Source organism: Aphelocoma coerulescens, chromosome 6 (genome assembly GCF_041296385.1).
Source record: "Aphelocoma coerulescens isolate FSJ_1873_10779 chromosome 6, UR_Acoe_1.0, whole genome shotgun sequence".
Lineage (NCBI taxonomy): Eukaryota > Metazoa > Chordata > Aves > Passeriformes > Corvidae > Aphelocoma > Aphelocoma coerulescens.
Window position 1 is genome coordinate 10,034,855 of NC_091020.1, and position 287,718 is coordinate 10,322,572.

The 287,718-nt window shown below is 41.9% G+C and overlaps 10 protein-coding genes and 1 long non-coding RNA gene across 18 annotated transcripts; 4 read left to right on the plus strand and 7 right to left on the minus strand.

The window, feature by feature from the left end:
* The first annotated feature begins 924 nt into the window (after positions 1-924).
* Positions 925-8,184, plus strand: LOC138112761 (uncharacterized protein C10orf95-like). Its single transcript, XM_069020360.1, has 2 exons — positions 925-1,092; positions 7,630-8,184. The coding sequence occupies exons 1-2, from the start codon at positions 925-927 to the stop codon at positions 8,182-8,184; spliced, it is 723 nt and encodes a 240-aa protein (XP_068876461.1).
* A 21-nt stretch (positions 8,185-8,205) lies between these two features.
* Positions 8,206-58,939, plus strand: OGDHL (oxoglutarate dehydrogenase L). Of its 4 annotated transcripts, none has more exons than XM_069019195.1 (23): positions 8,206-8,302; positions 12,629-12,863; positions 19,453-19,626; positions 22,813-22,915; positions 26,186-26,301; positions 28,000-28,154; positions 30,768-30,914; positions 31,507-31,597; positions 32,093-32,272; positions 32,649-32,777; positions 33,156-33,335; positions 33,604-33,756; positions 35,074-35,176; positions 35,769-35,897; positions 37,947-38,097; positions 40,158-40,285; positions 46,544-46,722; positions 50,412-50,483; positions 51,795-51,920; positions 52,532-52,604; positions 54,635-54,798; positions 55,350-55,504; positions 56,223-58,939. In XM_069019195.1, exons 2-23 carry the CDS (start codon positions 12,657-12,659, stop codon positions 56,344-56,346), a joined length of 3,039 nt encoding a protein of 1,012 aa, XP_068875296.1. In that variant the 5' UTR covers positions 8,206-8,302; positions 12,629-12,656; the 3' UTR covers positions 56,347-58,939. The 4 variants fall into 4 exon arrangements, with proteins under 4 accessions (XP_068875296.1, XP_068875297.1, XP_068875298.1 ...); XM_069019196.1 differs by lacking the exon at positions 8,206-8,302 and adding an exon at positions 8,634-8,728; XM_069019197.1 differs by lacking the exon at positions 8,206-8,302 and adding an exon at positions 11,849-11,866.
* A 1,422-nt stretch (positions 58,940-60,361) lies between these two features.
* LRIT1 (leucine rich repeat, Ig-like and transmembrane domains 1) lies at positions 60,362-175,606 on the plus strand. 5 transcript variants are annotated; one of them, XM_069019202.1, is made up of 5 exons: positions 60,362-60,571; positions 73,974-74,120; positions 168,214-168,680; positions 171,986-172,291; positions 174,621-175,606. In XM_069019202.1, exons 3-5 carry the CDS (start codon positions 168,239-168,241, stop codon positions 175,604-175,606), a joined length of 1,734 nt encoding a protein of 577 aa, XP_068875303.1. In that variant the 5' UTR covers positions 60,362-60,571; positions 73,974-74,120; positions 168,214-168,238. The 5 variants fall into 5 exon arrangements, 3 of the variants coding, with proteins under 3 accessions (XP_068875303.1, XP_068875302.1, XP_068875301.1); XM_069019201.1 differs by lacking the exon at positions 60,362-60,571 and adding an exon at positions 71,818-72,978; XM_069019200.1 differs by lacking the exons at positions 60,362-60,571; positions 73,974-74,120 and adding an exon at positions 165,603-165,724.
* C6H10orf53 (chromosome 6 C10orf53 homolog) lies at positions 67,763-69,724 on the minus strand. Its single transcript, XM_069020361.1, has 3 exons — positions 69,715-69,724; positions 68,834-69,034; positions 67,763-67,824 (listed from the first exon to the last, which is right to left on the minus strand). Exons 1-3 carry the CDS (start codon positions 69,722-69,724, stop codon positions 67,763-67,765), a joined length of 273 nt encoding a protein of 90 aa, XP_068876462.1.
* On the minus strand, positions 75,108-102,219 carry CHAT (choline O-acetyltransferase). Its single transcript, XM_069019199.1, has 14 exons — positions 102,157-102,219; positions 100,044-100,235; positions 97,835-97,953; positions 96,368-96,421; positions 94,650-94,830; positions 93,481-93,658; positions 88,865-89,034; positions 86,826-86,926; positions 86,565-86,693; positions 85,225-85,347; positions 83,609-83,750; positions 80,432-80,494; positions 77,360-77,497; positions 75,108-75,682 (listed from the first exon to the last, which is right to left on the minus strand). Exons 1-14 carry the CDS (start codon positions 102,217-102,219, stop codon positions 75,413-75,415), a joined length of 1,923 nt encoding a protein of 640 aa, XP_068875300.1. The 3' UTR covers positions 75,108-75,412.
* Positions 106,756-109,005, minus strand: SLC18A3 (solute carrier family 18 member A3). The gene has a single exon (XM_069020392.1). It carries the CDS (start codon positions 109,003-109,005, stop codon positions 107,419-107,421), a length of 1,587 nt encoding a protein of 528 aa, XP_068876493.1. The 3' UTR covers positions 106,756-107,418.
* On the minus strand, positions 142,004-155,472 carry RGR (retinal G protein coupled receptor). Its single transcript, XM_069019203.1, has 7 exons — positions 155,394-155,472; positions 152,413-152,569; positions 151,504-151,625; positions 145,355-145,508; positions 144,665-144,782; positions 143,072-143,185; positions 142,004-142,147 (listed from the first exon to the last, which is right to left on the minus strand). The coding sequence occupies exons 1-7, from the start codon at positions 155,470-155,472 to the stop codon at positions 142,004-142,006; spliced, it is 888 nt and encodes a 295-aa protein (XP_068875304.1).
* A 6,412-nt stretch (positions 175,607-182,018) lies between the features above and the next one.
* On the plus strand, positions 182,019-185,552 carry LRIT2 (leucine rich repeat, Ig-like and transmembrane domains 2). Its single transcript, XM_069020393.1, has 3 exons — positions 182,019-182,128; positions 182,523-183,304; positions 184,747-185,552. The coding sequence occupies exons 1-3, from the start codon at positions 182,019-182,021 to the stop codon at positions 185,550-185,552; spliced, it is 1,698 nt and encodes a 565-aa protein (XP_068876494.1).
* Positions 185,553-189,418: 3,866 nt separating this feature from the next.
* CDHR1 (cadherin related family member 1) lies at positions 189,419-234,337 on the minus strand. Its single transcript, XM_069020362.1, has 17 exons — positions 234,247-234,337; positions 233,385-233,480; positions 225,070-225,215; positions 224,187-224,237; positions 223,279-223,368; positions 222,704-222,790; positions 220,886-221,002; positions 219,152-219,295; positions 216,787-216,865; positions 213,848-213,948; positions 211,917-212,120; positions 207,995-208,147; positions 203,705-203,869; positions 201,551-201,618; positions 198,814-199,042; positions 197,642-197,896; positions 189,419-191,066 (listed from the first exon to the last, which is right to left on the minus strand). The coding sequence occupies exons 1-17, from the start codon at positions 234,335-234,337 to the stop codon at positions 190,515-190,517; spliced, it is 2,628 nt and encodes an 875-aa protein (XP_068876463.1). The 3' UTR covers positions 189,419-190,514.
* An 8,841-nt stretch (positions 234,338-243,178) lies between these two features.
* Positions 243,179-251,721, minus strand: LOC138112320 (uncharacterized). Its single transcript, XR_011151680.1, has 3 exons — positions 251,391-251,721; positions 249,114-249,176; positions 243,179-246,627 (listed from the first exon to the last, which is right to left on the minus strand). It is a non-coding gene; the product is annotated as an uncharacterized lncRNA (long non-coding RNA).
* Positions 251,722-260,340: 8,619 nt separating this feature from the next.
* Positions 260,341-270,598, minus strand: GHITM (growth hormone inducible transmembrane protein). Its single transcript, XM_069019204.1, has 9 exons — positions 270,494-270,598; positions 268,978-269,137; positions 267,343-267,442; positions 267,000-267,111; positions 265,597-265,738; positions 264,444-264,552; positions 263,163-263,351; positions 262,424-262,595; positions 260,341-261,599 (listed from the first exon to the last, which is right to left on the minus strand). Exons 2-9 carry the CDS (start codon positions 269,104-269,106, stop codon positions 261,512-261,514), a joined length of 1,041 nt encoding a protein of 346 aa, XP_068875305.1. The 5' UTR covers positions 269,107-269,137; positions 270,494-270,598; the 3' UTR covers positions 260,341-261,511.
* Between the last annotated feature and the right edge of the window lie 17,120 nt (positions 270,599-287,718).

Genomic DNA, 287,718 nt, shown 5'->3' on the forward strand with positions numbered 1-287,718 from the left:
GACTGAGTTTTTTTGGGTTGGTTTTGTTTTAAAGTTTTTGAAGTCTTAAAATTGTTTCCAGTCATTGGCATGAGAGCTGGAAACACTCAGATGAACCTGCACCTTCTACATGTCAGTTTTGGAAGGGGTTTGTTACCCTGACTTACATCAGGAACCTCCTTTGCCTATTAGGACAGGCTTTGGCCCCAGTAGTTTGAAGAGTTTCAAGGCTAATCGAATTTCTGTTTGCTTTAGACAAGGATCCCCTTCTTTTTGCCTCAAATCTTGATTACATGTGACCTTCAGAGAGCCTCAAAATGTCAATAAATTCCTCGGAGATTGGTTTTTGTTACAGTCCAATGTAAAATTGTACCCATGAGAAATGCTTAATCTATGACCAAAATAAGGCATTTGTATATTGAAATGATATGGGGAAGGCTTTTCTGTTCTGAAAATTCATATGGCAATTATGTGACGGAACTATGTCTTAAGGGAGTTAAATCCAACTTTAAATTCTGGTCTCCAGGTCAAATAACTCCAGGTATTCTCTGCTGCCTTAATATTTCCCCAGGGCTGGGACATAACACAAGCAGCAACTAGTGGCCCAAGTATCACAATGTTGTATTTGGTAGTTTGTGCCTTAAAGCCTTTCCAAACCCAGTACTGGTAATGCGCCCAGGTGGGAGGTATTCTCTGAAGTGGGCTGAAGGGAAGAATGAGCCAGGGGAAGGTGAGGGACCCCTGTGAGTGTCCCTTGCTCAGCCAGTGCCCAGCAGACACAGGCAGCAGCACGTTTTCCTTACAGAGGTCAAACACACCGCTATAAATCCAGTCCCGGTGGCGGAGACCCATGTGTATTTTGTCCCACACCTGAGAAGGTATTAATTTCTTGCAAAAGCCTCTTTGTTTACTGAAGTGCTTGCTTTCTATCAGAGTTCTGGGCAGATGGCTCCTCAGCAGCGTCTGGCCGATGAGCTCAGCCTCGCCCGAAAGCTTCACCCTGTCTGCAGGAGGAGTCGTAATTCAGCCTCGGGGCTCGCTCCCGCTAAGCCGCTGTCGCAGGCAGAGCGCCGGTGGGGACAGCGTGTGCCAGACATGCTTAGTGGCTTTAGAGTATTGACTGAACTGCCAGACCCAAACTCATTTACTTAAGGCTTGGGCTAATCACAGTCACCCAAGTGACGGGCAGTCCTTGCTCTTTGTAGCTAGATCCTTCCCGTGCTACAAGCTCCGAGGTAGTGATGACCGAGGATCATGATTTGCTAGCAGGATTGAGTAAGAAATGACAGGTAGGATTTATTTCTCACTTGCCAGACACCTTTACAGACTTTTCAATATTTTTCTGTAATTGGCTTCAGTGACAGCCTCCCACAGGCATTATGCACATCCAGGTAATGGGTCTATGCAAGAAAGGTATGTTTGTTAAGGGAACATCTGTAATTGCCTTAGGCTGCCACAGCAGAAGCACTAAAACTCCAAACCTAGCATCATTACAACCAAAAGTCACCTTGCCATGGGTCCTACCTTTCACTTAGTAATGTTGTCCTTCATGTATTGTTCTGTGCATTGAAGGTGGTATTATGATCACCAGACTAGGATTTCATGCAGCTCAAAATGCCTTCAAGTGGAGCTGTAGAGATACTCTTTCCACCTAAATGACACAAGCCCAGTTCCAGACATCCACTGGTAACTGGCCTGCAGAGACTGGAGAGATGGACACTGCTGTGGTGCTGTGTCCTGAGCTCCACAACTGCCTTATCTTAATAAGCATTAGAACAATTCAGTGAGCTCAGCATCGATGGGTGAGGACTTTGTAAAATAGGGGGATCTCTAATGTGACAGCACGGACTGCACAGCAAACTATTCTGAAAGGAATTTAGAGCAAAGTTTGAACAATTTATTCCAAGTTGATAAACCAAACACAAAACTACACACTGGGGGCAAGTTTGGGGTGAGTTGTTGACATTTTTTCTATGGCACCAACATTAGTTTTCTGAAAATGTATTTGGTGATATGGTGGCTGCTAGTAGATCGAGAGTCCCCATGAAGCATGAACAGTAAGCTCACCTTGGTAACTGAGATGTTCACATGTCTACTCAGTTCAGGTGTCTCCTCTCTACAGGAAAACAATTGCAGTTTGCTGGCAGCTAAACATAAAGGAAGCACAGAACTGCTTCAGCTGTGAAGCTGTCTAATACTGTCCAGCTGAGTTCAGCACTGTGAATGCAATGTTTCCAAATGGCCACCATCAGGAAAATAAGAAATGACTGTGACTCTACATCTATCAGGTTTGATATTCCCAGCCCATCCCTGAGCCCTTGGGTATTTTACATTAATACTTTTGCAGATGGTCCCCTTTGGCTCTGGTGCCAGAAGAGAAAGGGTTGGGAATGTCAGAGGAAAGTGTCAGAAAGAAATTATAAAGTTTTAACTGTACAACAGGTTTGGAATGGAACTCCAAAGAATCCCATTGAAAAACAGATAAGTTTTTACTTCTGAAAAACAGAAGTAAACAGAAAAGCCTATTTAGTTATTGCAGAATAACTCAGTAGGGACAGTGCTTCTAAGGGAACTCTAGCTTTGAGGCACAACGTGGTGTTGATTAGTGCAAATAAAGCTCCTCGAGAGTCACCTTTCAGCAATTACAATCAGACACTGCCACTGTGGCTTCAAAAGCTTCATTAGCAAACCCTGCTCCTAGTGAGAGCTGTAAATCTCAGATACCCCAGAAATTTTAGCTGATGGAGAACTGTCTTGCCTTATTTATTTTCTTTCAAATGAAAGAAGTGGAAAGATAATTACACATTCCTTCATCCAGATAAATAGCATTAAAAATCAAAATAGATCCTCCTGAAGAAAACACAGCCAGTGGTATAGTTCTAAAGAGATGATGATAATTTTCCAGTTGAATATGATGAAGTCAGGGCACCTTAATGTTTTATTGTCATCTAAAGCGACAGTCTAACAAAATGCAGTGTCTTTTAGATGTAGCCAAAAGAAGCATATCAAAAATAATTCATTTTTTCTATTTTTGTTAGATTTCTCTAATGAAACCCCTGCAAATACTGGAAAGTATTTTCTAGCAGTTTTCTCCTAATCCCCTGGTAGAATAGAAGAAAATGATATTTTCAATTCTTTCTTGGTTAAGGAAAGGGCAGTTGGCAGTGGTTTGTTCATTATCATCATGCCAAATGCTGGCAGGCTCTTTTGCAGTACCAGCAGTGATCTGTTTCCACAGTTAGTGGGAAGACTTCTTGCTGTTTTGCCTGCCAATATACTAATCCCCCATTAAAATAGTGGGACAAATTAAGTTTAGTGCCCTTGCTAATTTCCACATGAATTCATTATTTGGCAGCTATAATAAATGTTGTATGCCAGAGTTCCTGCTTAACCTACGCATCTCACTGACTCACTCGCTGCTTTGTATATATTGTAGTTAATTGTTTACTCTAAGAACTTAATGAAAATACAGTGAGGTATCAAAGAAATAATTACAGCAACAGTTGCTTTTGTTCTTGTAGATGTAATGGAAAGACTTGTTTAGTTTATTAGGAAAGACTTGTGAAACCACCAAGTAGAAGTTGTGTTTTCCTGATTTTCAGTCAACTCTATTGTCTAGCTTGTCTCTCTCTAACAGATCTGTGGCCAGACAAATGGGCTCTGGCAGTTTGGTTCTATCCAGATCTATGTTTGAAGAATAAAATCAGTTGAAAATAATCTGTTGGCCAAAATCAATGAAGGAGCAGTCTTGGGTGTTATTGGTCTTCCAATAAAACACTCTGTACTTGTACCTGTTTTCTCCAGAGCATCACAGCCTGAAATTTTAGAACAGAGAATAATTAAACCCAGGATAGCTGTTATCCATATAAAACTATCGATATGAGTTTGTCTGTTGACCAAATAATGATGGCATGCTTACCCTTAGGTTTGACATGACTTGGGTTGTGAAACTGGTACAAATCATTGGTGCTTCAGTCAGGTTTGAAGGAAGCTTGGAGGTCATCCAGGGCTCAAAGCAGGATCAGCACTAGAGTCAGACCAGGCTGTCCAGGGCTTTGTTCAGCTGGGTCCAGATGCCTCCAAAGATGGAACCATGTTGCGATGTCCCCGTTGCGATGTTTTTTTATCCTCTGAGTGGAAAATGTTTTCCTCCTGTCTAGATTGAACCATTTCTATTTCACCATCTCATCCTCCTGCCATGCAGCACTGTGAAGAGCCTGGCTTTGCTGGCTCTGTCTTCCTGCTGAACTCCCCCCCTCCCACCCAGGTTATCCCTTCATCTGAGGAAAGGGCAGTCATTGCTTCCCTCCAGCTCCTGGCTCTGCTTCAGTTGGCACAGCCCAGCATGCTGTTGGCTTTCCCTGCTGCCTCACATTTAACCTGCCCAAAGCAAGGAGCTGTGTGAAACTGGGACTGACTTTTCTGTCCCTCAGACATCCAGCAGCCCATCTCCTTTACCATGGGAAGTTTATTCAGGGAAGTCAGGGATATTACTGAAGCTTACATTCCCTTTGTTTTCTGAGCCAAGGTTTCAGAAAGCAAAGGGAACAGAAATAACCCGTATGAAATTCTTCTTGTAAACTTTTCTGTAGGAGGTATCAAATGTAATTAAAATACTTATTTTATGTAGGAGTGGGGAGGGAGAAAAGCTTGGTATATTATTTGTTGACAAAAAAAAAAAAAAAAAAGAATAAAAAAGGGTTTTAGCACTTATTTGAAATGTATACCTAGGAAACCCTCCCAAAGCCTCTCCTTTGAAAACTGACTGAATCATTTGTTGCAGCTGTTTGGTCTGGGGTGCTCTAAGGTTTTTAGGTCTTAGATTTAAATGTTACACAAACATAATGACCAGAGTCCTGTGTGACATCCATGGTGTTTATTGTTAGGCTCAAAGTGAGAGCAGGTCTTACAGTTTCCAAATTGCCTTGCTTTGAGAAGAGATGGTGCTTTAGATTTGAACCTCTCTTAGTTTGTAGCCTGTGTGTGTAATAAACACGTTAGGAAATAAAGGCAAATGGCTTGGCTTAAAGAGAACTTCTGGTAAACATTGTCTCTAGTGGAATTACATTACCAACAGCACTGAAGAGTTGCCAAAAATACATAAATGTATCTATCTCGGGGGGGAAGCTATTAATGAGATTGTCCTTCTACGAGTAATCCTGTACCCAGACCACCTCCTATGAGATTACCCTTTGAAAAAACAAGCCCACTGAGAAGTCATGCTGTGTTGGAGAGAGACTTGTGTGGAGCAATTAACCGCAGGAACTCACTGCTGATTGCAAGTGGCTGCTGATCCACCAGGTACCAAACCCAAGCAAAGACAGGAGCAAGGCGTTAGAGGGGTGTGCAGCACCATACCCTGGAGCAAGCACATTGTGCCCTCAGTGGGCAGCACAGTGAGTTTCCAAAACCAGCTGGGTTATAGTTTTGTTAAAACATGCTTTGGGTTGTTTAAACAGGCTGGATCTAGTTTTGTTAACTCGTGCCTGAGTTAAGCCAGAAATGAGGCAGAAATAAGTCAGCAAACTTGTTAGATTCACACTGGTCTGCTACAAGAGATAAGGATAAATATAAAAATAAATCATGGCAAGGCAGTGTGTCTTTCAGCACAGCAGGCAATTTCACCTCTGACAGCACAGGGGTGCTGTTGTGACTGTCCTGTGCTGTACATTTTATCCAGTACAAAACTTTTCTAACACATAGCACTTCCTCACTATGGAGCTGGCATGAGAACCATGCGAAGCAAGCTGGCACACCTGACTCTCTGTGTGCTAGGAATTGCAATTTTTTTCAGAGCTTTCATTCTGCTGATGGAATATCCATTCCAGCCAATTTCAAAGTGTGATGGTTTAGGAGGAAGCAAAACCAGTGTATGGATCTCCCTTTGGCTGGCTGGAGGGAGAGGTAAGTATACAAGTGCTCACATAAATGGGCAGGTAAATGTGAATTGTAAATGGAAATTGTAAGAATTTAAACAGGAATCATGAGCAAATGCCTTATTGTCCATCATGGGCTCACTGGGGAGCAAATGGATGAGTGGTAAGAAGGTGCTGCTCCGGGGTGCAGACTGGTGACAAAGTGACACCAGAAGCCAGCAGCAGTAAGGCAATAGCTCAGTACACCAAAAGCTGCTGGGGCAGGCTGGTGGGACAACCCAGTCACAATAAATATTGGAGAATTTGGGAGCTGCTCCAAATCACAATAAACCAGAATCTTGCTGTTTCAAGCACACAGATCCCATTGTATGAAGAATTAAAAAAAAAAAAAGAAGGGAAAAGAAAAAAACCAAACCCATCAATGTGAAACTGGGCAAAGGCTTCTGGGAACAACGTAAGCACTTGAAATGTACTGTAATATCTTCGTGTCTATCCAAGCATATTTAATTTACCCTGCAATGGTATTCACAGTCAGATTTGACATGTGGGTTTCTCTATAAAGTGGAGGGGAGGTCTGCTTGTCCTCACTATAATTTTTAATTGAATTTATGTTCAGTCAGCATAACGTGATTGCTCTAAAGATGTCTTCTGTCTGGTCATAATAAGGTTAAGACTCAATTAGTAGTTGCAGCATCTAACAATGTTTCAGCACTTGCCAGAAGGCTCAAGCAGCATCTGTTTAGCTGCAGGTACCAGTTCAGCACCCATTTCCCTCTGCGGGGGTGCTGGGCCATCCTCCCCGGGAGCACTGAGTGAGGGATGGGCCATCCTGGGGGGTTCCCTGTGCCCCATCCCTGCTCCATCTGTTCCCTGCACTAAACACTGTATCACAAAAACATGAACACATCATTCACACCCTTGCTCTGCAGTATTTATCGGTCTCCTGAAGGTGCACAGCTGCTAGGAAAACTGCTGAGATGATAATAAGGTTTTTGATGTATTTATGTGAGGATTAAGGGTTTTTTCATCTTGAAGAAATTAATTTTACCCTAATCAACAATTGTATCAACCAGTAAGCCTCCAGAAAATCTGAGTGACCGTTAGGTAACAAAACACTAGATGAAGCCTGTTGTGTTCCTTCCTATGGTTTTTACTTTCCATTTCTGCTCACCTGACCCTGATAAACTGATTTTTGCACTATATCCTTAGCACAAAACAAATTATAGCTTTGTCTTTTCCTTGCTTTGAAGGTGTGCCCAGTTTTCCCATCAATCTTATCTTATTATTTACCCAGAAAGTTACCAAACATTAGAATGTGTGTGATGGTGTCAATAGTTGTCTGAAATACCAATTTTACCATATATATAGGCATTTGATCTTGGTTGTAACTTTATTAAATAGAGCAGGGAAATAAAAAATACGTCATTTCTGATTTATGAAAGAAAATGGACAGACACGTAATTTGAAGGCAACCAGGAGAAAAGAAAACTTGAAAGAGGTAAATAAGAATACCAGCAAAGGAACACTTAAAATTATATTGTCTTGCATTTAACATTTGGTCATGTAAGTTGGGCAATAACTCACTCTGAAAAATCGCTCACACACACATGCTATAATTTAGTCAAGGTCTACTACGTTCAGTCTACTTTCTGTACAAATTTTGGAGAGCAAACGCATGTGTCCTTGGGACACTTTATATGTCCCTTGTGAAACTCCCCGTCACTCCTGCACAGGAGCGGTGCGAGCAACTTATCCACGGGATGGGTTTCCTTAGGCGTTCCCTGTCACGGGCGCTCACCGGCGCGGTGCTCTCGCCTGTATTTACGCGTTTGATGAGAGCTGTGGGCCGGGAGCACCGAAACGCGCTCACCGGCCCCCCAATGGCTCCGGGGCCGCGGGCTCGGAGGAGCCGGGGCGTGCCCGGAGTGTGGGCGCTTCCCGAGGGGCGTGGGCGTGCTCCGAGGGGTGTGTCCCGTGTCCCGGGGCGTGGGCGTGTCCCCGGGCGTGTCCCGTGTCCCGAGGGGCGGGGGCGTGTCCCCGGGCGTGTCCCGTGTCCCGAGGGGCGGGGGCGTGTCCCGGGGCGTGTCCCGGGGCGGGGGCGTGTCCCCGGGCGTGTCCCCGGGCGTGTCCCGTGTCCCGAGGGGCGGGGGCGTGTCCCCGGGCGTGTCCCCGGGCGTGTCCCGTGTCCCGGGGCGGGGGCGTGTCCCCGGGCGTGTCCCCGGGCGTGTCCCCGGGCGTGTCCCGTGTCCCGGGGCGTGCCCGGGGCGGCGGTGCCGGTGCAGCGCCCGCGGCTCCGCCCCGCCGTGACCTCAGCGCGCGCCTCACGTGATGCAGGTGCGGTCCCCGCCCCGCCGCTCCCGACGCTCCCGGCGCTCCTTCCCTTCCCTCCCCTCCGCGCCCTCCCTGCCGCGCTCCGCGGATGCGCCGGAGCTCCCGCGCCCCCGCAGGTCTGTCCGCGCCGGTGAGGGGCGGGGGGCGGCGGAGCTAGGCCGGGCCTGGCCGCGGTGCACGACCCGTCCCCCGCGCAGGCCCCCGGCGCGGCGGGGCCTCTCGTCGTGCGGCTGAGGGGGGGTCGTGCCGCAGGCCGGGCTGGGCCGGGCCCCGGTGCGCGGGGTGAGCGGGGACGGCCCCTCCTGGCCCGGGCTCCGGTGATGCCTCAGCCCCGTCGCAGCTGGGAGCGCCTTGACTGCCTGGCAGGCTCCGGCCCCCGGTGGCCAAGGTGACCAGGACACCGCGTCCTGGCGCTACGGGGAGGGGCCGGAACAAACCCGACCTTCCCAGATCCTCCCCTCTGCTCTTTTACGACGCGTTGGTAGCCTGGAGTCTGTGGTGGTGGTATCTCTCTGGTACCCGCTGAAGGCGTTTCTTCGAGGGTAGGGTAATAAATCCGTTAAGTTTTATTGCACCCAGGTGCCTCCAGGGCCCAGGACTCACGGTGTGCGCCTTGAGGCCAATGCGCCGCTCGAAAACCTCCTGCAGGTCAACTTTCTGGGTGGAGAATTAGGATTCCCTATACAGTGTGTCACATCTATGCTGCAGGAAAAGAAACATTTAGTGCATGGAGGTATCCCTGAAGTAGCCTTATTTAATAAGGATATTCCCTGCATCTCTAATGTAAATTATCTATGATAATCTTTTGGGGTAACTTTAGCATCTTCATCTGTTTTTTTTCACTGTCAGCCTTGTTTTATTTGAATTATTCAGTCTGAAAAAGAACTTTAAGAGTAAGCTGTGTGGGGAGTATAGGAGAAAATGGCCATGATAGTGGATGAAGGACTATTTTTGTGAAATATGGGCCAGGCTTTTTAATAACCACTTCTGCAGAGCATGAAGAATATTTGTTAACATTGGCATCAGGGCTTCCCATGTGTTAAGAAACTCAATAAGGATACTGACAATACCAGGAGGATATTGATTCATATGTGCAACGTATTTATAATAAAAGTAATTTTGAAAAAAGCTGGATAAAACCTTTGTTATTAGAAGTGTCTGCTGTCTTTTCCACATGCTTCTGTCACCCTCTAGAAACCTGGGTAGAATAATTCCCAAGACTGTCCATGACATTAGGGCACTTCTAGAGTTGGAGGTGCCAAGGTGAAAGCTAGGTTGTCGCTTGAGACAGAACAGCTGCAAAAATTTTCGGCTGCTTAGGCCTTTCATTTACTTCCACCATTTTCAGGGTGCTGTGGTGCATTAAATATCAGGTTATTCTTGTGGTTCACTGCTTCTTTCTTATTTTTGACCTCCGGTAGAGATTTAATTAATACTCTCCTTAAGGTTGCTCTTAGCTCAGCGTGATGTCTTTCCAATCACTGTTTTCATTTCAGGGTTGGTTTAGGAAACATAGTGAAGTGGAACAGTTCTAACTCTTCCTGACTCCTGCCTGCTGTCCTGGGTGCTGATTTCTGACTGACAGTCTCAAGGCTGAGTGGGCTGGGATGGTCTATGATCACGCTGGTGGTCTCTGGTTTGTTTAGCTGCTGACAGCTGACATCTGTGCTGAAGAGTGATGTGTGCAGAAGGAAGAACTAGGAAGAAGTCAGGTTTTTTGAGTCATATTAATCTGTAACTGGAATCTGGCTGGAGTGACATAGCTCCTATATGCTTCTATAGATTGCATATTCAGTAGTTACTACTTGAAGTATGGCTCTGACCCCATTTTGAAATTCAAATGGAGCTGGAGGGAAGTGACTGGTACCACTTACAAGCTCTCTGTTTCTGTTATATATTATGTCATTTGCATCCATTTTTCAATCTCCCTGACAAATTTTTGTTATTCTGTTATGTTCTTTACTAACTTCTAGAAGAAAGAACTACACATTCTTCAGGCAGACATATTATGAAGAAAAAATGTAAAATTACCGGTACTTAAGAAGCTTGCTACTGCAGTATGATAAACTGAGAAAAACATTCTTCTCATTCCCTTCTCTCCCAAGTCTTTACAAAGTACTTTAAGTGAGAGTAGGTAATCCCTTAGGAATGAGTGTATGTGTGCAAAGGTTTTGTGGCAGAGGGTGAGATTTTCATGCAATAAGGTAGGTGGAGTAATAATTTCTATCAAAATGGGCGCAGACATAAAGTTGTAAGTGCCATGGTGACCTCTCTGTTCTTACTGTTATAACATGTTGAAAACTCACCCAGTTTTGCAAAATAACATTGTGCATACTTGCTGTTAAATCTTACAGAGAATTATGTATGCAGACAGTATATGAGCTCTGTCAGTGCTCTTGCAGTCACTGAGCTCTTCCAGGACTCAGTCTGCTTCTGAAATGGTGCTGATGGTGGTTGTGTTCCTCCAGTTGCCAGGGAGCCCTGGTCAGAGACGGGGTGTTGACGCACATGTTCTAATAAGCTTTGTATCCGTGAAGTGGGAAATGACAAGGGAATATATGTAGGTAGGAAATAACACTGGTGAGTAGGGATTCAGCATACCAGTAGCCCAACTGTTCCCATTTGCTGCAAATGCTAGGTGGAGAGAGTAGAGTGTGTGGTTTTGAGGAGTTCATAGGTTTAAATGAGGACTGTGTGCTAGTTTCAGTGATGCAGCCTTGGAAGAATACTCTCCATGTGTCCAGGCACATGGAGAATGTGGACAAGTGCTTGTTTAGAACATCCAGTAAGTGGATGACAGCAGCTGCTCTTAGGAGCTTTGGGTTGGGTTTGCTGGATGAGAGTGAAAAGGCTGTAGAAGTCTTGAAAAAGGAGACAAGGGAATCTGGTATGATCAAGGAGAGTTCACTGCTGGGATGATACAGTTAAGGGTAGTGACTAAGAAACTGATCTAGTCAGCTTTTAAAATACATGTTGAGCTAAAAATGTGATGCCAGAGAAGAACAAGCAATAATACTGTTTTATTTAGTAGGAGCCCTTTTTCTTTTCCTTTTTTTTTTTAAATCAATATCAACTTTTAAATTGGATGATGAAAAACATAGCTATTCCTACCCCTCAGAATTAGGCATTCTATAACCACATATTTTGTTTCTTGAAAGGAGGCTCTAAGAGGAAAAACAATGAGAAAGTAATGGGATTTATATACAGAAAATGTTTATGAATTTTTTTATGGTATCCATTTTTGAATTAGAGATAAAGAAATCTTAACATGTAGTAGGTAACATTAAAATTTGTTCTATGATTCAAAATGACAGTGTTGTTTTTAAAAAACAATTAAAAGTTGATTTGGCAGCTCAGTACTTTTGTTTTTAGCAATTGTTCAGTCACACCAAGCAGCAAAAAACCTTGGGTTTTACCTTGGACCAAATAAATTATTTCTCTAGATGGACAGTTAAACAAAAGAGATACACCTGGGAGTTAAATCTGAATTTTGCTTTTTCTAAATTAATACCTCATCCTTCATGTTTTTGTAGCATTCTAGATACTTTTAAAGTGAAAACGAAACGAATAATTTCTTTTCACATTATTCCTCTTTCTTTGCAGTTTTAGCAACTTCAGCATTAAGATTATGTTATTTCAGGACTAATTGTAAGGTGCATTTGTTCTTTTTTATTTTGAAGGTAAGCTCTGCTTTCCTTTGCTAGCACTGGAGCTGATGGTGTTCAGCATTCAGAAGATTCAACCCTTATTGTTCTTCCCATTGTGGGAAATTGAATTGGAAAATTGAATTTCTGAATTCAAAATTGCAGGGAATCTGCTGTCCTTGTTACAAAGCTCGTAAGAGATCATTGGAAGCACAAGATAAATGTTGCTAGTTAGGAAAACAAATTAGAGCGAGCCTTTCCCAGTGTTTCACTGTTTGGTTGAAGGCTAATGTCAATATGAACACTTAACTAACACTTCTAATTGTTTAGTCAGCTCCATTACTCATGGCAGAAATTGGAGGTAGCACTTTTTTGTCAGCACTTGTGGCTGACACTGTTTGCTCACCCCACCCCAGTCTGACTGGGTAAAAGGCCACAGCTTTCTAAACAGAGAGACAGCAGAGGGTTGCCAGGAGCTCCAGAGAGGTCAATGATTAGCAGACCCATTTGTTCCAGGGAGCTGGGCTTAGGGGCTGGCGGTACAAATGGTGATTGCTTCAGGGAGCAGGGTGGTGATAGCACTTTCAGAAGCTGTGAGAGGAACTGACTGATGTGGGGATGGCCATCAGCAGCTACTCCACTGCTGTGGCTGTAACTCTGAAGGGAGCTTCATGCCTAGGCCTGAGCTCTGTACTAGAGCACTGTAGCCAGAAACATCAGTTTTTGCTGTGAGGCTGAAATGCGTCTGCAATTCATTGGCTCTTTTTCTGATTAATTTTGGTTTTATTTTATTAATAGACTTGGATTGTCTGCTTAATAAACAAACATGAGTCATCTGAAGTTGTTTGCAGCTACGCTGAGGAGGCATGGCTTTAAACTTCTGGAAAAGCAGGATATAGCCAGAAGGGCATTTTTATGTGGCCAACGGTATGTTTCATCAGGAACCTCAGAGCCATTCCTGAGTGGGAGTAATTCCAATTACGTGGAGGAAATGTACTATGCATGGCTTGAAAACCCTAAAAGTGTACATAAGGTAAGTCTAAAACTTGACTGTAATACTGGGTTAAGAGTGGAATAGGTTTCTTTTACTTTTTAACTTGCTTTTTTAATAAAAAGTTCAGGACAAGGTCTTGTGTGAAATGAAAAACATGAAATTAATTTCCCACTTATTGATTGCTATAAGATGTGATATTGCAACTGTAAAAGTACAGAGGAGGCACAGACATGGTGAGCAGAGCGGAAAGAATAAGAAGTCCAGACCAGAAATAGAAAGCTGCTCTGGAACTTTATTCCTCCATGAAAATGCTGGTCAAGCAGTCAGTTCAGTAATTAATTACATCCAGAAGAGGACCAAGAATAAAATGTATTTAATTTTTTGGTTTATAATAAGGCTGTATTGGAGAATATGTTATATTTAAATAATACGTGTTGATGTTGGTACTTCTAAACTGTCTGAAGAAGATGAATGTTCTTCCCTTTTGATTAAACTGTGGAATCTGTAACCTTAAAACTGAATCTGAAATTGTCAGAAAATTCTTCCTTAAGTATCTTGAAAAGTACTTTGTTTTGTGTCTCTCCTTCTCTCTCCAGGCAATATACATTTGCTTGCTTTTCTAAAAACTCTATTATCCAAATCCTTTCTTGTGGACAAAATACATAGGCCTATTTTTTAACAAGCTTTCTGCTGACAAGGAGGGCTCTGTTATGGTAATACATGTACAGTAACTTAAGAAGTTGATGAGAAGTCTGATCAATTCTAAGACAGACAAATCATTTCCCAGGAAGTAATGTGAATTGTGCCCAAAATGTTTACCAGATTGGTCCTCTGTTCCCTTATTCTCGAGGCATGTATATCACAATGTCACTTAGAAGTTGTTGTTCTAAGTCTCATAATCTGTCTAGAGTGTGAGGAAGTGACGTGTGCTGAGGGGAGAAGCAAAAAAGGAAACCAAAAAGGGTGGTTTTGTAGCTGTTTTTTTTTTTTTTTTTTGGATGTTGTGTATGAACTTAGTCTTGTTGAAAGTTGACATATACAGTGACAGCTCTGAAGACTGACTGTTGTTCACATAGCAGATAGATCCTAGGTCTTTTATGTTACACCTGAACTTGGGATGGAGAAACCTTCTCCAGCAGTGGCTCTCTCTCATCTGACTTTGAGCCCTCATCCTGTAGCTGCCAGCTGAGCTCCACCAGGGTGGGGTGGGGTAGCACATTGTGTGGGTGCACTGAATTAATTTCTGCAAAGCCCTCATGATGTGTCAAGGCTGGAGATCGATATCAGCCCTTTTATACTGGGGACACTGAAGGGATGAACTCATGCATAAGGAGTGTGCATAGTGACATCAAGGTGACATCTTCTATTGTTTTTACATTACATTGGCTTCTGGCGAACTTCTTTCCTTTTAGATGAATGAAATTCCTGGTTCATCCCCTTTGCAGTGGAGTGCATTTTGCTGCTGGGAAGCCCTGCAAGCATGTCTGTGGGTGGGCAGTTCCCCTCGGTGCGGGCAGGGGAGCGCGGAGCCCGCCCCAGCCGGGAGCGGGGCGGCAGCGCTGGGGCGCGGGGCCCGCCGCCGCCCGGAGCTGGCCAGGGTGCTGAACCACGGCGGCGGCCGAGTGCAGAGGCGGCTGCTGCGCATTGGTGCTCGGGGTAGGCGGAAGTGCTAAAAATCCTGCCGAAAGGCCATCCAATTCATCTGGGAGTTCAGGCGCAGTCTGATCCTGGATCCTGGTGGGGTGATGCAGCTTGTGGGTTGAACAGCAACCAGTAAATCATCACAAGTGAGTTGACAGAGGAATGTAGGGTGTGGCCTAGGGAGTGGATCCCAGGTGATTCAAGATGCATTTTTGTCGTGGTTTAACCTCACCTGGCAACCACGCAGCTGCATGTGGGCGCTCTCTCTCACACACACGCGTGAATGGTGAAAAGAATCAGAAGGGTAGAAGTGAGAAAACTTGTGAATGGAGATAAAGGTAGTTTAAAAGGGAAAGCAAAAGCTGCATGAACAAGCAAAGCAAAACAAAACAGGCAGGTGTTCAGCCAACCCCAGGACAGCAGGGCTGCATCACATGTAATGATGACTTGGGAAGACAAACTCCATCACTCTGAATGTCCCCCCTTTCTTCTTTCCCCATGCTGAGCATGATGTGGTCTGGAATATCCCTTTGGTCAGCTGGGGTCAGCTGTCCTGCCTGTGTCCCTCCCAATTCCTTGTGCACCCCCAGCCTCCTCACTGGTCGGGTGAAGAGCAGAAAGGCCTTGACACTGTAAGCTCTGCTCAGCAATAACAAAAATGTCTCTATATTGCCAACCCCATTTCCAAATCCAAACCAGCTACTGTGCAGTAAATTAACTACCCCAGCCAAAACCAGCACGATTATAAAATAGTGTGAATTCTTTTCTAGGTTAACTGTGTTTAATAAACTTGCAACAGTAACAAACTGAAGTAAATTCACTGTGTTCCTGATTTATGAGGCTTAAAAGAATATGATGGATAGAAATAATGGATTACAGCTATTCTTGCCTAAATTATTAGTTTTTTCACAGCCTATGAAGAGAAGGCGGGGATGGGGGGGGACAGAAGAATGCCAATTAATTTTACTTTGTTTCATCAACAAAATTGATTTTTGGTTTCTTGAAAACCATCTCATTTCATTGGCTGAAAGCTACAAATACCTTCCCAAGATTTTTGTTGACAGAAATTGTTCAATTTGAGCTTTCATAAAACAAGTTTAAAATGTTAAGGGTTGAAATCAGCCTGTTTTCTTAAAAATACAGAAAAAATTATGCGGTGATTTTGACTGTGAAGTTGTGCACTTGTCATTCTGGTATGGAAAGAAGTGGAAATGTTGGGAAAAAACGTCAAGAGACACCACGTGGTGTTGATTATGGTATTGTTAATAATTTGGTTCTTTGCAGGCCACTCATATTTCGTTGTTTTATTCAGTATGTCCAGTATGGTTTAGAGAACCATCTTGCGCTTTTTGACATCTTGCATTCTCTTTCCTTATTTTCCTTTTTATATCCTATTTCTCCTCATGTTTCTTCTTCTTAGATAGTCCCTTTTCAGAGGGGTTGTGCCTCCTCATTGATTAGATGGAAAAGCTTGATTTTTTCCTGGGCTTTAAAATCATATTCTATTCACTTGTACTTAGAAAATCCAATTAATCAGAGCTCCTGAACTGATTTTCCTCTCAGAAGATTTGACTGCACATCTTCCCACATAGGCTTATTTACAACTATGAAATATGGCTGTCACATTGCAATGAGCATATTCAGTGTTTTTAAGAATTTCTCCTTTCTATGTATATCATGGTCACATATCAAGGAATATGCATGTCTATATATATATATATATATATATATATATATATATATGAGATTTTATTCATTGTACAAATCCATTTCTAATGATTTCCTGCTTTTCCTTGTCTTTTGAATTCCCTATTGTCAGAGTAGCCAAAACAACAATCAGAATAAAATGATGTGGTCTCTGAAAAAGGCGTCATTATTTCTCCTTGAAGCTTGGTGTCAGGGCCATAGATCATAAGAGAGAAGCTTGACAAGGCTCAGTTATTACTATCACAAGATTAATTACAAAACTGCATGGTTGGCTATGGAGTACATAATGCCTGCCATGTTATCCATATCCACAGCCGCTCTGCTGTGAGCGTGTAATCACCTCCTTGCCTTATGGACTAGGGAAAAGCGTGGGGGTTTGTTTTTCTTTTTATTCATTTTCTTTTTTAAATGATATAGTGGTGCTCAGTGTGTGTCTTCTGAGGCTTTACTGTCCTCAGTGCAATTGATGAATACTGTGATGGCACTAAAAAAAAACCCCCTCAAACCATCAAGATAAAGCATATGTTACTTGTTACTCTATTTGCAACACTGTTTACTATATGACAGTAAAATGTTGCCACTGAATCACTTGAATTGTGTTATATTACTTGAGAAAATAATGCTTAATTGCAATATAGAATTGCTGGCAGAAGGAATAAAAAATGTATCATTTATCACTGTAGTAATTTTTTTTGGTGAATGTATTTTTTTGTTTTATAAATCTCCTCTACCATCTTCTTGAAGAACTTCACTAATTCAGTTGAGAAGCTTCAGGTTTGCTGTGAGACTAAGCTGGTCTTCTCTCTGTTCAGTCACATGGCAAATGCTGTTGCCAAAGACTGACATTGATACACAGAACTTGAAGACTATAATCTGGTATCAATCTTGAAAGACACTATAGAAATTTGTAAAGGCTTTGATGGATGTGTATCTAGTAAAAACTAATTTTCTGTAGCCAAATGATGTATTTTCCCTCCCCTCTGATTAAATGTCAAGCCTGTCCAACAAATCAATAAGTTCAAAAATGTGATAGGAAAAAATACTGTGGGTCCATTCTGTCTCAGCTGGCTGCATCTTCAGATGGAAACATTTTCTTTATATTTGTGAGTTTGAATGAAGAAAGCACCCTATACTGATTCTCCTTAAACAGATCACTTGTTGGGTGAGTCTGTTTGGATTTTGTTAACAACTCTGTCAACAGAGCACTTCTCTAAAAACACATTCAATTGTTTGTGGGACTGTGCTGTGATAACTTTTACATTTAAATGACAAAATGTTGCTCAACAAAGCAATGGTTATTATTATCATTGTTTGTGTATCATGGCATTGGAAAAAGTAAGGAAGAAACCTTAACTTAAGCAAAGCAAATTCTTTATTAAAACTTCAAATGTGAGAGATGTCATGGATCCAAATGTGTGTTTGGAATTTCCTAATGTAATGTTTAAAGACAATTAAAAACTGTGTATTGCCCAAATAATTTCTCCAGTCTAAGTAACTTTAGTAGTTAAAAAAGGGATTATGATTGTTTTTCACTGTCAGGGGTCTGCAGACACTCAGGCTGGGTGCTGTGTAGGCATGGAATAACAATACTGTTCTTAGCACAGAGCAAGAAGGTGTATAGAGAGAATCCCAGCTGAAATACAGTCACACTAGTAGGCTCTTGTAGACCACTTATGGAATGTAAATTCAGGCTTCTAATCTAAGTGTGGCTGCCAAGATGTCAAGGTAAGAATAATATAGGAAATGGGCATGAATAAGAGAAGGGAGGAGGAATGAATTCTTCATAGTGTGTCTGGAACTGGCCACCACACATGATCTGTCTGCCTGAATTTGTCAGGGCATATAAAAGTCAGGCTATGTTTAGATAAGCTTGTGTAAGAGCAGGGTGATAAATTAAGTTTACTGTATTTGGTTCAATGCAGCTTTGTATGAGTAAAGAAGTAAGAGGGGTGCATTAAAGCAATGTTTCTTGGGAATGTCCTCATGCTAGTGATGAGGTTCCCACCCACAGGTTCAGTGAATCCCCCCACTTCCACAACTTGAACTTGGAAGGTTGGGTGATGTTTAGCTCCTTTATGCTGCTCCTCTCATGGTGTTTCTGAACAGTTTAAAGCTTTTAGAAATTTCTGTATGAAGACTTTTTTAAATGAAAACAGGATTTTGTAAATATTTTTTTGTCATGCCATGTTTGTATTACATTATTTTGATTGTTTTTGTGAGTTCTGTAATGCATATATTAAGTAATCTTTTTAAAAGAGTTGATTTGGACTACTTTTTCTCTTTTCTGGCACTTGGTTCTTCGAAATGTAATTGAAATCTGCACTTGCAGCCTCACAGAAATTTATCTCTTTCAGTTCTTCTATTCCAGTCACAAAAATATGAAAGTTTTTAAATAGCTTACTTTTTGTATTCTGAAATTAGCCAACTGAGAGAAGTGTTTTACACAGATTTCTGCATAAATCTACATTTCTTTGTTGAGTCTAAGTGTCTCAGATGTTTTATCCCATTCTGCTGCTCTCTGTTAGCATTCATATATCTAAAACCATTGTAACCTGTCACAGTGACCACCTCATCAGAATGGAAACAGTTCAGGAAAACAACATTTGGGCATTTTTGAGTGAAGTAGCTTGTGTAAAAGCACAGAAGGAAATAAAAGAATCTTTTGTTTGTTGTGATTCAGTTTCTGAGATAAGTACTTTTCTAAAATTACGGCTTGCACTTGAAACCAGGCCCATCATTTCTTTCATAGTAAGGTAACATAAGATGGTGAGGAAAGGATCTTAGACTCAAAGTCTCTCTCAAGAAAACCTTTAATTGCTTTTAAAGTTTCTTCAAGAAAAGCTCTTAAGGACTGATTCTGATTTAGTGTAATCAGTGAGTGTCTTGAAGCACCATAAATTCTATAAGTATCATTAAAGGAATGGATTCATTTAGTTTATTAAGGTTCTTTGTTTTATAGGCTTGGTAGCTCTTTACCAGCAAGATATTATCATAGCCATTCTTGGCTGCCTGAACAGCACAATTAAAAAGAGCTGTGTGAATGGATAATGTATGAAGATGCTTTACAGTCCTGTGTGCTGGAGAGTTTTCTGCTGAGCGTAAATAAACACACAGTTGCTACTGAGATTGGGACATATCAGTGCTCTTTTTTTTTGCTGTTTATTAGTGGTGTTTTAAGGCACTGTAATCCAGTGAGGTTCTATTTGCAGCTTGAAAGAGCTGCTTTGGTTTAGACTTCCATTTGAGGTACTAAATTTTTCTCCTCTGTACACGTGTCCAGTCCTGGGATGTGTTTTTCCGAAGTGCTGGCCAAACGCATGATCCCCATCTACCAGCTCAGCTGGAAGGAAAGGCATCGTTTCTGCAGAGCCACGGCCTGGCCCCGACCCCGGGGAAAGCTGAAAAGGTTGTTGAGGACCACCTTGCTGTGCAGTCATTGATAAGAGCATACCAAGTAAGTGTACTCTGGGGTGGGTGTAAGAAGGCCTCTCCTTTGCAAACAACCTTCTTCCTTTTTATGTTCACGTCTGGTTTCTTGTCTTAACTATTGTCTTGCTTCTAATCCAAAATGCCTTGAACTAGACAGCTTTTCCTTTCCAGCACAGTGTCTAAACATGGAAGTGTTGCATTTAGACTGTGGTGATCCCCTGGTTTAGCACACTCATAATTCACATTACCCACAGACCTGATGTTGGCCATCTGACTTAGCCTGGAAGGACTTTTGTGGAAATAGTGGTTTGTGAAAGTCTACCTTCACTTCTGGGAATGTTTGTATTACAGTTTTAAATGTTACAGTCTTTCTTTAAGAAAGAATGAAATGTACTTGCCTTCTCATACATCTAAGGTGAATTTTGAGATTCCTGATTTGGGCACGATTATAGGAAAAAAAAGAGAAAGGATAAAGATGAATTAACCAGAAACTGAATTTTGGGAGGCTGACAATACTGAGTTTGGGTTAGCTTTGATGGATTTCTTTTAGAGAGCTGTTCATTCAAATTGACTTTGTTTCGCACTCTGATTTTTAACCCTTTTATTAAACTAAGAAATTAAGTCTAATTTCATTATTTTTCCTCTAAAAGAAGAAGTAATTTGGAAATAGGACAGTGGGTTTTGTTAGATGTTTTTCCAAATGAAACAAGTTGAAATATTTTTTTTAGACTTGTACTTAGTATCTTAATTTCAATAAAAAGCTTTAAAATGATGTTAAAAAAAAAACCAAAATAACCAACCCATAAAACTAGATGTGTATTTAACAAAATATTCCACAAGTATTTTTTAAATGAGTAACTTCCTAAGAAGTTTCCTACGGTTTGGTTTGAGCAGATCTGTTCCTCCTTGCCTTAAGTATTTTAAATCCTGTTTGGTGTCATGAGAGAAACAGAAGAGGAACTTCTTAAAAGACCTTTTTTTTGTGCACATGGCATTGTCACCATTGAGTTGGAGAGCTGTTGTAAAAGAGTGAAAATGTTTTTGAATATAAAGAATATGTGAAATTTGCTTAGAAATAGATACGTAGAAAATAACCACTTTTGCAGTAAAAATTTGGTGAAGTATTAGGGAAAATTGGAGAATGTTAGGCTGCTTTAAGACAATTTACTTGAAAATAGTTCAGGGATTGCCATTTTGCTCCCTGTGTTTGTCAAGTGATGGAACAGAAATGTCTGTATAAATGGCAGGCACCCATGTGTCTGCAACAAACAGTCACAGAGGATTGCCTAAGGCAACTATCTGCTTTTTAAAAGGTATTTAGTACCCTCTAAATTGAGTGTTGAAGGGCTATGGTAATTTGTGACCTTCCTTTGCCTGATAATGAAATGAAATGGAGAAGGATACAGAATTTTCATTTCTCAAACCTGTCAGTGTTTTATGGTTTTTGTGGTAAACTGCTTTGTGGTCTGTTGAGCTGGTCTTCTGAGAAGGCAGTTAATCTATTGCTTGTTCTAACAGAGAGCCCTGGGCACACTGAAAGAAGGATTTTCGGTGAGTTCTGTGTGCTTAGCAAAAGCGAGGCCGGAGGAATCAAGGTCTAGTTTCTGGCAGTCTGTACTTGCATTTAATCAAAGTTATGGAAATTGATGAAAATTTTTTATGCGTATGTTTTCAAAAGGTTGATCTCTGACTTCTGCAGATGTTACTGTTTTCTGTATTCAGTGAAAGTAATAGAATTGATTGAAAAATAGCTTGATATTGAGGAAAATATGTCTTTTAGTTAAAGACCAAACTGCTCCTGGAATAATATGGCACGGCATTGACTGATCTGCCATTTTGGGTTTTGGCATGCTTGTTGATCTTCTTCCTCTTCCTATTAATACTGAAGAGCAGATGTAACTTAGGGAGGTGAATTCTTTCCTGTTGATTGTGTTTGAGACAGAATTGTTTGCTTTGTTCCAGTCAGATAAACTTAGTGCTGCTGTAAACAGTCAGATGGCACAGATGTTGCTGTGGGCATCATTTGGCCTGTCAGAGTTTCATTACTGATGATTCATGAGATGCAAAGAATCACAGAAATCAGGCTGAGTTTACAGGGCTGGTAGTTCCAAAAAAGATGCTGCGTTTCTGGTTTCTTATGACTGGAAACCATTTTGTTATAAACTCTCCTGCAAATATACAATAATTGAACAGTGTTTTTACAGGTTCCTTCTTGATGAACCACACTCTAATCATATTCTATTACTGTGTGATGCACTTCACTGTTAATACTGTACTTTATAATTTCTAGGTTTTTTTCAGGGTCAATTAAGATACTAGTAGTGTGAATGAAATTCTACCCAAGGGGTGCAAATTTGTTATTAAAAAGAAAAATTATAAGGAGAAATTAGTAATATATTCATCTATACAAAGCTTTTAATGAGTTAATTTGCTGAAAGTCACACATAAGAGACATATTAAAATTGTTTTATATTTGTGGCTCTGTTGGATCAATCAGTTATTTCTTCTGTAGCAATGTTATATGATAATGCACTAGTTTATAGCAGCTTGTGCCATGCATTAACACCAGTCACACTGATCACTGAAAGCTGGCTGAATTTCCCACTCAATTTGTGCTCTTCAGTGTCTTGAATATCAATTCTCTCATAGATCAAATTTCTGAAATTTCATGAGTGAAAGTAGATGCTGTCAGATGCTATCTGATGTGGAGCAGAGCTTAGGAAGAGTGATCCCTTCATTGCCAATATAAACTACTTCAGCACCAATCTTTTTTAAGTCAGCAATGCTGTATTTTAATGTACTTCAGGTGCAGAAGAGAGGATTCAGGCAAAAATATAAAATGACTGAATTGGCAGAGGGTAGGTTCTATAGGCTCATCATAATTTCTTAATTTTACCCAGAGACTGAAAATGTACTCTATAGTAACCTTCTTCACTTTAACTCCAGTGTAATCCCAGTTAAATTGTGTGTGAGACATGATAAAGATTATGTTGTAGTGTGTGAGGTATATACGGATTCAGTGATACAATGCTTATTTTTGTTCTTATGGGAATACTTGGGGAATATGTAGCCCTGTCATCACATTAGTGGTGTTTGCTTGTTCAACTTAATGGCTGATATATATCCTATGGAGAGATGTCACTGACTTTTTCCATTTGTCTGACTTTTGTTAGTGTGATTTCATTTTGCTCTTACTTTCCTCCTTTTTCAGATCCGTGGCCATCACGTGGCTCAGCTAGATCCCCTTGGAATTCTGGATGCAGATTTGGATTCGTTTATTCCATCTGACCTTATTACCACAATTGATAAACTTGGTGTGTAAGCTGTGTGCCTTCTTATTTGCAATGCTCATTTGTGTATCATTGGGCTGAGGTGATTTAATAGGACACTTCACAGATTCATGGAAAGTCTTGGGTTGGAAGAGACCTTAAAGGTCACCTAGTTCCAACTCCCCTCTATGGGCAGGGTTGCCACATTTCAGGGAAGTTTCTATCTTTTCTGCTTGCTGGTGTCATGATAATAGTACTTTTGAACATCTGTAAGGAGGCTAAAATTTCAGGACAATGGAATTTCTACTCTGAGATCACAGGTGAGGTTCCTGTGAATTCATCACCTGATCAGTGATGATTATAAACACTCTATAAACCCCCTAAATGTTTTATTTTTGAACCAAAACAGAAATTAATACTAATCAATACATTGGGCCAAGATTCTGATCTAAATTACTCTTATAGCATTACAGTTCATACTTGTTTGAACTGGGGACATCTGAAGGCTACTCAATAGGGAAACCAAGCAATAAAGTAAGCACTGGACAGAGGAACTTAGGCATAAATTTCATACCAAATTTGGATTCTAATGTCTGATACTTATTCCTTCTGTATATCTTGAAGAAGACTGTTTGAAGTTTTCAGAAAAAAAACATTAAAAGCGTAGAATTCTTTACCTGTGGATATAATCCAATGGTGATTATGTCTCCTATTATAATCTTCAGTTTACTGCTGTAGGAGTATAGTGCACTAGGGTCTGCTTTTGCAAAGGTTGTTCTTATTGTTGGAAGGGCTTGTGTCTGAGAAATTGCACTGATCAATTTCTTTGCCTCTCTCTACTTGAATAAAAAACACCTGATTGATTTTTCTCTGGTCTTCAGTCTACCTGGTTTGTTTAAAATATGGTTTTCTACTTGATGAAGACACTGAATCAATTTTTCTTTGATGTGTAGGGAAGCTTTTTCAATCAGACATAAAACATAGTGCAGGAAGTAAATAAAACACATTCTGCTTAATTTTTCTGTAAGCATATCTACTGCCTCTTTGCTGCTCTGTTTTCTATTTCTGGTGTAGGGAAAGAAACAGTTCTGATCATATAAAGGAATTGAGTGCTTAAGACTAAATAAAGAGATGCTTACACAAATTGGGTCTTCTCTCTGAAGTTTGTCAGCTTTAATTAAAGAAAAACACCTACTAGAAAATACATGAGACATTTACTGAGCAAATATAATTAGTTTGGAGCATGGGTGACTGCTAGCACGTCAGTACATATTCCTTTAAACTGTACGGATAGTTTAGTACAGGGTGTTGTGACTGGTCAGAAGGCATCTACTGAAGCCCTCATGCCCACAGGAAAAATATGCCAGACGTCTGAATGAGATGGGGGATGTGTTTGAGAGTGTAACCCTGGAGATTTCAGTTTGTGAGGGAAAACAAAATTTATAACCCAGTCTTGGCACAGCAAAAATAGAGGAAGATCTCAAATGCCTATCCTTGAATGTTCCAGGCAGGAAACTTATGAAAGGTCTTTGGCAGGACAGAAAGTATTTTAATGTTTGATTGTTCTGTGCATTTCCTTTGTCCCATCTTCTGGTTTCTTTTTGAGAAATCTTGTGGTAGGAAATTTCTTCTGAGAGTTGCCTCTATAAATGTAGTTAGTTAGAGATGTACCTACTGCCTGAGTCACACTGTAGAATTGCTTTTGGGATTTCAGTAAGGTGTATCCCTTTAAACATGAGGTGATGCTTCAGTAAATATGTGGTGCTGTGGCACAAAGCACAGATGTTGTGTGTGTGCCCGAATCGCTCCTGTACGTGTTCTGGTTTATGCATGAGAGGACATCAGGAGCCTTTGAAGTCTGAGGGAAAGTCAGCAAAAGCAAAGAAATGAATGCACTGCTTTGTTTCAAATGACACTAAGGCCCTCTCATCCCCTGTGTCACTCTCCCCTCCTGCTGGGAGAAAACAGGTTACGATGCCAAAAAGGAGAAGTAGTGGTACCTATGCTTTTTTTTGGCCACTCCAGGTTTGAAATTTTAATATAGTATTATCATTTTTAGTGAACCCAAAATTTACATTTTAAAATATATTATTTTTAAAACACAAAATGTGTTACTTACTGACAGTGCTGTATAGTAGAAGTGGTGGCAGTGCAGTCCCATGGCCTGACTTCAACTCTTAGGTGCTGTTATTATTTCATCTTTAAATTGCTGCTTTGCTTTTATCTTCAGAAAAATCACTTAACATTTAAGCACTTTATTGATTTAAGAGTTATGTGCATGCTGTCATATCAGTATTAAAGTGGATGTCTGCAGCTTATCTGGAAACAAGATAAAGAGTTCAAAATTAAAAATAGAGAAGCTATTTTTAATTTTTCAAATACTTTTACATGTGTAGGCACATATGTAGTTTTAATGTATATATAAGGTTCTATAATGACTGTGTGTAATGTGTATTATAAATGTTGTATATTTGCTTCTTTCAACTATAAGAAACTGTTTTTCCTTCCATCATTTGAAGGTCTAGGTTAAACTTGTATCATACAAGGCCTTTAACTTGCATTGATACCAGTCTTTCAATCTTGTTGTATATTTTGGCTTTTGAAACTGCATAATAGTTAGGTTAAATATTTTCTTAAATAATATTCTCAGCCAGAACAAGTTGAGGTATGTCCAAATCAAGATGGGTCAATGTGGTTAAACAAGTTTTAGATGATGGGGGTGTGGAAATCTATGTTTTATAAGGGATCACTGCCTGGGAACTAGAGCTCTACAGGCTATTTCAAACAAATTTTCCTAAAAAGAGAGGGTGAATAGAAATGCCTTGAAAGTTCTCCAGAGTGTTTGTACAGCATTTTATTGAACCTGTTGTGCATTTTCTCTATCTATTAATGTAATATGCTTCCAACCAACTGGTTCTGCCTGTGAGAAGGGATTCTTTTTGTGTTTGTTGCTCGTGATAGAATAGGTTGTTTAATAAAACAGCTGCAAGAAGTAGTGTGGAAAATTGATGACATATATCTTAATATGCTAAAATATAAGAAAGGCTGGGATGATTCTAATTTCAGTTGTTTCATCTGAGCATTTGAGAAAGAATCAAACAACGACTATTTAATTAAAATATTCACTTTAAAATCCAGATTAAAGTCAATTTTACTAATGGATACCTTCAAAATATTCACACTTTCAATTTTTAATCTGGTACCTTCTTTCTTAATATTGCTTTATTAAATATGATTGCCATGGTTTGAAAAACAATGCTGGTTTCCTTTTTGTCTTCTGTTCTACTTTGCAAATCAATAATGTACCTGTTGTAGGGTTTTATGGTTTGCATGAATCAGATTTGGACAAAGTCTTTCAGCTGCCAACAACCACCTTCATAGGAGGAAACGAGAACAGTCTTTCTTTACGAGAGATCATCAAACGCCTGGAGGTCAGTGGGACATTTTTTCATTTGTGATTTTTTTCATTCAGACCAAAGTGAACTTTATCCAGGTGTCAGTCACAAAACCCTCTTATCATTTGCCAGTTATTAATAGAGCATGCAAAGGATTCCAACAACATTAAAAATAACCTTTGTACTAATTCTAGCAGCACCATTGGTACAATTAGCTGGATACTGGAAATGCCTAGATTAAGGATAACAGAGGTGAATGTGGTAGAATATCATTCTGGAAAAAAACTGATATTGTTTAAAAGGAGGAGAGCCTTTAGAAATTGTTTTTTAAGTGTTGTACCACAGATAAAACACCTGTGTCCACTGTGCTCAGGATGTTCAGGGGTTGCTTTCAGATCCCCATCTCTAGCAAGACCTTTACTTGAGGAAAAATAAGAAGGCTGGGTACCAAATTCAAGCCCAGCTGTAGCTTGTAGACAATGAATGGTCCTTGTTTTCCAGTCTTTTTTCTAGAGTTTCATTATCTGACAGGTGACATGGTTTATGCCATAGGAAGTCATCAAAGCTAAAGTAATTCAAAAACTAATTTGAAGGAATAAATATCATTAGAGGCGAGCTCCAAATATCAAAGCAGCAAGTAGGAATGGTAATGAATTTATAGACTGCCAAGTGAGTCATTGTTGGATATTCCCAGTTGTTTGACTTTTATGTTGGCTTAGCTGAGGCATGGTAAATTGTTAAACCACATTATCTCTGCTGTGCATTTGAGCTCTATATTTGATTGGGTTTTTTTGTTTGTTTGTTTTTGTACTTCTGGCTTATCTGTGTAGCAATTTTCAAGAGATAATCTTTAATATTGTAATGTGCAAATAAAAGGACAAAATCAGTAACAAAATCTAAAAGCCTTGAGCAACTGATTTGTGTTAAGGAGTGAGAACCCTCTGCTTTCCTCTTCACTCTAGGGCTTTGGTTTTTATTTTTTTTTAAATTGAGGTTAACATTCAATGCTTTCTTAAATGCAGTAGAGAGCACACACTATGCTGAGAGTAGTTTTGTCTCAAACTCGCAGTAGGTCTTACTTCTGTTGACTTGTATTGTGGATGTATTTTTCCTAATGAAACACTCTTTTTAAGGTAAGAAAAAGAAAATTTAAAAAATTAACAAGGAGATAAAATTTCTGTTGTGTCTCTGCATTTCTTCCTGTCCTTTCTCTGCTCCCAGCTGCTTGGATTCTTTTTTGCATTTCCAGGTTTCTGAAACTTGACAGTTATCAGATAATTTTCATTAGACTTCATAACTATCTTCTCACTGTCTTTATTGCTTGATTTAAGGTGACATTTAAATAAGATGTGATAAGAGACACAAATTTTGATAAATCACTTGAAATCTTCGCTGGTGCATTTGAAGAAGAGTGTACTATGCCTGTAAGAACAGCACTGAGTGAGGTGAAATCTGCCAGGCTAGTTTACTGGCCTACTTTGGGTGTACCACCAAATAAGAATCTTTCAGTTTTAAGATTTTGAAATGTTACTTTGTAGAGAAATTTTTTTGGTACAAAACTAGATTCAGTAAAATAATTTATTCACTTATAGAATTACTTTGGGGAAGGTACTGTGGAAGAGGAAGACAAGGTAGCTTTCAGGAGAGTAACGGAATATAATTTAATAAATATATTAGTTTCTTTGTGGCCCACTAGCTCCTAAAGCTTCTCTGTTGGTGTTTTCCAATTGCTAGTATACCTACTGCCAACACATTGGCCTGGAGTATATGTTCATCAATGATGTGGAGCAGTGCCAGTGGATCCGTCAGAAGTTTGAGACGCCGGGAGTTATGAAGTTCACAAACGAGGAAAAAAGGACTTTGCTGGCGAGGCTGGTGCGCTCCATGAGGTATGCTGGGCTGGGGCTGGGACACTGCTCTGTGATCTGGAGCTGCTCACATGGGGGTGAGCAGTCTCACTGAAATCTGGAGTCCAGGTGGGTGTAGTTAACCTGGCTGCCACAGCAAAGGAAGGTGTATGCTGTGAGGAGGCTGTCAGGGTCTGTGTTGCCACTTAGTATTCTGTTATCTTAAAAGGCCTTTAGTGGCATGCCTGGCAATGTTTTCATTGGCTTGAGGAGGTAAACTGGGAAAAAGTTGTTTCAACACACTAGTAACCTACATTTGTGTTAAAGATTCAGAAAATAAGTGTCAGAACAATGTTGGTGTGTGATTTCAAGTCCTATTTTGGCCCTTTTCATTTTGAGATGTGCCAAGATGTGCTGTACTGTTGCATGACCTGGCAGCAGCACTTTCAGCCTCTGCAATATATGACAGCACATTTGGAAACAGCTTATTGACTGCTCTCATTGTGGCTATCTGTGTGGAACTACTGTGATCCCAGACTGAATTATCCTCTTACCCCTGGAACAAGGCTTCTCAGACACGAGATTTATTTCAGTCCCTACAATCTGAAACAGTGTATATGTCCTTTGTTAAACACAAGAGTCAGAGATTTATAAAGGCATGCTTTTTGGTTAAGATTCTATTTTCAAAGACCTAAAAATGAAGTGCTCGTTGGAGGTGACAAAAGATATTTTTACCAGGTGTTTTGTTTGCCAGTGTTATAGTGTCTCATTAAAGTTTCATTTAAACAGAAACAAAAATGTCACTTAATGGGCAAGTGAATATTACGTTTGAGTAAGTTTGTTTAACAGGCCCTCAGTATGAACTGTGTTCGTTTATCCTAAGACAAGAATTTGTGCTTTTATTCCTGCCTAAGCTGTAGAAAGATCTGGAGTTTCTTGTAGCATGAGGGAGCCTAATGTTCATCTTTTGCCAAATTAATTGTCTGCTGAAAAGGGAAGAAAAAAGTTTTACAAAAATTTCTATCCAGCTATTTTTAGAGTGCTTTTTATTTTATTGTTTGAAAATGACCTAGGAAAAAAGTCTGGTTTTGTGGAAAACTGGTTGTCCTCTTGAGATTTGTGGCTTTGTAAAGCAGGTTTTCATTGTTTTGCTCAAGAACACTATTTTCAAAAATGGTCATTCCAAGTACTACAGATTTCAGGTACTTGAAACTGAATTTGAAAGTTGGATTTCTCCTCCTTCGTGGTTTTCACTGAGAGGTATTGAACAAAGGGTAATTTTTAACTCCTCCTTATGTAAAATACTCATTGTATATTTTTGAGCTACTTTGTAACACGTTAGTAAACATGTTAGACCCTGATGTGGAGCCTGATCTGGGCAGGATCAAGAATTTCCCGGTTATCCCTTCTGAGAGCAACCAACTTTCATCAGATGTATTCCTCACTGCGTACTGAATGCATGCAGTGACAGGGGCTGAGCCTTTGTGACTCACAGTGGCATGTGGGGGACTGGCAAGGTGTGACTGTGAAATACTGTAGCTCTGCACACTTAGTGGCAGTTTGCCTCAAGGAATGAACTAGCTGCTTGTCCAGTACTGGTTTAACTTTCTGCTGCAAAGAGGAGGAAACTGGCACTGGTTTCATTCACCCTGTGGGACCTGCTGTTCACATGGGACACCACTTTCCCTTTATATAAAAACTGACACAGCCTCACAGACTTCCCTGGGGATTTCTGGCAGAATAGCTCAGCTGAGGGTCTGGCTTGTTGCTTAGATGGCTGGATTGTAAGGTATTGATGGGTGAGCTAGGAGAGACTTTTGGCAACAATTCATATCACTGTTTTTAAGACTTCAGTCTAAAGAGGTAAATGTCAGCATTCTAAGTGAGGAATAAGCTGAGTATTAATGGATTATGGCAGTGTTATGAGTTGAGGCACTGCACAGATGACGTAACCAATACAGTTACTTTCATGAAGATGTATTTTCTTTGCCTTTTGTATCTCCAAGCTTTACAATGTATAATCCTTTCAGTATTTGTTAAAAGGTACTTCTAACCACTCACATTGCCTCTGGCCCAAATGCATTAAAGAATAAAAGAGCTTAGAGCTGTCAGGGATTGACATCATTCTGCTGCTGAAGCTGAGGCAGAGATACCAGTGTCCTGGTTCTTGGCCCATTCCCAACTGTTACATCACACAGTCTGAGGAGCCTTGCTATTGAATGGGACCTATGGAATAGGCGTGCTTTCTACTCTGGGTTTTTTGCAAGTATTAGAAAATACAGGTTCTCTGTTATGTTTTCTTCAATTCATAGAAGAGTCTTCTTTGCTGTGACTCTGCCTATCCAGTGGTCGGTGTCTGTGTACATGAGAACAGAGTTTAACTTAGGAAGTGAATTTTGTCTGAGGTAGGGACTCTTAATTGTTTTGAAGTCCCAGTAAATACTTTCCAGATGGGGGAGAAAGAAGACTGAATTCTCTCCTGTGTTTCCCTCCCCATGTGTGACTTAATTCCAGAGGCCTAAAAACTTGTATTCACAGATGTTTTAAAACAGTTTAATGTAATTTTATTTGCTATAAGATGGTAGACAATAAGTATTTGCTACATTACCTTAGTACAAATAATTTCTCTTGGTTTTTTGTTTCTTTTTGGCAAAGATTTGAAGACTTCCTTGCTCGCAAGTGGTCTTCCGAAAAGAGATTTGGTTTGGAAGGATGTGAAGTAATGATTCCTGCCCTTAAGACCATCATTGATAAATCCAGTGAAATGGGAATTGAATATGTTATAATGGGAATGCCTCATAGGTAATGCCAATGGAAACACCCCAACAAATGGGCTTACTGTGTCAAGACAAGTTTTGTGTTCTAGAATTTTACTTACAAGGTTGATATTAGAGAAGCTGAGGTAGCAAGAGTCAGTCATAGGAAGTAATGGGAACACAGAACTGTAACAATTGCCTGTCAGTGAGATGCTACAGGCTTCACAGGTAAATGGTAGAGAAACTCTCCTCAGTGTACTTTGAAGCTGCAAGCAAATGTGGCAGCAGCCATGGTATCTCTGCCATTGCTTAGAGTCTAGAACTGGGAAAGTTTGGTGAGGTAGTTTTGAACTTACTTTTGCAGTCTGCCTTAACTAATTTTTAATGTGATTTTGTATAAAAATTGCTAGATAGCTACAAAATTTACTTGGATAACTAGGTGTTCTAAAATGTCTGAGGGAATGTGTTGGAGGAACTTTGTAATGGGAAAAAGGGTTGAATCAAGGGTTTCAGGCTCAAAAGTTTGAAGAGAACATTTGCAAATTTCTGATGGGGTGATTTGCAGATTTTGTAAGTTTTATGCTGTTGACTCTGTTAGTACTATTTTTGAGACATAACCCTGTTTGGAATTTTCTTAGAGGTCGGCTGAATGTATTGGCTAATGTAATCCGAAAAGAGCTGGAGCAGATCTTCTGTCAGTTTGATCCCAAACTTGAAGCAGCTGATGAGGTAAGATGCTTTTTCAACAGATCTGCATAGAGAGGTCAACATTCAAGAGTTGCTTTGGTCACAGTTACTGTGAAAACAGCATTATCAGCTGCATTCCCTTCTTTTCTAGTTTGAGGAACATGATTTGGTGAAATTTCTTAATAAATTCAAAAATTATGTTATACTTCTAATATGCAGAAGGTCTCTCAGGAGTGACTGTAGATAAATAAGTTCCATTTGACAGAGTTCCTAATCTCTAAGCATCTATTTTTATTTTGTGTAAATGAACAGTATTTATATGCTGTAAGTATTTATCTAACATTTGATGACAACAGTAAGATAATAGAATAGGAACAACGTCCCAGTTTGAAATTATGGTATCAAACCCATAGTGCTCACTGATGGTCAGGTAACCAGATGCATTTTTCAGGCTGAAGGACAAATTTTAGGCCTAGTGAATCAGATGGAGCAGGTCTCAATGACATTCCTGAATCATGATTACATCTTTCATATTAGGGATCCGGGGATGTGAAATATCATCTGGGAATGTACCATGAGAGGATCAACCGAGTAACAAACAAGAAAATCACTCTGTCCCTGATGGCTAACCCTTCTCACTTGGAAGCAGTTGATCCTGTTGTGCAAGGGAAAACAAAAGCTGAGCAGTTTTATCGAGGGGATACGGCAGGGAAAAAGGTAAAGATTGTTTAATATGGTAACTTTTAATGGTAGTTTTTCATGGTATTTCCAGTAAAAATAGTTTGCCAGTAGTTTCATATCACAGAATCTTTCTCTTTTCCTCCTTCACAAAAGGGGTATATCACCTGTTGAACTAGGTAAGGTTTCTGACATAATACCTCAAAGGTAACTTCAGGAAGTAGGCTTAAAGCTTTATTTTATTTGCAAACTGAGCAAAGGCAGCAGAATGCTGAGAAATTTATGGTTTATTAAAAAATTATTGTTTTATTTTATAAACACTGCAGAAATATGGGGCCAGGAAATCCTGCTGAGGAGCTTAAATTGCAGTTTTCTAATGTATGTGTGGATATGTGTGTATAATTCTCCCTCTTAGGTTATGTCCATATTATTACATGGGGATGCTGCCTTTGCAGGACAAGGAGTGGTTTATGAGACATTTCATCTTAGTGACCTCCCATCCTACACCACAAATGGCACTATTCATGTTGTGGTCAACAACCAGGTAACAAGTAGAGCCTTTTCCAATCAACTTCTCTGCTGAATATTTCCTCATCTGTCTCTTTTTACTGTTTGTTATTGACTGGGTTACTTGTCTCCTCTGGTCATTAGAATGGTTGGGATGTTTCTGCAAGTGATCCTAGTATCTAACAACTCTTGAGTGGATAATACTTTATCACCTACATGTGTTCCTTTCAATTTGTAATACTTAATTGGATTAGGCTTGCTTTGGTTTTTAAGGAAGCAAAAAGAAGCTAGCTAGCCAAAATGAAAAGCTGATGCTGTTTCTGTGTGAATGACTATTAAATGCAGACATTATTCAAAACAGAGTAGAGGGAAGTGGTCCCCAAATTATTTTAATAGAAGTTTCTGGAATTTTTAGATTGGCTTCACCACAGACCCCCGTATGGCCCGTTCATCCCCATATCCCACTGATGTTGCTCGTGTGGTCAATGCTCCCATTTTCCATGTGAATGCTGATGACCCTGAAGCAGTGATGTACGTGTGCAGCGTAGCTGCGGAGTGGCGAAACACTTTCAATAAAGATGTGGTCGTTGACTTGGTGAGTCTTGGTTTTCTTAACTTTTCATTCTGTGCATTATGTACTTCTCTTATTTTTTAGCAGCTTGGAAGGTCCAGTCAAGAAAATGTATTTGATTTTAAAGGCGTTTAGTTTCTTCGTTTTAAAAAACCAAGCAACTAACAGACCCGCAAGAAACCGGAAATGTTTTTTATACAAGAGACCTCTTAAAATCTCTATAAAATTTTGAAATGGAAATACTCCATTTTCCATTTTTCCTTATCAACAGCAACAATGTTTCCCTTTGTAGGTTTGTTACCGTAGGAGAGGGCACAATGAAATGGATGAGCCCATGTTCACCCAGCCTCTGATGTACAAGCAGATCCATAAGCAGGTGCCGGTGCTGAAGAAATACGCTGACAAACTGATTGCAGATGGGACTGTGACACTGCAGGAGTTTGAGGTACATGCCAGCAGAGTTAAAAGTAACCTAAGGAGTTGTAGGGAGAAAGATAGATACAACTGTCACTGTATGTTTCCTGCTTGAAACTTCCTTACTGTGATAAGTCTTCACCCTTTGACAATTTGTGTTTCAATTTGGCTTGGATTTTCATGTAAAATACTACTGTTGTAACAAAAGGACTGGAAGTGTTCTGAAGTAATTAATATGTATTGCACATAAATTGCTTCAGTTCTGAGGATAAAGGTGATTAAATGAGAACATTGGAAAATAGAAGCATTTGTCAGCTGTTCTTCATCTCTAGAGGCTTGATTTAGCAACAAGACCGTATTTGAACACTCCTGTTGATAGCTTCATATTGCTAATGTTGACAGGCTTGTGTCCAGCAGTGATGCAATAGAACCAATTTAACTTTTTTATTTTCTTGAAAGAATTCAACCAAGTTCAGAGATCATTTGAAGTATTCCAGAAAGATGAGGTGTAGAGCCTGGTGTCTGTATTAAACTGGTTAGGTCTCCACTTTAATTTTTTTGAGAACGGGTGTTTAGAGTGCACATGAAACAAAGGACCTTCTGAGAAGGTGTTAGTGACATGATATTGGGGATCAAGAAAAAAGCAGTTTGTGTAGGTGCGTTCTGTTGTCTGTAAAAATGATCATACCTCATGCAGAAGTAGCTTTCCTGAATTATTTATTATAAGAGTATGCCCGTAGAGGCACTAGATCTAGGATCCTGGATGGATATTTGGCTGTACAGACAGACTTCAGCATTGCTGTTAATTCCTTTAAGGATTAGCTAGCTCAGTAACTTGAGTGTGTGGCTCTGGAATGAAACACAGGTATTGTAGAGGCATTCTGCCTCTACAGAATATGGCAATCTACCTGTTGCCATTGAGAGGTGTGGCCAGCAGATTCTTTGCTAGACTCTCTCAGACAGACTAATTTTTTTGAAATTTCTTTTCCAAACTTTAGTGGCTTTTGTAGCCGGGAGTATGAGAGCTGGATGGTTTTGATCGTAGAAGTGACTGTAAATCATATTTGGTAATTCACTTCTGTCTCATTCTAGAGCAATGCTTGCAGCTTCAGCTCTTGGTACACTTCTCTGTAACACCTGTCCAATGAAATAAATGATTTATGTAGAGTAATGTGTGTAGGCATGTTTCTAAAAGGCAGTTTGATCCTAGATAAAATTAATTCTATTTATTTGAGTTATTGTAACTAAATTATCTCATGGAATTAAATATCCTGCTGAATGAGAGGTATCATCAGTAAGATATGAGGGTGTTATGTTTATCCATTTTAAAAAACTCCTTGTTCTACAGGAAGAAATTGCAAAGTATGATAGAATATGTGAAGAAGCATATACTAGATCTAAGGATAATAAGATCCTTCACATCAAGCATTGGCTTGATTCACCTTGGCCTGGTAAGGAGTGTCCTTTCACTTACCCTAGTGTTATCCAAGTGTGCTTTTGAGTCCAAAATTTAGGATTTAAATAGATTTTATCAGACAGCGTTCCTTTAAAATGGAATATGTGACCTATGATTTGCCCCTGTTAATAGTAAATGTAGCATTCTGCCAGATCAACTTGAAATAAGTGCTTTTATTAAAAAACATGCAAAGTAGGGTGTGACTTTGAAAAAGCCATTTTTCCAGTTTAGTAGAGAAGTGGTTTTCCTGTACTGTTAACTGTCTGTGCTGTCAGGAAGAAGGAGTATGTCTCATGTTATTTATTTTTTGAGGGATTGAGGTGCCATATGCCTTTTATTGGCTGCTTCTGCCCACATAGTTGGACTTCACAGGGAGTGAATGCAGAAACAAAATAGATCATTGTGTGCCTGTAAGATCAGCTTCTGTTGTCATGCAGACAATCAAAATTTTTGTTTCCCACCAAAAGGGGAAGAACTAGGCTTAGTCTGCTGCTTAGAATGTCACTTGAGTTGTGAAATAAATTGTAGATAATATACATGTCTCCTAAACAGTCCTTTGAACATCTAACCAAATCTTTTCCTTCCAGGCTTCTTTAACATGGATGGAGAGCCCAAGAGCATGTCTTGCCCTCCAACGGGCATTTCGGAAGAGCTGCTGACTCACATTGGCAACGTTGCAAGTTCAGTGCCAGTTGAAGACTTCAAAATACACTCAGGTCAGCTGAAGGCTTTGTGTCTCCTACTGGCTTTGTGTCTTGCTTCATTTCTGTATTTCTGCGCAGAAATTATTCTTGGGCCTTTTCTCAAAGAAGAAAATGCCTGTGACTTTTTTTACTTTTACTCTTCCACTCTATGGGTGAGGAGAATGTGACATTTAAGTTCCTCTTGTTCTCAGCATAATATTCTTTGAGTATCACATCACTTTTGTTCCATACCTAATTAAAATACATTTTTCTCTGAGGGAGGTAAAAGACTCCTTGCAACCTTAAGAATGAAAGGAGTTATTACCTTCAAGTCCTTGCATTTTTTTTCCAAAAAGTCTTGGCTTTTGTTCTGAAAAGATTCAGTTCTCACTTTGGCATCTGTTACATTAAGTGCCTGTCTCACTGGGGAGCTCCAACACTGTGTCAGAGTTCTGATATAGTTTTACTGCCTGGTCAGGATGAAATCTAGCAACTGTTGGGAGCAATAACCTGTTCATTCCATGGGGAAATGCGGAGACCCTTTGTTTAGGGATCTTTTTTCTTTTGTTGACTTGTAGGGTACATACTAAAGATAAGGAATAAAGAGCTTTGTTCTCTTTAAAATCTCTAGCTAATCCTCTCAGTCATCCATAAAGGAATAAAGTTTGTCTTCTGTAAATATTCTATGTGTTTGTGTTCCTTTGGGAAATGAAACACAAGTAATGATGGTAGGGCATTCCCAGTTCTCAATCGCAGGTTTGTTGAGCAGATACAATTAATGGATAAATTTAAAACTCTTCTACACATTTGTGCACTTTGTTGTGACACTGATAAATTAAGAATTATAGTCACCCAATAAAATTTAATATTAGACATTCTAATTAAAAAGGTAAATTGGTCTCTCATTAATAAGTTGATTAACCATTGACACTGGGGAACACTTGCCAGTATATAAAGTAGACTTATGGTTCAAAACAATTACGGTATGTTAGATTCTTTTATACAGTTTAAAAGGCCATGAGAGAGAATTTGTGGAGAAGTAGAAGGGGAGAGAAATAGAAATTTAAAGTACTTTGTCCTTTCACGAGAGTGAAACAGCTTAATATCATATAGTCTTGCAACAAACAATGGGAGGATTACTTTGTTTTATTAAATGTTTAGTGCATTCTGAAGGGAAAATGTTTCAAGACTTTTTTCTTTACTTAAAATGTGGCAATTTCAATGAGAGTTTTATGTGGAAAGAAGGTGACTGGTTTTCTGTAAAATTGTAGAAAGTAAAGAAAGAGAAATATGGGAAAATAACATGTGGGACATCTTACCGAAATCATCAGTGCAGATGTGAAAATAAGATGGTGTCAAGTGACAGTGAATGCAGGAGACACCTGGCCTCAAAGCACCTGTGTGCAGCTGTGAAGCTTTGTTCCCTTTGAAAGTTAGTGTTGTGATTTGTGTTTTGGCTCACAAGTTTATAAAATCTGAAAAGCTGATATATATAAATATATATATATATACTTATATATATATATAAATATAATATAAAAAGCTGAAAAAAATCAGCTTTTGGTTACCAACTGAAAACCATTGGCAGCTGCTACAGTTTTTCTATTTATATGATATTTGTAGTATTGATCAGTCCAGCCTGTTTCACTGTATAACATCTCCAGAAGTCCAATAAGACAAATGCCAAGAAAAAATGAGAAAAGGAAGGAAGAAAAAAAAATCAGAAACCCATCTGCTGATATTTTCAGTCTCTTATAAACAGTACTTGGTGTTGTAGATGTGAAAATAAATCTTGAGGAAGAAGAATTTCACCATGGGTCTTTTTAATTGTCCTCAGTAGTTTCTGACACAGTAAACCTTACTTTCCTCTTCAAAAACAAGGTATGAACATTACACAACTGTTTGCTCAGGAAGCAAGTTGTTTTGTTTTGCCAGCAGTTCAGTTCTAGAAAAACAATTTGTAGACTGGATTTGGTATCTGTGCTTAGCTTAGCCAATGAGGAAGGAGAATGGTGAATGTAATGTGAACATAGAATTTCTCTGAAGTAGCTCCATTCGTTTCTGCTCTTTATGCCAATGTAGGACTCTCTCGGATTTTGAAAGCCCGCTCGGAGATGACCAAGAACAGGGTTGTTGACTGGGCCTTAGCAGAATACATGGCTTTTGGCTCTGTTCTCAAAGAAGGGATCCATGTCCGACTAAGTGGGCAGGATGTGGAGAGAGGTACTTTCAGGTGAGTACTGAGATAACTGTTAAATGCTGTTAAAAGTATTTAAGTCCCACACTTAAAGAAAAACTTTTAACAATTTATTAAAAAATGTGGTCTTCTGCAGGGAGAGAGAAGTTGGGGCTGTTCAGCATTAATCTGAATGTTATAGGTTCTAGCAGTCAATAATAATTAAATTTCCTGTGTATCTGTAAGCAGCATTTTAAAGTATAATATTTAAGGCAGAACAAAGATTTTTAGATGCTTTCCACCTTTGCTTGCTGAAAAGCAGAAATGGCATCTTTGCTTCTGCTTTCTAACAAAAAGTACAGTTGCATTCCATCTAATTGCTGAGAAGTAAGAGAAGTTACTTGCTGCAGCAGATCCTGAGTCTTTTAAATACCATCCCAGTGGTGGCTGCTTGGAACTTGTATACCCTGTGAACAAACAAGTTGCCAGTTGTCGAGGCTTTTTAAAGTGAAATAACATCCTTTGTACTGAGACTTTTAATGCCTGTGGAGCAGGTATGAAGGCAGGATCTCATCACTTGGTAGAATATATACCGTTTGCTGCCTTACCTGATTCTCTGTAGAGTAAAATGTTAATGATGTATTTAATTGAAATCTTTGATATGATGCCAGTTCTTGGGGTGAATGCTGCACTGTGCTTCATTGTGAATGCTTGCAGAAGAGAGAAATAAATCTTGGTGCCTGTCTTCTCTGGTATAGTATTGGCTAGAATTTGGGAAGAACTGAATATACTGTGTTGCCATAATAAAACAACATGATGGGGTGCTTTCACTATTTTGGGCCTTCTGAAGTGCTGTCTAGAAAATAGTTCTTTCTTTCAATATTCCACGTGATGTCTTGTTTTCTTCCTGTTTCAGTCCTCAACACTGTCAATAGATAGATGCTAAACAAAGGTGCAGACAGAAGCACCAGACCCTTTCTCCTTTTGGAGACAAACTGTTGAGAGATTGGAGGGAAGGGGAGGGAGGGAAGACTTGATTCTGTACTGGTTTGATGTCAGTAAGTCTGACAATTGCACATGTGAAACTTCCATCTATGCTCATCTTAATCACCTTCTGCTAGGGAAACACAAAACTTTTTTGCTCAAAAAGCTTAACATCTAGCTAAGCCTTCTGTCTTTGACTGAATGATAAAATCAAAATTACAGTGGCAAAAATGATTCCTGCCAAACAGCTGCCTGGTTCGTGAATTTCCCCCATTCTCTCTACTTTCCTCTCTGTGCTCCTCTTCAAAGGTTCTGTCTTTTTCTGGCTTTACATTGTTGAGTTCTAGATGAATTTCAGAGCCCTTTTGCTAGCGTTTATTATAGCAAAGGGAAGTGCAAAAATATTCAGACTTCAGTGTTGGCAGCTCTACAACACACAGTATTGTTACCAGTACAATAGCTATCCTTATGTTAGCAGTTGTAAAGTTGGACATATTGCTGTGATTCACTCAGTCTGCTCAGAGAGTTAATGGATTGCAGTAATTACTTCAGTCATCTCTGTTTTGGTAGTATTCCTTGGTGCCCTATTCTAATGCTGATTAATGGTGTTCTAGAGAACTGTAAATGGTGCATGTGAGTGGAAATAGCAGGAAAGAGGATACAACTCCTTCAAGTTTCAGTGCTGAAATTAGATTAGATTACATTTTTTTCCATTAAAGACAAACAACAATTGTTTCAAGGAAAAATTAGAATTTGTGAGGAAGGCAGAACAAAATGTTTTTAATAACAATTTGTTCCTCTGAGTTTCTTTAATAATTGTTTTATAGCAACACCTTCCCCATCCTTTTCTCTTTCCCCCCCAGTTCTGCTAGTGATGAGGTATTTGTAGTTTATGTGAGTGCTTGAGAAGCCTGGATAATCAGTGGAAGTTCTTACAGTGCAGCAGTTACATTTAGACATGTGATGGTATTTCCCATGGTTTCACCCAAACCAGGCTGTTGTGTGCAGCAAAGATAGCCATGGTTCTTGCTTGCTTTCCAGAACACAGCTTTGATGCTTTAGCTTTGACAATAGCTCTGTTAAAGCCCAAAGTGATTCTTGGCTAATAAATCTGTTTTAACTACTCTTTGCAGCCATCGTCACCATGTGCTTCATGATCAAGAAGTTGACAAGAGAACCTGTGTTCCCATGAATCACCTCTGGGAGCACCAGGCTCCCTATACCGTGTGCAACAGCTCCCTTTCCGAGTACGGGGTCTTGGGTACGTCTCGATCTGCCTAGGGTTTGGTAGGGCTGTTGTACAAGAAGCAGAGCTCAGCAAGGAAGAGAATATGGAAAAAAGAAAGCTGTAAAATGGTTATGTATGAAACAGGTACCAAAGCTCTTCCTCTCAGGTTCTGGTGTCTCTTAAACAAGCATCCTCACATTTTACAATTCTGGGATTCAGTTAAAAGCATCCATCTGCTATTGTTGATCTTGGCTGTGCTGGAACATGCACCTGATGCTTTCTTAAAAGGGGAGGAAATGACAAGAAAACCAGGGGCTGTTTGTCATAAAGATAAAAAATCCACCCTGGTCTTATCTGAACTGCTATTCTGAATGTGCTATTTCAAGAAAACAAATTATTTTTAGGGATAGCATTAATCATAGTGAATTATTTTACCTTCAGCCCCAGAGAATGGATAACCTTACTCTGACATGATGAGGGTGGCAAGAGGAATGTGGAGCATGAAACAAATACATCTAATAATTTATCAAAAGCATTACTGATTCTATGGATAATAAAATATTGTGTGAAGGAAAAACTTGAAACATTGTCGTAGATAAAGGTGATAGTCGATAGCTGCTTTCTTCAAAGTTCCAGAAATATTTGATTACTTAGTCATTTTTACAATGCTACATATTACCTATTGCTAATAATATTAAAGTGGTATAAAATTGTACTGTTGGAGCATGGGCTGAAGACCAGATTTTTTAGATATTTTTGTTAGCTCTGTGGCAGAATTGGTGTGAACAGAATCATGTTTTTTGTATCACTAACATGTAAAGGTAAACTCTAAATAGGAGAGAGCAAGCAAGGATGTGTATGAACAAGAGGAAAAGAATTGGCATAAATAAAAATCAAGAATTTAATTTCAGAGAATGATTGTTTCCAATTTCCTATTGTTTCTCACAGTGTATTCTGGGGTTTCTTAATTTGAGCCTGTTTACAGTGTTGCTGCAAATCTTGTGGGTAAGTGGGTCATAGGTTTCTGGATTTTTTTTTTTTACATCCAAATGAAAGTGACAAAATGTCTGGATATGGTTGAAATCTGATTTTGTTCCAAAAATAACACCTCAGTAGGAAGCCTAGTGTTGATATGGTGTGAAGGCAATTTACTGTCACAATTCCATTCTTTAAAAAACTAACAAGTGGGTTCTCTTTCTTTCTCTTTCTTGATCTCCTGCTCACTATTGCCCTTCCACCTTACCCAGCAAAAGATAGGTGGAAGTTGATTTAATAAAAGTCATTGAATACAAGGAATAGGGTAAAATAAGGGTTTGTTTGTATGCTGAAAACAAGAATACCATTTCTGTGCACCTCTGCTTCAACAGATGGGATGACAGCTTCTTCAAAACTAATAATATTGATACTTTTAATTTTCAAGAACTTTAAATTCCTTATGTTTGAGATGTTTTCTGACAGTAAAGGAGATTAAATTGATAGAAACAGTTGATAATGTGGCTTTTTGTGTGTTTGTTGGGTTTTTTTGAACTAAAATGCCATATTCTGTGTTGAAGTGATTTTATAATGAAGTTTTCTCTCCCTTGCTGGCTTTTATATATTGACCTTTTCCAAAGTTTTCACTCTTGTGTATTGTCTCCTTAGAGAGACAGTGTTAGGATAAGCAGCAGTGTGTAAACATGTCTCCTCTAGTTAAGGCTCTGAGTCAAAGAGGAGCTATTAGAATTGATATTTATTTGGCTGGCAACATCACTGGGTCTCCTTTTTAGTACATGGAAGACATGGAAGGGTGCAGTTCATGGAGCTGATTCTTCAGGAGAACCAAAACCCCTGAACACTTTATTTTCTCTAACTGCTGTTTCTACTATCTAATTCTGCTAAAAGAAACCGTTTAGAATTAGTGCACTGAAGTCTTTGGTGGTGGTAGGGAGAGTTGTGAGATAATATAAAAGGGAAAAAAGGTGAAAAAGTGTTCGGAATTTATTTTATGACTGTGTTAACATGCAGCACCTCAGAAGAATTTTGGGAATTCCCTTCGTTTCTGTGAGGGTAAGCTAAGTAAAAATGGATTAAACAGCCCAGCATGATATAACTACAGATTATTTCCTTGGCAGGTGCATAAGCCAAGAGCTGGTATCTGTTCAGAGATGTGAGCTTTGCACCAAGTTATAGTTGAGCTAGTTAGGAACACCTGGGGAGCCATTGCTTCATTAAAATGATACTCTGACAAGATTGATTTCACTTAGAAATAAAACAAAGGCAGTGTTGTTAAATTGTAGTTCAGACAACTGCTTATGTTTTGTGTACAGGAAGCTCTGGAGTATGTGTAACCTGGGCATTAAATCAGAGTACTTAACAATCTCTGATAATTTAGAGCATTTAATAACCTCTGAAAACTTTGATATCCTATGTCTACTATTTTTAGTTATACCCAGATTATTATAATTTAGTTGTGTATCCACTTGACTTCCTATAATTTTTCCCTTTTACTGAAACTGAATATCTGGAAGTACAAGTGATGGCTCTGAGAAGTCATTTAAGCAAAAGAAGTTTGTCTGAATTTATTTGCTGATTAGGATAGAGGAGAAAAACAAAAGTAATTTACAGATGCTCCATTCTACCTCTTCAACATTTTTTAAATACTTGAAAGGATTTCCTGTCTTTCTTTACAGCCCTCAGAATGGCTTGTGTAGTGTTGAGTCTCTATCCAGGAGGTGAAGTTCTTTGTCAGATTCTGTACTGCCTTTGAGAGGTCTTGGGCTGTGGCATCCCATACTGGGAGCTTCCAAGGAACATCCAAGGCAAGATAGACTTGAAACTAGTGTGTAGTTCAGGAAATTCCTGAACCATAAGACTTGGAGTATATCTTTTTCAAGGGAAAAAGTCGAGTTTAAAGCAAAAGGTGAAAGGAAGAAGACAAGTGTTAATGTAAAATTATTTTTTTGCCATACACACCTCGGATGATATATGTAGTATTACTGCTTATTCAGAACAATGTATTTTTAAGGTGGGGGGTAGCAAATACAATTACCTGTCAGAAATTGTGTTAGGAACTAGGACAGACTGTAGTAATCAATGGCATCTGCATGGAGTTCTGAGAAAGCATCAGTCTCCCTGTTTAATAGAGTCAGCCACCTGATGGGTATTAACTTCACTTTGTCCTGAGCTGTGTTTGGGTTTGTGAAAGGATGTGTATCCCTCTGTAGTCCCTGTGCTTAGAATTTCTGTTAAACACAGCAAAACTCTGTCTTTATAACTTTTCTCCTTCTGGCATAAAATCCTTGCACTGATAAGCCCTTTTAACCATTAGTTAACATTTGTGCCCTAAGTCCTTCTAAATCATACTGAATTAAGTTATAGCTGTAGCCTTACTCACATTAATTGAAAAACTGCAGTTCCTATGACAATCATGAAAATGCTGTGGGGGAAAACACAGCACAGTGTGCTGTGTAAGCTGCCACTTTGCTTGACAACACTTCTTTCTGTGCCAGAGTGACGAAAGAACAGTGAGGGAGCACAGCAGGCTCTGGACTAATAGAAACAAGCATTTCTGCTAGGCCTGTCATCTAGGGACCTTAATGAACTCCAGCAATTAAAACATTAGTTTTGCAGCCTTAATCAAGTGCTGTGTATTTTTCTTCCCATTGTCTCCTCAGTGTAGAAGTTTACCAAACTGCTGTGCTGGTTCCTGGTTCCCTGTGCCCTGGTGTGCACTGAGCCCTGAGCAGCTGCCTGCTGTTTGGAGTTGGCTGGTTGCTCTCCAACACCCTTTGGGTGTGCAGATTCCTTACCTGACATTCTTTTGAAGTTGCTGCCTGGTTTCCTTGGATTTCCTCACAGCTTCAACCTGTTGTCTGTTTCTAGCTGTGCAAGAGTTAATCCTTTAAACCCACAAAATTTACACAGCATTCTAAAGAAATGATCAGTTCTTGTTTCTGCAGATGCAAACAATTAAGTTTGCAATTGATCTCTGCTGTATTTTTTCTTTGTTTTTTTTTTAAATTCTTTATTCTGGTCTGATGTTGAGCCCTCATGAGGGACCTGTGTAGGAACCTACTCCCCTGCAGTTCATGTCCTATCCTCTAGAATGGTGGAGACTTTCTAGTTCATGTCACCTTTCCTGACCTTGACTTTGGTGCCCCAACAATTCCCTTTAAGGACAGTCCCTCACCCTCTCCTGGGCTGTTTACCTTGCATCTGTCTAGATCTCTTTCCACCAGCATTTTTTTTTTAACTTTAGCAGTTCAGATCTTGTTCTTTAAGTGATTTTTCTCCCTGTGAAGGTAGTACTAGTAATTCTTGACAGACTACTTAGTCTGTCAAAACTATTCCACTGCTACAATAATGACTGGAATAGTTTTAATGTTAGCAACTCTCATTGCCGTTTCCCTCATGGAAAATTGAGTTTTGGTATACCAGAGATGTGTATACCACAGACACATATGCCATGAAATAGTAGTCCTGGCAACATTAATCTCAAAATACTGATCAGAATGTATAGATTACATTTGGATATATTTTCCTAGATATTTTTATGGCTGTCAAAAAGCTTGAAAATGGTATCTGTGTTAAGATCACACTTTCTGATACAGCTTCACCTAGAACATTGTTACATTGTGGAGCTTAGCATAAAGTTGTCGACAAGATAGGAAATGAGAAATTATACTCTTCTTACCATGTGAATTTTAGGGGTGATCTTTCATAGATGAAGTAGAATTATGTGTGACCAAATTTTAAGTATGCATTGAGCTCCATACTCCTGGAAAAGCACTGTTTGATTATTGATAACTCTGAGTGGTCAAGACCTCAGTTTGTGCTTCTCCAAAATCTAGATTACCCCACCCTTACAGAGAGCAGCATATGCACAAATAAGTCTTGAACATATTGCATATTTTCTCAACCATGTCACCCAATCAGTAGAAATGGTCTCTTAATGCTTGTGTAAAATTAGAATGGGATTCAAGCCTATCTAGGGAAATCTGTTTTTCAGATACCTTTGGGAATATGATTGAAGGAGTTGTGTAATTTTTCCACTGTTTTCTCTGTGTTAAGAACAACAGAACTACAGAAATGAGGATGCCAGAGATAGAGGAAAGACTGTTCAGACAGTCAGGCCAAAGGCAAGGCCAGCAAAAGTCATTCTCTTTGGTAAAGACCTGTCCTGGGGACTCACAGGCAAAGGGCCATCTGTCTGACTTACCAGTCTTCTTTTGGCCTCTAATGTATCAGCTGCCTTTTGGTGGGACCATGAGCGTCTGCTGGAGTCATGGATGGACTGTTCAGAGATCAGCAGTCCAAAAGCCAAGTGACTCAAAGATTTCTTGCCATGGGGATGGTCAGTGAAAAACTGGGTTGGAATTACCAAGGAGTAGACTATGAAGACCCAAAAGTTAGTGGATCTGCTGGGGTAAATGTCAGTGAGAATATTCCTATATTGAAGTTCTGTATTTGAAACCAGATCATTATATTCTGTGTAGAGCTTCAACATGAAATGTATCTATCAATTAAAAGTTTTATTCTCTGTGTATTGAATCAGTTTTGCTTCAGTGAGAACCTCTATGCCCAGAGCAGTGCTATATAGCTCTGCTTTTTACTGAGAGCTTTAACCTTTTTGGTTACAATCATTCCAAGCTATAGGTGGAGGATCTGAGTACAGGTATTCATTCGGCACTCCAGGCTCTGCTCTGTCAAAGGGTCAAAGGAAAATATGAACAGAGATCAAATACTTTGAACCTGAAGCAGAAACCTAAAGGGTCCTTAACCCTGCCTAAGAAGGGATTGTTTATCCAAGTCCCAGATCTGTTTACCATGCAGCTATTATATTCAAGCTTTTTGGAAGATCTGAAGACTATTATCCTGTCTGTAGACTGAAAATTGATGTCACCAGTAATTTTCTTCAGCATCTGCATATGAGAGGGGGGAAAGAAAGACAATGTTATGTAGGGCTGTGGAAGTATTAAAATTAATAAATAACTTTTGGGCTGTAAGTGGATGTTTACAGGAGAAGATAGGAATGAGCTCTTAGGGAAACATTACATTAAAGCTGGAGCTGAGGGGGGGGGGTCTAGTTTGTTTAAAAATTCCTATGATGTTGAAGTGTTTGAGGAAAGGCTTGAAGGATTGAAGTCAGGCTTGGAAATGGTACTGTTGAAAACTGCATGATTTATAACAGGGCTACAAAAATCCAGTTCATGCTCGAATTTTGGGTTTGTTTTATTTTTAAATTTTAACAAGGAATTAACAGGATTTTCAGGAAATCTGTTTATTTTCTAATTCTCCTTGTTTGCTTGTCAGGTTTTGAACTTGGCTTTGCTATGGCGAGTCCCAATGCCCTGGTGTGCTGGGAAGCCCAGTTTGGGGACTTTCACAACACGGCTCAGTGTATCATAGACCAGTTCATCAGCTCCGGCCAGGCCAAGTGGGTTCGGCACAACGGGATCGTCCTGCTCCTGCCACACGGGATGGAAGGAATGGTGAGGGCTACTGGCTGCCACTTGCAGGAGGGAAATGCTGACTGCAGTTCCTTCTCTGCAGCTGTAAAAGCCAGAGGTGTCTTGGGGATCCAGTGGTGATAGGAGCCCAGGGCAGGAAGGCACTGTTAAGCACATGGGACTGCCTCAGTGTGACAGAGAAGAATGTAGATAGATTGACTGGTAAAAACCAGAAAACCCTGAGGAATATTTCTGAGCTCTTAACTTCCTGTCCTTCTTAGTGGCATGTACCACTTCCCCCCATTTTTTTTTCCTTTTTTTCCCTCTCTTTTGTGGTGTCTTTCCTTAACACACTGCCATCTTTCCCTAGAAAGCTGCATTCTCAGTGTATGATAAGAAAGAAATCATGTCTAGGAGTGCTTGTTTGGTTTTATTTTGCATAAAGTATGTCTGTGTAAACTCTGCACTAAATTCTCTTGCCATGAAGGGATATAAAACAACTTTAAAACTTCTTCAAAAATCATTGACCTTAGTTAATTTTGATATAATAAGAAATCTCCCTCTTTCTGGAAAGGAAATGTTTCTACCAGCTGTTGACTGTCTTTTCTTTGGCAGCTAGTGGGAGGAACTAGACAACATCTTAGAGGGAAAGGGCGTGGGCACGCTCTATGCATAGAGTTATGTGAAGTTCATATCAGCAGTAGAATAGTTCTTCAAATATTTTAATTATTTTTAAGATTACATGAACATCATGTTAGGAAAGGTTAATTTTCTCCTCTTCAATACATTAACCTTCATTAATTGTTGCATGCATGTTTCTAGTTTTCTATTAAAAAAAAAGCATCGTATGTGCCACAGTGGCAATCTCCATCTGTATAAATGCTTTAGACCTTTTCACCACAAACTCTGTCATTTCTGTTCTCACAAACAATTTAGTTTATTTCCATTCTATTATGATCCTGTCCTGATACACTGGGGTGCATTCATATCTTATGAATGGCTTTCCATTCCATTGTACTTAAAGAATAAAGGGTCTGATGCTGTTCATAAGGGTTTTGATAATTTTTTTTTTAACTGAATCCTGAGGAGACAGCCTGAATGAGCCCTCAGCAGGAGGTGTGGTCCTCTGCAGGGAAGCACTCAGCTTAAGGGGCTGGTTCTCTGCTACTTACAATACATGTAATCTTTCTTTTCCTGTAGCCACTTGGCAGCACAGATTTGCACAGGTCTTTCTGAAACATGCTTATTTTGCTACTAGTGTTAGCTGTTTTTGGAATATTTAAGAATCCCACCAGGCTGTTGAAATCTTTTTTCTTCCCAGAGGACCTTTTCATTACAGGAGGGCTCGTCTTTCTATAACTACAGTGTTGGGGACAAGATGATTTGGGGAAGGATTTTTAATGGGATATGGATCCCTTCACCTCTAGGTCATGCATTCACAGGCAAGTTGGCTGTGATTGAAAGACTCTGCAGCCTAATGGCTCCTTGGGGACTCATCTGAAAGTAGCTAATGGATTCAGTATAAGTCTCACTGGATAGGTGGTCACAGTAGAAATAAACCCTACCCCATCCCACGCAGCAGTTGCTGGCAGTCTGATTGGTGGTGTCAGCACAGAAGCCAAAGATGGATGTGAACATTGAGGCTCTGGACTGGGGTTGTTGCTGGGGCAGTGTGTGAGTGGTGGGGAAGCCTCACCTGTCTCTCCTGTAATTGTGTGCTGGTAACATCTCTGTTCCCAGTGTACTGACTGCAGTGTGCTTGTGAAGCCCTGGGTTTGTGCTGTGTATGCTTTGCTTAGTGCAGGATTTGATTTACAGCAAACATGTGAACTGCAGAGGTGCTACAATAAACTGGGCTGCTGCTGTGGTACACTAAACTGGGCTGTTACTGTGCACCATAGTTCTGTGCAGCTTTGCTCCTTGCTCTCAAGTCGTTCACTGTCTGTGACCAGATTACTTGGTACCTCCAAAGTGGAGGCAGACTTCAAAGCAGCAGTGATACAAGGCACAATTCTAGGCTGTTTGTGTTACACCTTTGTTCCCAACAGAATGTTTTTATCCTTTGAGTTCTCTTAGTCCATGAAGCAGACTGAATCACAGAGTCTGATTCAGTCTACTTCACAGGTTTGGGTTGGAAGGGACTGTAAAGACCATCTAGTTCAAACCTCCTCACCATGGCAGGGAACCTTTCACTAGACCAGGCTGCTCAAAGCCCCATCCAGCCTGGCCTTGCACACTTCCAGGGATGGGGTACCTACAACTGCTCTGAGCAACCTGTGCCAGTGCCTCACCACCCTCACAGCAAAGATTTTCTTCCTTGTATCAAACCTATACTTGCTCTCTTGCAGCCTAAAGCTCTTCCCTCTTGTCCTACTACTGCTTGCCCTTGTAAAAAAGTTGCTCTCCAGCTTTCCTGGAGGTCCCCTTTAGGTACTGGAAGGTTCTGTAAAAGGTCTCCCTGGAACCATCTCTTCCCCAGGCTCTCTCAGCCTGGCATGATAGGAGAGGTGCTCCAGTCCTCTGATGAAGTTTGTGTCCCTCCTATGGATCTGTAATCCTGCACTTGAAATTAGGAAGGATGATAGGTGTTCAATAAGGTGGACTACTAGTTGTCAGAATAATGACTGATACTGGAGATCATATATTAAGATTTTGACAGAGGAAGTTATGATGAGAGGTGGCCATATAAAGAAAAAAATCTCATTATGAACATTATTAGCTTAGGAGACATGGAGAAAGTTGAAAGGTGTAATAGTTTGTGTTTGGGTTAAAATATTTCACACCTGTGTGCAAATTAAAAGTCCTTCCTAATGGCTACCTGTCACTTGAACAAACCAAGGCTATCAGCACTAGCAATACATAAAAAAGCACACTGCATTCTCACACTCCTCACAGCTTTCTCTGATCCTTTATAAACAAGGACATGAAAAGGAAAAATGATAGCTTCTGCTACATTCCTTATTCCAGATAATTTCTGTGGCCAGCATGCATGTTTTGCTAATGTAAAATGGAGCTAACAAGTGTTTGTGCAATTCAAGAAATTGCCATGGGCACTGCTAGTGAGACAGTGGATGGGAGTGTTCAGTAATGACAGAACATAAAATACCTCCTGAGGAGGCAAAAATTAATCATAGGTTAGTCTGGCACATAATGTGCCTGTGTATTTTGATCCATTTTAGCTAAAGCATTCATCTAGGTACTTGTTCCTGAACCGAACAGTGAACAATGGTAGGAGAGATCCTGTGTCTGTTTTTGTTGCTAAGATAGCAAAAGTAGTCAGCAATTAACTTTGTGTTTGCTCCTCTTCAGCATGCACGAAGTGTGAGTCACTGCAGTACTCTGAGGCACCCAGTGTTTCTCTTCCTGACATTCCTCGTGCTCCTGTTCTCTCTGCATTAACAAGGTCATTCTTGTGCCCACATGGATCCAGTGCCTTTCCACTGGTCTCCATTGTGCAGCTAGACTGAGGGTAGAAATCACTTGCAGCTGGTAGAAACATTGGAAATACATGTGAAACCTGATCTCCTATGAAAACAGAAGACAAGGAATTCCTGTCCTGTGGTGTGTGCTCTCTCTCACTGCTGCTGTTGATGCCTTTGGCTGGGGGGCAGGTGTGCAGCTGGTGCAGAGCTGCCAGGGGGACAGGAGGTACTCATGCAGTGATTGATCTAGACTGATGCCTTACTGCTTATTTGGCCTTTTAACATTGTTTTATATGATACCTTTACCAGGGTCCAGAGCATTCATCAGCCAGGCCTGAGAGGTTCCTGCAGATGAGCAATGATGATTCTGATGCCTATCCAGTAAGTAGTTGTGTCCTTTTCTTGCTTTTCACATCTGAGATTTTTTGTTAGAAGCATCCTTTTAGCTAGGTATAGCAGATTAGAATTTAGCTTCAAGTCTTGGTGTAACATTAACTTGATCCCAGTAAAAGTAATGGAAGCATGCAGCATTGCTGCTCATTGCAAAGCTGAGGTCATATACAATTAATCTCTGGCAGCATGATCTTTTTATGGCTGTTCTCAGGGCCAGTGATCCTGCTTGTTTATGTTGCTGTGTGTACTGCAAATAGGTGTCTAGCCAATTTCTAAAGGAGGTCAAGTGAGACTACCCTGGCTCTTTGCAGTGGAGCTAAATTGTATTGCTGGGAGCATGAAAATAAGCAACTTCTAATTTTGATTGGGCTAAGACTTTCATAGATTTGTCATTCATTTCTACAGATAAACTACATAGCTCTACAGGGTGCTGGGCGTCCGCTTCCCATTGCAGATTTCCTAAGAAACACTGCCATGCATTAATAGAAAAGTCCACCAATTAAGCAAAATAAAATGGGTATTTCAGTTTTGTCCCTGACTTTCTTATCCTTGGGGCAAGGATCATCTCAAAGCCGTGTTCCTCCTCATCTAAAAGTGATTTTTTTGTCACTGTACTGGCAGATTAAGGACCTGTTTGATTGACTATAGTTAAGCACTGCCACTGGCACATAATAAGGAAGTTATAACTTTCTTTGTAGAAGGTAGAAGTTCAAGCCACAGACCAGGAGGTTGTGTTAAATGCTGTACCAATCTGTAATTAGATTACTGTGCTATAATATAATTGTGCCTATACATACACTTACCTAATATATACATTTGTAGTTATGGATAAAAACTCCCTATGTTCATAAGATATGTAAACAGAAAACATATTCAATTTATGTAATAAAATGGTATAAGAGGATGGAATACCTACCGAAAAAATGGGAGAGAGAGTGAAAACTAACTGTACACTCAAAAGTTGAATTATAGTTTAATATTCTTTCAAAGAGTTCTATTTTGTGTCTTCCATCTGCTGATGTCCTAGTCCTCCTCAATCTTCCTTCCTGGACTTCCCATCGTTTCTGAATTAATGGAAACTTTTTGTGTTTATTTGCATGAATTTTTAGTAAGAAGTAGAAACAGAAGGGAATGATTTGTAGGGATGCTTCCCTAGCTAATAAAACAATCTCAGCTGAGAGCTGCGAAATAAATTTTTTGAGGAAGGGAGTTGCTGAGAATCAAAAATAGAAGGATGGCTTTCAAGCCTTTTTTCTGATCTTTTAGACATTTTTCTAATGCCTTTAATGTTTCTCTTAGGAGTTCAGTGAGCAGTTTGAAGTTTCCCAGCTGTATGAATGCAACTGGATTGTGGTGAATTGTTCAACTCCAGCCAATTACTTTCATGTCCTCCGAAGGCAGATCTTGCTGCCATTCAGAAAGCCGGTAAGGTTGCATTAATGAACTTGATTATTCCAGGTAAATTAGCCCTCCAACAAGGAGTGGTCTTTGCATATGACACACTGCTGAAAAGAATAAGGATTGCTGGTGAAAAACCATAACTGAACACAGGTTGAAGTTGCCAGTTTGATAGAAAGAAGCTCAGCTCTGACTTACTATGGCTCTAAAACTTGATTTTCAGCTTTGCTTCCATATGGCTGCGCAGATCTTCAGATGAGCTTGTCAAGATATTAATGATGTAGCTAACAGGTTGCAGAGCCATTACTTGCATGTCTAATTGCTGGAACTTCAAAGACCCAAGATATAACTGTTGAATGTTTTACTGGTTCAGAGCCTGTGATTTGCTTTTGTTGTCAAAAAGAAGCATAAGCAGTGAATTTTGAGAACCTGTAAAAGGAGTAGACCACCTAAATCTTCTGAATAATTTTGAAACTTTCATGGTTCTCAAAACAGGAAAAAAATTTACTGTGTTTGCTATTTTTATTAATCTGTATCATACTCAGTGTGTGGTTTTTGTGTGCACAGTATTACAAATGTTGCATGTAATGATGTAGATAAAGCAGCTCCTGAGTGTTGGAAAACTTTCTGTCTTACAGCTGATTGTTTTGACACCCAAGTCACTGCTGAGGCATCCAGAAGCTAAATCCAGTTTTGACGAAATGGTGGCTGGTAGGTCACATCAAAGTATTGTGGAGAAATAATTAGCTGTACCAAGTTGCATGTCAGACTGTGAGGAACAGAATCTGCTCTGCAGAGTTTGTCTTTTCTTTCAGCATAATTTCAGCTGTCATAGTGAGATCTAGCAGGGACTTTTGCTGAAAATTTTGCTTTCACATATAGATTTTTAATTTTAACAGGCTTACCTTATAACCAGCCATTAATCCTAATGGAAAGTGCATTCCCATCTCTGCAGGGATGTTCCCCTCAAGAGGCTGCTATGTTCCTCTGGTCTTTTTCTCTTCATACAAAAATTTACTTGTTTTTTGTACTGCCCATGCCTCCTGACCAAGACTGAGGGATAGGTTGTAATTACACTGGGACCATTTGGAAGAATAAGATGCCCAGTTCTTGTTACAATGTTCGTTTTTGGGGCTGCTGTGTCACACCAGTGATCTAAAGTGAGATCAGTGAGTTCAGAGCTGTTGTTGGCATGCCATCAGCACCAAGAGATACACAGTTACTGCAGGGGGAACACCAAACACTGCAGTGGTTTTGTGCTGCCTTGCACTGGTTAGACTGTGTTGGAGTGGCATCAGGAAATGCAGTGACATGTAATGAGTGGGGAATTAGTGACTGTTCAGAGTGAGAATGTGGGCATAGATGTGCTGGGCTGTCTCCAGTTCCAGTCAGTGTCTTGACTGGTGTCAGAAGAGAACAACTGCTCAGGTTTTTAAAAGCAACTTACACTGTATAAGTGTACTTAAATATTGCATTATCTTCTTTTTTTAAGTGTGTAAAATTTGCTTCTCAAGCAAAGGCATCTGCTGTTTTATTACTGTTTAAAAGTGTTGTAGAATGGGTCAGATTAGAAATTCTGTAGGCTTTGTGATTTGTCACTTGGACTTGGGAGTCTCCTCTACTTCAGGCTAACCTCAATAGTGGCCAAACTCATAATTAACATTGAATTCTGACATACTTTAATGTTTCTGCTGAAGAGGACAGCAGGTACTAAAGTGTTTCTGACTCTCAGCTAACCCTTTTTGCTCTGCTTTTAATAGAAAGCTGAGAGAGAGCAAGACTGACTCCAGCTGACCCAGTGAAGCACAGATTCAGTCTTTTTTAATGATGAATTTTGCTGTTCAGTGGGACAGGATAATTCTGACATAAATCAGTTCCTCTTTGATATGTTTGTGCTGTTGCTTTTCTTCCCCGAGATAAATGGTTCAAACAGGAGCTTATTCTCCTGGTAAGTGGGTGTGCTGATTCAGAATAGGAGGTTGTGCAGCTGTCTGCTACTCTGCAGTCGTTTAATGTGGAAATAGTTCTACTCAATCACATATGAGAGCAAAGAAACCATCAAGTCCCTCTTCCAGTTTCATGTATCCCAAGCAAATTGTACTCCTGGGAGGTGGTAGCAGTGAAGATATGCATCTGAAATTGTACTTATACATTATCACTTATACATATGGTTCAGCTCTGTGCTAATTCTTGCTTTGGCTCTCAAACAGAGGTTTAAATCAAATATACTGCAGTAATGTGTGTGCTTGGGTAAATGTTTCTGCAGTTGCCAGATTTAGTTGCATTATGGATATGTGTTTTGTTTTTCTAGAAGAATATTCTGAAATTTTGTAAAGCTGTATTAATGTTACATGGTTGAGATCACCTTGGAAAGAAGAAACATTATTTCAGGTGATTCTCTGAAAAAAACCCCAAACTGGAAGCAAAGCTGAGCTGTCCAATCAATTTAAAAGATGTAATACACAACACAAAGCTAAAAACCTGTTAATGTTCACCACTGTCTATTAAGTGTGGTGAAAGACTGGATTGTTGACAGTCTTCTAACTTCTTGAAACCGAACTGCTGAAAGTCACTTTAGCCAAGTTACCAGCCTGGAAAGTAGGACCAGAGAGACAGGAGAACCCTTTGATCACTGCAACCTCTTGCTTGCTCAGTAAAGGACTAAAAGACTGTTTCTTGGGCTGCTTTATTGAAATGTCAGGTACCCTGAGAGCACTTTTTCTAATCTGTGCTCCAACTAGGTACCACTTTCCAACGTGTGATTCCTGAGAATGGGCTGGCAGCTCAGGCACCACATGAGGTCAAGCGAGTGATTTTCTGCACAGGAAAAGTGTACTATGACCTTGTGAAAGAGAGGAAGAACCAGGACCTGGAGAAACAAGTAGCTATAACCAGACTTGAACAGGTGAGCTCCCTGATCCTCAGAAGACAGGGTCAGTTGGGTTCCTGTGCTTTTAAATAGACACCCCTCCTAGAATCAATGGTGATAGCATTTTTCTAGCACTTGGCATCTGAGAAGACATATTCTAATCCATCATGGCCTTGTGGAGAAGGAACACATCAACAGCATACTGGACAATGAGACCCAGAAGGCATGACAGCTTTTCCAGAACAACATAACAAAGTGAAGATTACAATATGGTAGTGCCTTAAATTTGTATATGCAGTCTGCTAGGTTAAAATGCTGGGAATAGTACACTTCGAAGCTATATTGTCATTCACTGATTAAGGACAGGCTACAGCTACTTCACTAAAAAAGCTGTAGGAGTGCAGGTGGTCTGGACTATGACCTACTTCTGTTCATACCAGTACAACTATAAAATACTTGTGTATTCATTTCTGAGCATTAAATCAATTAGAGAAACATGAGTCACTCTCAATGAAAAAAGGAATGACTCATCATGGGCTAATATCACGTAAGAGAAAGCATTTCCAATTATTACCCTCTTTTTCCAGATCTCACCATTCCCCTTTGACTTGCTAAAAGAAGAACTTGATAAGTATCCAACTGCTGACCTAGTTTGGTGTCAGGAGGAGCACAAAAACAGTGGCTATTACGATTATGTCAAACCTCGTTTCCGCACTATTGTGAACCACACTCGACCTATCTGGTATGAGACTTTAACAATTGCTCTGTCTCCTGGGCTTATTTGTTTGCTTTTAAATTTCATTGGGGTTGTTTTCAGGTATTCATGGGTTAATCAGGTTCTTCACAAATCAAAACCCCTGAATCTGGGTTCTTGGGTGAGGGAGGGAAATGTCTAGACTACTATTTCTCAAATACAACATGCACATATTGCTCCTTCTTGTAGATCTAAAGGAAAATCAGTAGCAACTAGGTCTGTATTTATTGCTACTTAGCACAGCACTTAGCTCTCTTTTGTCTAAGATGCTGTCTTTTTTAAGAATTTTTTTCCAGATGTTAGGTTTCTGGAGGAAACAGCTGTTGTAAGAGCTCAGTCCAGGCACCTTTGCATTTATTTTAGATGGTTGACTCAGATCTGCCTGTGCAGCTGTCAAAGGAATGAGAGTCTTCATTGCCAAAAGCAAATTATCTAATTATGAGATAGTGTACCTGGCTGTCCTGGGAGGGATGGGGGAGAAGACACATCTTAACAATGATGGGAGGGGGGAAAGACAGGGAAGCTGACCAGAAGGTATAACTTGGTACAACTTAGATTGATTTTTATTTAAGAAAGATTGATGACTAAATATCCAAATCTGCCAAGCTGACTTGAATGCATTAGACAGCATGTTCTCATGCTTGTTATTGTCAAAATAGTCTCTCTTTTCACCTCATTTTTCTGCCCAATTCTTTTTGTCATGCAGGTATGTTGGCCGAGAGCCTGCTGCTGCAGCTGCCACAGGCAACAAGAACATGCATCTGGTGTCACTCCGAAGATTCTTGGATACAGCTTTCAACCTGGAGGCCTTTGAGGGAAAGACATTCTAACTGCAGGGCACTGACCTGTCTCTGACTGGTAGTCTCTTAAAACACTGCATCCAAAAGGAAAGTGGGGAGAATACTGGAAATAATGTATTTTTGCTTTACCAAATAAAAGGATCCAGCAGCTGACTTCATTACTCTGTACCTTGCTCCCCAGTTTATAAGGAAAAAACAATTCCAGCTTACCTTCTACCATTTTTTGTCACTTGTCTATTTAAATTGGGATGTCTTTGACACAAGAAGCTTCTTCTATGCTAAGATGCAATGTCTGGCTTGGTGAGGCTCATATCTCAGTCTCTGGGCACTGTCTAAGTACTGTAAGTAAGTAGAGCAGACATGGACAGCACCATAGTTATGCACACAAGAGGCATTATCACAAGGAGAATAAATTACTTACTTCTGTCTATATATCAGAGAAGAGTGATGAAACTGAAAAGCAGAGTTGGTAGATGGTTTTGGTAGAGAAATGTGCCAGCAGTGTTTGTTGGAAGGAGATAGTGAGGTAACCTGGAGATGTGAGGAGGAGGCTGGAAATAGGGAGTCACATTACAAAGTTGTTCAACTGGGGGATAACAGTAAGTAATGTGAACCACTTAGATATGAGATCAAGGAGGGCAGAAGTAACAGGGCCAAGAAAAGGTTGTTTGGGGATAGCTGAGGAGGGAAGAAGTGTACATGAGACCACAGCTGACAGAGCAGTGGGTGATCACCAGGAGAATTCAGCATCAAATGACTTCAAAAGTAAGGTGCTGGGCTGCCTGCTTTGATGCTGTGTGGTATTAGGGAATTGTGGGGTCCTGAAACATCCTTGTTTTGGATGAACACTCTTTCCTTTACCATACCACTAAGATCTGCTGTTCTTTGACCATTACAAGATTTTGTTTGGACGAGAAATCTCTGGTTTTGCAGCAAGCAGTGGGTTCTCTGCTTTCTCCAGTGCTTATTCCCTACCTCACAGCTCCTTGCTGATAATAATTCAGTTCTGAAGTGGCTATTCCTGATTTACTCACCCTTTTTTAAAGGAAGGTGGGCAAGCAACAGCTGCTGATTTACTGAAAGCACATGCTGTGATTTTGCACAAGTAGTAATGATTATTTTTGGTCCCTTATGTTTATTTGTCAATTTAGGTATCAATTACTATGTACTTTCAGTTTGGACATAATAGTGAGCCACCTCAAGAGCTGCTTTGTGTCATGGGGCTGATGAACAGGAGATGCTGGAGGGGAGAGAGCAGCAGTGGCTGTTTCTCTTCCTGGGAGGTAATGCTTGGCTTCTGGGGAAGCACTGCATGGCAGGATGGTCTGAGAACCATTGCTTGTGCTTCCTCCACAGTGCTAGAAGGCAGGTGAGCCCAGCTTTCCTCTCCCCACTTGATATAAGAACTAATATTGTCAGAAGTCCTGTTCCCTCTGCCCCAGGAGAACCTGGCTCTGAGTGGACCTTGTGACTGCAGGTTTCTGCAGCGCTAACCTATGTAGTGGCAGGAGACTTTGTGCCATCTTTGTGCTGGCTGGCAGAGGGAATGGTGAGGTGAGCAGTGTCAGTGAGGTGAGCAGTGTCAGTGGGGTGCAGAGGAATGGCCACGCGTGTGCCGGAGCAGGGAGCTGTAAGCAGCTGCACAAAGCCCTGTGCCCCAGCAGTGCCCTGAGGGAGGGTCAGGCTGGATGTGCTGAGCAGCCACCTGGAGACAGCATAAGAAGTGACTGAAAAACAGAGAGATGAGACTTCACCCCATCTCCACTTGCCTGTCCTGAGCATGCTCCTTGGACATGCTTTTGCTCTGGGAGTACCTTTTGCCCTGCTGCTGCTGTATGGACTGTGACATAACAATGCATGGCAGCTTATGTCTGATTCAAAGAGTCGGGTGATGCTGGAAAGCTTCTTGTCTCATCAAAATAAAAAGTTGTAATTAAAACCTTTTAGCTATGATCAGGTACTACATACCCAGGCAGGTTTCCAAAAAGGCCTGTGTACCTTATATTGTCGTTTTATTTGGCTCAGATACACCATGATGGTGAAGAAACAATCATTCTGTCAGAGCGTAGAATTGATGTGGTGAGGTACTTACCATGGCATCCAGAACTGAACTTAGTCTAATGTTTGTGAAACTCTGTAGCATCCTTTTAAATCAGACTGGTTGCCCTGGGCTTTTTCTCTCACTTAAGTATTTAAGCTAATTCAGTCTTTGAAAACCTAATGAACTTGGAAAGTACTGCAGTTGACAGCCACAAATATTGTCTCCTATCCCTTTCTATAGCTCAAAATATTAAGCTGATAGAGAGTAACCATCCCCCAAAGTATTTTAATGCTTTTATGAATGCTTGTTTCTGTAGCAAGAATTGAGTGCAGCTAAATATTGCTGGCTCTGTTTATTGTATCCTCAGTTTGCATAAGGCAGTCAGTGCTGCATGAAATATGATAAATGCACTTATGCCATAGTATATGCAGAGGTAGAAAACAAAATTAACATAGAAATATAAATGGTAAATGACAGATTTCCACTCTCATTGTGTATCATAGATTGTGGCATAATAGTTGCATAAAAATTCTATCAAATATGTAAAAAACCCCAATAAAATAAAAGTGCGTAAGAAGAAAATTCTCTGTTATGGCTTTTCTTTTTGACAATTTCTCCTTTGAGTGGGGACATTAACATCCCATTTGTAAGAGTACTAGGACAGCTCATTTTTCTGTTTTCTGTTTCCTCAATGGTGGCTTATTTAAATATAGAAGCAGTGAAAGAGACAGCATATGAACCAGAAAAATAAAATGATTCAAAACCATTGAGTCAAAATTGACAATAACATTGAGGTTATATTAGAACACTTTGTTTATTATTTGCTAATTTTTTGAAATAACATGTGAATGCATTTTTATTTCAATGAGAGTTTTTAAAACACTGAAACGAGACTGGAATTAACGTCTAATTTCTAAACATTGTAAGTCATTAATCTTTGTAGAATGCTTGAAAAGGACTGAAGTATTGTATAGACCTCTTCTGAAAAAAGTCGGCATTGAAATTCAAATGACAGTTTTGCAACTTGGAAGAAACAGCAAATGGGAGAGTGAGCTGACTTCATCTACTTGGGGACACACCATACTGTGCATGCCCACAGCAGCAAGACTTGCTAAGACAATCAGCTTCTGTCACTGTTCTTCATTCCTGATAAGCTGCACTGACAGCAGGAGTCTGCTTGGTGGAAACCTTTGCTCTGCCCATGGTACAGTTGGAGTCTGTGCTAGAGCAGAGGAGTACCCTGTTCTCCAGAAAAGAAACCATTGTTTGTTCCAGGAGGTAAAAACTAATGTGTGAGACTAGGCAAAAAACAGGAATGTGTCTGCATTGTTTGAACTGAGTAGATGAAAGTGTGTGCCTTGGGGGGTGTTGTCTGTTTCGTTTTGTTTTAAGTATCCCTTGCTAGACTCTCTGGCTGCTGTTCTAAGAGCTCTGGGTAGCTCTTAGCTGGGTGCACAACCAGCAGATGTGCTGTTTCTGATACAGAGATGAGAATACCCACTGCTGCTAATAATAACAACAAAATGAAAGCTTCGGAACCTCTATTCTATGCTTTCACACATACATGTATCTATATATATATTTTATATATATATATGTATATGTATATGTCCTTTTAATTGCTGTTGGCATAGATGACATTGTTTAAAACATGAAATAGAGACACACTCAATAATCACATAAAGCCAGAACAGCCCAAAATGCAGGTAGAGTACTTTTGTAAAGTTAACAAGTCTGGTCAAAGATGGAAGAAAAAAGTCCAGTGTTGTCTTTTATATTGGTTCAGTGAATTCAGAATGCTTTGATTTTATAGGCAGCTCCTCAGGTTGGTGCAGGGCTCTGGGATGCGATGAGGGGCATCAGGGCCCCTGCCAGGCTAACAAGCAGCCCAGGGCAGGTGGGGATAATTAATTATGGCTGATGGGACTGGCCTGTGAGCTGTGGGGGTTAAAGCCCAGGTTTCGGCCACAGCTGGCCCATCTCTCTCTAATTTGTTGTTGTCCCCATAATACCTCAAGCACTTCACCTTCTTTTCCTAGAATGGAGGGCTGTGGCTGTGCCCACTGTGGGCCCTGTGAGCATCACTGCCATTTCCACAGCAGGCAGGAGTTACAGAGTTAAGGTGTGGGGAACAGGCCTCGGATGGCTGCAGGGAAAGGCTCAGGAGCGAAAGGACGCCTCAGGCTCCCAGATACTTGGACTTTCTGCAGGCAGGTAAGAGACTGGGAACTGGGTAAGGATGTCTTGTCCTGCCCCTGGGGTGAAGGGAACATTGTTGTTTGAATTGTTGTCAGAGCTGCTGAGGACTGTAAGGCCTAGAGTAAAGAACCTGGCATGGCTGTGGATTTCTGAGGTGAGCAGCGGTGAAAGCTGCTCGGGCTATAAAATACTGCCACGTGCATTGTGAGTGCAGTGAGGCTGGTTTGGAAAATGTAGGGGGACCTTTGGGTGGTAAAGAAATGCATTTTGTTCTGTTTGAAAAAACTCAATAAAGCAAACACTTAAGCTAATTCCTCTTCCCTTGGGAGAGGTGTAGAATGACCCGGCCTTTTCCAGGCTGCAGCCATCATCTCCAGGTGAGACCTGCTGGGATGGACAGACACTGAACCTCTGCTCCCTCTTTCCATGTCTTGTGGACAAGATTGCAGGTCTTGGAGCTTTGGTCAGCACCTGTCATACAACCTTCCTGTGCTGATGAAAATGCACCATTTTAGACACCAAAAAAATCTTTGCAGCTGTCAGTAATTTTGCACATATCTTTCTGCCTTTGTTCTTGAGTAGTAAAGGTTACTGAGTAGAATAACTACAAAATGGCAGAAGGCATTCAAGATTCCTATTGGCACTGATAAGAAAGTTTTGTGGGTTTTTTTATTCTTTGTTGCTTTTGGCTTTTTAGTAGTTCTGCAAAGTCCAGTTGTGTAGCAACAGGAGTCTTGATTTCATGGACTCTACTGATTAAAAAGATAATTGAAAGTTTTTCTTCACTTTTATGCAGAACAAGGACAGAGATTAAGTGGGTACATTTTCTTAATCATTGGTGTAAGATATCAGGAAACAGCATGCAGTCTAAAATAGGAATTCAACATACTTGCTAGAAGGAAACAGGAATATTTTTTTCTTTTCTAATTCATGCTTTTTAACATTGAAACCACTTCTGGTTTTAGATACCTCTTAACTGTTACTTCAGGTTTTTTTAAAGCCGTTATTTAAAATGTAGCCTATTATCCAAAAGGAATAAAAGAACAAAAGGAGTAATTATTCAGGAAAAATATTTTAGAGAATTATTAGCTTTGATTGAAAATGTTTCACGGATTTCCTTAAAGTTTTCAATTATTAATAAGCGCACCAGGCAGTTCCTTTGTGATACTTAAGTGATTCAGTCATTAATGGCAAATGGAAATCTAATTTGTTTAGAGAGGAAAACAGTTATAGTCATCACTAAAGATGCTGTGTGAAACCCTGAAATATAATTTCAGAAATCTTTACTTCCTGTTCAATAGCCCATAAATTCACTGCTACTCTTGTAAACGAGCACATAGAGACTTTCTGGCCATGTCATACACAGCCAATGTTAAATTTCCCTCCCCTTCAGGAGAGGGTGCATTCAGCCTGCCACAAGAGGAGGAGGTCTGTGTGAGTGCTTAGCTTGGGTCTCAGTTATTTTCCTTGGGTGGTTAGAGTATCCCTGTAATGGGTTTGTTTTAGTACTGGTTTGAGTGACTGCATTTCGCTTGAATTCCACCTGCAGTGGAATAACAGCTGTCTGCACACAGACTTGGTTGAAGGGCAGTGATGTTTAGTGCTCCCACAGAATTCCCCGTGCACCTGTGATGCTACCCAGGCTGAAGAAAGAAGTGCAGATCAGTGCTAGAAGCTGCCTGAAAACACACCACTGGCACCCTGTGTTTGGGGCTTGGCTGTGCTGTAGGGGAGACCTGGTTCTTCTCTCTGCTGTCCCTAAGTGACCTTGCCCAGGCTGTGAGGTTAACTCTGCAGTGATGCCCTGGGTAGTCTTGCTGGGGTTCCCACTAAAGCTCCTCTATCTGGAGTGAGTCAGTTCCACAGGAAAGGCTGGGAAGTAAATATGAGCAGCCACTGTGTGCTGGCCAGGACTTTGCAAGGGCAAAGTTAATTAGTAAAAGCCAAAAGACATATGAAGGAAGTGTAGGTTTCATACACGTTAGAGGAATGATTATATTTCCCCAAATGAGCATATCCACTGCTGGGGGTAAAATAAAGAGGCTAAAATAAAATTGTCTAATATAGAACATGACAAAATGACTGTACATAATTTACCGTGACCAGAAATAAATGTTTAACAAACTGCTCCCAGTAGGCTTGTTAAAGATGAAATATTTATTACTATATGTTAATTACAGAGTTTAAGCAGTACTTAAGTAATTTAAGGGGATTGGCTTCATCTTGCTTTCAATAATTTTATGTGATTAAATCTTCCTTCATCAGTTGCTCTTTGTGCTACAGCAGTTTGCCCAAACATATCCTTAGTCCATGTTTGCAGTGTTGGTTGTATTGTAGAGGATGAATAGTGGACAGTTTTCTTTGTGAGTTTCACAGCCCAAGCAAAATCAAATTCCATCAACACTGATGTTTTTGCATGTGGACTGAAACACAATAATTTGTCAAGTCTAGAAAAATCCTATAATTGGGGTAAAGTTGTATGTTACTCTCAGGATACTAGCTGCTGACATTACAAATCAGTTTTGAAGAAGTCGTTATATACTTTTTTAGGCTGAAGTATGTGCAACAAATATATACTGAGCATTTAAGTTTTCCTCTTTCCCCTGAACAGCATAAGGTATCTGTAAATATTTTGCTCTTTTACATCTTAAAATACTGTTTTTTACCAACCCATTTTGCACAAAATTACATTGAGTAAAATTTTTGGCTTATCCTGACTTCAAACTGGTGTTGACAAAACTGTCATCTTGGAGTTGATGAAGAACTGAAGCTCTGTGTTGCTTAGGGACTCTTCATTGCAACAACCTACTGCCTATTCAGAAGGAAAGATAAACAGAAATAAAGCAACTTAATCTCCAGTGATTCTAAACAGTTCCTAGTTACACTCTTAGATAATTAACTTCTCCTGTGATGTGCTCATTTAACAGATACCTGGTCATATGTGACCATGTTTATTTAATGTGGTCTGCAATATTTATATCACAATACACCCTTCTCATTATAAACCAGACAGTCTTTAATTTATTTACACACACATATTCTGAGGCTTTTGCTTAGACAAAACTCTACAGCTTCAGGAAAATATATCTGAATGTTCATGTCAGTTTATGACTGCTCATAAATAGCTTCTGAAGAGACTGCCAGAAAAAGAAAATCTGGCATTTTTCCTTCTTTTCAGCATTACTGTTCTGATATTTATGTACATTAAAAAATTAGGGACATGCTATATGAAGTGTGATTATTTTTGTTACTTCCATTTTTATCTCATTAGGCCTTTATCACAATGCTGAGGTCCCTCATTAGACTCATCAGTAAAATATTATTTTGTCATAGTGAGCACAATATTGCACAGCTCGCAAGCTCAATATATTTATGCAGATTTCAGCTTTGTGGTACCTGTCTCTGTAACAAAGCCCAAAGGGAAGGAGATCTCCATAGCCACATTCTGTTCTCCAGAATTAATTCCAAAGCCTACAATAAGGACCACTTGTTTGCAATGTTTCTGGCTATACTTCATATGACCTCAGTGGGTTGTTCCTGGGCACATTTGCATATACACCTATATGTGAGCAACTATTTATGTGCCTGAAACGTGCCTGTGTGCTGGTGCAGGACAACTCTGTCTTTTCTTAAAACTGCCTTGCAAAACTGAAAGCTGTAGCAAGCAAACAGCTGCATTTCATATCAATTTAAAATTAATTTCAAATTAGTGATGCATTTTCTCTCTCACTTGAAGGAGACTATACTGAGGATTACTGTTGTAATTTCCTTCCCATGCACCACTTCTGTCTCCACAGAAGAGCTCCCAGGCCTTTGTGGGTCTTTTTTATTTTCCCCTTGATCAAGCTGGTAACCATGAAAGTACATATGTCTTGCAGCAATAGCTGTGCCACTTTTGAATTAGGCTTCTGAAAATTTAGCTCCTTGGAAATTAAGTGTCTGCTGTCTTTAATATGATAATGTATGGGATAAACACCTGGAGGCTTCCCCTTGTAAGGGGAACTGTCCTGCTGCAGTGTATGGCTTGTGCAGCCACTGGGAGTGATGGCCAAAGTCCTCCTGTTTGCTGAGGATGAAGAGTGGTGACTTGGATAATGCCAATTTGCTCTTTTCTAAATGTGCTCCTTATATGAAGAAGAAGCCTCATCTTTCCTAATATTGTTTGAAACCAAACACCAATAAAGAGTACCAGGATTAGGAGCCCAGAGATGCTACAGTCTGTACTTTGTAGAGATCTGCTTTGTGGAGGTGCCTCTCTCCATCAGTTACAGAGGTAGCCCAGGGCAAGCCAGCTCCTAAATAAGGTTCACTGAAGTGCCTGCAAATAACTGTGACAAACTCAGTCTTTGGAGGTGTGTTCTGAAAGGGGGGAGTGGACTGGGTGCCACACAACCATGCTGCTGTGCAGTCCATACTTGCTGCAGTTGTTTTAATATTTTTAAAATTTTTTTGGAATGTTTTTAATTTGTTTCTTGATAGCTAATGTATTTTATATATATTTTCCCTCTCCTTTTGAAGAAATTACTGGAAAAATTGTCAGATTTTTCTGAGCCATTTACAAAACACGAGGAAACGCACATGATGGAGCTTAATCATGTTATGAGAGATTGTTACTGTGAAAGACATAACTATTTTAGTTATATTGGGTTATTGTGCCATTAGTACCGTTTGACTGCCAACTGTGCAGCGGCAGGGCTCCAATCAACGGGAGCCTGGGAGCCTTTCCCATTGCAAAGAGTGCCAAGGATAGGAGGGAGAGAGGCTCTTAGTGGTACAGTTTTTTCAGTGATTAATAATACTTGAGATCCATTTCAGTGATCAGAAATGTGCCTTAATGAGACAATTAGTCAAACCATAAAAGCTGCACAGCAATTTAGTTGGTGTTACTACTGGAATAATTTGCTGCGGCTGCTTTCTTCTTCCTGATTTGACTTTATCACAATGGTCTGTCTGAGAGTCGCTGTAGAGAAGACTTGGAGGCTAAATTCAGTTTTCAAATGACCATGATTATCTACAGGGCAGATAATCCTTAAAAATGAGAAGAACTGGAGGGGAAAAAAATGGGTATTAATGATAAAAAACTTACATGCCTTTGTCCCAGTGGCTACTGTAGTGCCTATCCAGCTGCCTGCTAGTGCTGTGGCACCTAACTGCAGGTAGTGTTTGGGGGACAGGTACCAGACTGGAAGGGCTACTACAAATCTATATTTATTTCTTCCTTCTGTAACCAATACATAGTAATGGGGGACTTGAGTTCTCTTTATGTGGAGCTATGAGCTCTCTTTTAGGTGCAGCTAAGTTTTTGTCTCACACTCACAATTTGGTCATGGTATTACTCTAAAGCAAAGTCAGAGCAGTTGCCCTCAACCCACACTTGTCTTGAAAGCTTGCTGTTTCAAATCTGCAGTTTTGTGTTCCTCAAAGCTTCTTTGTATTTACTCCAGCTAAACATGTTGATCTATTAAGGCTTAATATTTCCCTGCAAAACTGCTGTTATTTTAACGTGGAGGTATGTCAGAAATGTTCTCAAAGTGTTGTTAAAGAGGGCACCAAATATAGCAAAATTAATCCACCCAACAAAAAACCAAAATAACAAACCAAAAAAATCTACCCCAAGACTAGTCACACTAGTGAGCTCATCTGCTTGCAGTGTTTCCAGTGATGTTCACAGCTTTCCACGCTCAGGAGATCTGGGGAATTTAGTTTGCTATTTTTGGGAGTAAATCCTGCCCAGAACTAGCATTATTTAAACTAATTTAGTCTAATTAATTTGCATTTACCTAAGAGACCAATAAACAATTTACTGCCAGAGCAGAAAGCCTTTTGTTGGTGTCCCAGTGACGAATGCAGCAGGTGGGTTTGAGAAAGCCCTGCCTGTGCTGGCAGCTGCACTGGAGCTGGGTTATGGGCAGGACAACCTGCTCAGTAGTGGCAGGGAGGGTCAGGGTGACAGCAAGCTGTCCAGGGCAGGTGCTGAAAACCCAGTTTACTGTCTGTGTGAATGCTTGCTGCAAAAAGTGCTCCTGGCCAGCTGGGCCAAACTTAATTGTATTGATCTTCTCAATCCAGTTCAGTCTGGATGCTCCCACTTTCTAATCTTGTTATATCAGAGTTGTAGAAAGCAAAAATGTTTCAGTCTTCTAAAGGGACAGTAGAATTCCTACTTTGCTAAACTTTGACTATTGTTTTTCTTACTAAAGAAGATTGGTTTAATGCCTCTGTCACCTCTAGGGAAGGGGACTGAACCTGGACATAGTGTTATTTTGACACACTTTTGTGTTGGATCAGGGTTATTGTAAATGTGGTTTGCTATCTCGCTGCAGATTTCAGCCGGTAGAAGACACTGAATGACAGGTTCTCTTTGGGTTTTGGTTTTATGCTGGGCAGCCTGCTCTTCTGCAGCCCTGCTGGAAACTGCAGCTTTGCTTCCTGGTGCTCCTGGGCCTCAGCAAATCCTTGTGTTTCTTGGCTCAAACCCCTCTGTTAGTATGCAAAGATTAACACTTCCTTCTTTCATAACTAATTATGGGCCAAACTGAATCTTTCTCAGGGTACCAGCATTCTGGCATATGATTATTTGCAAACTGTTGAATTTGCCTAAGTGTAAATTGTTTTTAAAATTACATTGAAGTTGAGTGTTATGTTGACAAATAAGGAGCATAAATGAAGCCTCATAGTCTAATTATTTTTGGGGTACCTGGAATATCAGTTGTGATAACACCCAGTCGGTTTCAGTCCTGTCCTTATGGCTATGCCAACTTCTTTCTCTCTACTTTTGGATTCCCTAGGGATGTACAAATGTTCTCTGAGATATTTGTCACCAAGAGAAGAGCACAACTGGTATAACTGTAAAAATAAGTATTATCAACTATGAATGACTTTGAAAGTATCTTTTACATAGGAAACTTTATAGAGTTGAAAGAATGAAAGATACCCAGGAGTTTTACTCTTCTTTTAACTAAATTCAAATTATTAAAACTATATACAAGTCAGTTCTACACGTATTTGCGATATCCAGGGTAGTAACATCTGACTGGTTCTGGAAAAGGTGCTATATTCTTATTTGGTTGACATGGGGGTATAACAAGATTATCCCCTTCATTAAGAGACCTAGAAGTGTAAAGAACCAATTGGTAATATCTTTGTGATGCAAGTAAACTGCCTGACAGAAACTCAAGATTAAAGGGGAAGTGTCCTTGTAAATTGTTAAGCATTTAACACTGCTTTTCTGGCTTCTTCACAAAGTGGATCTAACTTGCCATTATCTCCTAAGGGAGAAAATCACAACTTAGAAAATAAATGCAAGTAAATGTATTTACCTTTTACATTTCTACTTCTTACTCCAACACCTATAGTCCTTTGTTTCTTCCTCACAGTGCTTGGACAGAGCTTGGCTCTGCTGTGGTTAACTCTGTAATTGGAGATGGATTCAGCCTTGATCTGGAGTTGAAACAGAGCAAGGAGTGGATGCAGCAGTGCAGGCCATTCTGCAGGCAGCAGCAAGGCCTGACAGCCAATACTTCACTGTCCAGCGTAAGTCTAGGATTGGAACAAAAGGAATCAGTCTTTTGTTGCAAATTTCCAACTGGAACCTCCCAGTTTCTGATCTGTCTGCCTTGCTTTCAGGAAGGTGAAACCAGCTGGGCTGTGGTGCTGGAAAATCCATTGTCCTTGGTCAGTTTGCTGCTTTTGCTTTACAACTGTCTCCAGTCCTAGAGAGGCTGTTGAAAAGTGGGAAAGGTAGAAGCAGGGGCTTTCAGCCTTTTTCTGCAAGCCATTTGGATAGGAGATGAAAAAACTTAAGCCCCAAACTCCCAGTCTCACCCGCAGCAAAGAAATGATGACAAAATTACTCTCTGTAAGGCAACTTTGAAATGGTATTAGCTATGTCTTGCTGGGGAAGAGGAGGGGAAGACAAAAAAACCCCACACCAATAAACAGCAAAGAAACTTAAGGCTCAAACAAAATAAAAATTTCTATTTTGAAAGCAGAGGGAAGCCCTAATACCTCTGTGGATCAAAACTTAGCAGGTTTTCTTGTGGTTGCATGCTGGTGCATGTGGGATGGCCTGGGACAGTGCTCTCCCAAGCATGGCCTTAACTCCCAAGCCATTCTCTGTTCCTGACTGTGCCTTTCCAACTGCCTTGAATATAAAGCAGTACAGAGCTTAAAAGTGTAAATGTTGATGGAACCTGGACTGTTTATGCCTTAGGAAGCACTTGTTTCAAAATGCAAGTCCTTTTGGAGAGACCACAATAAATAAAACTCAGGAGTTACCAAAATCCAGGTCATGGATGTTACAATGAAATACAATCTCCCTATCAACCACCAGGTCTTCAGCATTCCAATCTGTTGCCACTTCCAGAATAACGTGATGTCCATCTGCCTTCAGGATAGCTGGAAAAGGGCAAAGAAGCAGTGGCCAGTACTGTAGTTGCTTGGTTTCCAGTGAATTTTGAGTATATCTAAGTTTTAGCACTTATGAGGAGGAGAAAAACCCAGTGTTAATGTAGTTAAGTGCCATACAAAACTCCCCACAAAGCCTATCAGCTTTAATCTCTGGCTTCACTATTATTACATTAATGGATCTCCTTTGAATGAAACCTCCCCCCTCTGTCATTTCTAGGTCTAGGGGTAAAAGGCAAGAAATTAATTTTGTACTTGTATTTGCTATTAACTGGCAGAGCAGCTGTAAGAAACACAATGTATTTATTTGTAAGTACCATAGAATAAGATTAAATTCAAAAGAATTCTCCAGTAAGCATTAAGATGGTGTTATAGAACAGCTGGAACATTAAGTGAACAACCTTGATAACCCAATTGTTCATTGACACATAATTCATTTTTCTTCTACTGAAAGAGTAATTTCTCAGGATGTTAAAGACTTGAGATTTTTGTAAAGGTGAGAATCAAACCAGAATGGACAAAATAATCTCTTGATCCACGTATTTTGTTAGATGAATTAGGTGCCTTTGAGGTTTATTATGGTACACTGTATAATGTTAAATTAATCAGAACTGGGGAAATAAGAAAACTGGCTGATAATGCAGTTCCAGCAACACAGAAACGCCAAGTACTTGCCTGGGCACCCCCTAGATTTAAATTTGTTTTAATTCATCGCTTTCTACTGAGTTGTTTTCCAAGGCAGAAGCCTGTACAATCAAACATTCAGGGTCTCACTTTTCCAGGTTTCTATCAGCCATGTTAAGGCTGTACTGACACCTCAGTTATTTTGGCAGGTGGAGGCACTTCCTCTATCCCAGTTCCACTGTAGCTGTATGATTTGCAATGGTCAGCGTTTCTCAGACATTTAACCTAACTGTGTCCACCTGGGAGAGCTGCTTGCAGTATTTTAATTCAGTTTCCTGAAGTAGGAAAAGGGACTGAGGAAAGAGTCTGTTTCATTAATCAGCAAGCCTTCAGCTTCTGCTGCTGTTTTGCCATCCTCATCAGACAGCTCTCACTGCTTTCTAGGAAGCTTTGATGGCAGTCTCAGACAATTAATTTACATTTATAAAATGGGTGAGAGAGATGACATCTTTATACTGTGGGCTCTAAATTAAAAAGTCCACCTGATCAGTTTGCCCAGGTTAGGGCCATGACAAGTACATTGCAATGATCTACCTGCCCCAGTGAACGAATTAGAATGAGTTGCCAGTAGCCCACATATTGCATCCTATTTGTAAGTTTTCAGTGTCAAGCAAATAGGCATTTGTCTGATACTGAGTTTATTTGGGTTTTTTTGAGTGCCTCTATGTTATCTAAAACCTTTAAATTCACAAAATTGTACTTATTTGAATACTTGAGATCATGTGCATGCAGTTTAATTTGTCTTGCAAACTTAGATTAATTTTGCTGTGCAGAAATATTTAGTATTATAGCTGGAGAACATTGAAGCAGAGGAAAAGTGTTGCTCTTTCCCTCATAAACAGGAAATAGACTCCACCGGTTCTTAATGAAATGAATGAGAAAAAACTAGCTACAACCCTCCTCTGTGGGCAATACATCACTGCACCTTTAGGTATGGATAGTGAAGTTCTGCAGCACTTGCAAACTCTGTAAAGCCCCGAGGCACTGTTCTTCTGTCAGAGCTGCCGTGGAGCCATTTCAAACCCTGCAGCAGTGCCCCAAGCTGCACAGCTGGCTCGGTCCCTCACCTGAGGATGTGGGAGGTCGGAGCAGCTCTGCTCCAAAACGTGGCACAGCTGCCCCGACCCTGGGGGCACCTGCTGCCTACGTTCTGTTGGTTCCTGGAAATAATAGCTGAGCTGTAAGCAGCAAATGTAACTCTACTCCCAAATACTTCGCTTTACAACAACATTTGGGTTTTAAATGTTTTCATCTTTGGTTTATGTGTTTATTTCAGTCTGTGTTTTTAATGAGATAAAGCAAGCTTATTTTAGCAAACACAAAAGACGGAGGTGTTTGTGCTTTCTGAGGCATGTTTGAGGAGCAGCCCTCTCCCTTGTCTCACACGTGGCACGGCTGCTGGAGCCCCTTCGCAGCCTGCCAGCCTTGCAACACCGAGAGCCTTGGGCACAAGGAATCTGTGAGCAGGGACAGGACCAGAGGGAATGGCCTGAAGCTGCGTCAGGGGAGGTTTAGCTGGATATCAGGAAAAGGCTCTTCACCCACAGGGTGGTCAGGCACTGGAACAGGCTCCCCAGCGCAGTGGTCACAGCACCAGCCTGACAGAGCTCAAGAAGTCTTTGCACAACGCTCTCAGGCCCGTGCTGGGATGGTCGGGGCTGTCCTGTGCAGGGCCAGCAGCTGGGACTCGATGACCCCTGCGGGTCCCTTCCAGCTCGTGATATTCCACGATTCTACGTCGGGACCCCAGCGAGCCGAGTCCCGCCCGCTCCGCCCGCGCCTCCTCCCTCGGGCAGGGCGGGGTCCGTCCGCACGCCCGGCCGGGGCGGGGCAGGGGAGCCGCGGGCCGTGCGGGCCCGGCCTCGGCTCCCTCGCTCCCCGCGGGGCCCGGTGGGCTCGAGGGGCCGCGGCTGCCCGGCACAAAGAGACGACACGGCCTTTCCTCTGCTGACTTTTATTTGCGGTGCGGAGCTGCGTCCGTGAAGGAGCTGAATGCGCGTTACCAGTGTACACTTCAGGGTGTATATATCGATATAGACAGATAAATATATTTCAGTAGAGACAAAACATAACAGGAACAACATGTGCTATAAATACACATTTACATTTGCCATAAATATATACTTTTTTATAAAAATAAAAGTATCACTAAAATATTTCTCTGTCTTCTGTAACTCACGCTGTGTTGTCACAGCCGTGTCCTGCCAAATTACCCGTGGCACAGGGGCTCTGGCAGCACTCCTGTCAAAAAAGCGAGGTCGGGTTCTTACACCCTTGAAACACCCCTGTTTTGAAGTCGAACGTCTTTTACTTTTGATCACTGTGAACATGGAAGTTCATTAAATATTGGCTTTTTAATTTCTGCACCCCAGCACTGCATGTACGTTGGTGTACACCTACGCAGACAGTGAAGCAATTACCTTCTGGAAGTTCTCTTGCAGGGGGTTGTGTGCCCCAGGTCCCACCAAGAGGCCTCATTAAATCATAGCCACTTGTTACATTAATGTAATTACACTTAGTTGGTCAATCAAAATTTTCTCTCTTTTTATACTGAACAATCTATTCCACACTATTCTGATTAGAAACATTTTTAAAGCTTCTTGTTTGGTTTCCATAAGTGCATAAAAGCATGTATTTTCAAACTTCATAACGGAACTTCATTTGTATAATACAAATAATTTTAAATAAGAACTTAAGAAAACCTATTTCTTGAAATCCTTAATAGATACAGCATGGGATCATACCACATAGGTGTAGGGAATTCTGTCAACTGACAAGCAGTACAGTCCCTTGTAAAGCTTCTGCTGTCAGACAAGCTTGTAATGCTTGTGGATTTTTATCCATCTGTAATTTAACCAGAACCCTCCAATTTAAACAGACCTGAACTGATTCTGAAGGTTCTCGTACAAAGTCAGGTACCTTGCAGATAGTGCTTTCAGCACAGGTAGTGGCAGAGGTAAAGCATGTATGAAAAGGCTTCCTCTGCAGGGACTGAGCTCGTCAAAGCTGCTCCTTTCAGATTTTCAGGCTGAACACTAAAACCAGATCAATAAGGTACAAGTATGAAATGGTTAGCTAAATAAATAGGAAGTATGGGTGGTCACTGGTCCTCAAGTAAAATATAGTCAGTATTTCCACCACTAGTAGTTTCCAGAGCTGGAGAATGCAAAACACCTGTTACAGCAGCTGTAGACAACTAAGGGGCTCTTAATGATAAATTGGTAAAAAATATCAGGTGTGGGTGTAGGTCCATCCTGAGCTCTCAGTGATTGTTGAGCACAGTGTCTGAGCTACTGTTAAGATTCCAGATGAAAAAGTAAAATGAGAAACAGGTAATATTTGCAGATAACTATCAGTACTTATGTAACTAGGAATACAAAATAAAATTATATATTTAATTAGAAGAACATCAATAAATTATTAAATAACTATTCAGAGTATTTTTATACACTTAAAATACAATTATAATTTTAAGCATATAGTTCTACAAAAAATCTGCAGTGCTACATGTATGTTAGAAATGCAGAATGCTTTTGTAGTGAAATGAGGCAAAGCAAAATTATGGGAATGTTGCAAAGTAATTTTCATAATTATAGTATAGGAACAATTTAAAGTTTTATTTTGAGCAGTGTATTCTTTAAGCAAACTTTTGGTCTGGCTAAAAGTTTTCTTGATTTTTGTTTATGTATTTTTACATCTTAACTTTTAAATTAGATTAGTTGTTAGGAAGAAGTTCTTTACTGTGAGGGCAGTGAAGCACTGGAACAGGTTGCCCAGAGAAGTTGTGGATGCTGCATCCCTGGACATTTTCAAGGCCAGGTTGGATGGGGCTTGGAGCAACCTGGTCTAGTGGAAGGTGTCCCTGCCCATGGCAGGAAAGTGGAAGCAAGATGATCTTTATGATCCCTTCCAACCTAAACCATTCTATGATAACTTTGGGGCAGCTTTTATGCTATAATACTATTTATGTAATCTAAAACCAGATTTCATCTTTGATTTGAACCACAGCTCATGGAATAATAAAACATATATATTTTTCAGTGAAATATACTAACTTTAAAAAAAATTATCCCAGCTCTTAATGTCTGTAAATCATCATCATTTACTCCAACATAGCTGCTAATTGATTACCAGGCCCACTGTGCTTTCATATATGGGGTTGTGGATATTCTTTACCCAGCAGACTTCTTAATTGCATGTATGCAACTCTTAAGAGGCAGTAAAATAATCATGGATACACAGAATCTCCTGGATCTCTATCTAGAGTTCTTAAACAGAAATGTATCTGCATCTCTAGGTTATTGCACTAAATCTATTCTGCTTTTAGGCTTCAGAGTGCTCAAGCATGTGATTATTTGGTCTACAAAGGAAGAGGGAACATCTCCAACTCTCCAGAGGCAAGGAAGCAATCCCTGGCGAGGCCTCAGAGTGTGCTCTAGCTTGTGCAGCATGGGATCTGCACTGGAGTTTGGAAGTAAGTGTCTTTAGTCACAGAGTAAGTTGTATTCTAACAATGATAACTGCACAGCTCTAAGTAAGGCAGCATATTTCACCTCACAAGAAAGTAACTGAAAATATCAGTCTTTGGAAGGGTTTGTAGGGAATGAAAGAGATAATGAGAAAACACTCATATAAAATGGGAATTACCAGCTACTATATTATTTTCCTGGTTGAATTTACTGTATATTGCAGAATATGATACCCTACATCTGCTATTAAAAAATATAAAATATAAATCCCTCCAAGTGGGATGTTGCAAAGCTGATATGAGTACCAGTACTGGTATTTATAACTCCAGCTTGAAGACTTCCTTATATTGCAAATTTACCTCTTCATTCTAGTTATTGCTCTTTGATTTTGTATGGTTGCATTCACTCTCCTGCTAGTCACAGTGACTAAATTAATTCCAATGCAAACAGAAAAGGCCTTAAGTAGGACTGAATAGTACTTATTTTTTGTGCTTTGCCACTCTGTCAGGCTGGATTTTGCTCACTGATAAAAAGAAATAGTTAAGTCAATTCATTAGGGACAAAATTCTCCCTGTTCTCTGTGATGGATCATGTCTCCAATATGCTGCTTTCAGAACAGGACTGTGCTTGAGACCAGTGCAAACCAGAATAAAGGCTAAATTATTTCTGCAGCATTTTTGAATTGGGGGAAACATGCAAATGATCGTGTTATCTTCCTAAACTCTGTGGAAATGCACAGGGGCCACTCTTTTAAAAATAATCATTTTTTTCTTATATGGTAAATAGACTGGTGGTATTAAATCCTCTTCATGCAAATGTTTAAGATATAATGGTATCAGCCTATTATTTACAGTGTTACTCTCAAAATTCCCAATAGGGGAAATTTCTTCTTTTCTTTACATGCAAATCTTGTAGTAATAGATGTGAATATTTTAGAACTACTTGCAGGGGATATTAATTAATTGGTGTGCCTTAGTATTTAATTTATGTCATATATAAACTTACTCAATTTTTTAGGTGATAAAATGGCACAAGCTAATTATGGTTAGAAATGGTAGTACAACACATACTTGTATGACTTCCTCCTTCAATTCAGCCAGTGTGACCAAATCTTTTTCGCTGATTCTCAGGCAAGAAATGGTAGATTTAGTACACAGAGTTGTAAATGTTGGCAACAATGAGAAACAAATGACATTTTGGTTCTACACTATTATAATTACTAGTACTATCCTGCCTTTGAACAACTATGTCATATTTCTTCATAAGGTGGATTCAGGAGGATAATTCCCACAGCCTCTTAGCACTGGTGGTCACTCTGCAGCTGGGTGGCTGCATCGTGTTTAGCAGGTGGCTTTGCTGTAGTAGAACTGCATTTGGTGCACAGATCTCTCATTGCTAGGAGACTGTCTTCCACAGCTTTTGCAAACATGTTTGAGGAGGTTTCCTTACATTCTTTAAAGCTTGAGATGCAGAATAATATATGCTCTGGCTGAGGGTTGTAACATGCCCCATATCCATTGGGCACCACAGGCCCATAGCAGCAGAACATTTCCATAGTAGTTGGAACCTGGTTGCAGGGAGAAGGGAAGGAGTGATCTCTGATTAATCAGGGCACCTGAAATCAGCTGCTTAGGAATTAGAAAAAGAGAAAGAAATTCTACAAATGCTGGTAATGTGGTGAATCCAGCCTTGTGGAGTATCACTACCTTCGGAAGTCCAGACCTGGAGATGACCAGACCTTTACCTTGGAAGGCAAAAGCTGATCTCAGTATAGAATTTGGTTGTTCTGTTTGTTCACTATGGTTTAAAAACTGGTATAATTTGAGGTGACTATAATGCATTTGCTCAATTTATATAGATATTTAAAAGCTGTAAGATTTGTTGTTGATAGATAGGAATGTTATGTAATCCTTGTACATAAAATGGATACATAAAGCTTCTCTAAGGTTTTTAATTTCTTAAGGTTATTTTAAACTTGTAATATGAAGACTGCACTAAATTAGAGAAATTAGCATTGCCCATTTCTAATAACAGTTTATAATTGTGATGCTGTATAAAAACACTTCAATGCAACTAGGCATTCTATTAGACCCCAGTTTAATCATGGCATAATATGGCAGTGAAACACTTTCTCCTGCAGAAAATAAAAGATGTGTTAGAAATCTGTATGTTTCAGACTTTGTGTACATGGGCCTTCACAAATGACATTTGCCTTTTTAATGGTGTAGAACAGGCCATTAGTTCTGCTAATAGAGCCATAGAATTGTCAGATGAATTTGCTGTGCAACAGCCGAAGGCCATAAAGCTATTCAGAAGCACTCTTTGCTCATGGATAGTTTCTTGGAGAATTTATGTAGTAGTATGTTGGTTATATTCACTCATGTCTGAAAGCCTACAAACATTATGACAAGATCAAATTACTTATTAAGGTTTTATGCTGTAGCATGATATTGTAAGTCTCTTTTGTTGCATAGTCCCAATCTGTTGCAGCTGGGTTAGCATTTCAGTTAATGAATTCCTACATAGATTTCTTCTTTCATTAGGACTGCTACTACATGCAACAAAACATTTAATTTTTAAGCTGTATGCCATAAAGATGCTTCCTTATTCAGAACATTAAATGTAGGAAGTATCGACTCCTAGAGTATCTTTGTATGTGTAAATAACTGTAAATCTGTAAATGTCTGTACCTGTCTAAAACGTCTGTAAGTCTATGTTGCATGCCTGCATGGGCTGTTGTCTTGCAGCAAATAACAGAAGGCTCTCAAAAATCTCAAACACAGCTACTTTTAACAGTAAAATTTCCTCATGGCTCTAGGCTTTTTGTTTCTCAGAGCAGCAGCCCTTCTGGCTTGTGGCTGTACTGTCACTGGAGTAAACACTGCTCACTAGAGCTGTCATCTTATGGGAAGGAGGAAAAGAAGGGGACTGGGAACATATGTAGTTTGGAAATTGAGGAAACTGAGCTGTCATGTGAATTTTACTGAGTGTGTTTGTGTGCATTTCCAGAATTTCTGCAACGGACTTTGGAATGTTGCATATGAAGTGATAACTGTAGTCAGTATTTACTGCGCTGATGAACCGAGACAGGATTGAAAATGTGGAGCAGTTTGCAGACTTCTTGATGATACTGCTTTTGTTTGCTTGCCTTCTTTACATTGTTCTCACTGTGAGCTACAAGGCCTGGCAGAAGACAAATGAATTATCTTTTGCTTGTCAGGACCAGTGAACAGGAGAAACTCACCTGGCTAGTTGAGAGGATGAATCGATTGCTTGTCAGATAAGTCTCATCTGTAAATATCTCTGGCAGTTCCTTGTAGTGTTCCCGTGCCACCTCTCTGAGCCCTAGCAGGTGATTGTCTATTGCCATTCCAGTAACAGCCTGTGTACAATGTGATAAGACAACAGCTTTTAACTGAGTTTGGAGGCATTTTGACTATTACTGCCTAGTGTTCTGGTCACAGATGATGAACTTGGTTTGAGTGAGGTAAAGCCTGTAATGGTCAGATATTACTCTGAGTATTTGCTGAAATCAATAACTAGAAATTAATTTGGTGCTCTGAAGATGTAAAAATTAGGAAGGAGACAGTCTTGAGATGTACTCTGTGCTGATGTTATCTGGGTGTTCATGTCTCTCAGAGCTGAATACCATGGGTTGGGCTTCTAGAGATGCTGAGGGGAGCCTATGGGACAGCAGAAATTTCTAAGCATGTTTTGGAATTTTCTGTACATCATTTGGATTATGGTTCAAAGTGGAGGGCTCCAAAACACTTCCAAATTGGAGCAAATTAATCTTCCATTGCCTTGCTGCCTGCATCTCCCTCTGGCAGTTAAAGCATATGTCATTCCATAGAATTCAGATCCAAGGATCTGGTAGGTGTCTGCAACAGGCTTAACAGAATAACAGATCACTGGCAAATCTATCACAGATGTATGAGCAAACCCCACCTCTTGAGAAAACTGGGGTTAGGGACACAGAAGCAGCAGTGGCAGCTCACAGGAGCTGCTGCTGAGCCTGCAGCAAGTCCCTGCCATCAGCTGCCTATGCTCAGGTCTCTGCTCTGTCCAGCTACATAATGCTCTAGACTTGAGGCATTTATTAGCTTTAAGAGCCTTGCCCTACTAGTAGATGTGATTGAAGATGGCTAAAGGGATCAAAAGTCAGCAGTGGGGGATTGGCAGACCAGGATAGTTACAGAGTTTTGTTTCTTTAGGAAACCAAAACAAAATTTGTTCCAACCAGGCAGGAATTGCCTCAGATAAATAAGTGTGTTCAAAATCCTTTAGTCCAGGTTTGTTCTTGCAGGTAAAAGCACTGATTTTGTAGACTGACCTGTAGCTCTTCCCTGGTCCAGGCTGAAGTCATGTAGGAAGGAAATGCTGAACTAGAGACATTGTATTGCCCTGAGAGCAGAGCTGATACCCCTGTGGCACAGGACCCTTGTAACAAGGGAACAAACAGCCTGAGAGAAGGCAGGATTTAAAAAAGAGCACAAGCTTGGTTTTCCTCTTGAGGATTAAAAAAATATAACAGGAAAGCACAAGTTTACTTCTCTTATGAGGAGAATAATTTTAACCACTGGTAAGTGCCTGAAGCAGGGGGTTGGGAGTGCATAGCCTGGTTTGGCTTATTAAGAACTAGGCACCCATTGGTTAAGGGGCTATTTGTTCATCAGCCCAGACGGAGCAAGGATGCTCACAAAAATGTAGCATACATCAGGGTTGTGTTTACGTTCTTTTTCCCATACAGGGAAACTGACTTGATAATCAAAGGAAATATTTTGCTATCACACAAGATTTATAAGGCTGTTAGCAATGACATTTTTGCAACATAGATCAATGTCATGTCTGAAGAGAGGCCGAGACGGGCTAACGAAATAAACTGTGAGTCAACACATAGGAAAAAACTGGGCTAAATTGAATTTCAGAGCTCCACATTTAAGATAGCAATGCTACTAGTAAGCCTTAACAAGGGGAAATAAAATCATTAAATTGCTTTTTGTTTTATGAAGTAGATTTTTTTTTTTGTTTTCCTTAGGAGCTATTACATTTCAGTCTGTTACACACAATTTAGTCAGAACATCTAAGTCTTATCCAGAGTTTAAAGCCACAACAATTACATTCTGCTATTCTGAGAAAGGAGGGGGAGCTTGGTGAGTAGAAGTACCTGGAGAGCTTTTTAAATTTAAAGATAAATTATTTTTCCAACGGCAGTTTTAGTATTTTCCCATGAGCTACACTGGAGGCTGAATTTTGTAACAGTTTCTGGATCTGAAATGACTTGGAGGGGAAAAGTAATGGACTTTTTTCTCTCACTTTTTTTTTTTTTTTTTTTTTTTGAGAGCTGTTGTACAGAAATTCCATTGGTTGTGACCTAGTAGACCTGCAGTATGTTGTGTTCATTGTGAGGTTAGCCTGAGATGGTTCAGGTGAGGCAGTTGCCCTGAAGTAAGACTTGACTTCACTTCACAGAATATGTGAAGTCGCAGCTTCTAAGATGTGGGTTCTCAGCACAAGGCTTGAAACACAGAATTGTTTTTCTTCCCTGCTTCTTCTGCTTCACAGTCCTGCCTGAAAGCAACACTTTGCCTCTCCAGTGCTCTGAATGTACCTTTAAACCACCTCTGAAGGTGAATGATTTCTTGCATATTATGAATATCCAAAGAGTAATCAACAATATGGGTTTATTAGGCAATGATCTGAGGCAAAACCATAGGTAGCAAATTCACTTATTGTAGCTGGTTATTAATATTTATTAATTTCATGAGTGGTATGACTAAGTTTATAAAACAAGTCTGTGCTTTGTCTTGGCACAGTGGGATGTAAAACATTACCCAGACTAAAGTATCTCATTTTTAATCAACAGAAAATGAGTCGTATTTGATATTAAACTGATTTCTTCACTGGAGGGCATCTCTTCCTTTTATTAGATGCTGCATTCAGGTCTTTAAAAGAAAACTTACTATAATCATTCCTTCATTGTTAATGATCTTTATTAGAAATGGCACTTTGGAATACCAGAATATATCTTCCAGAATACCAGTCCATCTGAGGATCAGGTTCCAGATAGGGACCTCTATCCTCTAGTGAAGAGAAATATAAGAAAATGCATAGATGGTTAGTTTTAGGGTTAGGTTTTTTAAGTTGAGGTTAGTTGAATATGGCTATTTGGGCCATTAGAAATGTTCATAAGTGTGGCATACTTTCCTATTTAGAGATACCTACATTTTTCTAGTGCTTAAATAGCTAATGACTGTATCTTCATAGTTTTCTTGAAAAAGCTGACTAGTTCTTACTTAGGCAGTGTTTTACTCACCAGAACAGAGTAATTAGTCTGAGCTGCAATTGCATCCTTAAACCTCTGCATCTTCTCAGGATCCTGTTGGGGTAATCAGAATATATGTGTTATTGAATAAACTTTCAAAGAAATAGCATCTTCCATCAAACAGCAAGGACCTCAAATGTCCTTTGCTCTTGGCTCAGGTGTCAGCACTCTGATGAATGAACAGCCACACCAATCAATGTCCTGATCAGCACCAGCACCTGGCTGTGCAAGGGTTGAACAGGATTATTGGTGGTGGTTTGTTTGAAGTCGAGGAAAAGCTTGCAGTTCCGTTTGTGGATTCCTTCCATGGATTTTGGGGGTGTAGATTATTACCAATAGAATCACTCTGTTTAGAGCAGGGAAAATAATTGCCTAGTGTAATTCAGTGTTTTCAAAACAGACAGGCAGTGTATCTTCTCCAGAATGGTTTATCTAGACAATGACAGTGACATTAATGAAAGCCATTACTGATAGTTTACTAGCCAGTCAAAAAATTACTCCTGTGTGTGAAAGGGCATCTAGAATTTTCCAAGGCTGCTCTACCCTCCACAGATACCTCACATTTCAGATAACAAGCTAGTAAATTTTGACTCCTGTCAAATGGCAGCCTTTTATATTAAGGGAATGATCTTAAGAAATGCTGCACTGCTGTACATCAAGTCCAACACTGAAACTTTGGGAGACCCTGAAACAGCCAAAAATGACTGGGTCTCCAGATAAACAGGGGACCTTCAGCTCCTATGGACGATGAATAATCTTTTGAACAAAGAATTCATTTTAGAAGCAAGTCAAGGTTACCATCAGGGACCTTCAAAATACAAAGTCTGATATTTTTTCACAAGGCTAGAGCTAGGCCTTAGTTCCCTTGCAGAGATTAAATTACCAAATGCAGTCTTTAAATCTGATTAATTTACAGCTATTCAAGCAATCTCTAGTGTCAGTAGCTGCTGCTTTTACAGCAAGTGTCAAATGCATGAGATATTCCTCCTGCTGAAGAATCAATCTGACTCAATCAATCTTTGGTGACTGTTCAAGCTATCGTTTGAGGATAATTTTTATTTGTATCAGAAGGAAAATGTTTTTTAATTGGATTTGAATTAATGGCTATTAACAAACAGTATTTTGGGGAGTTCAAGGCTACTTAAACCAAGTGGTGCATCTCTTTGTCCAAAAAAAATAATTAACCCTTTCACATTCAGAGCAATTCGTAGGTCTGAGAAATCACCTTGGAATAAGATTGTATTAAATTAATTTTCTAATGTTTCTGTGATACTAATATATATATGTAGTTTTGAATGGAAGTATGAAGATGTTCACATCAAAACAAAGATTTATTAATGTCTGTTGGAAAGAACAATCACAGACCAGTATAAATGTCTTTTGTATCTCTCAGTGGAGAAGAGGCCAGGAAAACGATCAGTGGATTGTTTGCACTATGATTACAGGTTTTCCAGGGGAAATGAAACCATTATTCCCCCTATTCTGTACGACCAAGGCATGCAGTAGAAAGATATGGGGGCTGAGACTGAGCTGATCTAGACACACATGGCATTCTTCAGCTTGCTTGTGTGAAACAGTGCAGTTTAGGGTGCTGTGAAAGGGCAGCACGATCTCAGATTTGGGTGGGAAAAAGGTGAGAAATGCTGAAGCTTTGGGAGAGCTGCAGAAATCAGTAAGTGTTGGAGGAAGGAAGGAGGGAAGAGATAGTTGCAAGGAGCTAGAGGGATCTGTTGAAACAGCATTGTAGGAGCAGGCTGGCTCCTCCCAGGAGCACAGTCAGTGTGCCACTGCATGGGGTGCAACTATGCTGGGTGCCCAGGTGTGGAGAGGAAAGTGTGCACAGACAACAGGAACTTCTCATGAAATGTGATTGAGAACTATCTTCTCCGACAGGACACTGATAACAAATAACAACAGCCTCTTCTTGCCTACTGTGTGGTAGTCACTATTATGTGCAATAATATGGTCATAATCTGCCATGAATTACCCACTCAGCAGAGGGAATTATTTCAGGTTTTTTAAGTTACCATTTTACCATGGAACTCATTTAAGCTTTGTTCATCAGGAGCTAAGTTCTGGGCATGATAACCTTAAGGAGAATGAAGAAGCAGTGGATTAAGAGAGGACTTCTCTGGACAAATTTTCATCATCCTCTAGGACGTTAGATCTTGGTTTATAATATTTCATTAATTTACACCTAATCTACAGCCCAGCAATGCTTCTAGCAATGTTATGCTAAATTCTAAAGAATAGCCACGTGGGTTGTTGACACTGGAATGGGCTTACTGTGAAAAATAATCTATATTGTGGCAGCATTTTGCATCTAAGCAGCCACCTGGAAATTCCCTGTACAGCAGCGCAGTGCAGTGGGTGGAAGTGGCACAGAGACACTGAGGGAGGCTCTCCAGGGACAGCGGGAGGGACAGGGCACAGGGCTGTTTGTGCAGCTCTGCTCTCAGCTGTACCTCTTTACATCCCCATCTACTCTGTACAGCACTCATGCTTCTGGCAAACAGATGGTGGTGTCTCAAAGAAAGGCAATTTTAATTTTTCTTTTTGCAGTATGATACCAGGATAGTTCGGAGAGTTGTTTGATTAGTTTGATGAAGTTTTTCATCATTAAGGTTCAGCTCCCTTGAGGATCCTATAAGACTTAGTCTATTTGGTAGAAACATCCCTTTAAAACAAAAAAGATCAGCCAGGACATATCCACATATCCAGAAATGAAAGCATGGGAATTACATCACATATTGCAGTCTGCAGCAGAACTAACCACTGCAGGAGACCTGCCAGGAAATTCCCCTGGTGTGGCAGTTTAATGATCCTGAACTTTGCATGTTCAGCCTAGATCTCTCCAGGGAGCTGAATTTGGATCTGATGATAGAACATTCATAAGACAGTACTAAATCTAAAATTAGATACTATGTTTCTTATAACGTCATGTTTAGGCACCTCTGAATCTTTTGGATGCTTAAATAAAAATAAGGGAATATTAGATTTAGCTTAATGGTTGGTCTGTAGAAAAAGCAAAATCCCATGATGCTTGCTACCCTGCCCTATGCCTTTATGTTCTCAGTTAACAGTTAAAAAGTGAGAGACTTGGGACCATGAATGCATTATTTACTTAGTGTTTTGGCAAAGAAGACAGAGGGAGCCAGCCCAACATACCGACACAGCTGTCTTGTCACCTGCCATTGCTTTGACAAAAGCAAGTGCTTCTGAGGTAGCAGACCTAATATTCTCAACCCGGCCCTCATCGAATCGGCGCAGGGAAGCACTTTCATAGGTGGGGACAAGCCTCCTGTGGCACCTGATAGAGTGAAGGAAGAAAAAACAAAGAGTAATCATTTTCAAATAGTCATAAAGACTAAGAGAAATATAGGCTTGGTACATTTTACTGTTACAGCCACATTTTTATTTCTTGCACAGTATTCATCTTAATGTTGATAGAATTCTGTAAGAAACTTAAAAAAGATGGATGCTCACTCCTTTCTAATATGAAGAGCTACAGCTGTATATGTTTTAGTTATGCATTGCCAGTAAAAAAAATGACTTGTTGTGTAAAAACAAGGCTAGTAAAACTAAAATTTACTGAAAGATCTCACAGAATGTTTTATTTGTACTGCATCATAAAATAATTGTGTAATTAATCATTTACTTATGGGCTTGAAATATGTTTTATTTAAAACAAGAGAAAATGCACTGAGTGTGGGAGTGAAAAGCAGAAAACTAAAAGGGGAATAGGGTGGTTTTTGTGAGCTGGAATGAAAACCCACATAGCAATTACAGCAGAGTATGAAAACTGTTGTTTAATTTGGGTCCAGGTGTACAGCTACTATTCCTTGCTTCAGGAGACAGACTGTGTCTTTCAGTTGAAGCAGGTGGTCTCAGAACGTAACTGTCCCCTAAACTTTCTGTTGCAAACATGGGATTTATATCATGGCTGGGATCCAGATGAAAATCTTGGGCTAGGTCATTGTTGAAGTTTTATTAAAGGAATATGCAAAATGGATGTTCAACAGATGTTCATGGAGTACATGAAATGTGTTAAGCATCTCTGGTCTTGACCACGTAAAGACCACTCTGGGATTTAATTTGATGTGATAAAGAATTGTTTGTGTAATAGGCTGTTCTGCAGGAAACCAGGCAACCCATCTCTAGCCTGGAGTTCTGGCAATGTAGAAAGGAGCTTTTAACTTTGATAAGACCATGGAAATTAGGGGATATTCTGAAATCTTGGGATGCCTGTGAAGAAGGGGACAGCAGTAGTAACTGTTCTGTGTAGGAACTCTAGTCTGATATGCTGCTGTAGTATTCTCCCCTGTGGATGCTTTTCAGCCTGTGGTGCCAGAGATGCATGTGGGATTACTGCCATGGTTCCTCTCAAGCTACCCACAGTGGCAAGGCACTGGTGCTTCTGCCCCAGGGACCTGGGCTCCCCAGCTGCTGCTGCTACAGATAGCCCTGCCATCCCTGCCATATTCCCTCACCTTCTCTATGCCAAGCACAGGGACAGCTGTCGGGAAGGTACTGGCTGGCAATGGCATGTGTGGGACACTGGGATGGGAAGGTAGAGCAAGAATAGGGAAAGGGAATGAAGAAAAAGAGTACTCTCTCTCAGAGCCAGGTATCAATTTCCATCTTGTCTGTCCAACAGCCATTAGGCAAGGTCACTCATTTCCATGCAGGAGGCATTTTTTTGAATGTTGAGGAAGAAAATGGACCCTCTGTATAAAAAGCCACTACCTTGTGTACCTTGTTCCTATGAATTGAATTAACCTTACCTGTAGAATGCCAGCTGAAGTGCTACTTGAATGTAGGCATCTGGGCTAACTTTTTGTTTCTTAATAAATTCCTTTCCATAGTGCTCAAACTTGTAGGCAATAAAATCCAGATTTTCCACTACCCTGGAAAACAAGCAGAAGGCAATTACTGCAAGGGTAGATGTAAGAATCTCACAGAATTGTTAAAGTTGGAAAAGAACTCTTAGATCACCAAGTCCAACCATTAACCTTGTTCACCACTAAACCATATTCTGTCCCATTTCCTGTTTGCAAATAAAACGCAGAGATCTTTTCCTGACTGTAGCATCTTGGAGGTGAGTGGCCTCCTGTTCTCCTGCTTGCAGACAGTCCTGGTCTTGGTAACTTGTTCCTAGTCAGTAACTTATTCATACAGATTCTACACCAAGCTTGTTATCTGCAGCCTTAGCTGTGGCACTCAAGTCTGTTTATTTAAGTAAGACACCCTTTTTAAAAAACAAACAAACAAAAAACTGGCAACCTTCCCCCAACCTTAGTGTTTCCACCCCTGAAGCCTAAGCGAGGGTCTCCTTTGTTCTTGACAAATTTCTGAGAGATTTACTGGTGTGAGAATTGGGTGCATTTAGAACCTGATGAAGGCCTTAAGCTCTTTGCAAGATGCAATTTAGAGGACTACTACCTTTATTTAAAAACAAAAAGGAATTATACTGCATCCTGAATGTTCTCACTCTTATGTATCTTTCTAGCCATGTTGAGGTCTTATCTAACGCAACCACACTGGACATACTTATAGCTGATCACGCAGACAATGTGTTAATTCTCTACAGAGAGATCACAGGCCTGAGTGTTGAGGAAAAAAAATTCTTATTACCACCCCCAACCCCAAAGATCATGCAAATCTTTGACAGCCTGGAAACAGAGTCAGAAAAAATAGGCTCTGTAGGAGCAATGTGAATGTAAACAAATGACATTCCTAAATTCAAATTGTTTATTCAAACCAGTGTACCCCTATCACCCTGACTTCAGATAGAGTCAGCTCAAACCCATAAAAGACATCCACAAAAACAGAAGCTCTGCATTGTTTGCATCCTGTGCAAGTACAAGGGTAAGCTGTTTTTCCAGTGGTTTTTAGATTTCCTAGTATTTACATGGAAGGAAAAAATGGTAATGCAATTCCTGAATACGGACAAGTAGCTCCAGCCCATAAGGGTCCTATCCTGCAGAGAGATGCTAAGTATGTGCAGCCTGGTAAGAGGAGGAGGAGCAGGAAGACAGGAGGCCCCCTAGGAGGGAGCCCATGCCTGCACACAATGTGTTCCAGCTTGCAGTCACTGCTGAGAAAAATGAGGCATCTGTTCTACCTTTGGAGTTTTTCTGCTGCTGATGCCAAATACATCTGAATATCAGGGGAACACTTCCATCTTAGTCTCCGTGGAGCGGGAAGCTCACTCACTGAATCAGCTCGGAGTAATTTCTTGGAACTTTCTTTCCTGTTGGTACGTGAGACAGAAGTCATTAAGGTCACAGGAATAATCCATTTGTTAAACACTGCTCTTTTAGCAGGTAAATTACTGCTTCCCAGGGGCTGGAGTGGGTATAAAATGTACAGAGAGGGAACTCACATGTGCCTGAGCAGGTACTCGGTGCACTGCACCATTACGATGCCATCGAAAGGGGAGTGTTCGCACACAGTCCCGCACAGTCCGTCTCTTCCTACCACAAACTAAACAAGGAAAAGAACAGGTGCAACATGTACAGGGAATAAATCACGTCCTGGATAAGTTATCCACGATGGCAACCTGACAAAGGTGTTACCGTTCCCCTGTGGTTTTCTTATTGCTCATATCAGGAGCTTCCTTGCCCTATGTAGGTCTCTAAGTGGGTGACGTACAGACTTATTGCAGGAGACTTGCTTGTCCTGTGAAAGGTGTTGCACTGAATCCCTTTCATGCTGCTGTTTTGGACTGAATCCTGTGAGAATGTAAATTTTAGCAATTCCTGATGGAATCTGAAAATTTGATTTAGCATCTGCTTTATGGTACAGAAAACCCATCAGCAGAAAGACAGGCCAGGGTTCTCCTGCTTTTGAGGGCAGTAAAACATCTGTATCTGGGAAATCCTTAGGATCCCATTTTATTACAAAACTCATCCTTATTTGATAGCTCTCTCATAGCTTATTTTGAACCTTTTTTTTTTTTTTTTTTTGGAGATGCTTTCTTCATTTCATTTCCCTCTTACTTGTCTTCATTCTTAATTTCACTGTGTACACACGGCTCTGCTGGTAACAACCTGCTGCACTCCAGTTCTGTGATGCACCCATGCAAATTGTTACTTCTGCATCTCATACAAAAGCAGATGTCTAGGACAATACTGCAGCTTTCCTGTCCTTTTTCTGGGCTTTTCCCCACACTTGTTTTGAAGTGCATTTGGCTGGACTTCACCCACTTAGCTTTCTCTTGCACATTTGTATCACACACATCCTGCCTCCCTGCTTTCCATGAGGTTTTCAGAGAGTGGGCATGATGCAAAACGTCCACCTGGACATCTTCTGAAGCCTTACTGCAAAGGTGAAGAAGAATTTGGAGAGAAAGAAGAATGGCTTCCTACATAATCTGTGTTTGCATAAAAGGAAATGGGATCTTATTTCCCTAAGAATTTCCCTTCACCTTTAAACTATTTTGGCCTGAATACATCTGGACAGATTAAGCTCTCTCACACTATGAAATTTAATTTGCTTTCTGCTACCTTATGATAGTAGACAAAAAGAAAATGTTGTTTATTCTCATCTGCTTGAAATATCTCAACACTTGACCCTGCAAATAACAGGGTTCTAACTAAAGACAAATGGTTTTTTCTTCAAAAGAGTCTGCTAATAATGTCATTTGCAGTGGCATTAATCAGGAATGATTACTGAAATGTATTTGCTTCTGGGTAAGTTGGCGCAAGTGAAATTATTTTAGGGGTTTCTCTTTTCATGCTGCTGTTCTTAGATATGGCAAGAACAACAAGAATTATGCAAGCAATGGATCAGTCAGGGTTTTTTCAATTTTTCATAAGCTGTCAACATTGTTGACAGTTGGAGATTAATACATCACTTCACTCTGGGTCTATTGCAAAGCGTGGAAATAACAGTGCAACACTTTAAAATATGACAACCAAAATCTGATTGGGAAAAAGGCTGGGGAAGTCAATACTTAAGGAAAGTCTCAACAAGGATGTCATTAATTGAGTAAACAGTCTGTTAAGTGAGGACTTAAACACATGCCAAATTATAAGCAGTTGCATCTCTAGGATGTCAGGAAAATGTGTAAAAAGAGGAAATGGAGAAAAATATTGTGCTTTTCTTTTTTATTCTGGGATACTAGGCCAGCATTTTAATTTCTTTTGACTCAGTGTAGTAAAATGCATTGTTTTTTTTATATCCAGTGTCTACCTACTCATACATCTCTATATCTGTATTATCTCCTCAAATACAAAGGGCAGCTTTGGAAAAGGTGGAAGTGTCCCTGCTTCCCCTGCCTTGTAAGGGACACCCTTGCTCACACCCAACCTGCCCAGATAGATGCTGACACCACCTTCCCCTCTTTCTCCCACCTGACTCTAAATGGTCCCCACCATAAGGCAGTGTGCAAGTAATGTCACAGTGCTGTAAGGTTTTTACCTGCATAGGTTTGTCATACCAACGATTGGCCCCATTTTTATGGTAGCCTCCTCCATGCAGCATCTGCAATGCCATGTTTGTGTTGTTGAGTTCCACCCCACTGGGGCTGTCCAGGCACACCAGGCATATGCAGCGTTCAATCATGTCTAGAGAGTCACGGTTGGTGGAGTCTGGGGATAAAAGAGTGAAATGTTCACATCCTCTTACCTCTAAGTACAACACTGGATGGGGAACCCTCTGCCTTGGAGAGCATGGAAGATCTGACCCTGACCCTGCAATGAGCTGGTGTCTGCAGAGCTTCTCTCAGCAGCAGATCATCTCAGTGCGAGGGAGCATTATACCACGGCATTAATTCATGTGTTAACTTTTGTAACTGTGTATCTCTCACATGATTCAATAATAACCACTTTCTTTTTCTGCCTTTCATTTCCTGAAGTAATTATATTACAAAATAGATCTATTTTACTCTTAAAGCCAGCATTGCTTACTTATTTTATATATAACAGTTACAGAGGACAGGTGGAAAATAGAAAGTTTCAGAGCTCACGCTATTGCTGCAGTATTCTGCTCTGAAACAGCAGAGCTTAGAGTGTTTTTGTGTTGTTCTCCCATGAAAACCCTTTTCAGAACAAGGAACAGCAGGGCCTGTGTTGGTTTGTGTCTTATTGTATTAAAACCCTCCTGTCTCTCCTGTCCCTGATCATTAGCTTATGCCTACATCACATGAAGAAACATCTTCAGATGAGGTTTTGAGGTTTAGTTTTTGAATATGGTTTTGCCAAAATCATGGGTTGCCACATTACACTGCTCTCCTGTCACTAGTGTACAGCTGAATAAAATGGGCTTTTCTGGATCTCTTTCTGTTCCTTTTCCCTATCATGACACTCTTGCTTATATGGTTGGACTACTGCAGGTATTTTTACCTTGTCCTCAGTGCTTTCCTCCTTACTTGTGGTGTATTTATGTGTTTTGGTTTTTTCTTCTCAGCTTGTCTAACTCAAATATTACAAAGGTGAAAGGTTTGTTTGTATCTGAGAACCAGTTTGAAGCATAGGAGATACTTAATTGTGAGCACTTAATACAGTTCTTCATTGAAAACACAGAAGTGTGCAACCTATAACAAGAACTTATTTCATTTAAAAACATACAACATTATTAATTGCTGTTATATGGTTGTTAACAAGATCAAAGGAAAAAGGGCTTCCAAGCTTCAACATAAAATTCCTTTTGTTCTTAACAGATCAGCTTTCATCTGATGGTTTTGCTAGATTGTGGTGTAAATGATTTTTCACAATGATGTTTCAGAATGTTCTCAACAAAAGATATGAATTCAGATTGATCAAAACTTACTTCAAGTCTAGGCTGAGTTCAACAAATATGTGCTCAATTCAGAAAATTACTTTAGCTGAAAGAATGGAAAAAAATTTAAAATTAAGCAATTCTGATTTGCATGTGAAATATGGGTACCTTTCAATATGTGCATGTTTTTAAGGTTTGCAAATATGTAAACTTGCTTGATTCTCTGAAAGAACAACATTTTTCATAGTAAGAAATAATGCACCTTTCCAGAAGGAGTAACATAGGATAGTCAGGAGCTAGAAAAAACAGATGCTTGTTACCCTCCAGCTTCATTCTCCAAATACTGTGTAGTGAAAAAGAGACCAAATATGCAAGAAATTAAAAATGTGTCAAGAGAAGGAGAGGCAAGAGATAGCAGTGGATGAGAAGGAAGAGGGGGAGCTGTGGCCTTTTGCAGGCTATGATAAGTTACTGCCTATTGCTGTTTGGTGGCTCCTGCGAGGCAGCATTAGCAGCCAGGAGCCCAAGGGACAGAGATGGTCAGCCTGACTTCTTGCAGGCTCCCTGGGGACCTGGTGGAGTGCAGAGTGTGTTGTCTCCCCTTGCCAACAGAAGCAGAGTCCCAGGGAAAGCAGCTGGAGCACCTGCCAGCTCCTACAAAGGCTTGAGCCAGGAGATTGTGTTCGATGGGGCGTGCAGAGAGGTTGCTGTCCTGCAAAATGTGAACACCAGAGCTCCTTCTGAGTGTCTTCGAAAGCATTCAGAAGCTTTATAAGAGAGAAGACCCATCCCTGTCCACGTGGCTGTAAAGCTTTCTAGTATCTCACACTTGCAGGGCTGACCATAATCGTGGCATTTTTTATTGATGGTCTGGGTGCCTCGATGCAAAGGCTGAAAAGGTCCTTTTTGGAATGGAATGGAAGCTGCCCCATATACAGCAGCTTCTGGTGTTTGCAGACAGGCATCTTTGAGGAAAAGCAGCTTGGACAGTGATTTACAAACTGCTCCCAGCTTGCTCAGCATTCTGCTTTACGCTGTTTGATAGGTTTATATATATTGCATTGTGGCTGCTACCCACACATCTTTGACAGATACGAAGCCCTTAGTCTGACATATGGCTTCAGGGTATCTGGAGCCTAGGTATTAGAGTGAATAAAATTAAGCTCTGCTAGAAACAGAAAAGTAGGGGAAAGGTGCCTTTACAGAAGGAAACAGGCATATCCAGAGGGCTGATCAAACACTGAAAAATTATCATATGAAGCAGGCAATGAATTGCACAAGAACTCATGAACCATGACTTGAGATGGAAAATATCTGCAGGAAGAGCTAAAACAGAGAAGATTAAGACCAAGCCTAAAGCCCTGACAAGACATTTCTTCCTTTCTAATGCACAATTGCATTGAATTGGCCAGCCAAGTGTTGGTTAGTTGGGGTTTTTTGATTTAGTTTTAGAAAGGAAAATACGAGAAGACAGTTTTGAATCAAATTCAGATTAGTATGCATGGGACTGTAGCCAGTCACTTCACACAGAATTCCCTTCCTGTACTTAGGAACTGAGTGAGCTAGTTCTGCAGCCTGAAGGCAGTTACAATACTGAATGTGTTTACAAATCAGTGATGGCTGGGTTTATTACAGTATCTTGGACATTTTCTCACCTAGAAGACCTATGCTCTACTTGCAGGTCTAGGGAGGCTGATGGCTGTAGCTCCTTCATAGCCTCTGCAATGCACTGCACAGGTTTCCTGTTCTGAAGCATCCTCTCTTGCCCTGCCCAGTACAGACCAGCTGTGGAGTGACCCTTTCACCCACACTGCTTCCCAGGTTTTCTCTTCCTCAGTTATTTATTGTTGCATGAACATTTCACCACCCCAGATAAGAAAGAAAGAGAGCTGTTAATAATCATTTATCCATGTGTAACAGCAATGCATTCACCTATATAGAGGAGCTGTGCTAACATGAATGGTCTGGGATGGGATTCCTGCTTAGATTAGAGAAGGCTCACATCATGGTGCTATGAGATTTACTGGTGCAGAATCTGGTTTTTTCAGCTGCATAACTGAGTTGGTTTGCCTCCTGATTAAAATGAATATTTTGGTAAATTCCAAGCAATCTAAAAACACTGTGGAGAGGGTTTTGCTAGTTTTTGTTGATTTTTCTTTTTGTGTTTTTCTTTTGGATGATGTAGGTTAACAAAGATAATTTTGCTGCAAGTTTCAAGGCATTGACTGTTTTACTTAGTATGGCATGAAAATAAATGATTAGGTGTTTACCTCAATTTTCATTAAAATAAGTTATTTTTTTGTCTCTTCCTTTAAAAAGAAATGATGGCACGAGGAGGGGAAAGCTTAAAGATGAGGCTAGTGCTATGTAATATTGCTGAAATAATGGCCAGGACTCTGTGTGTGTGTGTGTGTGTGTGTATGGGTGTGTCTATACTAAGTTTTTATAAGCACAGATAAACTTGAATAAGAAAAGGGGAATCTTCCTTATCATGGTAAATGTATTTTGAGACTATTGGCAACTCTTGAATATTCCAGGGCATTGGTAAAACAGCAATATTTTCTGTAGCATTCCTGAGCTGGAGATAAAGAGATGAGTTAATGTTTTCTTCAGGAGGAAAAAGTAAATACTTAAGACATGTAGAATGGCAAAAAGAATGTATTTGTATCACTTAGCTTCAGCGTAAAACACATAAGGTGTGATGTGATAGAGGTCACTAACCTCACCCTTTATTTTCATCTGTTTCCAAGTTTGACATTCAAGTCCAGAATCTGAGACAGCTAAATGCTGCCTGTTGGAAAAGAGAGAGAGAGCGGTCCCAGATAATAACTGGTGTCATCTTTCCTAGATACTTACTTAAGAATTGGTTGAATCAGCCCTGGTACCTTCTCCATTGGCTAGATAGAGCTAGATTCAGTAGGTGTTTAACTTTCATATCCTTTTGTTAGATAAGATCAATAAAAGCCAAAAGCTAAGAGGATACATCATTCCTATTGGTACAAAATGGATATGAAGAAAGAGACAAATCACAAAATCTGATGTGATGTAATTTACGTGATGAAAAACAAAGAATGGAGTGAGGGTTATTACATGGCATAACACTTAAACATACACAGCCAAAGGGTCAAGCCATTTCTGCTGCTCCCCTGGCAACACACATCTTACACGTACTGAGTTTCCTACTTCTGGAAAAATTCAGCAGTGAGGTTGCACATTCAGTCTTGTGTTTGCTGTGATATTTGCTCTCAGCAAAAAAAGTCATTGATGGTGAGAAGGAAGATGATGAAGAAGAGAAAGCTGGGATTGCTGCTGCTAACCTTTCATAAGGATCATCCTGGCCTCTGCCCATTCTGTTCTTCCGTCTGTTGTCAGCAGGCCAATTGGAGGCAGCATTTCCTCTTCATTCTCTGCCATTTTTGCTATCTTTTGTAACTGAGTGAAAAGATCTCCCTCACTGAGACGACGGAAATTAATGACAACATCCAAAACAAAAAACTGCAAAAAAATGACAGAAGTCAGAAGATCAGTCAGAGGTGGGTTGGACCCTCTGTGGTCCAACATTTTGCTGTCACCTGGGTGGGTGTTGAGATGCTGAAGTCCTGCCTGGACAGCCAGGCTTGCAGGCAATGGAACACAAAAGCACTGGGGAATGGCCAGTGTTTTAACACCAATGTAATGCCAGTTGCCATAGGGGACTTATATTGTGTACTGGACTCAAATAGAATATACACTATTTGAATAAGCTTAAAAAAACTTGGAGAGATAAAATCAGGAAGTAAGTAAATAATTTTCAGGGTATTATTTGTTTAAACATAACCTAGAGAATCTAGACAATTTCCTGCACTTCCCAGAAAAGCAGAAAGCACTTCACTGGAACCTAGCTCTTCATTCCAAGAGGGCCTGCAGGCATGGCTCCAGTACTGCAAATAGTCAAGCTGGGCTATAAGGTACGATGCCCAGAAAATAGACTCTGCTGCTCCCTGGCAATTACTGGTTGGGGCACATTCACTCTAACACTTCAGTATTTCTGCCTGCACCTGTGCTAACTTCTTCAGGCATAGCTTAGGGCCCCTACATGGTGTCTATGCCATGCATAGGTAAGATGGTGGTATAGTTGCCATGCATTGTGTGACAATACTCAACTGTCAAGAGAAGAGCACTTCCAGCAAATGCACTCTAATAGGGTTCTTTTTTCTCTGTGGTTTCATCTCTGTTTATTAAACATTTTTGTTTGATAAAGAAAGCAAATGAATTCTGCCACAGCCCTCCTTTCTGCATTGCTGTACTTGGAACATAATGTGGGCCAAGGACAAAAATGCTGCAGAAGCATATTTTGGAAATATTGACCACGAATGCTTGGTAAGAAGTGAGCTCATATGTAGCATGTTAATTGCATTTCTGAACAGAGATTAGATTAGGCTCTTCTGGAGTGAATTTAAGCAAATTAAAAAATACAGAAAGGTATAAAAAAAGAAAACGAATTTACCTGATTGTTACAAGCAACAATGATGTGCTCTGGTTCTGGCATTACATTGCTTTTCTGGGCCACAAGGGTATCTTTGGTACGTCCTGGAAGACGATAGGAAGAAAAGAGTCCATAGTATTGCTTCATACAGAGAGGATGACCAGACAGCTGTCCACGAGAAAAATCAGTAGGTAAAGCATGGCTGCAGAGAAGGAGAAAAACAAAGCCAGAGGAAAAGAGGGGAGAGAGACAGAAAGGAAAAGAAATCTAATCTGTCCTTTGTTCTGTTACAATTAGATCAGGTATAACACAAATTGAATAATAAAATGAGATTACAGTATAAGGGAAATAGATTAATTCCCATACCAAAGTTAAATACATCACTCTTGGCAGCTTCATGCATATTCATTAAGCAATTGTATTATCATCTATTGGAAATGGAAACAGCAGGTCACAAGCAGCTTTGCACTGTGTATAGGAAGCCTGCCTAGATGGCATCCCAGAAGCTTGGCAGGACAGAAGTCAGCAGAACAGCTGGGAAAGACCAGCACCTTGAAAAAAGGTACTGATGAAATTCCCTGCAAATCACAGCAGCCCTGTACTGTGCTGACTGGTTAGAGAATGTGTGAGAGGGCCTTGCCTGACAAACAGGAATGACTTGGGTAATACAGAGGGAATTTCTGTTTTCTACAGATCCTTGTTTTTGTGCTAATTTTAACTTAGACCTGTGGAATAATATGTGCTGAAAACCTATTCCTTTTTGACTGGAAGGCAGGTGAAACCAGCATCTCTTAAAAGGCTTCTTCAGTGGCCAGGAAAAAAAAAAGTTATCACAGTCACAATTATGATTATGGATTGTAAAATACCCCACTGACACTGTAGCAGGAAATAATGGTGCTACTGGTCAGGAGAGGCTGCAGAGACCGCAGGAGGAAGAAGATCTTACAGTGCAGAGATTTTCCTTAAGCAAAAGAGGACTAAGCTTCCAACTTGTCAGAGGCAGGAGTGAAGAATCAGGCAAGGAGGTTTAGTTTCATACAGCTGATAAGGGATAATGTTTTATGTTAGTTTATCTTGGTTAACCATGTCTTTAGAACTGCTGCAGTTCTAAACCAGGGATGTTCACTTTAGTTCCCAACTCTCAAATTCTCTCTATCACTTATTTCCACGTACGGGTGCATAATGTATACAGGACTTGAAGAATCATGTATTTCTGCAGTGTTTTTATTCAGAAAGTAACAAGAGCATCAGTAGCTTATTTTTCCTAGCTACTGAGGCAGCCTGTCTGTAGTGAGACTTCCCTCCCCTGCTGGGATGTGTTATTTCTCTGGGGGGAGGGAGGTGGGACAGTGTTGTTCTAAGTGGAGTACATGAAGAGTTCCAGGAAGGGTGTGCAGGCTGTGTAACCACAGTGCTGCTGCTCTTTGGTGTGGGGAGCACCAGCTTCCTCTTGTGTTCTCAGTGACTCTGTTAGGCAAATTGTGCGTGTCCTTTTGGGCTGCGCTGTGCCTGTCACAGTGATGACTGTCAGCCATCAAAAAGGATCCTTCTTCAGTCTGTTACACTGCAGGAATACAGCAGAAAGGGCATAAAAAATTGCTGAAGCACTTGCCCTGAAGCATGCTGGAGCCCCAGCCCTTCCCAGTGGTGGAGAGGTACAATGCAGCCTGACTTTGTACTGAGAGCAGCCTTGAATCAGAAGCCCTGTGATACTCAAGCTCTCCTTCCAAGCTACTTACGTGTCCAGTAAAGCTTTGTAGTCTTGCACTCCTGAAATGAGATTGGTGGCAAACCTGCAAGTAGCAGAGAGAAGTAACATCAGTCCTTTGTCATTTGGCAACACCGGGCTGTTTCGGGGAGACAGAGGAAAGCCTGAATGATTGATGACACAGCATAAAGAGAGAAAGTCTTCTGGCTTGGCAAGAAGAGCTCCCTGCCCCCACCCAAAACCTAAATTAATTCATGTCAAGAGAAATATGAAATACTAGAGACAGTCCCTTCAAATAGTTAAACAGACTACCACAGGAGGAAGCCTGAAAGTGCTTATTTAGAGAATGGGAGCAGAGACTGAATATTTAATAGAATCCTCACATGGGTTTCAATATCAATACTCATAACCTGTCCAGTATTAGAGTACTTCCTGTCCTAAGCAGATATTCTTTTTGCAGAGCTGTGAGCAGGTGTATTATTTCCTGACACTGTCCATTTGTGCTGTGTCAGAATGGGAGGCTCTGAGAAAAATATTTCCTCGTTAAAGCACGTGCATTAAAAAATGCAAAGTAGAGTTTTTTTGAAAGCTGTGTGCACAATAAATTTAGTCAGTAATGAATGGAAGCATTTATAGTTATGTTTAAAGTAAAAAGATGCATTAGCTGTCTATGCAAAATGTTAAAATAATGCATATTGGTTTCAAGGTTCCAAGGCTGTTTTATAATAGCATAAATTCACATGCAGTTAATTATTTCAGTAATGAGCAGCCAGAGAGTGCTAAAAGCAAAGAGGAAAATTGCACTATATGAAGGTAGATTTTTACTGTTTTAAAAGGAAGAATGTTTTGGCAAAGGCTGAAGAATGGAATCCTGTTTTAAGGGTGTCTGGGGAGGTATATTCTGTGCTTGGCTACGTGCTTACCTTCTCACTTTTTAAATGATAGTAATTGCACACAACAGCTCAAAGCAAAAAGACCAGTTCAGGGCTGCGTCTGATGGGACTGAAGGAAGCAGTGTTCTTGGGGAAGAATGATTTCTGAATTCTTATTCTTAGATCTCCTGTGTTTCTGGTGCCCTTTTGTGCGTCTGAGAGGGACAATTTAATGCCAGCATGGCCTTTTCAGTTTGCAGGGTGGCTACGAGTCATAGTGAAGCCATGTTAAAGATTATTTTCCTTCAAACTATGTGTCAGAAATTAGTATTTTTTTTATCACAAAGTGGTTTACTTGAATTAAGTACAGTAAAAAGCTTTGTAAATATTCCTTAAAAATATAAATCCCATGGCACTTTTTTCATGCAATAACTGTAATAGTAACAACATTTTTCTTTCTGAATATCAGTATGAGAAACACTGCCCTCAGTCAGCAGGCCTAATAGGAAATCACTTTAATGGCTACAGCCCTTATTTTTTAATGAAAGTTGATTGTCTCTTTGCAAAAGCAGTACATTTAAAATATCCTTTCATTTAGCAAAAGCTGTAAAGTTGTAATACATTACCTCAGCTGGTCATTTACATCCTCGAAATACTGACGAGCAAAGATAATTGCAGGGCTGGAATTGACTGGAAGAGCCAGCCGGTTGTTGAGGTACATGTCATCCAGCCAGTAGTTAAACACCTGAGGGAAGGGAACATGACATCTTAGAGCTGCAAACAGCACACAGAAAAGCAGTCTGGGGGTGAGGGGACAGTGTCTGGTGCTCCTGGTGTCAGGCATGGGCTCTGATTAATGGAGCTGCTGAGCATTTTCAGTCTGGGCTCTGTGACCTTAGCTCAGCTGAAGTCAGCCGCAATTCCATAATCCTATTTCTCAATCAATGGCAATTTACAGTGCGTTCCATTAAAAACTAAACAAGCTCCAGATTGTGGTGCTTTGGGTATTTTGTTGTTTGCTTCTCTCTACAATCAGCAAATGTTTGAGTACAACATGTTAACTCTTGCATTGCAATTAGAGATGGAGAGGGTTTTACTAGTGATGCCTTTTCTTGGGGGGCTTCAAATATTTGTCAGTGATGGCAAGATGCTCCATTGTTTGCCATCAGATACTGTCCTGTAGCAAGACAGAGTGGGAAAAGAATGTCCCATGCTGAATGGTTCGGTCCTGCAGATAGTGGCATGTGGATAGGGCCCCTGGAGAATTCCTTCTGTGTCCACTGACACAAATGCAGATTGCTGATTCTTGACCCAGACAGACACACATTAAATTTCTAACCATTTTTGTTGAAAACACAGATGAACAGTAGCTGCATTCCTTTATGTCTGAGCAGAGACTGAAGAATCATTATTTGGAAAAGGGAGGCTTTTATGAAAAATCAGATGGTCTTTCTGAGAGGGCAGGCTTTGCATATGGTAACTATAAACAACAACAAAATTATGCAAAAATAATTACAAATGCATGCATCAGTTGAAGAAGTTTTCCTCCGAGATATTTCATTGCTGTTAGAACAGATGCTTCCCCCACAGTCTCTGGAGTCTTCAGGGGAACATGCTAGAGCTATGCTCCTGGCAAGTTAAATTCCAAATAAAACCATTTCTGATTTATCCTAAGAATCAGGTATTTATTTTAATAACCAGTATTTAAAATTGTCATGATTTCAGAAGATGCTTATGCATCCTTCCTCTGTAATTTTCATGCTATAAGTGTTCAAGTGAGGAGTTGTCTTCTGGAACACTATTTCCTATCAGGAACACTATTTAAATGCTGGTTAGTTTAGCCACCATGAAGTTCTATGATCACAATATGAAAACAAGATTGGGCAGAATTTTTTTCAGAAATTAGGCACTGCTTTTAAAATGAAAGCACTGACAGCACTGTAGCCTTTTTTCCCTGACTATAGCAGCAAGTTGATGGAGTTTTTTTGTGTGTCACACAAAAGGGAGAACCACAATTCACTGACATCAGTAAAAAGCCTGAAGGATTTCACTGAATCCATAAAATTATTTTCCTTGTTGGGACAGAAAGACTTCAATAAAACTCTAATTTTCAGCTGCCATATTCTAATGTTGTTAATGTAGGCAGGATGAACTGCGACTTTGTGGAATGATAAAAGCTGCTTTAGCTATGGCTTATTTAACTTGCCTGCCTTGGGAAGCAGAAAGCTGAACTATTTTAAAGGCAGAGGTCTCAGCAAGGTCTGTGTGACAGATATACATGCATATACAAGTATGTGCATATTTGGCAAAGTAACTACTTCAGGGTAACTACATCGGTATAGCATGACAATGAATGGCAAATAGTAGTTCAATTTTAAAAGATGAATTCCTGTCATTAAGTATTCCATTCCAGAATAATTGGAGTGGATCAGAACTTTGGGTAGATGGCTATGCAAGGCACTTTTAAAGCCCTATCAGAAAGTATTTTTCATTCTAATAAAAATTCTAAATCCTTTTATTTAAGGCAAAGGATGAAATTGCATCCAAAAGGTGTGTTTCCTACAGGTGTTGTGACACTTCTGTGACTGAACTGGAGGTGAATGAATGTCCATATTTATGTCAACAAAATGTTGATCTGAAAACATAATAATGACATGGTTTTTGACATAATTTGAAAAATCTAGCCTATTACGTCTGAAATATTCATTGTCAGAATGATCCCTGTTTGCATTGACCTGCTGGAAGAAAACTGTGATTGCATATAGAACATCAGAAAGAACTTGTAAATAAGCATCATGGAACAAAGCAATTTTTTTTTCTGCTGCATTTGCTTACCCAGTTCATTGTCTTTTCACTTCTTTCCTCAAGCATTTGCTGCAAGGATTCCCCCAGGCCTCCTGCACTTCCAAATTGCTCCACAATGACCTTGGTCTTTTTAAATTGCTCCTCTGGCACCAAGTGTTTCATGCACTGTAGATACATGCGTAAGGTCTGTTGCAGTGGTGGAACTGGAAGTTTTGGCACTTCCTAGTCATTAAGAAGAAATATATATTAGTGAATAATTCTACTTGTTCCCAATCTGTCCTCTTTTTTTTTTTTTCTTTTGTTGCTGATTAATATGTTACATCCATTTTTTAATTAATTTATTCTTTTTTAGAAATTGAGAGGCCTGATTACTACAAATGTACTGTTTGTAGGCTTTCAAATGCATAGAGCAGGGGACTAGTGGAAAATTATTGAGGAGGATACTCCTTGGTAAAAATTCTAGAAATCCTAGGATAAAGAGGCATGGTGCAAGCAAATACTCTGAGCTAAACTCTAGGAAATCTGTGAATACATTACAAAATAATAAAATAATATCTTAAGAGCAGGTATTTCATTAGTAAAGAAGTGAATTTAGCTTATGATTAGTAAAACCATGGGTTAATACTTGTCTGATTGGTAATATGAGTATTTATAAAATTATAGAAGTAGAAAATATGCTGGTCTACCTGTTCTTTATTACTGACTATGTACAGTCCTCAATAAACCCATATTTTACCCTGCCAAAGCTCTGCTGCCAGTCAGTCTGGAACCCCCCAGAAGGCTTGATAAAACGTTTCTGTTTATACTTCCTTTATCCTTTATCCTTACCCTGTTTGAGCAATAGTATCTGGGAAGAAAAGAGTTCCATGCTGTCCACGTAATTAGGTTTCCTTTGTTTTTTAATGTAGAATTAACCAAGTGAAGTGTAATTAGTCATTTAAAAGCCAGAGCAATTATAGGGGCAGTGGGGAAAATCAAGCAAGGAGGTAATTCATGAAAGGCTGGGGAATTGCAAGAGGCTGTGATGCTCTAAGCATGGTTGCTCAGGGAGGTAGATGTGTCTCCTAGTTGAGAAATGGTCATCTAATGCAGCTATGCTTGTCCATTAGTGATTAGTGTAGGCCATAAACTTTTGGAGGCTTTATTTTTCTAATTTGATTTTTGCCCATCTCCTAAAGTAGGCAGTGTTCAGATTTTTTTGCTAGCTCTTGCTGTAATGGGCATTTATTTTCACAGGATTGCAGGCCATAGTGTGAAGAAAGGATTTGCAGTTACCTTGTCCCACTTGCTGCTCCGCGCTAGTCTAGCTGCAAGCTCCTTTGCCAGTGCAGGCAGGGAGGGAGGGTGTGGAGGAAGTGCTCTGAGCAGTAGGCAGGGACTGAGTGTCCTCTGAACTCAAATACCAGCTCTGCCTTTAGACATCCACAGAAAAGTCAGTGCTGCATTATGTTCCCTATCTAGAAACTAAAGATTTTAGATACTCATGAGAAGTGTCATAGGATTACCTGTTACTAATGGAAATGTAAATCCAGTTTAGCCTGTAATACACCCAGAAATAAAAGAACGGCAATTCTACAGTTTCAAGCTATGTTTAGTCAAGACTTATTTCTTCTGTCATTGATTTCTTGGTCAGTGGAAACTGATGTGCTAACTAGTATTTCTTTTTGATACCTGGCTTCAGCCCTATCTTTCTGGGTAAGATTACTGTGCAGTTCATGACTCTGCTTAGGAAAAAAATCTTTAAACCCTGGAGGCCGACTACTTACAGGCATACACACCCAGCACCTTCTAAACCAGCTTGAAAATGAATCATATGTGATAGTTTGATAGTGCTGTACTAGCATGAATAATTTCATGCCATCTCTGACTTTGTAGTATAAAAATATTTGTTGTATAATAATATTTAATTTACTGGAATTCTTCAGAGGATGCTGGGAGAAAGAGTGTATTTGGATATGAGAAGCACTAGTGTTAGATCAAGGTTCCTGACTATAAACTGTTGCAGGATAACTGGTGTTCCCTGAAATGAAGAAATTGGCTCTGGAACAGAGCTTGGGTTACAATTATGGTATTAATTTACAGAATTAAAAGTTGTTCAGTCATCTTTTTTTTCCTTTTTATTGTCCCGGAAAAAGTTACTTACTCTTTCATCTTTACTGCATGTATCTTTCTCTTTCTTCTGCATGTCTTTTTCTAGGTCAGGCATTCCTGCATTTCTTTTGGTATCTTTCGTTGAGGATAGAAATTGAAGTCACTTGGGTGCACTTATGGAGCCTGATGCCTCAGTTCTGGAAATAGAAAAGATTTAAAGTCCTGTCAGTACCCATTATTTATAACCAAAATGTACGAGGGGAGTATTCCCTGCACAAACATACACAGAAGCCTCAGAATGCAAACCTGAAGAGAAATAGAAGTATAACATTCAAAGCAGCTGAACTGAGCCCTGTGGAGATTGCTCTGACATTGTTTGTCTCATTTTGTTATAAATTTATTTATTCAGAACTATCTGATGCTCATAAAAGATCCCTTCTCAGCATGGTTTATTTTGTCACTGTAATTTACTTTGCAATTTATTGTGGCATGATCTGTGTGCTTTGTATTACTGTTATATGTTAGCTGGAGGAAAGAGGGGACTTTTCTTTCAATGTACTTCCATTGACATAGGTAATAGTAATGTTGCAGTTTTCTATATTAGGATCTTATATTTCCTCCCCTTACCATTTTATATGAAAGCACCACAGTCTTTAAATGTGTTTTTCATGCACTGTTCCATGGGTACGGTGAGGTGCCATGCTGGAAGATGTAAAAAGGAGCTTGATGGAGATGTGCCTTTGCCCTCTGCAGCCTAGAATCTCACAGGGTATGAATGCTTTGGGGCATAGGTCTGGGCTGGGGGACCCTGTGAGCCTGCCTGTGAAGGCTGTGGGAGGACTGGCAGGGGTGCTGTACACTGGATTTGAGCCACTTTGTAGAGCAGTCTTTCCAAATAGCATATACCCATCCAGGGAGATGGCTTAATCTGCCAAAAGCCACAAAAGTAATCTGTGACAGAGCAAATACTTCCACTCGTGTCTCTCTGGTACTGTGCTTATCCTGGTTTTCACTTCTAAAGATGCCTTTAGCTCCTTTTCCGTGCAGGAATAAGCTATCTGACACAAATATTTCTTCTGATATACTCCTGACCACACCAAGAGATTGTCCTTCAATTATGACAATATGTAATTTCAGCTAAAGCAGAGTGAATTTTTTGTGTTCAGTCAGGTCTTGATGGATTAGAGGTTTTTTGGTTTTCTTTTAATTACTTTGCACTGTGTGTACACAAAATATAAAAGATAACGTGTTGACTGTAGAAAATAATTTTTTTCTGTAGTCTTTGGAATCATTACATTCAGGGAACTGGAATTGTTTCTGCAACAGCTTTTAAGAACAATTTGGATTAAACCCTACAGTGTATGAAAGTGAGTTGAGGAGGTTTGTTTAGCAATGGGCAGAGACGGCTGTGGATTATTCCTCTCATGAGGAATTAGCTTGGCTATTCCAGCCTTGCAGCTTTAGCATGGCTCTGCCAATGTGTATGTGGTCACTGACACCTTGTGTCGATCCTGTCCTCTCCCTGTCCTGCACTGGCTGTCAGTGGGGCCATGTGCTGTGAAATAGGTTGTATAAGGCTGAGAGATGTCCCTGGGGCCCTGCAATGAGCCACACAGCAAACTCGTGTTGATCTATCATCTGCTCACAATTTCAACCCAGGTGAGAGGCGATTTCCCTCATGCAAAGGCCACATTAACCCATTGCACTGCTCTGCTCCCTCTCGTGTGCTGCACAGGTCTCATCACTTAGCCAGGCACTCTATTCCTAAAACGCAAGTTCAAAGCACCTCAAATAATGCACGTCCTGTAACTCTTGGAAGACTGTTGGCTTGCCCAGCTGTTTATGGGCTGGCCTCAGCCCCCCACCTGCATTCAAACACAGAGCAGCCATTTTGTCTTTAGAGCCCCTCAAACTGTATTCCCCAAAGGAAAAATCTTGTTGGTATTCTTTTTGCTGGGACTTTTGTTCTTTCTTTCCTTATGTTTTTTTGTCAAACCGCAATATAGTGTCACACTGACTAAAAGTCTATATTGGCTCTGTGTCTGTGGGAAATGCTACTACTAACAGCCCTGCATATCTGTAAAAACAGTGGGATAAAGAGTTTGGAGGTGGTAGCCTGAACTGTGCTTTTCTCTGTTGCAGAGATGAACAGAGGCTTTGTCTCTGGTTCAAGTGCTGACAGCTTAGCATCACACCCAATCCTGTATTTGCTTAATAAAGCACAGGAAAACTGACACAGGAGAAAATCCTGCAGAAATTCAAGATGACTTCAAAGTTTCTCACTAGAAAGCTGTGAGGTACATTGTCAAAGTTATTAGGCAAAAAAAGAAAAAAATAATCCTAGCTGTTTTTATTTACAGCTGGCTTAGCTGGAGGGCCAGGGTGAGCGGCTTAGCACGGTCGCTGCGAGTCACAGCAGGCTGGGAAGCCGGGTGGCCTTCCCCACAGCTCAAAGCAGCAACTCAAATCCACAACAAAAGGCACTGATCTCTCCGTTAGCAGATAGCAGAGAAGGACCAAAATAAGCCCATGTGCTTATACTTGAGTTCTGCCACGGTGGACTCGGGAGGCAGCTTGCAGTATATAATGTTGTTGGGGCAATACATTCAGCCCCCATCTATTCATCCTCACTCTCAGTGTTATCAGGAAGATAAGCTTAAAGTTCTCAGGAATCTATGATTGAAGTTAAGAGGAATGTATGCGTTGTCAGGAGTACACGTGTGAAGCTCGCACTGCTGCGGCTGTGGACATTGCGAGCGGAGCCAGGAGCCGCCCTGTCGCCGGCCGTGAGCTCCGTGAGGGGCATGATAGCGCCCAACCCGTCGGGCAGCGCTCACGCTCCGCCTGAAGCTGCCGGCACGTCCCGAGACCTTCCTAAGCCTCAGACCCGAGGGAGCCCTTTCCCTCCCGAGCCGCCCGTCGCGGCGGGACACTCGGGCGGCGGCAAAAGGGGCGGCCCCGTGGGTGCCGCAGAAGCCGCGGAGTTTGGCGAGGGGAGCTCGCTCGGCTCCTCTCCGAGGGATTCGCCGCCCCCGCTCCCGCTCTCCCCGGCCCCTGGCTCTCCCGCAGCCGCGCCGTCGGGGCAGCGGCAAGCGCGGGGCGCGCAGTCCGCCCGTCCGCCCGTCCGTACCTGCTCGTCGGGGAGCTCCGGAGCGGCTGCCGGGCGGGCTCTGCCAGTCGCGGCGGCTCTGTCCAAGGTACCGCCGCCTCCTCCGCGGCCAGGTCCCCTCTGGGTGGGGGCGTGAGAGGGGCGGCTCGACTCTGCCGCCGCTGGCTCCTCCCCGCCCCGCACCGCCCGGCCCGGCCCGGCCCGGCCCGGCCCTGCCCCACCGCCCCTCCCGCTGCGCGCAACAGGCGCTGCTCCCTGCGCTGCTCCCGCCCGCGGTGCCCCTGCGGCTGCTGCGCCCGGGGGTTGCAGCTGCGCCGGCTCGCCCCGTGCCGGCCGTGTTCCGTGAGGGGTCAGCCTTGGCAGAGGCAAGGGCAGCCCCAAGGGGCCACTGTGCTCGCAGACCCGCGTTTCCACGGGGGTTGTCGCTAGTGTCGAGAAGTGTCGCCTTGGGGCATCTGCGGCTCCTGAAAGCTCGGTAGCCGAACAGGGGCGGGCGGCGCTGCCAGCACCACGGCCGGGAGGGGTGGAAGCCGCGACGGGGCGGCAGCGGTCCCGGGGAGGGCCCGGCTCTGCAGGAGCTGCCATGGGGTCGGCAGCAGCAGCGGCCCGGGGCGGCAGCGCGGGCGGCGGACCGCAGGAGGCTCCGCTTTTGCCGCTTTCCACAAAGGAGCGGCTGCGGTTTAAGGGAGCGGGTCTCACCTCCCACCGCCATTGCTCCTTCGCCGAACCCCCGTGCCGAAGCGCCATCCCGCTGTTTTCATGAGTTTTGCGCCGCTTGAGCAGCGACTCGACGGCCCCGGCGGGAGCTGCGGGGTCACGCGTCCCGCGCAGCTCGGCGGAACCGACCGGCCGCTGCTCCGCGGCTCCCTCGCGGCGCCCAGATCCCCAGGGACGACTGGGAGCCCTTAATAGGTGCTATGGCCGCTTGTAAATGTCTTTCCCCCCATCTTGCGATTACAAATAATTTATTTTGTTTCCTAATGGGTTAGGAATCAAAACAAACGACTTTATTTTATATTAAGAGAAATTTACAGGGCAAATTATGCAGTCTGGGTCCCTTGTGAGTGAATCGAAGGTTTCCACTCTTTGCAAATGTTTGAATGAAGCATTTCACCCATCTTTTGTTTTTGTTTAATCCCTGTCGGCTAACTGAGGTGGGTGCCTTTCAATTGGGGCAGCACTTAGCACCGAGAAAGGTACCTTCTAGTAACGTACCTCTAACTGCTGGTGATGTAATTTTTGAACGATTAGAAAATTGAAATTCATGATTGTGGGGAATAAAAATTGAATTCGCATAAGAATTCAAGGAGCTGTTTTTAGGCAAGCAGTAGCACGGTTGCAGCGCGATGTTGTTTGCTCAGAGCCGTTAGGTTGTGAAGAATGAATGAGAACATTTTGTACTGGGGTTTTCTCCTATGCGATTTTGGTAGCTAGTGAGAACTGTGCTCTGGGGAATTGTTATCTTAGGGGCTACACTGAGCACAACCAGCTCCCTCCCTCAAGCAGCCCTCAACAACAAAACGAAAGACAATCGATCCCCTTCAATTCTGTTTATTCAGATCGTATTATTCTTGTAACTTGGACTTCAACATAATACAGCATATTGCACTTACCGGAGAGCAGCACAAAAGAGAAAAAAAAAAAGTACAATAGTTCAGTTTATTCCCAAGGAAGAATAAAATGAGACAGATGTTGCTCTTCTTAAATATATGAAACCAACTGAAAGTCTGAGTACATGTACACAAGATTTACTAAGTCCCTGAATACACCATTTGAAATTTTACACATACTTTTTTTGCTTTTCTTGTAATTTTTACAGAGATATACAGTATGTCACACACAGTTTCAGCTCGAGAACACTCTGCACAATTATACCCCAGCTACAAGGCTGTTAGGTATTTTGTTTTCTTTTTGGTTTTTTTTTTTTTTTTTTTGAAAGATCCCCTCAGATTTCTGCTAATGATTACTCCAATAATTTTCTTCATGTCTGTCTCACATTTCCCACCCCCTCCACCTTGCCAGAACGCTGAGGGAAATACTGATTAAAAGTAAGTCTAGAAGAAAGCCATTACATCGTGACAAAGGGTTAAACTGTATATATTGCACATCAGTACAGAAACATAATGCAGTAACGTTTTCATCCCCCGCTCTGTCTCTCTCCCATATGTCTCTCCTTGCTCCTGGGTCTGGGCCACGTGGGGGAACCTAACTGTACTCATAGTCTGATGAGTCCTCCTCAGACACCCCTTTCAGGTCTCTGTGATAAGAGTCCATGCCATTCTCATCCATGTCGCCCGCTGGCTGGAGGCTTTTCCCCACACCTTTGCGCTCCTCCATTTTGATGGTGTCGTAGAGTCCCTTAGGTCCTTCTTCAAGGAGGATGTTCCTCTCTGAGTGAGAGGGTTTCATTTGGCAGACATTTTTGAGAAAGAGGAGGACAGGGGCATAAAGCACGTTGGCAAGCCCCATGCCCAGGTTGAGCTGTGCAAAGCCCATGGTGTGCACAATCTGGCCGGCCACAATGGGCCCCAGGGCATATGCCACGGAGTAGGAGATGTCCGCAATGGCGTAGACACTGCCATAGACAGAGACGTGACGCACGTCCACCAGGAAAGCCAGTGTGGGCAGCAGGGCTGTGTCCACCAGGGCGATGCCAAAGCAGATGCCACAGAGGGGAATGATGACCTGCCCGAAATTCCTGCAGGCTGGCACCAAGCAGGAGCTGGCACCGATGATGGCCATGCCCAGGGCCCCATAAAACCACTGCAGGTGGGGGTACGCAGCAGCCAGTCGGACGGTGACGTAGACGCCCAGCACGTGGGGGAAGAAGGCGGGCAGCCAGGTGAGGCCCACCTCCCACTCGCTAGCCCCCATGGAATCCTTCATCCAGTTGGCGATGGTGGGCTCCAGGAAGGCCAGGGGGATGTTGCAGGTGGCCAGGGCCCCTGCCACCACGGCAATGTAGGGGTCAATCATGAGGCGGTGGATGGGGGTGCCGACAGGCATGTTGGCCCGTGCCCCCGTGCCGCCGGGCGGCGCCAGGACCAGCAGCAGCAGCCCGTCGAGGAGGCAGACGCAGGCCAGCACCAGGAAGGGCACTCGCTTGCCCGCGAACTCGTAGAGGACACCACCGAAGGGGGGGGCGGCCAGGCTGCCGAAGGAGATGCAGGCCAGCGCCGTGCCCAGGGCGCGGCTCCGCGCCGGCTCCTCGGCGTAGCGGTCGGCGATGAGGGCGATGCCGGCGGTGTCGGCAAAGGCAGAGCCCAGCCCCTGCAGACTGCGCGCCGCGAACAGCGTCGCGTAGTTCTCGGCGAAGGCGAAGGTGGCGGTGGAGAGGAACATGACGGCCAGCCCGGCCAGCAGCGGCGCCTCGTAGCCCACGCGGTCGATGAGGGTGCCACTGAGGGGGTTCACCAGCAGCTGCAGCATGGCTTTGGAGGCGAACAGCACCCCGATCTGCACGTCCTCGTTGCCCCCCGAGGCCGGCGGGTACCGCGCCGGCAGAAGGCTCCGGTTGCCGCCGCCGCTCCCGTTGCCCCCCGCGGGCGCGGACGGGCCGGCGGTGCCCCCGCCGCCGCGCATGGCCGCGATGTAGTCGGGGATGATGGGCACGATGACCATGTAGAGCATGTTGTCCAGCAGCAGCGCCACGCACACCACCACCAGCAGCAGCCGCCGCTGCCGCCGCGCCTCCCCCATGGCGGTGCCCAGCTGCCGCCGCCGCTCGCCCACCGCCTCCGAGAGCCGCTCCACGGCGGCCCGCGCCCGGCCCGCGCCCCCCGCCTCCGACATCGCCCTCAGCAGCGCCGCCGCCGCCCCGCCGCCCGCATGGGGCACGGCGGGGGCGGCCCCGCCGCCTCGGCCGCCCGAGCCGCCGCCGCTCACCTCCGGGCGGCTGCCGTCAGTCCGCGCCGCCGCTGCGAGGCGGCTCCGAGGGGCCGGTCCTCCATCACCACACTAATAAGCGCCGCGCACGGAAACCCCACCCGCCCCCGCCACCGCGCCGGCCCCGCCGCTCGCCCGCCCGTCCCCGCGCCCCGCCCCGCTGCACCGCGCCGGCGACGGCAGCCCTGCCCGCCGCGGTAAGGGGGCTGCGGGGCGGGGGTGCCGCCGGGGCTCCCCGCCCCGGGGGTGTGCCTGGGGGGGGGGCGGCGGGGACGCGGCACCGCCCCCGAGGTGGCGGCCCGACGGCGCGGCTGGCCGCGGACGCCCGGGCAGCGCTGGAAGCGAGCCCAGCTCTCTGCCAGCCTCACGGAGCTCTCCGTTGCTTCCCCCTGGGCCTGGGCGGCAGGGCCCGGGTGCGATGTGCGCCCGCCGGTGCTGCGGGCAGCGGTCCCGTGTCCTCTCGGCCCCGCGTCGGCGCTGCCTCAGCAGAGCCCGGCTCGCTTGCGGAGGTCGGCGATTACGGGCTCTGCCGCTGTCCTACCGCCGTCTAACCCGAGAGTTGCTCGGGGATGGTCGGGAACACGCGGCGCGGGTCCGCCCGCGACGGCGTAGCCGGGCCAGGACAGGGTGTGGGGGCGCTCGGGGGCACTTGGGCTATCGGGAACGGGGCTAGTCCGGGCTGGGCTGAGGCCTGCCCTGCCTCGGGTGGAGGGCGTGAGACCATGGAAGCTTCAGTGGAAATCAGAGAGTAACACAGTAACTATCTTCCTGCGTGCGAGCATGTGTCTAACACTCAGACAAACAGCAGGGAAACATCTTCAAGTGCTGTTGTGTTACACACTGCCCGCATTTTGCCGGGCCAGTGAGGCAGCTGGAAGCATTGCAGAGCAGGGGGCCTCACTCGGTGCAGAAGCTGTGGTATCGAGAAGATACTCTTTAGCATAAAGCAGCATATCATTACTCCTGTAGCAGAAATGACATGCGGGCTGATCCAAGGAGGATCTCTGCAGAAGGCTGTATGAAATAACCGCATCTCTCAGCCGAGCGCTTCCTGAGTAAATGTGGAGTTTGGGCAACTTCATTTGCTTGCATACCTGGGCTTCCACAGCTGAAAGGGAGATGATTTATCTGTCAGTTGCTGTATCTCGCTCTGTTGCAAGAAAACATTCTAGATGGTCAGAAAGACTTTAAGACGGATCCCTGAATGGCGTGGCATACAGATCTGATTGTGCTTACACAGAAGTGGAATCTTAGAGCATATTTAAAATAACAATACTCCGAGACATCCATATTGTCGTTGTTACCGTTATTTGTTATTCATTCAGTACATCCACTGTAAAACTGCAGACATGTACCACTGACAGTCGGGACAAAGATCTTGACTTGGGACTCTAAATAAGCTATTATTCTAAATGCTTCAAAAGCAAATTCAGGGTGTAGAAGGAAAGTGTCTGAAGGAATAGAAGAGTCCTACTGGAAGGGTACTGAGCTGAAAGCCAAGGCTGCTGCACTTGGCTGCACGGTGTCAAGATACTTGTCACCTGTGAGACTGATTTAGTTGGGAAAAAATCAAACCAAACACTACCAAGTCCATCCTCCTCTGATTCCTCAAACAGACCCTGGGGTAGCTGCCTGGGAACGTTTCTGCACAGGACTGCGAGTGTGGGAGGAGCAGCTACCCAGATGATGAGGAAATGGCTGAAGGATGCACCTCCTCTTTGGGATGGATATCACGTTTGCAGTAGGCAGTAATGGGTTGGGGGCAGATATGACTTTGGATCATTGCTGTGCTGCAGTCAGGAGTATTGGAATCTTGGCTCTCGCTTGATGAGGCACTTTATTTGATTAAAGTTTCCCTTTTAATCAGAGATATGGTCATTTCCCGTCTCTAAAATGGAATCTGGCTCTGGGGGTCATGTCTGGGTAATAAAAGCACTGGTTCTCTTGTCTCATGGGAGTTGATATTGAATTTATTACCATCAAGAGAAAGCAGAATTATACTTGTAAAATGTTGCATAATAAATTTAGCTTCCTTAGTAAATCAAATCAGCGAATACCCTTATCTGCAAGAGATGCGTCATCGCTACGTGAGCTTCTTTGACTAGACAGAACTAATGGGGAGAAAATGTACCTTCAAGTGTGGTCAAAGTTGATGGACCCACAGTAAATTAAACTTAAAAAAAAGTCTCCCTGGTGTTTGGCTTAGAAATTTATAATTATATTTGGGAAGGGACTTTAAGGTGAGATGAGATGACTTTTAAAATCTTGTGCTTTTGTCCCAAAGCCCAGAGATGTGGCAATTATTTAGTCTGAGAGGAGGAATGCGGAGGAGATGTACTTCATTTGTCCTCCAGTGCAGAGCATGTGGATTTGGAAAACCACTGTTAATGTCAAGGAGATAGAGAAGATTTTGGGTCTGTGTAAAGAACAGAGTTTACTGCACCAGGGCTTTTACCACTTTCTTTGTTCTAGAGGCTGTAGATGAAGGAAAAGTAGCTCAGGATGACTGCTTGGCAATAAAATGTAATTTATTATTGAATCCAAAAAAGCCCCTGGCCCAGGAAGAGAAATTATACTTAGGATCTTCAAGATTTCAGAAAAATATTCCAGAAAATATATAACATATATGAGCATACAAACCTTCATGTATAACGATGATATCAGTTTAAGTTGAATGTGAGGATAAAGTGAAGTTTAGTATGACCAGTTGATCACATTTCTAACACTCAGTTTAAAAAGGAAGACCTACCTACATTGGGAATTTTGGAAAAGTGAGAGAGGTTTCTCTCCAAACATCAAAATAAATGTATGAGTAGTTAAACAGATAAAATTACTTGTGTACAGTCTGCTCTTGTTTGTCCTGGTACCTACTGAATTGATAGTCCTTGTGCTTTGAAATGACAGTTGTTTTTTGATGCTGTATCAGGGTGATTTTACAGAGAGAGAGAGAGGGAGAGAAGCTGGGATGCAGTCTGCTGTCAGGAATGGAACTGAGTCAATTGAGCATCCTTAGGAGCCTTTCTTTCACAGGAGAAAAAGTTTTTGCTATGAGGTATCCAAACACAGGGAATCAGAGAGTTAGAGTTCTATAGGTCTGCAACATATTAATACTCTTAATAGCCTGAGTACTTAATGTCTGAAATAGAGAGTCTTGCCCTCTTAAGGATATGGCAATACTTTTTAGCACTTAGGACTAAACTAACTATGTGTTTCTTTTTTGATTAAAAACCCTGCAAATCTGATTCTCCAAATAGGAGAAGCTCACCTAGTTTGACAGGTATGTTACAATCTTTAGAAGTGTGGTAGAGGAAGAGGGAAGAGATAGAAGGTAAGGTACATTTTCAGCAACTTAATTTCAAATGCATTTTTGTGCAGAACATGGTCAGGCTGTTAAATGGCAGCCAGTAAGTTATTGTCATGAATGTAATTATTGAGAAAACAACTCATTATTTTGGTATTTTGCATTATCCATTAACATACTCCTGTATGTCAGTAGTAGCTGAGGTTTCTGCTCTTCCTGTTGGGCTCTAAAACCTTTGTTGCCAAGGCAGATGGAGACACAGTACAGTCAGAAGCACACGAAGGCATGCAGAGGAGCTTTGGAGAGCGGAGGAAAGGGGGAGTCCTGCCAGTGGCTGGCAAACCCCGTGGCTGCTGGTGCCATGAGGTGGCACTGGGCAGGGGCATGCCAGGCAAGGCTTGGTGCCCTCTGCTGGTCCTGCTTTGGGTTCCAGCTGGGCTGGCTGGCAGTCCTGGCTGGACAAGCCTTAGCTCCTCCAGCCAGTGGTAGTTTTGGCATTAGCAGGATTAGCCACCAGGCACAGCCTTCTGGGGGGACTGTGTGTCTTGTAACTCGATGTCAAAACTTCGTGTGTGCAACGGGTGTAATGTGGGATGGGGACTGGACATGAAAATGTGCCCTTCCATTTCTGTAAAATCTTTGTTCAATAAGCAAAACTGGTTTTTATAAATGGTTGTCATACTTTGAGGAATGATAAAATGACCAGGGTGGGTTTTTTAAACTAATTTTACACCCATATTTCATGCTGCTTCACTCTATGGAAATAATGCTTAGAGAGAGAGGAAAAATAGATGTGAAAAATAAGGGAAAAAGCTATTCGAGGATTTGTGTCTAAGCTTATGTCAGCTCTAGCAATAGCTGGTGTTCTTGATAGTTGTAATAGACAATTCTTCAGTTAGAGTTCAAAGAGAGCTAGTAAATGATGGTGTGTCTTCCAACTCTAAAAGTACAGGGCATTCTCTATGATAAAGTCATGTTTGAACACGTAAATAGCTCAGTGAATGGAATTTCCACTTTCCATCTTGGAGAATACTTATCTGTCCAATAAAATTCAGGGCTTGAGTAGTCTCCTGACATTTAGTTTGAAATTTCTTTTCCTGTTTTGTTCCTACTAAGCCTATGTCTGCTGTGTGCACTACCTCAAACTGCATTTTTCTCTTCTTTATATCCTTCAAACATTTGCTATGTTAGTTCCAGACTACATGAGTATGACAAGTGGTGTCCATCTTTGAGATGCAAGAAGCAGCTATAAAATCTGGGAAGATGCTGTTCCTCCCAAGGACTGCTTCTCTTCCTAGTCCTTGAACACCATTTTTGTCCATCATGTCTTTTTCTGCTCTTTTGTAGAAGCCTGTCAAAATGTTCTTCAACCAACCACAAAAGTATGTTTTTTTCCCCAAAGTTATCCTGGTTTTCATCTTTTCAGTTGTAAAAATATAGAATTTATCCTTGCTCCAAGACTCCTCAAGTTCATACATGCACTCATTTCTGATCCAATTTTGCAGGGAACAGGAGCTGAAAGAATGTTTGATGCTCCTGATTCTTAATGTGCTTCTCCACTAGCTACTCATCTCTGCTCACTGTTTGGGGCTTTGCTGCAGTCCAAATCAAATTCCTCATTGCTTAATAGCCTCTCAGAACTGTGACAGCAGGAAACACATCTTCCACATGCTCACAAATAGTTTCTGTGGCTTTAAGAGTGGTGTCAGATTAGCAATCTAGTTTGCTGACAGTTCAAATGTGCGTTTCCATCATGCTGGACATTCTCCTCATGCTGACTACAGAAGAAAGATATTTCAAAAAAACTGTCAGATATTTTGGGTTGATAATCTGCAAAGACATTCATTTGTCCAAAACAGAATGAATTGAATATTAATGTTTTACTTAAATGGGGAGGCAAATATCTTGGCAAATAATTAAATATATGTTGGCAAGATATATTGTAAGTGACATATCCCTGGGACAGGATATGTCAGTCAGCTTGTATCTTCTAACTATTTAAGTAAAATTTCTCTGTCAAGAAAAGCTCAGGCATCTGGCAATTTTGTAATGCCTTTCTACAAAATTATTGCCAAGGAGAAAATTGTAAGTATGAGCTAGGCATTGGTGTCTGGACACAAACAACATAAAGTTGTAGTGGATCCTACTTTTCCATGTGACCTAAGGAAATCAGAAAAGATAAACGTAGATAATTACTCATGTACATCTATATCTAATGCATCTAAATATCGAAACCTTAGATATTTACTCATGTGCATATATTATATGTTAGGTTTGTGGCAGTGTTTGCCACCAGCCTTGCCCATCTCTTCCCAGTGCACTGTTTAGTTCATGAGAAGTTATGTTTCTGTGGCTTTCATTCTCAGCATTAACATTTTGAATAACTGTGGCATTTCAAATCATCAAAAACTGCTTGTAAACAAGGGGAGAAAATGCTCCTTTCTACAGCAGAGATAAAACCAGTGGAGACTGAAGCTACCTTATAGGTCCTTAAGGGTGTGTGGGATTAGTATTCACAAATTTAGGAAGGGAAGTTACAGGACTGATTCTTAGCCTGCTAGCCTGAGGCTGGTCTTGGGATGGCGTGAGTGAGCTGGTGTCATTGTGAAGCTGCAGTTGGAGTGAATGCTTGGAATTGGTTGTCACTAGAGGCACAAGAGTGAAGGTGCTGATTTTGTGGTGCTTTTTGTCACTTGGAGTGTCTGCTGAAGTCTCTGTTGCCACTGCAGCTTCAGAGCAGTATATGGTCCACGTGGCCCTTGTCAGCTGGGGGCTCTTCTTTACAAGATATAAAGGGCAGTGGCTCCTGCTGGTGCTTTTAGATCTATCAAAGCAGCCTTTGGTATTTTTGAATAAAGTTGAATAATAATCTGTCCTAAATAATACATTAGACTTTTTTTCTCTTTGTTCACAAACCATCTGAAGGTATTGTACAGTTATCTCTTATTTTGTTTGAAAATACTGTAAGTTGCTCTCAGCATGAAGGTTGTTCTCAGAGAACTTGCTGCAAGTATGAGGTGCCCGACATGAGAAATCTGGACTGCACTGAATGGCTCTCAGGGATGGAGCACCTCCTGTTGCTTCCCTGCTTGGACTGGAAGCACATGGAATTAGTGTTAGTTTCCCCTCTCTTTTCTGGTGTCTCATCCTGAGCATGTCTGTGCCCCCCAAACTGAGAAGAGTAGACCTTAAGTGGAATAAACTTCAGGAGAAGTGGTGAGATTTGTCGGCCCATGTAGTAAATTTGTGTTTAGAAATCGTACTGAAAGCTCTCTGGAGGATTTGAAAATCCAAGGAGATGAAGTCTATTTGCTGCTAACCAAGGCAGGACCAGCTTGGTAGCAGGAGGAGTACCTGGGAGAAACTGAGAGCAGAGAGAGCTCCTGCTCTGAGCCCTCTTGCAGGTGGGAAAATGCATGGGATTTGCTGTTAAGATGTGATGGGACTGGTGATCCTAAAGAGTGCTTGGTTATGTAGGTTAGATTCAGAATCAGAATTTTAGTTTCCTTAAGCAGTTTGGCACAGTGGATGTGTGGGAGGTTTTTTTTTGTTGTTGTTGTTGGTTTTTTTTTGGTTTTTTTTTTTTTTGTTTATTTGTTTTTTTTTTTTTTTTGTCCCAGAAACACAAAATTACAGGGCAAGTTTTCTTTGACTTTCAGTTAGATGGTGGCACCTGCAGATGAACTTAATTCTTTTTTAATGTACCCAGTTGTTTTAATTGTGATCATGGCAACAGAATGAAATGTACTTTGGTTCTGTGGGATATCCTATTTTTTTCCCCAAAGTTTTGCAAATTTTTATTGGTACTGTTGAGAACTCTGTTTTTCAACTCACAGTATATGAGCATTATGTATTCTGTGCTTTTCATGACCTAAACTGTATGTATGGAACAGAAGGCTGTTCTGTGCAGGTTTCTGTACTATGTGCACATCCCTGGAGTAAAAGGGAAATGCAGGGAACATGCAGCAACGAGCTAAAGGATGTTGAACATACACTGTGAAGGAAACTGATTCTAATTGGAGACAAATGAGGTTGCATTTGAAGGGAATCCTTTACCTCCTGACAAAATTTTAGGAATTCAATAGGCTCCAGTAATTTCCTAACAGTGAACTTTTAAAGAGATTTTGCACTTCCTTGATTGCTGCTATATTTAAAGAAGATGGCACTTGAGAATTGAGAGCAGGATGCAGTGACCTTGCCTTACCTATAACGCCAGTGGAAGCCACTATTCTTGGAGCACTGTAATTCTGCTCTCACTGGGAGGCTGCCTTTGATTTCAAGGCAAAAGGCTGGAGCTCCCATAAGGGAGACTGCTGTCCTGCATCTCTCACCGAGCATGCATTAACTGGAGAGCAGGCATCTGATTAACATCCCTAGTGCTGTCATAAATCAATCTGTGTATGCTTAAACAAGTTACATCAGCCTAATGGGAAAAGATGTGGTGAGACAATTAAAAGAATTAACCCAGAGCAGGGGGGTCGATAGTGTGGAATAATCTGTTGCTGGAGTGTGATGACCAGGCGCTGTGGTAGTTCTGGCAGCCAGTCCCTGCAGGAATTGAGCCCCAGTCTCTCTCATGGGAAGGCTGATGCATTTGCAGAGGATCTGGCAATGGGGCTCTGGGGTTTCCAAATGCTTGAAGGCTGATGAGGTTTAATTATTTTTATTATTAATTTTTATTGCTCTGAGGTGGAAAGCAGCTGTGTGTGAATGAGTTCACTAGTGTGTGTGTAAATAAGCCAGCTCAGAGCCTTCCTGCCAGTGGAATCAGAGCATAAGCAATAGGGTACAATCAATTTTAGTGATTTAATACTGTCTAGGTAAGCTTTTCTTCTTACTGACTCAAGAAGGTTGTCTAGGAATACTGTTCTTATGTTTAGTGAGTTGCCTAAATTGAGCTGTGCAAATGGCTGCCAATGGAAACCAGAAACTCAGACTTCTTATTAGATTTGGTACAGTGGTCATTATGGTGAATTTGATTACGAAAAAGGCAGGGGAGGGTTGCTAAAAAAAGAAATGTTTTTTTTTTCCTTTACTCCTCCCCACCTTGTGAAAAGTCAAATTGACAATGTGTATCTATCAGTCTTACAGCTTTAGAGCATGCATTGCAAGCTCCTATTCAAGTTCAAGGCAGTTGCACAGAGGTCTTAGAAAAATGAGCCTCTATCTTGCCCAGCTAGTATTCAGTACCTGAATCCAGTTCAGCCATGCCCCTGTGTGAGTTAATGGAAGCCTCTGGTTCTCCATTTCCTTTGAATCTGTTTGCGGTTTCCCCAGAAGATTTCTGTGGGGCTACTTGTGCCTGGAAAACACAGTCAATATAATGCACCCAGGACCAACATAAATCTCCTCCTTTGCTGCCAGTTCAACGCAAAGAAAGTCAAACTGTGTGCTGAAACTCACAAAGTTGTGAGAGTCTCTGTCACACAGGTGTGTTTCAGAGAAAGGCAAGAGAGTCAAGAAGAAATCGAGAGCAGGTGGAAAAGGGAGCTCACAATATTGTGTTTGTGTACTTGACCCTCTTTTTTATTTTGCTGCAGCTTTGTTACTGTCTTCAGGCAGAGAAACCTCTGCTTGCAAATAGTTTTCTTTTCAGCTTATCCCCAGGCAGCAACAGTGAAGTGTTACTGGGACCATAAGGGGCAGCATAAGGACATCATGGAGTTCAAGGAGTTCTTTGGAGGTGGGGGGAAACTCCACCATGTATCTCAGAGCATGTGATGTTGACACTGTGAGTCCACCAGACCACCAAAGCTTGAGGAGTGAGGCTAAAATGCTGGTGGTGTCTCCAAGAAATTAAGTTATTGGCTGTCCAACCCTTTGCTTGCTAAGTGTGTCCCTTGGCTCGAGGGACATCGGGTAGTGCTGGGACTGCATTACTGCTGCTGCTGCATTACAGCAAAGCCAGCAGTGAGCAGCTAATGGTGCAGTGTCCTCCATTTCCAGAGGGCCGTGGCAATGGCTGGTTGAGGGAGCTGCTCCCCCTGCTCATGTATGCATGGCTCGATTTTTGTGTGTGTTGTGCTTAGATATGTTTTTGGTGGACATATTGAAGAGGGTCAGGAGCAAAGAAAGGCTCTTGCTGGCTCAGGAGACCAGCAGCATGGAAAGGCTATTGAGAGATGCAAAAGAAATGCTGACCCTAGTTGTTCTGCTTTCTGCTTCCAGTTTTGAAGCATCCTGGCAGTGAGGTAACATGCAAGATAAACTTTGTGACCATTTTTCAGTGTACCAGTTGCATATATAATGGATCTCAGCTGGGAAACCCTACCAGGACAGGGCAGGGGTAAGGGTTAGTGCAAACCTGGCTTTGACCCTCCCCTAGCAGTTATCCAGATGCATCTTCTAGCACAATGCCTTTAGCAATCATCGAACTTTTGACCCCAGTCTCTGAAGAAATGCCAAGTATGTTTAGCACACACACAAATGAAGTGGAAATCATTATTGGCTTGCTCATGACCTGCTGAAAAATGGTTCCCCTCCAGGGGCTCTGCTTGCATTTCCCTCAGTCTCTTGTAGCACTCAATCTTTCAGGAGTTTCATGTGCTACAAACTGAGCATCACTGTGCTTTTGCTTGGATCGACCTGCCCTTGTCTGTTCACTCCAAACCCTTTCCCACCTTAGGTTTTCTGAGGTTTTCTGAGGCAGCAGTAACAGGGCTCACACCTAAGCACTCCCAAGAACACACACCATGTTTATATTGTTATGTCCAGGTGTGACTCAGGACCACATCTAGCTCATGTCATGCTGGGAGCTGGTCTCAGCCTGTCTTCTCTGTCCTTCAACTACCAAGCCCCAGGAAGAGGAAATGCAGATCTACAGGCTGTCAGGAGGCTCTGCTGATCCAGATGACTGGCAGTCCAAATGGCAAGGTTTCTTCCAACACTGAGTTTTATTTCTCTGCTTTCCCTCTGCACGCATATATCCATTTTGTCTGGGCTGCCACGAGTGTTGACAAAGCTGATCTCTTCTTTAAATGTCCATCATTGGAGCCCCTTCTCTTCAAAACAAATAGATTTCCAAATACTCAGAAACCTCTGCATTATTTATCTGAAATACAGGAATAAAAATATATTATTTTTATCTTTATTTCTTTTCTAAGCAAAACTACACATAAAGTTTGAGATAAGGTCAAAGCTCATTGAGAGAATTGCTACTTATTCTGTGTAGATACAGAGTGATTCCAACAACTGGATTGTTCCTTGTAAGAGTCTCCTTTTGCATTTGCATGCAAATGATCACAGAAGGAAGGAAATCCCAGCATTCACCTTGTCACCTTATCCTGCATTACAATTGTAATATCCTGAATAGTTGATCCTTCCCTTCTGCAATTTTGGATGGCTGTTGGGGTTTTTTTTTTTTTTTGTTTGTTTGTTTGTATTTGTTCCTCCCCCTCCCCCCCGTAGTACTATTTTAGTAAATGGCATTTTCTTCTCCCAAATGTGTTCTTTTTGGTGGGCTGGGGATAACACTAGAATAAATAAGACAAGGCTTCACTGAAAGGAGTAATGACCAACTAGTTAAAAATAGTAAATGAAACAGCCATGTTGAGCTGTCTTAGTTAAAAAAAAAAAAAAAAAAAAAAAAAAGGTAAATTTTTATTTGTTTCTAGTTTCTTTTCTGTCAGTATACCAGAGCTGTGTTGAGACAGCAACTGTTCCTGGCAGAGTACCATGTGTTTGCATGGTGTTAGTATGACTGATTGACAGCTGGCCCTTTGACAGCAAAGCCCTCTCCTTCAAAGAGATGACAGGACTGCAACATGATGAGGGGATGTGGCAGACCAAGGGGAGCAGGGCCCTGGCTCTTCTGTTCCTGCTCTGCTGTTTCCTGCAGTCCACTTGGAAATCCATTGTGCCGAGGGGCAGCTTGGAGCCAGGCAACCTGTGCCTGTGCGTGTCCCCAGTGCTGCTCCCCCGCCCCGCTGTTCACTCTGCGTGCAGCGCAGCGTGGGGGCTGCTCTGGAACGGCTGCACATTTACCGGCTATTCCCAGCATCCCCTGAACCTCGACTTCTTCATGTCACGGGACAGCTCTTCTGCAGCCGTGACAGACAGGGGGTGGTGCAGCCCGAGCAGGGCTGGCCCCAGGGTGTGCCACCGCTCCGGAGTGCGTGTCACCCGGGGACTGAGGGGAGCGGTGCAGATCTAGAGCAGTGCGGGAGGGAATCGAGCTCCTGCTCCACTGAACCACGTGGAGGAGACTCGGGGCTCTGAGGCTCTCTTTAGTGTCAATGTGCAGGTGGGAGTGTGTGGATTTTTCTTCCCAAGACTACAACCATGTGAGGGATGCTTTCGATGGGCACCCAGTTGCACTGGGCAGCTTTCCCTTGCACTCCGGCAGGGCTCCGGTCTGTGCACCAGGTCCTGGGAGGATTTTGTCTAAAGTAAAACCTGGCAAGCTGCTGCCTGGACCATCCATAGAGGCGCGTCCCTGAAGCTATACAGAAACATTGTAGGAGAGGCAAGGTGGCAGCGTGGCTTTCAGAATTGCTGGAAACCAACCCAGGATTCAGCCACGCCCCCAGTTTCTATAGTGGGACCTTTTTCATTAGAGATGATGTGAATAAGTGGTAAGGATCATGGGTACCCGTTCCTTTGAAATTCTCCTGAACTTTTGAGATTCTGCTCCACTGCTCCACATGAGAGTATTGCACATATTGTACACACTAAGGGGTGTAGAGTCCTTCTGAGTTCTGTGGTTTCAGTGGTCTTCAAAAAGGCCAGGGCAGTTATGCCATGGGTTGGTTGCAGGAGGGGGAAGAGACAGGAGGGAAGAAATAAAGTATTTTTGCTGCTAGTGTAACACGAATTAGTTATTGGCTACATTGCTCTAGCTCCAGGGAGTTTATGCGAGTGGTAGCCTAAATTTCAGATTTACGCTGCGTGAAGTGCCCAGGACCCTTTCCTGCTCTGCTTTGGCAGGCAGCAGTTAAGGACACCGGGAACAGATTTGTGGCCATTCAATGCCACCTTCTGGTTCTAAATGTAACAGCAGAACTGCTCTTAATGGGTTTATTGCTGCCTTTGATAAACTGGGATAACAAATACCTAACTTCTTTGGTGGCTTTCCTGGATATTTTTATTTTAACGCCTTTTTCTACTGAATAACATGAAAATTTTCCCTTGGATTACTGTTTATATTAGTAAATAATATAATAAAGATAAGAACAAAAATATTAAATTGTGATCTGCTGCTGACCTTAGAGAGTCAAGGTTCTGGAAAAGGGCTCGCCAGCCTCGCTACAGAAAAATCATGTGCCACAGCCATTTCTGTGTGTCAGTAGCAAAAGCCCGATTTTCAGTAGCTGGCAAATGTTTGTCCTCTGGACAAATCATTTAATGATATATTGCTAGTAGAGGTTTGTTTGTTTGTTTGTTTTTGTTTTTTTTGGTTTTTTTTGTTTGGTTTTTTTTTTGGGTATTTTAAATGGTCTTTCTACTCAGCATACAAGAACTCCTTCCTTACAAAAAGAAAAGAATTGGGTTACTGTGAAAGCATGTGATAAATAAAGGATTTTCATGAGCTTCTCCTACTATGCATTAGTCCTATGTGTAAACTTTTCACTGGCTGCAATTAAATTCAGTAAATATTATGAGTAGAATCGAATTGATATGATGGGGTTAGAAGAAATGACCTGTTTAGGATGAAAACTGCTCCTCTGTGGTTACATTTGGGTGATGGGGGACAGATCTCCGTGGTGAGACACTGCAGGCTGTTTGCTCGTGGCTGTTTCCCCAGTAGGGGGTGCAAAGGTAGCGTGTGTTTTGGGGGGAAAAAAGCCCTTTTCTTCTTCAGCTCAGCCCTGCATCCCTCTATCTAGTGCCTAGCCTTTAGGGAAGTTTTTAACCGCAAAGGAGAAAGAGGGCACAGAAGAAGCGAGTGTAAGCAGCCCAAGAAACATTGTTTGATAGAATCTAATTTCACTTTGCACATATCCCAGTTGCTACAGGAGATGCCCTGTAAATAGATTCCTTCTATTTACTATAATTCATTTCTATTTTCTAGAGAGTATTTTTATTGTTACTGACAACACAGAATTTCTGCATGTCTCCTTTTTTGTGGGAAAAATATTTTATTTTCATGTTTGAGCTATGGAACAACTTCTGATTTTTCATTCCTTTCACAAAGATCTGATGCCACCTTTTGCATGTAAAAAACAGGTTTTTGTGAAGTGAGAAGGAACTTAGTTATTGGGGCATACCAAGAAATGAATTCCACCTTCAGGTGCACTTATTTAATGTTTACTCTTGTTTCTTAGATGGTTTGATATAAAAACTTCATTCTCTGTTGCTTACCACTATAAACCCTGATTTGCTGCTTTAGCAAGTGTTGTTCTTGGCTGATGTATGCTGACACTGAATTCTGCACAGAAACATCAACTGTCTGATTTGATACCTCTGAGACTCTGATGGCAGTTGTATATGTTTAGAAAGTTTGTTAATAAATGTTATATATTTTCACTAGATTATGTGTAGGCTAATGGCATGTATTTAGTGGTAGAACTATTTGAAAGGAATTAAGAAGTACAAGGCAATGTTTTTGACATAAAAAGTAAAACATTACTTGACAAATGTTGGTATCTTCATACTTGACAGAACATTTAGCAACTTCTTCCTCACTTAGGAACCACCTTAAAGTTATTGGCTTCAACAGGAATTTTGTAGGAGGAAGTCCTAGCTTTGTACTCTCTAAACACTTCATGAGGATCCTGATAAAAGCTTCCTCTCTTCAAGGATGTGTACACTGTGATTTATGATCAGTGGGTCAAATATTAATTCACTTGTGACATTGTCTTTTGGGCTTTTTTTATTTCTTTCTATTGTAACTCCAGTAATACATGAAGATTATGTGAAGATGGGTCACAATGTAGGAGATTAACATTGTTCAAATTATTTGTTTGGTGAACAGCGAACAAAAATATAAATCTTAAAAATATAAGAAACAAATTTTTTCCTGGCAGAGGTATACTCTGTTAAGGTTAGCTTGCTCAGATGCTTGGGTATCACCATCAGCTATCTTTATTTGTTCTCAGTTTGTCAAATCCAGATTTCAGCGCAAAATCCACAGCATTTATGCAAGAGCACAAAGCAATTGGCAGCTGCTGTCTGGGCTGCTTAGAGTCGATTAAGCTGCAGTGAGGTGTGTGCTGCCAGTGGCCATCGGCCTGGAGAGACCAGATAATGGATGTCCCTCTGTCTGGATGTCTCAAATAAATCACAAGCTGAGCCACGGCAGGCTCCTTAGACAAGGTGCTCACTACAGGAGCCAGCCAGGCCTGTACAAGTTTCCATTATTTTGTAACTACAGCCTGAATGCACCTCTGGGTCTTTGCCTTTTTCTGAGGAATATCTTCTGTGTTTTTAGGCACCCCTTTGGTTCTGGTCTTACTTATCCAACCTCCCTTTTCATGATGGGTGCTGAGAGAGGACACCCTGGTTTCTGCAGGAAATCATATAGTCCACTTGCAATTAAACATCCAACAGAAACAGCCCATGTTTCTACTAAAGCTTCAGCAAAGATTGAAGGAAATGGAAGCTGTCCCCTGTTGGGAGAACATCAAAGCAATTTCTGAAACTGAAGATACAGTTATCACAGAGTCCTCTGGCTTTCCCTTCTCATTGCTCGGCTTTCTGCCACTTTGTACTGTCAGTGTGGGACTGATGATCTATATTCAGCAGCTCTCTTCCAAGTAATATTACTTTTTGAGAGGAGGCACAGCACTGAATGACCTTCCATTTCCCAGCTGAGAATCCAAGTTTCTAGTCAGCAAATACTCGATATGGTGTGTTTGGAGATGACCTTGTGGCGTGCCTTTGAGCTGGTAGTGGTGAAAGAAGAGAGGCGATTTCTGCACTTGACCCAGCAGAGGGCATGAGTTGGCTCCCGGGATTCATGCCAGATCCAAGCACACGTGGAAAGGACAACTCATTGTTCATGCATCGCTGTAATTTCTGCCACTGATAAGACACACTAGGGCGTGTATTTTGGGGGTTGTCGCTCTTCTTGGGTGATTAAAGTCCGCCGGCAACCAGAGGTATGTGATAATCACTCAGAAATCCACTGCCAGGTGGATCTTTAAGGAGATCGTGCCATTTCCTTCTGTAGTTTTGGATGCTGCAGTAGAAGTCAGATGCTGCCATTGCTGTGAGGAGGTGGGATGCCCAGAAAAGTGGACAGCCCTGCCCAGAGCATGGCTTCAACCACCCAGGAGTCAAGGTGGCTTTTGTAAAGAGCTGGGCTGGCCACATCATGCTGCATTTGCTCCTCCTGCCTCTCAGATCTGCAGTGGCTGTCAGGCTGAGCTAACATGATTATCCCCAAAATGAGATTACCCAAAGGTGATTTTTTTTTTTGCTGTGACAGGTGATGGGAACTGACTCTTCACCTTCGAAGTCACACTGACAGAATAGGGTTTTCTTCAGGAAACTAAAGATGCCATAATTGTGATTATGTATCCCTTCCCATCTCATTTTCTTATCTCTGTATCTTGGATCACAAACACTCTGCTCTGAGCAGAGTTTTGAGTGCAGTGGGACAATCACCAGGGATCTGTGATTGTGAGAGCAGCCCTGGCTTCTGGCTCTGTGGGGGCACGTGCAGGTAGAGATGTTTTATGGGACAGGGAGCACCAGTCCCCTTGAAGGAGATTTTTTTGGTTTTTTTTGTCTCTAATTTTGAAGCAATGTTTGTACCAGTGTTGGTAAGGATATATCAGTGTCAGAATAGCAGCCTGAGACAATGCTCATTTTAAAAATGAACATGATGTGAATTTATTGATCATTTAAAACAGCAATGGCAATGCCTACAAGAGGGCCTGTGAAGAAGTTATGGAAGAATACCTAGACTTGGTCCTGTGTTGTCTGCAGGGCTGTCGTGTGGTGTGTAGACGAGCCTGCAGTGCACATCAGAAGGTCATGTGCAAGGAATTAGGCAAAGTAAATCTAATTATTACTCTTGCAAAGACTGCTTACTGTCCCTTGACTAACTTTTTCCATCATATGCTGAAACAACATGAGTTGTCTGACTCGTTGGGGGGTCAGTTTGATTTTGCACTGATTTGATTTTTGATGTGGCATGCTTAATTACTATAAAAAGGTATGGAAGACTTTGAAAAGGAAAATAGTATGATACAGATATATTTGGTGACAGATCAACATATCTTAGTGTTTTGTAAGAGATCAACATTATTTTTTTCTACAGGAAAATGGCACAAAGACTTCTACCATATACTGACACAGAATATTACACCTGCTCAATAAATCAGGTGATCTGTGATCAGAGCCAGTCTCTGTACATTGCAGAATGCCCTTAAAACTGTCTTTCAGTGGCCAGTTGTCCTTTTGCCTCAGTGCTTAATGATAGTCACACAGAACTACCTGTGGCAACTTTTGAGGTTCCCTATAATTCACATAGAATCCTTTAAACAACTGTGTGAATCACAGAATCATCTAGGTTGGAAAAGATCTTTGAGATCATCAAGTCAAAACCCTTGAGAGCACAGGGGAAGGAGCTACCCAGCTGGGCCTCCCTTTTTAACTGGTCACATTCCCCACCAGCCCCTTTCCTCAGGGAGAAAGAGGAATTTGTATTTTCTGCTTCAGAGGATGAAATTAATTTTGTAAAGTGCAGGATGTTCAGGGCTTGCCTGAGGTCTCCTCACAGGGAGTAGGCTGTGCCTCTGGTCAGGCGGCCTGTGGAAAAGCTCAGCTGTGGGAAACAGTCGGATGGTAATGAATGAGCCACAAATCTGCCTGTGTGACTGCTGTGGCCACATCATCCCATTTTCAGTGTCTGTCAGCGTAAGTTTTGCCCCAATTTCTTGTCTGTTTCCCTTTCAAACAGTCATTCCACAAATGACTCTATGGAAAAGCTAGATTAAAAAGTCACATAAGCTGCTTTAGCAGCCATTAGTTTAAATACACTCAGCAGTGTAAACATTCATATGCCAAATCAATTCAGTAAATGGAGACAGGTCACTGTATTAAATGGACTGGAGTGTACTCAGCAGATCCCCTCAGCAAGAGATGCAGGGACTGTTCTCTCTCTCCAGCACTTTACTCTTACTAGAAACAGTTTATTGAAGAAATTATTTTATCATTACTTGGAAGTAATGACAGAAGAGGTCCCTAAGAGGTTTAATATATCTCCAGGACTGGGAGGATGGTGCTTGCTAGGGAATGCAGGTACTCTTGAGTTGGAAACAGGCAAGGGGGTACAATTCCCTGTCTTTGGCTCCCATCCCTAAATGCATGTGCTTCTGGAGTGAGAGACAGCCTGGAAAACTAACAGCAATACAAACTGCCAATGCTTTTCTCTTCCAGGGATGCCATGGTAGGAGAAAAGGGCTTTTCTCTTGGCATACTTGGCCAGTGCTGCTTGGCCAGTTGCACTAAAGAAACAATGAAGGTATCAAACAGCGGCATGGGCATCAGATGCCCTGCAGTCATTGAGATGAATATCTGCCTCTGCTGTGCCTTGTGGGTACTTGTCCCACATCCTTTCACCAAGTGTGGTAAACCTGTCCTGCTGGGCTGTGGGAAGGGGCTTTCTAACACCTTTGGCAGGTTATATCTGAGTATGTACCTTGGCATGCTCTGTGCACATGCTGGGTGAACAGAGGCTGTGGGCTTTGTGACTCTCATTCTGTAACAAGAGAGAAATAATATGGTAGGAATGTTGACTTTTCAGAAACAGCAGAACCAAGAAATGCCTGGTGATTCATTTTTTCCTGGCTGTGAGATTGTCACAGGCTGAGCAGATCAAATGGCCACACATCCTTTAGCCTCTGCCGTGTATCTCCTGCCTGAAGAGGCTGTGAGCCCCTGGCAGAACCTGGCAGGTCCTTGCAGAAGTTAAACAAGTTACTCACATACTTGTACATGAGTATATACTTATATATGAGGAGTACTCAGTACTCCTCAACACACAGACCTGTTGTTTCATTACAAATAAAATCAATGTGATATGAGTTTGATTTCAATGCTGTTTTGAGGGGAAGGTGACAAAAATCTAATGTGAAATTGATTCATCCCTATCCATGCCATGATAAAAAAAGGAGAAGAAAATCCAGTGCTCTTGTCAGGGGACTTGCAGAACTGGGGACATTAGGAAGTGCCTGGGCATTGGCTAAGCCTAAAATCTTAGTGCAGTATTGAAGAAATATTTTTCTCATTACACTTCCAGTTTTGAAGGTTTTTATGACAGCAAAAAAATTAACTAAGAGAAAAAGGATTGACTGAGGTTTCCTTGGGGCCCACTAAGACTGCTGCAGTGATGGGAAATGTCATTAGGCAATCTCAGGTGTGCACCAGTTGTGCATCTTTGCTGGCTGTGGGCATAGGAAGGGGTGACTTGGCATAGGGCCACTTATTTTGTCCCTCTGGTGGGACTTTGCCATTTCAGTGTACTCTGGTCATGGTAACACAGGAACGAATGAAGAGAATTTGAGCTGTGAGGGAGAAGAGCTTTAATTTGCACACCAGTTGTGATCAGTGTTGCTATTCCTATGTCCCCCACCAATGCTAGTGCAGGCAGTAGGATAAACTGAGTTTTCCTCAGAGGCTGCAGTACCAGGGAAGCACAGTACAGAGCCAGCACTGAGCAGTGTTACACTGCCACAGCCTGAGGGCTTCCCCTGCGAAGGCAGGGACATCACTGGTGTCGCCGCTGTGCTTTGGTCACCACAGCACCCCTCTGGCTCAGCTGCTGCAGCAAGTGATTGCTGTGACTGTCACTGTCACACACGGAGTGCAGGTATTGTTGTCCTAACCTGGGATATGTGTCTAAGATATGCCAACTCTTCACTGTTGCAGGCCATGGCCCCACTTGCATAATAACATTAATCTCTTTCAGTTTCAAAGATTGGGCTTTCTTATGTTATGATGAGGTCTTGGTTTTTATTTGTTTTTAAGAATAAAGAGGAGAGCAAAACCTTTACAGCCTCCTCATCTGGATTGATTGTTATTTCAGAGTATAACTATGTCCCATAGTACCATTGCAGAGCCTAAGAAGATTTAACTAACCTGTTTCATCCACCTCATTTCATGAGGAAATGAGAGCTTAAGTAATTGCTGAACTTGCTAATCACTTCAAAAGTACCAGTGAGCAAGTTTTAAGAATTCTGCAGAATGAAAGTAATCAGAAAGATTTTATTCCAAAGGGCCAAGTGTATGAAAGCCAGGTAACTTCTTGTGTAACCTGCTTGGGGTGTTTGTCCATCACCTACTGTAGGGTCCCAAGTGAAAGAAATTGCTGAAGTCAAGAGCTGAATAGATTTGCAAATGTGATATAGTGAAACTGAATAAATTTCTGCTCTACATATGTGATTCTACCACTGTGTCGTTGTCTTTCACCTTTGTATCCCCCCTGCTCTCGGTGGTGCTGCTTGTCCCCTCATGTCTCAGTGATACCAAATGCTCCTCAGGCAGTGATACTCCTGCTGTGGTCCATGAGGTGCTCAGTCTAACCTTAGGAGGCTCAAAATAAATACCTGGAATTTATATTTCCTCCAGATATGTCCTATACTGGCTGCTACGGTATTGCTCCTTGGTTCTGTAGCCAGGTGTAGTTGAAAAAGTTTTGTTTACTCTTTAACTATACAACTTTTCCAGAAAACAAAATAAATTTGATGCTTCTTATGGAAAAACACTCTGTGAGCAGCATGAGGGTACCATGGGCTCTGGAGTTCCTGCCTACAGCCAGTTTGATTCTGCTTTTGATATAGAACCCCAGTTCCATTTTATCAATGTGTTTGTTTATTTTGCTGGGATTTCATAGCTTTTTAAGCAGAAGCTCACCACATGTTTTGGTAGTGGCTGTGACAGTACACACGAGCATTTCCTGATTCATTATTTCTCCTTTAACCAGCCCTGTCTATCCTCTCATTCTAGTCTGTATTTAACAGATGAGTGTGTCTCAATAATGAACATTTGAGAATGTCACAGTCTGTGTATGTGGCAGTCCTCCAAGTGAAGGAGGAAAACTCTGGGAAGAGTTCCTGGGTACTCATTTTACAGCTCAGCATTAGGCATCTGTTTAATTGTTCCTAACAAGCTGAAGCAAAATGGACAGGCAGACACAATCAGAATATTTTTAAATTTACATCTCTTTGACGTTTCCCATGCCAGGGTAGGGTTTGGCAGTCATTCTGTCCCTGGAGTATGAAAAAAATGCCAGGCTTGCTGAGGGTGGGCTTCCCTTGTGCCCATGTGGTTTTTGAAAACGGCAAAAGTGAGAAGTGGAGAAACTTGCAGCCTTATGAAATCAGTATTAAGTTTTGAGAGGAACCTGTAAATTTAATGGTGTTGCACCTCAAGGTTGTTTACTTTAGGATGATTTGGTTATTGGGATTCATTTGCTCTTATGCTCCTCAGGCAAACTAGCTGGTGAAAAAACAGAGCTGGTCAGAATAAGTGCTGTTGCAGAGGCAGAAATAGAACATACAGGCTAATGAGTAAGTATGCAACCTACAAATGTCCACGGTAAAATGCATGGAGTGATCTGGCCCTGGCAGCTGTTAAAGCTGGCTGTGGTCAGCAGGAGCTGGGACCCACTCCCTGGGACCCCTCAGGGATATCCCTCTCCTAGTGTGGGAGACCTCCTGAAGCCCCTGCTTTGGTTCTGAGGACTTATTTCTTCCTGCAGCAATTGCCAAGTAAGAGTCAGGGTTCTCTGCAGTTGTTTTACTGAAGTCATTCCTGTTACAGGTTTTGAGCCTGTTTTAGCTCTTCTCACTACTGACTTACAATGGTGGTCCTCTCCTCATTAGGGGATGTATCAGTTTTCCCTGTGAAGGTCTCATGATGCCTACAAAGGGTAGTCTTGGAAAAACTAGTGTGATTTTGATTCACAGAAGTGCCTCCATATTCAGTGTTAATGATTTGTAACTACAGCCAGGATAAAGGAGCTGCAGGAGCAGCCCCAATTTCTTGTTGTGCTTTTAGGGATGGCAGTTTGTAGGGGTGAGTACTGTGACCAATATACTCCTGTGGCAGATTAATGGCTCACAAGTCCCATGTTTTCAAAAAGCTGTTGACAATTCGCCACTCTTGTGGTCATCTGCTAATATGCACTGAACAGCTTACTTTTTTTTTTAAGTGTGGGACTATTTCTACCTCTTTCTAGCTTTCTTTGGGGCACAGTTTGTTTTTGTTTCTGCTTTTTTTTAAACTGACTGTTCCTGCATGGTTAACTGGAGTCAACTTGAGGTTAAAGTTAATTTAAACTGGATGCTATATTTAGCATTTATGGTGCTAAAAGGATTATAGGAAAATAGATACTACATAAGTGGCCATAATCTTCTCACTGCTTGTGTTACTTGAGTGGCAGAGAATGGGGTGCCAATCTGAGATTAAAATCTAATTTTAGGGAGTTAACAAGAGTCACATTGAAGCAAAAAAGTACAGAGGGATTAAATTTTGTGGACTTAATTTTTTTAAATTGGGCCTCTGACCTGCTTAAAACCTTGCAATCATAGCTTTAACCAAAGCCTATGATTCTAAATTATGTACTATTTCCATACACCAATTTAATAAAATCAAACCAGACACTTCAGTTATACCCTTGATGGAACAGTCAGAATACATTTTCAAAGGTCAGCTTTTTCCACTGCCTGAAGTTTGGCAGGCCAGCTCTTTGCCATTATTTTTGACTACTGGAGGCAGTAGTTAGCCAGCTCCCCATCTGTATTTTTTCCTCCATGACAGTGACAAGAAAGCCCAGCCTGGGATGTTAGGAACCAGTGCAGATTGCAGCTCTGCAGCTCCAGTACTGCCCCTTGGTCACAGTATAACCATCTTGCCTGAAAAGATCTCCCAGTTAATTTTTTTTTCCATCACCTGGAATAAAGAAAAAAGAAGAAATAGACTAGTGCCAAGTAATGTTGTTTGCAGGCATGGCCTTATGGCTCTGGCAGGAGGGTGGGCTACTTCTGAAAAGAGACACAAAAAATTTTAAACCATGGAATTCCCATCACTGTGTTATAGATGAACCAGCTTCTCTGAGTTAAATTATCCATGCAACTGAGAAAGGACTGGCTGCTAGCACCCAGGCACTGCAGGAGCCTGGTGACTTGGTGAGATATAATGCACAGCACTGGCTTACTGGGGGTTATTCTGCATTCTTCCAGTCATATTTAATGGCTACCAGCAGGAGGAGGGACGGATCTTGCATTCTGACTGCAACTGAAACCTAAGCAAAATTGGCATCCAGAGAATATCTGAACTGGGCTCCCTTTTAGTCCTGCTTGTCTGTAGGCTTTTAAATAACAATTAAACCCTCTTAATGGGATTTGTGTACCATATGGCACCTTTCTCACAGGATGACACTTTCTTGTTTCTATCCTGTCATTTGTCCATATTTACAAATAGTTTTCAGCCAGAAAAACAACAGGCACCATTTAAAGACACCCAAGGAGAGAACAGCATCCCTTTGCATAATTATTTGTAAATCTTTGTCTGAGACATTGTGTTCTCTTGTGGTGGTAAATCAGTGGAGTAGATTTCAGTGGTGTCCTGGTTTAACCCCAGCCGGCAACTAAGCCCCACACAGCTGCTCACTCACTCCCCCCGCAGTGGGATGGGGAGGAATTGGAAGAGTAAAAGTGAGAAAACTCGTGGGTGGAGATAAAGACAGTTTAATAGGTAAAACAAAAGCCATGTCCATAAGCAGAGCAAAACAAGGAATTCATTCCCCCCATCCCATGGGCAGGCAGGTGTTCAGCCATCCCCAGGAGAGCCGAGCTTCCTCACGTGTAACAGTTACTTGGGAAGTAAAAGGCCATTGCTCTGAATGTCCCCCTCTTCCTTCTCCCAGCTTCATATATTGAGCATGATGTGATACGGTCTGGAATATCCCTTAGGTCAGCTGGTGCCAGATGTCCTGGTTGTGTCCTCTCCCAACTCCTTGTTCATCCCCAGCCTCCTCCCTGGTGGGGTGGGGTAAGGAGCAGAAAAGGCCTTGGATCTTTAATCAGTGTAAGCAGTGTAAGTGCTGATCAGCCATAAGGAAAACATCCCTGTGTTATAAACACTGAATCCAAAACATAGCTGTATACCAGCTGCTATGAAGAAAATTATTCTAACCCAGCCAAAACCAGAACAAGTGGCAAGCTCAGGCCTCGGAAATGTTGTAGTCAAAAGAAGTTAATAAATGCTCAGTGTAAGCATAGACTGTTGGGTGATAGGATTCTGACATGCCTCTAGTCCTGAATTCCTTAGTTTTGTTTGTAAAACTCTCATTTTTGCTGGTAATGAATTCTGAGAAAAGTAATTGCAAAAGGACACCAATTTTATCATTTGGTCCATGTAATAAAAGACACACTAAGGTATTTCTTGTCTTACTGAGGCTTGCAATGCTTGCTTCTCTTTTAATTTCCTCCTAATCCTATTTCAAAGCACTGAGGTTCAGCCAGCAGTAGTTACACAGCTGTTTGGTGGTAGATGGAGCCTTTAATTATGGGCAATGCCATGGGATTAATGTTTCTAATTTCAGCTGCTGAATGGGTTTCCACCGGAGTCAAGATCTATTTTTTTTCACTGATGCTTCAGGTTGAAACTCATTGCTGCTTCATGTGTTGTATTTATAAGTATGGCTGCTATATACATTTGATTTCAAATGCCATTTTTATGTAATTGTGTCAGAGGTGCTGATACTCTGCTCTCCCCACCTGTCTATCCCACAGCAGGTATATCTGTCTCCCTGCAATGGCCTCCAGTGTGCAGTTTCCCCTGGAGGATCCTGCCTCTGAATAAGCACCTGGTGCCTTCTAAATTTTTAGACCACTGAGGTTGGCTAGCATGACTCCCTTAAGCAAGCACACTGGGATGAGATCTGACCATATCTCTTATGTGCTCCACTTTCCAAGTGCTCTGTGGATGAGTTTGGAGAAAGCAGTGGAACGTTTCAAAATAGTTTTGGCCTTAATGGGAAGGAAAGCATTTGTAGCTTCACCAGGGTTGATCACTCTTTGCTGCTACCCAAGAAGCTTTTACACTTGGTTTGCATCCTTAGGAATGGATTATGATCTCTCAAACATCTGCTATCAAAATCTTACCTGATTGTTTATGTCACAGTAGGACATAAGGTTACCCCTTCTCCCTGACCATGAGGTCAGTGTGGCTCCACAATGCTAACCCTGCATCCTTGCCAGTCATAACCCCTGTAGCATCATTTGAGCCTTCATGGAAGCATTGCAAGGACGTTGATTACAGTGTAGGCAGTCCTGTTTCACCGAGGGCTGGGGAAATAAACTGTGCATAGGGGAACTAAGGAGTCAGAGCTTACTGAGCCAGGAATGACAACCTGGGCTGAAACTAGGCCAAATGTGTATCTTCAGAGGTATCTGTCTTTGTCTAAAAGGTTGCAAGTGATGGGGGTTTCACTAGTTCCCCTGATAAGCTGTTTCTGTCTTTTGTTGTCTTACTTAATTGCTGGGAAATTTCCTCTTATTTCAAGGTTGAATTTTTCTGACTTCAACTTTTATTCATTGGGTCTTTGTCAGTCAGATTGGAAAGCTCCTCACATATGTCTTCCTCAAGAGCAATTACCTACACAGTGTGATGAAGGTATGTCTGTGCTTTCTCTCAGTGAGCTGAATATGCTGAGCTTCTTACCCATCCCGTCAGAAGGCACAGGCTTTTTTTTAAAGCCAGAGAATTCATTTGTGACACTCACTTGAACTCTGTCCAATGACTTCAAATCCTCTTAAAATGCAGACACTAGGACAGGATTCTGTAATGTACTAAAGGTCTTGGCAATGCTGCCAAATGATGCTGAAATCCTTCATTATTTCTGCTTCATATTATTCTCCCCCACCCATATTCAAGAATCTCATTAGTCCTTTTTGCAACAGCATTGCCCAGACAGCTTACATTGAGGCGATTATCTATAATGACCCCTAAATCCTTTTCTGAGCTCTGTTTTTCAAAGCAAAGTCTTCTATCATGTAAATATAAGCAACTGCCATTCTTGGATCTCAAACACTTGTTCTTACCAAAATACATTTTTGCAGGTTACAACCACTTACCCTGAAGGCTCATGTACCCATCTATCTCTTAGCTACTACCCCACACGGTTTTATGGCACCTAAACAGGAGACTGTAACATAGAGAAGCAAAACCAAAAAGTCAGTCAAGAAAAAGTCTCTGGTTTAAAAATGTCCCCATTCAGTGGTATCTGTCTATGATCTGCATTTCAAGATCTGCCAGTAGCCTAGTATTCAGTTCATAGAACATGTTATGTGGTAATTCCATAAAAGGTATAATTAGCTGTATTTTACTTATCTTTACAAGTATGCTGGAGAAACTCAAGCTTTCACTAGGAACACACGAGTCTTTGCCTTTTGTCCTGGAAACAAATATCATGATCTAAATTTCTTTACATCTAGTCAAGTCAAATAATTTCCAAATTGTTCTCATTCAGTTGGCAAAACCAGGTCCAGCCATTAATTAAAAATAATTATTCCTAATTGGTAGTACAAGCATGTGATTCTAGGAAGGTCTTTTCTGGCTTAAATGATTCAATGATGCTGAGTTGCCTAGTCCCAGGTTTTGAATCCTTGCTGAGAACAGGCTGCAGTGAAGTGACTCAATGTGCTGACAAAGGATATGAAACAAAAATCCCCCCCTCTTTTCAGATTTATAGTCTGTTTAAGGTGTTTTTCCTTACTTTCTGTGTGGATTCCACTTCTGGGGAGAGCTTATGTACCAGACTCAGGCTTGGGGACCATCCTCCTGGAGCTGATATATCACACACTGATGCCAAGTATCTCAGTATGTAGATTCTTTGTAGATAAAGGGCTAACAGTAAATCAGCCCACTGTCTTGTGTCCATTAAGATTTTTGTTTGTTATCTATTTCAAGAAAGTTGAAACTTTCCCAGTAAAGGAAAGGCTTGAAAGACCTCTGGGAAATGCAGCATTGAATCCATATATCAGAGGCACCATTCTGTGTGATATCTAGGACATGCTGCCACTCAATGACCTGCTGAGACAGAAGCATAACTGCAGAGTGCTGATCAGCTTCAAAGTTTGAACTGACTCAGGTTCAGTAGTGAAAGAGCTGACAAATATTGCCACCACTGCACTGGGTTTGCTTTCCTTCTGTTTGTTTGATGGCATTTTCCCTTCCCCATCTGTACTTAATAGCATCCTTAAGCTGTTGTTTCTACAGTTGATTTCAGCACAATGGTCTCTCATACAATGTGATATAATTTGCTTGCAAAACTGTTTATCTTTGAATGGTGGGTCAGCTTATTGATAGAGAAATCAAGAATGTTGCTGTAGCACCTCATGGTGTAGTTAAGTGGAAGAAATCTTGGGGAAGTGGACACGAATCAATGAACACCATGAAAAAGATCTGTTTTCTCATTGTTCACCAGGAAAATTAAAAGAGTGGCTTCTCCAGCAATTATAGCCTCCAACTGTCGCCTGTCAAAATATGCTTTGTTTTCACTGTCAAGATCTAAAGCACATTGAAAATTTAGCACTCTTGCTGTAGCACTTGCAAGTTTTTTCTCTGCTTTCACTTACATAATATTCTTTGCTGCTTTTATATCACAGAATCATAGAATGGCTTGATTGGGTTTGGAAGGGATCTTAAAGGTCATCTAGTTCCAAGCCCTCTGCCTTAAGCAATGACACCTTTAACTAGACCAGGTTATTCAGAACCCCATCCAACCTGGCCTATATGTAAGTTAACTATTGCTGTCACCATTTCAGTCCTTTCTTTAAAAATAAGATATATATGTTTTTAGGACACAAATGTTTGTCTTCCTAGAGTCACATTCTTGTACTACAGTAATTAGAAATAATTATTTTTAAAACTTGACTTTTGATAGCACTGTGAAAAATATTAGCTCTTGCTTTGTAGCGGCACAATTATTTTTCCAATTCCCAAGAACAAATTGTTAGCAAAGAAAGCACATTTTCTACCATTAGAAACCTACTGAACTAGGTATTGTCTTCTGAAACATATTTCTAAACAGTGTTTAATTAGTTTGCATTAATTTGAGACCTGGGTTAATTAAAATTAGATTCCTTTGAAACAGGTAATTGAATTTGCATCTGAAATACTTCTCAACACGAAATTGACATTTAGGTGCAAAATATTAATTGTCTTGACCACTTCTGTGGGTCAGAGTCTCAAGGGAGGTGCAGCTCTCTGCAGCTCCCTTTGTGTCACCTCTCTGGCACTGTTAAGGGGTGCTATCCCTAACCAAGGAGCCCTGTGCTTGTCTCCTGCTTCTTCTGAAACAAGGAAAACCTGTACCCAGCACAGCCCATTTCCACAGCACTACCTCTCCTCTTCTGACAGTTTTGTGGTCTGATGCTCTGTTCCAAACAAAACCTTCTTTGGAAAATTTCATACATGGCTAACACTGGAAGAAGTTACAGTCTGTGGAAATCCAAGGGTCTCAGAGTGCTAAAAACCAATTATTACATCTTGCATGTACAATTTCAATTGTATTAATAATCATTCAGACTTGCATCTCACTGAGAAGCATTTTTGTGCTTCGCAGTGCTGTTATTGGATCCTTTTGTCTTTTAATGATATACACAAAGATTAAATTAGTAAACTTCCAAACAGCACCTAATATAGATGTGTAGGCATGTGTGTTCACCATTTGAAAATTCTGATTATTTTACATAATATTAATGCACCAGGTCCATCTTCCCTTTTTCTCTGTGGCAAGTGGAATGCCTCTTTTCATAACAAAAAGGCTTCTGAGTGTTTACTGTGCTAGCCTGGCCAGGGTAGCTCATATAGACCATTGACTGTAATCCTCTGATGAGCAATCTTGAGTGTGAACATGTATAAAAAGGCATATGGTGCCAAATAGTTTTGCAGTTTAGTTGCAATGTGCAAACTCTCACTGTCATAGGCTGAGGTGTGAGCCTCTACTTTGTCATCCTCACAGGTGAAACATGAACAGAAATTTAAGTGAGACATAACAGAAAGGATGAGTACTTGTGACTAACACTTGCCATTCATCATATTGTAAGGATCTTATACTTTTTGTATTTGTACCCCACCTTGTTGAACCAAACCAATCATTAGCACTTGGGTTCATCTTTAAGAATTTGGCCGTCCATTTTTTCCTCTGTGATGACAAAACCAGCTCACTGCACTGTTTTACAGTAATGCAATTCAAAGAGGCATGATGATAGACTGGGAAAGTGCAGATTCCTCCTCTGACCCTATTGCTGAATTGTTGTGTAATGCTCCCATCAGCTGTACTGGAGTTCTGGGAAAAACACATCAGAGTGTGTGTGAAGCACATGAAGAACGTGCACTGCAGAAAAACCTGACTCCTTTTTACTGAACTGTGGGGTGTTTGTAAGTGTGGGCAGTGTGGGAAAGCTGAGTCAACAAGATCTGGATTTTCCAGTGTTCTTGAGGACACAGTTTGGAGTTGTGGGTGTTTAATAACCTTGAAAATAGAACTGCAAGAGATGCTATGTAAGGTGTGAGGCATTTATGTCTGCTGAAAGAAAACCTGAAGAAATTATGCTTTGTATCTAGAGATAAGGAGGAAAAATTGCCTTCTGATTTTTCTTTGAAAGTCTGTTTTTCATCAGTGTGTCAAAACACAAATGAGCAGAATTAGTTTGCCTGTAAGGATAGTAGGGTGGTTAAGTGATATCGGATATAATACTGCAGATCACTGGGTGTTAATAGTGGTTGGATGCTGAATCAAGTAATTGAACCCTAAGGAGAGCCACACCTTCCTCTTCTGTTTTGGTTGTCTTCAAAACCTTCCCAACAAAGGGCTGCAGTGGCTAATGTGATGTAACCTGAGGTGTCATTTAATTATTTTTAACAGTGGGCATGCTGTTGTTGTAGTCACTCTCATCTTTAGTGACAGGACAGGTATTAATCACTGGTGTTCCTATTGGCTGTACTGGCATAAGCTGAGTCTCCATTTTTTTGTTCTTACACAGTTTGCTTTAGAGAATAGGTGGAATACTACGTGTATAGGAGTGTCTTACACCCCTGGATAACCCCCTGGCCTGTACTTTGGTTAGGGTAATGTAAATCCTGTTTCTAGCCATCTGGGATTCTCCAGAGTGCAAAAACATTATAGGATTTTGTATGCTTCAGTGTAAACTACTCAAGATAACACCTTGTTGTGACAGGTGTTATCAGGATGGTAACAGATACCCATTTGCAAGACCCGGACAAGCAACAGCACCACAGGGAACTGGGCCAGCACATTGTGGTGAAGGCTGACTATGCTAAGGATAAGCTGTGTAAATAACTGGACGTGTTGGGCTTCTTGATGCACTTCAGTTTGCTTTCAGACATTTTCCTGAAGCACAGCACACTTGTTTAGGCCCTTGTTAGTGGTCATCAGCCACTTCTTAATGTGGATAATCCGTGGTGAGAACTAGTCATAGCTAGAAGAGTGACCAGGTATCAGGTACTGCTAGATCTTGGTGACCAGTCCCTGAAAACTCTCATGTTTAATTGCATGTCTTTCTTTCTTTCTTTTTTTTTTCTTTTTCTTTTTCTTTTTTTTTTTTTTTTTTTTGTGGCGAGAGTGAGAGAATCCATGATCCAATTAAAGAGCCATGAGCAGCCTCAGTTCCTCCACTCTTTGGCAGAAAGTCAGCAACCAAGGCTATGAACTAAAATTTGAACAGTTTGTTCAAATGCTTTGTTTCTCTCTCTCCACTCAGTAAGGAGCTTTTGTAACTTGTATGAAGGAGCCCTCAGGCTGGGACAGCTACGGGCCTGACTGGATGAGACGCATTTGTTGAAAATATTTAGGGTGGAGATAAATGACAGGAGAAAGGATTCAGGTTTTATGTACATGTTTAGGTTTGAAGGTGCAGAGTGAAACCAGGTGGGATTTCTGACCAGATGGGAGCAACACAGTGCACAGGAAACCATCTGTGGTGAGGTGTCTCTCTCCTGGGTGGGACAGGCTGTTCTCATCTCACTGTAGTGCACTGTACTGCATCTGCTTATTCCCAAGCTTATAGTACTATGCCAGGCTATATGAACATGTCCTGTGTTCTTCACAGTCCATCTGTAAGTTTTGCACCATCCCTAGGTCTGAAAGTTTTCAGTGACCTTTTTACCTTGCATTTCTTCAGTGGGGCTGTAGAGGACAGCTTTGGTTGCTGCTCGGGACAGAGGCCCCATTCGTCTCAAGGCTTGAATACAATTTACCAATTTTATGCTCTCTAAGTCATGATATTCAGCTTTACCCATCACTAGTTTTCAGTAATCAATATGAAAAAGAATGCATAAACCTAGTCAGAGGCACATTTAGATTTGTAACTGTTCAACAGAATGAAGAAACAGCTCTGCTGCTTTCTACTCCCACATTAGAAAGTTTGTAGTAAGAGCAAGTCAAACATCAGTCTGCAAATGGTCTAAGAGCCAAAGCCTGAGATGAATTTCTGATGTGTTTCCTTTAAGCCATGGGGACTCAGTCCCTAACCAGATGTCTTTAGCTGTTATTTATTACATTATTACAGTCTTTTTGTGTAAGTCATAATGTGTTTCAGTAGGCAGATGTGATGAACATTCCTCAAACTATGAACTTCAGACAATGTACATCTCAAATTAATTTTGCTGTATGTCCCATTGTTCTTGTGCTACTGGGAGCAGCAAACAATCATTCTGTCTCTCATCCCCTGAATCCTTGGTTCAATAATGCTCTCTCTGTTCTCCTCACCAGCCACCTCTTCTGAGCCAACACTCTCCTTCATTTCCTCCCTACTGCACTCAAGCTTCTGCCTGTGTTTGATCATCTTTGTGGCGCTTTTCTAGTTTATCCTCTGAGTTGGAATGACCCAAACTATGCACCCTATTCACTAAGTCTGAATTACTGGTTTTCAAATGGTGTGACTGTGTGTCCTCTTTTGTTACCAATTCCTTTTTTAGTGTTTTTTAGCATTCTGCTGGGATTTGTCAGCGTGACCCCGCTGACAAGTCAGCTGGTGATTGCAAGACCTACTCAGGCCTCTTCCCTGAGAAACAGATAATTGCACATTCAGAGCCTGTCACTGTAGATACATAGTTAAAGGTAATTTTGTGCCCAGATACATTATTTTGCACTTATCAGTGCAAACATTTTGTCATCTGCTCACTTTATATTATGTGTACCTAAGATGTAAGTCTTAGCTGTCAGCTTTAGATGTCATTATTCTGCGTAATTTTGTCATGGCATTATTCAGTGCTCTGTCAGGTAGTTTGTGACCAGATTGAGCCTCACAAAGTCCCACAGCACATCTCTGAATGGGATCCTGCTGGTTGACTGCTGACAAAATGACATTTATTCCCTATCTCTAGACATGAGAGGAATGTCCCTTCTACCCACCGATTGTTTAGCTTTCAGGATTGTACCATCTACCCTTTTGTAACCCACAAACAACTGGTTTCCCTTTAAGTATGTTGGAAGGCATCAAAAGGATGGATCAATTTTTTCCTTGGTTAGTTTCAAAAACCCTTTCACTGTCAATGCTTGGAAATGAACCATATGACCCCTGTAAGTATCAATTAGGTTTGCTTTTTTTGTACACACTATCTCTCCTAATCTGTGTTGTGCACGTATTTTTTTACAAATGGGCAATTCTGAGACGCATCTTGTAATAACAGACAACATCAACTGACAGTTTTTCATCCCATAAGCAATATGAGCAACATGAGCAAATACAAGTGTTTAAAACGGACATTTCTGGTAGTTTAAAATACATATGAATTCTGATAATTATGAAAGTGACTTTTTAATTGCTCAGACTCTTTAATCACAACTGATTCAGTGATTGCTTTCACTTATGTAGACCATAGGGGAATTTAATGGAAGATGTGAAGTTAATTTTTATTCTTATGACATTTTTCGAACAGAATCTGACTCATACCTCCCTTTAGTTCTCGCTCAAAAAGATGAATGTTTATGATGGACTATAAGCTTTTGATTGTCCTGCTAGGCAGCAGCTGCAAAATCTGATGTAGTTTAGTGTGTGACAAAGCTGAATGTCACCCAGTGATTCATTTGAATGGGAGCCAAGCTAATATTCCTTACTGGGGAAATATGCTCACTAAAATGTTTTTATGGAACTAGGATGTCAGATTCATGATAGAAATTTGGAAACTCCTGTTCTGAGTGCACTGAAAATGAGTTGTTCAGATGAACAAGCTATTTATACAGACATGTGGTTAATACTGGCTACTGGTTTAATCTTTTAGTAATCCAGACATTACCATATGGACGACCTGCACAGATTGATCTGATGAGGCCTCACTGGATAAATGAATATCCTACTTCAGTTAATTTTCTGAGCTTTATGATAGCTTTTATGAGGAGAAAATAAATGCTTTCCAGCACATATTTTATTTGCAGTGACATATAAAATGAGACTGATGACAATCAACATGGGTTTAAGGCAGCTTGTTTGACAAGCAGCTCATGATGGTTTGGACAGTTATCTGGAGGGCTTTCTTTCCATACTTCATTGTGAGTAGCCAATGCACAGCCTTTCCAATGTGGAACCACCTTTGCACATACATATCAGAGAATGCACTCAGTTTTCTCTTGAATTTTGCTTTCAGCGATGTACTCACAGTAATTTTGTTTAATGCCATAATGGGTTATTTAGTTTTGTTATCAACCTCTGCCTTCTCAATCTTCTGTCCTGTGAGGAACTGCCATATTCCTCCTCTGTAGTTCTCATTTCCCAGGGCATATACAAAGGCATCCACCGTTGGCACAGTCTTGGCAATAAGGGCAGGAATCTGTCATGAGACACAATGTTTATTACTAGGAAAACACACCGAGAAGCCAACAGGCTGATTTCAGCCTTATGTTCAGTTTTCCTTTACCAAAAAAAAACCTGTCTCCAATGGCATTAGCTTGCTACTCCCAGAGAGAGGAGAAGTAAAAGCAGTTTGGCTGGTTGCAAGTCCTACTCAGGAAATTATAGTCTCCAGGAGGAAGAATTTTGGTTGGCATTGCCTGAAACAGGGATAGTTCAGTTGAGAGTGAATACAAACACTTAGGAGGAGTGGAAGGTGTGCCATGGACACCTTTGGACGGATGGATGAAGAGGCTGATGTTACTAACACATTTAATGTGGGATACTGATTACAGTAATGCATTTGGTGACCTGAAACTGGGCTGATTTTGGGGCACTGAATGAAAGCTGAAAGGTTTGATGGGATATTACTAAGTCCCAATAGTGGTTTTGGAGCCAAGACTCATAAAAGAAAGGGGAAAAATGAGGCAGCATAACCTTAGGAGTGATCAATTACAGCTTCCTTGAGGAGAGAGAAGTATTAGAAATATGAATGAGACAAACAGTTTCTTTATAACTGAAAATTCTGAGCTGGTGCCTCACTCTGGGAAGGACACTAAAAGCTCCTACATGGCATAGAACAGTACAGGCTACAGACCCCTGACTAAGTGCTGAAGAAAAGTACCCCAACTTCCTACATTTTTGCTTGATCAAAGCAGTAATGCAATGCCTGTTATATCACTGTGCTTACCTGTTTTCACTAAAAAATGGTAGATGAACAGAATGCTTTGAGGAAAAGGACTACTTCTTACATATGTTTTTACAGGTAAACCCAGTTATCAGTAAACTGGCATTGTTCATGGAGACAGAGAGAGGAGAGTAAGGAGAATGCCACAGTTTGGGTTCTGAGGTGGCACTGACGTACCATGCGGTATTTTGGTGGAATGAACATCACATTTTCCACTGCTGCGTAGGAGCACAGGAGGCAATAGGGACCCCAGCAAATGACCAGTGTCTTCAATGGTAAACCAGTATTAAACTGAAAAACAAGAGCAATAGGTTTCTTTTTGTTTCACAATCACACGCTACAACAAATGGGTGGGAGAAGTCCTGTGAGACCGTGGTTTGTGTTCAGCAGCAGGAGAGGATCAGCCAACAGGACATGGGATAGCACAGTGCAGCAGCACCAAGGCCTTGATCCTGGGCATGGGTGGGGAGTGGCAGAGGTGGCAAAACACCTTAGGGTATGTGGCAGAGGTGGCAAAACACCTTAGGGTATATCAGACAAATCAGTGTGTGCTAGATATAGAAGCCGTGGCCAATAATTGCTGCTGAGAAGAGAGAGCAATGTGAAAATCTAAAAGCAGATTAAAAGGAATGATATTTTGCTGACTTCTTAGATGGTCTTGCAGACAAACTGTGTGAAGCCACTGCTATGGTGGTGCAACAGATGCATGCAGTAGCTGTGTTGTGGTAGTAAGATTCCTCTGTCCTTCATGCTAGGGCCCTATCCATGGTGTTCATGGCCAGCTGTTCCCAAGTATCTTACAAATATTAATGACTAAGGAAGTGATAATTTTATCCTTAAATTTTCTATATTGTAACTTGTCTGCACAGCTACAGAATATGGTGAGGAAGAAATCACATTCTAGTGCATTTAAACTCTCTGGAAAAAAGTAATAAACATAATAAGGAACACTGAGATTTGTTCAATAAATAAATAGAGGGCACATGTATTTATTCCAGTCAGCTACAAACAAGTCTGCCTGGCTGTCTCTGTTGATATAACACTTCTCTTGAGAACTGACTGTCTTTACTGAGTGCATGGGTCAGGCTGTGCCCACCAGCCATGTGTAGTGCCCCAGACTGTATGGCCTGCACCTCAGCAAACAACTCATATAATCACCACATTACATTCCCATAAACCTGCCACACCAGAACCATTCCTTTGTTTCCAGCTCATAAAGATTTCTGAATTTCCTCAGCCAAGTGTAAACACAGTGTGTACGGGCAGGCCCTTCTCCCCCATGGGGTGCCTGCGTGTTTCCTTGCAGAGCTGCAGTTCTGTCTGACTTCCTCAACCATAAACCAAAGGCCTGGAGCAAAGCAGGAAATAGCAATCCTTCCAGAGATAAATTTATCTGGATAAATATTGATATGCTATTGGCAAATATTCTGTAAGCTCTGTGTTTGTTTTTTGAGGAGAGTTGGACCAGCGTTGATGGAGGGAAATCTTCAGGATGACTGGTCCAACTCCCTCTTTGATGGGGAATCAGCACTAGGTCAGGGCAGATGTGGCCATCTGGTAAAATGCTGACATTTCCAAGGATGGTGTTTCCACAAACTTTCTGAATGGCCTCATCCTGTGTTGCTCTACTCTCCTACTTAAGTAGCACTGGGGAGTTAGCATAGAAGGAGCTGAGTCAAAGTCTTTGTGAAAGAAATTGGTTTTTTTTAAGGACTTTGTCTCTACTGGATGCAGGCAAGGTGATTGCAGGGGCTGAGGGTGCTTTCTTACCTTAAAGTGCCCAGTTTTCCTGAACTTTTGGTGTATGGACTGATAAGCCGTCATCATGATGAAGCCTGGGATCATGAAATTGAAAGTGGACAGAGCAAAAAGGAATGTGACATAGTTTCTGGAAAAGGTGAGGAGGGAAAGAAAAAAAGAGGGTGTTAATTTCTCTTGAGTGCATCTCTGTAAACTTGCTGTAAGTATGTACCAAATTGTATTTTTAAATTGGTAAAACCAGTTTTGTCAATGTGTTTCAGGTGCAGCATTTGCTGGCCAGTTAAGCCATGCTGTTGTGTGTGGGATGGATTGTGTTGTAGAAAATCACAACAGCTGTTTGTATTCTAAACTCAAACATCCCTACGTGGACATCTGTGCTGGACTGCATAAAGCCAAAAGCATTCTGAAAGAGTTTCAAGCCCTAAACCCAGAAAAGATGCAGCATATAGATGAGTGAGGGAGCATCAGAAAGCTGAGCACCCGCCTTTCCCACAGAGGAAGCTGACTTTAGCTGTTCCACATGCCACCATGCGAGTCCAGGCGGCCTTGGGTGATGCCTGGCTTGTCCCAGCTGCTGGGGAGGGACATCTCCCCCAGAAACAGTGGTGGGCACAGCTGGGGGTTTTGTGTGCCACTAAGACCATCCTAGGGGATGACAGCCTCCACTCTGCTCCTGTGGGAGCTGGCCCTGGCCCTCACCTGTCCCCTTTGCTGTAGTCCAGGGTGCAGCAGGTTCGGAGGGGTTCGTAGTTGTATTCTCCCCACCCCAGTAAGGGCATTATGGACCAGAAGGCAGCAAACAGCCATGCAAACACCATCATGGAGGCAGCCGTGCTCCACTGCAGCCTGCTCCCTGTGGAAGAGAAAAGAGGCTCTCCATGCCCCGAACAAAACCACTGGAAACAGCTGTCAGGCCCTTGGGCCTCAGGCAGAAACAAGCAGGTGTCTGTGTTTTGTATCCTGAAGCTGACCCAAGTCTGGAGGAATTAGTCTTGCATAAAATATGAAGGAAGCTTTTAGGAAACAGCAAACTGTACTTCCCTTTTGTGTGTTTTACTTGGACAAATGCTGTATTGCTGCTCAGTTTTGCACCATGCTGGAGATACAGCTGCTGTTATGAACATTATATTCTTGTGTTTTGGGAATGTGTTTAAGGACACAGATGAGGCAGAGAGTAGAATGAACAGGGTGATGCAATAAATAGCGTTTGAAGAAACAGAGTCCCATTGCAGAGTGCGGGTCAGATCAGAAACGTGACTCTGCACACACTCCCCAGCCCCTGCCTACTTCCTTCCTGCCTGGCCAGGAGTGCAGGGCATGTGGGGATATCTAATACACCCTGTTCTAAAATTACTGGTCATCAATATACATGTGTGTATACATATATACAACCTGACAACAGAGCTTGTTCTAAAACTACTGCTGGACAAGTAATTTTCCCCCTAAGATCATCACTTATCCTAGGAAATGTGAAGCTCAGAATTAGTAATTTTTTTCCTAATTTTATAATAAAGTGTTCCCTTGTGCCCATCTCATCCAGTTCCATCAAATACCATAGGAATGAAATGAAATGAAAGATTGGAAACTTCAGAAGACCCAGGAAGTATTTATTCATGGAGAAGGCAGGCAGGATTCCTTGCTGCTGCAGGATGTTGTGCTAGCCTCGCTGCTTGCATGTAAAAAGGTCTGGATAATTTTTTTACAGAGGCCAAAGTCTGTCATCATGGCTGTGCTGAGCAGCCCATGACGCCAGCAGCACCAGCAAGGAGAACAGTGACTTTCCTCAGCACTCCTTTCTAATCAAATCTCCCATTATGGACAAGTAGTGATGCAATTTTCACTGAGGCTGGGAAGCAATCTTTTTGTCTGCCCTTAGACAGCAGCATCATGACAGGAGGCAGGAAGATTCAGGCCAATTCTGAACTTTCCCTCAGAGATGAAGGACGGGGGATGAGGTGCATGAGGTGAGTCCCTGCCATGGGGTCAGACGTGGCTGACTCGTGGGTGAAGGACATGTGGGGGCCTCATAGGCTGGAGATCCCCATAAAGGAGCAGCTCCAGGAAGAACCACAAACTCTACAGTAGCTATTTTGTGTTGTACTGTTCTTGTATATTTTAAAAAAGGAAAATAAAGGGTGTTAGTGAAACTGCCCTTTTACAGGAGTTCTGATTCCATCCCTCTCCTTTTTCTTATCTTCCAGAGGTTCTTCAGGGAAAAAAATTAAAGTTTGAATTGCATTAAGAATCAACTTGGAAAATTCGTTTGGTGCACGTGTTCAAAATTAATAATGGGAAAAGACAGTTGTACACATTGCAATTTAAATACAAAGGAGAATTAAAATCCTTTGTATGAAATAGTCTAGGTTTTATATTTGGTATTTGCAAAAAATAGTTTACTTTTTTAGTAATTTAAAACATTATTTTGGAATAATTACTAATGAAGAATTGGTAAGTCCTAATGATAAGGACTAATATCTGTCTTTTGTATGATTACTACATAGAAGATATACTTTGGCTGCAAAGGCTTAAATATTGCTTTGTAGTACTGGCATAATATGACTCTAGAATTACATAGATGAAAATAAAATAATAGCTTTTGATTCAGGGGACTAGAAATACAAGTGCAACTTTTTAGTAATTTGTAATTATTATTAAACTCCCCATCCAAAGAAGCAATGTAGCCTAAGCACCTTCTTACTTTAGTGTTTGTGCCTTTTCTGTGAAAAAACTATGAGGAAAAGTTTATTTTAGTTACTTTTCCGTGGGAGTTAGGGATCATCATTTTCTTATAGATGCAGAATAAAAGGACTATGCAGTAATGGAGGCTAGCACCAGGCATGTCTCAACAGCCTGCCTTTGGAAAGCTCATTTCTGGGGCTGAGCTCATCTTTTCTCTCCTCTCACACTTAAGGGGCCTACTTTCGATGCTCAAAGAGGAGAGAATCAGAACTAATAAAATTAAATTTTTCCTTTTGGCTTTGACCTTTTGCAAAATGAGATTAATGGTGAAGTAGACCTGGTGAAATCAGCTGCTGGTTGACCCTCCAGAAAATATTTACACACACATCAGAAGTAGCTAAAAATGTGTGAATGTCAAATTACACAAGCTTGAGATTATTTTGGTTTTACTCAGAAAAAACGCTTTCAGTACAAGAACAGTGAAAGAATCCTGCTGTGTTCACGTGGCAAAAATGTCCTCCCCTGAGAAAGCCAAGAGCAAGAGCTCAAGTTGAGAGCAGTTCAGTGGTTTTTGTGCACAGTAGGCCATTGCTTTACCTTAAATGCCTTCTCTTGGCCTGATAAAATTTAATGTAATGGCCATGTAGGTCCTAATTCAATTAAATCATATGTAGGGAGTTCAGCATAGGCTTACAGATATAATTCCTAATTAGGGCCCAGTGCAGGCAGTTTGGTCCTTTTAAGTCTAATCGCTCTTGTGCTCTGGTTTTCTCTCTTTGAAAAGCAAAAAGGAAGCCTCTCTTTTCCACACAGTGAAATATTAATACAGGGAATTTAAAATGATTTCTCTAATTGCTTTGGAACAGAAAGAGTGCTCCCCCATCATTCAAAGATTACTAAAATTGTAATGCCAAAAGCTGAACTTTTAGGAAGTGCTATATAGAGCAGGGAACCTTAATCCTTTTGATCATGATGGCCAGTTTTTAGTGATATAAACTATTTTTTAGTTTGTGGAAACATTTATGATTTTTTTTTTTTTTAAGATTTATGATTTATTCAAACATTTAGCTGATTTTCACAAAGTGAAAAATACATCTCTGACACTGTGGCTAACTTTCAGCTAGATTTCAGTCTGCTGTTCAAAAGCAGTGTCTCAAGTAAAAGGTCAACAGGATTTTCTATGATGGAGGGGGAAAAAGTCCCTTTTCCTCATTCTTGCAAATGGTTAAGTTATTATAACTGTATAATATTAAGTTACAATATGTTCCAGGACATTATGGCATGCATCATTTAAGCTAAGTTTGTCAAAGACAGAAATATCTGAAAATCTGCTAATCAAAAATATGTATCAGTCATAAGTAAAATAGGTGTTAGTACCTACTTCATCTGCAGTGCAAAAAGCACCAGTCACTGGAGCTCACAAGTATTCATTTTTTGTAGGAATAAGAAAGCTGTAATGTGTAACAGCTACTTTTGTGCATATAATTATAAAAAGCTCTTTAAAATAACCTAATTAAGGGATTTTTTTTCCTGTGGTTCTTCATGAACTTAGAACTGTCTTGGTGATTGCCTCCTGCTTCAGAGAAAAATGCAAGATCTGTATAAACATCGACATCTTGTCAGGGAAAACTGATACAGGTGCAAAGCTAGATGAAGGGAATGTGGCAGGGTGGCTGCAGTGTGACAGGAGTCTAGGATTTACTCCTAATTTGACAGAACTGACAGCTTCAATTGGAGCAACCCAGGTTACCTTGGTTGTTAAGGATTAGATAAAAGTCACTGTAACTCTACTTTTTGAAATTGAATGCTGCTGTGAAATCCCTGCTAGTTTTGTTTGTCTTCTCTTTTAAAATATTGAGAGAAGTACTGATATAAATCACTTCAGATTTACTGTTTCCTCATAATTCTTAAATGCAAGTTAAAAATCTTCTGTGTTTTTTTCTTTCCTTTTAATTCTGTAACTGTATGCTGTACTTATGAACTGACCAGGATCCTTCCCCTCTTCACAAACTTCTGATGGCAGCACAAATGGCCAGAGAGGGAGAACTGACAATGTCTACCTTGATTTAAACTGTCACCTTCTCTCCTGAATACTTGGCTGCTGAGAGGCAGCTTCCTCAGAATTTGTGCTTTTCTTCTTCACCATCAGGCACTTACATAAAACTACTTCTGTTTTCTCCTTTGCCCCTAGTGATCAAATTTTAAAAGCTTTTTTTCCCATCTTGCTAGAGATTGACATTGATACCCTTCAGAATCCCCTGCTTTTTCTACTCTCATTGCATAATTTTAGGTTATTTCTGTAGTTCACTCCTCTTTGCTGTGAAAGTAGCATCTCATAAACCCCAGAGCCACACTTAGGGGGGATGAAAAGAGAGTTGCCCAGTATGGTTGCCTGGAAGTTAAAAAAAAAAAAAACAAGAGAGGGGAGAATAAAATATCTTGACCTTCTCTATCATATGGGGTGATAATACTATTTTCTTCCATATGCCAAGCAATATCAACCTGATTTCTGGTGAGTGACTTGTCTAGTTACCAATACACTTTAAAGATGGTGCTTTGTCACTTAGGGTTGTGCTGACTTCCACATCTAAAAACCTGGTCAATTTTCAGAATGTTGGTGAGCAAATTTGTGTTATTAGCATACAGAATGGTTGTAAAGTCCCAAGTTATCCTATCATCATAGTAATCTCTCACGTTCTCATCAGCTCTTTCTTCCCAGAAATATGGATAGTGGATAATCAAGTGCCAAGCTGAGGAATGCCACAACAAAGTTGTTTTTGGGAAACAGTTTGGACATAACAAAAAAGCCTGGGGATGATGTAATTGAGTCTGGAAGGAGTACCAGATCCTGGGGAATGAAGATAAAAGGCTGATAGCTTTGATTTTTAGGTAAAGCTATTTTGTACCTTCTGTACAGGCATGCAACTCTCACCAGTGTCAACAGGAGTTTAATGTATGGATTGAGAACACAGTATAGCCTGTAGGCTTGGTATGGCATATCTATGAAATATGACTTAATCTTTCTTGCAATCAGCATGTGAAGAATTGAACTAGCAGGGGCTGGTTTTACTGGAATAACCACAGGGCATGAGCATCCTGGGTTTCTGGTTTTGTTTTGTTGTTCAAAATGTTCACTATAGGAGCCATGTTTGGCTATCAGTTTGTAACAATTTGAGCAAAGTAAAGAAGCTTGTGCCCTTAGGGTTCTTCTGCCTGTGCTCTTAAAGTACTGTATGCTCTTGACTGGAGGGGTGCATGACACAAAAGCATTAAAGCCAATGTGGCAGAGAGTAAAATGTCTTTCCCAGACATGCTTATTTTCAGGCTCTCCTGTAAAATACAGATGCTCCTCTCCCAGCTCCAAATGCATTTCAGTGTCCAAGGGGTGTTAGTATGGATTTCGCTCACAGCCTGCATTATTTGGGGCCTTTGTCTAGACATGAAAAAATACATATCTTTTCCTGAGCTGAATTCCTGTAAAAATTGCAGAACAAAAATGTTGGCAGCCTTTCCACACTCAGCAGGATCATCAGACTGACTATATTCCCTATGTGGTTTGGGTGTGTTTTGCCATTTGCTGCTAAAATCACATGTAGGCTGTGCCTGAAAGGCTGTGTGGGTATAGATGTCTCTTGCACCCCAAAATACCTGTGTGTTGCACAAAGGGGCTGCTGAGCTCTGTCTGCCCAATCATGCCTCTGCACGGGCTCTGTTCCAGTCACCATCTCTGCAGAGGCAGCTCTCTGCTTACATCAAATTTATCTATAATTAGTAAACTCTGCATGGACATGATGATCTGTTTGGTGCACAGCAGGGTGTTGGATGAAAGCCCAAGATGAATAGATTTTTCTTCAATATGAGGAGTTGGATTTTTTGGGGGGATTTTGTTTTAAAGATTACCAATGGGTTAAGAGAAAGCATGGCAAGAGGGTCACAAACTGGATGCGATGATGATGAGGAAATGTCTCCTGAAGGTGGTTGATGATTGCCTCCTGTATGGGAAGAGGTCCTTTGGAGAAGCTGTTTATATTTGCTCTATCTAGTGTGTAAGATAAACAAACTTATATATAAGATACACAAATAATAACTGTGTGCTTGCTTTGATTCTCAGAAATCTAAGCCAGCTGCCTTTTGCAGGGTGAGGTTGTGAGGTAAATTGAAGCCCTTACTTGTACAGTAGTGATGGTATCGGTCCCAGGCGACGGCAGCGCTGGAGCTAATGCTGGCCAGCGCTGTCAGGAAGCCATGGAATCCATGGATTTGACAGCCATCGGAGCCATAGGGCCAGTATCTGTCAACAAACAAGGAATATATTAAGAAAACGACAGAGAAAGGTGAAGACATGTTTGGAAATTGCATTAACAGAGAGGGTAAAACGATAGCCTGTGCTTATGCTGTCTGAGAAACACTGTGAAAGATGTTACTGTGCTTGCTTTTAGGCATTTGCCAGCATTTTTCTTGCTGTGGTGTCTCTTACAGTACTGTGAAAGATGTTACTGTGCTTGCTTTTAGGCATTTGCCAGCATTTTTCTTGCTGTGGTGTCTCTTACAGTACAACAGCTATTTGTATTCTTAATACTGAGAAGAAAATATAACCCTGCATCTGTGTATTGAAAAGTTGGAGTTTTTAAATTTGAAATGTACATTTCATCCAATTATCTAGGTCTTCAAGATTTGCCCTCTTTGTGAGGAGCCAATTTGTCAATTTGTGCAAGTCAGTGGAACACAACAAATAGATACAGACTTGCAGACAAATTTGGGGTCAATCTAGAGGTTTAGTGAAGTGATATTTTGATACTCAAGTAGCTTCTATAACTGATAAAGCTGTCTGGTTAAATGTCTTCTCTAGTCAGTCTTATAATCTGTCAATAATTATATGCAGTAAAATCTGCTTTTCTACTTGCCTGGTAGAACCATAGAGAGTTTTGTTTTGCCCTTTCAGACTGAGGGAATGAGAAGGTTGGCTATGTGTTACGGTAGGAAGAGCGATATTTAATTAGTTAGACCTCTTAGAACTTAAGCTGTTAATTTTCATGTGGTTGTCCCAAGCATGCTTCAGGAAAACCCTTCTGCCATACCTGAGGAAGCTGGAAAAGGCAGCGATGAATGCATTGATGCAGATGCCACAGTCGGCCAGGGCAATGCTGAGAACCAGCAGATTGCTGGGAGTTCGGAGCTCTTTGATTTTTCGGAAAGAAATAATTGTCAAGCCATTGAGACAGAAACCAAGCAGGGCTGAAAGACAGAATTGTTTGGTGTGAGTCAACTGGACATGGAAAATATCTACAATGATGCTGCTGTTTTCTTTGATAAGAGAACAATAATTAAAGTGGAATCTTATGCTCAGGGAATAGATCTGTAGTGGTCAGTCTGCACGCAAGTTACAAAGGCTTTCAGAAGAAAAGTTGTAGGTGACAGCTCAAGCCAGTGCTTCAGACTTCATCAGTCATGTGGGGCAGAAATGGTTTGATCTTATTTGTAATTCTGCCTTTTGTTATAATAAGAGAAACTGGATTGTCAGGCTCCATGCAGGGACACATGGTTCAGGGTTCAGAGCAAAGGAGATGTAGAGGAGGCAGTTTCAGGAGAGCTGACAGCCAGCACATGCTGCTGGTATACACATGTCCAGGCCTGACTTTGATAGAGAAATGGTTTGTATTTAATATAAATTATAACATTCTTTTTTGTTTAAGCACAGAAATCCCTCAGCTATGTTTCAGTCAGCCTGTCTCCCTTTGGGCTTCTGTCTCAGGGCAGTCTACACAGTGCTTGAATCACACCAGCTCAATCTCATTACTGCCCCTCGTCAATAGACTATACATGAAAAGGAATAATCTCATTATGAAAAGCAGTCACTGATAGATTTTAAAAAAATAAGTTTACGTTGGTGCTCAGAGAGGAATCCAAGCAACCCAAGCTATTCACCCAGCACAGAGCTGTGCCACCCTGAAATCCATCCTTCACTGGTTTAAACGCAGGCTTTGTCCTTTAATGCCCTTTTCAAGGTGACCTGAATTACTTTAGCTCTGATGAGGCTCTGACTCAACATCCAGTCTCTAAGTTTCAGTTAGATGAGAGGCACTATGTCTTTTTCTTTGTGCTCTTCTTGGAAAAAGAAATGATGTAGCACAGAAAAAATCCATATCCCCTAATTCTGTAAAGTAGTGTAGTTACTTATGCTTCTTGTCTTAATTCTGCAGTTACATAAGATGGATGATTTTTTTCTAGTCAGAAATCCTGCTTCTACCTTAATTGCATTAATGGCTGATGGCATAACCATAGTAACAGCTGATGTGTGTCTATCATTACACAACACATAACAAAATATTTCCAGAGAAAAGTTTGGAGCCATTTGAGATCGGCTGTTTTTATTTCCTCCCCGTCAGATTACCTCCCACCCACAGGGTGAAACTGCTGTCAGCTTTCCCAAATGCAGAGAAGCCTTTAGGAGAGATATGTTCTGAGCATATTTAGAGTAGAGCTGAGAGTTATTACTATATCAGCTTTTTTTTTTCTATCTTTTCCCTGTTTTTGGAAGCCTCAGGCTTTATCAGATTCTGCTATCTTGAAGGTCAGCATGAGTGTACAAATAAAGAACTTACTAAATTAAAAAAAAAGCTTTAAATTTTTGTTTTTAGGTCAGCAAATGTGTCCACTTAATAAAGTGAATGTAGCTCTTCACCACAACCTTTTTTTGCAAACTGCACTTAGAAGCTGCCATAAAAAAGGAGAGATCCTATTGCCTTTGTCTCAGAATGTTTCAGAAAGTGAGTTAATCCTTGATTATTTAGCTTGGTCTTCTAACCCAAATGACAATAATAAAGTTTTATTGCCAATCTACTGGGCACATACTGCCTAAAACCCTATGGAAAATACTTGTGTTTAGTAAAACATAAATGTATTAGACTATAGCTAGTTTAAACTGAAGGTTACCAGGGAGTGCTTTGCTTGAACTTCCACAGCTGCAGGTCCCCAGCAGGCTGCAGACCCCAGCACAGGTCAGGGCTGGCAGGGCTGGGGTGCCATGAGGAGGTCCTTCCAGCACCCAGTGCTGTCCCTGTCCCTGTCCTCCTGCTGCTTCCCACCCCTCAGGATTGGAGTGCAGAACCTGCCAGGCCCTGCCAGGCTGTGCACATGGCTCAGGGACTGTCGGCCAGGCTTAGCCCTGGACTCTCTTTAGGCAGCAGCCTGCCCCTGGGCAAGAAATAGAAGCTTTTTCCTTTCTCCTCCAAGGAAGAGTGTCTGACAGCATTTCCAGCTTTCCTTTGAAGCCAGATATGAGCCTGGTTGCAAGGGGAAGGTGAGCACCCTTTGTCCATGTTCATGGGCTGAGCTAATGAGCTCATTCTGATGGTGCTCACAGCTTCTCCTCCTCTGCTGTTGGGCCCCATGATTCCCACATCCCCCTCTGAGCAGCACTATGCAGGATGGGATTCCAGGCCCTGGGACTGACACCAGCATAATCCCAGCTATAAGCCTTTCCTAGCTGCCAGGTAGATATAAATTCACAGTTTTGTTGCAGTCTCACAACAAGTGGCATATCACAAGAAAAGATCACAGTGGCTAAATTAAATTGATATGATTTGTTACCTTTTACCCAGCAGCCATTAATTGAAGTGCTACTAATGTAGTCTGGATGTATGCTAACAGTTCATAGGTTTTTTTGGAGCGATCATGTTCGATTATAAGACAGCCATCACAACCCACAAAACAAGCAGTACAATTTTATTGAGAGATTATCAGTCATTTCAACTTCTTTCCCCAGAGGAAGATAAAATTGCCTTTAAAAGTCAAACAAAACAAAACAAAACAAAAACAAACTTACATCCCAAATTCTTGAAAAGAGAGCTGAGTAGCAAGTACTTCACTGCCACAGCTATGCATAGAGCTTGCAGCTCACACTGATTTACTCACCAGAAGTACTGGTGATGTAGCCACAGTAACCAGGGTCAGCATACCACAAATGCTGCTGTTTACTTCAATTTTACTTTCCCCCCTGTCACCAAAAATAATAGAAGGAAAAAATCTTATTGCTGCCGAGGTCCCACACCAAACTTACCTTCTACCAGCAGGGCAGTGCCAATGGCAAACACTTCTATTTCAGTGAAACCTTCAGGGAGAGAGTGTGCAGTGACCATTTTTATGATAAATATGCCAAAAGATTTAACCTCTGCCCTCTGTTATAGCTGTAGGGCTGCCTTTTCTCTGGATCCCTCTACTTTCAGTAGCCCAAGGCTTCTTAAAGGAGCAGCTCACGTGCAAACACATGCTGTTATTATATAAAAGCTTTGGGGTTTTTACTCCTGCCACTACAATCCCTGCAGGAATGTTATTAATGATGGGAATAGCATCAACCCACACTCCCCCTTCCCCTGCAAATCGTATTTCAGACACCAGCAAAATGAAAGCATTCATTGCAATTACAACAAGTTCTTTGTAGACACAAGATTAAGAAACCTGTCCAGTTAATTTTGCAACACTGGAAAAGAATTAAAGGTTGTGGGACAAAGGAAACATGTAATTGGGGAGTGACCTGAAAAACAAAGGGGCACTCATTGAGTTGATAATTAGAGGAAAAGTATGAACCAATAATTTCTGCAGCTTGTAGATCTTCCCCTCACACATTTTTTTAGAAACTGGCCAGCGTATTTTTCTGGCAATGACTGTTCTCTATATTAACATATTTCTTCTTTGTAACTGAGGCTTAAATTAATGTGCACACTGGCACAGCCTGTTTAAAGGCAAACACAAATTACTGATTTGGGGCCCTAAACATACAGGGATGTGAGTGAGTTGCTCAGTGGTGAGCACTCACAGGAGTCACCTTACTGTCCTTTTGGAGATGTTTGGGGACTGGAGTCTGGGTGTACAGTGGCTCTGGAGTATGTGCAGTGTGCAGCCTGTCCAGCCTCCAGCTCATTGACTTAACAAGGTGCCACTAGCATGATCGTTGCTTCCTTGATACATAACTTTCTTCATCCTGATAATCCTGCTGCAAAATGGGAGCAAAAAGGGAGCTGAAGCACAGGGGATATTAGCTTCCCCCGTCTCAGGCCCCACACTGTGCTGACCTGGCTCCCAGTTGATTGAGGTGTCAGGCAGTGTGAATTCGCTTCAGATGCCATCAGAGCTTGTTCAGGTCTCCTCACTACATGGTGAAGGTGCATTGTGGTCAGTGCTGTTGGTTGAAGATAGTGGTGGTTTTTTGCAGTTTTCCTGAAATCTGTGCTTTACAGGCTGTGATGCCCAGGAGAACTGATTAGAGCTTCAAGGCTGTTGTGAAGCCATCTTGCTGTGTTTTTTGATCTCCGGTATTCAATTTACAGCTCTTTTTGATGTAGGTAATTGCCTTGATGGATATGCTCTTGGATTTTGAAGTAGAATTCAGGAGGGCATGATATATGTTAGGCTATACAGATGTGTGGTTTAAGCAGAGTACAATTACATTGCACCACATAAATCCATTGTTGTGTTTGCCTCTCACTCACCTACATGTCTTGATGACAAAGAAGGTGACAGTCCTGCCTCCTAGCAGGGCAAATGAGTGATCCAAACTTGTGTTTTAATAGTGATCCATTGTATGTTCTTGCAAAAAATTAGTGCTAGATTTTTTAAATGTGCTGTAAATCTTTCTAGTGTGATAGTTCTGAAAATGGATGGATCATTGTAATGCTTGTCAACATAAAGCTGCACAGCTCTTCTAGACTGGGGATAAAGGACACAGATGTTTGAACTGCCCTCCTGAGGGCTGTCAGGTACTCTTGGTTTCCTGCCACTGTACTTCACTCCCAAGCAAATCTCCCAAATGTGTTACACTGCTGGTAGTTTTTGTGGCATGTACTAAAGTCTGTGGGGCAGACTTGGCTCATTCCAAAACTATTTCTTCCATGAAAGTAGGCTACTACCCTCCAGCCTCCTTGAATTTAACAGACCTTTATTAGAATGATTATTATTAACTTGTTGACTGCTTTTCTTCAAGTATCTTAACAATTTTCATGTCTAAATCTCATTTAATGTATCAGTGCAGAGTCTAATTACACAAGTCAGTCATAGGCAAACTTTCCAGTGGCAGTTCAGCATCTGACTGAAGTGAAATCCATGTCAACAGAAACTGTATGCATCGGTCTCTTAATGCCTTTGCTGATGCTGTGTTAAGCTGACTTTCTAATGGTACCTTGAGATAGTATGGAGTGATACAAGGTATAACTTCAGTTGTAAGTTCAGGTTATAAATGGTTTTCTTCAAGCAAAGAGGAGGTGCAAATAAGGAATAAATTATTGACTTTGATAGAATCGTCTAATGATAGTTCTTTTTCCAGTTGGTAAAACAAAGCTGCATTCATTTCCTTTCTGTCCTTTTTATGTAAGACATAACCTCACATCGTGTATTCCTGTGAAGTCAGGGAAAACATGCAAATGATAACAGGTTTGCCAAAGACATTCATTAACTCCTTAGCAATGAAGTTTTTAGTGATCCCTTTCTACTTTATGCACTCTTTCAACAGCTACTTGCTCTTTCCAAATTCAGGGGGAAAGGTCTTTTGCTCAACCTGATGTTATGTTGTAACTTCATAATTTGAATTCCACTGATTTCCTTTCTGCATCAATAACACATCCATTTTCTTTTACCCTCTCACTTAAGAATATTTCACTGGTTACTAATCTGTTTGCAAGGAATATGCAGAAAAAAGATGCGATAAGTTCTTTCCAGATGTCCCTATGGGTTTCATAGAACTGTATGGATTTGGTGAGAGCATATTAATCTTTGTAAAATATGCATTGGTACAAGCACAACAAGAAAAGGTGCAGGGCAAAGATAACAGAGTGCTCATGCACTCTGAATTTTCTTCAAGCAACCAATGCTGATTACTGATGCAGTATTTATATTCACAGCAAGAACTTTGCTGAATTGATGTATTATTATTCCTCTGCCATCCTAATCCTTTCTTCTGATTCAGGTTTAGCCAAATTTGACTTTTTATGTTGAAATATGCCTTTAAATGAAAAACTGCAACATTTCAGCAGAAGCAGGCTGGAAATGCAGCCACCCAGAACTGCAGTTTGGTAGCACAGAAATGTGTGGTAATCTTGGTCCTCATGGGAAAGGCTTCTTGCCAAGGAAAGGAAACAGAAAGCGTATTGTCTGGAGACCTTCCCATTGCAGTTGTGTAAATTTGTTTCAGTTTCGTAGGGGTGATAGGGACTGTGACCCAGATTGTAAATAGGTGCCTCATGTTGGCCATAGGAGGGATGATGCATGGAAAAAATCATCACACCAGTGTGTGGACAGGCATCAGCCCTTAGGAAATGCCTGCAGCCCACATAATAACCCTTCTTCTCAGCACTCTGGCAGTGTAACATTCTGCTCAATCTGATTTTCTCTGCAGTTGCCTCAGAGCTGTTGGAGAAGATGTAGTGGTGAAGGCCTGGGCAGGGCCAAGGAAGCTGGGGGCAGGCAGGAGCCAGTGCCTCTGCTTTTAGGGAGCAAGGGTGGCAGCCCCAGGTGTGGTGGGGAGGGTACAAGGAACCCAGAGCAGGATGGGGACCAGGGGTGGGAAGTGCTGTCTGTGCAGAGGAAGGTAGAGGAAAGGGCTTACTTGCAAGTACAGAGCTTCAAGGTCAGGGATAATAGCCAGGAAAGCTCCTTGGCCATGCTGAGCAAAAATGAAGGAGCTGTAAACTCAGTGGGAAGTGAGAAAGCCAGGAGGGGCAACTGCAGAGGCAGAGGCAGAGCAATGCTGTGTGAGAGGCTCTTCAAAAAAGGACACAGATCCATCATGTGCTCCCCAAATGTCACATATTAACCCTGTGATTGGCTCCGTGAGGATGCAATGCCTGGGACCCAGCAGCACTGGGAGTGGCTTTCCTGCCCACTGCTGCACCTCAGACTTTAGAGAGTCAGAACTTGCTGTAGAGCTGAGGAGCATTGCCTCTACTGTTTGAGTTACCTCTCTAGAGACAGGTAGCTTAATTCACTGTAAATTGAATACATATTTGATAAATACATGTATATCCACCCAGGCTAGAAAATTAATGAAGTTACTAGAACATTTATTGCATCCTAGACTTCTTAGTCTTTGCCAGATGTACCAATCATGACTGTTATCAAATATATATCATTGTTGCCCATATCTGTTACCCATCCCTCAAAATGCATTTTAGACACCTATAAATGTGTTTTGCTTTCAGTCAGCCTACTAGTTTTAGGGTCCTATACATATTCACAGTATAATGAAATATTCTATCTCTCTCTGCTGAATAGTGACATATTTCAGGACTTTGGAGGAGAAGGCAGTCCTATAGAATGCAGGGTATACCTAACAATGTTAGTGCATTTCCCCCTTGGGGTTGAGATCTTTCCACTGCAGAAGAATCACTCCTCCAGGGATTGCAGTTCAAAGACCAGTACCCAGTTATCAAGAAACCCTCTGCTTTCAAGCAGGGTTTATGTTTCTTTGTATTAAGAAAGGATTTGCACACCAGCTCTCCTGTTTATTAGTGCTTTTGTAAAAAGCAACTTGATTTTCAAGCAATGGGATTCTCTCTGAAACATTCCTCAATGAGTCTATGCTACTGACCATGTATGTAAATGAACTTCTAGAGCACATATGACACAAGCATATCTTTTTTCCTGTCACTGTGGTACTGTATATCTTGTTCATCTTAGCAGTCTTCTACCAGTGTCTGGGTGCCAGGGTTTCCCCAGATGTCCTGCTGATATTTCCCTCACAAACATAACCTAAGCCAGAATTCTGCATAGCTTTCCTCAACTTCAGTGTAAGATCTGTGTTTACTTTTAGAGGGATTAATCACATCTAAATTTTTTCTCATATAAAACGCAAATGTGTTAATCATCTAGTCTAAGCTATGCTTTGTTTACTGCTACAGGATGGAATGGGCAGAGAAGAATAACCTTAAGAGAATAAAAATACACAAGGTAAAAGCTTTCCTTTTCTCGTGGTCCCTGTAAGACTTGCAGCTTCCAAGAAGTTTACTAGAACTGCCACAAGGGTATGTACTCAGCCTGCAAAATCTCGGGGCTGTATTCAGGTAAGTCAGAGTAGGAAAGCTGGTGATTGTCAGACTGGCAAGAGGGCAGAGGGTTGCTGTGTAAAACACTGTGTGCTCCATCTGCACTCAGGAGCCAGATAAACAATGCTGGAAGTTCTTCTTGCATGCCTGAAGAAGCAAAATAAAACAGCCACTGTTTCCTAAGCAGAGGTGATTCTGCAGGGCTTAGATTAGTACTATTCAGGTCCAAATCAGAAAAGGTGGTTGCAGTCAGCAATATTGCTGTGTGACTCCTTCTGCCATGCTAAGGATGCTAAGCCCAAAGTTAGCTGATTTTGTTGAACTGAGGGAACTGTTGTACCGAATTTTAGGCAATGAAAGTACAATAGAGATATGCAGCCAGGAATATAAACCTAAGAAAGCTTCACTCATTTAAAATATGTCAGATATGACCATGGTACGTCCAGTCAGTAAATTGGACTATAGTGGACTTGTATTTGGCCGAGGCATCTCAGAGAAGAATAGTACTTTTTTTCAGTGAGAATGATGCTGCTGGACAGAATGTATGCTATTCTAGGTGTATGTTTGGTAACTCCTTGATAATCAGTTAGTGTCCAGTTTACCTTACTGTTTGCTGAGGGGCTCCTTGTGCCATGGGACCTGTAGGTTCTGCAGCAGTGTCACGGATGCCCAGCACTTCACATTTGTGAAGACAAGGCCTCTCTTGGTGCCTCAGCCCAGAGGGAGCAGACAGGGGGACACCAGGTGGGCTGGTTTACACCCTTCCATCCTCTGCCAGGCTTTGCCTCACTGGGCTCTGCTGACCACAGTGGGGCCTCGTGGGGCGGCTGCTGCTGCGTGGACAGAAATGGGTCAAGTGCGGCATTCGTGAGGGAGGTGTGTGAGTTTATCTCCCCCGTGGGCCAGAGGTCTGCCCTCACGTCTGCTGTTCTGCACTGGCTGTGACAACCAAGGTAAATATGCACCAAAGAATTACCACTGATAGACTTGTAATGTTGCATGCCAAAAGCTGTGTGGGTTTGGTTTATCTCTTCAGCATGTCCAGAGGCCTGTTAATGACTTTGGTCCTATAGGTCTGGAGGAGCTGCCTTCATCAGCATTAAGTGCAAGATCCAATTTAGAATGACGTAATGCATTAACGTGCTCTCGACTTGCATCAGTGGGAAGGTTTTTCCACTTTACAACATGTGCCCTGCCAGAAGCTTCTTGGAGATGTGTTTACCTAATGAAAATGATTTAGTGTCTGGTCTGTGTTGCTTGCTAATAAAATCTTTCATGCAAAATCATGATAATACAGTATTTTATGGCTTTCATTTATGCTAATATATGCTGTTTGATTTGCTTTATGCCATATTTTTCTAAGTATATGGAGAAAAGAAGTAAAAATAAATTCTGTCCAATTGCCATATTAAAAATGAGTGACTTAGTGGAGCATGCTGTGTTTGTCACTCAGGTTTCGCTCTAGAGCTCATGAGGAGAATCTTCTGATCCTGTGTGATTTCTGGCTTCAAAATATCTATATAGGGAAAAAATGGAAACCAATGTCAAATAATTAACTTAATCTTATTAAATACAAAGCAAAATTTTTTCTCTCAATTATAACCCTACCTAAGAAAGATAAGAACGATTGCCATGTGCTGAACTTTGCTGACAGTAGACTTTGACCCCATTTGCTCTGCATTTACTTACACCAAAAATATAAACAGGAGATCTGGTTCTTCTCAGGGAATGCAAAACAAATTCTTACACTTCAGAAGAATGACACTTGCTGAATGCTTCTTTGTATGTTTTTTCCTACAACTGATATTTTTAGTTTGGTGCAGAGAAGAAACTGTTTACTTCCCTTCCTAAGTAAACAGCAAGGAGCACAATTTTTATGATTTGGAGTGCAGAATGTAAGTGAAGAGCCAAACTCCCACTAGTTTCATTATGGAATGGAATTGTCTGTCATGAAAAAAAAATGGTTTTACTCTGCACTGCAAAAGGTAGTATTAATTTTAAAGTCTGAAATAAATATCACCTGCACTTACAAGGAAATTATCTAATGAGTGCTCATTTTATATTAAATAGCATAATGAGTGAGTAACTGTTCAGTAGTTGGGAGGAGGTAATACACTTAAGCCTTAAAAATACCATGAAAATCTAGAAAGCTGTTGTACTGCAAACAGTGCTTCAGGACAAACCAGAATTTTGTGTAGAAGTGAATTCATAGTCTGTTGAACACAGTAACCAGATTTTGCTTCCAGTTTTATTTCTTCCATCTCCCTGAATTAAGGAGGAAGCGTGGATATAAGCACAAGAAGCATTTTCTTGCAGCCCACTCATCAATGCTGCCTCATGCACTCCTTGAAGTGCAGGTACTGGCACAAACATCCACCCTTACAGTTTTAAGGATCTCATTTCATTTCCTTTTTTTTCCCCACTAATTCTCTCTGTTCTCTTCTGCTTGCTCCATTCTGAGACTTCACCTTGAGTACTGCATCCAGTTCAGGGACTCCCAACAAAAGAAGCACCTGGACCTGCTGAAACAAGTCCAGAGCAGGGTCATAAAGATGATCAGAGGCTGGAGCACATCGCCTATGAAGACGAGAAAATTGGTGTTGTTCAGCCTGGAGAACAGAAGGTTCTGGGAGGCCTTGGAGCAGCCTTCCAGTACCTAAAGGGAGCCTACAAAAAAGCTGCAGAGAGACTTTTTGCACAAGGGCATGTAGTGACAGGAGAAGAGGGAACCACTTTAAACTGGCAGAGGACAGGTTTAGATTATATATTAGGAAGAAATTCTCTACTGTTTCTGAAGCAGTGAAGCACTGGAACAGAACGGCCACAGGTGTGGATGCCCCATGGTTGGAAGTGTCCAAGGCCAGGTTGGATGGGGCTTTGAGCAACCAGTTCTAGTGGAAGTTGTCCTTGCCCACTACAGCAAGTTTGGAACCTCGTTATCTTTAAGGTCCCTTCTGCTCCCTGTGCACCAAGGCCTTCCTCCTCCACTTCTTTCTCCTCCAGTTCCTTATGGTCAAAACCTACCTGAGCTGGTTTCCACGCCTCCTGATGAACCTTTTGTCGAGTTTCCTCAGGATGAGGGCAGTCCCACTCTCTTGACTGCTCAGATCAAGCTTAACATGGCTGTATCTGTGGCTTGACACTTAACCCATCATTTGCATCATTTGGTGGTGATGTATCGATGACAGATTGTAAGATAATACAGTCAACAGGGAGGGAAAACTCCAACATGTAAGTGCTGATAAAACATAACTGGGTTATTAGCTGACTGGTCCTTTTCCCTCCCTTTTCCTTTTAAAGACATACTTGTGAATACACTCCAAGTTGTGAAACCTGTTAATGTTACCTCTTTTATTTATGTGGCTTTTTATTCTCTCAGCCTAACTCCGGTCTTTCCCTTTCTCATTCAGAAGTGACTCTGTCATGTTAAGTAAATAGCAGCTTTCTTGACAAAGTGCAGAGCATTAGCTGCTGCTGCTAAGGCATGCTTTATTGATTGCTGTTGATTTTTACAAATTAAGTTTACTCCTACTGCTCCTGGCATTTAGTTGTAACTTGGATGTTTCATTAGTGAGGCAAAATTGAGGTTCACAAAAGCAAACCTTACAATACAGTTCTGCTTTCTACAAGTTTATTATCCAAGAGCTCCAATGGAGGATAACTACTTTAATCAGATGCATTGAAAAAAATATAGATGCAAGAGGTTAATTATGTTGCATTGCCTTCTCAAGTAGAATTTAACTTCAGATGTTTCAGTCAATGTTGTGAGTATTGAACTGAGGCAGACTGGGCAGCAAGGCAAGTTGACCAATGAGTACACTAAAAAAACCAATAAGCTTGGTCTTAGCTTGGAGATCATTAAGGGAACTGAGAAATCGTTAAAGGTAGAAATGGGACCTAATGGAAGTCAATGAGAGAACAACTATGGATATTTAATGACCAGCACTGCATCATGTTCTCATCTCTTCAGAAATAAATAATGAGATACTTGTATTTCTCTTTGAACAACAGTAAATGTAGAATGTGAAACTAGCAGGGGAAAAAGTAATCCTTTGGGTCATCCTCTCAATAAATGATTTCTGCAAGCCTTAATTAATTATCAGAGTAACTTGTGAAACAAGCTCATGTGAAACCATGGCACCATAAAATGTCTGTTTAATAATTAGCCCCAAAACCACATCTAGATTACCGTGAAACTTTGAAAGTTCCTTACCCAGAATTATTGAAAAATTGCCAGTGTAATCTCATTCTGAACACAGGATGAATTGTGCATGAGAAGAGCTCAGAAATCCTGGTGAGCAATCTTTGTTAGAACAACACTGAGGTAGCATAGTCATTAACCTTCAGGTGGTTTGTTTGTAGATAGGTGTGTTACTGCTGCACTTCTGAGTGGTAACTTCTGATTAGGTATTTCAACAGGAAAAGCAGAACCAACAGGTCTGCAACAGTGAGGAATGCTGGAAAAGTGAGATGAGTCATCGGCTGACCTTAAGGCAGAGCTGAGCTTTTCTTAGCATTCTTGAAGCTGCCACACAGCCCTGCATCAGGTGGCACTCCCCAAAAGGGTCCCTTATCTGAGCTTTGCTGTGTCAGCGAGTCAGAGCACAGTGGTCAGTCCTGCAGGTGTGTGCTAGCCCTGGCATAAGCTGAAATATGTACATATTTACTGGGTTATTAACTGTTTATCAATATCAGGCTTGTTGCCAACAGTTCAATAATTGCTTTATCAAACTAGGAGTTTTTAAAAGAAAATAAAGCCTTTTAATAGCATCACTATATATATTTTAGTATTCTTAGACAGAAGGCTTACATTCCATTAGCACAAATAACTGTTTTAAATCTTCCCAATACCTCTGTGAGGAAGTAAATTATTGCTAATTCCTGGTCAGATAACAGTTATCTTGTCTTTGATGTAGGTCCCCCCAAAATACATTTGTTTTTTCTTGCACGAGAGCCACAGAGTGCCTGAGGGGAGGGTGTTTTGAAGGGACTGCTGAAGGAAGAAATGCTGTTAGTATGGTTTCAGGAAGCAATAAGCACCTTCATGAAAATAACTCAAGTCCCCATCCTTAATCCCTGTCTATCCCGTTTTATCTGATGGACTCAGCGCGGGCTGGAAGATCACAGTGTGGCTGAAAACAAAGGGAGTTAACAAGATGTGACCGGCCGATGGATAAAACAATAGGCGAAGCCCTCCACGCTGCCTAGAGCCAGGTGTGCTCCATGCCCAGGTCGCCATGTGGATCGCGGTGGCTCTGCTGTGCTGCTCGGCGCTGGCGGGGCTGCCCCGGGCGGGCGGCTCCTGCCCCTCGCAGTGCAGCTGCTCCTTCCACAGCCTCAGCGAGGGCACCAAAGCCAGGTACGCCGGGCGCTCCGCGGGGCCGCCGCTCTCGCTGCGGGGCCGGGGGGTGCTTCTGCTCCTCTGGAAGGATGCTCGCAGAGAAAATACTGTGTCTGGACTTTGTGGCCATTATTTTTCCAGTTGCTCTGCGCTCTAGCTATATTTGCAGAGGATTAGCTTCTGAAAACACAGTAAGCTGATTTCAGAGAAAGTGTTCGGCCATCTCCTCTGTGAGAACAGAAGTGACATAATTATTGCTGATGTAACGGCAAAAAAAGAATAAAATTTAAACAACTTTTTTTTTTTTTTAACCTTTATGCTGAAAGTTCTGGTTCTAAAAGGTTTTATTTATTCTGCTCTGCTGGTTTGTTGCTAAAGTGTGATTAGATTTGATTAACATTGTGGTACCAAACCCAGCAATTTACTTAAAACCCCTGACAACTGGAGATTTTAGGCATAGCAATAGACTTTAGACACGAATGAACTTAAAAAACAGACAGTAACAACAACAACAACAAAAAGTTCATTCTCAGATTGGAAACTTTCCATTACAAAAGAAGACAAAACCAGAAGGACATCCATCTTTGACTGCAAAACCATTGTACATACATGCCTCTGGAGGACTGTTATAAAAGAGTCCTTCTGAAAGGGTAATCACAAAGTATCTGACTTAAAAGAAAATAGAGGCCGTATTTTCATAAGGTGTGGTTCACAGCAGAGGAGGTTTTGCGACAGATACAGTATTTGCAAAACCCTTTGTAATAAACTTTTCTAGACTGAAATATTTTTTCATTACTGAAATATTTTGGAACCCCATGAAATATCTCTACTTTCTTATCTCTTTTATGGTGTTATAGATTTAATACTAGAAACTTTCCCAGTAAGAAGAAGCATGCTAGAGACACAAGTAGCCTGCAATTCTTAAAAGGGAGTGCAATAGCATGAGAGCCAATTATTGCTCCATAAATGTCATGGTTCCCAGGGGAATTTCCTCTCAGTGACTGGAAAAAGCTGTTGTGCATTTCAGTAAGATACATAATAAAGCAAATATCCATTAGTCCCTTAAGGAGCATAATGCCACCTTTTTTCCTGCATTATGATTCATATTTCTCACCAGAAGGAGATTATCCCATAGATTAAATGTTCAGTGCTCACTGACAGAGCTTAGGGATGCTATGAGAAGCATTCTGCTTTACTGCCGTGATGTTTCTGTTAGTAAACATTTTGTGACATGACTACACAAAAAAAAAATAGTTTTCTTGAAAGAGGATTTCTGGATTTTCCTTATTTGACAGATTTTTATCTTCCTCAAAATCTTAACTTTCAGCAGAGGGTGGGCAAGATTTAATGCCACAATGAAAGTGTTCGGTGAGAGTAATGTACTGTTTTTTGATTATAAATTAACAATTTAACTGTAGGCTCAAATAGCATTTAAATCTGGGAAGTCTGCCTGAGCAGTTCAGCAATCTTGTATGTTTTGGTTGATAGTGGAGGAATAATTGCTTTCTGCCAAAACCAATCTGGTTTTGACAGCTTTTTAATATTCTGTTTATAGAGGCAGTGTGATAAGAAAATGTTACTTGACTGATCACATTACATTTCTTGTGGTGTCTTGTTCAGCATGCAGAGCAGAACACACCTATCTAACCTGACACCTTTTGCAGGTGGCTTGGTATTTTGTTAAGAACTTGCCTTCCCCTACTTGCTGATAGGCAAATTAAAATTCAGTCAGAGATCTGTTTTGTCTCCCTTCATTTCTCATGGCTCTCTACGATCCCAAGTCACAATTTCTTGTATGGAGGCTGCAAAAACACAGCAAAGGCTTTTCATGTTTTGACCTCTAGAGATTAGAAACAGGGAGAAATGATTAAAACACATAAATCTGCCTTGCTTTCAGTATAGCATTTTCCAAAGAGTTAATTTTCCGTGCTTTCACTCCCATGACTATGTGTGCGTGGGGTGGAGTGACTGCTACCATCTCTACACACCTTCCATAGTAAAGCAAAGCTTACTCCAGAGTATCTCCAACGAGTTGTTAGCTGGCTTTCTTATCCTCATTTCTCAAACCAGAGTTCCCATGTCACATTTAATCTGTGTAACTTCTTGCTCTCCCACATGTCAGAAAGGCTTCTTTTTGTATGGCTTTTATAGTTCAATTTATGGATCCCTTTGTTTAACTTGCACTAAAATCCTCTGTCATGCATGAATGTTGTCACTGCTGCCTATCATAAGTACTCTAAAAAACTGAAAGCAAAAACCAACAGGAACACCAGATTCAGACTCACACCACTCCAGGAGAGGCAAAACACTGTGATCTCTGCAGTCAGAAGGTACAGAATTACTGCAATTTTACGTATTTATGGTGATGATGTTCAGCAGCAAGTAAGAAATGACAGTAAGTCTTGGGAAAAAAGGCAGATCAAAATCTTGCATTAAAATAAGGTTTCAAAACCTTTTCAAAATAAAAGAAAGTCACATCTTTGCTTATCTGTGTCTTTCCCCACCAGGACAGTGCTGTGTAATGACCCAGAGATGACCCTCCCTCCCGTGAACATCCCTGTCGATACAACCAAGCTTCGGATAGAAAAGACAGCCATCCGCAGGGTGCCAGGAGAGGCTTTCCACCTCCTTCACAACCTCGAGTACCTCTGGATGCCCTATAACTCCTTGGCCAGCCTCAGTGGCATCCCCTTCAAGGGCCTTCGTCGTCTGCAGGAGCTGAGGCTGGATGGGAACAACTTAGTATCATTCCCCTGGGAAAGCCTGGCTGGCATGCCACAGCTGCGGCTTCTGGATTTACACAATAACGAACTCACCTCAATCCCTCCAGATGCTGCTCGGTATGTCAAGAATATCACATACCTGGATCTGTCTAGCAACAAGCTGATGACTCTTCCTCAGGCTCTCATTGCCACCTGGGCCAATCTCCAGGCTGTTCCCTACTTCCCCAATGATAACTCCAAGATCATCCTAGGTAAGAGAAGTGCCTGCCAATTTTCAGGGGGCACAAATGTCAAGAGTTCCTCATCTTATTGCAGCATTTTCACCCACTGTGGTTACCATAGCAAGTACACTGCTATTATACGTATACAATTTAATACCCCAAATAATGTGTGTAAATTTATCTGCATATTAACACCCTCACCTCAGGCTCATCACACCCAGCGTATTATGCCATAAATTTGATCATTTCTTGAATCTTTGTAGCACAAAATGGGTGACTCTTGGTCAAGGCTTTTTTAGTTATTGCCACCACCATTTTGGATAGAAATACAAATATGTTTACAGCTCTTCATCATTTGTGTGCTCTTTTCTAATAACAGTGTATGGAATTGACCCATTTTAAGCAGAACTAAATAAAAGGATGGATAATTTATTATGCCCGAATTAAAGAGGAATAATGCCATGGCTGAGCATAAAATCTGGGTCAGAGCTGCCAGTTTGTCTCTTCCCAGAGCCTTGTTTAACTGTTCACACAGAATTAAACCCTAGTCTACCCAAACCCACGAAGATGGTGCTGCCTTGAAGGGCAGCTATGAAGCTCCAAGAATACCCTTTTTTGTGGCAGTTGTAGGCTCCTCAGAGGTATGGCTTTGGGGCAATTATCCATTTTTGTGTCAGGGTATTTCACAGCTGACTCTCAGCTGTAGGATGCCCAGGTGAGGTTTTGAGCACATTTCCTAGCTCAGGGGACTACTACACGGTCTTTTAGCCATTGTTCACTGTTCAAATCCATGGCAGGCTGATGATGGCTCAGAGTTGTTGCCATCTGCCGTCTTCACTTGCCGTGTGCTGTCCCAGCCCCACTGACTGTGTTTGGTCACTGAGGTGTACTGCATGTACAGCCTCTGCAGCCAAGGGTGTGAGTTCAGCCACCTGCTGATAATCTCAGCAGAGGCACTGCGAGTTTCCTCTCACTCTGGCAAGTACCTGCTGCTCTTTGTTCCCTTGAAAAATTTAGGGAGGTAATGTTTTTAAAACCAGATTGCAGTGGAAAGAGAAAGAAGACTTTAAAAAGATACAAAATGCCACCTACAAAGCTTTTAGTGTCCTTAGCAGATGTTGCTGAAGGTTTCACTAGCATCAGGAGAGAAAGGAGCAGGTGTTTCATTATCCCATTTTGCCAGACATAGTAACAAGTTCTTTAAGCCAAAACTTGCAGTTTGGGATCGCCCATTTCATTCGTGGCAAGACTGCCTAGATCTTACTTTTCCCTTTTTTAGAGTCAAGTTACATGTAAAAATGTTATTACATCCAATATAGATTAGGAGACTATTTTATCAAGAAGAACAGACCATGCCTTGATGCTCGTGGCCAAACTGAGTAGTATCCAGCTGTGCACAGGTTGATTGTGTCAGAATCCTAAAAAATTCATGTAGGCATATAAGTATAATGCTAAAATTAACTCAGTAATGTATAGACACAACAGCTTCTAGGTCCTATCCTGTGGACACCCATAGGAACCAGGTAGATAAAATGCATGCCTCTCAAAGGAGCAAGTTGGGAAACACAGCTGCATGTTTCTGCTTCACTCTGCTCATGACTGTTTCTCATGGAGGCATAAAAAATCATGAATAATAAAAAGAGTCAGCCCAATCCATTCCTTTGTCTGCAATGCATCACTGTGACTCCTCTTCAGAGCCCCTGCTTGCAGACTCCTTCAAGAAGAAGTAATTCTCTGCTGAGCTGCTGGCTAATAGACTGTGCCGAGGGTGCAAGCTTTTCCATGTGAGCACTGCCCATGTGAGCCCACGGAACTGTGCTGTGCAGGGCAGCAAAGGGCTCACTGGGGCTTTGTGGGTACTGCAGCTTCAGCTGGAGCTGGGGCACCTGCCAGGAATCTGGGATCATTGGTTATCTAGTGCATGAACTAGAAGTGAGCTGCTAGCAAAAATGCCATAAAACAACAAAGCCAAGCTGAACATTCATTATTTACTTAGTCCCCTTCACTTTAACATATTAATTGATAAGAACTAACCTCATCATTTTCAGATCCTCTTCTAAGCCCAGGGAAGAAGATATGGAATGCACTCAGAAGAAATTTTTCAGCAGCATGTTTAAAACAGTTTGAGGGAATATTAGTACTCTTCACTTTCAGGCAGGTGCCAGCCCCAAGGCAGGTCCTTGGGCTGTGCATGGAACAGAGCAGGCAAAGCCCCCTTGGAGGGAGCAGAGCTCGCTCCTGTGGCAGGCAGGAGGCCTGGGAGCCATGCTCCTGGCTTAGGCTTCAAATGTGTGCCTGGGGTTAGATGGCATTAATATCCCTAGGGCCAGTTCTGCTAGCTAAAATCATTAGAGACCACAATGTGTCCACAGCACAGCTGGATGCAAACACTTGTAAGTAGGATGACACAGATTTAATCAGAATACAGCAACTTCTGTTCATGGATATGCATTACTCTAGTTCCAAGTTTGCTTTTTCAGTACTATCTTCACAGATCTCTTTTTAATAATGTCTAATTTTTTCAGAATTGAAATGCAATAGGTGCAAACTGGGAGAGCAGAATAAAAAAGAAGAGAAACATTCCAAGACTCTGAAACAGGAGTATGTTTTTCAATATACCTTGTTCTGTGTATATAGCCTTAATATAGTTATGGTCTATGTCTTTTTATACACCATAACAGGCATACTCTTCAGTTTAATTCTTAAAACAGTTCTTTCATCTTATCCGGTATAAATTAGCATTTCAGGAAAAACAGTTGATTACCAAAACAATGAAAATAACTTAGAATAACAGGGCTGGAAGAGAACTATGGCAGGCAAGTAAAATCAGCTACAGCTATTACAGGTGGGAAAGTGGCATGACAATCTGGCCAATATTTTAAGAATGTCCAGTGAGAATAATTTTCTGGCATGTCTAAGAAAGAGGCTTTATAGTCTCCTCATGCCAAAAGAATCCACACCCCTTCTCCCATGAGTACTTGTTTTTACCATCCTGGAACTAAATGTGTTTATAATAACAACTTGTTTTGGTTCTTTATATGCACGAATCACAATGTTTTCATGATATTAATAATCCTGCTTTGAACTTGAAAGAATATTATTTCAGATCCAGATTTTGAGATACTTTAGCAAGCCATATTTATTCCATTTTGGCAACTGTGGGATCCATCAGGCTAAGCCAACAGCAGTGAGGGGGGGGAACATCCCCCACCCCACATATTCCTGTACAGGCAGCTCTTGCAGAGCAGACTGGGAGCCTATCACACTGTCTTGCTGAAAAACAGAAACAAAAGGTGCTGTTGGAATGACTTAGTGCCCTGATTTCTTTTTGACAGGCTTGCAAGACAATCCTTGGGTGTGTGACTGCAGTCTGTATGAAATGGTCCATTTCCTAAATTTCCAGTCTCCTAACATAGCCTTCATTGAGCCCAGGCTGAAATGCTTCACCCCCCGGAGCCTCGCAGGAGTCTTCTTCAGCCAGGTGGAGCTGAGGAAGTGTCAGAGCCCCGTTGTGCACACGTCTGTAGCCAAGGTGAAGACCATCCTGGGCAGCACGGTGCTGCTGCGCTGTGGGACCACGGGCGTGCCCATCCCCGAGCTCAGCTGGAGGAGAGCTGATGGGGCTCAGCTGAACGGCACAGGTGGGTTTGGGTCTGCACACGTGGAACGAGTGAGGCAGACCTGCAGCAGGTGTAATCCACTCCTGCATTGTGATTTTCTATAGACTATAAAACTACTTACATGCTGATCTAAATATTATCAGATAAATGTGTATTATCATGTGTAAGAAGTTGGTTTTGCTTTGTTTCCTAGCAGTTGTGGTGGTGAGATAAATCAAGGGATTTTCTGCAAATCTGTTGGAACTAAAGAAATTAAATATTTCCAACTGTAGCAATAAGCTGTTTTCAGTTAGTTAGTTATTCAGTCACTGAGAAGGCTTCCCACTAAATTATTCTATATTCTATTAATCTATTCTATTGCTAATCAATTAGCAAACATCTCTGACAGAGAGATGTCTGATGTGAATTCAACTGGGAGTTGATCTGCTGTAGAAGCAAGAAAAGGTTTCAAACATACAACACTACTGATATTAACACAAAAAAAGCCACTAAACTGCTGAAGGATACAACACTTCAGTGGGAATGTCCCCAAGGAATCATCCCCTTCTGATAGATTGACAAGGTCCCCTGGGGAAAATGCTCTGTGGAAGAAACCCTGACCACCTGGTCTCAGCACCTCTTCTGTGCTAACCCCTCCTGTGGGGGAAGCTTTCAAACAGACACTGGTTTTGTGACTGATCATGTTTTCATTTCCATTCACAAGAATGTTTGGAGCTGTAATTGCAATGTTGGTCCTTTAATGTGGGGAATTTAGGGAAGAAACCTTTGCTCTACTGAAGACAGTTGTCCTTAGCTTTTTGTCCTACAAGTTTTCAGTCAGGATCTGAACCTTCTTACTTCCAACCTGCCCTGAATACTCCTGTATCCTAGTCCTGCCCTGACTTTCATAGAGGATCTAAACTCAGCAGATAAATTGCTAAGTATGGAGTCTGATCTTCAAAGGGTTACAGGGCTCCTCAGTGCACAGAACAGGGAAGAGAGCAATTTTCTTTCACAGCAGTAGAACCATTTGGAATAAACGTAATTTTTTGAGATCTGCACAAGTTATTGCTCTGTTGTACACGATGTGCAGGATGTAGCAGAGCTGCTCCTCATAATGGTAATGTGCACCCACCATGCTGCAAACATCCCTCCTACACTTGAAAGAGCCACCACAAAACATACAACAGGGGATGATTTCCTGAAAGCCTATGTTGAGTTTACTTTGAGCTACAACTGAGAATGATGTATTTTGTGCCCCATTAAATCAGATGCTAGCACCTTTCAGTAAAAAGTTGGCTGAAAAGATAGGTTATTTCTCAACAATGGCAGCTTCTGTGCCAATGCTATAATGTGACTATTTGAAATGCTGGTGGTGTTCTGAACAGAAAGGACTGAGAAATAGCCCACAATCTGTATGTGCAGGTAATTGCTATAGGTAGACCCATGGCTTTATGTTTTTTAATATACACATTCAGTAAATACTTAAACTGAAAAAGTAACTTCTGCTACCTTGTATTTCACTGCCACTGGAAGGGGTCCCGGTAGCAAAGGCTGGATCCTGACCCCAAGAGGGCTTGGGAGAAGTCTGCATCCTCTTACCTCTGCCTTTCAGACATCTCTCTGGTTTACCTTTCAGTGGGAAAGGGCATGCCCATCCTAAGGAGGCTGGTTAAATAATGAAGAGGGTGCTTTACCCTTCCACAAGATCCCAACTCTTCTTTTTATTTTCTCTGCACCAACAGAAAAAGACAAAAAGCCCCCTAGTTTTAGCCTCCAAGTGAATCACATGAGCAAATCTCAGCTGTGTACATATCATTCGGTGCTACGTGATCACACCTGTGTAAGGATAAACACCTGCAATAATTAAGCAGTAGACAAGGATATTATTTTCCAACTATTTTTCCATATACTCTAGGTTAGTCCATGTGTGTTTATTACAATAAAACCTCCACTGTTTGTATTTTCTTTGCCTCCAAGGTCTGCATCTAATGCTCCAATAGATCATGTTACTGCCTGCTCCTTCCACTCTTTTAAGTATTGTACCTACGTAAGAATTTTCAAGCTTTTATTTTTAATGGAAGATCCTTTCCTGTTATGTTTTCCAGCTGTATATCCATTTGGAGGAAATAGTATCAAATATTTCATTTGGAAGCAGTTTAAATCCTGACATAATCTAATTATAGTGTTACTGTCCTTTTCTTAGATTCACTTTAACTTTGTAATGTTCTTGGTGGCAAGCAGAAATAATGACTCTTTATCATATACTTTATTGAGCAGATATTTGGTGATGGAGTCTTAATATTTTACAAACATGGTATTAATTCCATTTATTATTGCCTATTTATTTAACATTTTTCCTGCCTTGCAGTTCACCAAGAGATTTCCAGTGATGGGATGAGCTGGTCTATCCTGGGCCTGCCTGTAGTCTCTTACCTTGACTCTGGAGAGTACATCTGTAAAGCAAAGAATTTCCTGGGGGCAACAGAGGCGTTCATCTCACTCATCATCACAGACTCAGAAAGCACGGATGACCCCACCTCTAATGGCAAAGGCACGTGGAATGGGAAGGCGAGCGGGATGCAGGCAGCTGCCTACAATGATGAACTGGTGGCAAGGTACATCATCACCACCTCCACTGTGCCCACCCTGGGGGCTGGAGCGGGCACTGGAGACGGGCTTCTCCTCCCGGACATGGCACAAGACAGCAACCCCCAGAATCTGCTGGTGAGCCCCACCATGGGCCAGCAGGAGCCAGAGCGGATGGTGAGGTCTGTCAGGGTGATAGGGGACACCGACCAGAGCATCACCCTGGCCTGGAAGGCACCTATGGCAAAGAACACCACGGTGTTCAGTGTCCTTTATGCTGTCTTTGGAGAGAGGGACATGCGGCGGATCAACGTGGAGCCAGGGAAGACCAAGGTCACTGTTTATGGGCTGCTGCCAAAGACCAAATACATCGTGTGTGTCTGTGTGAAAGGGCTGATCCCCAGGAAGGAGCAGTGCATCATATTTTCCACAGATGAAGTTTTCAGTGCGGGAGGGACGCAGAAGCTCATCAATGTGGTTGTCATCAGCGTGGCCTGTGTCATTGCTGTTCCTCTGACGCTGGTGGTCTGCTGTGGAGCACTGAAACGGCGCTGCAAAAAATGCTTTGTGCGGAAACCCAAGGAAATTCAGGAATCCTACGTCACCTTTGAAAGCCTGTCTCCTGGGGCCAAGGCAAAAGGCGTGGAAGGAGAATACTTGACCAGGCACACCCCTGACGAGTCGAATAGGCTGCTGTCTGCCCGCTCCAGCGTGGACTCGGAAGCCATACCAAAGATTGAGGGACAGCCTAATGAATACTTCTGCTGACAGTACCGAGGCTGACTGCCAGCTCACCCAGTGGAAAACACGTGGCTGTATCTGTGGCTCTGTGACTCTGCTCCAGCACTGCAGGCCACCCTGTCCATGCTTCTGTCTCTGACTTGCTCTGGAACAGGATGCAAGAGGGTAGATGGTGCCCAAGCTTTACAGAAACATGTTGCTCACACCTCTTGGGGTTTGCTGCTTTGTACCCAGTCAAAAGCTTCTGTGATAATGGCCTCATTCTCCTGGACCACTTCTTTTTGGTTTTTTTTTTCCTGTAAATTGAAGTGTGCACACTGTGTGTGAGGACATTAAGCAGCATTTCTGAGTGTGCTCTGCTTGGTGTTGTTTAGGACCTGCTCTGCAATATGCAAAGTACTTTATTCTCAGCTCTTTTTATGGATTTTTTGGTTGACAAACGGGAGGGTTTAGTAATTTTGATACAAATATCTGAGAAGGTGAATATTGAGAGTCTCACCTTTTACATCCCCCATGGTTGCATGAAATGTGCAGCTTGATGCTTAATAAATCACTAAATACGGATGCACAGAAACCCTTTCTAATACGTCCAACATAATCACAACTCTATGCTCTGAATTCAGAGAAATGTGCAAAGGAGATAGAAATCAAGAACCAAAACCCAATACACACCTAAGAATGCATAATAGAGAACATTTTCTGATTGTATTTTGGTCCTAAACTCTATTCTTAAAATATTATTGAAAAAGAGCAAAGGTCTTTAAATATCAGTCCTAGCTGGCATTTTGTATCTGTACTGTAGTTAGTAGAATATGTTTTACACCAGCTGTGCTAGATAAAAATCATACAATAGCCTACTTTGCACATGGTGTGTGGTGGTGCAATGCTTTGTAACCATACTGGACAACCTACACTAGAGTTTTGTAAAAATCTCCCAAACCAGCCCTGTCATTGCTGCCTGTGCTCCTGGCAAAACTGATGGTGAAGACCCACACCATCAGCCAGGCACTTGTGACTTGGTCACGGAAAGGAGTTGCTCTGTGCAGAGCAGCAGAAAGTGATGTGGTGTCTGACCACTGGCCATGCACACATCAGCCATTCCTGATTATGGTCTCAGTGGTGGCAGTGGCTCAGTACAGACTTTTGGGTTTCAAGCATTTTACAAGTTCAAGCACCCTGAAAAAAACCTGTCTAATATTAATCTAAATGTCATTTGAGTTCTGCAGCTTCACTGGAATTTGGATCTGAGTGCTTATCACAAAGTAACTCCCAGACGTGTAATTTTCCACTCAAGTCCTCATGTAGTAGTAAATAACATTTTTCTCTTTGTAATAAATATTATTAATGAAGAAAATTATATATATTCTGCCAAATGTTGAATGGGAAAGATCCAGCCAAGTTGAAATGGTAATGCATAAAGCTTGCTGAACTGTTCTGAAATGTGTGTTTGTAAATTTATTGGAAAGACTTCCACTCACATTCTGGATGTGTATGTACAGTGTGGGTTAAGAAAATTCACTGGTTGGAATGGAGCTCTGTATGGGTTTTGCAAGTCTTCCTTGTACAGCAGGGTTTCAGTTATGTCAGATTACTTGGCCTGATGGAAAAAGCAAGTCATCTGATCTCAACATGAATACCAGCAACACGGGTACATCACAATAGTTTCTGATAGCACTCCCTGTATTCCTTACATTAATGATAAGGAAATTCTCTTGTATTGGGAGAATTTGTCAATCCCTGAATTATCCCCCATAATTCATGCTACTGCTATCACTGGACTGTGTAGATTTTTAGGTTTACAAATAAAGTTTTGTAAAATTATGTATTTTAATGCAACAAATTAACTCATGAAACATGTGGTACATAATACATCTGTTCCTTATTTATAAAGTTCATTTGTCCCAGCCTGATTATTAGAGTCAGGAAAAAACCGTCCTTCCAGTAGAAGTTTTTGTGCTGAGTTGCAAGGATTGCTGTATGTAAGCCTGGGTCCTGCCTACATGTGCAGCAGGAACACTGGGCTGTGCAGAACTCAGCCTGCCATGGCCCTGGATGGATAAGCTCCTGAAGAAACAAGGCTGTCCTGACATTTTCCTGTGGTGAACGGAGTGCACCTACTGCTCGAGGACTTTCCTGTAAGTCAGGTCTGCAGGAGCTGACTGGGAACCAGAAATATTCACTTTTCAGCTGACTGGGAACCAGAAATACTCACTTTTCAGCTGACTGGAGACATGAGCTGGGTCATTTGCTGCACCCAGCGCTGGTGAGGAGCAGCTCTCACCTGCTGTGACCCTCGGTCTGTGACTTGGCTGTGGAAAAAGCACCAGCTGGGCCAGCACTGGCACTCTTTGCTTGCGAGAAGGGAAGGATGGAGGGATCATCCTGGGACATCCACTGTGAATGGGTTCAATTTTAGACTCTACTGGGTATTTTTTGTACTTTGAATGGTAATCCCAAATAGAATAAATGTGATTCTTCTTTTCTCATTCCTGTGTCCGCTCTCACTGTCTCATAGATGAGGCATCGCAGTTTATCATCTCAGCTGCTGCTGTTCAAGAAAAGTCTTTCTCTACTGCACTGGTGGTTCATACAGGGTAGGCAATAGGTACGAAACTCTACAAGCTCTGTCTCATCTGGTGTACTTGCTAAACTGTGAGTGAAATTTCAAACCATTAAGGAAGCTGATGTGACTTCAAAGCTCTGGGTCAGATTATTAGTGGTATCAGACATGTAAAGGTAAGTATCTCACTGGATTTTCTCTTTTCTTGTCATGGCAGGGCTGTTAGGCACCTAGTTTCAGCAGGGTAAGGAAAATATTTTTCCCGGCCAACAATTCCTTTCTTGGTTAAAGTCAATTCTCAAGATGTGCTGTAAGAACCAAAGCCAACATCTGCTATTGCACTCCCTTTTAACAAGCTTGGACTGATATCACCACGCCCACTAAACCATCAACTCATTTTTAAACACTTTGATACATGCACTTTCTGAAACACCCAACTGCAGCCTTCAACACTTATGTCCTGCCCAGCAGTGATTTCTAACACTGAAAGCCATGGCCAAGGGACTAATTGAAAAGCATCAGCCCAGACTTGATTTCTTACAAGAAGAAATGTCATTTCAAGATGGAGTTTGGCCGTAGCTGGGAGCACACAGTGGGTGATCTCTTGGCATGTGCTTTGGCAATCAGCGCAGTCTCTGAAACTGCACTTCCCATCGACTAGCAGACACTGTCTCTGTGGCGATTTATTTCGACAGCTTGAGTTTCAGACAGCTTGTTCTGCATTTTGGCTTCAGCCAGGATGCCACATGATGTTAAAGAGCAGCTGAACTGAGGGGACATCTGCTGTCACAATAGTGACCATTAAATTTACATGCAGGCAGAAACTAGGCTGAATTAAAAAGGCAGCAAAATCCCACTCCAGTAGGGAACATAAGCATAATGCCTGTGGCAAACACTGGGGGATTTATTTCCCTTACTTCCCCCTCCTCCTTTCTCCTCCCCCTTCTCTCTACCCTAATTCTTCCGACTTTGATAAGTAATTCACCACTGAACTCTCAGGTTAATACTGAACCTTCTGAGTACCCTTGGAGTTTGGATATATTTAGATAAATGCCCTCTCAAGCAGCAAATAAGTATCAGCCGTAAAACAGCCAAAGCATTGGCTCATGGTACTGACTAACATCACTCTTTGAAAGGCCATTTTCCAGCTCTATAGAAGATAGGTGGGATTGGCAGAAATTCTCATGTGAGAAAACAACTGCAATTCTTTTTTATTATTTTTTATGTTAAGCAAATCAATTATTTAAAGGACATGAGGCATTGTGCACCTGTTCTGTGCCTGAAGATGTACATGGAGGGAAACTCCAGTAGTTTTTACTCTGCACATAAACCTGTAAATAACACTTCACTTTTCATGAAAGATTTTTTGAAGATGTGACTCAGCTGCCACGTACTTTAAGACCCTTCCTGTGGGCCATGGAGGAGGGGTGTGAAGGTGGCAAAGAAGGCCCCCTTCCTTTCAAGCAAAGGAGGTTTTGGACCTTAAAGGTGGTGAATCCCTTCTGCTGCCCCTTCTGGTGCCATTGGGACAGCCAAAGCATCCCAACCCAGGGCCTCCCTGGTGCCATGGGTGCAGTTTGCGATCCCATCTGCCTCAAATCCCAGGCACTGATGGGTGTCTCCATCCCTCGTGGCTCCCACCGGTCCAGCATGACTGAACAAGCCAACGATCTGGGGGGACTTCAGCCATTTATCCCATCATGGGGAGGTGTCCCATCACCTCTAGAGCCAAACACACCAAGGCACTGATTTTCTTCTGCCTCTGCTGAAAACTTTCTTCTCCCAGGCCCTGCAGCTCACGCATGGGCAAACTCCAGCATTTGCTCCTGTCACCCACGAGTTTTCTAACTAACTACACCATAAATGGTTTGTTACTGTTATTGCCTATTGTAATGGGTAAAATTACATAACTTTATTATAGCAAAATTATTTTGTATTATTTACTTTATTGTATTATTATTTACTTATACTAGTATATATTATACTGAACTATGTTACTTATTGTTTTATATTATTTTATTATTTTATATTATCTTGCCATTGTAAAATTATATTATTATTGTAAACTGCAAAAATATTAAATTATTATAATAAAATACTAATAAAATTGTTTTATCAGGGAATATTTTCATGGCAAACCACAGAAGAAGACCAAAGGCATGGGTGACTGTGGCATTTGCTGGGTGGGAGTGGGGGGTCCCTGAGTCCCTATGCTTCAGTGGCGATGGATGACGGGGAAGGACTCACCCTCCCATGGCAGCTGCCACTGTTGCTCCTGCAACACCCTCAGTGTAGCCAGCCAGCCCTGCTAATGGGTGTCCCTTCTACTGCTTTGGTTACGTGGAAAGTGCAGGAGTGAGTGCCCAAGGTGACAGGAGCTGTAGTGCAAGAACAGCAGCTTCACCAAGAAACTCCTCAGCAGCCACCACCCTCCTGCAGGGGGATTTACAGCCGCTGCATCTGCTGTGCTACAGACCAGCAGCAGCCTTTCCTTCACTCCGGGCTCACTGACACGTTTAAATGTAGGGCAGTTGTTGAAAAATCAAATATTGCACCATGGACAAATAAGGAATATTTAAGTTAAAAAACCCAAACTATAAAAATCCCATATGCCTCTGGTTAGATGTGAGGCCAGCAACAGCATCCCCACAGGCCCAGTCCTTGTGGTCTACTCCCTGTACATGGGGGACAGAAACAGAGCACTGTACCAGTCCCCAGAAGCTTCCCTAGCAGTTCATTTCGCTGATCTGCCATGAAATAAAAGCTCCTGTCAATTTAAACACTGCAGAATCTAGCCTGTGTCTTCTGCAGGCTGACAGCAGCACAACCCTGAGAGCCACATATAGCTCTAAGCCCCCACACTATAAATATTTTTCTATCCTGGTCCCATAGGTTGGAGGTTAAGTAGGTTCAGGCTAATCTTGCTTTGTGACCCAGTGTCACACACACGGGCAGTGAGGTACAGCCCTTTCCCAGGCGTGCTCCCATGCAGGCTGTAGTGAAGCGCATCCACACTAGATGGCCCCAGGAGAACACAAAACTCCTTGGAAAGCATAGCTGAAACTTGCTATTTTGGATTAAAAGAGATCAGTAAATTTGGTTACCCAAAATCCCTTCTCAGAACAGCTTAGTTTTTCAAGAGGACTGAAAGGCAGCTGGCACGTGTCTTATGAGGGAAGCCAGAGAATAGCACTGAAATTTTATATTATACGGAAGAGGTTGGCTTCTGAGATACTCTTCTCAGAGAAACCCATGGACTGGCCACAGCTATGTTGCCATTTTCACTACCAAGGTGTAAGAACTGAGCTTGTTTCAGAGGAAAAAGGCATCATAATTATGCTTTCATGCCATAACATCCTAGTCTGGAGAGCAGGTTTTGTGCTCACCACGAGCAGAACACACCCTGCACAGTGCTGCAGGCAGGATTTGGGGGGAGGATGGATTGTGCCATTAGGCACGATGGCAAACTACAGCTGTGAAGTCTGGCCCTTACTGTGGCTTTCTGCCTTGATAAATGCCATTAAAATACAGGAGATAGATCCCTTGTAATTAAAAAGAAAAAAAAAAAAACTTGGCCTGGTTAATTACTTGCAAGGGCTTGGCAAAAGAAGTGGTTTTGGCTCCCTCTTTATATTCCCAACCAAATAAATATGTCTGTCAGAATCCCCTCAGCTGGAGGATAAACGCCAAGAGTGGTCCTGGGGGTGATTTTTAGCACTTGGACACAGACAGAGCCCCACTACATGTCTTCCTTAGGGCTGGGTCCCCAGCAGGATTTATTTCTGCGTCAAGGAAGATTACAGCTAATAAGATTTGCTTCTTGGAGGCTGTTGGTGTGTTTGGTGCAAACCCCTGCACAGTGCTTTCTTAAAGGAGAATATGGACCCTATCTGTCATATTTTTCTTCTTCTTCTGGCCTTCCACAAGATAAACCCATCTGTTTCATCTTGCATCACAGGATGTTCTTGTTCTCAGGACAGCTTTGGAAGGTAAGAACACTGTTACCCCTGTTGTAGCACCAGTGAAGAGGCTCAGACAGCCCCAACAGGAGCTTGCTGATGCTGTGAGCACCAAAACCAAGCAGACTGATGCATGGAGTGCCACCTCTAATACTTGAATTGTACTATCTTGAGCATAGAATGAGATTTCTCTTATTTCCCTGAGATATGTAGTTACATGCATAGCCATTTTTATGACTTAATTGCATTCTTTATGGCAAAATTGGAGTAAACCCCAGGGAAGGATGGACGGATGGATGGCTTATGCATGCCGTATATACAATACCTTATAATTATTCAAGTGCCTGTAGACTTGCATAGGGAACTGGTTTATTGGCCTCAAATGTGGTGTGTGACCTGGAAAATTTTCTGGTTTCCTCCCTAGGAGTTTGCTCTGCATGTCTGCACTGCTGAGGCAGATCCCTGCAAACATCCCTCAGGACATCCGGAAAATTAGAATAGAAAATTCTCACCTAACAGAATTGCCTCGCGGGTCTTTTGAGAACGTTAGTGCCTTGGAGTATCTCTGGCTCAATTTTAACAACATCACAGTGATGCACATCAAGAGCCTGGAATATCTGCCAGCTCTGAAGGAGCTGCGCTTGCAAGGGAACAAATTAAGTTCGGTGCCATGGACAGCATTTCAAGACACCCCGACTCTGAAAATCCTGGATCTGAAGCACAACCGGCTGGACGTCCTTCCCGAACACGCACTCCGCTATCTGCCCAACCTGACCTACTTAGATCTATCCTCAAATCAGCTTACCATCATATCCAGGGATGTCTTCTACAACTGGCCCGTCTACCAGAGAAGCCAGAGGACAGAGGGGCCGCTAGAAGCTATTTCCAATGCCGTCCTGGCCCTCCATGACAACCCCTGGATTTGTGACTGTCGCCTGCGGGGATTTGTCCAGTTTATCAAGTCTGTGGGCCCACCTATTATTCTGATGAATTCCTATTTAACTTGCTCAGGCCCGAAATTCAGGACAGGGAAGTTTTTTCATGAAGTGGAGCTTAACAGCTGCACGAAGCCCCTGACCTCAGCCCTTGACACCAACCTGACAGTCCCAGCAGGGTTAAACATCACCCTGACCTGCTTTGTGCAAGCCAGCCCTTCCCCAGCTGTCTGGTGGACCTATGCACTCAAACTTTTAAGGGCATTTAATGGTAAGCAAAGCTTTTTTTCTTCTTTTTTTTTTTTAATTAAAAATTTATGCTGTGCTATTCTACTTATGTAGGTCTGCAGGCCATCACAGTCACCACAGCAACCCAGCCCCTTTAGAGTACCAGTTATTGTGGTTGCAATAATCCAAATGATCTTAATCATCCTGTGCATCTAAGCACATCTGACCAGCATAAGAAGAGCTGCTTCATGCAGGATATCAGTCAAAGATGAAAGGAGCATGGCCTCATTTTTACCCAATTATGTTACTTGTGGATTTTAAGTAGCAGCTCTTTCCTCATGACACATGATGTAGGAACTACGAATCCTGTATTAGTTGTACATATTTAATAAATACATAGTTATCTAAATATGCATGTATATGTAGTATATATTCTACATATATATATGCAACACTCTGTATAATTATATTTGCATGAAAGTGAGTTTGTATGAGCCCACACACATAAACACAGACTTGTATGTTCCTATACTATTCCCATGTATTCCCTCAAGAAATACTACCCAAAACACAAAACTGTGCAGACCTGTTTCCTGTGTGTCCACTCATGTTCTACCAACTGAAACAGAGGTGGTTGTTTTCCTGAAGTCTCACTTATTTATATTCTTTAGCAAAGGCGTTGTAACATGACACCTTTTCCTCTTCCTCCCAATCTGTTCTCCCTCACATTTATTTTTACTAAGAGCCTTCAATAGGACAAGTTGCTATTTTCATCAGGTAAGGTAATAAGGCATACAGGCAGCCAGCACGCAGGTTCTGTGTGTTCCTAATAAGCCAACTAGCTAAATAGGATAGCATTAGCCTTTAATCCTGGGCTGATATTTGCTTCAGTTGCAGCGCTGTAGCAGCACTTGTGTGTCTTTCTACAAGCACATGCTGATTAATTACATACAAGTTTTTCTCAACCACAGTCACACACCTCTGTTTGGGTAGATGACCGGGTTTCATACTGTTCTTAAAACTGTGTTTCACTTCCAGCCCGACACTTCCTGTCTTCATACACCTATGTTGGGCAGAGCCTCTTGAGACTGACATTTTTAATCCTAACAGAGGATGGAACGTGTGCCCAAAATGTAGCTGTATCTCCTCAATGCCTCTCCTGGTTTGCCCTGACCTAAGAATGCTGATGGGCAGATGGGCAGCTTGGCCTCTGCCCACAGCAGCTTCCCCAGCTGGTGGTACTGGGACACAGGTCGGACACACTCCATGTCTCCCATGCTTGGGTTTCCCAATGCGTTTCTTGCCTTTCAGACAGCCAACAAGCCAACACTTCGCTGCCATCTCAGTGGGGTCTGGCACATTGCTGTGCCCCTCTTCCTTTCTCCCTGGGCAGGACAGGTCCCGAGTGGGCCCGATCCCACACCGCCCTTGGGGCTGCCCCAGGGCACGGTGGCCCGCTGCTGACCCACTCACCTCTGCCCGCAGTGACCACGGAGCCCGTCAGCGAGGACACCGTGCGCTCGGAGCTGCTGATCCCGGCCGCACGGCCAGCAGACGCCGGCAACTACACCTGCACCGCCGCAAACTTCCTGGGCAACGCCTCGGTGGCCATCAGCCTCCGCGTGGTGGCCCCGTGGGCGTCCACCACCCCCCGCGGCTGGGCGCCCATGGCCCCCGCGGAGCCGGGTGCTCACGTGGAAGTGCGCATCGCCAAGCAGACGGTCTACGGCATCACCCTGGAGTGGTTCGCGGCGGCGGCGGCGGAGCCGGGGGAGACCTGGTACACCCTCCTGGTGGGCCGCTACGACGCCGCCCAGAAGGACACCATCTACATCGGGCCCGGGGTCAACACCTACTCGGTGACCGACCTGCTGCCCGCCACCAAGTACGAGGTGTGCGTGGCCGTGCGCAACCAGGCTCCCCGCAAGGGCCAGTGCGTCGTCTTCGTCACGGGCAGCGACGTGAGCCAGATGGAGCAGCGAGAGAAGCTCATCCACATCGTGGTCATCGTGTGCGCCATGGTGCTGGCCGTGCCGGCCGGCATGTACGCCTGCACGGCCGAGGCGCTGCCCGGCTGCCTAGCCCGCTGCCCCAGCGCCTGCCCGCGCCGCCGCCGCGGGGGCTCGGCGCAGGCCGCGGGCAGCAAGGAGAGCACGCTGGACAGCCTGCCCGCCGGCAGCGAGGACGGGCTCTGCCGCCCCGACGGCGGCCGCGGCGCACGGCGGCCCCCGGCCCGCGAGGAGCCCGACAAGGCGAGGCCGCCCCACAGGAACAGCGCCGACCTCTACTAGCCCGGCCCTGCCCGCCCTGAGGGCGCGGCCGCCGCGGCACCTTCCACACGGCACCTTCCACACGGCACCTCGGGCCGCAGCGGGTGCTGCTGTTCTCGAAGGGCCGCGCCTGGGCGGCTCTGGGCTGCGAGGGCTCGGGGCACGGCGGGCGCACCGCCAGTATTTGCGGCAGGCTTGGGGAGCCCTGGGAATGGAGGAGCCCGGGCTGTCCGGCCACAGGTGTGGAGCTGCGCCTCCGTAGCCCCGGGCTGCCCCCGCAGCACTGTCACGGAGCAACGCACACTGACACACCAAGCAAACCAGCACTGACAAAAAAACAACCCCCGAACCAATACTAATGCTTGTGGCCAAAGGCCAGAGGTGTCCCCTCACTCACCCACACAGGTGTGTCTTTAGCTGTTTATGTGTGTCTGCAGCTCTGCCAGGTGCCAGCTTCTCTGTGTGCCAGCTCCAGGGAACGGACAGGGGAGCTGGGCACGGCTGTGGTCACAGCCCAGCAACAAGTGGTGGGGAGGATTGGGTCAACATGATGGAGAGATTTTATTTTACTTGGAGAAAAAATTATTTTGACCACAGGTGTTGGTTTTGGGGGTGGGTGTTTTTTTTTTGTTTGTTTTGCATTTTTTTTCTTTTTTTTTTTTTTTTTTTCTTACTCCTCCTTAAGGTTTACGCAGCCCTAAGAGATTGACAGCTTTGGTTGTACCACAAACAGGAAAAGTGCAAGTGCTTGAAGCAGGCTGGTGGGACAAGTGCGCAGAGGCAGAGAACACAGTGGAGCAGGGGGCTGGGAGCTGAGGATGCAAGCCAGGCACATTCCCTAAATGCAGACAAGTGCCTGCCCATCCTGCTGCTTTGAAACCAAAGCTCTCCTCTTTGCCAGAGGCAAAAAAGCCCAAAGACACATGTAAAAGTGACTGCCTCCTGCTTGTGGAGCAGCTCAGTGCTGTGATTCTCAGGGGTCTGAGGACATGTGACTTATTATTTTTCTTTTTTTGACCTCATGCTTTCCAGCACAACCAAAGCATGTGGCCCATAGACCCACAGCTCTTGTTATATGTGTTATAGATTGATAAGAAAAATCTAGAGTAGACACCCCAGCTGTAAGCAGAGATAGAACCTATTGTGAGCTTCATGCTGTAGTAGCTCGGTTTTCTAATTGTATTTTGGGTTTTGGTGTGTGTTTTCCATGCTGTCTTCTCCTCAGGACCTGTGATTCCTCCCCCAGCGCCTCCTGCTGTACCGTACTGCCCAGCTTTTGAACAGAGCTTTGTTTTGTCACTGCTGATTCTTGCTGTTAATACTTTACAGGACTTCCTAGTCTTGTCAGTCTTTTAGTGTCAAAGCAATAAACATGACAGATTTTCAGAATACACAGAGGTCCTCTGCTTCATCTCTGGCCTTTTACACTTACAAATTGCAAAGAAACCTGGTGTCTCAGTTTTTGAGACAAAACTTCAGGAGGAAACACTCCAGACTGAATGTTCCTCCCCTTTTCCTCCATCAATGAGACAAATGGGTCACAAGGAGTGAAAGTGGGAAAAAGAAACCAAACTGTTTATTAACACATGAACAAAACAGAGTAGAACAGGATAAAAAACCCCCTCAAACTACAGCAAATCCCCGGAGAGGGAACAGACACGCGGGCTCGGACCAGCCGGGGCCATCCCGCGGGCCCGCTGGGGCCACCCCTGCAGGCTCCCCGGCCCGGCGAGGAGGGAAGGGAGGCAGTGAGGCAAGGGGAAGGAAAGGGAAAAAAGAACAAGAAGAAAACCAACAGAACGTTTTCCCAGCTGTCTGGAACACAAAGGAATCCCAGAAAAGCAGCCCAGCGCTCCCGGCGCACTCCCTGCCGAGCCCCGGAGCCCCCGAGCCGCTGGGCTGAGCCGTTCAACTGCCCCGCACCCGGTCCTGGCTCCGCCCGGCCCCGGGTCCAGCTTAAAGCACAGCGGCCCTGGGCACTGAGCGGATGGGTAAGGAATAAAGCGGCTTCATAACGTCACCCCAGGACACCTGGATTCCAAGGAGCCTCCGGGGTTTGGCTGCAGGATGGAGGGGGCTGGGCAGCTACAGCACAGGTCACGGGGGTCTAGAGTGGTGAGGAAAGGGCAGAAGCAGCTGGCCAAGCAGGAAAACCTTGTCCTGGGAAAGCCACCCACAGACACAGTTAAGCAGTGTGAACAGTGAAGCAAGAGCTGATGCTGCTTGAAGACCAGTGTGGGGCCGTGGGTGAGGGGGCGGAAAAAACAAAGCACCGTCAGTAATGACCGGCCTTCTTCCACCCTAGTCAATAGGGAGGGACAACAGCACACTGTAGAGACCGGAGAGAGCTGATGAATCACCGTGAGGAAACAGCCAGGGAAAGACAAAACATCCCCTGGAGGACCACGTGGAGGAAGTTCATAACAAATCACAGACTCTGGCCACTGGCATCAGACTGAACCTGCTCCTTCCTGCCCCCGGGGCTGTGCTGCAGTGGGCTGCATGACGGGAGCTTGGCCAGAGGCTCTCTGTGACCCTGCCCATGGCCTGTGCCAATAGCATCCCGCTTCTCACCTCCTCTCCTTCCAGCCTGGTGGTGTCCAAAATCCACACAGCCCCTCTCCTGACTTGCAGCCTGCAGAAGGGTCCATTTGGTCGTCCTGTAAAGCTGCCTGGCTGCCTGTGCCTGTCTGGTCACGTAACAGGCAATGACAAGGCATCGTTGCCAGCAGAAGCACACCATACACAGAAGCACCTTTTGCAGATTTTTAAAAAATTTATTTATTAAAAAAACTCCTTGAAGTTGAAATACAGAGTAACTGGGAAAGTCTCACAACATAGTAATAAAACATCTTTATTGCCTCTTAAATATAATCTCTAAGACTATAAGCTTGTAATTCCTGTTAAATCTCACTTAATTGAATGGTCTTTATAGGCTTTCCTCATTAGAGAATGAACACTGAATACCAGCAATAACACAACACTGGGAAGACAGTGGTACAGGGAATAAATCTTTGGGGAACATTGCAGAACCTGCAAACACTCTGCCAGCAGAAGGTGGGTCCTTGCACAGGGCAGCAGGAGTGGGATCAGGGGCTGCACATCCCCTCCCTTCAGCCAACTTATGGCCACGGGACAAAGATGAGGTGATTGGACAGGTGAGAACCTGGGCCTCACGCCACAGTGCCCCAGGGGGAAGGATAAGCAAGAAAACAGTGGAGAAAAGGAGAGGTGTGACAGGAGAGGCTCTGGGAGCAGGGCTGCTACCACGGCCCCCAGCTGGGACTCTGCTGCACCTCTTGGCTACAGCTGCTGGCTCAGCTCATGGGTGACATGAGACATGAGCCCTCTGGCTTCTAGGCAGATTGAACTGAAGTTAAAAAAGACAAGATTTTCCTTGTAAGTGGGTAATTTCTTGTTCAACCAGCTATTGATGGTTGAACTAAACTGATGAAGTCCTGGTGCAAAAAAGGGAATTATTTCAGCTACTGGAGTGAGAGGATATCTTGAGGGCCAGGTCTGCTGTTCAACTGAAATGGCAGCTGGAGAGGTCTCATGAACCCCTTGAATCAACACAGTGTGTCCTGTCAGGTTTGCTCCCCATCTTGATGTTCCTGGTACCACGACAGCACAGCTTCTCTGCAGGGCCGGGGCTCAGAGAGAGGGTGCTGCTCCCCAGCCAGCGTGTTTGGTGCTGCCTTCTCCCCAGGGGATGGCAAACAGCCAGGCCCAGCTGAAAAACATACCCTCAGAAACAAACATGAGGGGGAATCTGTGGGATAGATCCAGTGAAAAAAGTGCTCTGCTCTCGGTGCCTTTTTTACTGTCACGTAACAGGAAAAAAACCTGTCAGCTGCCCTCCCAATCCCCTCCCATTAACTGTTGCGTAATTCACTCAAAAATACTGATAAGGAAAACCAGACTATTTTATGGAAACCTCCTTTTGCACACACCAGTTCCTCAAACAAGCCAGGAGAGGTGATGGAATATATTCCTTGACACCTTCTGCTAGCAGTGTACAACACCATATGATCTTTCCAGACACTTCCCTGACCAACATATGCAACTTTCCAGCACTTGTCTCTATGTTCCAGTTATCATTTGCCTCTCAGTTTTACCTTGTCTTCCCTGTGTTTTTATTCATGTCCTCCTGCTGGGCTCCCGCTTTTTTGGGGCGCAGTGTCAGAAGGAGGCAGTGCTGAGTGAGCGCTGCTATTGAACTTCTGTGCTCAAATCTTGCCCCTGCTGGTCCAGGGAAGGCTGAGGTGTCCCTCCTGTCCCTCCTCAGCAGGCAAGTCCAGGGCAGAAGCAAAGCACAGCATCATGTCGATGTGCTCTGGCAAAACCCAGCATAAGCTGCAGGAAAATGAAGAACTTCTCCAAGCCTGCCCGCTTACCTTTTGGGAATGAAGGTACTCAGGCCACGAGCACATCGCTCCGCCAGCTGTTGCAAAGCACACTGTGCTCTGGGGACAGGAGAGTGTCACTGCTGTAGGAGACCTGCACCTCGAGTCAGTGCTACTGCCACAGCCAGGCCAATGTCTTCAAAAATGGGCCTGGGGTTTAAAGTGATGGATTTTCGGACACCTCAAACCCACCTGCCAGACCTGGTCAGAAGCAGCATCCCCCAGGGCCTTGGCTGCAGAGCATCTTGTTTGAAAACCCAAACTCTGGGTAGAGACCTCCAAACCCGGCAACTTGAAGCCCTGTTCACTTGGGGAGACCGTGGCTGGCACACTCAGCACTGTGGTCAGACACAGCTGCACGGCCGAAGGAAATGCAGTCGCGACTGGACCCAGACTGCAGCACTTCTGAGGGTGGGGTGACTCTGTAGCACGTGGTACTTGCAGAGGGTGAGGGGTGGCTATCACAGCAAGAAGCTGCTCTGGTTCACGGGGTGCTGACACACACGGGAAAGAGACAGCACATAAAAACATCCATGCCTAGCCACAGTCTGCAGTCTCTGGGGGCTGTAGAGAGCACCTAGATGTGGGGCTCCCCAAAAGCTGCATTTCTCTTCTCAAATCTCATTTTGAGCTCTGACACGAGGGCATTGTGGGTGCTGCCGTGACATTTGTTCTTCTGTGGCTTGATTACATGCTTGGGAGTGAGGGAGCCAGACACAGTTGGCACCCGCCACCCTGGGGCATCGCTCCTGGGAACCAGGGCGGGGGGCGGCGGGGGCAGGGGGGATGCCGGCGGCACGGGGACAACCTGGATGTTGTTGTTGCTGTTCTCATTGTGTAGGCTCTTGACCTCCTCCTCAATGACAAACTTCTCTGCAGCATTGCTGGGCCTCTTGAACTTCAGCCACTCCATCCTGACTGTCCGGGATGGCGGCATCTGCCTCTTTTTTATGATCCTTCTCACTGGCATGACTTTGTTGGACCGCTTGTTGCGCCAGAACATGGCAGTAGAGATCATGATAGTTATCAGCACCATTATGCCCATGACACCAGCTAGCACTCCTAAGGCTTTCATGGGGTTATCTTTAGTTTGCATCAAAAAGGCGGCCATAGGCCCTTTGTGAAGAGTCTGTAAAGGAGTACAAAGAAAACACATGACTTACTCTAAGGGACAGACAGTGACCCAGAAATTTCATTTGTCCAAAATATGTTACAAGCAGAACTGATGGATGGAAGTTGTCTCTAAAAAAATATGAGAGTCACAGAGCCAGTCCAGGGGTGGAGAATTTAGATGGGGCTGGAGACTGGGCAAACGCTATGGTACTGTGAGGTAGATGACTTGAACACAAAAGCTTACAGAAGTATTGCCACCAAATTAGGACAGATTCCTGCATGTCACCATAGTATTTAACTTGCAATAATGGAGCAAGAAAATAATTGGCTCAATTACTGAGCATGGCATTGAAAAGGATTAGGGGAAAACTTCTGTTTATAAAATGTCAGCGTACAAATGAGTAGTTAGCAGATACATGCTGCATTCTGTTTTCCAGTACTCTTTTACAGACATAACAAAACTCTTTGAGGTAGGGGAGATAAGTGGAGCTAAAGAGCTTTGTTTGTAGAAAGAAAAGAAATCAGCAATGACATAAGCTACATATGGCATATTAAGGACAAATGAATGGCCAGTTCACTTCCCAGCTTAGCACACTGTGCGTCTTGGAGGTCCCCGTATAATTTTGCGGATTTTGCCCTGAGGATGGAGCTTGGATCTTTTCACACTTTTCCAGTACATGATGGTGGAGATCACCATTGTAACAGAAATGGTGGAAAGGACGCCACTCATGCATATTCCATATATTGTCCATGGACGCTTCTTGAGGCCTAAAATATAGGATTTTACCCTGGACTTGATCTGGAAATATCAAAAATAAGAGAAATGGTCAACCCTCACGTGGTTATATTTGAAAGAGGCCAGTATCTATTATAAGTACAGCTGGGGAACTAGGCTGAAATGTGTACAGGATAGAGAGCCTATAAAATAAAGGGAGCTACGTGTTGAACTAGGCACAGGAGAGGAGGCAGCTGCAATGATGTTGAACTGAAGCCAGAAACAGTAAAAGAAGTTAAGAAGCACATATAAACACCTGGCTGATTGGGGAATAAAGGGTAGAGGCATGGCACATAGATCACCCTTATTCAGGGCGTGGTAGTCCATCCTTGGACTACATTTCCAAGAGAAGTTCATTGTGAATACAGGTGGTATCTGAAGAGACAGTAGTGCTATGCAAGGCCAGAAGATCCTTCAGAAATGGCACATTCACATGCGGGTTTGTTTACTGAGGGTTGGTCATAAAGTGACGTGTGGCTGCAGAAAGACAGGGCTGCCCACTGTGCTCCATGGGGGAATCCTCACCCAAACTTTGCATTCTAGTAACAGGTGATCTGTGTTTTAGTGAGAGGCCTAAGCTCCAAGCTTTTGGTCAGTGGGGAGAAAAGGACACCTCTGGAGCAGTAGTCACCATATGCTAAAATAGGTATCAAAGACAGTGTGTATAAGGAGAGCCTTGTGACTAGCTTGAACTTGAACCTCTGACTTGTAGATCAGATGGATTTCCCTGTATGACTCTAAACTAGGACACCCATCTCTTTGCCTTCCCCAGTCTCTGGAGGAAGATGACTGAAAGTATCCCTGAGTGTGCTTCAGAGTACCTCTTGTCATTAATGTCACATCCATAAACTTGGGGCATGTAAATTAACTAATAAACACCTCCTTGTCTTCATTTCTGTGTTTTCACAACCTATCTCAAACACATTATCAAGCCCACTCTTCTCCTACCCTGAATGTGTCCCATTGCTAACAAGAAAGGGGCAAAGAAATGTTAGTGAAACTCACAGACCTTGTCACCGGGCAGGTAGGGACGAATTTTCATAATTTTGCTGTGCAGAGAGATCTTCCAGTATTTAATTAGGAGTGGACCTGAACTAGAAACCAAAAGCAAAGCAGCCCATAACACTGGTGGAGCTTAGATCCACATCAGCTTTGCTGTTCTGCATTACATGAATTTTTTTGTACTTAAATCCCATCAGATGATAGAAATTCTAACCTTGCTTACTTAACTTCATGTGAAAGTCAGATGAATTAAGTGTCAGATAAACCCTGCTAAGTAGTACATGACCTGAGTCCACCTGCTACGAGTTTTGTCAAAATCTATTTTATAGGAAGGCACTGATGGCTGAAGAGTATTTGACTAGGTATTTGAAAACCTTGAAGAAATGAGATTAGACAGAAGTATGTGTTATCCGTGTGCTATGGCTGCAGAGGTAAGAACAGATAAAATTTGTATGGAGAGTTTTGGCATTTGGCTTCGTTCAGTCCCCTGGTCTCAGCAAGTCTGGCATCTGTTCAGAGATTTCAATGATGAAGAGATGAATAATACCAAAACTAAACCCATTAACAGCTGTTTCAGCCTCTATTCTAGTTACTTGACCTCTACTATACAAAGCTTTACCTGGAACTAGCCTTGGACAACAACTGTTCTGCATAAAAACCTCAGGCATTTGGTAAGCACACAGTGGGAGAGTTTCTGTTTGTCATGGCCATGACACTGACAGGATAAATAGGAGGAATAACTTGCAATACAAGCCAGGAATGTCATCATCTTAGCCAGGCTACAGAGGGACTTATGGGAAGTGCACATTTAAAACATCTTCAAGTCCTTGTGTTGATTACCAGCAGTGCCACATAGGCGCCTCAACAAATAGTGCCACTTTGCAATTGCTGAAGCTGTTGTTTTTTCCTAAAAGGCATGCTGCATTTTGAAGAGTACTGGTTTTTCTGGTACACATAAAATAAAAGCAGATACATGATGAGAGCTGTTCTATCTCTGTAGGCCAGGACCTGGAAGAAACATTCTCTTTCTTAACAGCCATCAAAGGAGTTAAAATACCACTGCTCACAGAAGATAATGCTCTGCTGGATTTTTTTTTGCTCTGGCATCTTCTCAAGAGCCGTTCCTAATGCATGGGCTGCAGTGAGCAGAGCACGTGGGCCAAATACCCAGAAGCTGGACCCAACAGGAATGTGGTTGAGCTGTTCAACCACAAGAGCAGCTAAGGCTCACCAGCTATATTTAGGAGTCTAAGTAAACCTGTTAAGGTTTACCTAGGCAAACCTGTTAAGAGCCCAAGCTATTGCAGATTATTTGTAGATGTGGCACTAAGGGACATGGTTTTGTAATGGACTTGGCAGTGCTGGGTTAACAGTTGGACTCGATCTTAAATGATTCAATGGTTGTGTCACAGACAACTTGGGCTACGTGGACTTGAGGAAGTGCATCTGTAAAATAAACCAGCTGGTTCTGAGGAGCCCACTTCCACACATTCAGTGTTTCTGGGGTTTTGTTCTAGCCTGGTTGCAGGGAGGGACTGCCTGTTAGTGCTCAGGCATACTAGGTGTGCTCCCCAAACACATTTTCCTCTGAAAGAAGTCCACCTTGTGTGCTTGGAGCTATGTGAGGCACAGGCCATCCCACATGTGTATGTGGGGGTGATGAGGAGATTTGCTGCAGAAGTGACTCCTGATCCGAGGTAGAACACAAGCTGCACCTGGAGGGCTTATCCCAAAGCTCAGTGCTATCACTGTATATGAAGGCTGTGTTTGCATCACTTTGCAATACAGACACCAGCATGAGGCAAGAGTTCACAAATCAAACCAATCTTTTTTTCAAGTCCATGGAACTGTGGAAAGAAGAGGCTTACTGCTCTGCAAATGTGGCAAGGGCTATTCAGTGCCATCAACAACAGTTCCCATGGTTGCAGTTAGTACGAGAGAGGAGAAGATCTCCATGTTACTTCAAAGATTTTTGTCGAACCTTTCAGTTAGGAGAATCTAAAACTGAGACTCACCAGCTATATTTAGAAGTCTAAATGAGTGGCCAAAGCTATCAAGAACTACAGATTATGCTGTCTAAATATGGACTTAAGCCTCAGTCCATGAAGAGGTGTAAATAAACGCCCCCTCTACATTTGCAGAACCTCAGTGGAGTCATCAAGAGGCCGAGGGATGCCCCCATCAGGCCAACCTTCAGGGTCAGGAGTGGGAATCAGCCTTCTCTGAAAATCTCAGGCAGCAGGAATAGATTTCTGAGTGAGATATATGGATGGAAAAGACTGGCTTTTCCAGCATATGTTTTTTATTCTGTGAAAAGATATGTTTTATTTATTGTGAAAGGATAGGATATTAACAGATGCCCCTCAATACCAATTTCCATAAAATCAGACTCGGTTAAATTAAAAGGCCTTTGGATTTTTTTAGCACTGTATTATTCCAAGAGAAGAAGGCCCTTTTGATGTGCAATACTGCTGAACTTAGCCACAAGGCATCCATCTTGAAGAGCACAGACTTGTGCTAATTGCAATGGTAAACGTTAATCAGAAAATATGCCTGTTTAATTACTTACTGTGATTAACACTGCAGGAAACCTCTAGAGGATGCATTCAAAAATATCCTCCTTATCAAAATCAGTAATACATGAATGTCCACCAACAGCGAAATAAGAGCCTTTGTACAGCTGGAGCACAGAGGGATGAAATGCACATTTGTAGCAGCCTCAGAGAAAGAGAGAAGGTGTGTGTATGCAATATCCCTACATGAAGAGATTGTTTTCTTCACAAAGTGTTAGCAGTGACTGTGCTGTCCTGGGACACAGGGAGTGACCAAGGGTTTTGGACACTGGCACTGCATCTCACATACATGCAAACTAAAATCTGTTTCTGTAAAAAAGATGTGGTGCTATGGGATAAAAAAACCCAACCCAACCAACCCAAATTGTTGCAAGCAATGGAAGAAGTAATGGAGATGTACAAAAGGTTATGGAGGATGTGATACCAGATTAGTAGCCCAGATCTTGCTGAGGAGACCTACTCTTCTGCTATCTCAGACTCTCAGTTGGGACTTGGCATCAAGAAGAGGAAGAAGGAGAAATCTGTGTCCGAGGAAATAAATCCGTGTCATCACAGCCTTCTCTGCTTCCCCTTTACACTTTATAAGGAGGGCTCTCCCTCACTTTGTGCCAAATAGGTACCCCTGGAGGGGGAGAAAAGGAGGCAGACAGGTGACTTCCTACAAGACACCATCTTTCATCAGGTACTGCTATTGCTTCAAGAACTAGAAGGAAATTCAGGAAACTCCTTATCCCAAAGTATCAGCTACTTTTGTTTTCCTTCCAGTTGTCCTTCATCAGCTGGTTCAGGGACACGTTGTCCCCCAGCAGAGGAGCTGTGGGGCACCCTCTGTCCACTCACAGCCATCGGCCCCACACACTTACAGAGAGGTTTCCAGCTCACCTGGGAGGGAAGGAAAGGCTGGCAGCCACCAGCAGGGACAGTGCCTGAGGACAGTACCTGCGTCCACCCAGTGCCACACACTCCTGAAACGTGCAGCCTCTGAGAAGCATGGAAGCAAGGCAGGAAGGGCAAGTACTCCTACTGTTGGCTGCAGGCAGCAATTCTTGGTTTTTGTATAAAACCCACCAAAACTTTGTTTCCATGAGAAATCCAAGCGTTCAGCAGTTCATTTCCTTTGTATCTGTAAGAATGGGTAAATCTCTACACTTACCACAGACACCCAGCATGCAGAGTCCCCCAACTCCACATGTCAGAGCCTTGCAGCAGCAAGCCCAGCCTACGCCCACATGGCTGGCTGGCCCCCACAGGCAGCCCCATGCCAGGCACTGCCCTGCTAGGGCAGACCCAAGTGCCCTGGCAGTCCAGCAGGCTCTGAACTGTGTACAAAACTATCATATGAATGTGCCTCATAAGGAGTATTAGTGGAATAAGAGGGAATGGAGAAAACAGAGAAAGATTATAACAAACAAAAGAGCAGTGGGAGCATTGTGACCAAACAAAGAGAAGGCCAGCTGCTGTCTGTAGGATGAGATTTACATCTTTGCCCAGTATGTGTGTGGTCCAGAGACTGTCAGGCTAATGATGTGTTTCTCATCTACTTTAAAGTCCATTTCCTCCCTGCTGGTACCTACTTAAAGGCATGGCAAGGCAGTTACAATAAATAAGAATCGTGCAAGCATGCGCTGCGCACCATAAATCGCTGCTTGTTCTTCAGCTGATGTAAAAGCTGGACTAAGGAAAATCTCAACCTTTTATGTGCTGTGCAAGACTCTTTTACAGTGTTCTTGTTTCATCTGCTAATAATACTGCAATTATTAAACTCACATCCAAAGTTCTGTGTACTTTAAAGCATTTCTGTAAAGTTTTTTCTCACTTTTCTTATGTCACTTAGGTTGATTTTTCTGATTTATTTCACTCTGACCCAGCTACTTTCCACCATTTTTTTGTAAGGGAAAAAGATTTTTTTTCTTCTCCTGGATGAAAATAAAAAGCAGAAATTTAGCAGTCGGGATTTACCTTTACTCTCAGAAGTCTATAAACCTTAATTCATGTCTAACAATCTCTAACAAAAAACTCATCTCCCAATTACATTATGCGCCTACCTTTCTATCTTTGCAATATTTCTGATCAAACTATCTTTCCCATTTGTGGCTGTAGAATCCAACTTCACCACAAGGCTCTAGAAACACTCTACAAAACAGAGCTGGCGAGAAAGTCTTGGAAATGGAGCAAGCAATGTCCCTTTTGTGCCTCTCAGGGATCGTCTCCCATAAGGATTTTTCTAAAACTTTTGCTTACCTCTTCTGTGATATCAATCTTCAGAACTGCCGTGGTACTGAAGGACGGGGAGCCTCGGTCTTTGGCCTGGACCACCAATGACCATATGCAGTCTTTATTTTTTGTGATGTTGTGGATGATGTCCAGAGAACGGATATAGGATTTCAGCTTGATTTCCCCAGTGCTTTGGTCTATGTCAAACACGTTGGCTGGATCTGCTTGCATGATGGAATAATCCACAATGTTGTTGGGTTCTTCTGCATCTTGGTCTATAGCCTGGCAGGGGAAGTGTAAAAAACAAAGGTGTTACTGTTTGTATCTTTGCCTGAGGACAGAAACCTTCTGAGTGTTCACTTTTGATAGTATCTGTGCCATGACTGGGCTGCTTTCATTTGATCTTGGAAGCAATGCTACATTTTCTAGTGAAAAACAGCAGGACTAGGCTTCTTTCTTTATAAGTGATTTCTATTTGAAATGAAATAAAATCAGAGGAAAATCTGAACTGTAACCTATCTGTAGAATGCAAATGGTCCTCAGCTGGGGAGCTTCTCACACAGAGTGAGGGACAAATGTGAAGTGATAAAGAGCAATGGGATTAGCTCCATGCCATAAACTATAGCTGCTTCAATTTTTGTGCTGTGGTATTAGTTCTACTAACATTAGGTGTTGTGTCATCAGACTTCATGATATGCATTCAAATGTGTGTAACATAGGATGTTCTGCTTGTTTGCCTGGGAATTGTTACTGCATTTTTTCACCTCCTGTTCCACACTGGCTCAATGAATACGGTTCTACAAAATGAAGGGAACTAAGTTGTGTGGTTGAACACAAAGGGGTGTCAAGAAGGTTAAGTGTTCAAAACCCTGTACTTTCATTCACTTATTTGGGCTTCTTGTGATCACTGTATAATCCAGGGTCGTCCACCAGCTGATCATTCAAATACTGTAACAGGGCTTTATATTCTGTCTATAGAATTTATTTCTCCTTCTCAGCAGTCAGTAAATACTATAATTCACACTTTAATCCATTTGGTACATCCAAATGGATGTGCAAAATAACGCTGCAGGAAAAGGCAACTTTCAGACATTCATCATGACCCCTGAGAGTAAACAGCAGAGCCAGGGCTTTTCCAAAGCACTCTGCTTTGTGACCCACAGTGCCCCTGCTTTGTGACACACGGTGCCATCTCTCACCTCTATCTTCACCGGTGACCCAATGATCATCGTCTTTTCCTGGATGTTTTCATTGAACTCTGGAGAGTGGTCATTGACATCTAGCACGGTGATGAACACTTCAGCCAAGCTGTATTTGCCATCTGTGTCCTCTGCTTTCACATAGAAATTATACTTTGAGTTCACTTCAGCATCTAGGACCGCCCAGGGCTGGGTGTAAATTATACCTGTTGATGGGTGGATTAGGAACCTGGAAAAGAAGCATGATAAGACTTTTGGGTTTTTTGGTCACTTAATGTGTGTTTAGAGCCCACCTTTGCTCCAGGCTGTGAACACCGAAATCCTGTGCCCAGACACTGGTACTCTCCACCTAAATTCCTCTCTGGCTGTTTCCAAATCCTCCACTCCACCTAGTTTTTGTCTAGTTCCTTTAGGCTTGAAAACCAGAGAACTATTACTGTCTCATAGTTTTCTCTCTCTTGTGCCTTAGCCATTTTAGCTGCATTTTCCATTAAAAGTCTTTGTCCTCAGTAAATGCTCAGTGGGATGACCTTCGCCCAGAGTAATTTCCTTGCATGAAAAGGAAAAACATTGAACCTATTTTTACTTTTTTTTTCAGTTTAAAAGTACAGTGTAATAGATTGTCCTGCATAAATTAAGATTGATTAATATCACCTAAATAGCTAAAAGAAGTGTGATGTGTATCATATTTAGGCTCTTCACTTCTCAGAATGGGTAGGAAAAAATCTGCTCTCAAACCTCCCAAACTACAGGGTAAATTATCTTCTCCAAAAATAATCATTTTTTCATAGACTGACACTGGGATAGAGTGGGTGTTCAGATTTATCTGTTGCAAGTTCAATTTTACACATTTGTAATTACAGAGACACTGTCAAAAGTGTCAACCCAAAGTCTGGATTTATAGAGAAGATACCAACACAGTGTCTTTAAAATGGACTGCCAGTGTAGGCTCCAAGCAGTGAAGCTTTTAACAGATGAAAGTTTTTATATACCCTTTGATCAACGTACAGGGTAGCAAAATGTTGTCTGTGTTCCAACTGTGAATGCAATTGAGAGTGATTATAAAAGAGGCATTTAGCAACCCAGAATCTTCAATTGTTCTCATAAGCCTGTTAAATACAAAGTTTTGATGAAATCCAAGATGTGGAGGTAGAAATAGCTGTGTAGGAGACAGTGCCCGTGCTAAGTGTCCCTTCAGCACCCAGCCCAGCCTAGCCATGCAAACAGCACTCTCATCATTCCCATTTTCATGGAAAAATAGAAGTGCTCCCACTGGCAGCTTGGATTACCAAAGGAGGATTGCCATTGTATTGGTTTCATCTTCAACTGTAAACACTATTTCTCTTACTCCAGTATAACATCTTTCTGCCCATGCAACTGCACACCCACTGATGTAATATGCAAGACAGAATCATTGTGCCTCTAATTGAAATTCTCCTATCTGCATTGAACTGTGTGTTCAGCAGATCTAGAGGTGCCAGGGCTAGAAAATCAATCCAGCCTTGCAGAGCTATGCCATTCTGGCATGAGGAAAACAAACAAAAATACTTAAGAAGGAAAAGGTTCACATCATAATTTTTTCATTCAACAGTGTAAGAACAGTGAGTCTGAGCATCCTCATAATGCCAATCAGAATAAAGTTGTGCTTACGTTTTTTTCCCCTAAATCCTTTGTCAACAACCTTCTCAAGTTTCTTTCCACCAGCTGCTACATTCTAAACCTAAGAGGTCTGCCTGCATGACATGACCTTTGCTTGCTTCTCTCTGTGCAGTTAGCAGCTAGCTTAAAGACTTAGTGAAGAGCTCAAAATAATCCATAGTGGAAATATGTGTGTCCTTCTGGCTACAGAAGAGGTTCACCCTTAACATCTTGGATTTTGGACTTTGATTGTGCCTCCTAAATGGCTTTCACCTTAACAAGAAGAGTTCAGCTTTAGCTCCAGGTGGATAATGTACAACAGAGAAAAACAGATTCTGGGGATGAGCGCCCGAAAAACTCATTCATTTCCAGCGTTCTGCCCTGCAGCCCTGCCACATCCAGCAGCTGCAGGCTCCAGCAGGAATATCTGTGGCAGCCGTGTCACTGATCCCAGCCATGTCTGGGAGCTGGGATGCACATGGTGTGAAGGAACCAGTGTTTCAAGATGTTCTACCCGCTGCACTGTCCCCAAAGACAGGGAAAGGGAGGGAGGCATTATTACCAAATCAAGTAAGCATCGGATTCCCTTCTTTCCTGATGCAGGACTATGATGTTTAAATATATGAAAGGCTTTTAACACCCAATGCAGCTGACCTCCAAAGCTGAAGTTTATATCCTTGAATATCTTGTCTTCCTTGATTTATTTTGACAAGAGCTATTTGTACAGCCATGTGGAAAGGGAAGGGGAAAGAACAAGAGATTCTTTTTCTATAGAACTGGCTTTTCACAACTAGACCAAAGCCTCTCTTTCTCTAACAAGTGCTTTTCAAATGTTGATTGAACAAATCCTGTGTATTGATACTTCAGCTGCCTTATATCTCTTTGGGGGTTTGTGGGTAGAATTCCTTGGGTTCATGAAGCAGATGTTTAATGATCACACTAGCTTTACTGTTGTCGTGTTCACAGAACTCACAAAGAACATGGCATGAATGCTCTTGGAAATGAGCAGATCAAGAGTGAGCCTGCCAGCTTTCTTTTAAAATTCTTTTAGAACTCTGCTTAGAGGTAATGTAGTTTTATTTATTTACTTGTTACTTACAGATCTGCTCCTGTTCCATAGATAGAGTACTTGATTTCTCCCCAAAGCCCTGAATCTGGATCTGTAGCCTTAAGAAAAGAAAAAAAAAAGAGTTTTACTTTCCTAAAATGCGAAAAGAAAGGTTTCATTTTTCTTTTAACAACAGGCCCAAATGCTTTTCACTCCCTTTGCTGTCACATTTTTAGTGGGAAACTGCATGAGCAAATATGAACCTACAAAGTGCACAGCCTATCAACAGGAAGTGTCGCTTCCAGCCCCAGGCACGCTGTCCCTTCCCGCGGACTCTGGCAGGGAGAGTGACGCTAGATGGCCCCATCCATCCACAGTTACCTCATGCTCCTTTGATAGAGATGGAGATAATCTCAATGACACGAAAACACTGCCAGCTCTCAAACCTTCCTAATTATCAGTTAAACATTAATGAATATTCCCTAGACAAAATTATTTACTTTATATAGAGTATTTTTAAGCTTCTGTTTGTTTAATTGATTAAATTTAAAGTAATAAATAACAAATGTTTCAATCTATACATTGTATTTCAGCTTTGTTTATATTTTAATCACTCTTGTGCCTGTGTGACTTTTAATAATGCAAATACTACGCCAGATGATATCTTTGTTTCATACTCTTGTTGGCTCCCTTTCTTAGCTATGGATTAGGAAAGCTATTGATTTGGTAGCAGTTATTTCCATAAGCTCCTGCTTCTCTGATAGCTCTGAGGAGTGTTGTACTGTTACATCTGGCTATCAAAATTCATGGTGGCACTGGTTGATTCATTCATCTTCCTGTTTAAATATTTGAGAACTGGAACAATGTCTTTGATTACTGCATGATTAACGTAACACACCTGCAGCCCTACTGATAGGTGTTGTTTTGTTCTTTGGCATGAGCTTGTCAGATTCTCTTGCCTCATAATTTTGACCACAGCCTACTTTAGTACTGTCTAACTTTACTTAAAACATTTGCATACCTGGGACTTCCTCCAGAACTGCCATTCTGAGTACTTGAAACATCTTAGTTTTTCACATGTAGTTGTGAATCTGGGTCAAGTACTGAGTTGACAGCACATGACTAAATTTTACATGGGCTCCTCAGCTACATGGTCCTGTGCACTTTGGCTCAGAAGTCTTGTTGCTTCTGCAAACATTTTTTAAATCTCTTTTTTTTATGCTGTTCACCTCCTAGAATTTTTAAATTTCTATTACCTCAAATATACTAATGTTTAAGAGCCTCTAATAGCTTTCCTAGTAGTTTCATGTAATAACCTTTCCTCTATTTTTTATGCTTCACTTCTTTGATTCTTCCATCGCTAAAATTTGCCTTCAGCACTTTATTATTCTAATTATTTAATTTTCTTTCTTACTTGTTGCCAGCTTGTGCTGGAGATCTCTGGCAACCTGCCTCCATCATCCTTACCTGTGGGGCCTCTGCAAGGTGACTTGCATCACCCACTGAGCCCCAGGTAGCCAGGAGCTTTCTTGGCTTTGTGACATGAGGGCTGTTTCCAGTCCCAGCAGTTGCATTAGAGAGAGACAGCTGGAAATGCTCCTCCAGCACTCAGGGCCCATCTCATACCCTGAGTGTCTTTCTATGAAAATGTGAGATACTGGAAAATCTATAGGGATACTTGTCCCACTGTGAGAAGATACATACGTAGGGATCTCTTTTTCCCAGCCCTAAGCATTTTAATTTTATATCCTGGCCTTCACTGACTCTTTAATTATGCCTTTAGCAGCCAGGTTCCTCCCAAGAGGAGGAGACTAAGCAGCCGTCTTGTTTTCTTTTTACTCATACTTAAGCAAGCAAATCCAGTAAATCCAATTCCACTTAGCTATAACTGAATCTTCCCACTGGACACTGATTTGGCTGGAGCTTTCTTAATACTCAAAGGCCATGTGATTTGTCTTAAAAGCAGATGGCCCTTGTTGTTCTAAATAATATTTAAATTATATTTTTAAAAAGTCTAAAACTTTTTTTTTCCCCAAGTGGTTTTTTTTTGCTGTTGATTCTGGAAAGGAATTGGAGTTTGGTCCGGAAGTCAAATGGCAGAGTAAGATTTGCTACTTTCCCCCGTCCACTATTTTTAAGGTACTTGAACTGTTTCCACAGACACCCAGAAAAAAGAACATTTCTTAAGAGGTGAATGAAACTTACTGTAACAGCAACTACATTTGAGCCCCCTGGGGAGTTCTCTGGGATCCTGGCAATGTAGTAGTCAGAGGAGAACTTCGGGACATTGTCATTGGTATCCAGCAAGCGAATCACTACGTCAGCCGTTGAGCTGAATTTCTCTGGTGTGTTCACCTCTATTGCAAGAAGCTAAGAAGAGAGAAACAGGAGATCACTACAAAGCAGCTATTAGTTTCCTTAAAGGAGCTTCCTCCACCACCCATGGCACATTGGTGCATTTTAGCCTGGTTGGACCAGGCAGCTCAGAACCAGGGAGATGAAGAGCCAGGTCAGCGTGCAGCCTTGGCTTGTTTGTGCGTGCTTGCTTGTGATGGGCAATCAAGCTGTGGGAAGAGGCCTTCAGACCTGTGTATTCATATTAGACTTCATGTGACAGATGTGATTAGTCATAATTAACCAACACACATCCAAAAGCCATAATAGAAGCCTACAAACAATCATCCCTGGGCAGCTCCTAGAACTTTGGGAAACATAAGCACTGAATTATTTGGAATAACCACATAAATTTAATTGTGATCTTTTGTAGAGGAGGTTCTTTATCAGGAAAGAAGCCAGGAGCAATAATGTGCACCAAACAGGGTAAAAAGATGAGAGAATCAGTTGTTTTTAAGCAGTATTACCCCACCCCAAATGCTGGATGGTCAGGCATCAGGAATGTACAGCAGAATCCCATTTCCCAAAGATTGTGAGGACTCCTACCACTGACTTCGTGGGACTTCTACCCTCATTGCCTCATGCTGATTAGGACTTTATCAGACACTCATGGGGGCTTTTGAATTGCCTCACTGACGAGAACGGAGCTCTCTGACATCACACATTCTTGTCACTGCTCATCTGAAAGGACAGGCAATCCCATAGAGCAAACTGAGCGTCTCTATGGTATCTACTTGCTCCTTACTGAGCAAAATCTATTGGATTTGGGGAGCATCAGTAGGATGCCTCAGCTGGTAGAGCAGCAAGCTCAGGTGGTGTGTGGCTGAGCAAGAGAGACCAATTTCAGTGATGGGTACTGAGAGACAGTGGCACCTTCACAGTGTCTGTCCCAGGTGTCTGTTCCATGGGTGGCTGCATCACACAGGATGAGCACTAGGATATCATTCTTGGGCTCTGTAGGGGCTGAGCCCAAATGGCTAACAATGGTATAATGTTTGGTTTTCATGCTTGGGCAGAGACCTCGTTAACACAAAGCAGGAGGGCTCTAGGAAGACAGCACACCACTAACAGACTAGTGAGCAGGACGTGAACTGAGATCTAAGAGGCTCAGCTGAAAAATCAGGCTGTGGGTTTTAATTCGCAGGAGACGTGTTCCAGGAGCTCCCCCAAAGAGGGGGAGAGCCTAAGTGAACTTCGGAAGGAGAAGCAGGGCTGCCACAGCACGCCCTGCTGCCCTGGTGCCGCGGCTGTGGGAGCTCCTCGTTCCGTGGCGCAGGTCCCCGCGGGGCAGGCGAGTGATGCTCATCAGCAGTGGCACTGCCCTCTGGCTGGGGGACACACGCTGTGCTCAAGCCTCTGCTCTGCCAGATTTGGACACATTTGTATCACCTCGAGGTGAAAGGGGAGGGTGGGGAGCTGTTCAAGTAGACAGGGAAAAGGCTATCTCAGTGTCGTCTCCTGGAGCTGCTCCTGCTGTGTGAGAATTTATAATGGTTGGAAATAAAGAGAAGAAATGAACCTCGAAGGATTGCTTGCAATTACTGCAGGACACATCTGCTCTAAAAGGGGAGCCTGGTCACCACATTGCTGTGCTAACTTTTGTGTTTGGGAGTCTGAGGTGGTGTTACAGCAAAAGAAATTTTTGAAGGGACAGCCGTACAGACATCAGCAAACCTCCTCATGAGAAATCTCAGCTCCTAAAACAGTACAGAGGTAAAATGTTAGTGCTGATTGTGCACATGGAGCTATAATTAAATTATAACATCTGCAGTTAAATCGCCTTTGCTGCTGCAATCAGCCCATCTTAGTATACCTTATGAAAGCTTAGTATTTTTACTTTGTTTTCTACACTCATTTTTTATTCCCTCTCCTTTTAGCAGCCATAGTCCTGCTATGTCAACAACATCTGCTGACAATGTCTTCCTTCAGGGAGGAAATTTCGTCAGCTTACTTGCCTGCAGTGTCTTATGCAGACCTGTATTTTTGTTTTATGCAGAGAGAAAAAAAATATCATAAAACTATTACTTCGCAGGACTACATATCAACAACTAATACGTAAGTGCCAGAAGAGCAAACCGACATGTAATCTTAAAAGTGGTAGGTAAATTTTTAAAGTAGAGTTAGGTTTTGGCAACTGAAGATAGTTGCAGCCTCACCTGGTCCCAGTCTGTGAGCGTCTGCAGCATGTCCAGGCTCCTGTCAGGGCACGATGTGCTCTAAGCCGAAGGAGATGGAGGTGGGAGGTTTGCCCCCAAAGCATGGCAGCCCATAACAAGGTGGGACAGTAATATCTGGCCAATCTCTCAATTGGCCACTGGAGAAGTGTGTGAATTACCATAGCTGCCATACTTTGGGAAACCTATTTGAGCTCTTGGACAGCTGAAAATGAAGGAAGTCCTGACTACCAACTACATTTAAGAGCCAGCACTAAATGGAAGATAGGTTTCTCTAGGAGCCTTTGCTTCAGAAAGTTTTTCAGTGCATCAGCCAGTCAAATTAGCTTTAATTGCTCTTTGGCAGGCATTTTACTCTTTAAACACAAACTAGAGGAGAGGGATCATTGCTTACAGAAAAAAACCAAAAACCTGAAAATAACTTCTCAAAACTGCTGTGAGATACACATTAAATAGAAATATATTTCGTCCAAAATTCTAACCAGAATGACTATACTGACAACTAAAACTGGATAGGAAGTAATTTAACTTTGCAGGGAAATGCAGCCAGCAATGAGGTCTTTATAAAGTATTTGCTGCCATATATTGCTACCATATCATCCAGCTGCACCTTCTCCATTTGGAATCCAGACAAAGGCTGCACTTTTAAAGCAAAGTCTTATGGTCTCCAGTAGAAATAATTTTGGAAAGTCTTTCTTCAGTAGAAATAATTTCAAAAAGAAAAAAAAAGGCGAATAACTGCTTAAGCTATAAAAATATATACCCTTTTTCCTGGTAATTAATTCTTTTGATATTCATGGCAATCACATTAACTACTTTGATTTCTATTGGTATTCATGAGAAGCCCATGTGTAACTCCTTTACTGGTCTTTTGGTAGTTTAACCTGAATAAATGTGCGCTTATTAGAATTAGTTTCAGTAGCACTTTATGGCCCTTTCAGAATCTTCCACTTTAATACAGTAATGATGCCTCATATTTTTGTAGCATCTATAACCTATAAAGCTCAAAATGTGTTAGGAACATTACAAGAAGAGACTTGAAACATACTGAAGTGAAACTTGCTAAAGACACAAAGCAAACCATATGGCAAGGGGAGAACAAAACTCTGGAATTGTGGCTTTTGGACTGTGCAAAAATTGCCACTCTCTGTACATTACAAAACTAGCATATGTTAATACTTAGCTAGACAGTTTTGGCAATTTTTTTAAAAAATTATTACAGGGATTGTCTATGTAATTCTTTGCAGAACTGAAACATCTACACTCATGTTCAGAGGCAGCTGACAGAAAACCAGACTACTTAATTATCTTGTTGATGAGCCAAAGAATCCATGAGGGAAGGTGATAATGCAAAATTCCAGCTTTTGGATGAAACTGGTTCTTGCATGGCTGGCTTAGAGCATGGGTGAGCCTCAGGTCAGCCTGCAAATGGCCATATAGATAGATAGACTCTGACAAAGGCAGTGAGCAATTTTGGGGAATTATCTTCCAGTCAGCTGGGGTCTTCAGGCTGCCAACATTCAAAAGCATGATCGTGAATGAAATTACTTAGCACTAAGCAGGTAAAGTTCTAGCTGCAGAGAAATTAGGATTTAGTCCCGTGAATTCATCATTGTGAATGCAGAAATAACACCCTCAGGGTTCAGTCTAGGATGATTCAGAGACACCAACATGTACAGTTTCCAGAGGGAGATAAAAATCAACATTTTGCACTGACTGGACTAAATCAGTCCACTGATGCATCCATTAAACCTTGTGAAGGTGGTGAACCAGAGGCAGAAATGAGTTTTCCTTACATGGAATATCATGTCACTGATACTGCATCAGGCAGCTCCAGGTGGATTAAGAAGCTAAATCAGATCAGATACAAAAGCCATCATACACATAGTGTATACACTGAAAAAGAGAACCTGGAAAGCAGAAGTACCTTGAAGGTTAACACCTTGGAGCTTTCATAGTCAATAGCAGCAGAATTTTCCACTATTATTGTAACCTGAGCCTCATTCAGGACAGTTTGAGGAACCACTCGGAAGATGCCACCAGGTCCAACAAGACGGAGGTTGAATTTAGCATTGGCTCCCTGTGAATAAAAGCAGATATGGCATTGATTGTTTTCAGTGAATGGTTTTCATGAATTGTTTTCAGTCATCTTACAGCCTAGATTGCTCTGTTTTTTCAAACTATATAAAATGAGAATGAGTCTTACTGAGAGCCCTCTGCTCTCCATCCCCTGGACAGGAGACTGCTAAGAAGCTTAGCTGTATAATCCCTCCAGCCCTAGTCACAAGACAGACACAGCTTTTCTTGAAATAGATTGACAAGCTTGGTTATTCTTTCAGTCATAATGGAAAAAACCTGCAGCAGGCCTGGCTAAGAGAGGAATCTTGTGGCAAGCAGCCTTGGGCTTTGTGCCACACACTGGGAACTAGACAGAGATGACACCACGTGCATATTGGCAGCGAAGTCCTGCCTCTTCCTGCTTCCTACCAAAGAAAGACAACTTAACTGCTCGAGTAAGGACAACACAACCCTCACAAACCCAGTCTCACAGAATGGTTTGCTCCGAAGGGACCTTTAAGATCACCACATTTCAATCCCCCTGCCACAGGCAGGGACACCTTCCGCTAGACCAGGTTGCTCAGAGCCCCATCCAGCCTGGCCTCGAACACTTCCAGTGTCCAGCTTGTGTTCTAAGAACTCAAATGCTGTGTAAGTTGTTCTTCGTGCATTCTGCATGATGAAGATGCAGAATCACAAAGATATGCAATTTCCAAACAGAGGTGGTACTCCACATTTTGCACTGACTGGATTAAGCTAGCCCAGAGATGCAAACACTAAATCTTTTGGAAGTTGATGCACTTGTGGAAAGAGAGGAGCTCCACTTGTGGAGAATAAAATCCGACACACACTTGACAGCTCCAGGTGAAGTGAGAAGGCAAATCCCAATTACACAGATAAACCTTCTAGCCAGAGAGAACATGGGAAGCAGCAGTATCTAAAAGGTTACCACCACTTGTGTGCAGGTTGGGAAGAGTGAGCCAGAGCCAACTGGCCAGGGCTAATTATTTTAAACCAAACTAGAGCATGTGAGAGAAAAGATGAAAGAGGGATTCTCATATTTCTGCCTTACAGGGAAGATGTGAAAATGAGCTGAGCCTACCTCACCAAACTCTCTGGGTTCACAAATTTCTCAGTGTCATGTTTACACTGTGACAAAAAGCCAGATTCACTGCCTGCCTGGTGCCACGTTCTCCCTGTAGCATGAATCTTGAGATGATGAATTTCTAATAATAACTTTCAGATAGGACAACTTTACTTTCAGTGTATCCCTGGAGAGCTTGTTATGAGCAGTTCTTGAGCAGCCCTAGCTCATGTCAAGAGAAAAAGTTTTCAGCAGTAGTCCCTTAAGGAAAACAGAATGACCTTGGATCCCAACTCAGTGGTCTGTGTTGTCTGGTCACACAAACCCACCCCCCAGCCACAGAGATGATAACAGGCTCTCTTTTGCTGGATAGTAAAGCCGAACACACAGAGCCAGAGCTGCTGGACTATGGAAAATAGTGCTGATGGGAAGAGTGGACAATCTGACAATACAAAGTCCTCTGCACATGGGACTGTACATGACTAGAAGGGTAGCATGGGATATAGAGAGAACTGCCTCCCTCCAACAGCTGAGTGATTGCTGCCAGTGATGCCCATTGAACCCGTCTCCAAGCAGACAGCCATGGGACACAGGAATGGCTGGAGGAACAGCAGCACTGAGCCCTAAGCCCTGTCAAAAACATCTGGGGAAGAAGTTTCTTGTGAGGAATGGGATAACTCTTTGTAGAAATTAAAACAATTTATTAAAACAGAAAAATTGAAAAATTGCAAAAAAACTAACTAAATATAAAAATTTGGGATCCAAGTGGCTCAAGGTATGCCCCAGGAGCGCAGGGATTCAGGAACTTAGGCTTAAGGCAGCTCTGAACCTCAGGTAGAGGAAAGAAAAAAAAAGACAAAACTTGCAGTCTAGGCTGGTCAAAAAGAAATCTATTTCTAAAAGCCCCTAGAAAGGGGTAGGTTTCTCCAGCACTGCCTTAGCAAGCTGGAGAGGAAGGGAGAATGAGACACGTGTCTTTCTTTTTCTCTCTTTTATAGCTTTTGCTCCGCCCACAGTCCGCCCACAGCCCACCCCTTTGGTTCAAGGTGATTGGTGTTTTCCCCTTGACAGACCATCTCTGTCCACCAATGGCTCTTCCTGGTCAGAGGGGTGATATTAGTTGAGATAAGGGTCATGTGCTTATGGGGGCTGGGCTGTTTGTTGCAACTGGGGTTTTTAAAATCTGCCTTGAAACCACGATACAAGTAAAACAAAAAAATACATCCAACACATCTTAAAACACTTGTAAAGGTATACAGTAAACACAGGAAGACCATAAAAACTTGATTAGTGTACCTGGACTGATGGATTGATTTAACATTCAATTTAAAAATATTAAGCTCAGAATTAATTAAAGCACTTAATATGCAAAGACCAAGCACAAATAGGGATTTCATGTATGACATTTCTATATAATTTTCTTGCAAGTAAGCATGGCATTTCCATCAAATGTAGGCCTAAACCAGACCTTCACCACAGCTTCCTCCTCCTCACTTGTATCATCTACTCCCCCAGAAGAAAGAGTCTCTAGTAGCTGTGACAGAGACATGTTTAATTTTCTTCTCTACATAGTCATCTTGCATGGAAGGGAAAACATTGCATTCTTTGCCTTAAAAGAAAAGCAACCCATCCCCCCTAGAGTGATGCCTTACACTGTACTAGGAAGCTTCTTGAGAAATCTATACAGTGTATTTATCAGTGCTTTCTGCTTATTTTATAGCCTAACTTGCAGCCTGAATATTTTGTCAGCCTAGATATATATTTTGTCTCTAAAGGGAAGAGATGGGTTTTGTTTCTCCCCTTCTGCAGCACCATCCCCTGTGACAATAGCAGGATAGACGTAGCGCTGCTTTGAAAGCAGTCATTTATCTGCTTGCTGCAGAGCAGCAGGAGGGAGGGGGAAGAAGCCAGTGGGTTTGATAAAGTACAATACCATCAAACCAGCACAATACTGAGCACAGTTACAGAAGAGAGCTCTTTCCAATAGTAATACAATTCTCAGATGCATTCAGTTTTTTTCTTGTCACTACCTAACCTGAGGCTAACTCAGATGGATGTCATTCATACAGTATTTAGCTTTGGGGTCCCTATAGCAACCATTGCCATAGTACCTACAGGCATCACAGGCCAGTTAGACAGCAGGCTGAGATGGATGGAGTCTTCTTTCCTTTTCCTTTATCTGGTTAGACTTAGTTTGGCTCTGGCATAATTTTTAAGACTTCCTAAAAATATCACTCCAGTGGGAATGACTTATCAAAGCATGCACTGCAGACCCTGACTGTAACATAAGGGCCAGAAGAAGATACAGACAGCAATTGCACCTGAAATTACTACAGGGCTTGGAATCTCCAAGAAAATCTTCTTCAAAGGGAGTATGTTCTTGGACAATACACTGGCAACAACTGAACACAACCATTAGTTAGGGAATTTCATAAGGACTGTTCAACTTAAGTTGCCAAAAGAACTGGGCTGCAGGTTTAGGACCACCCTTCCAATTGACATAGCAGTATATGACAGACTAACTGTACTCCTGGGTCCAGGCTCTCTGTGGTATTGGATCCTACAACTACTTTGTCTGTCCTAGGCTTTTAGGGACTGCAGGTGAAACAGGTGAGTGTCTAAAATGACATTTCCCCATTTGACAGCTCTGTCTAGTCTTTGGGAAAATAGGACAGGGATACTGAAAGTCCTCATAGTTTCCATTTACCTGATCTGAATCATTGACTGTAATCTTCAATCCTCTTAAGATTTCACCCTCTGGGGGATGCTCGTACATGGTCAGTTCAAACCTGTTCTGGGGACCATTTTCTCCATAGAATGTTGGTGGATGGTTGTTGAGGTCGACCACCCGTATGATCACCATGGCAAATACATGGTCGGAGGTGTCACCTTCCTGGCTGATTTCCGATGCCTGCAGCAGGCAGGAGGAAGAAAAGAATGATGAGGGTGTTTTCTCTTTCTTGAAATTTGTGTTCAGGTATTATTCCACATTTACAAAGCACTCTAACCCACTAACTTGTAGGAAGATCCACAGACATATTTCTCTAAAACCTCAGTCCATTTCACACTGAAGTTTAAGATGATTAGAAAATTATGGTAATAAACCACTCCCAACAAAACCCCAGTTGATTCTCCTAATTTTGTGATCCTAGTAACTCACTCTAGGTGAAAACAGTTCTCTAAAAACAAATAATCCAATAGAGGCAAGGTAATTGCTTGCCTAAAATGTTGATAGAATAGAAAAGGAAGATAATGTTTAAATTTGCTCTGGTACCACAAGCAGTTAATTGTCTCATTGCTGCAAGGACTGCAGCCTTGAATACTCTGAGAAAAACTGTACTTGTGGCATTTAGGTAAATATTTGAAAAGGTGCATTTTTTTTTTTGAGATTTAGTCTCTGATTCACAGTTCTGCTGTGATGTTTAGATAAGCTTAATTTAAAGTGGATATAGTTTAGACAGACAGGCAAACCTAGCTGGTATTTTTCTGAACTGAAAGAACAAATCTGTCTGGACTTCAACAACTGCAACATGCAGCCTGATTCACTGGATTCAACCTAAGACATTTCCTCTGCCAGGACAGAAACTGGCGGGTAACAGCAGCTATATCTAACACGCCTTTTTGCTCAAAGGGCTCAAAACCAAAGGCACTTTCTCTGAAGATGCTAGTCTGGCAACTGAGGTGCCTGTCACTGCGTACACTGGGTAATATAACACCCTTTTGGTGCCTCTAGCACATTTTTCAGCCTGCATGAGCTCTGGGTCACCCCATACGTAGTGAGGAGATCAGGAAAACTTGCAAGGCTTTAACCCATTCTGCATCTGGGGAGCGGTAGCAGACTGCAGTGAAGCAGAGCTGATAGAGGGAGAAATGGTGCCTGAGTTTAACTCAGCCCATGAGAACTCCATGTTCTCCCAGGTACAGCACACTGCTTGAGCCCAGGAGGAGCAAGTGCCCTTGGGGATGCTACACACTGGTTCTGGCAGTGTGCAATTCCTCAAAGCTGCCTTTAGCTGGTATTGTCCTTACCACAACAATAATATGCATTTCCAATATGCTGAAGAAAACCGATACTGTCTTCACAGTTTAATTCTACATTTTAAAAAACTTTTTCTTTAGAAACTGCTTAAAATAATGCAGCCTGTCATATGAGTACTGGCTCATTGAGGTGTTAGCTCATCAAGGTGTAAGCATGTATTTGTACATGACTGATCAGTGCCTCAGGAGTGGATGCTGATATGCCACTGCATGACCTGTCCCAGTCCTATTACTAATCATAGATTTGACTGTTACCTATCTCATAACATGGAGGTTTCAAGACATTAATTCCCAGTCTAGCAATAAAATCTGGAAACATAGAGAACAGGTATCTATTGATTCTCTAGTCTCAGAGATGAAATTAGGACAAGATGATCTCATTTGAAAGAAGTAATTTGAGATACTAAATACCCCAACAATAATACCCCCAACATCCCAACAAAAGCAATTAGTTCTGATTTATACTATCTGATACTCTGCTCAAATATAGGAGGTAGTTTCTGAAACAGGTAAAATCAGCTATAAATTGAACAATTTTAGACAATCATGCGTATTCATGGCATTTTAGACCAATAATCTTAAAGTGGTCACAGTACCTACCTTAACTTTTAGTTCATACACTTCTTTCTTGAGCTGATTTGGGCTCTTTATCACAGAAATGGCTCCAGTTGTGTTGCTGATTTCAAAGGAACCTTCACTCCCTGCAATGAAACCAAGATGCTCTGGTTACATGCCACACTTTCTTTCTCTGAACAAGCATGAGCAAATCAACTATACGCTTCATTAAGCACGTCCTTGCCCATATGTGTATCCATATCTATCAGTAAATCTGAAGCCACTCTTCAAAAATGAAGCATTTCTGTGGCTGGTCACAGTGAGATGAAAACACAGATGAGGGCCAAAAAGGGTTTCCTCCCCTAGGAACATCTCAGTGGAGTTCTGCCCTTATGGGCAACTATCACCATTTTCCTCTTCCGATCCTGGTCAGGCACCTCTCAAGCCTCAGCATCCAGGCATGCAAATTTGGTACTAATTTTTATTATGCTCTCTTCTTTATATGCTGGTTTAGACAAAAATAGACATTTGTCATTGTAATTAGCAAATGCATAATTAGGTCTCTGAGAAACAAGAACATTTCTCTCACTAATATCAGCTAAGGTGAGAAGTTTGACAATCTGCCTCAAAGAAACATAGTCACTTCTCTAGAGAAGTGTCTTCTAGTCTTAAACATTCAGTTGTTAAAAAAAGCTTTCAGCCTGTTGTAAGGTTGTCCTGAACAAAAAGGGTTTTTTGGAGTATATGGGGTAAACCCCAAGGTTTCTGCACTGAGGCAGAGTCTGACACAGGCAGGACAGGGCTGCAGGCTGACTTTGCTACTACCACCCAACTTCCACTGGTCTGGAAAGAATACCAGTTCCAGGCAGCAGTTGCTTGAGATTGGTAAATTTGTGCTGAAGCAAATGCCAGCTTGCAGAGAGGCAGCAGTGTCTCACCAGGATGTCAGGAACCATCTCACATCACACCAAAGGGCAGGCTGGGACCCAGGAAGGGCAGCCCTGCACGCTGCCTCATGTACAGTATTGGCTACAACCTGTACTTCATGGCAGAGTCTACCATTGAAAGGAAAAGAGAGGAAATCCCTTTAAATGTAGGAGATCAAGCCTTCAGAAATAAAGGATGATGACCTGAAAGCCCAGTTGTTTTTCTTTTTCTCCAGCTCATTTCCAATACTGATTTTTAAGCCATCTGATGCTACCTCTTTTGCTAATACCCACAATAACTGCAACTTCATTAAAGCACTCTAGACACAACATTGAACAGATATTGACTCACAATACCCAATTATTAAGATACATTGGCCTGCAAAGTATGTTCTGCCTGAGAAGAAGCTTAAGTCAATAGTGTTTGCAAACCACCATACTTCATGTTATTGTCTAGTTATCCCAGGTAAATTGGCAACCTGGAGTATGTGTAGCAGTAAGTGTGTTCCTACATACAGCACACTCAGAGGATTGGAGCATTTCCTATTATTATCCTACACTCCCTGGATAAGAAATGCTTATTAAGAACAATTTCCTATTTGCTGTTAAGTGTTTTCTTGTCCTTTGACATCCCAGCCTGCTGTTATTGGAATAACGGCTTGTCAAAATTAATGCCAGTGTCTGAGGTGCAGGGGCAGAAACCTGTTGCAATCTTTTGTTCTCTTTTTCTCAACTTTCTATGCACTAGAAGCATATTCCTTTCCTGTCTTTTCCATTTCACACAAACAAAACCCTTTGTTAATGTGCATGAGAAAGGCCTACTCCCCATTAGGCCATATTTTGTTCTACTTACCTGTCATCCCCTTCCATCTTCCTTTCCCAGTCTTTCCTAAAACATACCCTTTTTTTTATCCCAGAGAGCCCTTTTGGTCCTTCTCTATTTTCTTTGGAAATCCAATATCATTAATCTTATTTCCCTTTGACATTTTCCATGGTTCTTCTGTCTTCACTTATTCTCCTTACTTAATTTCTCCCTTGTTTAGCATATTTTTATCCCACTTGGTTTTGCTGCTCATTTTACACCTTTCTTTTTACCCTTTCTCATTTTCTATCCATTGTCTTCTGCAACCCTTTTTTCCTCAATATTTCTACCTTTCTTTTACCTGTCTATTCCCTCACATTAAGAAGGAAGCTCAGCATGGGTCTCATCCTACTCCAACACAAAAACTCAGCTGTATCTCTCTGTTCTGGCTGTTTAGATCCTGTAACAGAATGAAGCACTTACTCCATAGCTCTGCAGCTACACCTCAGATTTCTCTTAGGAAGTTTTGGGAGCTTTCACACCTGTGAGCTGGGGTGCCCAGTTAGGAAGCCTTGTTTTGGAGGAAGAGAGTATAAAAACCATAAAACCTAAGTTGTAGCCTGGAGTTTAGTTGCTCTAAATTGTTGTCTTCACCACCTAATGAATCATCAATTCAGCTAAGTTTCACATTTATGCTATTAAAAGACGTGCAACAGACACTCTCAGAATAGCTGACAGAAAGCATTAATCTTCTGATAACATCTGTTTTCTTCCACTTCAGTGTACAGCCAGTGTCTCTTCACTGGTAAATATAATTTCTTCCAAGAAATCAGAGATTTGACTGTTTAGCCACTTTAACCACTGTATTAATAAAAATATCCCTCCAAATGCCATGTCTGGGTCTCCCAATGAATTATCTCACCTCCCAGATTAAGTGATAGAGATGCTCAGAAGAGTGAATGCATCTCCCTTCATGTTTTCTGAAATGACAAGCAGGCTACTGATGCCTAAAAAATCAGCAGCATTAACAGCTCCAAGCGCAGTTCTGTGAAGAAGATACTAAAACTCACTGAGTTGAATCTTGGCTATTCTCTGGTAGACAGGGCCCTGAAGTTGTTTGAGGTACCTGGCATTATTTCCTGAGATTCCTGAGGTTTTGCCTCAGGTTTATTAAACTCTAGCATATTCTATTCTAATTTAATGCCAGATCTAGTTTTGAGTGCCCTTCAAATTTCATATAAGACAAGCCTACTCACCGTTCACGATGCAGTAATGAATACTGTTAGGTTTTCCTCTGTCTCCATCAAGAGCAACAACAGTAAGGACCTCAGAGCCCTGGGGAGAAATGGGAAATCACAGTGTGTGTGCCGAGATCAGAGCAGTGAAATTGCACATTAATAAACTGAACTCCTGTAAGTCTTTCTGCAGTGAAGTGCTGGGGGAAGAGTGGGTACTTGTGCTTGTGCTGCATGGAGAACACAAAAAGGGCTGGTGCCCACTGCTCTGGGTGTGAAATAGCTGCAGACCTCCATGGCCAAGGGTGCCTCAGCCCTGGGGGCTGACTGGTTGCAGGAATAGTTGGAAGCTGTAGCAAAGGACACCTGCCTGGAGCCAGAGATATGGACAGAGGATTTGGAGCAGCCAATCTGAAACCCAAGGTTTAGTTTGGGGCAGTACCAAGATTCCCTCTGGTTGCTTCTGTGTAGGCTTCTGTGCCCCATGGCCACACAGTGTGCTGAGACACAGGCAGCTGCCAAGGAGTCATCGGGTCACTCTGGTCCTTCCTAATGAAATTCAGACAGGCAGTAGAAGCAAACAGAGATCACAAAGCAACTTGGCCCACAGAACATTTAGGGCATAAAATTGTGATGAAAATTGTGGTGATTTAGTTGCCCTTAAACCTTCACTGTTTGTCTTTCTGCACAAGTTACGTGGCTGTGGGCCATACGTACAGAATTCGTGTACTGGGGACCATTTGCTCATGTGACTGCTCCTATCAGCTCAGAGGGATGATGAGTATCACATTAAAATGCTCACTCAAGTGGCAGTGAGCTGTGCAATTCAGGCCTCTGAACTAAAATGTTACTGTTTGGGGCTGCAAAACCAGGGAACACTGGAGTAACTGTCAGTGAATCACAAATGGCAACAAGGAACATTTTCATGACAACCCTTGAGTGAATTTTTCAAACAAGAGCAAGGGTCTGTTAGAGCAACAGGAAATACAGAACTGTATTTATTATCGTTTATGCTGGAAGCAGCAATAAAATCTGCCTACTGGGCAAAATGCAGTGCAGCCCCTTTGAAGGTGACAGAGTACTTGTAAATCCTGACAACTCCACCAAGGAGAAAAGAAGCAAGTTTACAAAATTAACACCAAATTCTCAAACACCACTAAAATCAGCTATTGCCTCTTTCTCTGTGGAGTTCATTCTCATGGCAAAACCCACACCGGGAAGGACTGATTCGTGCTTCCATCATTATATCATAATGGTGTAAGATATGAGCTCAAGCTGGATGTAATTAACATTTATTGATTCTCATTTCCATAGTAAACACTAACTCCTGTGTGCACCTGATAGTTATTTCAAGATCTATATGTAACGATGCAGAATAAATCAATATATGTAATATCATTCATTCTAAACACCTGCAAAGTACATGAGCATTATTTCTCTGCCCTGCTGAAATGTAACAGCCTCTGCAGTGAACTGCAGTATATAGTCATGCACAGGCTGCAGTGTACATTTCTGGACAGAAAGGTAAGACACAATCTTTCCTGAAACTCAAGGGAAGGTCAGATGAACAGAGTGCAATCACACTGCTAAACTGATCAATAGCCTAATGTTGGGTAATTTCATGGGTAGATACCATTTCTTGTCCAATATATGAAGAAAATTTTAATTAAATCTTATATATCAGGGCGAAAGTTGATCCATACACAATCATGTCACTGCTTAGATATAGAGAAAACTCATTAGTTTGCAGCTTCAACAATATGTGGCTGAAAATAACTGGTTCTCCTAACCATGTCCCTGCTTGACTGATAATGTGGTTGGTGTTTAGGCCTAGGAGGTCTTCCTGGCCCATTCTGCCTAACTGGCCATCACTTAGCAGAAAGCATCCTGCATTTTGGGGATGTCAGGGTTGTTTGTCCCCAGGTGATGTCCATGGAACAACAAAGAGAGTCTGAAGTATTTGGGCATAAATTCTATCCACACCTTGTACAACCAACTGTTGGTACCAGACTGACCAGAGCTAGAAAATAAAAGCACTGTGAGACCGCACAGGTGAGGTGACTGGCAGCCTGCTTAAGCCTTCAGCCAAGTGCCTCTGGAGGTCTGAGCTACAGAAGAGCTCTTAGGCACTGTCTGGGCTTAGACCAGTGTAAATGGGCAGAATCCTTTTTGATTTTAATGAAAACAACAGGAGGCCTTCTATGGCAAATTCACAGTAGACATAAGTAAGAACAAGTCTGAGATTTGGTCAGCTCATTTCACCTAGGAGTCAAATCAGAGTTTAGGTCCCATTTCCAGTAAAGCCTGTGCTAGAAACCTTCAGACCATCTTGACTGAGATGGGAAAGGCTGCACTTGTTCTCCCATAGATGAAAACCAGAACTTACTGCGAGCGTGTCCTCATAGACATATCCATAGTAGGGAGTCCCGATGAACATAGGAGGAGTGTCCTGAACATCCTCCACATTGATAGTAACTGTTGTTGTGGCTGAAAACACTTTGTTGTCTCCCCTGAGCTTCCCACCACCATCCTAAAAAAGAAGTCATCGTCAGATGCCTCTGCTGAAGCATGCCTGCAAATCATCTTAGGCATTGCATGGATCTTATGAGCTTTCAGAAGCACAATTCCAGGAATTCTTTCTCTCTCTCAACACACTGATTAATCTGTGCTGCCCTATTCCCTTCTCTTTTCCATTTTTCCTGCTCTCTCTCTGATTAGGAAGACAGCTTGCAGTGCCTCATAAGTAATTTCTTATATTAAAAGTGATTGAGCCAATATATGCAGTCATAAATGATCTTTAGAGAGGGGACAGGGAATTCAAGGGTTTTCTTCGGGAAAAAAGAATGCTAGAAACTGATGCAAAAAGTTAGCAACCTTTACATGCCACATACAGTCTTGTCATGAACACAAGACAGTGCCCAGTAGCATGGTAGTGCATCTCTAGGGGGAAATAAACAGTGTACATGCTCAAAGTCTCCTAGGAACTCCTGTGTGATAAAGTGCAAGCACAGAGGAGCTGTGCAGCCAAAACCTGCGAGACAGCCACACTGTGTGTGTAAACAGTCTGGGGACTTGGCTACAACCAGCCCTGCATGACTGATACAGCAGAGCCAATTAGGAAGACGACTCGCTATTTCAGAAGGTTTTAACACGCTCAGTCTCAGAGCACCAGCTGTAGGTCAGCAGTCATGCTGGTGTGTAAGAGTGTGAATTGTTCAACACGCCCGCAGTACCAACTCTAAAAATGCCAATTTTTTTGAAAAGATACACTGATTTTTTTCTTCCTTACTGCCCCAAAGACAGAATTTAAGCCAAATTTTGTTACTTCTCCTCAAATGAACCTTGGCTAAAAAATTTGCTATGAAAAAGGTCCGTACATTTTGCAAAAAATACGAGAAACTCGAAGTCCCCATAAGTTACAGCAAAATTGCCCTCTATCCACCCATGTGAGTCTGTCAGAGTGACAGGTCCCCACAGGATTGTGAGAGACTTCAGAATCTCTAAACTTTTAATGCCTGTTATGAATCCTCAGCCAAGTCACAGGCACAGCACTGCTGGGAATGTCAGGCAAGAAGGGATGTGCAGCAATATTTGCAGGATTTACATAAGCTACTGCCATGAGGCAGCAGAGAAGTGAAAGAAAGAAACATCCACAGATATTTCCAGAAAAGAAATCCATCACTTGTGCTGTGCTGGGTCTAGCTGTGCCCTGTGTCTTACCGTGGGTAATGACTGTGGCCCGTCTGCCTGCCAGGGGTTTTTCCTTGTGGGGGTAGGGCTGTGCCCTGGGCACCATGAGGAGCCCTGAGCTCACAGGCTGATGCTTCTTGAAGCCAGGCCTGGATACACCAACCCTTCACTTCTAGGTGAGTCTCATGACACAGCTGACATGAACAAAATGTGGGAAACCCCATTCCAAATCCTCCAGATGCTGCTCAGCAGCAGACACCAGCTACCTTTCCTCCCTTACTTTTCCATGTTACCCCCCATGCCTCCAGATGTTACAGCAGGACTCTGTTACTCTGCTGCCTTCATGTTTCAGCAGCACTTGTATTTGAACTAATTGGTCCCACTCAAACACAACACCCCACCTCCTCTAGTCTCACAAAAAGCCTTTTACCTTGGCTACGACGACAACAAAATGTGTTCTCGATTTCTCATAGTCCAGGGTGACCCCTGTTTTGATGCGCAGGACACCACTGTGACGGTCTATTGTAAACTTATTAGCATGGATGTTCTAGAAGAAAAGAAAAGAAGAAACAGCCAGAGATTACAGGTATGGAAATAAGATTGCCATAGGGATTCATCTTTTATTTCATCTGCTAAGGGAGAAGACTAGAATAATGATATGGTTTGGGTGAATAATGTATTTGATGAATTTCACCTCTGTGTGTTTATGAACAATTCATGAACCAACCACAAGTCTCTCATTATTCAGAATAAATCCGTTATTTGTAATGTAGTTATTTTTAATCTTTTATATTTCATTGTGAAAACTTAAACTTTGGTTAACTCAGTTAATTGCATGGAAAGAGATAGGGAGACTTAACAGAGAAAAAGATGAAGTGAAAAGGAAGAAAAAAAGGAAAGGTGTTACCCCTTAGTGTTTCAAAGTTTTACTGGTTTAAAAAAAAGCAGGAAATTTGCATGGATAGCTTATTGTCAAACACAGTAGTGGTCTGGTGATTTTTGTAATGTACAAACAAAATCTAAAAGACATCTGATCCTAAAAGAGGCCTAAAAAATGCCTCCCTCCATTCTTCTGAACTGGAGATATCTGTACAAACACCTCTGTTCCTGTATCCAGAAACAATGGCCACTGTCAGATAATCTTGGCCATTCCAGAAGACATCACCACCTGCCTACATCTGACTTGTGGAGAGGTTTTTTCTGTGCAACTTGAGAATTCTCAGACTGTGCCCAAAGACATGGCAAGATTTTTTCAACCAATACACATACTTAATATCCTTTTTGCCACACAAATATATTATAAACTAGACATAGAATTTTGAAATTTCTGTCCCTTGGTTCATAGACTATCAGCCCTCTGGAAAAAGCCCTGTGCAAAATTGAATCCTGCGCATGGATCATAATTTGTGAAAACAAAGCTAAACAAGGCACTCAAGTGTTCTTTCATGGTATGCTCAAACTCTTAACAGGATTAGCTTTAGTGCTATGTAAATATCTTCTAACTTGTCTCCATATTTGTATCCAAAATTAAATATTGCAACAAATTTGCTTTGTTTTTTTGCTTGCTTTTTTTCATGTTTCCTCTTGAATAAGGGGAACTGCAGATAATCTGGATGAAACTGCCCACAGGAAGAAGGAATTTGAAGGACATAATGCAAAAAATTGCCCTTGTGGCATACAGAAGATCTGTAGTACACAAGTTCAGCTTTAAATCTGGAGCCCTTTCAGTTCTTCACCAGTGGGCAGCAACTGAAAGGCTGGTTCCAGGCAGTCACTGCTTTGTCTGGGAGAAGATTTAGTACCTCTCATTTCATACTGTGATCCAGGTATCAATTATGCACCAGCCTGCTACACTAAAGCACACATACGGGTTTCCAGTGTGTTTTGCTTCCTAAAGAAAGCTATTTCATGCTTTAGAAATCCCATAAGCATACAAGATTATGAGCTAATCTTGCTCTCCCTGTCATTCCAAAGGAAGGGCCAGTAAGAGCCCTGCCATGAGGGGTCCTGCTGGCAATCACAGGAGTGTCAGTGGCAACTCCAATTCCCGTTCCTGCCTGCTGTACCACTCCTGGCTGCTTGCAATCAGACAACATCCCTTCGGCCAATACTTAGTTTCTTGTGCATGGTACAAAATTGGTCCTATAGGCACTAGCAGCAGGCTCAACCCCCCAAATCTTTTTAAAATCTGCTTTGTGAAGTCTCATTTAGTGAGAGACAATTTGTGAAGGTACAGACAATACCTTACCTGCAAGAAGTAGGTGATGCTTCCTCCAGAACCCGTGTCTTTATCTATTGCCTCAATCTTAAAGATACTGCTGCTGGAGGGAGTGTTCTGTGACCAGAAAGAGTTACCAGAGTCACAAAGAAACAGAAAACCAGGTGAGTTAAAAAGTGAAAAATGAGCATGCAGGGAGGCAGAAAAAGAGAGTGATGGTAGAAAGAGGGAACTGAAGAACAGAAAGGAATGAGGGAAGAGGTTAAAACTGGAAAACAAGAAGAAAGAAACACTTTGTGAAATAAAAATAACAGAAAATTTTAGCTGAGACAGGGTGTATCCTATTCCCACTGTAGTCAATTCTAAAAACTCACGACGACTCACATCTTGGAGCTTACCCTAAAAATAGCACACCTTAAGTACCTACAGACTTATTCCCCAAGTTCGCAGTGAATATTATATATCTACTCAAACCCTAAACCAAAAAAATGCAAGTTTATCCTGCATAACTTTTTATTTATTTTTTTTATTTTATTGAAAACATATTAGCCCCTCCTTACATCCCACAGAAGTATATTTCTAGTATGCAAAGGAACTTCACCAACCTCTGGGACTTCGACTATGTAAGGTGTATTGATGAACTCTGGGCTCTCATCATTGGCATCCATGACAAGGATCCTGACTTTTTCAGAAACCTGGAGTAGAATATGAAGAACATATTATGAGTCCCATTCTTTATGAATCCCATTATTTCCTGTTTACAGAGGTTTCTAGGGCAGTTGTGCCGGTAGGATGCGGGAACCTCCCAAACATTTCTTGTAATAATCTCAATTAATTTGTCTGAGATGAGGAAGAGCTCTAGATTTATCCAGTCTTGTGGATAAGAAGAGAGTCCCACTTTTGTGGTATCTCTAGTGAGGAAGCCCATATCCTCCTACTGGAAGACTGCTATCCTGGCTGTGACAGCATCAGTCTTTAAACTGAAAATGCCAAGAAAATCTGTGGAAGTAGGACTGGATGCTCAGTGCCTCAGATAAGTCCTTAATGATTAGATGTGAACAAAGCTTTATCTAGAAGCAGACAAGAAAACCCCCACCACATTAGCCTAAGAAGATCTTCTTAACGCCATGCTAGAGAAACAGTGGGGGTGAGGGACAGGCAGCTCTTGGGTGCCCAACACTAGTTCCTATAATGTCACACATTTCTCCAAAAAGCCTCCAGATCTTAGGCATGAATCGTACTGTGCTGGCAGTGAAACTTCATAGGAAGCTGCTGTAATTCTGCAGGCTGCTAAGTCACTATTTCAGCTCACACTACATTGTAATTATCCTCAAATAGCTGAGCAAGGAGATGAAGTGAGACTTGAGTAACTGTGAGTTCAGTGGCTCTTGGGACAGGAAGTAATGAGATTATGTTTTCTGATCAAATGAGATGGTCCCTTTAAGGTAATTTAATAGGAGTAGGTATGTGAGGACAGACAGTTTGACAAGCTACACCATAATTAAATACTTACTGTACTCAGGCCATCTGAAATACTGACAATAACTTCAATCTCATCTTCCTTCTGTAAATGAAGAGAATTCTTTTGTTAGAGAGATGGTGTTTGTCCTGACTGGAAAAGGGGCTGCAGATTTAAACATGTCTAGGCAGGCAGATGAAAGCAACAGCTAATACCACAAAGCAATCCCAGCAGAGGCCCGGAAGACTCCTCAGAAGCTCCAGCCACAGGCTCCTTGAACCTTCTGTGGCTACTGTCAGGAGATGGTTGCTCTGGTAATCCCTGTTGCTTCTAAAAGTGCTAATAAAAATCAGTCACCTTTTTCAAGACATGTTCCCTAAAGTGGCACTTTGGTACAAAATTCTTCTGTCGCAGTATACAGAACTTTAAAGAGTTTACCAAATATTGTGTAAGCTTCTCTGTGAGGAGATATGAAGGGTTCAATGCCTCTGTTGCCAGAATAAGGCTGCCTTTAGGCATCTTTAACCAACATGGTTACATTGGCTAAAGGGCTGTGACGCACTAGAGGAGTGTCCTGGAACACTGCTTACACATATCTCTGCTTCTTCCCAATGATAGGAGAGTCCCCTGTCTGAGGATTTGATGACTGTAGCTGCCCCTAAGCTCTTGATGGGGTGTGGGTGGGGAAGACAGAAATAAAGAATAAACTTCTCTTTTGAAAAAAGCTGGATAGACAGCAGCTGAAAAATTTGATAGCAATGTTAGTGGCACGAGTCAACTGGAATGCAACATGACAGGTGAAGTATAATGTCTTAGAGTTCTAAAGTATATTACATGCTTCAGGGGCAAATAAACTGGCATTGTCCCTCAAAGGCTCAGATCAAATTAAACTGGAATAAATTCCACAAACACCTGGCATGGTGCCATTTGATTGTACCTCTCTGTCAAGCTCCTCGATCAGAGTAACATTTCCAAGATTCTTGTCAACAGAAAAGTAACGTCTTGATCCAGCTTCATAGGTCAGGTCATATGTCACAGGATCTCCTTCTGGATCAGTTCCATTCAGAGTGTACACATGGGTACCTGAAAAATTGATATTCAACACCATTTCCCTGTGGTTACTTCAATCAGTGAGTATTTCACTGGTCTGTTCCTTAGGAACTTGGCTACCCTGCAGCAGGAAAAGGTTTTGTCAATCAAACCCACTTACTGGGAAACATGGATAAGCAGATAGTTCAACAGTCCTGATGGCAAATTTTTAGCCAACTAGTTAAATTAAGTTTATCAGTGCTGGTTTCTGTCACTTCAGGCCCTTTGCTGTGGAGCTGCACCCAGGTCAGTACTGTTCATATCCAAGGGTTTACATAAGTGACTAGCTCTTGGCCAGCTCTCAGCCAAGAAGTGATGCTGTTGTACAACTGCGTGACAATCTCAGCAGTACCAAAAGGCCCTCACAGACCTCTTCTTTGTGGGAACAACAGAATTGCAAACTAGCAGGCAGAGAATCTGGCAATCTCCCTTCAGGGAGAGCTCCCACAGGATGGGACCCAAGCTCTGGAACTCAGGATGTGCAAGGACATTTTCATACTTTCTCACTTTCAGAATTAATCGATGCAAAATCTTCTTTCCTACTTCACTCCTACTCATTATCTCTCTCTCATTAAATTCCTTACTTGACACACCCACTCATGCTCATACCAATTAATAAATTTTTCAAATTCATCAATGTATTTCCTTCCAGAAGCTGGAGAAAGACTGTTATTTCTATTTTTAAACATTGAGAAGTTGGTGTCAGTTTTTCCAGTAAACTGACTTCGTGTATTATAAATGATAATTCCTGGGGGAGTTATAACACCCATATTTTCAAAGCATGGTGAGAGTGTTTATTAGTATTATTTTTTAAACTTACATGTCATTCTGCTTCAATACCTTAATCCAAATAACTTCAAGCAGTTCACAAACACCAGTTAACTGAGCCTGAAATATAAACCACTCTGGTTGTTTCCTTCCAATCCGCTGTGCCTTGGGTAAGTTACCTGAGATATTCAAGCTGCAGAGGTTAAGGACAGAAACTGTGCTTTACATCTAACAAAGCCTTCTGCACTGAAAATACTGTAGCCAAGTGACTCATAGTTACTAGGGAGTTTTGCTTGTGCATGCAACCCAAATATAGGATGGAAGGATCCCTGCTAAGAAAGTTAGCATACAGTTAAGAAAGAACACTAGGACTCTCAGTTTTGAACCACTCTGTCCCTGAGTTTGAGAGAGTTTTAATTCAGTACTCAAAAGTGATAATGTTTTTCTCATCTCCTCTCTTCAGTAGCAGAGATCACTGACCAGATCTATAAGTCTGTGTTTAATTCTAGAGCTTTGCCCACACCACTGACAGGTCAGCTTATCGAAGGTTTCCTCAGTTTTGCAGGGCAACCTTTTGGACCTCATTTACTTCTTCCTTGTCATGCCAACTGTGAAGCTGCTCAGGGGCCTTAATGGACATGGGACATCCAGCCATCAGTGGTGATATTTGGAAAGCATGGCTGTCTTCTTGTCATAGCAAGAGATTATACCAAACCATGTGGAATCTGTGCTCACTTAGGAGTAAACTCTCTTATGATAATTACCAGGGCAATATTTGGGCAACTTTGTACAGAAAAATGTTCACGTTGCAAAAACCAATGCACCCACAAGAGCACAAACAAGAGACCTTGTTAGGAGCTGGTTCAGCCAGCCAACAGATAATCAAGACTTGCAAAACAGTTCACAAAACTACCAAACATTTTCCACATTTTTCTTGCACTTTTCCCACAAAACAGACTGGAAAATAACAACACATCTGTAACTGTGACCCCCAAAATTATTAGGGAAAGACAATGAGGGTATGATGAGACACTGTAACAACTCTCTAAGTACAAGGAAATGAAAGGAGAGGGATTAACTGGGACTGATATAAAATAGTATCCTGAGAGGACACCTGCTTCCTGATACAACTATCCATATAAGAGACAAGAATTTGAAAACTGTGGAGGGTTCTGCAGCACCAGCACTGACTCATTTATTCTTGTTTTTCAAAAGCTTTGTCTTAATATCACAGCTGGGTCCAATTGGAGACTTAAGGTGTAAATTGTCAGCATTTCACTGACATCATTATAAATATACTGCTTTTTTTGATCATTAGTTGTTTCTACTTCTCAGTTGCTTTTCTGCCCTTCTTACTAACTTTTCCTGTCCCTTGCACTTGACATACTGCTGGCTGTCCTGCCTGTTCCTAGCTTGTGTGGATGTCTGCAGCAGCTGCTGAGCGGTGCTCTCTGTGCCATGGAGAAACAGGATGGACACCACATCTGGGCTCTCTTGGAGCCTGAGAGCAACCACCAGGCACAAGGTCTCTGCTGTGGCTGTGGCTGCCCTGAAATACCAATACTAGCAGTACACAAATGCAAACCACTCCTCAGGGGCACAGGGCTGGAGAAGAACAGACTGGCAAAGTTTATGTGAACCCATTTGAACCTGGGCTTGTTTTTTCAAGCTCACAGTTTTCTTTCCTACATTTTCTTAGAATTTTCTTATAAGGAAGACCGGAACTTTCTTGCTGCTAAATGTGAGAAGAAACATTGATATTGGTACAGGCTGAGATTACTGAGCTTTCTGAGCAAGTAATGACAGACTTAATTGATCTTTACACTGGACTGTTTGCTTTTTAGCTAAAGCTGATACTTCATTTTTCATAATACAGAACATTTGCATGCCTTTTAAATTAGATTGTGGATCAAAATTTATTTTCTAAATCATTATAATTCCTTATTTTTTCCAAACTGTAATTTCACTGCACAGTACTCTCCATATCATTAACACCCCCAGGAACACTTCTCAGCACAGTGTTAATGCCAATTAAAAATCTGTTCTCAGTGTGCTGCCTCTACTTGCTGAAAAGGAAATAAATGAAAAAGACAGCTAAAATCTTATCAGAGGATACCAAGTAAACAGCCTCTCCCTGTCATAAAAATATGGGAATAGAAGAGTCTTTACTTGAGGATATGGCAAATGCCATAGTTAGAAGAGCTGGATACTCTGAGTACCCAGGGGATGATGAAGCAGGCTGGGACAGGGGAGTCCTAGGGAGCTTCTTGCTGCTTCCTGCTATGGCTTCCTCCCAGGAGCCATGCCAGGCTTTTTCACTCTGTTTTCCTATTCCATCTTAAAAATCATTTGCTCTTGGCTCCTGCCACTTGGGCTAAATGGTTGTTGTTTCATGATGCCATTGCTCCATTTTACTTCATTTTTGACTCAAATTTAATCCCAGCTAGTCTCTGCCCTGGCCTCTGGGGCTGGTTTTGCTTTCTCATTGAAGACACGCTCTCGCTCTCTGCTGTGCAACACTCAGGAATCAGATCCCTTCCCTGTCAGTTAAACAAGCCAAGCACATTTTGGATTCATGCTCAGTCCCGCCACTGCCCTTTGCCACCAACAGCTGGCATCTGTTAACAAGATGCTGAGAGAGCCATGCATGGCCACGCTCCCAGGATGAGACACCTCTGTTCCTAATCTCACAGCAAGCACTACCTTGCCCAGGGTCACGTGCCTGCTCTCCACCTGTCTCAGCCAAGGGCCCATTTCCCGAGCAGAAAAGGAGATGGACAGTTAACACGAAGCCTACAGATGGCTGTTTTCACTCCAAGCTCACCCCAAGCACAGGGGAGCTCAGGCTCCTGGGGGACATGGATCACACACCATGATTACCCCAAAGCTGACTCCTTTCCCATTCACTGTTGGCTACTGCTCCTTCCAGACCATGCCCAGGTGACTCCTGCTCCCTCCCTGCTCCCTGGTGCACCAGCTGGCTGGCAAAACACAGGCATGGCAGGACCAGCAGCCCAAAAGCCATGGCTGCTACAGCAGCAGCCGAAACAAGCCCTGCAGCTGCCAGTGCCTGTTGTGGAGAGACGGGATACGGCAGCAAGTGCTCAGCACGGGGCCTGGACCATCACCCCATGGACAGCAGCAATATGTCCCTTTGGCACCCACAGCAACCAACTCCAAGGAGAAGCCATCTGAGTGCAATTTTCTGATGTATCTGCAGTTTCTGTCAGAAGAATTAAAACTGAAGGCTGTAACACCTGTGAGTCCTCAGAGCATCTCTGTGCAGTGCTTGGCTTTGCAGGGAGCTTTGTTCTGTGCACTGCTGGCACTGCTGCAGGGGTGCAGAAGGCAAGCTGTGTTTAACACAGCTTGTGATAGCTCCCAGCTTTCCTAGAGGTGGACTAGGGTGACAGAAACAAGGAAAGAATGATGGTTACCACAGGCGACTAGAAGGTTCTCCACAGTCACCTGTGAATGATGCGAAGAAATGAGACCAGGAGTGTGTAGGAACAGGGGAGGCTTGAAGGATGGAGGGATCTGAAAGGGGTCAGTCACCAGGTGGATAGCTGGCAGCTGTAGCTTTGATCAAAGAATTGCCACTGCAAACTGACTTTTAATGGGAGGAGTGCCTATTTGGGGGCAAGTGAAAAACCAGAAAGGAAAATGCAAGATGCAGAGATCTCCAGAGCATTGATGATGTTTGGGCTTTGAGAGAGTAATGAACTTAGGCCTTCTAAGTATGCTTCAATCCCCTGCTCTGCAGCTGTTCCCAGCCCCACTCTGTCCCCACTATGAGGCTTATAGGGATTATGAGGTAAGATGAAACAAACAACCTGAAATAGCACCCCACTCCAGCCTTAAGACCTTGATTAGGAGCACACGCACATTTTGTATGTACACATGCAAAGAGCTAATTACCCACCTGCCCTGCCAAACCACAAACCCCAACTGCTATTTCAGTTTATAACTTCTCCCATTCTTCTTAAATCTGGCACTGAAAGGGGCTGCTGTTCTGGCCCCTCTTACCTTGAAGGGTCTCATGCCCTGCAGCAATAAATAGCATCTGGGAATCTGCAGATACTTTCAAGCATTCACACAGAAAAAGTATTTGCTGGCTTTATGGTAACTTATGGTACAATGTATGCAACTTGGTAGACAAGTTACAGCTATCCATAAATAAGCAAAGCTGGTCAAGGGAAAAGAAGGTCAAGTTAAGGATGATAGGAGAATGGCAATGAATTTGATGTGTTCTCACAGCTGCAGCACTGCAATTTCTCTTTCTACAGCCACACAGAGAATCCATCATCTCCTTTCAGCGTTCCCAAATGTTGCATGTCCCTTGCCTACAGATGCCTGGGAATATAACTAACACATACTACTCTGCCAACCACTTGCAATCTCAGCAGGGCCAAAAACTGTAAAATTTCTGGAGGTTTAGTAAAGCTGCTGTCCGTGGCATTGCACAGATCAAACACCAGCTGCTGCCAAGAAAAGCATCCTGCCCATGACTCCGAATTTTATGTAAGGACAGGGAAGACCTAAGAGCAACCTGCCCATTTTTGCAGCACATAAGCCTGAGTGAAGTCATCCAGAATCAAACATATGGAAGTTTTGGTTCCCCTGTTTTGTCACTGATCATCCTGCTCAACCTGAGACATGACTGCTGGAGTGTGGATGCTTGGGACTGCACATGGACATAGGAGACCAGATTCCTGCTCCTGCTTCTGGAGGAGATCAGAGCAAGTGATGAAGAACAACAGCCTCCTCTGCAGTGCAGCACCCATCACTGAGGCCACAGAAAAGGGCCAGCCTGGCAGCCATTTAGCACTGACCTCTGGCACAAAGTTCTTGAAGTGGTCTGATGGGAGCTCTGGTCCTCTTGCCCTGTACAAAGCTGAAAGCACACCCAGCACTGAAGTGTCAGTGCTGCTTGTGCCCTTCTCTGTGAGTCTGTGCCAAAGCCTCCTCGAGGACTGGCTGTGCTGACATGGGCAGCAGCAGTTTGCATTAAGCAAATCCCAAGCAACCATGTTCCAATGGAACTTCCAAAAGTGCTTTCAGAAGACAGGACCTTGCAGTACTTACAGCTGTTTGTCAAGGTGTTCTGGGAATTAGCACAAAGGAACACTGGAAGCTGTGTGACAAAGCAACCACATTTGGACTTCTCAAAAGTAAGGTCTTCTCTCTCTTTCCCAAGGGTTTCTACAGGTCTTTTGGAGCTTTCAGAGAGAGGCTGCTTCTCTCTTGTCTTTTAAAGCACATTTATACATCAAATTAGAAATACAAGCCAGCCAATTTCAACACATGTAAGCACATTCTGGATGAAGCTAGTAGGCAGGAGGCACAGCAGCACTCAAGACAGAGCAGCCTGAGCTTTATCACTGCTGCAAGCAAAGCACAAACTCTCCAGAGACCTCTGTGTACCTAGTCTGGTTGCTAATGTTACAAAAGCACATAGGTAAGCCCATCACATATGTCTCATTACTCTTACTCAGGCTAATTAGGAGAGCACTAACACAGGCTCTGATCCCTCACACTGCTATTTTGCTGTTGAGGCACACTGTCTTTTTTTTGGCTGCTGGAGCACCAGATCAGATGCAGTGGAAATTGCTGCTGTACTTCACTGCCGCAGGGTGTGCTGTCATATGAGGAGAGACCATGTGGTGCTGCAGCCCTGACAGGAAGGACGTTTTTGCCCATGTTGTGGCTCTGTGCCATCTTTAGCTCCTCATCCCCATGCAGGTGCCTGGAGGCTCCCAGTGGTGGCAAGGAGAGGCTGGTTGTCTGGAAATGTCTGTGGGCTGGCACCACACCAGGAGTGGGAGTTGGATGGCAAGCGAGTTGTACTGCCGGCGGTGTCACTGGTGGAGTTGGCAAGCACCATCCCAAACAAACGGAGTTGGGGTCCCATTTTGTGGCTGTCTGGCATTACGAGCCTTATTTACACTTGGACAAGTGATTCCACTGGCTAATCTAACTCCAGCAATCAGCAGAACCATAGGGATTGCCAAGACTGAACTTAGTGCAGTTTCCATGAGAATCCAGGGAGAAGTACAGCAAAAATTACAGCTCCTAGTCTGCCACTAGCTTTTGCAAGTGCCACTACATTCCTACATTACTGTTGGCCTTCAAACTGAGGTTTCCACTTGAGCATGACCAAGCTTATAGCAAATTCCTGCTGCATCACAAGCAAACTCCTTTTGTTGTCGAGATGCGTCACTTCTGCACTATGTGCTGCCTTCTCCCCCTCCTCTTCTCATGCTGAGCAGGTAAAGGAGAATTTGCTGCTTCCAAATACGCCTCTCCCTGCCCTCTGGCAGGCCCAGCATGGGTCTTGGATGACATTAACACCACTGGGTCAGGAATGGAGATTTTGAGCAAACCCAGGCAGCTGCTTCCTAGAGCAGAGTGACCTTGGTCAGGTTTAAGAAGTCGTGGGTGGCAATGTCAGGCGTTCAGAGCAGGCTGTGCCCTCTGCTCTCTCGCTCATCCTGGCCTTCTCCATCTGCCTAAGCTGTGGTGGGGGTGTTTGGGTGCACCCCCTGTGCAGCCATATCGCTCCTCTCTGCATGAGGCATGAGTGAAGGGGTGCTTCAGTACCCAGTTTGCATCAAATATTTTTATGATTTAGCCTGTGAAAGCTACAGATGAGCAGAAGAAAATCCTAAATAAAATCTCAGTGCCAAGTTAAAAAAAAAGGTGATGTTCATCACTTAATATATATTTTTATATAATTGTTTAGGTGTTAGATTATTTCTCCCCCACAGACAATATTGATTATAAATCACCTTCTGTTCTTATTTAACTTTTCTTAGTGCGACTACAGTTAAAAGAAGCATAAATAGACCTGCCTCAGAGTGCTGAGATCTGAAAACTGTATTAATTTTGGGGTTTTCAATAAAACAAAACTAAACCTTTTTAAAAAACATCAGTTATTTAGACAAAACAATTTTCACTGCAAGTGGAAAAACATTTTCTACTAGTTTAACGTAAACATTAAAAATGTGTTCAAAGAAAATCATGCCTCTTACTTTTCAATGTGCAGCTTGCTTTTATCAAAGCTGATAGAATTACGAGCAACTAGGCTTTCTTCTCATAAGCATTTACAGAATTGGTAAGAAGCCTCTCACCATGAATTTATTTCTGACCCCAAAGGTCTGTGCTCTGAAGCTGTGAATAGATTGGTAGGCCAAAAATAAAGGGAGCTAGAATTGATGTTTTAAATTGCAGCTACAATTCAAACATGTCATTTTAAATTGAGGCCAATTAGAAGCTAGAAAGAAAAACATGTGACATCACAGTATATAACAGCAATCTACAAGCAAATATAAATGTTAATCATAAGAGCAAGCAACTTCAGTTTCACAGTTTAAACATACAAATTTTAATACTGACCAACAGGCGTGTCCTCCGAAAGGCTGAGAAGTGCCATGTTCCCGTTTGTGCTTCTGGCTCCATTATCAAAGAAATAGGGGGCATAATTTGCCTGAACTGCAATTAAAACAAAACAGAAGCCAAACAAAAGCATTTTGTAGGTGGCAGTTATTTGGCTGGCTCAGTTACCTGACTCTCAGTAAACAGGAGCTGTTTTGGGAATACTGTGAGTGCATAACACACCCAGTTGCTGCAATGGACCCTCAGAACTGTATCTGTATGGATATTTTTAATAAAATTACTTGCCACTGTGCCAGTATTCACACTGCAGGAAATAGAGTATATAAAAAACCTCCAAACCAACAGAAACAAAACAAGTAGCAGGATCTCCCTAAAAAATCTCAACCAGTTCCAGACAGCTTCACTGAAAAATTAACCTTTTCAGCTCACAGTGATGGAACACCTCTCCCCTACTCTACACATACAGGTCTGAAACTTGCCCAGTGCCTCACTACCTTACCCAGTATTCTTACCCAGTGTTCTAAGCACATCCTGCTGTAAAATTATGCTTACTATATGAGCAATTAGCCGTAATTAAATAGTTACTTACTTGCTGCCAGACAACAGCAAAGTTTAAAAAAAAAACAAAAACAAAACAAGAAACAACAAATTAGTTGTCATTCTACTGACTGACTTAAAGATTCAAAACAGCCCACTTGAAGCAAAACTGCAAGTACCTAAACACAGAGGATAACACAAGGATCAGCTGCCAAGGAAAATATTTCAGAACAACATTACCACATCAGTAAGGATAACTACAGGATTCACGGTTATGCTTGTACTCTCCTATATTTTTACTTAACAAAGTGATTATTGTACTCACCCAGGCAAACATGCACCAAACTGAGAAATAAGGAGGGGGTGAAATGCCTTACATGCTTCATCCCACTGAAGAAAGAGCCAACTTCTTCCATGTTTTAAGGGCTTGGTTTGGTTTTTGTTGGTTTTATTTATTTTTTTTAATCTCTCTGAAATGTGCAGGAAAGTGCCCTTCAGACTGATGTAGCAGAGAAATGTGGAAGAGGCAGTAACAGATGCTAAGATGTTAAGCGGATGACACGTCTTAATTTCTGAGGAATTTAAAGAAGCTCCTTCCTACCACCTAATTAGACCAATTACTTTGCAGGGAGCTGTGGGACTCATCTCTGAGACAAGATATGGAGTAATCAGTGTAACTCTCATGTTTTGCTGTTGGTACTGTATTTCTGCTGTCCAAACTCACAAGTCAGGGAGAAGGTAAAGTAGAAATTTGTTTTCTTTCTGAACTCTATCTTTAATTCTCTAAGCCAGTTCTCTGTTTATGAGAGCTAAAATAAGTTTATTTTTATTTTAGCTTTGGTAATCTCAAGAAACTACAACAGAAGAAAATCTAATATTAGCAAAAACAATAGAAATTATTGTTACCATTTCGAAGAAAACACTTATGATAGCAAAAAAATACACAACATTGCATATTAAAAATGCACAAGTAAAAGTGTTCTTTTTATGAGTTGGCCTGATCATGTAATTCTTAAACTGCATGAATTGCTGAAAGCATCTTTTACTTTCAGCAGGCAATTTTCAACATACTAAAAAGTGTGTTTAACCATCAACACATCGAAAAAGTTAACAGAGTGGCTTTTTTTAATTGCTTGTTTTGACATTTAGAAGGTGTTTCCACTAACTTAAAATATACATCATGCAATACACTATATGGTTGAAAATCAGGCACTCTGGGAGGAAGTTCACAGATAAACCTGCTTGAAAGGAGCTCCATCAGTGACAAAATGTGACTCTGACCCTTGTGGTCCCTTCCAGCTCAGACGATTCTGGGATTCTGCAGCACTTGGCTGCCAAGCGTGGAGATGTCAACGTTGGAGCTGAGCTGTTTAAACCTGACCTGCAGCAAAGCACTTGCCCTTTAAGGATGTGTTAATGGAATTTTCTGGGTTATTTAATTAACAGTCAGAGTGAAAGAAATGTCTAAGAAATTAATCAGTCAAAGAGTTCCCCATTGCAGTGCTTTAAAGAGTGGCAGAAGCTGCACATGCTGCCTGGCAGTGACCCTCTCTGGGTGGCTGCAGTGGCACAGGTGAGGCGGGCACATGCAGTGGAGACACTGAAAGCAGGTGCAGAGCCAGGAAGCAGCTTCACACAGGGCAACAGTGGAGGGTTTTGGCTCCCTCATTCAACCACACGTTTTATCACTATTTGCTAAAGTTTCAGAAGGGAGCAGGTCATTGCTCCCTAGACATAATCCCACAGACAGAGTGTCCCCTCCCAGCCCTGGCCTGCAGGGGCAGAGCTGAAGATGGGCAGTGCTCCAGGGATAGCTTTCATCACTCATGGAGGGGAGGGACAGGCTGGGCAGTTTCTATATATTTTTCCTACAGAGGGAGCTGGCAGTTAGTTCCTGTCACACATTTATAGTGTACCTTACTGTGACCTTGGCAGAGGGAACAAATGCTGGAGGGGCCATGGAAGAGGCCTTTGCTGCAGACACAGTGCTGTGCTGCTCCCATGCTGTGCACAGGGCTTGTCTGTGCCTGCAGATCCCCTGGGACCTACAGTGCTGCTGGAAGGACACCTCTGCCTGCAGAACAAAGCAATGAAAGGCTCTCAGAAGGAGAAAAGCAAAACTCGTGGGCCAATATTAACAAAACTCATCACCCATAATGGAACTTGGCAGAGAATGGGACCGAGAGCAAAAGACTAAAAAAGGCTGCAAATGGATCAGACAAATTAATGAAGACTGGGTTCACTGATGACTAACAAATGTGATGACACAGAAGCAAAACCTGGTTCAGTAGAGCACTGCATTACCACCTGCCAGAAGCTTGGAAGTTAAACCAGGGGAAGGCTCTTTGTCATCTTTATCTCTTTCTAACCATCTCCTACGGGATCAGACCTTTGTTCTGACTCTGTATGACTGTTCCTGTAGAGCACTATTTACAGAAGCTCCATGTTGAGCCAATCTGTGACTGCAGCAGTGGCCTGTAAAGCTCAGGGAAACCTGCAGCAGGCAACTAGGAAAAACAAATGTATTTTTAGTGCATTTAAATTCATGATGTGGGGATCCAACGCTGAAAACTGTGTGGGAGCAGATACATATATAGAAGATGGGTATAAATTTAGTCCCTGTTGCAGATTTAATCATCCCACCTCTGTCAAAAGTAGCATTAAACCACTGATAAAATTACAGAAATAGACCTGCATGGTGCCCAAAAGGAAACATAAATAGCACCTAAATGTCCTCTCGTCTGCCTCCTCAATCCAGAACTAAAAACACGCTTTTTTTTCTACAGAGTATTCTCCTAGAATAAGTGATGGAGAGCTCTTGTCAAAGTTAATAGCTGTCTGTTCCCCTGGTTGCATCCCCTGGGGATCTGAATCTCTAGGGTCTGCATCTCCAAGGAAGCAAAATGTCTCCCTCCTGAATTTCAATGAGTTTGAGCTCTTAATCCCCTTACAGTTTGAAAACCTAGATAATATGTGTCTGTGCACAGTCAGATCCGTACCTAACATAGCAACATTCGACAGAGTATGTTTTTCTATCAGAAAATATACTTTGGTCAAAACCAACACAGCTCATGGACCCAGGCTTATTTTGATGCATTTTCTCCTTTGGAAGAAAAGGGGCAGGAGGAGGGCAGGAGGAGGCAGGAGGAGGTTTCAGGAAAGCAGTACCTTCTGTCCCAACATTTTTGGGAGTGGAAGGATCCCTCTCTCTACGTAGAAGAAACTTTCTATTTCATACATTTTTAGCATATCAAGTAGCAAGAAACATAAAAGAAGAATGAAATATACCCGTCTGATCTCAAATATACCCACCTGACCTGAACCAACTGGTTTCCCAGGATTCTGTTTGTTTAGTATTCAGTATGAAAAACATCCAGAAAAGATTTAGTATCTTCAGAACAGAATTTCTGGGTTTGGGTCACTGATTAGCAATATCTACTGGAGCTTTTGTGAAGCCCCCTGGGATGCCCTGAGCCATGGAGACTTTTCTTCCCCCTAAGATAAAGCTACTTCCCAACATGAAACTAAATCATTGCTGGGCACAGGGGCCAGACACAAAACCAGCCGCACACAAGGCCCTGCCAGCTCCTGCCCTGTTATCTTTCATCTCTCTGAGCCTTTGAGAATCTTGGAAGAACCTGGGTCCCACCATGTTCACTTATTTAGCCCTAAACCTTAAGCCTAAGACTAGTAGTCTTCCTTAACGTTTCTTGGCTGACAAGAAAGGGGCTTTCACTAGTACCAAGAGCTGCACTTTTCTGTTTACACAGCCCTGAATGGGGGAATTGTGGGCCACACAAAGACAGCTGTTCTTGAGCCCAGTCCCAAAGCACAGCCTAAAATGTTGACCAGACTAGAATTGGCAGCAGATGCCAACATAGAATGGCACCTAAACTGCCCCAGGAGCAGAGCCCCTCACACAACACAGCAATGCCACCAGGAGCTCAGGGTGGGGGTGGGAGGAGGCCAGTTCACAGCTGAGGGACTGAGTGCCCTGTTGTGTCACTGGAATCCCAGCTGGCACCTGCTGCCACCCGTGCTGGCAGGGGGCATGGAGAGAAATTACTCTTCCCACATCGTGGGTGGCCCTTCCACCTCAGGGCAATCACATTAGAGCTGCCCACCTGGGGAACGCCTGCTCGGCATATTAATGGCAGTTTTCATGAGTTGCATTTCAATCAGTTTTTTGGATGCTTACATGCATTTGCAATTTAAAAATAGTGAGAAAAGTAAAATGAGGCCACTCTCATCACTTGGGCTATGCAAATTTGTTAAAATGACATGGAATTTTTGGTAGTCATGACAGATTAAAATGCAAACCAATAAACACTTCCTTCTCCCTCTCACTGTTATTCTCTTGTTATTAATTGAATGAATTTAACATTCTAAAAGGAAATGAGCTCATTGTTACAGTTCTGACACATGGAGGTCCAAGTTCAGTTTTCATATCTAGCACAGACAGTCTATAAATAGCCCAAGATCATTAAATTTACATAGATGTAATCAAAAGATAGTGATGTGATCATTAGTGATCTTGGTTAAATTTATAAACCTCTCTTAGCTTAGTAATTCCAGGCTGAAAGTGACACTGTACTGTTTGGTTTAAGGATTTTAGCAAACAACATGAGTTGTAATTCAGCTGTAATACACATCCTTTTTTATACTGCAGCTCCACTAAGCAGCTATGCTAAACCTCAGCAATGTGCAGGAGAATGGTGAAACCTAGGTAGTATCACAGAATGGTTTGTGTTGGAAGGGACCTTTAAAGCTCATCTGGTCCAAATCCCTGCAATGGGCAGGGACATCTTCAACTAGATCAGGTTGCTCCTGAATGTTTCCAGGGACAGGGCATCTACAGCTTCTCAGGGCAGCCAGTATTTCACTACCCTCATCAGAAAAAAGTTAGTCTGATAAAAGACATAGCATGAAAAAGACTTTGTAACTCAACTGATTCAGGAAGATACACCCACAAAGCAGAAGGAGGAAAATATTCCTCATGCATGGAAAGGAAAACCAAGATTTAGAGAGGTGACTACAAGAATTACATCACCTTGAACCCCTTGGATTTGAACCCCCCCTTTTTAGGATAACAAGAACAGAAACACTCAGCCATGATGTTCTTATCTCCAAAGGAATTAAGAAATTACAATGTCAGGAAAACAGAGGGAGAGCAGACACCAAGTATCTAGCAATTTTAGCATTTCACAGTGGCTTTAAAACAGACAACAAAGTGCTTTCCAAACAAAATGTGGTGGGAATTTTTTCCACACAGGTAAAGATATGGCACTTTCATCCTGTCAGAAAAAAATGCTAGTTTACACACCAAAAATCTCAGAGCAGTTGCCTGCATGATTTATCATGAGTTATTGTCATTCACTGTGGGTGGCAGCAGAGGTTTGGGGAATTCCTGGGAAAAAGAAGTAACTTCATCTCAGATACAGCTTCTCCTGGTTTTAGTCTGCCAAAAAGTGTTTTATAGCACTTGCAAAAAAGGTGCTGCAGGTAACTGAAGAAAGGGGAACATTTTCTGCAGCTGCTAAGTAATTAAAGTTCCTGATATCCATTTTACTAGCTTAGAGGCTTTTAAAGACCACTGCAAAATCCATTTACAGTTCAGTAACTTTGCTTCTTTAGAAGCCACGAATCACTCATAGTTCACTGCAACAACTCACCTTGTTTTCTTTTGACAGGGATAGAAAATGAACAAATAGTCCTTAGAATATCCAGGTATATTTAGATAGCCTACATTCACTTCAGCAGCATTATCTGTGATGGATGTGGTGCCATGGAGCATGACACAGATCTGTGTGAAGGATGCCATTTAGCAGCAGACAAGCAGTCCAAGTTATTTATGGAAGAACTAGTATTGTTCATTGTTTTGCCTGTAAAAATTATACATATAACTCAGAGTTGGGGTGTGAATAATGAATAAATCAAAATTTTATAGTTTACTCAGTGTGGCTGAGAAAAATAACAAGGCTTGTTTAGGCAGAGCAAAGAAACACTTGTGCTCTCCCCATAAATCTCCTGGCTGGTGTGCAGGCCATGGACATCCCTGTGTGGATGTCCTGCTTACAAGACTGTAACATGACTTGTTGAACCAGGGGACATATGAAAATGAAACATGCTCCTTGCACTGCCATGTCTAACCAAACTCAGCTGTTCAGTACAGGAATGGCACAAATGCAAACACTACAGGTGAACAAAAGCCCTCGCTAGAGATCAGCTCTGGACCACACCAGCACTTGGGCCACAGGGGCTGATGCAGCCCCTGGATTTTACTCAGGTAAATGTACCAAACTGTGACTACAGGTGGCTCTTCCTGTGACCTCTCTTGGGAATGCAGAGGTGTGCCTTAAACCATTCTCAAAAGGAAATCCCACAACTCAGCAACTCTTACACCGGACTAATTGATGAGGTACTTACCTTGTTAGGATATGGAGATCCAACTGGCCAGGACATACTCCAGCCTTTCCCTTGGATTGCTGTGTCCAGAGGAAACCTGAGTATCCAGGCAACCTTACACCAAAGCAGTGCTTGTCCTTAACCTATAAAACAAGAAATATGTCAACAAATTTTCTATTACAGGAACATTAAATACTCAACTTTGAAGTAATTTACCTCCAAAACATGTGGGACTATCGCTCTATTCCCACTTACATCAACTATCTACTCTTTGCCTGGAGAGATTTCTACAATCAGTGTGTGTATGATGGTTCTCAAATCAAGTAGTTTAACCTGTTTAGAGCCCAAAGATTGTCTCTTCATTCTACTAGCTCTACCTGTGAGCACTGTGCTCTCACTGTCTCCTTCCACAATTTCCAGTACTTTATCTCAAAATGCTGTACTTACTTATCTTTTTTGTTTAAAGAATCTATCAATAAGATAAATCAAGAAAACTACATAGCAAGAATCTCAGCAATAGATGTTAAATTGAAGAATGAATAAAATACCTGAGAAGAGACTTCCACATCTGCTAACTAAGATTACATGATCCAAAGTTATTGCAGTGAATGCTGAAATACAAATTAAATGACAGAAAAATCCCTTTTCATACTGTGGCTTTAAGATGATTATATGGTGCCTTGAAATGGAGATGTTCAAATCCTGTAAGTGTCCTTGGTACAAAATTATTGTCTGAAAACAAACAAGGCAATGCAGCACCATTTTATAACATATTTTTTGAAAATGTACACTCCAGTCAGTCTCATGGACAGAAATTAATGGAGACAAATTAATGTAGTTCAGCACTTGAGGAAATTCAGACAGCAGAATAATTTCTTTGAGATACCACACAGACAAAGAATGGGTGCGGGACCATCATGCTAAGAGACAAAATATTAATTTCCTATTCAGTGAGAACCAACAAGGAGGAAAACTTGACATGTTTCGGAACAAAAGAAAGCATGGAAACAATGTTGAGGAAGGAAATAGAAAGTTCTGTTCAAGAGACAGGAAAAAGTGCAAAGCACATTTTATAATAAAATTATGAAGAGCAGGTTGACTTTACTGCTCAGACTCAAGGATCTTTTTTAGAAACTGCTGAGTCTTGATTTAAATGGAAATTTAAGAGGAGCTCCTTTCAAAGACTATCAAGGGTGGAGCTTATGAGGTTAAGGTCAACATGCACATAGTGCTTTCTCTCTTTTCATCAACCACACACCTGAAGATGTGTGTAGAATAAAGCAGCAATATTGGTATATATTTAACTAAGTAAAAGGAAAATGCTGAATTGTTTAACCTTGGTACATTCAAAGAACATTAAAGAGCTCAGTGACAATTGCCATCATTTATTGTTTCCCAAGTAATGGAAGTTAAACAACTGGAAAGCCACTGAGTCAAAAAGAATGCTTTAAAGAGGGACTTGAAGACACTGTTGCATTATCTCAGCTCACACAGAATCTTGTTTTTAACCACCTCACTGTTTCTCTGATAGCACTCATAAACAGATAGACTTCTTCACACGTTTTTTTTCCTATGAAGACATCTTCCTTTACAGGCATATTGATCTCTTGGGGAGAAATCTGTGATGCAGATAGGTTTTAGCAGTGCTTGGTGAACAGGCCACACAACTGGCACTGACCGTGACACAGGGTTCTGGGACAACACAAATGGGAAGCTTTGTGTGGAGGACCCACCTAGCAAAGACAGAATTTTCCAGTGCACTTCAGTTTTGGGAAACAATTGGAAGCACATTCTACAGAGGTTTGATTTTCAGAGACCAGGCAAACACCAAAGGGTGCCTCAGGAATATGTCTTTTTGCCCCCTGAGGTTGGCATCAGTGTTGAAGACCAAACAACATGACAAAACCCAGCAGAAAAGCACTCTTCTTCACTAACCCAAGCAGCATCTTGCTTGTCATGTGCTTGACGGAAACCCTGCTGCTGTTTGGCTTTTGCGCCTGGAGATCCTTTAGCCAGGATGTATCCATTGCTGTGACTCCACCACTCTTCTCACAAATGGAGTGCACAGCAATGGGGCTAAATGATTGTACAGGTGCCTGGTGGGCAGTTAAGGAACAGGCAATTTTGTGCGCCGTACCTTTGAATGCTCAGACTCCAGTGCCTCCTAGACCAGGTGTAAATCACCAGCCCTGAGTACCTGTGCTGTACCAGCAGTGGGAGCAATCAGCTCTTAAAGGAACATCCCAGCTGCAGCCTGAGTGTCTGACAGAAACTGGGCCTGGTACGAGAGCTTCTTGGGAGAGCTGAGGTGGTTGTGGCGGCAGAAGCCGGACCAGTCACGTTCATCTGAGGATCACTCATAGTGACCTGATTTCCCTGATAACGTGTTCAGAGCCTGACCAGATGGCATTGTGAGTGTAAGGTGCTTATCCTACAGGAAATCTGTCCTTAGCTCCCTTGTGGAGCATCAGCCTGAAAACGTGGAATTAAATCCCTAACACTTGGAAGATAGTCACAGTCAGTACATCTGAAACACACAAACAAATGTTGAATAGCAACTTGAACAAATCCATATCCAGACACTGAACTCTAGCAGAGATCCCACCAATGCACCATTGAAGACAGAAGTAAATTTTGGGAATTCCTTCTGTGCCAATAGCCCTGCTCTAAGATCAGAAGACAAAGCATGAAAGAACAGTTATGTTTTCAAAACCAAGGTAGATTATCCAATGGCTGCTGTAAGTCTTATAATACTGAAGGCTACTGAGAACCACAGGCATATGTGGAGTGGAACCAATGCCCTTGCTCCTGCAATTAGGGAGCTCTCTCTGCTCCCCAACAGCAATTAAAAAAATGAGTCCTGCAGAGCAATTAGCTATGGTCAAGATAACTGCTTACATCTAATAACAACTGAGGTAAAAAAATGACGGTGTAAGTGGGTTTTTCCCTCAACCTAACAGGGGACAAAAGAGACGAGCTTTGGATAAATTCTTCTCAGAAAAAACTTCAGTAAAATGTGCGCATACACCTGACCTGCCTCCACAATCTGTCAGTATTTTCCTAAAGCTATTCATGAGGGAGTAGTTAGCAATAACTTCCGACAAAACAGTCAGGCAACAGGACCTCAGACTTGATCCAATGAATACTGAAGCCACCATGAGTCTCCTACTCAGCTTTGGCAAGAGTTAGCTGTGTATCTACACAGGAAGTATTTATCCTTCTGCTTTTATATTTCAGCTGAGTTTATTGTTTGAGATGACCTTGTTCATGGAGGACGGTAGTTTTCCTTAGCAAATGGGATCACAGGAAGTTGCACACCTGTAGTCCATGCTTTGGATAAACAGAACTTCTCCAGAGCCAAAATCCTGATTTCCATGAGGCTGCCTGGGTCCCTGCATCAGTTGTGAGCCACACAGTCTAGAGGGCTGAAAAGCCAACATCAAGAGCCCCCATTACAACTTTTGGGATAATATTTTGTATAAAGAATACATATTTTTATTTCTCCTACTACCCACTTAGAAAAAAAAGGAATCCCAAAACTTGCCTCTACACCAATACTCCCTGTCAGCAGGGATCATTTCTCCTGTGCTCCTGACAATTCACAGTCATAGTGCCAAATAAAACAGACTGATTTGGTGTTAGCTGGTGGTATTAAGCTGTAAACAAAGTGAGGAGCCACCTGGCTCACTTAATTGACAGGGTCAGACCAGGATTCAACATCTGTTCTGTCAGGCATAGAGGCACTTCAGAAACATCCTTATTGCAACTTAAGGGCTGTGCAATTTTCTTGCTTGACAGCCGAATGCACACAAAACCACAAAAAATGCATTTGTCAGCTTGGACAAGATAAATTTACTACTTTATATAAGCATACAGCTTGTGTATTTTGAAAAGCCACTGAGCAAATATGTTTCTCTTCTGGTAATGCCAGACAAATACATGTAGAAGTGAAAGGAAAACAAAAGGAAGAACAGATGCCTGTAAGTTAAACTATGATCAGATGGTAGCTCTGTCCTACCACATGGGGAAATGGCCTGGTACATAAGAGTCAAACTCTGTTGGGGAATTACTTTCAAGAGGACACAGAACATTCTGATACCTCTATATGAAGCAACAAATCATTTAGGCAGAAGTCATAATTCATGCTGAAATAATTTGGAGATTCCTGCTTTAGTCTACTCAGCCAAGCCTAGGACCTCACACAAGTAGTGTCTTTAACTTGAATAGCCCCCAACCAGGGATTGAGGCCAGTCTGGGAAACTTGGTGAGTAAAAATAATTAAGTGCATTAAATTATGTCCTGGGATCTCTCCAGAGATCCAGAGTATTTCTGTAATAATTGTGTTAATGGTCTCTGGGGCTTATGCTTTTGTTATCAGAGGGAACAATTTTCCTGAAGGAGGGTTGGAGAGTTTGGAGAGTGCCATTTGGAGGGTGTAAGGCAAAGAGGAAAATCATTCAGCATTTTTCAGATATAAAAGAGAAGGGCTTAAACTCACATTAGAAAAAAGAATCTTCAAATCTGTTAGTGGTGCTTTGTACAGAGCTGTAAACACATGGCCATATTTTACAGAGTAAAACCCTGCTGCAAACAATACCAAAAATGCTTTTTACATTTACTTGTCATTTATATTATACAGATTCTTTCTGTGAGCTCCACAAAACAATAGAAATAAAATATGTTGGCCCCCTGACCAGCAACAGAACAATGAAACACAGTTCCTTCACCAACCTCCTGATTCAGAGGTCTTGCAAGGAGGACTGGCAGCTCCTTTATCTTTGATATAAAAGTGCTATGCATGGTCAGGTCTCAAAAAGAGGAAGCTGAGTGTCAGATCTACCTACTCTCAAAACCAATATGAAAATAAAGTAATAGCAAGCACACAGAAGACCCAGAATTGCTCAGTACAATAGAAACATTCTCAATAAGAGCAGGACAGTGAATAAGTGCCCATAAACTTGACCTTTTGGAATTGCATTTGCCTGTGTGTGTTACAACAGATCTCTGAGTGTTCCCATTCAACTCCCCCAAATTGTGAAGGGCACCGAAATAATTTCTATCATACTGACAATTATGTTAAGAGAAAGAGTAGTACTATGAGTACTGAGGGAAAAATTACTATTTGTAATCTGCAATTTCCCCAGCAGCAGAAAAGGTTTCTACTCCTCCTCACATTCACTAGAAGGAAAACTGAATTTATGAACAAAAGTAATTCAGTTTTAAGGACTCTCCCCCAGGCAGAGAAATAGCAGCAATGCAGAGGACAGTTAGGAAAGGACAGAAGATACATGAGTAAAGTATCAGCAGGTGCTTCAGTTTCTCTGTTATTCAGCCCTTTGGTATTATTCTTAGCATTTATTTCATGCTCCAGTAAGCTTTGTTTATTGAGGTGATCACACAACTCCGGTTTCTTGAAAGAACAGCTGTCTTCTGGCTTCAGAGGAACAGATGAAATCTGATTAGGTTTCATATCTTTTCAGTATGTTCTTTAATAACCACCTGAAGACACTCTTAAGGAAGTTAAGAACCAGGCCACTTTGATTTTAAAGTCAGATTTAGCCCCCTTGGAAGACATATTGAAAAGCTTACTTGAATCTGGCCCATCCCCACTATTTTAGCAACCTGCTTATCTAGTTTCTCAGCCCTTTCTAAATGATGAGAATTTTATCATTTGTAGAAATCTACTTCCAAGTGGATTGCAGGCACAAAGCACAAAGGCTGCAGGAAAAGTCATCAATGCCTGGCTACAAACAAACACCTTTGTTAATATAAAATAAATCATTCAAAGAAAAGGTTAAATATGTGTGTATACTGATAACTAGAAACAAAAGCATCAACCCTTTGCCACCTCTTAGGCAATCTAGAAATACAAACCAGTGCAATTCAGCCACCTCTTCAACCAGCTCTCTTCATTCTCTTACTTGAGGAGCTAAATCCCTGTTTGGTGCAGAGGCATATTCAACTGACACAAAGTCTGGTGGCAGCCAGACAGCTTTTCCTGGCTCTTTCTGCCAGGAAAATACTAATACTAACAAAGGTGCCTGAGTGAAGGAATGAATAAACAGTACTGAAGCCTTTCCCCAAAGAAAACAGCAATATACACTCATGTCCTATCTGTGAAAGGAGGGTCCTCAAGCAAGTAAAGCATTGTGAGTCGTGCATGTGGGCAGATGCTTTTCACCCTCCACTCAGTCTGCTCATTTTAGCTGTGGAAGTGGTCCAGAAATCACCAGAGTGACTGGCTGAGGACAAGGCTTGCAGTATTTCCTTTTTACCAGTTGAGTCATTTTAAAACTTGTACCTGTAAAACAAACATGGAAAAGACAGAAAATTGAGAGATTTGTTTAACTGGGAGTGTGTACAGTAGCACAGAACTTAAATATCTGAAGTTCAGCCATGTTTGTATGGGCAAGCTTAGATCAGCAGTGATCTGAAAATAAAAAGGGATGGATGTGATGGCAATTTTTTTTCTTTTCATTAGGTTGCTGGAGGTCACTGACTCCCAGCAGCCTCTTTTCTCTTCGTGAGGGTACCCAATTACTGAAAGTTTGCTGCTGCTGCAAGTTTCCATAGTCAGGTGAAGGTCTTCATACACATAGGATGATGCTACTGTCTCTTCAGAGCTTGAATTCTGCAACTGACACATTAAACAGTATCTTCCCTGTACCATCATCACATTCTCCCTATTTCCTGGACAGAAGCCACAGATTGACACTGGCTTGAAGCATTTGCTTTCTGGGACAGCAGTCATTTCTGATGGAATGACAACATCCTAGGGAAAGTGGTTTTGCTCCAAAAGAAGTAACCAGTGTGGTTATATTAACCCCCTCCTCAAGCTACACTGAGTTGGCCTCCAAGTGGCTTTGCAGCTTGCCCATGGCACACGCCCAGTACAAAGAACAGGGCCGAGCAATGCTGAGAAACAGTCCCTGTGCTTTGCCTGCAGACTATAAAGCAAGTAATATCCCCCTAGAAAAGACAGCACAAGTCACCCAGAAATCTCATAGCAACAACACAAAACAAACATTGTACAATTCCAGTCCTGAACTGCACATTAAACAGAAGAGTTCAGCTTTGGACAGTTGCTGCATTAGACCCAACTTTCACATCTGCCTCTCAGTAAGAGCAGAAACCAATTCAGATCTAGCATTTTGACACAAGCAGATCTGAGGAAGTCATTTGCAGCAGAAAGGTGCACCCTATATAGAAGCAAATAAATAACAATCCCTGACCTAAAAAACGTTTGGCTGCCGGTAAGGACAGGAGACTGATTACAGTAAGCATATTGGACTGCTCAGGGAAGCAGGGCAGAGTGTAACAGGACTAGCAAAGACTGTAAAGTATTACTGTGCTTGCAACAGAGGAAAGCATTTCAGATTCCCTTTGTAGGAGATCTCTGTGGTGAATTTACAGGTTTTAATGGAGTGCTTCTTTGTACTCCTTTCTCCCCTTCAGCACAGTACCTTCCATTGCTCTGTGAGACCAGCATCAGTGTACTGAATTCATCCACAGGAAACAGCAGCCTGCTTTCAAAGGAACATTCTCTTTGCAAGCACTTTTATCAGAGAGATTTCATGCCTGTTGCATGTAAAAAAGCCTGAAACACCCCCTGTTTTGTCAGATAGCAGGAGGTACTCAGATTGAAAAGTAACAGCTGTGTTATCACACGAAGTCTCAGTAACATGGAAAAGGTACAGGATCAGGCAGGCAGCAGCACGTGTGATCCAGATCAGGCCAGGAGTGACAGAAGCCACCTCTGTGCCTCTGGCACTGCACTACCCAGGCCTTGTGGGCCAACTGGGAACCTGCTATCACTCAAGCCCTCAGCTGCTACTACCTGTGCTGATTAAATGAGGAGCCCCAGACAGCTATAAACCCCTAACCCATAATAATGCTGCAATTTGTTCACTCCTCCTGGTACCAATGGGATTCTGCCTATAAAACAGAGCCCATGATTCAGCACTCGGAGACTGGACGGGAAGGAAAGGCTCCACTTAAAGGAAAACTGTAGAGAAACACAAAGATTTCCACCTAAGTTATCTAAATATAAAAAGTAATAAAGCATTTAAGATATTTTATCAGCTAGAATGAATTTTCTTGGAACTTCAAATTAGTAATTTTATGGTTAAAAGATTAGAAATAGGAAATAGACTATTTTAGATCAAATTCTTTATCTTTAGAGTTTAACAAAAGTTATCAGCTAGGCATTTTATTGCATTTAGAAACATTAAGATTTAAGATGTTAAGATTCTAAAGAGCATACTAATCCTTTTATCCTAGACTTGCTCATGGTTTAATTTTTTTTCACTGGGGTCTTACTGAAACCAGGGATATTATGGACTTTAACTTTTGCAGTCTTTAAACACACATATTTAGGACAAATTTAATCTCAGTTAATTCTTGTTCCTGGTAGAGCTGTGGGTTCAAAAATTGGATTTTTGGGAATTTACAGAATCACACTTTGGTTCATCTCTCAATACATGAGGATGAATGCAGCCACAGATGGATGGTGATGGAATACAGCCAGGCAAAGCCAGGATAATATTTCACTTTTGCAACTGTTCTTATCAATGAGCAACATTGATACTCCTTTAATCAGACTTGATCATATTTCTCTTGATTGTTTTACACTATGGGCATTAAATGGATTCTAATTTCTTTCTAATGAAGATAATATTTGCCTGCATGGAAAATTTTGTGAAGTTTGCAGATGGAAAGAACCCAGAGTGCTGTGATTTATCTCTAATGATTACCTAATTCATGTAATGAAACCGTAAACCTGTTTACCTTTATGTGCTTTTTTCTTGAGTTTGGATGCTTTTGAGCAGCAGATTCTTCTAACCTTCTGATCTAAGGGTGAAAAATAATACATTATCAGTGGAGACAGGTAATGCAAATAACTGTACATATACATTAGATGTGTCAAGAGTCCACAGACGTTTTGATTACTGTATTTACCACTGACATTCTTGTATGGAGAGATCTGCAAAACAAAGGATTATCATGACTGATTTTTAGATCTCTGCACAGCTTTGTCCCTAGGGTGGAACAGGAACTTATTTGCTCTTTTCCATCATTACTCATAGATACATCAGAGACGTTGTAAAGATTTCTTTATCCTTTGAACTGTCACATTGGCAGGCAATACAATTACTGTTACACCACTTTAAGGAAATATAAAAAATTACCAGCAGGAAAAAAGAGCATCTCTATCCAGAGGCACAGGAGTGTAGAATAAATTGCTTTGGATGGGCCAAGGCACTGAAATATTCCTTCCCTACCACACCTAAATAAGTGAGCTGTTGACTGCAGTTGACATAGTACATGCTGGACACAATAAAGGGGAAAAAAAAAGATTTACTCGGAGCTGAGGTGGAGCAGAAAGGACAGAGGCAGGTGATTTCTCATCAACAAAATCTAACATATGTTTCAGGAAATCACTGAGACACAGTTTACAGCCAAGGCTGGTGATGGAGGCTGAGCTGTCTTGTCATCATAATTTACTTCTGATGTAACCGGTTTAACATGCAAAGTACATTTATCTTGCAAACCCAGACACTTTTACTTTCACATCAGTGCTTACAGATAAGGAACAGTGTCCTTTGCATGCTTCCTCCCCACCTTCTGATTCACTGAAGTACCATGCACATAAACAAAAAGGGAACACTATTACAGGATCCTGCAGGTATTCATGTGTGTTTTATTGATATAGCCATCTCCTGTCCTTCCTGGAAAAGGCTTCCTTTATGCTCCTGAAGACACATCTAGAAATTCTCCATCTCCCTTTGCACTCTTCCTTAAGTTTTCCTTAAGGGTCATGGAAAAACTTGAATAAAAAGTAGAAAAGGCAAAGGGAGCAGAAGGACTTCAGCTACCACTGCTCTGGCAAATAGCTCTACCATTCAGAACAGACTCCAGTAAATGAGAAAACTGGGCAGCTGACAACCAATCATAAAACAGCTTCCACATGTTTCTCCATGTTTGTATTTACACACAAAGCAATTCTTAGAAGGTTTCTAGGAAATATCAAGCATGGCAAGTCTGCTGTTCCTGACCTTTGGACACTTAGCTTATTTGTTTTTCCTTATCTCACATTTATTTTCTAAATCTTGTATAAAATACACACTGCGAAAAATCATGGTGAGTCTCAGAGATTTACAATATCAAACCTCAAATCTGCACAGATAACTCTAGATTGGACCTCTCAATTTAAAAAATCCACTAAACTCTCCTCCTGCAAATGCAGGATGACATCTGCAAAGATGTGGTTATAGACAGATGGAAAATCATCTGTTTTTAAGATTTTAACTGCTCTGTGAATTTGGAATACTACAAAAAGTAACTAAGTGCTTCAAGGTAGTACAACTGAAATGTGGAATATCAGTTTTAAAAAACTCAACCAACCAACAAAAAAAACAAAGGAAAAAAAACTTAGACTGATTGAAGGTCAGAAGAGTTACTCTCACCTGTTTCACTGTTTTATACAGAACTTCTCATATACTCTGTTGACCTGATTCATGTTGCCTTGTTTAGTTAGGGCAGAAACTTTTTCCACCAACACATTCCCCACTATTGAGAGAATTATATTATTCTTAGATTGGTAGGTGGTTATCTACTGAGAAAATATAACAGGAAGTATTTTCAGAAGAGCAGGTTTCAGAACACAGATTAAGGTAAAAGTTAATCATTCTGTACTACAGGCAACAGGCAATAACAGATGAAGCACTACTGTACAAACCAAAGCACTGATATGCTACCACATTGTACAGTCCAAGTCCTTTTATAAGCTCAATCTTTCTTTTCATTGTCAAGCTCTGTTTGTTGCTCTTAATTAAAATCAACATAGTGAATAAGCATTTTATATCAAAAATGGAAAGAATGGGAGAAGAGAAACCTGTGTTAGAAGATTATATATACCGTACCTTCTGCAGCAAAGACATTGAGGCACAAAAGACAGACAAACAAAAAGCCACAAAGTGCCAGGAGCTTCATGCTTCCAACTAGTCACGAGATGTTTCCAAGGAAGCTGAAGGAGTGTCCTGGTCTCCTCCAGCCCAACCTCACCTTTTTATAAGATGGAACCAAAGGAATGTTATGTTCAGAATGGGTGGAGATTTGGCCTTTGTATTGCACTTCAATAGATGATAAGAAACAGCACTTCCTATTTAAGAAGCAATTTACTCAAAATCAGGCAGCACAGCAAGTTCCCTGCAAGTTACACAGGAGCTTGGAGTATTAAAAGTACACAGGGATGCTCTGAGACAGAGTCCTTGTCCTGTGCTTCACAGCAGCCTCTCCAGGGGACCTGGTGTGCTTCTCTGCATGCTTGGAAGGGTAGAGAGCACAGCTGAACTGAGTCTGCATGGACAGTGATCGGGGCCTGAAAAGGCAAACCAAACCCAGGCTGTTTCAATCAAAGCAATTGCCAGTGTGTTGCTAACATAATTAACAAGACAGCTGGTTAAGCAGCAGATTTCTGAGTTTATTATTAACTTCTCAGTATCTATTATATCTGAATAATTAAGTTATGGAGATTCCAGCTAACAGTTAAGATTAAGAAGTCATCAAATTCAACATAGTATCAAGGTTCACAGAGCGTACTTTGAAAAAAAAAAAAAAGTCCTTCAAGGAGGGGAAAACTACAGAGCTGAGTCTCTTAAAAAAGGCAAAAAGTTCAGGTTTGGCAACATCCAATTCTCACAGCTTAATCTGATAAGTTTTGATTCTCTAATAGCAGAGTATATTATAAGATATGTAGCCTTAAAAGGTGGGTGCAGTATCTGCAAGCCATCCAGACTTGGAATTACAGCAGGATAGAAGGCTTCATTCTGGTGCACATATATTGCCCCCACCCCCAATTTCAAAGGTTTCCTATTTCAGGTTTGGGATTTGGCTTGTTTCTTGCACTGTATCAGCAGTCCTCCAAATTGGGTCGCTCCTTTATCTAACCAAATTTAACTCCAAAAGCTTATTTCTGCAGTCCTACCTAGCAATATCCGTGTTGTGAAGATCGCTAATGCCTGACAGCCTTTCTTGTTTGCCAAGGCTGGCATCAGCAAGGTTCAAGAATCAGATCACTAACAAAATTTGCTACAAGATAGTACTATATTCAAAATGCTTTAAGAAAGCCCTTCCTCACCACTGGCACACCTCACTTGTTCAGCCTGTAGTAAGGCCTTTATTTCACATCTCTGCTGAGCATGTCAGGAGGGACTTTTTACAGTTCAGTCAATGCAGAGAAAAATGAATGACAACAGAGCAGCAATGTTGTTTTTATGATCTTGATGCCTTTTCCTGGTCTTAAAATCAAGAGTCATACACGGTTAGAAGGGGAAAAGGGATTTTACCTTGGTATTTATTTTAAGGATCCTTAGGTGCACACGTCCAGGTCATGTGCATCGAGATGCACCCCGCCGAGTGTATCCCCAAAGATCGGGTATAACATTATAGGTTTTACTAATTAGCAGATCTATCAAAGATTCCCCAATGAGAGGCTCAAGTGAGCCCCCCTCCCCAAGGAACCTTCCCCTGGATGGTTCTATCTTGGTTTACAGAATGTGTTCTGGAGAGAACCTTGGGGTCTGGGGCACATGATCCCTGGCTATGCAGCTTCTAAAATGTTTAGTCTCTTAGCTTAACAAACAAGTCCAAGAATGTAGGCAAAAAGCACTAGGAATACAGAAGCTGTAAAAAGGTATAACAGGGGTATAAAAGAAAAGGCAAAAAAATCTTCATGGCATCAATCTCAGGCTTCTTTTGAATATTGAAACATGTATGTGTGAGTCCTCATTTTGTACTTTTAAAGTCAACACTTTTGCTGGTTAACACGGAATCAAATAACATAAATCCCAACATAAACTGAGCATGTAAAATGGAGCTGGTCAGCCTACTCACAAAGGTTTGCAGAAGATCTGAAATGTCAATAAGGAACATGAAAGGGTTGGTAGGCGAGTAATTTTTCTGCAACATTCAATCAGCCTGAGTAGTGGTAGCACTGAAGCAAGTATCTCACGTGGTGACCACAGTATTTTATCTTCATTACACTTTCTGAGAAAGTTCTAGGCAAGCTCGTGTACTGAGGGAAGTGAGTGAACGGCTGTATGGGGCCTAGTTGCCAGCTGGGGTCAAACCACAACAATACCCAAATTATTTTTCATGTCTTTTTAGCCTTAACTAGAAGCATCACCTTCTCTTCCTGTGTGCATGATAAGAAATAAAAAAATGAATACAGAAAAGTAACCAGGTATGATGGGAGATGACTCGCAAAACAGAACCTCATCACATGATGGCTACTGACATTTCCAACTATGCTCATTTAAACAAAAAAGTGCTGGAATGTTAAATGTACTACAGGTGCTGCCAACACCTACCTCAAACCTCCCCATCTTTCTTCTGCAGTATTTACAACATAATATTGGCAACTGAAGTATTTACAAAGACTTGTTTTTCTAAATATACGTAACCGCACTGTAACTTTACCAATCACCCCAAGCAAGAAAACAGCATGTACCAACTGAATGCCCCACTTGTTTTCTGTGTGGAAGAGGCAGGCTCCTACTTGGTCTCCTGTTACAGCAATCCAAGCCTTCCAGCTACTGTGATGGGAAATGAGGCACACCTGTACTGTCATCACTGCACACCCAAAAACCCCAGAGAGGGGTTTCACTGGAACAGGAACAGATACCTATTTTTTTAAGGACAGCATCTATTTGAGGGTTTGTGCTGGCTTACTGTCAGGCTGGTCTTGGAACGCAAAAAGAAAACCTGAAAACTTTCTAAAACTAAAATACTTTATGAATTTATCAATAGAAGTTATTGGGGTGAGGATATTGTAAGCAATTCATTTATTTTCACCAAGTGAGACGTCTAGTTGCAAACCTTGAGAGATTCCTCTGAGTAGGTATTGGGGTCCATGCAATATGTCTTGCTTAGCAGTTTTGAGAGCAAACACAGCTGAGGAAGATTTTTTTTCTTCTCCTAAATGGAAAACTTTCAGAAGAAATTTAAGTGCTTTATATCTTAAAATTTCAGACTGTAAAAGCTGATCAATGCTGTGGCTAAACCCTCTAATTCTTAACGTGCTGCTTCATATGCTTCTATGAATGCTAACATTAAAGGAAATGTTAAGCAAACTGAAAATGGAAGACTAGAAGCAATGACCTAGCATAATCTTTAGACTTGTCCTGAGATAAAAGTCTTTACCAAATAAGGTTGCAGAATATACAAAATAATATGACAGAACTATGTCAAGGGCGTGGCTGGAGATTGGAGATGGAATAAAAACACAGATTACTAAATAGCCTGCTAACCTGTGCCCTTAGAGGCTGTCAGCTGGAAGTCTGAGGCATCTGTATGATAGTCTTCTTTAAGGCATTGATTTTATGAAAGGAGCAATAGCTGCTGTACGTCTCTTCAGTGGAAAAAAGGCTGGGAAGGAAACTGAGTGCAGAGATATTTCTGAATCATCCAGGCAAATAAGGGATGCATCCTGAGATTTGCATTATGTTTGCATTAATACCTGGTGTTCAAAAGCCACATAAGAGGCTCTCAAAATCTTAAAGAAAGTACTTTGATTTCTTAACATTAAATTAAGGCATGATCCAGAGTCCCCTTTTGTGCTTGCCAAAAAGAAACTAGATAAACTCTTAAATTTGCAATCTTCATAAAGTCATTATTTCTGGAGTTGGTATGTTAATATAACATTCATTAGTATTTTTTAAAGGTCATGCCATTCTAAAAAGAATCTGCATTTTGTATAAGAAAATTTCTTTTAACCAGGTTGAAGCAGCTGTTTGCAACATAAGGAGAATAACACAGTTGGAGCAAATGGTCTTGTTAAATTTAGAGCTAAATGAAACTAACTTTTGAGCTGTGAGAAGGGAGGAAACATTAAGAACTTTCAGGATACAAAGTCAATTTAATCCAACATAGACAAGTTATGGTGAACCAACCTAGTTATCCAGGAGCATGTGCTGGCCTGCTTTTGAAGGAAGGAACACAGTGTAGAAACTGAAGGCTGTACTAGGAGTCACTATATGAAAGACAGTAATGACAACATCTGCAATACATTAACTAACAAAGATCAGAATGAAGAGTGAGGTTATAATTTCTCCTAGCAGCTTATACTGAGCTGATAAAACACTTTTAAGACTGTCCTGGAACATGGTTTATAGCATCTTTGACATAGCTTTTTCAACAAGTGTCCTGACACTCCTCAGATTGTGCCTGCAAATAAAAGCCTCTGCAGAGCTGCCAGCTGGTGTGTCTGTGAGCCTCGTGGGGCTGTTCAGGGTGTCAAGCTCTCTGTGTTCACTCCATTCTCTTCACAGGTCACTGTCCTGGATAGTCCTATTAAAGTGGAACTTGCAGCTCTTCTTATTTTGCTTAGTTTTAAGTTTTCTCCTGCTGGCAATGTGGTAAAGGTGGAACAACACATGCTTCCCCTTTCCCCCTGTTTACTTAATGTGGTCTCTCTCTAGCTTTTCAAAGTATTAAATATGATGAGGTTTATAGAGGTTGCCATAGGCTCTTAAACAGCATAATGAAATGAGGCAAAGGTTCAGGCCAGAAACATTTACATTGGATGCAGTGTTCAGTGTGCTATGCATGATGGAAACATTTCTTTCTTGTGGTAGCCCAGTCTTCTAGTTCAGGCAAGATATGATTCAAGAGACTGTTTTTGACAGTTAATCTGCCAGAGCTCACACTTCCATGACAGGGTGATGAGAGGAGCTGTGTAACCTTCTCATTATGGAGTGTAACCTTTTCATTATGGAGGCAGATCTGTTCCCACTGCAGGCTACTTCTCCCAAAGTAGGGAAAAGACAGGTACCTAAGCAGGGAAGGTTATCCCTCTTGCCACTTACCATGGCTCTAAAAGATTTGTCCTTGTTTCAGTCGGCACTTTTTGCTTTCTCTTTCAGAAAGATGATAAAGGATAATATGAAGTCTATCTGGTCTTCTGTACAAAGTAACTAGTCTGGTTGCCCAATGCTTAGTTCCAGAAAACTTGGTAAGAGGAAGTGAAGTGGTACACTGACAGATGTCTGGGCAGGCATCTCACTCTTCCTGAATAGATAAGGTGTTTACTTCAGCTGGCAGGCCTCCAGAACAGAAAATACTGTGCAGATGTCAGCCCCTAGGCTTTTGGAAAGATCTTGAGATTGTTCTGCAAATTCATCTCTTTCTTAAAAACTTGAATAAGCCCTGTCTCTGCTATCTGATAGGAGGTGGTTGCACAGATAACAATGATAATAAATAACAGAGTCTTCTGTCCTGATGCTGTTACCTGGCCATGTCACTTCTGGTTATTCTGTACATTGTAGCTATGCTAATCATTTAATACAAGCAACATTAGTTGGTAATAATGTCCAGAACTTGAACTAAGGAATGGGGAGGCTAAAAGATCTTTCCATTTCTATAGGGGTATGAATCTCAACTTCTCTTCTTCCTGCCACCTCCTACAGAGAGATATTTGAGGAGAACACTCCATTGTTTATTCAGTGTCAGTTTGCTAATCCCATGATCCAGTTTACTGAGCACCGTTTCAGTGCATTGAACACAGTCTGTCCCCCAAAGCATTTATGGTTACCTCAGTTGTACTTAATGTGACTAGGAAGGAGTAGAATAAAAAAGACTTCATCATGAGCAATGGCTTACTTTTAGGTAGAATTTTGATGGGACAGGAGAACTCTGCTGAAGCTTTTAAGAGACCAAGTTTTATATGAATCTATCCATTTATAAGCCATAAATGACAGAAGAGTGAGAGTTTTGCATTTCAGATTAGCTGGTAGTTCTTCTCAAACCCTTGGGACTCAAATATAATTTGTTAACACATGCAATTTTGTTTGCTTACATTGTCTTTGGTAGGAAGAGGAAATCTGATCAGTGGCTCTTGCTCCTACAAGTTCTTCAGAAGTCCTGAAGGAATGTAGTGCTGCAAGACATGCAATTCACGTTTGGTTTTGCAGTTTGTTGGATTTTTTTAACTTACGGCATCATTTTTCTTAGAAAAGATGGTGATGGATGAGGATGTATTGCACTGCCCGGGAAGAAAATGTGATCTTCATCTTTGAATGGACCATCACTACAGGCAGGAATAAGGTGAGTTGGTAGGGTCAGTACATGTGCAACACCCTGTGTCCAGTCTAGGTGGGATGATGCAATGATTTTAGACTTGCACGCAATAAAGAAGACCTGTAACTCCAAGGCCATTACTTCGATACATTATCATACCTCTGCTATCTCACCACTGCAGTGCTGCTGAGTTACTGTCTCAGACAAGTCTGGTACATCCATTGATACCCAGACCACCACGCCACTTATAAAATGGGATAGTTAATATTTTTCATGGGAGTTATATTTAATCTTGGATTTTCCAGTTAAAATTTTAATTAAATTTCTCTGATAGTGGTTAGAAGCTTTTTGTTTTCTTCCCTATCCCACTTAAAAGTTTTTGCTGACCAACTTTCCAAGAACATGATGTCATGCTTTTTCTTTAAAGAAAACTGTGATAATTAAAAAACCAGTTTCAGTAGTTCTTTTTGGTGTTCTTCACCAGCAAGAATACAAAATATAATTATGTAATACAGAATGTATTACATGGTTGCTCATTCATGCAAGGAAAAACAAACACCACTATATTGCAGTAAAGGCTTAACTCCTGTGTACAAGCTCATAAAAGAAATGCCTTACAGCAGTACTAGAGATTGATTCAGAAGCTTAATGATGTCTGCAGAAGCACACCTAATGGTGTCAAAACTGAGTGAAGGAATTAGCAAAGATGGTATTTTCTGGACCTATTCCTATTCATCACTGGCAAAGGAGAGGTGGTTAGATCTAACAGCCAGCACTCTCAGATGTGTCAGGTTTGTGTTTCAACAGTATCAGTTCTCTGTCTTATTTGGTAGAACGGGGCAGGTGAATGCTGGGCTGGTGCCTGATGTCACACCTCGTGCCACAAGGTCACATACTTCAGCTGCCCCTCCTGCGCCTGGTGACAGGTCTGAACAGCCACCCCCACCGTGGCTGCCACAGACTGATGGATCGTTTCCTGTGTTGCAAGAGTCTGTCTTGCTTTCCCCATCTCACTTTCTCACGATGACTAAAGGTCACCAAGACGGCTGAATATTGAAATAAAAATCCAGTTCTTAAATACTATGTTGAAGGGTTATTTAAATGCATTCCTCTTTTTTATTTCCAGATGGTCTATTTCAAGATTTGAAGTGAACTTATGGCAACAATTTCTAAATTCCAAGTTTGCTATAAAATGAAGTTCAAGGAAAATTATGCTGCATTACTGAATTATTTTCAAATATTGAAGAGTTAAAAAAAAATTGTTCTGCTCTTTAATGACTGCAAGAACAGGAAGGAATAATCTTCTTCTTGGGACCAATTCGAGTTGCATAAAGACACCAGGCATGCCCTGTTACTGTGCTATAGGTGAACTGTTCTAAAGGTTTTATGAAGGTAAGTGCGCATTGCCTGGCAGCTTTCGGCAGCATTAGAAGTGGGGCAAGCTGGATGAAAATTGCAAAGCTAATTACATTAAATAATTTAATGAGGTGAGATCTAAACTTCATGTTGCATTCTGCTATGCAAACTTAAAATACGTGTCAGTCAGATCTGGCATTCTTAATTATACTAGCTGACTGTGAAGGACACTTTCTTATGAAAATAACTGGTTTATGTTCCTGATAAAATTGAAGTAAATGATTAAATATTATGTAGCCACTTATTTACATGATGATTTAAAAGGAGAATTACTTGAAACATCATGAAAATCCTTAGAAACCAGCTATAATCAGTAGCAAGGATCAGAATTTAATTAAATTGTGGCCTAAACATGATGTTTATGTCTTTAATGTCCTTTGGCACACACAGTAAGGAATTGCTGTAAAAGGTGGGGAATTTTTAGCCAGAATTGATTTATGTCTGAGTCATGCCTGGACCTGCAAGAAAATCCAGTTTTACAACTGTTAAGAAGGTGTGCCAGGTGTCACTGACTGTAGTACTGGCTTTAGATTTTCATCTTCCATCAAATCAGAGCTGCCTTAATTAAGATAAATCTTAACTTTTGACTTAAGACTTCAAACGTAAAAGAACAACACTTTTTTTCCTTTTTTGGAGACCAACACTAGGAAAATACTGCTAGTGCTGTCATCTCATCCACAGAAGCCAAATCACACATTTCCACAGGATTGAGCACAAGTGATGCTCATGTTTCTCCAGGCACTATTTCTCAAAAGGTTATTACATTTCCTGTTGGTCAGGACACTTTCCATGCAAACATCTCCTGTAAGCAGTGTGTTGATTTCTACACCTCACTATTCCAAACAGTCTGCAATCCCTCCCTTGGTTCATAGTCAACCTCTAAAACTTCAGCCCCAGAATGTAGACAAAAGGTCTTTTGTAACAAGCACTAATGTTCAAATTTTAAGACAGCTCCCTGTAGATTTCAGAATTTGAGGACAAGCACACTGTTGTGTTCAGCTACAGTAACAGTATTGAGAAATTACGGGTATCAAATTGCTTAAAAAGATAAAACTCTCTGAACAGGCTACTTACAACTGACACGATCCACCAGAGATTTCTTCCTTCTAAGAACTAAAGATGTCCCTCCAGCTGTAATAGTGCCAGGAACTAGATTGTGCTTATAATCTTTAGGCACAAAGGAGCTGCAACAAGGTTCTTCACAATCCACTCTTTCTTCCCTCTGTTTCAAGAGTCAAAAAATACTACAGTGTGTGACAGACATAAGACCAGCATTGGCTGCAACAGTGGCCAACAGGTTACACCAACAGAAAAATTTCAAGTGTAGTCACTATCTTCCAGCTGGGAAATGCCCCCAAGAAGGTGCTAGCCAGTGAAACTGAGCATCATCTTTGCAGATTTTTTCACAGAATATATACTCTCTTACAAAGGAAATTGTAACCACAACCAAAAAAAATATTTGTACTACTCTTCACCAAGTTTTTAGTTGCAGAAAAAAATATTTCTGTTAACACAGGGAAAGTGAAAGTAGTCAGCTTGTGAGGCTAGAATTTTATTGTTCATAGGTCAATACATAAACATAGCATATTTACCAGAAACTGAAAATCTGAGCTGTTGACATTAGGTCAAAATTTTCTTGGCCCAAGAATTTATTCCAACATATAGCAACAGAGTTGGTAAAGTATAAATTTCTTACTGCTAAACCAATTTCACTGATAGGGAACATATCTTTTAGACCAAGTTTAACATATAAATTTGGAGAAGAGTAAAACAGACTAAAGCATACAACAATATGGCAAATTTATGATCCTGGGGTTTACAGCATGCCATCCTCTGTTCCCAGTTTCTGTGCCAATTGTACAAGCTTCCAAGAGATGACCACCAGGAGCTCTCCTGAAGGAGAGACCTTCATCCACAATACAGAAATTAAGCCACCAGAATAAAGACACAGCTATATTGCCATTCAACAGTTTTATACATCTAGTATCAAAATAAGCTAGCTATTATAGCCAGTCAACATTAAAGCAAGGAATTCTCATGTCTTTCTCCAGAAAGAGACTGAAGTTCATATGGGACAAATGCTGCATAGTTCCCACATCTTGTCTCCTTTACACTTTTTGGTCAGCTAACCTGTCAAATTCAATGCACTTTCGACAACTATTTAAACCTTTCTGAAATTTCTGCCCAGGTCAAAGTCATGATTGCATTTAGTGCCATATGCAATTTATTCAGTTCTTCTGAAGATGTCACTGAAATAAAATTCATGAAACTTAACTGAAAATTGATGCATCTAAGCAACATCCCATGAAGTAGCTTGTGCCCCTATCTGCCAATGAGATACCAGTTCAAAAATGACTTCCTTTACTATGCAACAACAGTAAAAAAAAAAAAAAAGAAAGTAAGAGTTGAACTGCTATCAAACCCATTATAAAGCAAGTAGGACTATTTTATTCATATATTAAAAATAATTTACTTTCCCAAAATAATGTAACAATTAGAAGCAATTCAGACTATTTTAAACACAGAGCTGGAAAGTGTTTGAAGAAAAACTAAAGACTGAATCACATTGCACTGAACCAATATGCTGAAATGCTTTAAAATTCTCACTTGGAGCATTACTGCTTTAACCATGAATGTTTATTTAATATGTGCACTAGGTAGGTTGTCAATCAGTTGCAAAGGTGAGTCTCTGTTTACTTTTTCCTGCCACCTCCACCACCTGCAAGCATGGTGGCCACACGAATGAAGATGTTCAGTGTATCGGTGTAGATACCCATGCATCTAGGAAACAAGAAATCACAGTTAGTACTGTTTAACAGACAGAATTATTTGGTGTTTCACACCATTATACTTCATTTTAAGAGCCTGCAAGAACCATCTGTAACAAAACCCAGCTATGACTGTCCTCAGTGCTTTTTATGTCAAAGAACACCTGTACTTTTTTCTACCACCTCTGCCAGCAACAACTATTTACAGAAATCCTAACAGACATTATACTGCTCTCATACAGGAGCCTCTGCCCTTATAATGAACTTTGATCTGTTTATCTCTAAGAATTTTGAAGAAGGTGGGTATTATTCTAAATTAATTAGACTAACACAGAACCAAGGAGGTAAGAATTCACCTAGAATCAGACAGACCTGTATAAAAAAGTTACTTATTAGACTTGGTCTTTACTGAGTCAATCCTTCCTTCCCTATCTATCACACCATTGCAGCTTTTTTATTTAGTGTCAAAGACTAAGAAATATTAAATGACTATGGAAAGGTTAACTTTTTTTTGTCTCAGCTGATGCTGACAGTTATTTTCAGAAAGCAGCTATAAATTCTGCCAGCAGTGCTTTAGAAAGCAAAAATACTTTTTAGAATGTACTGCTGGAGGCATGTGACACCACACACTCAATTCTGTTTCTCACAATAATTTCAGTTTTAACTTTAGTAGCTATTTTCTAATTGTTGTTTTCAAACCCCGTGATTTTTCACATTTAACAGCAATACACTTTTGAACAATAAACAAAAGGCTATTTTTAAAGCATACTTCAATCTAACTCGAGGGAAATTCTTACCCAGACACTGAGCTCGGCTGTGGTAACAGAGAACACTTACGCATTGATGGGGTCGTATTTAGTCACTCCGTAGAAGGGCAGAGTTTCTGCCCGTTTCACCACCAGCTGTGTATCATAGAGCAGGAACATGCTGAAGAGCACCAGGCCACCATAGACTGCTACCGAATACAAGCCGGCGCCAAAAGCAGAGGTGGGAGGCAAGAACATGGATCCTGGAGAGGAATGCACAGTAGTGTTAAAGGTAACTGTGTATCAGCTACTCTGAGTTAGGCAAAACTTCAGTCACTGGAGCACATGTTTTTTCAGTAAGCAATCAATTCTCACTTTGTGGTATGTTTTTGGTACCAAGAGCTTTAGCATGCACACTGAAGATGTCACATACACAACGTGATCCAGTAATTTTGAACACCCTAGGGAACTGTGTATTTTTCTTCAGGTGAAAGAACCTGTGACTACACGAACTCCTCAAAACACATGAAGGAAAACAAGTGGATCAAGAACCAAGATCACATTTACTGCCTTCCATACTCACTGGCAGTAACTAAAATACAAGGCACCGCTATCGGCCGTTTGTCAGATTAACATCTGCAAGAACCGTAACTTCACATTTGTTTTCAAGAACAAATATGACAGAGTATTTTCTGCTGTGCTGAGTAGCAAGGACTATATTTAAGGCAAATCTTAACTATACAGACCAGCCTGCAACTAACTGTGAATTGCACCTTAGTAGCTTAACTGTAAAAACTACTTTGTATGACAGTATTGAAACAGTATCTTACCGACTGAAGAGGCAATAACAAAGCCTAAGCCTATGCCAAGTGGTCCTCCCATGTTCAGGAATTTTTCGCTTGGAGCACACATGGCCACAGTTGAGAGCCCCCCAACGATTCCAGCAGTGTACCAGGCAGCTCTGATCAGCAGAGGACCCCCAAGGAAGGCCAGAGGAGCCACCACTGCACCCAGGACACCTAGGCAAAGGAAAACAGAACACATATAAGACTTGGAATACCACATGCCAAACCCACTTGATTATTTCATCTCCAATCAGATGGCATGGCTCAAACTGATCCACACACGACAAAACACCAATGCACTTGATTGTGCTCTTATCTAGAAGGGAGCACAATAAATTAGCAACCTTAAATTCCACTATGTACTTTTATTTAGCGCTGGAATACTTCAGGGAGCTCATCTTGGGAAAAAACGACTAACAAAAGTCAATGTACTGATTGTTTCAAAACAGAGCTGGTAAGAAGAGATACTTAGCACAGACTCATCAACTACAAAATGGCATTAGGAGCATGCAACACTGAAAAGCAGGACAGATTTCTGATTCAACAATTGCTTAGGCAAGTAAGTAGTTTTTTGCTAGAGTCTCATAGGAAATGTCTATCTATCTAGTCATTAATATCACATTAGGTTGTTTCACTTAATCACTACAATAAACATAACTTCTTCTTGGCAGACATGTTAGCTCTGGAGAGGCAAATATGATTCCAGTGCCCAACATCCACGTGTCTTTTCTGAACTACAAACTAAAAAAAAAGTTTTGAAAAATGAGAGCCACTGTTACCTGAATTAGCTATCGTTAGTGAGAAATTTATCTGTGCTCACAGTTTAAATACCTGAGGGACAGACATCTCAGATGTAAACTGATACTAAAATCTCTTTTTTTTCTAGTCAGGTTTTCAAATACTTCCTATCCTGCACAGCTGAAGAATGGTTACTGTAGGCAAGAGTGCTTGCAGAAGCTGTAGTATTAGCAGGCAGTCACAAAACCAAAGCAGTTATGAAAACATCTAGTTCTACCCAATGTGGAGTATACATACCTCAAATTTAACTTGAGCATGACTTTTAGATTATGAAAAACATTAGAGTTCTGTTAAGGACACTTAAGACATCTTTCCCTGACATTCAGGAGTCCTCGTTGATCTCTGAAAAATCTCAACTCTCCTATAGCAATATATAAAAATTTACTTTAAAGCCCAAGTTTTGTTAAAGCAAGCATCTGATCACACTGAAGCACAGACAACTCTACAACAAACACTAAAACCACATACCTGAATGCATCATCCACGCTGCATGTTTAGCTACTGGATTATCTTCATAGGATATGGACCTGACCAACATTCCAGCACCAATCATAGCTGCAAAAGTTGCACCAATTGCCTGAAGAAACAGCATTACAGAGCTGAAGTTGGCATATGGACATATGGCCTCCATTCTAATCTCCTAGTGTAAAAGTGAACACTGGAATTCTGAAAACAGCAACCTAATCACAGTTGGGAGTATTCACTGATTTTACTCCTGTAAGGTTACACTCAAATCTCTGCAGATCTTAGCTTGCAGTAATTTTCATTTTATTTTTACTCAGTTTTCTAGAAATCCAAATTTAATGGTTAAGTTGGCAACAATCTCTTGGCTGTGTAAAGTAAGAGAAGGAAAACCCATAGTTCTGCCCCTCACTCTCATTAAGGCACCTAAAATGTGTTAGCCTTCCTTCTTTTCTTGTATGTTTCTCCACCCAAAGCCAACACCTAGTTTACAGGCTTTTGCTACCAATGATTTTTTTAACCTCACTGCCTCTTCTTACTGATTATTTCAAGCAGAATCATCCAGCATCTACCAAACTGGTCAGAATTGTACAACTTTTATCACCAATGATGCTTTATAAATTTCCCTAAGTTATGTAGGTGTTGGCATTTAACTGTTACTGTTTCACTCCACTTAACACACTGAATATGTACTAAGCCTACCAGTGTTGTTTCATCCCTGGCAAACAGGAGAGCTTTCAAAGAGCTACATAGGAGAGCACAGGGAGGAGTAAGAATGCACAGGGACCTCCATTTCTGTTTACAGACAGCAGCAGAAACTGTGCCATTAGCTTTAGGTAGCTATTTCTAAGAGGTTCTTACTTCCATATATACAGCTGTTAAGGACAGCACAGCGTTTTTTTCGTCATATAGTTTGTCTTTGACAAACCATCAAAGTAGTATAGAAAAAAGATGTTAGAATGTGACTAGAATCACCAACTCTTACATCACAAAGTATCATTAGGATACCTGGATAGTCTTTATGGATAAGGATGCTAATGTAGGGTAAAGTTTGCCTTACTTTCCACCAAGTAGTTTACATTTTGCATTTTTTTTATACCAACCATAACATTAGGGGGCATTTCTCAATACATACTTTTGTTTTTATAACAAAGCTTACCAGCCAGGAGCCCCTTGTCATGAGGTTCATGAGTGCAGGAGATCTGCTCACTGCTGCAGCAGACAGAGCTGTCATGCCAATGCTGCCCGCAAAGTACATGTACGTAGACTGAATTCTGTCCTTCACATACTGTGGCCAAATACTGAAAAATAAGCAGTCATACAGAGCTGTGCAGTTACCAGGTTCAGGATGGAGAGCAGCTAAAAACACAATCAAGCTGTTAAATGCATTTGTAGCTACGGATATAAGGGAGATTTCATAATAGTGTGTCTAGCAACTTCTGCCACGAGTTTAAAATGGGGACTGAACTTGTCAATCTTGCTGGTTTAGTCTAATGTTAACTCAGTAGAAACACTGAAAATGATAAATAATGCTAACTATAATTCAATTTGAGGGAAGAAGCATGCATCGAAAACAGAATAATGAATGCTTTTAACTACAGAAAAGATCTCTTCTCACCAGAAGAGACTGGTGTTTAAATATAACAAACTGGTTTCAGGGAAAAGGTCTACAGAATACATACGGGCACTAAGTAGCCTGCTGAGCAGCTCACAAATTGCTGAGTCACAGTGCACATGATTATCTGACACCACAGGACACAAATGTCATTTTGACAGCTCTAACAATAGCAACAGACCTGGACATAAGTGAGTTTCTGCAGTATCATTTGCTCACACTACAGACAGAAAACTTCTCTGTTAATGCTAGATTTAAACATAGTGCACACATTTTTTCCCATTTCACTCTTTTGACCTGTTATTCAAACCTCATGGAGAAAAAATAGACACAGCTCTATGACAAGCTTCTCATAGCCACAAGTAGCACACACTCAGTATAAATGCAGACAGCCACTTCCAAATACAAATGCAAAATAAAGTAAAATGTCTCCAACACACATTTCTCCCAAGCCCAAGCTTATTACTATCCATCTTTTAAGTCCAAGTATAGTTTTGCCATCAGCCAGGTTTTTTTTGACCAAAAAGCAATTCACCAAAGTTTTAAGAACATGTTTGTCAAAGCTTAAGCCAAGATATTGCATTTAATGAAAACTTTTTCCAAAAGCTGTATTAAAGTTTAATGAGCAGTCTTACAGGAACACTGGGGAAACTGGTCTCAGCAATGCTTGTCAGAAGACCACACTTCCTAAGTTATCTGGAGCACACCTCGTAAGACAGATTCATATACTCTTCATGTAAGATTCAGCAAAACAAACTTATTCAGGTTACTATCCAATTAAGGCCGAATAATTCTGCTTTAAAAACCTGCAGAAACATAGGAGGGGGTCTTCTCTTCACAGCTTAGAAAAGCATAAGCTGAGTGTACACTGGGTGATAGCAGCTAAAGAAGAGACAGATGAAGAGGAGGAGATTTGCTCCATTAGAGAAGTAAGCCATCTTACTTACGCAGCTCTTTCAATAGCTCCAATCTCACTGGACATGCCCATTCCATAGTAGCAGAGGGCTCCCAAGCCAACAGCAGCCCCTCCAGCAACAATGAATTTCCCCAGGCGATCAGCTGTATAAAGAAATAAAAAATACACACTCTCATTTAGGCTTCTCCTTGGATAGTCAACAACATCCTCATGTGAATTTTGATCTATCTGCAAGAGCTGATCCATGTTAGTCTCTTTCTTAAAGCTCCACTTTAATTTCAAGTCAGTTTCAATGGTTTGAAGGAAACATGCCTTCAAGGAAGTTTTAAGTTAAGTTTCAAAGATTGTCAATATTTAAAGCAGAGCTACTCAACCTTTAAGTGCAGTTTCTGCAGATGGCTCAAATGCTGCTTCTTTCACTTCCTGGCCGAGTTTTCCACGCCTTGCACCCGTTCTTACTCTGGTGGCATAACTCTGTTAAATTCAGAAATAACTTAAGAAATACATAATGAAATAAAATAGAAGATATTCTTATCAACTTACTTGCTACACTTAAAATTGTTAATTAATCTTTTATTAATCTGTGCTTACTTTTTTTTATACATACGAAGCAACTGTGCTCAAGGAAAACAAGTGAACATTCAAGTTTAGGAATCTTTGTGAAAAACATCCACGTATTCTAGAAGTACATAACCAGTGTAGTGAATTCCAGAAGCTGGAATTTTTGGCCTGCATTTCTTCTATTCTAGTCCCACCATACTAAACACTGCCACAAGCCTTTTTGTTAAATATGAAAACATAACCTTTACTTTTTTAGTTTGTAATAAAGTATTTTGTTTCTTATGTTAAAATACTCTTCATGCAAACACTTTAATGTAAAAAATATTCTTGCACAATACTTATACTCTACAGACACTACAGCTGGAAAAGCAGCACAATTTTTTTTGCTTTCAAGTCTAAGCTTGATTTATAGAACAAACCTTGAATAAAGGCCTAGAAACTCAAGGTTTTTAAGGCTGACAGGCTCCAAGTAATTATAGTATTCTACTCAAAGTCTTAGTGAGTTGCAAGAGCAACACAGAATACACTCATATTTAACTCCAAGAACAACTTTTGAAGTCTTCTGACAATTTTTACAGGAATTTTTAAACTAAAATTGCATCTGAGCAGCCAAGGACTCACATCAAGCTGCGAGTTTATTGCAACACTAAAACACAAAACCTACAAGCATTGCTCTCATCAGCCATTAGAGCACTATAGCTCAGGAGGTTTACCAGAGCCCTTCAGTTTGGTTGTGTTTAGCAACTAATGAAATCCAGCCCAATGCTAGAAAACTTACACAAAAAACCCTCGATGCACCTACAAGCTTAAAATGCTTAAGAGGAAAACACAAAGGAGGTGAAGAATTGCCACTAGCACTTCCATCACAGTGACAGAAGAGCAACAACAGCCCCTAACAGTTGTGAGTTGCAGGTCTGTGACTTCCTCTCTCAATGAAGAATAAACAGTGTCTCAGGATAACGACAGTCTGGTTTTTAAAAATGTTGGTTAGCCCTGTGATTGTCCTGCTGTAGCTCAGAAATTGCTCTAACCTAGGTTACAGCTCTAAACACATACTGGGACTAAAACAATTGAAAAGTGTTTATCTTAATGTTATAGTTAAGACTCTAATTTGGGAACAGGAAGACAGGACAAGAATTTCTGTTCCTCCCACCTTACTTAGTAAGGCCTGTCCATCGCTAACTACCTCCTTTAAGCTCTTTTGCCCATTAATTTCCAAGACACAGGTCAGTCACTGGAACAGAAGATTTCACTTCAATTGCTCTAAAACCCCTGTGGTTTTGACTGAGCAACATTCTTCCTTCAGTAAATTAGAGCAGGTACCTCAAACAAGCAGAAGGCTCATGCTCATTCACAGCAGGTACTCCAGGCAAAGTGATTCTTTTGGCAATACACTCAACCCTTTAAAATATGTGCAGTCAGGGCCATCAGAAAGAGAATTACCTTACCTGGCTAGGCTGCCACAGCCTGTATGCTTTTATACTGGAGCTCCTCAAGGCTGGGGGAGCCTGAGTAATGGTGGGGCGGAGAGCCTGGCATGGCAGTGCCCTCAGGCACACCAGCCTGGCAGCCAGCATGGTTGCTGAGATAACTTAACACACTGTGTTCCTGCAAATACACAAGAAAACGTGGTTTACTGTTTTGTTTCATGGTTTTCAGACAAGGTACACTTACTACTCATTCTCAACTACAATAAAAGTAGTAAAAAAACCCAAACAAACAAAAACTTGTAGTAAAACCAGTTTTATCGTAAAGTACTATAATAGAAAGCAGAACCTTCTTAAATACACTATTTGACCTTGCTTTACCTATATGTCTCCCAGTTTCATCAGCGACTCCTCTCTCACAATTTACTCAAAAACAGGAGAACATGGCACTTTTCATACATGTAAATTAAATCAACACCCTTTACATACTTACATTTGAGTTACTTGGGCAACTAACCTTCGTTTTGAGACACAACACTACATGACTACTTTGCTCTCCAAACTTACTTAAACTCTATCTAAGCCTAAACCCAAATGAGCAAACAGCACAATATATGTGGTGGGAAAACACTTGGAGAGAGATTTTAAGCCATGCTTTAAAGAATCGGTTAGCTTTATGGGCACAGCATTCAGTCAGGGTCACAGCCCAGGTCGTCCTGAGCAATTCTGACCAGAAAACAGTGACACCACTCAAGGGTAAATGGGCAGCACCAGCAGAACCAGCCTGTGTGTTCCAATGGTAGCATGAAAACTGCCAGCTCACTGCCACAAATGGCGCACGTAATACAGAAAAACCCAAGGCCTGGGAAGCACATGTATTTTAACTACAATTACACACAACCCCTGATATCACAGAACACCCCAACTACCAGTGCCTTTTTTCAAACGACCGCTTATTCCTTACGTGTGCAGTGTCCAATATAACCTAAGAGTATTCTAAAGAAAAGCAGATTCAAACACGGGTGAGAAACAAGCACGCACAGCGCTGCACAGCTCGCATTAATCACAGAAGAGTGACAGAGAACATAATCCGGCTGCTAGGAAGTCACTTTGCTCTGCAGCGCAGTTATGAAATGCTGCTTTTGTACCTGGAAGTACTTTACGAGCTACATCCTGATTGTGCCACTAAACGCAGCTCTTCCACTGGGATGACACGGCCTGCAGGAACTTACAGGGCCAACTCACTAATTTTAACTTTTCTGTCTGAAAACTGGTACTTAGAGCAAGGCAACTTCAAGCGCTTTGTCAAGAGCAAGGAAGGCAGAGAGCCGAGAGCTAAAAACAGAACAACACTCCCGCATATTAACTGGCAAATGCGTAACGTAGAGCTGCAGAGTCACTGCCGCACCACAGCACGCAGAAACCCCTCCCAGCCCCGGCAGGGCGGCGGTCGGTACCCGCCTCAGCCCGGACCAGGCCCTCTCCCGTTTTCAGCCCACGCCCGGCCAGCGGCTCCAGCCCCACCCCAGCCCCGCACCTGGCCCGGGCCGGCCCCGCGCAGTCCCCGCGGCCTCCTGCGCGCTCGGCCCCGCTGCGTCGCTGCGCCTGGCCCGGCCCCCGGCAGCGGAAGTGACGCCAGGCCGGCCGCCCCGCGCGCCCCCGCGACTGGCTCGCTCCCGCCACGTGACCCCGGGGCCCGCGGGCGCCATTGGCCCGCGGGGGCGGTGACGCGGCGCGCGGCGGCCATCTTTGGCCAGGGCAGCGAAGGTTCTGGAAGGCCGCGGTTGGCCGGGCCGGCAGGGGGCGCGCGCGCGGGGCCGGGCCGGGGGTACGGGGAGGGACGGGCGGTCAGTGGGAGAGGGGAGTGGAGCAGAGGAGCGGGGCACGGGTGTGACAGGGCAGTGAGAGAGGAGCAGTGTATCGGTGTGACAGGGCAGTGAGAGAGGAGCAGTGTATCGGTGTGACACGGCAGTGAGAGAGGAGCAGTGTACGGGTGTGACAGGGCAGTGAGAGAGGAGCAGTGTACGGGTGTGACACGGCAGTGAGAGAGGAGCAGTGTATCGGTGTGACACGGCAGTGAGAGAGGAGCAGTGTACGGGTGTGACACGGCAGTGAGAGAGGAGCAGGGCACGGGTGTGACAGGGCAGTGAGAGAGGAGCAGTGTATCGGTGTGACAGGGCAGTGAGAGAGGAGCAGTGTATCGGTGTGACACGGCAGTGAGAGAGGAGCAGTGGAGTAGTGTATGGGTGTGACAGGGCAGTGACAGGAGCAGGGTACGGGTGTGACAGGGCAGTGAGAGAGGAGCAGTGTATGGGTGTGACACGGCAGTGAGAGAGGAGCAGGGTACGGGTGTGACACGGCAGTGAGAGAGGAGCAGTGTATCGGTGTGACAGGGCAGTGAGAGAGGAGCAGTGTATCGGTGTGACAGGGCAGTGAGAGAGGAGCAGTGTACAGGTGTGACAGGGCAGTGAGAGAGGAGCAGTGTATCGGTGTGACAGGGCAGTGAGAGAGGAGCAGGGCACGGGTGTGACACGGCAGTGAGAGGAGCAGTGTATCGGTGTGACACGGCAGTGAGAGAGGAGCAGTGGAGTAGTGTATGGGTGTGACACGGCAGTGAGAGAGGAGCAGGGCACGGGTGTGACAGGGCAGTGAGAGAGGAGCAGGGCACGGGTGTGACAGGGCAGTGAGAGGAGCAGTGTATGGGTGTGACACGGCAGTGAGAGAGGAGCAGTGGAGCAGTGTACGGGTGTGACACGGCAGGTGAGTGTTCCAGGAGTGCTACAGTGCCAGCTCGCTGACACTGCCTGCACCCAGCTCACGGCCTCCGCCACCTCTGCCGCTCGCTGCATGTGAATTTGTCCTTCCCAGCGTGTCAGAAAGCTCAGGACCTTTGCATTTCCTTCCCTTGCAGCACAGCACTCTAGAAGCGGGAGGTAAATCTCCCCCTCTGTAACCTCTCTTTGGAGATACACACTTCTCTTCCTTGTGGATATAGTACATGCTCTAAGGCTGGCGCTCACATGCCAGATGAGCACAAAATACAGGGCTGTGTACATAAATTACAGAAATGGACGATGCTGACTCTAATCCCAGCCTTGCAGGGGCGCTCCACAGCCCTTCCCAGGGCTAAGCATTCCCCTTTGGCCTAAACTATTTCTCTACTGGCAGCTTCCTTCCAGCCTCTCTCCAAATAGAGCTCTGAGATTTTTTCCAAGTTTAAAACTAATCCTAAACTGAGCCTTAGGAAGGACAGAGCAGCACTTCCCTGGACTATCAATTCCTCAAATTTATACCAAATTTTACTTTGGGAGCCCTTTTCCAGCTCCACTCCAGCCACAGCTCTGTAGTTTCTTTCAGCCTTAACGCTAAATATGGCCATGGTTCTTCACTGCCAAGTAAAACAGACTGTGAGAGTCTTTAGCAGGATCAAAGACAAATATAATAAAAAAGATGTGTTGAATACAGAATTAAGGCCAGAAATAGAATAAGACAGATACGGTTTTGAGAATTGTGAGATTAACCTTTCTGTATCTCAGAGCCTTCTTGTTTAAACTATAAGAAAGGAAATACAGTGACCTGCTAGTTCACAAAATGAAAGTCAAGATAAGAGAGATCAGATATGGAAGAGGTCTGAAAGTGCACCAGCATGTAAAATCTTGAAGAAGAATTTGAATTCAGAAGAATGAAACAGAAGAATACATGACAGAAGGGTGAAAATTCCATCAGACGGGGCCAAACCTACTGGGGTTTGAGATCTGATTCTTACTTTCTCTGACACTTGTTTGCTTTCTATTGGAGTGAGTGAAAATCCAGAGCTTTGGTGTCTATTGTATTGAGGTCTCCTACAATGCAAGAAAAAAATGTCAGTTTCAGGCCATGAATATGTTGTTTATTTAGAGACTTGTAGTGCTTATTTCAGAGTTTGTAACACTCTATAATTGTTAGGTACTAAAGGATTCATTATAATAATTAATATTTAAATTTATAATTAAGCTATTAATAGTAATAATTTATGCAAGGAATCAAATTTACCTCTTTTACTACAGCATATAATCATGTAAAGAACTCTCCTGAGACTTTCAAATAAGATACTCATCCCAGCTTTTCCCCAAACTGTTTCTTAAATAGATAATTTTGTCAGAAGCAACCCAAATCTACACAGGGCCCACCCTGCAGCAAACTCAGCAGTTGAAGCCTTCTCACCGAAATTTGCCTGCTAAGAGATACTCCTTTCCTCCTAGATGGCGAACACCTGTAAATGCTGGCCAATCCGTGTGTGAGCAGGGCAGCAGTGGCCTCTGATGTCCTGAGGAGTTCCTCAGTTGGAAGCAGCAGGCTGGGTCCTGTGTGCTGGCACCACTGCACCTCTCTCTGGGGCAAGAAGGCGGTGTGCCCCAGTCCCTGTGCCACCTGGGAATGCTGCAGAGCTGCCGAGCAGCCGGCTGTGCTTTCTGCAGCACTCGGAGCTCCTGCCGACAAGAGCAGGGATAACAGCAGGACAGAGAGGCATGGCAGGGAGATGGCAGCCAAATGCACACATAAAAACCCGCTTTTTAACTCCGGTGCACTGCTCCTTCATGGGACCATGTTCGAATGGACTGTGCAGCCACCGCCTGGATCTGGTGCTGCTCAGTGCCTTTGTTAAGGACCTGGGTGATGGCACCGGGGTGCCCTCAGGTTTGCAGGTGGTACCGAACTCGAAGGGGTGGGTGCTGCACCAGGTGGCTGTGCTGCCATCCAGAGGGAGGTCGAATGGCCGGGGAATTGGGCAAACAGGAATATCTTGCACTTCAGCCGAAGGAAGAGCCCTGCACTGGGGGAGGAACAGTCCCATCCACCAGCACAGGCTGGGGCTCTCCAGCTGGAGAGTAGAAAAATGCAGGCACACTGGAGAGAGTCCACAAAGGGCCACAGGGGTGATTGGCTGGCAAGGACAGGCTGAGAAAGGTGGGGCTGCTCCATCAGAAGAAGAGAGGGCTTAGGGCACTTTATCAGAGTGTATAAATAGCTGATGGCAGGGAGTAAAGGAGAAGGAGCCAGACTCGTCTCAGTGATTTCTGGTGACAGGACAACAGGTAATGGATCTAAACTGAAATACAAGATTTTTTTTTTAAACTTAAGATTTTTCTTGTGATTTTTTTTCTTTTTTACAGTAAGAGTGGTTGAACAGTGGGACAGGTTGCTCAGAGCATTGTGGAGTCCTTCTATGGAGATTTTCAAAAGCTGACTGGACACAGTCCTGAGCAACCTGCCTAGATCATCTCCAGAGGTCCCTGCCAGCCTCAGCTATTCTATGAGTCTATGAAGTATTGATGATTCCTGAAGGATCTGAAACACTTTTGGTTTTTTAGGACTGATATGCACCAATAAGAGGTTTTTGGAAAACAGTAAACATTGTCTTGAGGCAGTATGTAAAGAACAGTTATTTTCAAAGCAACAAAAATAGTAATAATAAAAAAGAAACTTCATGAAGATACTGTTTTTTGAAAATAGGTGAACAGTTCCTCATTAATCAAAAATATAAATAGGAAAACTTGTACTGACATAAAAATTTCTTAAAATTTTTCAATAGGCCATGTTTTCAACAACATGTTTACATTTGTTGGAAATCTTACATTTCTTTCGACAAGATCAAGTACAGTTTGATATTAGAGGGTTAACATCTAATTAGATATTCTGCAAGATCAGAAAATGCCATTGTGAGAGGACTTGAATATCCTGAAGGAAAGTGTGAAGTCAGGCTCCAAACCCTGCCTCTCTTCCAGGCAGGAACCAGGTGAGAAGAAGCCCTCTCTTCACCTCTTCTTCACCTGCTTCCCAGCCCTGCTAGTTCCCAACAGTGAAATTCCCCATAAATGGCTGTTTCCAGGGCTTAGGGATGGTGGCCTCCAGCTGCCATGCCCAAAGGAGAAGCTGATCTGACTGCCTGACTCCAAAAGAGACTCATCCAAGCTCTGCCCCCAAGTCCTGCAGGAGAAACACCATGTATTTTCAAAAAATAAAGCCAGCCTGTTCTTAGGGATAAATTCTGAAGGGATTTTGTTGCCTGGCCCTGAAGGCGAGGATCATGAGCAATGTAGTCACCTTCCAGGAGACACCATTGAGTATATTTTCAACCATGCACCCTGCCTTGCCAGCCACCTGCATTGGGGCAGCAAAACCACACTTACATATAGGCCTCTGCAATCCTGGAAAGCCACGGGAGCCACAACAAGCCCATTATTGTGCTAATAAATAGGGTCAATGGCAATTTTGAAGCTTAAACTTTTAACTCGGCAGCTCTGGCACCCTCCTGCAAGAAAAAACATCTCAGTTGTTCACATGGCTGTGTTCATCAGCAGGAAATAAATAAATCTGTGCTTAGCACCATTTCTCCTTAGGGTAAACTTTGCCATTGAAGTTTTCAAATTAGAGCCGAAGAAAAGTATTTTGAAGGTTTTCTGGCTGTGCTGACTCCAGCAGTCCTCATATCTCTCCCAGTAGATTACAGGGGACTTTTGGACTTAATCTGTTCCTAGTATTCATGTGAAAAATGCATATTCATTAAGCAACATGTTCTTACTTTAGATTAGATATCATTAAACACTGCAGTGTGGAGGGAATTTGGGGAGACCGTACTGATGACTTTCTTTAAGCCTGGCAAGAAAAAAAATGCCATTAAATAGAGTATTACTTTACCATGGAAGAATAACTCCTTCCATGCAGGAATTTGTGCAACAAGAGCAGGCTGGAATGTGCCAGAAGCGAAGCAGCGCCCATATTTTCTGCAGGTGTGACAATTTTCAGGGTCTTGGATTATTTGGCCAGATCTCAAAACATTTCAAATAGACAGTAGCCTCATTTCATTGGTAATGAACTGTGCTGACTCAGACATGTCTTCTTTCTGTTACAAAGTTTGCACCTTGCTTGTTTTAAAAAGCATTGCACTGAAATTTGTACTGCAGCTTGTGTATTTTGAGGACTTGTATATATATTTACATTAAGCAAAAGTAATTCCAGTCTGGAATTGGAGAAAGTTTGTCTGTGTTTGTGAGAAAATTCCCTACGCACAGTCATAACAAGCACCAGCTATGAAAAATTTAAAATGTTTTATCTGTTGCTAAAATAAAATTAATCCATCATGGCAGAGACTTTGGGTGTGAAATAGTGTCTTCTGGGCTGTTTAAGGGATAGCTGGATGTTTTTGTGTGTAAAAATGCTGTTTTGAGCACAGGAAAAATAGCCTTTAATTACCATACACATTAAAAAAAATAATTTACATATACAGTTGTGTAAAAAATCATTTTAAAATGGAAAACAAACAATATATCTATTTGCAATCTCTGCAACAGCCTGCAAATCAAAAAAAAAACATCTCAAAGAATAAAAATAGCATCAGTTTTAAATGTGCATTTTCATACTGCTAGAGGTGTTCGGCTGTTGTCAGTACTTTTCATGACACAGTGCTCTGAGCACACATACAAGTTTGCTCTGCAAGCACTCTGCAAACTTCAAACTTCCAACAGGAAAACACTTTCAGGTAGAATGTGTGGAAACCTGTGTGTCATGGGGTAGCTTTATGGGAGAAACAGGTTCTGTTGGGGGTTTCTTCAGGCAATGCAATATTTTCCTTGTTGGGCATGCTAAAGAAAGGAGCATCACATCAAGCTGTGTTGATAAAGAAGCTTATGCTCTTCAAAGCCCTAAGGGGGGAAAAAAGTCTAAACATCCAGATCTACTGAAAAATTCCTGCATTCAGTTTTTTGATCATTCGTATTTAGGCCCTATTTTTAGTAATTACTTTGTTTTTTGAGAGGAAACATCACCCAGGTTGTAGTGAACATTTTTTGGTAGGTTTGATTCTCTGTGGCCGTATCAATAACCCTGATGAAGCTGCATCTGCTGCCTTAGGGAAGAGGCACAGCTCCCTTGGCCTTATTAGCAGTGCCCCCTCGTTTGGCCTAGCACCCCCATCTCCTCTCACTCTGCATCTTTCCCCAGCAAGTGCCCACCTGGCCTTTTCTCACTTCCTGTGACATTCCCGCAGGCCTTGCCTGGGTCATGATTCCAACAGTCTTCTTCCTACTTCCAAACCTGCTGTGTTGTATCCCTGCTTTCACTCTGACCTTCATCAGTCCCTTCCCCCTTCTGCTCTGTCCCCCCTTTCCCATACCAGCTGGGATGCATTCTGGCCCTGACAGTTTGTAGCTATTTAAACAAATGGATCTTTCCCCCTGTCAAATGGTAGAGCTAAACTTTATCAACTACTAAAATAAACTTCCAAAATCAGAAGCTTGATATCAAGACGTATCTTTTCCATTGATTATATATTTTGTGTCTCATTTGGAAAGTGGGGGCTAGAGCATGCATTTTTATTCCCAGATTTAACCAAGGCTACAATACATGAAGTTAAATAAACTTGGATGTCAAATCACCAGTTCAGTAAATTGCTTAAGCTTGTGAGTAACTATGTGTGCATTAAACTTAAGAGTAGGTGCTCAGAACCTGTTTCTTTAGTTACTCAGGAGAAGAGCTTTGGTTTCTCAAGTGCTCAGAGATAAATGAAGATGAAAATCAAGTGCTTTGGTGAACAAGGACCTGACATTGTTCGGTTATAAATGAATACATGAGATAAACCATTTTGTTCACTCAAGATTCTATTTCAATAAATTGTACATAAAAGGACATTTCTTTTTCTTGAACCCTGTTTTAAAGGCTATAGCATGAATTATTGATTTACATCAGACAACAAAAAACACTAAAACAGTTTAAAAATATTTTTCAGTGAGAGGGTGAAATCTACATTTACAGCCTGAGAAATTGCTCAGCCTTCAAGAAATTGCTATTCATTTTGTTTAAATACAAAAAATACTCATTTTCCCGAGTCCCTGTGAACTCTATACTGCAGCAAAAAATGACCCAGGGCTTTTTCTGAAATTGCTCTTTGTGCTTTCTAATTACTTTTAACATGCAGAGCACTGTTCTTCTGCAACTTCTTGAAAACCAAAACTATTTGAAATTCAGTAAGCTTTGATTTAAAGTGATTGGTTTCCACCTGGATGGAGTGAAATTTTCTTCTTGCAAAGTTTATTAGTACATTAAAAGATGCAAATTAATTCATAATTCTTTCAGCTCATTCTCTTGGGAACAATTATACAAGGAAATTATTAATGTACAAGAAAACAACAGTTAAAAATCTCAAAGGGCAGCAGAGGTGTGGAATATATGAAAACATTTAGACCTAGCTAATAGCAGAACTCGGTTATAATAGTTCATAAACCAATTTTAATTTTTCTTTATTTGTATACTGATAGCAGCCACATGGTGCAGACAAGAGCTCAAAGGCTGGCGAAAGGGGTTTGCAGTCAAAGGCCCTGTTCTCAATGAAGGGCTGAGGAAACAGAGTGTGAAGAGTTGAACATTGCTACCAGGGCTTCTAGGTGAGGCATCAGTGAGCTCACCTCTGCCATGCCTCTGCCCACACCATCCCATGGGATTGCAGACCAGGCTGTCATTTCAGTGTAAGCCTCAGCACTGATAAACAAGCCCCATCCTTTCCATCTGGATAATGAAACCCCCTGGGATCCAAGTAGCATCAAACAGACTTGCTTTTTAGGCTTCTTTGATCCACCTGTTTTTCCTCCTTTTATTTAAGGTGTTAAACAACTCGGCTACTTTCCATTTTTCTTTTCATAATTCATCTAGCATGCTTTTAATATTACATATCTGATGAAAATTTCAAATTTTTTTACAATCAGAGTCATAAAACAGTCTTATCACCAGGATACCTCTAATGACTCTGGGCTGTCTGCTTGCAGCACTCTATGACATATGGCTATCAATGAAAAGACTGAGAGGGAAACACACATGCTCTCAAAGTATTGTAAAACAAGCACCACTACTGAGAGAAGTTTGTCCTGAAGAACTTGCCCTTTTATAACTTTAAGCAGAGCCACATAAACATAATACACACAGATCAAACCTCTGCTGACACAGCTTAATACACTGGGGCAAGACAGAGGCATCACATGAACTGAGAACAAGGTTATATTATGGAGATGCAGGAGCAAAATAACTTATCTTAGACTTGCTCACGTATGCCTTTTTCTACAGACTCTAAGGGGTACTGTTTACAAATGAGAAATGTTTACATTTGAAAAAATAAGATGCTCTACAAATATTTCTCTCTGTCTTCAGAATAGCATAAGAACTGAAATAATAAAGATCTAAATAACATGGATTGACAAAATAAAATCCTTAAGAAGAGTGGTCAGAGTACTGTTGTACATACAAATTACCCGGACAGAAATCCAGGTTCTAAATACAGCATTATTTATTGAATTTTCTAGTGACAGTGGGCCACTTCCAAAACACCCTCCCTCATAAAAATTCCTAAATTCCAAAAGAAAGACTTTGTTCTGATGATGCATATAAAGAAAAAAGAAGTTTCTACATGTTAAAAAATGGAAGTGTTGAAAATGCTGGCCAAATTCCTATTCTGTTCTGCTTTTGCCATTGCATGACTAGATGAAGGTATTTCCTTTTGCCAAGTGAGAATAGGCTTCCAGGGAACAATTCTATCCCATAGTTCAGCTAAAACTACTGAGAGAAATCACTTATTATTACCCATCTAATGCCATCATTCTGTATATTTAGAAGAACATATGAACTTACTGGAAAAATAATTAATGTAACAGCCCTGTGCAACTCAAATTCCACTAGCCTCTTTTAGCTGTTTTGTTCTCTGGTGGTTTCTGCTAAAGACTGAAATCTCCATGAACTGAGAGAGAAAGAGGTGTCAAAGAATCAGAAGAACATTTCTGAGTGAGAATACTGAAAAGAGGCCATTATGGTTAAACAGTTTTCAAATAAAAATTTAATTATTTTAAAATGCAAACCCATTTTTTTTCTGAGGTCAGAAAAATAACAGTTATTTTTTAATGTCATATTTATTTTTGCCCTTAAAAATCCAAACAAAGCCACAGTATAGAAAACTCCAGAAAAAGGATAATGTCCTCTGAAGAGGTCTGTGATATGCAGGGGCCAATAAGAGGGTGAAGCTAGAGCAGGATTTTTCTAAGCAAAATTTTCTTCCTCTAAGACTTTGCTTCAGGTTGTGAAATGTGAAACAAGCTGATGGCATCAATTTGATTCTGAAGGGTCACGTACCTATATGAGAAAGCTGTGATTTAACTTAACTTGGGATGGCATTTCTGTAACTGTATGGACAAAATGGACAGAGATATTCCATGTCACCATTGAAGTGATTTCTTGTAAGGCTAGCACCAAGGTTCAGTGGCTGAGATCCCTCAGCTGGTGCCTCTGTGATTTGCCTCTTTGGCAGCAAACCAACAATGTCAGCCTAGCATAAATATAAGTGCCAGATCCATTTTTTCCCTTTGAAGTGCACAACCCTAAAGGATCAGGGCAAAGCCCTGGAGAAAGCAATATTCAAGTTAAATATCATCATTGTTCTCAAGAAATTACTTCAGTAGCTATTCTAATTAATCATGGTCATTCCCTATCTGTATAGACAGCAGACAGAGAGAAGTGTCACGTAAGGACAGTCTTTCAGAAGGAGTTTTCCCCCTTTAGACACAAGCAGAGAGGCTTGACTTAACATACAAACTCAGAAGGCTGCAGGTAAAAAAGGTGAGAGCTCCTCTAAATATCAGGCTCTGGTTTGGGTACTGTATTTTTAGGATTTGGCCCTTAGCATTGTAGTAGTTCAAAAACTTGCTGCTGATTACTAGGAAAGCAAAATATATGATATAAATGTGTGAAACTATGAGACACTGAAAGAAATCACTGTGGAAATACAGCGATGCCTCATTGATCCAGCAAATTCACTTAGGCCACTGAAGTGTTCCCATCCCTGTTATCAAAGCATTGCTCATCTACCAGAGGTGGCCAGGTGAGACATACCTCAGGTGGTGCAGTTTCCTCCCCAGTAAGCAGAAAGCAAATGAACTGAAATTTTGAATCTCAGCATGAAAAATAATCTTTTCTTTGAAATGGATATTGTTTAAGCTGTGATGAGAAATGAGAACGAGTGGTGAGCAAGTGCCATAAAAATACCTTGGTTAGTTTTAAAGATATTTATGGGAAGCCTTACTTATTGCTAAATGATGGAGAACAGTTACAATCTGTTATAGTTAATTTACTACTACATAAGTAAAAATGTGCTAAGAGCAGCACACTTGTTAAATTAAAGCTCACTTAATGATTACACAGCACTTGGGAATAACATCTAGTTAAAGAGTAAGCAGTACTGGATGTTTTCTTTAGAATCATTCCTTTTGGGAAAATAAGGCAACCAAAGCTCTTTACATTTTTGCTCATAACTAAAAGATACAAAACACCAGAAGGAGACAAGGAGGGATTTCTTCTTTTAGTGCATACTGGAGGACTTACTAGAGCTGATACAGCTATCATGAGAAGGTTACTGGCTCTGACTCTCACCCTACTACAGTGGGTTGCACTGAATTCAGTCCTATTATCTTGCTGCATCACTCTACAACAGACTGAAAGAAATCAGATGAAATCCTGGACTGGATACTACCTATTATCTACCTCTTTGTCATTTTTTTCTTGTCACCACAGTATCTGAAAAGGTGATTATTAAATCAATAGTAATAAAAAAAATCCCAAGACTCAGAGAAAAGCTAGTATTTTCCTCTTTATGGGAGTGACAGTTTTAGCTGAATCAGGGCTATTCTTTGGGTAGGGAGTAACCTTGTCCTGGTTTAACCCCAGCCAGCAGCCAAGCCCCACACAGGAACTCATTTGGTTCCCCAACAGCAGGATCAGGGAAACAATCAGATGGGTAAAAGCTGGAAAACTCATGGGTTGAGATATAGGCAATTTAATAGGGAAAGTAAAAGCCACACAAGCAAGGAAAGAAAAAACACAAAATTAATTTAACACTTCCCATGCGCAAGCAGGTAATCAGCTGTCCCCAGGGAAGCAGGGCTTCATCACAGCCAGCAGTTACTTGGGAAGACAAACACCATCATTCCAAATATCCCTCCACTCCTCCTTCTTCCCTCTCCTTTAAATACCGAGCATGATGCCAACCCAATCACTCTGAAGTATGAATGTGGCTGTACCCTCATCTACCTCCTTTTCCATGATGGTATCTCTTCAACAAAATGTGATGTTTTTGCATTGAGTACTTTTGTGAAAGAACTTAATTTGTAAAAAAAAAAAAATCTTGAAGAAGCCTCTAGGGCAATCCCAATATATGGATTTTGCATATATTTTTTTGTCACTATCTTCTTACGCAGGACCTTTATAAAAGCATTGCTTCTATAGTTCAGGAGCCATGTTGCAGCCATCCCACGCAGCAGCAGCAGGAGTGGCTGGCTATGGTTCAGAGGTCGGTCCCCTCTGGATGGCTTTGCTAGAACTTGCTGTAGGATAGCTTGGTGCTATGATGAGGAAAAGGATCATTTTGGGACTATCAATCCTCCATGTGTGTCCTGGGTTGAGGTGTATTCTATTACCATCCTCATGAGCTGTTGAAATCAGGTGGGGCAGTGTTTCCTTGCCTCCTCCCCCCAGACTATCTTGCTGTTAATGGCCCATCATTGTCCTGCTGCATGACTCAGAGATAACTCCCTCCGGACTATCTTCTGTTAACGAGCCTAATCAACACTTGGCCTCATGACTCATTACCCCATTGTGAGATGCTCCACCCAGAGGGAGGAACCAAGCATCCCATCGTGGATATAATCTGGGACTCTGAGCACCAAAGACACTGGCTCCACTGGATTTCCAGAGGATAGGAGCTACACAGCCACTGCTGGACTTTCTGAGGAAGAGCAGACCCCCTTCTACCACAGGATCACCACTTCAGAGGATTGCAGCCACCATTCTACCAGACTGCTACCACTACCCTGCCTAACAGGGACTCAGGTTGTACCTTGACTCTGTCAGTGTTTTCTTTTACTTTCTTTTCTTTAATTTCCATTAAATTGTTATTCTGACTTGGTGCCTCTCACTGGTTTGTTTTCAAACTAGTAGGATGGAAAGTACTGGTATCTGTGGCGCTTCCTGCACGCTTCTTTGGGCATGGCAGGAGAGCTCCACAGCAGAGGCACTGTGGAGGGCTGGGGTGAGTCTCCACTGTGGATGACAAGCCAGCTAAGTTATCCCAACTCAGAGCTATGAACCAGTGCTGCTTTTTTGTCACTGGCTGTCAGAAACCCCTGCACATCCAAGCTCCAAACGGAGTAATGACAACATGTAAAATAGATCTTGACTCACTGTGTACATCCATATCTCTGGTACACACGGTGATGCTGCAGCATCAGATCATTATTTTTCTTTTTATATGCATCAGTAATTGTGTGCTACTGGCCAAGAAGGTTACAAACATATTCACTCATTTTTTAATGATGTTTCATCATAATGGGTAGCACCTGAGATCTTAATGAAGACTATATACAGTATTCTCTTTGTCTCGTAAGAAATTTAAAGTACACCTTCTTGTGGTTTGTAGTATGATCACTAAGAAGGCTGGAATTAGTGAAATTACTATATGATTAAGAGAAAAGCATTCTAGCCTTTTCTACTCATTAACAAAGGAGGACTCTGTATGTAAGGAAGATTGATTAAACGTTTGTGTTTCTTTTCATGCAGACATCACAGGTAAGGACTCTGAAAAGTGGTCAGCACTGATCAAAATACGAGCTACCAAAAGTTGAGAAATCTTGTGGAGAGAAAAACCTTTCTTCCATGATAAATCATAAATATTGAAAACATGCAGTGGTTTTTCAAACAAAAGTTCTTAATGGTATTAAGGACCTGCTCATGCAGGACCCACGCAAATCTATGTTTGCAAAAATCACTTTTAATTGCAGAATTTTCTCCTCAGATACTGTAAGTATATTCTGGCTGTATTTGCTATATTCTGAAATTCTTTTAACTCAGTGTAGAATTCTGCATTTAAGATGAGGCCCAAGGAAGACAGAGCCTCTTATGCTCCTGTCCTGTGTCCTATGACTTTTTACTTACACATAATTTGAAGTGGATAAAGCTTTTCTAATTATATAAAGGGGGCTATGTTTTTTGGGTTTACAGTGGAAAGTCATTCTCAGCTGTAACTGTGGAGCAAACACAAGCTGCTCATAATAATGCTGCTATGTAATTTATTAATCTAAAATGTTCCACTTTACTACAGATACCTGTAAACTCATATTGGTAAATGCACAGGCTCTGAAGGGCGTATTATATAGAAAAGCTATACAGTGGAAGCTGCTGCCCGTGAAGACTTAGCATAACTAGATAATGTGCTTAATAGTATTTATTCATAAAAGGCAGGCTCTGCTCTGCAGTTTGGATCTTACAAATAATTTAGCATGCACCCAGGAAAGTTGAAATATCCTAGTAGCAAAAAAACCAAACCAAATAAACATGCAAGGAATTGAGATAAATGGTGCCCATATTTTTGAACATGAAATATCTATACCTTCTGCATCTGTTTTCCTACAACTCTAGGTCTACCCATTCAGCAAAACAGCACAATGGACTGGTGAAGATCAAAAATGTGTTTGAGTAACCAACTTAGGTTTACTGAATTTTAGCCTGAAAAGGACTTGTGTACAACAGGGGCCTTAAAGTCTCAAATGATTTCTCAGTCAGCTATGGAACTTCTGATCAAGGTAAAATCTCTGGATTTCCTTTAGGAAGACACGCTTTCTATAAAAGGCAAATGGCTACATCCCGGTTGAATCTGAGTGCGTGGCTGAAATCATAACTGTGATGAACATATGGGTCACTTCCAGTCTGTACGTCTCTAGCTTGCACAGGGAATATAAAACTATGCTCCCACCACAGCACCTGACTTCAACTCATTTTCTCCCTTTCCCTATCCCATATGCCCATGGAACCTTGCAAGTACTTGATAATGTATCTTCAGGACCTCAGGGTGTAATTTGGAGTACTTCTGCAGAACACATTTGCAGTAATTCTGCTGGGCAGCTTCAAGGATCCTGATTTCTGTTGCAAACTTCTAGAATACCACTGAGAAACTCACTGGAAGGTGAGAGTTGCTGAAGGAACCCAAAGGAACTGGAAGCTGCTGAACATCAAGGACAGCTGGTTATATCTGCTTCCTTTGGCTGTCTCTGTCTCACTGTCTACCACAGTAAAAATGGGATTTAGTGATAGCTCCTTTTAACATGAACAGAAATAGTTGATTGTAAAAACAAACCCAATGAAATATTCAGTAATAAAATGGTCAAGTCACTAAATAATGCATCCAGCTCACTCTAGTGCTTGACCTTTGCAAAATTCCTTGGAGCTGGAGGGCAAACTATTTTTTTTTCCTGATGGTGTATTCCTGGAGAAACACTGCTATGAGAACTCTGTATTTCAGAGAGAAAGCAGCTCATTTTTTAGCTTTAATTATGCATGTTCTTCAGTGGGTGGCCTTCTTCTTTCTTAGTAGGTACTGAATCAATACCCTGGCATAGTGCTAACGGGCACTGTGCTGCTTGAGGTGCCATCTTTCAGAAAAGAGTCTTGAAAGCAAGGTCTCATCTCTTTTTGATTTTCCTGGCTCTCATGGCATTTTTTCCTTCTTTTTAATAATAAAGGTGTTAGCATCAGTGCCTTGGTCACAGTCCAAGCTGGGTAATTACATTCTGTCTCCCTAAATTTTGCTTTGTGCAGTTTTAATTTAATATGGTGCCTTCTCTTCCTGCCCTAAGTTGTTTTGTGTCATTGCTGGGCACTATTAAATAACCTCCATATTTCCCTTGAGACAAGCTGCATTTAAGCTATGGGTAAGGCAAAGCCTGCACATGAGTTTCATGAACCGTTCCCAGAGAAGAAAACATAAGCTCACTTGCAATTATTACATTCCAATATTTACCCGGACAAACTCTGGCTTCTCTACTCCCCTCCAGTAGTTTACTTTCATTTGGAATTTAACTACCCAAATGAAAACAGCAGATGTAGGCAACACGGTCCCCTTCTCAAGAGGTCACAAGGCTCATGCTTGGGAGGACAGGCAAAGTAGTTTTATCCTCTGTATGAGAACATAAGCCGCTACAAGCAACCTTCCTCTGCAACAACATGTGGTATTTAGCCATGAGCTGCAGAGGGATGCTGGGCAGGGTTATCCTGCCTTGGTTGTGTGGCTGCCTTGCCATTTCGTCCCTCTTGGAGGGTCAGTTTGTCATTCAAGGGTGTCTGAATGGGTCCATGAGTCCCCTCCTCTCAGCCTCCGTGTTCAACTCATGCACACAGGGCTACCTCTCCAACAGACAAATTCTAACAGGCTGTCCCTGAGGCTGAAAGTGAAGCTAATGCCAGCACATCTCTGGATTTAGCATACAAAGTGACCTTCTTGATGGTCTTAATTGTGCCTAAGTTGAACAAGCTGAAGTTCAGTACCGTGACCCTGAGAAGAGCCGAGAGTAGCGCTGAGAGGCTTGGCTACCGCGGGATGTAACAGGGCCGTGAGGCTGGTGCCGCCGAGGCCTGGGCGAGGAAGGAGCTGAGAGAGCTCCTCATAAGAAGCGATGCAAGGCAAGCTCTGCCATGGACACAGCTGGTCCTGCAGCTGCCACGAGCACCCAGAGACCTTGCCTTCAGCACAGGAACTGCGGTCCCGTGCCTGGGGGACCCCAGAGCCCCAGGGACCAGACAGTGCTGTGGCTTGCTCTGGGCAGCTCCTGCCAAGAAGATTTATGTGTAATAGTTTTGTTGACTGAAGAGTCTGTGAGAAAGCCTGGCACTTGCCTGGGAAAAGCTCTGGACTGGAGCTTCTGCTAATCAGGAGAACCAATCTACTTTTGGGGCACAGGGAGAGGGGAAAGTCCAAGTCCTCCTTGAGATGGTTTGAGAGAGGCACTGACAGTGGTCATGGTGCAGCTGTGGGGTCACTCTCATGGCAAGGAGACCAGCCAGAACTCCAGGACAAATGCTCCATGTGCTATTGCCCATGCTGCTCTCAAATACTGCATACTTAATACTTCTAGAAAACACTGTATCAGTATCTAGATGTAGAAGCATCCAGGCGACATCCACGCTAAACACAATTAATCCAGTGAAGCAAAAGGCATCGAGATAACATGGTTTTTCATTGGCACAAAGCTCTTTGTATGTAGACACTTCTGCTCAGGATTGAAGTCAATCAGGCAGGCAACACTGTCATGAGTTTATCCACTTGTGTGTGCTTTTAGAGCTGGGGGAGGATCATATTACAACACCAGGCAGGAGTGATCTTATGGCACAAATCCTTCTGAGGGTGTAAATCATGGTAGGCAGGTTTTCATCAATGATTGAAAAGTAAGTCAAAAAACAAATATTACTTACATAAAACTTCAGATGCAAGCTGTGTAACCAGAACCATCCAAAATAGGCTTATGGCTACAGCTTATTAAATATTTTTAAATGAGAGTATTTGAAGTCTTACCTTGAAAATAAAATCATAAGAGCAAAACTCTATTGCTATAAATCAGCAAGACTCCACTGATTTTCCAATTTACTGTATTTGAGTAATCTTAACTATGTATTATCTCACTCAGCTTTAAAACATTGCCAGAACTGCAGGCTTTGAGGCTTTTCATACTGATAGTATTGTTGCTTTTGCTTCCATCTTTTTTTTTTCTTTTTTTAAATACAGCATGCTTTTATTGTTTAATTTGAAGCTATTCAACCTTTTTTTCCTGCTATCCAAAGACATTTTGTATGTAAATCCAACAATTTGGACCCAAAATCATCACCATCTGTGTATTTATAGCATGATCCAGCAGTAAAGGGAATCTCTAT

Bases quoted from the DNA above. Each gene is read 5' to 3' on its own strand.
- SLC18A3 (XM_069020392.1), bottom strand. From the start codon at position 109,005: ATGTCGGAGGCGGGGGGCGCGGGCCGGGCGCGGGCCGCCGTGGAGCGG.
- CDHR1 (XM_069020362.1), bottom strand. From the start codon at position 234,337: ATGGAAGAAGTTGGCTCTTTCTTCAGTGGGATGAAGCATGTAAGGCAT. The intron at 213,949-216,786 runs GTGAGTAGGCTT...GTTTCATTGCAG, and splicing joins TCATTACTGCATCGTGAACG to GGAGTGAAGGTTCCTTTGAA. The intron at 208,148-211,916 runs GTAAATGGAAAC...TTTTATTCACAG, and splicing joins CAGTCAATGATTCAGATCAG to GGAGCCAATGCTAAATTCAA.
- LOC138112761 (XM_069020360.1), top strand. From the start codon at position 925: ATGGCTCCTCAGCAGCGTCTGGCCGATGAGCTCAGCCTCGCCCGAAAG. The intron at 1,093-7,629 runs GTATTGACTGAA...GGGTTTCCTTAG, and splicing joins ACATGCTTAGTGGCTTTAGA to GCGTTCCCTGTCACGGGCGC.
- LRIT1 (XM_069019200.1), top strand. From the start codon at position 165,603: ATGTGGATCGCGGTGGCTCTGCTGTGCTGCTCGGCGCTGGCGGGGCTG. The intron at 165,725-168,213 runs GTACGCCGGGCG...TTTCCCCACCAG, and splicing joins AGCGAGGGCACCAAAGCCAG to GACAGTGCTGTGTAATGACC. The intron at 168,681-171,985 runs GTAAGAGAAGTG...TCTTTTTGACAG, and splicing joins TAACTCCAAGATCATCCTAG to GCTTGCAAGACAATCCTTGG.
- C6H10orf53 (XM_069020361.1), bottom strand. The intron at 67,825-68,833 runs GTAACTCCTGAG...TTTCTCCCTTAG, and splicing joins CATCCATGACCTGGATTTTG to GAGATAATGGCAAGTTAGAT.
- GHITM (XM_069019204.1), bottom strand. From the start codon at position 269,106: ATGCTGGCTGCCAGGCTGGTGTGCCTGAGGGCACTGCCATGCCAGGCT. The intron at 267,443-268,977 runs GTAAGGTAATTC...TGAATTTAACAG, and splicing joins GGCTGTGGCAGCCTAGCCAG to AGTTATGCCACCAGAGTAAG. The intron at 263,352-264,443 runs GTATGTGGTTTT...TCCTTTGCCTAG, and splicing joins AGCGTGGATGATGCATTCAG to GTGTCCTGGGTGCAGTGGTG.
- RGR (XM_069019203.1), bottom strand. From the start codon at position 155,472: ATGGTCACTGCACACTCTCTCCCTGAAGGTTTCACTGAAATAGAAGTG. The intron at 145,509-151,503 runs GTAAGGGCTTCA...TCTCTTCCACAG, and splicing joins ATACCATCACTACTGTACAA to GGAGCAGGCTGCAGTGGAGC. The intron at 142,148-143,071 runs GTACGTCAGTGC...GTCTCATGACAG, and splicing joins TTCCACCAAAATACCGCATG to ATTCCTGCCCTTATTGCCAA.
- CHAT (XM_069019199.1), bottom strand. From the start codon at position 102,219: ATGCCTGACCTAGAAAAAGACATGCAGAAGAAAGAGAAAGATACATGC. The intron at 86,927-88,864 runs GTAAAAACCTTA...TTCCTTGTTTAG, and splicing joins GGTATGACAAACCTATGCAG to TTTGTGGTAGGAAGAGACGG. The intron at 83,751-85,224 runs GTAAGGTTAATT...TCACTCTATCAG, and splicing joins CTTCAGCTGGCATTCTACAG to GTGCCACAGGAGGCTTGTCC.
- OGDHL (XM_069019195.1), top strand. From the start codon at position 12,657: ATGAGTCATCTGAAGTTGTTTGCAGCTACGCTGAGGAGGCATGGCTTT. The intron at 52,605-54,634 runs GTAGGTCACATC...TGCTCCAACTAG, and splicing joins TTTTGACGAAATGGTGGCTG to GTACCACTTTCCAACGTGTG. The intron at 54,799-55,349 runs GTGAGCTCCCTG...CTCTTTTTCCAG, and splicing joins CTATAACCAGACTTGAACAG to ATCTCACCATTCCCCTTTGA.
- LRIT2 (XM_069020393.1), top strand. From the start codon at position 182,019: ATGGACCCTATCTGTCATATTTTTCTTCTTCTTCTGGCCTTCCACAAG. The intron at 182,129-182,522 runs GTAAGAACACTG...TTTCCTCCCTAG, and splicing joins TCTCAGGACAGCTTTGGAAG to GAGTTTGCTCTGCATGTCTG. The intron at 183,305-184,746 runs GTAAGCAAAGCT...CTCTGCCCGCAG, and splicing joins ACTTTTAAGGGCATTTAATG to TGACCACGGAGCCCGTCAGC.